The sequence below is a fragment of the Salmo salar genome, chromosome 02 (genome assembly GCF_965601325.2).
Source record: "Salmo salar chromosome 02, fSalSal1, whole genome shotgun sequence".
NCBI classification, from domain to species: Eukaryota; Metazoa; Chordata; class Actinopteri; order Salmoniformes; family Salmonidae; genus Salmo; species Salmo salar.
The window spans coordinates 49,445,311-49,733,668 of NC_138292.1; the positions used below are offsets into that span (position 1 = coordinate 49,445,311).

Consider the following 288,358-nt stretch of genomic DNA (forward strand, 5'->3'; position numbering starts at 1 on the left):
CATGACTTAGACCTTGTTTTTGAAAAACGGTTTATTTCTGTATTACATGATTGCAACTTGCTGAAAAGTGGCAACAGTGTTCCTATCATCCTGATTAAGCAGTACAGCACAAATGGTACTGAGTGACTCAAACATGACTTAGACCGTGTTTTTGAAAAACTGTTTATTTCTGTATTTCATGATTGCAACTTGCTGAAAAGTGTCAACAGTGTTCCTATCATCCTGATTAAGCAGAACAGCAAAATGGTACTGAGTGACTCAAATATGACTTAGATCTTGTTTTTGAAAAACGGGTTATTTCTGTATTACATGATTGCAACTTGCTGAAAAGTGTCAACAGTGTTCCTATCATCCTGATTAAGCAGTACAGCACAAATGGTACTTACAGAGTGCATCAAACATGATTTAGACCTTGATTTGAAAAACTTTTTATTTCTGTATTTCATGATTGCAACTTGCTGAAAAGTGTCAACAGTGTTCCTATCATCCTGATTAAGCAGTACAGCAAAATGGTACTAACAGATTAACTCAAACATGACTTAGACCTTGTTTTTGAAAAACGGTTTATTTCTGCATTTCATGATTGCAACTTGCTGAAATGTGTCAACAATGTTCCTTTCATCCTGATTAAGCAGTACAGCACAAAAGGTACTTACAGAGTGCATCAAACATGATTTAGACCTTGTTTTGAAAAACTGTTTATTTCTGTATTTCATGATTGCAACTTGCTGAAAAGTGTCAACAGTGTTCCTATCATCCTGATTAAGCAGTACAGCACAAATGGTACTAACCTCTATGGGCTAGGCGGGACGAATTCGTCCCACCTACGTAACAGCCACTTGAAGCCTGTGGCGCGATTTTCAAAACCTTAAAAATCCTATTACTTCAATTTCTCAAACATATGACTATTTTACAGCTATTTAACCTCGTGGTGCACTCCATCAACAGCAGGTGCATTTCAAGAGCGGCAAATTTGAATCCAAATAAATGTCAAAATTCAAATTTTTCAAACATACAACTATTTTACACCCTTTGAAAGATAAACACGATTTCAAAAAGGTTTTACGGCGAAAGCATAAATTTAGAGTATGTTAGGACAGTACATTTACAAGAGTTGTGTGTAATGTTGTGCCAATTCAAAGACAGGCGTCACCAAAACCATAAAATCAGCTAAAATTATGCACTAACCTTTTACAATCTCCAACAGATGACACTCCTAGGACATTGTGTTAGACAATGCATGCATTTTTAGTTCTATCAAGTTCATATTTATATCCAAAAACAGCGTTTTACTGTGGCGTTGATGTTCAGGAAATCGTTTCCCTCCAATAACCGGCAGTGCAAGTCAGCACCACAAATTAAATAATTAAAATGAGAAAACATTGGTAAAATATTATATTGTCATTTAAAGAATTATAGATTTACATCTCTTGAACGCAATCAACTTGCCAGATTTAAAAATAACCTTACTGGGAAATCACACTTTGCAATAATCTGAGCACTGCGCCCAGAAAAATACGCGTTGCGATACAGACTAGCCGCCATGTTGGGGAGATCTAAAATCGAAAATACTATGTAAATAATCCATTACCTTTGATTCTCTTCATCAGATGTCACTTCCAGGTATCACAGGTCCATAACGAATGTAGTTTTGTTCAAAAAAGCTCATCATTTATGTCCAAAAATCTCCGTCTTGATCTAATGCTGCCCCCTAGCCCTAACAGGTTAAAGCAGTCCCAAGCGGTTACTTGATTGCTAGACCAAGAGACATACCTGATGAACAGAACAATTGGTCTGGTAAATGTGTAGTGGAAGGGATGCTTGAAATGATTCAGCTACTACAGGGTGCATGGTGGGGGTCTTTCAACAGGCAGTTCCCCAAGGTCATCAAAGCACATTGAAGTTGTACAGGACCTAAAAAAGATGGAATACCCCAAGCCAGCTGCAGCAATCTGTTATATGGATGAAGAGGAATGTGGATGCCTCTTCGAATTGTAACAGCAAAAGGACAACCATACAAGGTCACGTTTGATCATTTGGGGTTTGTGCTTGATACAGATATACACTTTAACTCAATGACAAGTTTGCTGGACCATATGACAACGGTTGTAAAAGTGTCCTTTGTACCAAGACCCTTTCCTACAGCACAGGACCTGTGCATGAGCACGATGGATGTAACAAGAGGGAGAAGGAGGAGACCAGTGGAGACAAGGGGCGATCAACCCAGTCTCAAACGGTCCATACAGACTAGCCCCTATGACCAACCCTCCAGTTAGTCAGGTCTATTATAGGTTGCTCAATCTATGTCAATACAATACAAACCTGTTATCTTTAATAACATGAATGTATTCATAAGCTATGCAACACACCTAGTTTAATTAAATATATCCCAACAATCCCCCTTTCCGCTGGGTGTGGAACTTCATACCCACACATAAGGAAAGCCAAATACTTCACACGAGATAAAAAGATAGAAAAAACAAAGCAAGCATTTTCCTTCTCCCCCTTTTCCTTTTCCGAGGTCGTGTTATCAACTCTGCCCTGCTCATTCAGAAAGTGATTATGGCATGTGCCTGCTCATTCAACCATGTCTGTATTATCTATCACGAGTCCCTTCATGGCACAATATCTTGGTTATTCATCTGTGGCCTGTTACTCAACCGCTCGTGTGTATTCAACCTAGGGGTGCTTAGCAACCCATTTACCACTTAGCATAAGGTGGCTCTCTTCTTGTGATCCAGCTCTGGGGTATTCATCCAAGCAAGCCTGTCTACCCAACCCCCGGGTGTTTACCCAACCAACTATCACAGGAAATCAGTTAAATAGCAAGGTCTGTTCCTAGGATATTAACACACTTAGCCTATCTCAGCACTGGGAAGAACAGCAAGTGTCTATTGGAAATGGCTGGAATGGAAGTGACATATGGAAACTGGCCTCTATTGGATAGATCATGGCTTTCATTTGTAGAGTCACTGGGTGACAACTGGTTCTGTGTCTGAGCAACAAATTACATCTTTCCTGAATATGATGTGAATGCTGGAGCTTTTGCCATATCGGAATACTGTGGAGCGGTGCCCGGAGGAGTGTGTTCATGTATGATGAAGACAGATGATTATGTTATTATCTCATTCACCATATATGTCATAGGAGGCCGTTACAAATGTACCGACTTCCTAAAATGGGAATACAGTCAACCTGCAAACATTATAGACGACATGATTGCAAAATACCCAGGGGGGTACCTGATGGCTAGACCGAGATCCATACCTGGTGGTCAAAGTGAGTTCCCTTGCATACGTGTAGTGGAAGAGATGCATACCATGATACAGTCACTAAAGAGTGCATGGTGGGGACTGTCTTTTGGGCAGTCACCAAATGGAAGGTCCTCAGGGTCATGTGAGCACACTGCCTTGTTAAACAACCTAAAAAGTATGCAAATGGAAAAAAGCAATCCTGCTGCAGCAATATGTTACATGGATGAACACTGCTCTGGATATCTCTTTGACATTGTAACAGGGAAAGGAAAGGGATACAAAGTGATGTTCGACAGGTCTGGGTTTCGATGTGGGGCCAATCTACACTTCTCCAATATACGAGATGATGGACTACATGACAAGGGCTAAGAATGTACTTTTTGTGCCACGACCTTCCCCTTAAAGTGAGTGGAGACAATGACAAGGATGGACTATGATCAAAGGACACAAGAGGGTCTGATGTGCTCAGCACAAGGCTATAGATATGAATAGTGAACTCTTTTCATAACATACTCTGTGTAAGCTATTGTATAATTATTGTATAATGCCATTCCAGCTAGCATTCAGTTTGTCTTCACATGAATAAACCAAATGAATGATCAGTCAGGGAGATGTGTCTTGTGCCTTTATTCAATATATTTGTGAAACATTACTGTATAACATAGTCCACCTGTACATATCACACAATTGCTGTTAACCTATACACATGTCGAACCATAGAAAAAGCTATACCAATCCTTTAAAGGCATATGGTTATTCAACATAAACTTCAACTGGGTTCTCCTGAGCAACACCTCGGTGATTAACTGTGTGACAGTAGCAATACTGTCAATATCTTCTTCCTCACACCCCTCCGAAAGCCTCAGCCCATGGATGAGTTTTGTGTATATGTCCCAGAGTGTTGTTCCATAGAGTATGGTGATTGAGAGATGTCCAGTGATTTCACCTATGTTATCTTGTTAGGGCTAGGGGGCAGTATTGACACGGCTGGATAAAAAACATACCCGATTTAATCTGGTTACCACTCCTACCCAGTAACTAGAATATGCATATACTTATTACATATGGATAGAAAACACCCTAAAGTTTCTAAAACTGTTTGAATGGTGTCTGTGAGTATAACAGAACTCAAATGGCAGGTCAAAACCTGAGAGATTCCTTTACAGGAATTGGCCTGTCTGACCATTTCTTGAACTTCTTTTCCATCTCTATCTTTTACTAAGGATCTCTGCTCTAACGTGACACTTCCTACGTCGTCCATAGGCGCTCAGAGCCCGGGAAAAAACAGAATGTCGTCATCCCAGCCCCAGGCTGAAACACATTATCGCCTTTCTCAAGTGGCCGATCAAGGGACTCTGGGCTTATGCGCGTGACCCGAACGCCCCCGCCTTTGTGATTTTTTCCTCTGTTTGCCGAAAAGGAGATTCCCTGTCGGAATATTATCGCTTTTCTACGAGAAAAATGGCGTAAAAATTGATTTTAAACAGCGGTTGACATGCTTCGAAGTACGGTAATGGAATATTTAGAATTTTATTGTCACGAATTGCGCCATGCGCGCGACCCTTCTTTACCATTTCGGATAGTGTCTGGAACGCACGAACAAAACGCCGCTATTCGGATATAACGATGGATTATTTTGGACCAAACCAACATTTGTTATTGAAGTAGCAGTCCTGGGAGTGCATTCTGACGAAGACAACAAAAGGCCGCATGTGATCAAACTTTTATAATAGTAAATATGATTATGGTGAGTGCTAAACTTGCCGGGTGTCTAAATAGCGAGCCCGTGATGCCTGGGCTATGTACTTAGAATATTGCAAAATGTGCTTTCACCAAAAAGCTATTTTAAAATCGGACATATCGAGTGCATAGAGGAGGTCTGTATCTATAATTCTTAAAATAATTGTTATGCTTTTTGTGAACGTTTATCGTGAGTAAATTAGTAAAATGTTAGCGAATTCCCCGGAAGTTTGCGGGGGGGTATGCTAGTTCTGAACGTCACATGCTAATGTAAAAAGCTGGTTTTTGATATAAATATGAACTTGATTGAACAAGTAGCCAGGGACATAAACATGCATGTATTGTATAACATAATGTCCTAGGGTTGTCATCTGATGAAGATCATCAAAGGTGAGTGCTGCATTTAGCTGTCTTCTGGGTTTTGGTGACATTATATGCTGGCTTGAAAAATGGGTGTCTGATTATTTCTGGCTTGGTACTCTGCTGACATAATCTAATGTTTTGCTTTCGTTGTAAAGCCTTTTTGAAATCGGACAGTGTGGTTAGATTAACGAGAGTCTTGTCTTTAAATAGCTGTAAAATAGTCATATGTTTGAGAAATTGAAGTAATAGGATTTTTAAGGTTTTGAAAATCGCGCCACAGGCTGCAAGTGGCTGTTACGTAGGTGGGACGAATTCGTCCCGCCTAGCCCAGAGAGGATAATAAACTGCACATGTCTAACATTAAGTGAAAGTGGGTTTGTCATGTTTTATTCAGAATGATACACAGTATACATTTAGTTTCGACACTTCTTTCACATAAATGGTACACAACAAATGACCACATGTAACAGTGATATTGATTATCATGGTTGACTCAAGGTAATTTATCATTGGTATCCACTTCAACAGCATCGAGCCATCCAGCCTCTAGCCTGCTGTGCTTAGATCCCAGTTCATTGTGGCGTACAGTAGCTGTGCTGGTTACATACATAGCAATGTCCCCTTTAGTCCGGATTACACCTAGCCATTACAGATACACCTTGCGGATCGTTCGGACTAGCAGGCTGTGTTTGCATCAGTGCCCTTTCGCTGAGACTGAGGAGTATCTGTGCTTTGGTGACTAAAGGCTCCTTGGGTACAACTGCGAGACTTCATAATTATATACAAAGTGGGACTGGTGATACAGTGCATGTTCCCTATAGCTATGCAGACATTGAGCACCACGTACTTCACCTCCTCACACTGGACATGGGAGCGGTAGTAGATAGTGCTTGCGATCCAGGGTATCCAGCAGCACATAAAGCACGTCGCAGTGAGAAATGTGAAAACCTGTGCCCTTTTCATTGTATGTCCAAACGAATTCCGTTTCACGTGCTGTCTGACACTGTACACTATCATGCTGTTGCAGTACACGAGAACGAGAATAGGTATGATGAAACAAATGATCATCCTGACCCAGAAGACTGTAAGCCGGAGAGTGGGATGCATAGGGTTGAAACAGATCATGCTAGTCTCAGATATGGGACGAACAGTGTAATAGCATATGTCCAACAGAGCCGAGAGCATGGGTACACAGGCACACAATCGAGCCATGATTCTCCTTCTGCTTGACGCACGTCTGTTCACCAGGCACTTCAGTGTTGTTCTGTTGTGTACCACCTTCATGTATCTTTCTATGTTGATGTAGACCATGAGACATATTCCGTACTGGAAACAGAACTGTAAGGAATAAGGAAACAAAGCATATGTCATTAGCTGAGCTGGTTGGATATCTACTCAGAATATTGCAAAATGTGCTTCATCCGAAAAGCTATTTTAAAATCGGACATATCGAGTGCATAGAGGAGTAATGTATCTATAATTCTTAAAATAATTGTTATGCTTTTTGTGAACGTTTATCGTGAGTAATTTAGTAAATTGTTAGTAAATTCCCCGGAAGTTTGCGGGGGGTATGCTTTTTCCGAACGTCACATGCTAATGTAAAAAGCTGGTTTTTGATATAAATATGAACTTGATTGAACAGAAAATGCATGTTTTGTATAACATAATGTCCTAGGTGTGTCATCTGATGAAGATCATCAAAGGTTAGTGCTGCATTTAGCTGTCTTCTGGGTTTTTGTGACATTATATGCTAGCTTGAAAAATGGGTGTCTGATTATTTCTGGCTGTGTACTCTGCTGACATAATCTAATGTTTTGCTTTCGTTGTAAAGCCTTTTTGAAATCGAACAGTGTGGTTAGATTAATGAGAGTCTTGTCTTTAAATGCTGTAAAATAGTCATATGTTTGAGAAATTGAAGTAATAGCATTTCAAAGGTTTTGAAAATCGCGCCACAGGATTCAACTGGCTGTTACGTAGGTGGGACGAATTCGTCCCGCCGGTCCCATAGAGGTTAAGATGCGCATTAGGAAATACCTTGATTGCGCTGTAAGTCATACACTGTCACTGTCACTGTGTTGCATGGACAAGAGTAAGGTAGTAAGCTTGTTTAACACTTGGATTCTGGCTCCTTATTCCCCCAAGGTTCAAATACCACAGGATAACCGAGGTCCACTTGCATTCCGCCTGAGTGGATATATTGCAGTGAGGGATCTCACTGACTCCCCGTTCGGGAGCATAGCATGTCTGGGTCTGTCTACTTACACAGAGGGTAAAATGTGTTTTGGTCGTGAAGAAGGCAAGGCTTTGACTGCTTTGGAAATGGCAACACTGTTCTATTTTACTCCCCTGTCAATATGTACTGGGTTGGACATGATGCATATATAAAGTGCTCCGCATGATGTGATAACCACTCAGTGCCACTCTCCACCCGCCACTACAATCGACCGCTAAGTCGAGACTAAGATGGCTATGGGATCCAGGCTGTAACTTGTACCTGTGCCACACACTTGTTAACCAGAGTTGAACACATGGCTCCAGATGACACAATAAATGCTTGTGAACACTTTCTGCTGTAGTTGTCCATGAAATACATGATGTTACCAGATGCACTCTGTGTCCGTGAGTTTTATTACACACACACACACACACACACACACACACACACACACACACACACACACACACACACACACACACACACACACACACACACACACACACACACACACACACACACACACACACACACACACACACACACACACACACTGCTGTAGCATTTCATTAGTTTATTATTGTTCATTTGCAATGGATACAGACACAATTGTACATAGACATGGTTATATTCTCAACAATAGAAGTGATACATAATAAAAGCAAGCTTGCTCTACCCTAGGCTTAGACCATAATTTCCCATATCCTGGCAATACATATTGGGCTGTTTGCTAAATGTCACCCACTGCAGGGTGTCCAATGTCCACACTGGACTCTTCATCAGTGGCAGCTACAGGTTGTCCTATATCCACACCTGCTCCTTCCCCTCTTGCCCCTTCCACACTTGCTCCTTCCATCATCTTGCTAATATTTCTCCCCATTCCATCTATTCCACATAGTGGCAGGTAGGTAGAGAGCAACACTCGACACACCACATTCTTCATTGCGCACCAGATGTCTTCCATGTTATAAACCGGTGCCTTGTTCAAGATGAGTATCATGTTCTTGGGACACATAGGACCAGTTTCAATCCTAGTCTGATGCTGTAGAGTTTGATCAATCTCCAGGGTAAGGCAAACATCAAAGTCGTCTTCGGTTGGTCGTTTGACGTCGCTGGCGCCGTTTGACACCGAAGAAGACGTTCCTGGAGCCTTGGCAGCAGCAGCACATACAGCTCTTAGAAATGATTCACATTCCATGTGAGCCCTATACAGATAGATGTGATAGGTGGTGTGCCTATTCGGGCACTCGTGTATATCCCGCAGAAGGGCCATCATTCTTCTGTTGCCCCTCACAGAGATCGACGTATTGACTCTGTGGTAGCCTGACATCATCACTTTGAAAGTTAATGTGAAAGGAGGGCCTGATGTAGCAAACTGGAGCATACGGTTGAACATATCAGTCTCTGCATCGTTCATATCGGCTGTATCACTCGTCTCAGCCCGAGTCCAGGGGCTGCTTTCGTCAGTTAAAATCAGGAAGCGATTGCTACCTTGGTATCCCAGTGGTAACATTGAAGGCTCCTGTGTGGATTTGCAATTGAAGCCTGGGTTCGATGCCATTTCAGAAGCTACTGCTGAAAGAGTACCACTAGTACCACACCACTAGCTTTTATAGGAAACATGATAGCCTAGAAGATGTGAGACACAGCTATGAGAGGTTGGATTACCTGGCCAGGGTTTAGTTATAGAGTGGAGAGTAGTAATAAAGTACAGATATGACAGTAGGACATGTCAAGCTAGGGTTCATATAGCCAACTGACACTGTGTTTAGGGGGAGGACGTATCCAACGCTGGATGTTTCAGTGTGGGTATGGAGAAGGTAGTGTCACTGTACAAGGGGTCCGTTGACCAGACTCAACTATATACAGTCTGATTCTAGCTGTGTACTCACAATTGTATTCAACCTCTATACCAAGAAGGGGGTTGTGCTCTATGTATACTGGATCAATGGAGTGTGACCATACAGCAGTAATGCAAGGTATAGCGAGTTTGACAATGGAAGGAGAAACCATGTTGAGGCAATCTAAGCCTCAATCGAAGCCGAATGGTGTTGTTACCAGGTCTTCCCGGAGGACGTGTTCCACCAAGTGGCGTATTCTCGTGGACCCGTACCTCCGGTCTGCCTTAGAGGCTCTAGGTGCCAGACTGAACAACCTCACCTGCAGTTACATACACATCTGGGTGTACCCGTCTGGCAGAGACCAGGGTCTGGACCTGTTATGCGAATGTCATGTTATGGGCCTAACCGAGTGTCACTGTCAGCAGACTACAATCCGTGGCTACTTCGAGACTAGGATGCCTATGACACTCGATGAGGTCGAGAAGCTGGTCGGGATCCTGTGTACCTTGTACAAGGTAGAAAAGCATCACGAATGTACCACTCAAGGCCTCCTGTTCTGCACCGGCGACCACATATTCAACAAGTGTAATGGGGTGAGACGTGTCCATGTTTACCCAGAAGGGTACACTGTCTACAGCTACTTGCGGAATGACGGCTGTCAGATGCTTGACAAGATCGAACACTGGGGACATCTTTATTCATGTTCACATCTCCAGTCGAATAGAGAGTTTGATTATTTTTATGACACATACCGTTGTTTAACCTGTTGGGTCTAGGGGGCAGCATTTGCACGTCTGGATAAAAAAAATGTACCCGATTTAATCTGGTTACTAATCCTACCCAGTAACTAGAATATGCATATACTTATTATATATGGATAGAAAACACTCTAAAGTTTCCAAAACTGTTTGAATGGTGTCTGTGAGTATAACAGAACTCATTTGGCAGGCAAAACCCTGAGACATTTTCTGACAGGAAGTGGATACCTGATGTGTTGTATTGACTTTAAACCTATCCCATTGAAAAACACAGGGGTTTAGGAATATTTTGGCACTTCCTATTGCTTCCACTAGATGTCACCAGCCTTTACAAAGTGTTTTGAGTCTTCTGGAGGGAGATCTGACCGAACAAGAGCCATGGAACGTTGATGTCCCATTAGACACCTGGCGCGCTAGTTCATGTTGGGTACCCTCGTTCCAATACGTTATAAAAGAGTATGCATTCGTCCACCTTGAATATTATTCATGTTCTGGTTAAAAAAGGCCCTAATGATTTATGCTATACAACGTTTGACATGTTTGAACGAACGGAAATATATTTTTTCCCCTCGTTCATGACGAGAAGTCCGGCTGGCTTACATCATGTGCTAACGAGACGGAGATTTTTGGACATAAATGATGAGCTTTTTTGAACAAAACTACATTCGTTATGGACCTGTGATACCTGGAAGTGACATCTGATGAAGAGAATCAAAGGTAATGGATTATTTACATAGTATTTTCGATTTTAGATCTCCCCAACATGACGTCTAGTCTGTATCGCAACGCGTATTTTTCTGGGCGCAGTGCTCAGATTATTGCAAAGTGTGATTTCCCAGTAAGGTTATTTTTAAATCTGGCAAGTTGATTGCGTTCAAAAGATGTAAATCTATAATTCTTTAAATGACAATATAATATTTTACCAATGTTTTCTAATTTTAATTATTTAATTTGTGACGCTGACTTGACTGCCGGTTATTGGAGGGAAACGATTTCCTCAACATCAATGCCATAGTAAAACGCTGTTTTTGGATATAAATATGAACTTGATAGAACTAAAAATGCATGCATTGTCTAACATAATGTCCTAGGAGTGTCATCTGATGGAGATTGTAAAAGGTTAGTGCATCATTTTAGCTGGTTTTATGGTTTTGGTGACCCTGTCTTTGACTTGACAAAACATTACACACAACTCTTGTAAATGTACTGTCCTAACATACTCTAAATTTATGCTTTCGCCGTAAAACCTTTTTGAAATCGTAAAACGTGGTTAGATTAAGGAGATGTTTATCTTTCAAATGGTGTAACATAGTTGTATTTTTGAAAAATTTGAATTTTGACATTTATTTGGATTCAAATTTGCCGCTCTTGAAATGCACCTGCTGTTGATGGAGTACACCACGGGTGGCACGCTAGCGTCCCACCTAGCCCCAAGAGGTTAAAGTCTCAGGCACCTTGTTAATTGCCAGATTGTGCATATTCTGATAGACTTTGCTTGTGTCGTGAAATGATTGTGCCCCATATCTGTTGTAATTGCCATCGAAATAAACAATGATACCAGAGTTATTCTGTGTCCATGGGTTCTATTGTACACCATTAGATACAACATCTACAGAAGACAAAGTAACGTAGTGGCTCCTATTAGCAACGGCCAAAGACACAGTAGTGTTGCTTAAGGTTCACAATGATTACAAAGGGACTATGTAGACCGGGCTGGCTGTGATCAGTGCAAGAGCAAGGTCCATTGATTATGCTACTGAACAACTAAGCAGTCCTTGGAAACTATCCAGGGTTGACATATTCAGCCTTGGTTGCATGAATTAGCCATGGTTCGAGGTGTCAGCCTTGTTTGGAGGGATCACTCTTGCTTGGCTGTACAAGTCTTAAGCAGATACGAGCCCTAGTTGCAATGTAGCCATGGTTAGAGGAGTCAGCTTTGGTTGGACAAGCGTGTATGTAGCCATGTTTGGAGGAGTCAGCGTTGGTTGGACAAGGGGTGTTGTTGGATACCATAGCCTCGGTTGGAGGGGTCACTATAGGCACGGTCTGAAACTCATGGTTGGACAGGGTGTAAAAATTAAGCAGTCCTGAATTAGGCATGGCTAGTGGAGTCAGTCTGGGTTGGATATACAAGTCTTAAGCGGATAGGAGTTGTAGTTGCCATTTAGCCATGTGTGGAGGGATCAGCTTTGGTTGGACAAGGGGTGTTGTTGGATACTATAGCCCTGGTCTGACAAGTCACTATAGGCAAGGCTGATACACATTGTTGGTGTTGGATGAATGGACTACTGGAAACCCCTTTAAAGCCATTGTTGGCCAGACTGTAACACCACACACTGAGTCTCTCTACTAGGCAGCATAGGGTACATCCACCCAAAGACACTGTACTACCTTACCCTGTGTCAGAGTAGTAGTAACCATGTCTCAGTCACCAGTACCTGAGGACGCCCATCTGGACACACTTACAAAACAGACCCTACATCTAATGGAGACATTGAACACTTTCACCTACATGTCTCTCGTACAGTTATTGAGTCTAGACACCAATGGCAGCCGCAGACTATACGACGTACTCTGTGCCCTGGAAGGTATTGGACTTCTGAGTAAAGATAGGAAGGTATACACATGCAAACGACAAAGGTATCAGTTGCTGGTATTTAGCAAACCTAGTATGAAGAAACACATTGGAACTGTTTACCGGCATGTGCGCAATCACCCAGGGATGTTCACCTTGCTGGACTTGGTCAAGACATTTGATATTCCACCACGTAGGATGTATGATATTTTCCGGGTGCTGAACGTAATTGGTGTTGTGATAAAAAGGAAGGTAGGATGCTACACATCTGCGCCACATTCGGTGTGTTCGGACTCCCAATGGAAACGGACTCTGGAAAGGATATGGGGTGATTCCTCTGAAGTCCAGGTCCTGGAAAATAATGTACCAGAGGGTATGTGCATTGACGCTAATGCCATTGGTTCTGACACCCAGATCATCCAGATTGACTCCACTGAATACCAGTTGCTTTATGTCGACAATGATGCCGTGATATCCGAGTCCTATATCTTAGAGACCAATTCCGTATTAGAGCCAGAGTGCCTCCCGATGGAGTGGAACGGTACACAGAAAGACTGTACCAATGGTGAAGTGCAGTGTATAGACATCAACAATGCGTTTCACGGGTACAAGGGCATGCTGAGAGACTCTCACACAAGCCAAGTGTTGTGTATAGACACTGAGGACCTGACAACTGACACCTTTGATACTCAGGGCATCCTGATGAACATTCCTGAGGGCAGGGTTGATTGGACCAACACAGACAGTCTACTAGAGTCCTTATTATGGTTAGATGAGGACTGACAGTAACCCTGAAACAGTATTTGGTTTCCAACAGGACTATTGTGAACAGGACAGTACCTGGCCTATACCCAAGTATACCACTGATGTACTGCATATGACTGCACTCTGTCTGTAACTCCACTGTTGTATTATACCATTGTACACATCCACACTGTTGTATTACACCATTGTACATATCCATATATCCACTGTTGTATTATACCATTGTAAACATCTATGTAACTCCACTGTTGTCGTAAACCATTGCAAATAAATTCTATACCTTGATGTACTTGTCTTGTGTAGTAGTTGTGTACTGCAGTCATATGTTATTTTGTACAACTGACACAGGATCACGATAGACACCAAACACAAATGCGGTTCACTACTTTATTAGCCTTTACGGTACATATTCCTAACATCATACTCAATCTCTACTATGGTGAGAAGCATCAAGCACAAAGTGGTAACAGGTAATGGACTCTTCTGAAAGTCACATAACCAAGAAGGTCATTGTTGTCCCAATACCAGCCAATCCGAAAAGGGTCATGATGATGTTCCTACATCTGGACTCAGGTTCTGCTACTGGAAAGAACTCCACGAACCCATTCTGGAACATTTCAAAATAAATATTAGATTACAGGTATACCAAGACAATGGTGGCATCTCTCAGTCATTACTTAACCTGTTTAGGATAGGGGGCAGTATTTTCACGGCCGGATAAAAAACGTACCCGATTTAATCTGGTTATTACTCCTGCCCAGAAACTAGAATATGCATATAATTGTTTGATTTGGATAGAAAACACCCTAAAGTTTCTAAAACTGTTTGAATGGTGTCTGTGAGTATAACAGAACTCATATGGCAGGCCAAAACCTGAGAAGATTCTAAACAGGAAGTGCCCTCTCTGACCATTTCTTGGCATTCTATAGCCTCTTTATCGAAAACAGAGGATCTCTGCTGTAACGTGACATTTTCTAAGACTCCCATAGGCTCTCAGAAGGCGCAGAACGTTGAATGATGACTCTGCAGTCCCTGGCTGAAAAACAGTAGCGCATTTGGATAGTGGACGATCTGAGAACAATGAAACGGTGCGCGCGTGCACGTGAAGAGTCCATTTTACATTGTCAGTCTTTGAACGAAAACAACGTCGCCCGGTTGGAATATTATCGCTATTTTACGAGAAAATTCGCATAAAAATGTATTTTAAACAGCGTTTGACATGCTTCGAAGTACGGTAATGGAATATTTTAAAAAATTTTGTCACGATATGCGCCGGCGCGTCACCCTTCGGATAGTGTCTTGAACGCAAGAACAAACGCAGCTATTTGGATATAACTATGGATTATTTGGAACCAAACCAACATTTGTTGTTGAAGTAGAAGTCCTGGGAGTGCATTCTGACGAAGAACAGCAAAGGTAATCCAATTTTTCTTATAGTAAATCTGAGTTTGGTGAGTGCCAAACTTGGTGGGTGTCAAAATAGCTAGCCATGATGGCCGGGCTATCTACTCAGAATATTGCAAAATGTGTTTTCACCGAAAAGCTATTTTAAAATCGGACATAGCGATTGCATAAAGGAGTTCTGTATCTATAATTCTTAAGCAATACAGCAAAATGGTACTAACAGAGTGACTCAAACATGACTTAGACCTTGTTTTTGAAAAACTGTTTATTTCTGTATTACATGATTGCAACTTGCTGAAAAGTGTCAACAGTGTTCCTATCATCCTGATTAAGCAGTACAGCAAAATTGTACTAACAGAGTGAATCAAACATGACTTAGACCTTGTTTTTGAAAAACGGTTTATTTCTGTATTACATGATTGCAACTTGCTGAAAAGTGTCAACAGTGTTCCTATCATCCTGATTAAGCAGTACAGCACAAAAGGTACTTACAGAGTGCATCAAACATGATTTAGACCTTGTTTTGAAAAACTGTTTATTTCTGTATTACATGATTGCAACTTGCTGAAAAGTGTCAACAGTGTTCCTATCATCCTGATTAAGCAGTACAGCAAAATTGTACTAACAGAGTGAATCAAACATGACTTAGACCTTGTTTTTGAAAAACGGTTTATTTCTGTATTACATGATTGCAACTTGCTGAAAAGTGTCAACAGTGTTCCTATCATCCTGATTAAGCAGTACAGCACAAAAGGTACTTACAGAGTGCATCAAACATGATTTAGACCTTGTTTTGAAAAACTGTTTATTTCTATATTTCATGATTGCAACTTGCTGAAAAGTGTCAACAGTGTTCCTATCATCCTGATTAAGCAGTACAGCAAAATGGTACTTATTGACGCAAACATGACTTAGACTTTGTTTTTGAAAAACTGTTTATTTCTGTATTACATGATTGCAACTTACTGAAAAGTGTCAACAGTGTTCCTATCATCCTGATTAAAACCTCTTGACGTTACCCTAGGATAGGGGGCGCCACAGCGCATTTTTGAAAAAATTCGTGCCCATTTTCAACGGCCTACTAATCAGACACAGAAGCTAGGATATGGATATAATTAATACCTGTGGATAGAAAACACCCTAAAGTTTCTAAAACTGTTTGAATGGTGTCTGTGTATAACAGAACTCATATGGCAGTCAAAACCCCGAGACCGATTGAACCAGGAAGTGGAATTCTGAATTGTGGACTCAACTTCACGTCGTCGCCTATAATTCACACCATGAGATATCGTTTATTGAGCACTTCCTATTGCTTCCACAAGATGTCGCCAGTCTTTACAAAGTGTTTTGATCCTTCTACTGTCGAAACTCAGTGAATGAGACGCGTTGGAAATTGGTCACAGCGGGAGGGCCATCACCATTATGACGCCGGCGGCCCTGTCTACCCCCACCTTTGGAAACGTTTTGAAACACATTGAAATCATCCCCCTCGATTTCTTATTGGCTCTCTTGTTGAAACAGGCTCTGAAGATTTATGTTATACAACGTTTGACATGTTTGAACGAACCTAAATGTGAAAAAAAAGTACTATTTCGAAACCACTGTGGCGCGCAAGGCAGATTAGTTGGATATGCCCTTCGGACGCACTAACATCAGCAAGCTAATTGAACATAAAGGATGGACTTTTTCGACCGAAAATACATCTGTTGTGGACCTGGGATTCCTGGAAGTGCTTTCTGATGAAGACAACTAAAGGTAAGGGATTATTGACAATATTATACAACATTAATGTGACATGCGATTGTTCCAAGATGGCGCCGAGCTGTATTTAATTGCTCATTTTCTGAGTATCGCATCCCCTTTTATCGCTAAGTGTGATTACCCAGTAAAGTTATTTTTAAATCTGGTATGACAGGTGCTTTCAAGAGATCTTCATCTATAAATCTTAGAATGACAATATTACATTTAAAAAATGTTTTCAAATAGTAATTTAGTAAATTGTAGCGCTGTTTCACCGGACGCATTTGAGGGAAAATAGTTAGTCAACGTCATGCGCCGATGTAAAATGCTGTTTTTATATATAAATAGGAACTTTATCGAACAAAAGAATGCATGTATTGTGTAACATGATGTCCTAGGAGTGTCATCTGATGAAGATTGTCAAAGGTTAGTGCTGCATTTAGCTGTTTTTTGGTTATTTGTGATGCATGTGGTTGGTCGGAAAATGGCTATGTGGCTACTTTTACGATATACTCCTCTAACATAATCTAATGTTTTGCTTTTGCTGTAAAGCCTTTTTGAAATCGGACAATGTGGTTCGATTCAGGAGAGGTGTATCTATAAAACGATATAAAATAGTCCTATATTTGAAAAAATATATATATTAAAATTTGTTATGCAAATGGCGATAGGATTTTTCGCTGGATGTGCCCGTCTAGAGGTTAACACCCTGACAGTCCTACAATCTAAGCTAGATGCCCTCAATCTCACACAAATCAACAAGGAACCCACCAGGTACAACCCTAAATGCGTAAACATGGGCACCCTCATAGACATTATCCTGACCAACTTGCCCTCCAAATACAACTCTGCTGTTTTCAATCAGGATCTCAGCGATCATTGCCTCATTGCCTGTATCCGCTATGGGTCCGCGGTCAAACGACCACCCCTCATCACTGTCAAATGCTCCCTAAAACACTTCTGCGAGCAGGCCTTTCTAATCAACCTGGCCCGGGTATCCTGGAAGGCTATTGACCTCATCCCGTCAGCCAAGGATGCCTGGTCATTCTTTAAAAGTAATTTCCTCAACATCTTAGATAAGCATGCCAGTTCAAAAAATGCAGAACTAAGAACAGATATAGCCCTTGGTTCACTCCAGACCTGTGGCGGACTGCAATAGCATCGATTAGTCCCCGCGATATGCAACTGTTCAGGGAAGTCAGGAACCAATACACGCAGTCAGTCAGGAAAGCAAATGCTAGTGTTTTCAAGCAGAAATTTGCATCCTGTAGCTCTAACTCCAAAAAGTTTTGGGACACTTGTAAAGTCCATGGAGAACAAGAACACCTCCTCCAAGCTGCCCACTGCACTGAGGCTAGGTAACATGTTCACCACCGATAAATCCATGATAATCGAAAATTTCAATAAGCATTTCTCAACGACTGGCCATGCCTTCCTCCTGGCTACTCCAACCCCAGCCAACAGCTCCTCACCCCCCCCCCCCCCCCCCGCAGCTTCTCGCCCAAGCCTCCCCAGCTTCTCCTTCACCCAAATCCAGATAGCATATGTTCTGAAAGAGCTGCAAAATCTGGACCCGTACAAATCAGCTGGGCTAGACAATCTGGAACCTCTCTTTCTAAAACTATCCGCCGCCATTGTTGCAACCCCTATTACCAGCCTGTTCAACCTCTCTTTCGTATCGTCCAAGATCCCTAAAGATTGGAAAGCTGCCGCGGTCATCCCTCTCTTCAAAGGGGGTGACACCCTAGACCCAAACTTTTACAGACCTATTTCCATCCTGCCCTGCCTATCTAAAGTCTTCGAAAGCAAAGTTAATAAACAGATCACTGACCATTTCGAATCCCACCGTACCTTCTCTGCTGTGCAATCCAGTTTCCCAAGCTGGTCACGGGTGCACCTCAGCCACGCTCAAGGTACTAAACGATATCATAACCGCCATCGATAAAAGACAGTACCGTCTTCATCGACCTGGCCAAGGCTTTCGATTCTGTCAATCACCGTATTCTTATCGGCAGACTCAACAGCCTTGGTTTTTCTAATGACTGCCTCGCCTAGTTCACCAACTACTTTGCAGACAGAGTTCAGTGTGGCAAATCGGAGGGCATGTTGTCCGGACCTCTGGCAGTCTCTATTGGGGTACCAAAGGGTTCAAACCTCGGCCCGACTCTTTTCTCTGTACATATCAATGATGTCGCTCTTGCTGCGGGTGATTCCCTGAATCACCTCTACGCAGACGACACCATTCTGTATACTTCTGGCCCTTCCTTGGACACTGTGCTAACTAACCTCCAAATGAGCCTCAATGCCATACCCCCCCAGAACACCCCCCCCCCAGTCAATCAAAGTCAATGATCTATATCTGTTAGTCCTGTAATTTGTTGACTCCATTAGGCCTTAAATTAACATAATTTTGGTCTAGCTGGTTATTTAGATTTTTGTGCATACATACTACAAACAGGAGTTGTTCAATTTGATAAACTCTTTGGTTAGTTTCAGTTGATCTCAAAAAGTATTTGTATAGTTAGACAACCTTACATTTAAAAATATGAAATGATACCTCTTCTCCTTCCGTGGCCTCCAACTGCTCTTAAACGCTAGTAGAACCAAATGCATGCTTTTCAACCGTTTGCTGCCCGCACCCGCCCGCCTGACTAGCATCACCACCCTGGACGGTTCCGACCTAGAATATGTGGACAACTATAAATACCTAGGTGTCTGGTTAGACTGTAAACGCTCCTACCGGACTCATTTTAAACATCTCCAATCCAAAATCAAATCTAGAATCGGCTTTCTATTTCGCAACAAAGCCTCCTTCACTCACGCCGCCAAATTTACCCTAGTAAAACTGACTATCCTACCGATCCTCGACTTCGGCGATGTCATCTACAAAATAGCTTCCAATACTCTACTCAGCAAACTGGATGCAGTCTATCACAGTGCCATCCATTTTGTTACCAAAGCCCCTTACACCACCCACCACTGCGACCTGTATGCTCTAGTCGGCTGGCCCTCGCTACATATTCATCGCCAGACCCACTGGCTCCAGGTCATCTATAAGTCTATGCTAGGTAAAGCTCCGCCTTATCTCAGTTCACTGGTCATGATAACAACACTCACCTGTAGCACACGTTCCAGCAGGTATATCTCACTGATCATCCCCAAAGCCAACACCTCATTTGGCCGCCTTTCCTTCCAGTTCTCTGCTGCCAGTGACTGGAATGAATTGCAAAAATCGCTGAAGTTGGAGACTTTTATTTCCCTCACCAACTTTAAACATCAGCTATCTGAGCAGCTAACTGATCGCTGCAGCTGTACATAGTCCATCTGTAAATTGCCCACCCAATCTACCTACCTCATCCCCATACTGTTTTTATTTTACACTGCTCAAAAAAAATAAAGGGAACACTAAAATAACACATCCTAGATCTGAATGAATGAAATAATCTTATTAAATACTTTTTTCTTTACATAGTTGAATGTGCTGACAACAAAATCACACAAAAATAATCAATGGAAATCCAATTTATCAACGCATGGAGGTCTGGATTTGGAGTCACACTCAAAATTAAAGTGGAAAACCACACTACAGGCTGATCCAACTTTGATGTAATGTCCTTAAAACAAGTCAAAATGAGGCTCAGTAGTGTGTGTGGCCTCCACGTGCCTGTATGACCTCCCTACAATGCCTGGGCATGCTCCTGATGAGGTGGCAGATGGTCTCCTGAGGGATCTCCTCCCAGACCTGGACTAAAGCATCCGCCAACTCCTGGACAGTCTGTGGGGCAACGTGGCATTGGTGGATGGAGCTAGACATGATGTCCCAGATGTGCTCAATTGGATTCAGGTCTGGGGAACGGGCGGGTCAGTCCATAGCATCAATGCCTTCCTCTTGCAGGAACTGCTGACACACTCCAGCCACATGAGGTCTAGCATTGTCTTGCATTAGGAGGAACCCAGGGCCAACCGCACCAGCATATGGTCTCACAAGGGGCCTGAGGATCTCATCTCGGTACCTAATGGCAGTTAGGCTACCTCTGGCGAGCACATGGAGGGCTGTGCGGCCCCCCAAAGAAATGCCACCCCACACCATGACTGACCCACCGCCAAACCGGTCATGCTGGAGGATGTTGCAGGCAGCAGAACGTTCTCCACGGCGTCTCCAGACTCTGTCACGTCTGTCACATGTGCTCAGTGTGAACCTGCTTTCATCTGTGAAGAGCACAGGACGCCAGTGGCAAATTTGCCAATCTTGGTGTTCTCTGGCAAATGCCAAACGTCCTGCACGGTGTTGGGCTGTAAGCACAACCCCCACCTGTGGACGTTGGGCCCTCATACCACCCTCATGGAGTCTGTTTCTGACTGTTTGAGCAGAGACATGCACATTTGTGGCCTGCTGGAGGTCATTTTGCAGGGCTCTGGCAGTGCTCCTCCTGCTCCTCCTTGCACAAAGGCGGAGGTAGCGGTCCTGCTGCTGGGTTGTTGCCCTCCTACAGCCTCCTCCACGTCTCCTGATGTACTGGCCTGTCTCCTGGTAGTGCCTCCATGCTCTGGACACTACGCTGACAGACACAGCAAACCTTCTTGCCACAGCTCGCATTGATGTGCCATCCTGGATGAGCTGCACTACCTCAGCCACTTGTGTGGGTTGTAGACTCCGTATCATGCTACCACTAGAGTGAAAGCACCGCCAGCATTCAAAAGTGACCAAAACATCAGCCAGGAGGCATAGGAACTGAGAAGTGGTCTGTGGTCACCACCTGCAGAACCACTCCTTTATTGGGGGTGTCTTGCTAATTGCCTATAATTTCCACCTGTTGTCTATTCCATTTGCACAACAGCATGTGACATTTATTGTCAATCAGTGTTGCTTCCTAAGTGGACAGTTTGATTTCACAGAAGTGTGATTGACTTGGAGTTACACTGTGTTGTTTAAGTGTTCCCTTTATTTTTTTGAGCAGTGTATTTACTTTTCTGCTCTTTTGCACACCAGTATCTCTACTTGCACATCATCATATGCTCATTTATCACTCCAATGTTAATCTGCTAAATTGTAATTATTCGCTCCTATGGCCTATTTATTGCCTACCTCCTCATGCCTTTTGCACATACTGTATATAGACTTTATTTTTTTCTACTGTGGCATGCGCTTGTTTATTGTGTTATTGGCTTGTTTATTGTTTACTCCATGTGTAACTCTGTGTTGTTGTCTGTGTCACATTGCTTTGCTTTATCTTGGCCAGGTCGCAGTTGTAAATGAGAACTTGTTCTCAACTAGCCTACCTGGTTAAATAAAGGTGAAATAAAAAATAAATAAAAAAATGCAGCATTTTTCAAACATGGATTTTTGATAAGTATGCAAACCCCAGAGGTAGAAATCAGTGTTTGATTTGCAGACTTTCCAGAAATCTCTGGTCATGGTAGAATTCTCATCTGTCTCTTATAAAGTAAAAGTTTGCGGGAGACCGAAATTCAATTCCCCAATGCGGAAGAAGGGCTCTTTTTTAAGGCGTTTCTAGACTGTACGATGTCGCTAAGTCCCCATAGCAGAAAATATGCTTGGAATTCAAGCTAAAGCTTTCTGATACGATTTCCAGCCTGTGAGGTATTTTCAGTGTTGCAAGGCATTGGTTGTTCAATGGTAGAATTCTCGCCTGCCATGCCTGTGGCCCAGGTTTCATTCCCGTCTAATGCAGCATTTTTCGAACATGGATTTTCGATAAGTATGCAAACCCCAGAGATAGAAATCAGTGTTTGATTTGCAGACTTTCCAGAAATCTCTGGTCATGGTAGAATTCTCAACTTCCTCTTGTAATTCCAAGTTTGCGGAAGACCAGAGTTGATTTCTCCAACTGGGAGGAAGGACTTTTTTATAAGGCGTTTCTAGTTTGTACAATGTCGCAACATCCACATAACAGAAAATACACTTGGAATTCAAGCGAATAGTTTTTGATGCGATTTCCAGCCTGTGAGGTAATTTCCGTCTCACAAGGCATTGGTTATTCAGTGGTAGAATTCTGGACTCTAATGCGTGAGGCCCAGATTTGATTCCCGTCTAATGCTGCATTTTTCGAACATTTTTGAAAAGTATGCAAACCCCAGAGGTAGAAGTCAGTGTTTAATTTGCAGGCTCCCCAGAAATGTCTGGTCATGGTAGAATTCTCAACTGTCTCTTATAAAATAGAAGTTTGCGGGAGACCGAAATTCAATTCCCCGACGGGAATTAACTATTTATATTTAACTTTATCTTTTACTTCACTACATTCCTATAGAAAATAATGTACGTTTTACTCCGTACATTTGCCCTGACACCCAAAAGTACTTAGCAGGACAAGACAATGGTCCAATTCACACACTTAAAGGAAAGGTTTACCCGTTTTGAATGTTATATAGTTTTTGTGCGTCTCTGAGTGCATCTCTGGCTCCCTGGGTCATTTCATGTTTTCATGTGTAGCTGAGTTGTTGGCATTTAAGCAGGCAGACATCTGGCCGGTATGACGTAGCACTGTGATAAAGTTGCTCTCACTACACTGGAAAATAACATTTAGATCACGAAAACGTCTATTCTACATGTCTGATTTCAATAGTCATAGCCATGTCGTAATAGCCATGTCATAACTTGGGAGGATATCTTCTCTTGTGATATTCCTACCTCAAGAAATTAGAACAACGTGATCAAGACAAAGGAGAGGATTGTGGACTACAGGAAAAAGAGGACCGAGCACGACGGGGCTGCAGTGGAGCAGGTTGAGAGCTTCAAGTTCCTTGGTGTCCACATCACCAACAAACTAACATGGTCCAAGCACACCATGACAGTCATTAAGAGGGCACGACAAAACCTATTCCCCCTCAGGAGAATGAAAAGATTTGGCATGGGTCCTAAGATCCTTAAAAGGTTCTACAGCTGCACCATCGAGAGCATCCTGACTGGTTGCATCACTGCCTGATATGGCAACTGCTCGGCCTCCGACTGCAAGGCAGTGCTAACGGCCCAGTACATCACTGGGGCCAAGCTTCCTACCATCCAGGACTTCTATACCAGGCGGTGTCAGAGGAAGGCCCTAAAAATTGTCAAAGACTCCAGCCACCCTAGTCATAGACTGTTCTCTCTCTAACCACACGGCAAGCGGTACCGGAGCGCCAAGTCTAGGTCCAAGAGGCTTCTAAACAGCTTCTACCCCCAAGCCATAAGACTCCTGAACATCTAATCAAATGGCTACCCCACCCCCCTCCACACCACTGCCACTCGCTGTTGTCATCTATGCATAGTCACTTTTATTAACTCTATCTACATGTACATACTACCTCAACTAACCGGTGCCCCCACACATTGACTCTCTACCGGCACCCCCTGTATATATTGTTATTTTCATTTTTTTACTGCTGCTCTTTAATTACTTGTTACTTTTACTTTTCTTATCCGTATTTTTTTAAACTGCATTGTTGGTTAGGGGCTTGTAAGTAAGCTGTAGGGTCTACACCTGTTGTATTCGGCGCATGTGACTAATACAATTTGATTTGATTTGACATTGTCATGCTGCGTCACATGGTTGCTATTCTAATCATCACAAAGTCAGTGTACACATCAAGAAACATACCTATTTTCCTCGAAAGTACGTAATTCCACGATTCTAAAGCTATACGATATTACAGATAGCAAGTTCATTATCTCACAAATCAGGAAAATATTGGTAATGTTATACTTCTTTCTGACAAAATCCGTGCTAACCTGTTGGGTCTAGGGGGCAGCATTTGCACGTCTGGATAAAAAAAATGTACCCGATTTAATCTGGTTACTAATCCTACCCAGTAACTAGAATATGCATATACTTATTATATATGGATAGAAAACACTCTAAAGTTTCCAAAACTGTTTGAATGGTGTCTGTGAGTATAACAGAACTCATTTGGCAGGCAAAACCCTGAGACATTTTCTGACAGGAAGTGGATACCTGATGTGTTGTATTGACTTTAAACCTATCCCATTGAAAAACACAGGGGTTTAGGAATATTTTGGCACTTCCTATTGCTTCCACTAGATGTCACCAGCCTTTACAAAGTGTTTTGAGTCTTCTGGAGGGAGATCTGACCGAACAAGAGCCATGGAACGATGATGGCCCATTAGACACCTTGCGCGCGAGTTGATGTTGGGTACCCTCGTTCCAATACGTTATAAAAGAGTATGCATTCGTCCACCTTGAATATTATTCATGTTCTGGTTAAAAAAGGCCCTAATGATTTATGCTATACAACGTTTGACATGTTTGAACGAACGGAAATATATTTTTTCCCCTCGTTCATGACGAGAAGTCCGGCTGGCTTACATCATGTGCTAACGAGACGGAGATTTTTGGACATAAATGATGAGCTTTTTTGAACAAAACTACATTCGTTATGGACCTGTGATACCTGGAAGTGACATCTGATGAAGAGAATCAAAGGTAATGGATTATTTACATAGTATTTTCGATTTTAGATCTCCCCAACATGACGTCTAGTCTGTATCGCAACGCGTATTTTTCTGGGCGCAGTGCTCAGATTATTGCAAAGTGTGATTTCCCAGTAAGGTTATTTTTAAATCTGGCAAGTTGATTGCGTTCAAAAGATGTAAATCTATAATTCTTTAAATGACAATATAATATTTTACCAATGTTTTCTAATTTTAATTATTTAATTTGTGACGCTGACTTGACTGCCGGTTATTGGAGGGAAACGATTTCCTCAACATCAATGCCATAGTAAAACGCTGTTTTTGGATATAAATATGAACTTGATAGAACTAAAAATGCATGCATTGTCTAACAATGTCCTAGGAGTGTCATCTGATGGAGATTGTAAAAGGTTAGTGCATCATTTTAGCTGGTTTTATGGTTTTGGTGACTCTGTCTTTGACTTGACAAAACATTACACACAACTCTTGTAAATGTACTGTCCTAACATACTCTAAATTTATGCTTTCGCCGTAAAACCTTTTTGAAATCGTAAAACGTGGTTAGATTAAGGAGATGTTTATCTTTCAAATGGTGTAACATAGTTGTATTTTTGAAAAATTTGAATTTTGACATTTATTTGGATTCAAATTTGCCGCTCTTGAAATGCACCTGCTGTTGATGGAGTGCACCACGGGTGGCACGCTAGCGTCCCACCTAGCCCCAAGAGGCTAATGTTGTTTTTTTGAGCTAGCGCCCAATAGACTCCCATTCACACCTTGAAGGAGAGCACTCCCTGTCCCAGAATAGCCCAGAATGCACCGCACGGCCCATTGACGTAGCATGGGCAAGGTTTCCCATCTCCTCAGAAGTATATCTGCCGTTGCGAATGTCAGAATACATTCTGTGAGGCACATCAATTTGCAGGTTGAACATGGTGAGATAGCTGTAAAATCAACTAAACAAGCTGCACTAACTAGCTACTTTACGTGCTGATATTGTCTTTGGTATTATTGTGTGTAGCTAGATTTGCATTGTTGATTTTGTAGTCGACTTGAGCTGCAACATATTTCCTCAGTGATTTTCTATGTCACTACCAACCTTATTTTAATGCCAAAAGAAACATTTGTTCACAAAGAATATTGTTCTCACATATTAGTTTTATTTAACACTGTAAATTAAAGGACTGAAAGGTTTTGGGTGGATTTTTCCTTAAATATTATATGAATTCCTGCAGAATTAAGCAGTTCTTGCAGTAAAATGATACACCAGATGTACATTTTGACTCGGGAACAGGAGTGGAGAAATATTATTTATTTCATTCAGCATCTTTGAAGAATGAATCCATAGTTAGCACATTTACAGATGGTCCCTATCTTTATCAGCATGATAAAAGCTGATATTATTTCAACCACATAAAATATGCATACAAGCCGAACTGAAAGCTTGTCAGAAAAATGTTGGGTCATTTTCACAGCTTTTAATTCCCGTAAAACTGATGTCATTTGGAGATTTTGCACAAAAAAATCTTTCCGTGTTTTTTGTTTATTGCAGTTTCTCCCCGATCCCTAAACGCCTTTGCTGCAGGAGAGAAGCAGAGATAAGAGAGAGAACTTTACCGATGTCAACAAGATTGAAGCATTCAGAAAGTATTCACATCTCTTTACTTTTTTAAAAATGTGTTGTTTTACAGCCTGAATAAAAAATGTATTACATTTAGATTTTGTGTCACCGATCTACACACAATATCCCACAATGTCAAAATGGAATTATGTTTTTAGAAATGTTTCAATTCAATAAAACATTTAAAGCTGAAATGTATTGAGTCAATAAGTATTCAACCCATTTGTTATGGCAAGCCTAAAAACTTGCTTAACAAGTCACATAAGTTGCATGGACTCACTATGTGTGCAATACTAGTGTTTAACATGATTTGTAAATGATTACCCCATCTCTGTGCCCCACACATACACATAATTGTAAGGTCCCTCAGTCGAGTAGTGAATTTCAAGCACAGATTCAACCACAAAAACCAGAGATGTTTTCCAATGGTTCGCAAAGAAGGGGGGGGGGGGGAAGCTAACATTCAATATCCCTTTGAGCATGGTGCAGTTCATAATTACTCTTTGGATGGTGTATCAATACACCCAGTCACTACAAAGATACAGGCGCCCTTCCTAACTCAGTTGCCGGTGAGGAAGGAAACCGCTCAGGGATTTCACCAGGAGGCCATTAGTGATTTTAACAGTTACAGAGTTTAATGGCCGTAATAGAAGACAACTGAGGATGGATCAACAACATTGTAGTTACTCCACAATATTAACATAAATGACAGAGTGAAACGAAGGAAGTCTGTACAGAATAAAGCTATTCTAAATCATGCATACTGTTTGGAATAAGGCACTAAAGTAATACTGTCAAATGTGGCAAAGAAATAAGCTTTTTGTCCTGAATACAAAGTGTTATGTTTGGGGATAATCCAACACAACACCTCAGAGTACCACTCTTCATATTTTCAAACATGGTGGTGGTTGCATCATGTTATGGGTATGCTTGTCATTGGCAAGGACTATGGAGTTTTTTAGGATACAAAGCTAAGCACAGAGCTAAGCACAGGCAAGTTGCTTAAGGCACTAAAGTGAGCTATTTACAGTTGACTTAAATCGTCTTGAAAATACAGTTTAAGTCGGAGGTTTACATACACTTAGGTTGTAGTCATTAAAACTCGTTTTCCAACCACTCCACAAATTTGTTGTTAACAAATTATAGTTTTGGAAAGTCAGTTAGGACATCTACTTTGTGCATGACACAAGTAATTGTTCCAACAATTGTTTACAGACAGATTATTTAACTTATCACTCACTGTATCACAATTCCAGTGGGTTAGAAGTTTACATACACTAAGTTGACTGTGCCTTTAAACAGCTTGGAAAATTCCAGAAAATGATGTCATGGCTTTAGAAGCTTCTGATAGGCTAATTGACACCATTTGAGTCAATTGGAGGTGTACCTGTGGATGTATTTCAAGGCCTACCTTCAAACTCAGTGCCTCTTTGCTTGACATCATGGGGAAATCAAAAGAAATCAGCCAAGATCTCAGACAAAATTGTAGTCTGGTCTGGTTCATCCTTGGGAGCAATTTCCATACGCCAGAAGGTACCACGTTGTACAAACAATAGTACGCAAATATAAACACCATGGGACCAAGCAGCCGTCATACCGCTCAGGAAGGAGACGCGTTCTGTCTCCTAGAGATGAACGTACTTTGGTGCAAAAAGTGCAAATCAATTCCAGAACAACAGCAAAGGACCTTGTGAAGATGCTGGAGGATACAGGTACAAAAGTATCTATATCCACAGTAAAACGAGTCCTATATCAACATAACCTGAAAGGCCGCTCAGCAAGGAAGAAGCCACTGCTCCAAAACAGGAATAAAAAAGCCAGAGTACAGTTTGCAACTGCACATGGGGACAAAGATTGTGCTTTTTGGATAAATATTCTCTGGTCTGATGAAACAAAAATAGAACTGTTTGGCCATAATGACCATCGATATGTTTGGAGGAAAAAGGGGGAGACTTGCAAGCCGAAGAACACCATCCCAACTGTGAAGCACGTGGACAATGACCCAGCATCATGTTGTGGGGGTGCTTTGCTGCAGGAGGGACTGGTGCACTTCACAAAATAGATGGCTTCATGAGGGAGGAAAATTATGTGGATATATTGAAGCAACATCTCAAGACATCACTCAGGAAGTTAAAGCTTGGTCACAAATGGGTCTTCCAAATGGACAATGACCCGAAGCATACTTCCAAAGTTGTGGTAAAAATGGCTCAAGGACAACATAGTCAAGGTATTGGAGTGGCCATCACAAAGCCCTGACCTCAATCCTATAGAACATTTGGGGCAGACCTGAAAAAGCATGTGCGAGCAAGGAGGCCTACAAACCTGACTCAGTTACACTAGCTGTCAGGAGGAATGGGCCAAAATTCACCCAACTTATTGCGGGAAGCTTGTGGAAGGCTACCCGAAATGTTTGACCCAAGTTAAACAATTTAAAGGCAATGCTACCAAATACTAATTGAGTGTACTTCTGACCCACTGGGAATGTGATGAAAAATAAATCATTCTCTACTATTATTCTGACATTTCACATTCTTAAAATAAAAGTGGTGATCCTAATTTTTACTCGGATTAAATGTCATGAATTTTGAATTGATATGCATTTGACTAAGGTGCATGTAAACTTCCGGCTTCAACTGTATATGGCAAGACTTGAAAATGACCAGTAATGATCAACAACCAACTTGACAGAGCTTGACATTTAAAAAAAAGTATAATTGGAAAACATTGTACAATCCAGGTGTGCAAAGTTCTTAGAGACAAACCCAGAAAGACTCACAGCTTAGTTGCTGCCAAAAGTGATTCTAACATGTATTGAATCAGAGAGCTGAATACTTATGCATCAACTATATTTCAGTTACTTAATTTGTATTAATATTTACAAAAAATATTGAGTACTTATCTAATCAAGATATAATAGCATTTTATTTTCCATAATAAAAATAAGTGTCTTTCACTTTGACATTATAGTATTTTGTGTAGACTTTAACAAAAGAATGACAATTACATCCACTTGAATCCCACTTTGTAAGACAACAAAAAGTGGAAAAAGTCAAAGGGTACTGTCACAGGTGTAGCCGTGTTGAACAGACCAAATCGCAGCCGGGATATGAATGCTCATCTTTTAATTACTTTAGAATAAAGCTTACACGGGAAAACAATAAACGACTAGACAGTTTCACAGGCTATGTACTTACATACAGCAGTGCGAAATAAAACAACCCACAAAAACCAGGTGACAAACACACTCCTAATATATGACTCCCAATCAGGAACAACAATAACCAGCTGTCCCTGATTGGGAGCCACGCAGACCAACAGAAACATAAATACTAGACAAACACATACCCAGTACCTCTGCCATGTCCTGACCACAATACTAAACAACTACTCCCTCTGCTGCTCAGGACGTGACAGTACGCCCCCTAAAGGTGCATACCCCGAATGCACCTAACCAAAAAATAAAATAAATATCCCCAATACCACAACAAAAAACAAAACCAAATACCCCCCCTAAACAAAAAGGGAGGGAAGGGAGGGTGGCTGCCGTCAACGACGGCACTTATGCTACACCCCCCCTCCCCAACCCACCCATCCTGGAGGTGGCTCTGGTTCAGGCCTACTGCCCTCCAGACTGTAGACAGACTTGCTTGGCTTCGGACCGTAGGCAGACTCACTCAGTTCCAGGTCGTAGGCAGACTCATTCCGTTCCAGGTCGTAGGCAGACTCATTCCATTTAATGCTGTAGGCAGACTCATTTAGTTCAGTTAATCAAACACTTATTCAGTTCCGGATCCCATACAGACCCCTTCGGTTCCGGGTCGCAGGCAGACCCCCTCGGTTCCGGACTGGACACTGTTGCCGGACACTCTGGACTGCACACTGGTGCCGGACACTCTGGACTGCACACTGGTGCCGGACACTCTGGACTGCACACTGGTGCCGGACACTCTGGACTGCACACTGGTGCCGGACACTCTGGACTGCACACTGGTGCCGGACACTCGAGGCTGGGCTGACGCACTGGAAGCCTGATGCGTGGGGCTGGTAGAGGAGGTACCAGGCTGGATACACGCACCCTAGGGCTAGTGCGGGAAGCAGGAACCAGCCGAGAGAAACTACTATTATGCACTATAAGCCTAATGCGTGGTGCTGTTACTGGAACTGCCAGTTTTAAACCATGCACCCCATGGCTAGTGCGAGGAGCGGGAACAGGCTGAATAGGACTAGGCTGACTCATGGGAAGCTTGATCCGTGGTGCTGGTACTGGTCGCGCCAGACTGGAGGTACTCACTTCCAGTCAGCACGAGAGGCGGGAACCGGAAAGACTGGGCCATGGAGGTGCACAGGTGGCCTTGACCGCACCTCCTGCACAACCCGTCCTGGCTGGATGGAACAAGCAGCCCTGTACGAGCGGGGTGCTAGTACAGGGCGAACTGGGCTGTGCAGGGGCTTGATGGTTACCGTGCGTAGAGCAGGAGTAGGGTAGCCTGGTCCTAGGATACCGGCGACCAGATGCGCTGCGCAGGCATCCTCCTACCAGGCTGGATGCCCACTCTAGCACGGCATCTGCGAGGGGCTGGAATGGTGCGCACCGGACTGTGCGTGCGTATGGGCGAGATAGTGCGAAACATGGCGCCCTCCACCTCATACGCTCCTCCATATAATCATGGGTAGCTGGCTTATGGCTCTTCCTTGGCCTAGCCAAACTACCTGTGTGCCCCCCCCCCCAAAAAAATTGGGGGTGCCTCTCCGGCTTCCTCGCCAGTCGTGTACCCCGGTAGCGTTCCCGGTCCTCACCAGCCTTTCCCCGTTCCTCCCTCTCTCTTTCCACCTGTTCCCATGGAAGGCGATCCATTCCAGCCTGGATCTCCTCCCAAGTGTAGGAGCCTTTTCCCTTCAAGATCTCCTCCCAGGTCCATTTCTAGCCGTAGTCCATGTACTCAGCGTTCTTCTCCTTTTTCCGCTGCTTGGTCTTGTTTAGGTGGCTTGTTCTGTCACAGGTGTAGCCGTGTTGAATAGACCAAATCACAGCCGGGATATGAATGCTCATATTTTAATTACTTAAGAATAAAGCATACACGGGAAACCAATAAACATGAACAACTAGACAGTTTCACAGGCTATGTACTTACATACAGCAGTGCGAAATAAAACAACCCACAAAAACCAGGTGACAAACACACTCCTAATATATGACTCCCAATCAGGAACAACGATAACCAGCTGTCCCTGATCGGGAGCCACGCAGACAAACATAGAAACAGACATACTAGACAAACACATACCCAGTACTTCTGCCATGTCCTGACCACAATACTAAACAACTACTCCCTCTGCTGGTCAGGACGTGACAGGTACGAAGACTTTCTGAAGGCACTGTATGACAGAAGATAAGCTGCATGTGGCTAATTATAGACAAGTTGACAAACAAATAGCCTATCAAAATGTTGGAAATTATAAGAAACATAGGCCTAGTGGCGGTAAAAAAAAATATCCGGCACCCCGTCAAAACATTTTTTCAGCATCTCTACAGTGCATTTTCTGTGTTTGTGGGTTAGGGTGCGGTGTGGGCCTCAGATTTTCACTTTATCACATATAGTAGGGCAGTTGCAGATGGGTTATTAGGAATTGCGGGCTGTTGCGGGTTAACAAAAATATGACCCGCACATCACAAGTGTATAAGGTGCTCTGTACTGAAGTTATAGACTAGGGCATTTGAACTTTGAATGTGTATTTACAGTTACATTGATTGCACAGAGCAGACAGAGTAGACTTAAAGTACTCATTAGATTACAGCAAGGTTCAACATTTTCAAGCAGACAAGCTCCACTTTTCCAAAACCATAGATAACACACAAACTATAATGTTTAATAGCATTTTAATGACATCACACATATTTGAGAGAGAGAGAGAGAAAAAAGTCTACAGGTGCAGTTTCATACATCAGAAAGCCGGGTCAATGTTCTATTATTGCCCAAAGACCCAGGCATTGCAAAGCATTTCATTCCTATTACATAATTTCTGATTGTGCAGTAAGATGTTTTTTTTTCTCTCAATACAATAGATACAGTGACAAAGAAATGCACACTATGTATCAAATAGCAGGATAACATAGCAAAAATTATAATGTGCAGTGCTAGAGCCAACAAGCAAGCAACTTTTTTTTGCAGTAAATGCTGAATTTCCACATTTCCATTTAATATCAATGCTTTGAAGTGTTTGTTATACCTACTGATTTTATAATCTGTAGCCAACTATTATTATTTGGAAACATATATTATGATGCAACTCAAGAGGGACAAAAGTAAACAAACAAAGGAAAAAAATTACTGGTCCATCATATATATAAAACATTACTCCATGAGGGAATAATTTTAAGATATTCATCTTGTTTCAGTTACAGGTGTATTATTAGGCTTATCTTGACCTAAAAGGAAATGCGCTTATTGATAATAATAATATAATAATACTGGCGAGCTATGCCCTTTTGGAGCCTGATATTTTCTCGAGGTTGTTTGTTTTCAATTTAAACTCAAGTAGGAATCATAGTAAATTATGTTAAAATGTCATTACATTTTTTATTCAATATGTGCATGTCCAGTCACAAAAAGGAATTATTTTGAAGTAATGTTGTCTCCCTTTTCAACAGCAAAAAGAGAATGTAGGCCTGCCTCTTGAAGACACCCTCACACAATTGAGGAAATGTTTAAATACTCAGACCCATTTTAACAAAACACAATGACAAGGAAAAAGCACAAAAACACACAAAACACATTTTTACAAGTAAGTAATTACGTTAAAAAATAAAATGGTCCTCATGATATTACCAAATCTATTTCATGATGGAACCTGCCACTAACAAAGTTCAAATGTTTCTTTTACATTTGTATTTCAAGTCTCATCAATCGTTTTACCCAATTCAAGGAACATTAGGCACAGCATGTGTTGTATTTGAGCAGGAATATCATTGTGGCTGGGCAGACAAAAAGGAAAAAGAAGTAAAGAAAAAAACAATACTGCACTAATAAAAAAACAGAATGTCTTCATTGCTGAGAAACTTTATAGTTTTTTCTTGCCAAAGAGGCTGAATCGCTTTTCCTTGTCCTTTTCCTTGTCTTTCTCCCGCTTGCCCGGGCTGGATTCGGTGGTGAGGGTGACGGTGGCGGGCAGGGTCTGGGCTCGGCTCGACGCTGGAGTGCTCTGGTTGCTGGGCGTAATCGATACCTTGTCAGGTGTCCCCGCATTCAGAATGGCCTGGATCCATGTGCTCATCTCCTCCTGTAAGGGGCCATTGAAAGGTCAGTTTCCTAAGTACTTTTTAGCTAATTTTGTGCTTTCTCTGTCTCAAAAAAAGAATGGCAATTGTAAAGATCTATGTTTATAAGTAAATGACATTTTCCAAATAAGTACTTTTCTTTTCTACAAGTGGACTGAGTCTGGGTCATCATGAGATATAAAGTGCCACATTAGCTAGGGAATTTTGGGGAAACTCACCCTAGAAGATTAGGTGCATGCAAGGTTGTGGAGGCCAGTTAAGCAACTAGCCCAAGAATTAGGTTGGGTAGTCAGGACCAGGGCCTCTATTCAAAAGTTGTTGTTCATTTGTTTTATAGTATACCCACTGTTTTGTTTTGGCCTACTGAAACAATCTTTAACACGATTACACAAAATGTTAAAGGAAGCCGACTTACTTCTTCTTTGGCTTGGAAGAGATACTCATTTCCATCAGCAACTCTGAAATAAATGAAAAAAATGTTGCTAACTTTATAAACATATATATTTCAGATTCAAAAGAGATTCAGATAGCAACACTTGCAACAACAAAAAACATTCTGAAATGGCAGTCATTAAGCTGAACTGGTTCTAACAAAATGAACTAGAACATTAAGAAATCCGATTTAGACTGAAGCAGATAGCGTAATGAAGTGCAACTGAGAGGATCCACTTCTGGGGTGATTCCGTGAGAAGAAACATTAACACAACTCTATTTTTTATAATTTTTAACCTGAGTTTGAAGACATGCTTCTTTTTTTTGTAGTCCATGGCCACATCACACACAGCCCCCATTAGACTGATCGGAATCGCATTGTGGTAGGGGATGCCTTGACCAGCACCCTTGTTGTCTTTGTAGAAGCCCATTTCCTGATTGTTGATAACGCAGTACACGTTATGCCAGGATCTAAAAAAGAGAGCCGAACGAGTCATTGTGAGCCTGGGATGTATTGTATAACACAAGTTAACTTCCTTAAAATAAACTGTATAATTAAATTACTTCTTCCAAACAATGCTATTTGGATTCTCTCTTTTGATCCAGTTCACCATACCTGCTTGAGGCCTTCTTGTTGTGTCCCTCCCATTCATGCTTGCGATGCAGGAAGCCCTCCAGCTGAGCCACAGGCGAATCGTGGTTCTGGGTCAGCAACGTGGAGGACAGGCTGCCCTTGCCCCGCCGGCTGGCTGTGGGTGAGGGAATGGGGCTCAGGTCCTTTGAGTTCTGCTCCACCACTCCATTCATGATCTCAACTCTGTCCACGCCATTCTGTGTGTGTGTGAGAGAGAGCCCAATCATTTCCCCAATCATGCCTTAAAACTAGAGTACGCAACGCTAATAGCTCATTTTGGTTTCTGAATTGTATTTGGACAAAGAATCCTGACTGAGTAGGCCTCTTGTTGCCTCGGGCTGTGATTGAGCCCTAGACCTGTTGGAGTGTTGGAACACTCTGAGCCAGGAGCTTCTCTCTACATCCAAGGAGCATGTGTGCATGGACTACTCATCGACTGTGAACGGAGAAGCGTAATAAGCCATGTAAGTCAATAGAGCAGCCTCGAATGATGCTGACATCTAAACTATAATTTCCCCCTCCAGAAATGAGCCCAATATAACATATTGGTCCATATTATTAGCAATAGGCATTATCACCTGATGTAGCCCACCTGATCAGTGGTGTAAAGTACTTAAGTAAAAATACTTTAAAGTACTAAACTCTGCAAAAAAGAAACGTCCTCTCACTGTCAATTGCGTTTATTTTCAGCAAACTTAACATGTGTAAATATTTGTATAACTATAACAAGATTCAACAACTGAGACATAAACTGAACAAGTTCCACAAACCTGAAATTGAATAATGTGTCCCTGAACAAAGGGGGGGGGGGGTCAACATCAAAAGTAACAGTCAATATCTGGTGCATTAAGTACCGAAGTGCATCTCCTCCTCATGGACTGCACCATATTTGCCAGTTCTTGCTGTGAGATGTTACCCCACTCTTCCACCAAGGCACCTGCAAGTTCCTGGACATTTCTGGGGGGAATGGACCTAGCCCTCACCCTCCGATCCAACAGGTCCCAGACGTGCTCAATGGGATTGAGATCCAGGCTCTTCGCTGGCCATTGCAGAACACTGACATTCCTGTCTTGTAGGAAATCACGCACAGAACGAGCAGTACGGCTGGTGGCATTGTCATGCTGGAGGGTCATGTCAGGATGAGCCTGCAGAGGAAGGGTAGTCTCTGACCACACTCATTGGGTTGCCGGCCAGCCTGTCCTCTCACAGCCCTTTGTCTCCTGTTTCTAGGCCCACCCCTCTTATCGATGGCCAACCGGGGTACACGGTGAGGCGCCTCCTGAAGGTTTGACAGCGGGGCAGGGGATTCCAGTACCTGGTTGACTGGGAGGGTTATGGCCCGGAGGAGAGGTGCTGGGTCCCCACTAGGGACAGCCTGGACCCAGGAACTCGCTGGTACCCCAGTAAACCAGGTATGCGCCCAGGTAGGACGCCAGGTGGCGCCCCTAGTGGGGTGAGTACTGTCTGTTTCACGTCTCTGTGCTTGCCCATCTTCCCCATTATCCCCACTGTACTTATACCTGTGTTCTCTGTTTGTCTGTTGCCAGTTTGTTTTGTTTGTCAAGCCTACCAGTGTTTTTCCTCTTGCTCCTGTATTTTTCTAGTTCCTGTTTTCTAGTTTCCCCGGTTTTGACCATTCTGGCTGCCCAGACCCTGAGCCTGCCTGCCATTCTGTACCTTGTCACACCACCCTGGATTATTGACCTCTGCATGCCCTGACCTCGAGACTGCCTGCCGTTCTGTACTTTATGGGCTCTGATCTGGATTTTCTGACCTCTGCCTGCCCTTGACCTGTCGTTTTGCCTGCCCCCTGTTCTAGTAATAAACTTTTGTTACTTCGACACTGTCTGCATCTGGGTCTTCTCCTGAAACGTAGTAAAATGCCTGGGTTACATACACTTCCATGCATTTGAGTTTTAAAATACTTTCCAAGTGTATTTCCTAATACATTCCAATAATCAACTACTTGTCTTAAAAAAATATATGTAAAAAATTTAAATATTTACTTTGGAATGTCTTTGAAAGTAATTAAATTACCCTAAATAGTATTTGAACCCAGGTCTGCACTGTAGCACCATACCAATGCCGTCTATTTGTATTTGTATTTATTATGGATCCCCATTATCTCTTCCTGGGGTCCAGCAAAATTAAGGCAGTTATACAATTTTAAAAACATTACAATACATTCACAGATTTCACAACACACTGTGTGCCCACAGGCCCCTACTCCACCACTACCACATATCTACAATACAAAATCGATGTGTACGTTAGTGTATAGTGTGTATGTTATCATGTGTATGCATGTGTCTCTGTATATGTTTGTGTTGCTTCACAGTCCCCGTTGTTCCATAAGGTGTATTTTTATATGTTTTTTTAATCAAATTTTACTGCTTGCATCAGTTACTTGATGTGGAATAGAGTTCCATGTAGTCATGGCTCTATGTAGTACTGTGCACCTCCCATAGTCTGTTCTGGACTTGGGGACTGTGAAGAGACCTCTTGTGGCATGTCTTGTGGGGTATGCATGGGTGTCTGAGCTGTGCGCCAGTAGTTCAAACAGACAGCTCTGTGCATTCAACATGTCAATACCTCTTATAAATACAAGTAATGATGAAGTCAATCTCTCCTCCGCTTTGAGCCAGGAGAGATTAACAAGCATATTGTTGATGTTAGCTCTCTGTGTACATCCAAGGGCCAGCCGTGCTGCCCTGTTTTGAGACAATTGCAAAAAGTCCCTTTTTGTGGCACCTGACCACACGACTGAACAGTAGTCCAGGTGCGACAAAACTAGGGCCAGTAGGACCTGCCTTGTTGATAGTGCTGTTAAGAAGGTAGAGCAGCTGCGCTTTATTATGGACAGACTTCTCCCCATCTTAGCTACTGTTGTATCAATATGCTTTGACAATGACAGTTTACAATCCAAGGTTACTCCAAGCAGTTTAGTCACCTCAACTTTCTAAATTTCCACATTATTAATTACAAGATTTATTTGAGGTTTAGGGTTTAGTGAATGATTTGTCCCAAATACAATGCTTTTAGTTTTAGAAATATGTGACATGCAGGAATTGCTGCTTCATTGTTCTACATATACTTGGGTCTTAGTTTGGTGTTAGTAGTGATTGAAAAGTACTGGAATAACAGGGTAGCGCAGGACAAAATGCAGATTAACCGACACAAGAGGTGGCCTTGACACCAGTGGGGTCATGCACCGACATTAATTATTATTATAATTTGAAGGGGCATGGATGGGCCTTCACACCAAAATAATTTAATTTATATTTCATACATAAAATATTTCAATATATTAATATTTCATTCTTCAGCTTTAATGCAATTATGTTTTCTGGGAAACGCCTCAGATGCAAACAATGCACCTTAGGTGAGATTTAACAAAATAATGCCCTGAGAAGTAAGGCCCTAGTCAGTCTATTGGCCCTAAAAGCTGGCATATTTTTGGTGGTAAACTTTGGAGCAGTAACTTACCTGTGGAGAATCCTGGTCTGAGGGCAGTCCATTCTGCAGTCCGTTCTCTACTCCACTGTGGAGAATATAAAGTAGAAAGGGATAATCAGGAATCGAGTCAACGAAGATGAGTAAGTGTCCATGAGCTACCTAGCAACTTGCCTGTGGTGATTTTCATAGCTAACTTGATTTACTTGAAAGAGTCACAATTGTTTTATGAGTGCACATGTTGGTTCTTTGCCCTAGCACTACATAGATGATTCAAATAATCTAAGCTTAATGATGAGTTGATTATTTCAATCAACTGTGTGGTGCTAGGGCAAAAACCAAAATGTGCACCCCTTGGGGTCCCCAACACTGAAATACATAAAAGGAAGCACTTTTTTATTCTACGATTGGAATGAGTCTGGGAGTGGAATGAGTCTGGGTCTTTGAGATTTTTTTATTTTTTATTTCACCTTTATTTAACCAGGTAGGCAAGTTGAAAACAAGTTCTCATTTACAATTGCGACCTGGCCAAGATTAAGCAAAGCAGTTCGACACATACAACAACACAGAGTTACACATGGAGTTAAACAAACTTACTTCAACTTGCTAGTAACCTTATAATACAGTAGAAAAATAAGTCTATATACAATGTGAGCAAATGAGGTGAGATAAGGGAGGTAAAGGCAAAAAAGGCCATGGTGGCAAAGTAAATACAATATAGCAAGTAAAACACTGGAATGGTAGATTTGTAGTGGAAGAAAGTGCAAAGTAGAAATAGAAATAATGGGGTGCAAAGGAGGAAAATAAATAAATACAGTAGGGGAAGAGGTAATTGTTTGGGCTAAATTATAGATGGGCTATGTACAGGTGCAGTGATCTGTGAGCTGCTCTGACAGCTGGTGCTTAAAGCTAGTGAGGGAGATAAGTGATTCGAGTTTCAGAGATTTTTGTAGATCGTTCCAGTCATTGGCAGCAGAGAACTGGAACGAGAGACGGCCAAAGGAGGAATTGGCTTTGGGGGTGACCAGAGAGATATACCTGCTGGAGCGAGTGCTACAGGTGGGTGCTGACTTTACCTAGCAGGGTCTTGTAGATGACCTGGAGCCAGTGGGTTTGGCGACGAGTATGAAGCGAGGGCCAGCCAACGAGAGCGTACAGGTCGCAGTGGTGGGTAGTATATGGGGCTTTGGTGACAAAACGGATGGCACTGTGATAGACTGCATCCAGTTTATTGAGTAGGGTATTGGAGCCTATTTTATAAATGACATCGCAGAAGTCGAGGATCGGATTGGAGATGTTTGACGTAAGTCTGGAAGGAGAGCTTACAGTCTAACCAGACACCTAGGTATTTGTAGTTCTTCACATATTCTAAGTCAGAACCGTCCAGAGTAGTGATGCTGGACGGGTGGGCAGGTGCGGGCAGCGATCGGTTGAAGAGCATTCATTTAGTTTTACTTGTATTTAAGAGCAGTTGGAGGCCACGGAAGGAGAGTTGTAATGGCATTGAAGCTCGTCTGGAGGCTAGTTAACACAGTGTCCAAAGAAGGGCCAGAAGTATACAGAATGGTGTCTTCTGCGTAGAGGTGAATCAGAGACTCACCAGCAGCAAGAGCGACATCATTGATGTATACAGAGAAAAGAGTTGGCCCAAGAATTGAACCCTGTGGCACCCCCATAGAGACTACCAGAGGCCCGGACAACAGGCCATCCGATTTCACACATTGAACTCTGTCAGAGAAGTAGTTGGTGAACCAGGCGAGGCAATCATTTGAGAAACCAAGGATATTGAGTCTGCCGATGAGGATGTGGTGATTGACAGAGTCGAAAGCCTTGGCCAGGTCAATGAATACGGCAGCACAGTATTGTTTATTATCGATGGCGGTTACGATATCGTTTAGGACCTTGAGCGTGGCTGAGGTGCACCCATGACCAGCTCTGAAACCAGATTTCATAGCGAAGAAGGTGCGGTGGGATTCGAAATGGTCGGTAATCTGTTTGTTGACTTGGCTTTCGAAGACCTTAGAAAGACAGGGTAGGATAGATATAGGTCTGTAGCAGTTTGGGTCAAGAGTGTCCCCTCCTTTGAAGAGGGGGATGACAGAAGCTGCTTTCCAATCTTTTGGAATCTCAGACGACACGAAAGAGGTTGAACAGGCTAGTAATAGGGGTTGCAACAATTTTGGCAGATCATTTTAGAAAGAAAGGGTCCAGATTGTCTAGCCTGGCTCATTTGTAGGGGTCCAGATTTTGCAGCTCTTTCAGAACATCAGATGACTGGATTTGGGAGAAGGAGAAATGGGGAAGGCTTGGGCGAGTAGCTGTGGGGGGTGCAGTGCTGTTGACTACGGTAGGGGTAGCCAGGTGGAAAGCATGGCCAGCCGTAGAAAAATACTTATTGAAATTCTCAATTATATTGGATTTATTGGAGGTGACAGAGTTTCCTATCCTCAGTGCAGTGGGCAGCTGGGAGGAGGTGTTCTTATTCTCCATGAACTTTACAGTGTCCCAGAACTTTTTTGAGTTTGTGTTGCAGAATCAAATTTCTGCTTGAAAAAGCGAGCCTTAGCTTTTCTAACTGCCTGTGTATATTGGTTTCTAACTTCCCTGAAAAGTTGCATATCACGGGGGCTATTCGATGCTAATGCAGAACGCCACAGGATGTTTTTGTGTTGGTTAAGGGCAGTCAGGTCTGGAGAGAACCAAGGGCTATGTCTGTTCCTGGTTCTATATTTCTTGAATGGGGCATGCTTATTTAAGATGGTGAGGAAGGCATTTCAAAAAAAAAATAACCAGGCATCCTCTACTGACGGGATGCGGTCAATATCCTTCCAGGATACCCGGGCCAGGTCTATTAGAAATGTTTCAGGGAGCGTTTGATAGTGATGAGTGGAGGTCGTTTGACCACTGCCCCATTACGGATGCAGGCAATGAGGCAGTGATCGCTGAGATCTTGGTTGAAAACAGCAGAGGTGTATTTAGAGGGCAAGTTGGTTAGGATGATATCTAAGAGGGTGCCCATGTTTACGGCTTTGGGGTGGCACCTGGTAGGTTCATTGATAATTTGTGTGAGATTGAGGGCATCAAGCTTAGATTGTAGGATGGCTGGGGTGTTAACTTCTTACATCTAGACGTTCCACTAGCGGAACACCGCTCCAATATCCAATGATAGGGCGTGGCACGAAATACAAACTCCTCGAAAACCCTAAAACTTCCATTTTTCAAACATATGACTATTTTACACCATTTTAAAGACAAGACCCTCCTTTATCTAACCACACTGTCCGATTTCAAAAAGGCTTTACAACGAAAGCAAAACATTAGATTATGTCAGGAGAGTACCCTGCCAAAAATAATCAGACACCCATTTTTCAAGCTAGCATATAATGTCACAAAAACCAAAACCAAAGCTAAATGCAGCACTAACCTTTGATGATCTTCATCAGATGACACTCCTAGGACATTATGTTTTACAATACATGCATGTTTTGTTCAATCAAGTTCATATTTATATCAAAAACCAGCTTTTTACATTAGCATGTGACGTTCAGAACTAGCATTCCCACTTCCGGTGAATTTACTAAATTACTCACGATAAACGTTCACAAAAAAACATAATAATTATTTTAAGAATTATAGATACAGAACTCCTTTATGCAATCGCGGTGTCCGATTTTAAAATAGCTTTTCGGTGAAAGCACATTTCGCAATATTCTGAGTAGATAGCCCGGCCATCACAGGCTAGCTATTTTGACACCCACCAAGTTTGGTACTCACCAAACTCAGATTTACTATAAGAAAAATTGGATTACCTTTGCTGTTCTTCGTCAGAATGCACTCCCAGGACTTCTACTTCAACAACAAATGTTGGTTTGGTTCCAAATAATCCATAGTTATATCCAAATAGCGGCGTTTTGTTTGTGCGTTCAAGACACTATCCGAAGGGTAACGAAGGGTGACGCGCCGGCGCATATCGTGACAAAAAATTTCAAAATATTCCATTACCGTACTTCGAAGAATGTCAAATGCTGTTTATTTTAAACGGAATATTATCGCTATTTTTCGCAAAAAATAGTGATAATATTCCGACCGGGAGACGTCGTTTTCGTTCAAAGACTGAAAATGTAAAATGGACTCTTCACGTGCACGCGCACACCCGTTTCATTGTTCTCAGATCGACCACTATCCAAATGTCCTACTGTTTTTCAGCCAGAGACTGCAGAGTCATCATTCAATGTTCTGGTGCCTTCTGAGAGCCTATGGGAGCCTTAGAAAGTGTCACGTTACAGCAGAGATCCTCTGTTTTCAATAAAGAGGCTAAAGAAGGCCAAGAAATGGTCAGAGAGGGCACTTCCTGTTTGGAATCTTCTCAGGTTTTGGCCTGCCATATGAGTTCTGTTATACTCACAGACACCATTCAAACAGTTTTAGAAACTTTAGGGTGTTTTCTATCCAAATCAAACAATTATATGCATATTCTAGTTTCTGGGCAGGAGTAATAAACAGATTAAATCGGGTACGTTTTTTATCCGGCCGTGAAAATACTGCCCCCTATCCATAACAGGTTAAGCATGTCCCAGTTTAAGTCACCTAGCAGCACGAGCTCTGAAGATAGATGGGGGGCAATCAGTTCACATATGGTGTCCAGAGCACAGTTGGGGGCAGAGGGTGGTCTATAGCAGGCGGCAACAGTGAGAGACTTGTTTTTAGAGAGATGGATTTTTAAAAGTAGAAGTTCAAATTGTTTGGGTACAGACCTGTATACTAGGACAGAACTCTGCAGGCTATCTCTGCAGTAGATTGCAACACCGACCCATTTGGACGTTCTATCTTGTCTGAAAATGTTGTAGTTAGGGATGAAGATTTCAGAGTTTTTGGTGGACTTCCTAAGCCAGGATTCAGACACGGCTAGGACATCCAGGTTGGCAGAGTGTGCTAAAGCAGTGAATAAAACAAACTTAGGGAGAAGGCTTCTAATGTTAACATGCATGAAACCAAGGCTATTATGGTTACAGAAGTCATCAAAAGAGAGCACCTGGGGAATAGGAGTGGAGCTAGGCACTGCTGGGCCTGGATTCACCTCTACATCACCAGAGGAATAGAGGAGGAGTAGTATAAGGGTACGGCTAAAAGCTATGAGAATTGGTCGTCTATGACGTCCAGAATAGAGAGTAAAAGGAGCAGGTTTCTGGGGGCGATAAAACAGCTTCAAGGTATAATGTACAGACAAAGGTATGGTAGGATGTGAATACAGTGGAGGTAAACCTAGGCATTTAGTGATGATGAGAGAGATATTGTCTCTAGAAACATCACTGAAACCAGAAGATGTCATAGCATGTGTGGGTGGTGGAACTGAAAGGTTGGATAAGGTATAATGAGCAGGGCTAGAGGCTCTACAGTGAAATAAGCCAATAAACACTAACCAGAACAGCAATGGACAAGGCATATTGACATTAAGGAGAGGCATGCTTAGCCAAGTGATCATAAGGGTCCCGTGAGATTCAGACAGCTAGCCGGGCCATAGGTAGCAGCTAGCTGGCGGAAGATGGAGGTCTGTTTTTAGCCACCTCGTGCGTTTCCGTCTGTAGATTAGTGGGGTTCCGTGTGGTAGGGCAAATTGGCAATTGGCAAAATAGTTATACTTATAGTGGCCCAAGAAAATTGTCCGATAGACCTATTCAGATAGCAGCCAATAAGACAGCTAATGATTAGCGGGCCGCAGATGGGCGTTCAGGTTACGTCGCGACGGAGGGGCCAATTGGATAACTCCCTCGGGCAGATAACGTCGGTAGTCCAGTCGTGAAGGCCCGATGGGGCTCCGCATCGGCAGTAAAACGGGTCCGGATAGGTGATTGTAGCCCAGGAGTGGCTGATGTAACTCTTCAGCTGGCTAGCTCCGGAATAAGGTCCGGGGATATGGAGAGAAAATAGGTCCGGTATGGTCTGAGTCACGCTGTACAAAACTGCCGATAGCTTTTCGAGCTAAGGGATAGCTGATGATCGCCAAGCGTGGCTAGCTGAACTCCAACGTTAGCCAGTGAACTGGCCAACCTCTGGCTAACCGCTGGCTAGCTTCTGTTGTGGATTTCAGATTTGAGGTAAATAATATATATATTTTTTTTATTGGTGAGGCGGGTTGCAGGAGAGTGTTTTGAGGTCGAGTTTTTAGAAAAATATATAAAAAGATATGCGAAGAAAAGATGTAAATATATATATATATACATGGGACATGACAAGACGAAGGAAAAAGAACTCTGACTGCTACGCCATCTTGGAATACAAGATAAGCGATAAGTAACATACTATATTAGCTATGATGGCTTTGGGAAACACACCCTTGTCTGTTTCTTTACCAACACCGCTACTAGGGCTGTGGCAGTTACAACATTTCGTCAGCCAGTGATTGTCAAGGAAATAACTGGTCTCACGGTAATTGACCATTCATCTCCTGGCTTTCACACATAGCCTACAAGCTACCAATGCAGACCTTTGGAACAGCTACAATTTAAAAAGTATAATAAATCCATGTAATATAGCCTACACCTTCACAATAAATCCATTATTTATTTTAGACAGCTCTAAAGAAGCATGATATGAAGAAAATGTAGTCTATTTCAGAAGAACATAATAACATACTCTGATATGTCCTTATGTTAGGTCCTGATCTGGCTATACCAAATGGCTGTGGGCTACACTAGTTCATTTAACAGACAAGATTTGCTTAGAATTCTGTGACAATATTTTATAGTATCAAGAACACAATTGAACAAAGCTGAATAAAATCTAAATATTTTTTCCAAACGATTTGAGGGACTACGCACATTTGGCTATTCTGTATTGAGCAATTAACAAAGAAATAGGTACTCCTATATACTTCATTTAGAGTAATTAATGTAACTTTAATTGTTCTAGAAATGTTGGGCTATATGTTTTGATGTTTAATACATTGTAAAGCTGCATGATACGACTCTAATGATGATTTGAAAACAGTAGCTTTAAAAGGCATGAGCTCTGCTTTGTTTTTTTGCGCAGGCTGTAAACACTTCATTAGTCTTTCATTCACAATTTGACAAGCACTTGATAATGCCTCAATTTCACTGTGGCATCCCCTTTGTGGCTGTAATGCACTCAACAACAAAAAAATCCATGCCTTTTGCGGCCAGTGGCCGTTGTGCCCTTGGCCCGGAGTGCTGCGTTGTGCCCTTCTCCCTGCGTTGTGCCCTTCTCCCTGCGTTATGCCCTTCTCCCTGAGTGTCACGTCCTGACCAGCAGAGGGAGTAGTTGTGTAGTATTTTGGTCAGGACGTGGCAGAAGAAGTCTGTGTATGTGTTTTCTAGTATGTCTGTTTCTTTGTTAGTCTTGTGACTCCTGATCAGGAACAGCTGGATATCATTGTTCCTGATTGGGAGTCATATATTAGGAGTGTGTTTTTCACCTGGGGTTTGTGGGTTGTTGTTTTAGCACTGCTTTATGTTAGCCTGCTAACTGTTCCTGTCGGTTTATTGTTTCTTGTTTTTGTGTTCATTTTATTCTAATTAAATAGAAAGATGAGCATTCACATCCCGTCTGCGTTTTGGTCATCCATTCACCATGACAGCCGTGACACTGAGTGCTGCGTTGTGCCCTTCTCCCTGAGTGCTGCGTGCTCCTAAACACCTATCACTCACATGGCTCTCCATCACATGATCAGGTCTTTCTCACAGGCTACAAGCAAAGACAGACACATCGGGGACACAACTGCATGCGTCCTTATCCAATTCTGAGGTGCATAATTGAAGATATTGGAAGAACTGTCCACATTTACTTTTCATTAGCGAACAAGATGAGTAGGCCTAACGAGCAGCAAAAGCACTAGCCTATGTCAATCTACTATGCCCATAGCACAAAAGTCGACATATTCTATTCTGTGCGAGAAATAAATATTCCAAACATAGTCTGGGACAGTTGCGGGATGCAATAGATTGCAAATTAATACAACCACTAGCATCAAAACATTATTTTACGCAATTTGGCTGACGCAATATTTAGCTTAAAATGTTAACAAACTATTAGGCTATTTCTCCACATTATAAGCACAGCAATGTGCACATGGCAGTAGGCTATAAGCGCGAATGTTCCATTAGCGGGAAAACACCATTATCAAAAAAACATTATTAAAAAGGTGCATTTTTATGGTGAAATTATCTACCCGAAACTTGAAACTCACGCGCTGTTTATGCATGCTCTAAAGGCTTTAGGCTCTAAACGCCTTGTAAAGCGGATTAACGTGCTTAACTTTAGTCTATTTGGTCACTTTAATTGTGATACAAACATTATCAAAACATATAGGCATATGGGCTAGGCTACATAAGGTGTGTGACTATGATTAGGGGGAAAAAATGCAGTTTCTTATGCTGGGCATCATTCACAAGTGATAATATCATTCACAAGTGATTGGCTAATATTGTCACCCATCAGACTATTCTTAATTTAATTTTATCTTTACATATACAGTTGAAGTCAGAAGTTTACATACACTTAGGTTGGAGTCATTAAAACTGGTTTTTCAACCACTCCACAAATTAGGTGTTAACAAACTATTGTTTTGGCAAGTCGGTTAGAACATCTACTTTGTGCATGACAAGTCATTTTTCCAACAATTGTTTACAGACAGATTATTTCACTTATAATTCACTGTATCACAATTCCAGTGGGTCAGAAGTTTACGTACACTAAAGTTGACTGTGCCTTTCAAAAACTTGGAAAATTCCAGAAAATTATGTCATGGCTTTAGAAGCTTCTGATAGGCTAATTGACATCATTTGAGTCAATTGTCAACTCAATTCTCGGGCCGACTCTCTTCTCTGTATGCATCAATGATGTCGCTCTTGCTGCTGGTGATTCTCTGATCCACCACTACGCAGCTGACACCATTCTGTATACTTCTGGCCCTTCTTTGGACACTGTGCTAACTAACCTCCAGACGAGCTTCAATGCCATACAACCCTCCTTCCGTGGCCTCCAACTGCTCTTAAATGCAAGTAAAACTAAATGCATGCTCTTCAAGCGATCGCTGCCCGCACCTGCCCGCCCATCCAGCATCACTACTCTGGACGGTTCTGACCTAGAATATGTGGACAACTACAAATACCTAGGTGTCTGGTTAGACTGTAAACTCTTTCCAGACCCACATTAAGCATCTCCAATCCAAAATTAAATCTAGAATCGGCTTCATATTTCGCAACAAAGCATCCTTCACTCATGCTGCCAAACATACCCTCGTAAAACTGACTATCCTACCGATCCTCGACTTCGGCGATGTCATTTACAAAATAGCCTCAAACACTCTACTCAACAAATTGGATGCAGTCTAGCACAGTGCCATCCGTTTTGTCACCAAAGCCCCATATACTACCCACCACTGCGACATGTATGCTCTCGTTGGCTGGCCCTCGCTTCATACTCGTCGCCAAACCCACTGGCTACAGGTCATCTACAAGTCTTTGCTAGGTAAAGCCCCGCCTTATCTCAATTCACTGGTCACCATTGCAGCACCCACCCGCAGCACGTGCTCCAGCAGGTATATTTCACTGGTCACCCCCAAAGCCAATTCCTACTTTGCCGCCTTTTCTTACAGTTCTCTGCTGCCAATGACTGGAACGAACTGCAAAAAATGCTGAAGCTGGAGACTCTTATCTCCCTCAAAAACTTCAAGCACCAGCTGTCAGAGCAGCTCACAGATCATTGCACCTGTACATTGCCCATCTGTAAATAGCCCATCCAACTACCTTATCCCCATACTGTAATTTTTTATTTATTTAGCTCCTTTGCACCCCAGTATCTCTACTTGCACATTCATCTTCTGCACAGCTACCACTCCAGTGTTTATTTTCTCTATTGTAATTACCTCGCCATTATGGCCTATTTTATTGCCTTACCTAACTTATCTTACCTCATTTGCACACACTGTATATATACATATATATATATACACACACACACCTCTTTTTTCCTACTGTATATTTGTTTATTCCATGTGTAACTGTGTTGTTGTATATGTCGAACTGCTTTGCTTTATCTTGGCCAGGTCGCAGTTGTAAATGAGAACTTGTTCTCAAATAGCCTAACTGGTTAAATAAAGGTGAAAAAAATAAATAATTGGAAGTGTACCTGTGGATGCATTGCAAGGCCTACCTTCAAACTCAGTGCCTCTTTGCTCGACATCATGGGAAAATCAAAAGAAATCAGCCAAGAACCAGACAAAAAAATTGTAGACCTCGACAAGTCTGGTTCATCCTTTGGAGTAATTTCCAAATGCTTGAAGGTACCATGTTCATCTGTACAAACAATAGTATGCAAGTATAAACACCATGGGACCACGCAGCCGTCATACCGCTCAGGCGGAGACGCGTTCTGCCTCCTAGAGATGAACGTACTTTGACGCGAAAAGTACAAATCAACAGGAAAGGACCTTGTGAAGATGCTGGAGGAAACAGGTGCAAAATTATCTATATCCACAAATTATCTATAGCCACTGCTCCAAAAACACCATAAAAAATCCAGACTACGATTTGCAACTGCACATTTTTTATTTATCTGTTATTTTACCAGTTAAGTTGACTGAGAACACATTCTCATTTACAGCAACAACCTGGGGAATAGTTACAGGGGAGAGGAGGGGGATGAATGAGCCAATTGTAAACTGGGGATTATTAGGTGACTGTGATGGTTTGAGGGCCAGATTGGGAATTTAGCCAGGACACCGGGGGTTAACACCCCTACTCTTACAATAAGTGCCATGGGATCTTTAATGACCTCAGAGTCAGGACACCCATTTAACACCCCAGTCACTGCCCTGGGGCATTGGGATATTATTTATCTACTGGCCCTCCAACACCAGTTCCAGCAGCATCTGGTCTCCCATCCAGTGACTGACCAGGACCAACCCTGCTTAGCTTCAGAAGCAAGCCAGCAGTGGTATGCAGGGTGGTATGCTGGGACATGGGTACAAAGATTGTACTTTTTGGAGAATGTCCTCTGGTCTGATGAAACAATACAGAACTGTTTGGCCATATTGACCATCATTATGTTTGGAGGGAAAAGGGGAACGCTTGCAAGCCGAAGAACACCATCCTAACCGTGAAGCACGGGGGTGGCAGCATCATGTTGTGGGGGTGCTTTGCTGCAGGAGGGACACCTGCGGGACACCTGTCGACAACTTCCGGTGAAATTGGAGGGCGCGCAATTAAATTAAATTATCATAAAAATTATGGATATTAAACATTTAGGTACATACAATTGTCTTATATCGGTTAAAAGCTTAAATTCTTGTAATCTAACTGTACTGTCCAATATACAATAGGCTTTACAGTGAAAGCATGCCATGCGATTGTTTGAGGACGGCGCCCCACATCAACATATTTTTCCACCACACTTACTTTTTGAAAATCTTCCTCTGATTTGCAATCCAAAGGGTCCCAGCGACAACATGAAGTGTCGTTTTGTTAGATAAAATCCTTCTTTATATCCCAAAAAGTCTGTTTAGTTGGCGCCATCGATTTGAGTTATCCACTCATTCAACATGCTGAGAAAGGAATCCAAAAACCTACCGCTAAACTTTGTTAAAACAAGTCAAAATACATTTCTATATAATCCTCAGGTACCCTAAAATGTAATTAAACTATAATATTTCATACGGAAAGTAGTATGTTCAATAGGAAAACGATATTAGCAGATGCAAAATATAGACCCTAGTCTGAAGAAGTTTTAAGGACAACAAATCGAGAATTTGTGGGCAGAACTGAAAAAGTGTGTGCGAGCAAAGAGGCCTTAAAACCTGACTCAGTAACACCAGCTCTGTCAGTAGGAATAGGCCAAAATTCACCCAACTTATTGTGGGAAGCTTGTGGAATGCTACCCAAAACGTTGACAATTAAACAATTTAAAGGCAACGCTACCAAATACTAATTGAGTGTATGTAAACTTCTGACCCACTGGGAATGTGATGAAATAAATAAAAGCTGAAATAATTCATTCTCTCTACTATTATTCTGACATTTGTGGTGGATGAATCAGAATTAGTTGGATAACATAGATAATTAAGATGTCTTATCTGCATAATATGCTTATGTGATATACTGGTTATTAGAATGTATCCCTTTGGACTTTGGTGTTGGCAGTTGTATTTCTTCCCTCAGCTGGGGCTCAGTCACTTGGGGCCCAGAGAGGGATAGAGGTCAGGCATGTCTTTTACATGTCTCTGGTGCTATGCAGAATATCAGAAAGGGAAGAGGACAGGATGGAACATTATCTTCATATGTGAATGTGCCTTTACCTATTCTTAAACCATGTGAAGGGATGGCGTGATTAATGGGGAACCAATTACTTGTCTCCACAATGTCTGTGCTCAAGTCACTCCCTCCTTTGGCATTGGGGGAGGTGTATGGCAGTGTCTGGTCCCCTCTAGGTCATACACTATCCCAGGATAAGTGCAACATCAGAGGCTCACTCCCCTCAGTGAGCTTGTCCAAGAGAGGGGTCAAGAAGGGGTTTTATTTGAGATGGGAGTATCTAGAGTTGACAATTGAGTTATGCCATTGGATGAGTTGGTGGTTTTGTGCTATGAAGTACCAGGAACGAGATTAGAACCTCGTCTTAGGGACCAAACTGAACGATAATTTATAGCGAATGCTATCTGGCTACGGGATACTCCTTTTTCATTATAAAGTCTTCCTTTGTGAACTGTTCCTAATATCTGTGGTTTGTTATGTTGACTAGGGGGGTGGATCTTTGCTATAAAAGATCTCAGTAGCCATTGTGTTGTCACTCAACGGTTCATTAGAAATAGGGAATCGTTGAAAGTCAAAGCTATTGCAAAGCTCTTATTATTAAAGATGTAGTTTAAGTATAACTCTGACTGGTGTGTGAAGTTTGTCTCTCTTCATTTGGTAATACAGAAATTAACCACCACACATTTCACATTCTTAAAATAAAGTGGTGATCCTAACTGACCTAAGACAGGGAATCTTTACTAGGATTAAATGTCAGGAATTGTGAAAAACTGAGTTTAAATGTATTTGGCTAAGGTGTATGTAAACTTCCGAGTTCAACTGTACTAAATAATATATGTGTCATTTTTTTTTATATAGAATGGACCATTATCATGCACCTGTCTCGAAACAGTGGCAGCAGGAAAAAATACAAGTCATCTATGCACTTAAATAATGAATGGAGGACACTTTTCCCTTGGTTCATTTTCATGCCAGCCAGGTAGGCTATACTCCTGTTGTAAAGATAAACAATGTGGTTAATATTAGGAATGTTGAGAATTAAATATAGTAGGCCTAGCCTATACAAGGCTGATGGGATCCTCCTCTTTTTAGTAGAGACCATCACTCTGTTTTTTGGCGAAATTGCATGTTGCCCAACATGAGCTCATGGGCTCTCATGAAGTGTTTGATTAGATTTTCGAAGACATTTGCATTGATGTCAGAGTGATTACAGGGACAATACAGTGCTGAGTAACAGGCAGTTAGCAAGTTTGGTAGGCTACTAATGACCATAAGCAGCATCAGAGCTTACCGTGACTAAACGGTCACGTGGAATTTGCTGCATTCATGACTCGTGACCGCCGGTGTGGCGGGAATATGGTCACCGCAACAGCTGTAACCGCTACACTTACCTCTGCAGTGGTGAGTCCTGCGCCGGTAAAGGCTCCGGTGAAGGGTTTTTTCGCATTTTCTCCTCTTCCTCTTGCTGTCTTCTCACTTCCAATAACTCCAACTGGAAGAACAAGACACAACAGAACCTCAGTCTCATTTTACCACCTTTATCTGAGTAAATCTGGCAATGCCATCTTCAAAGAGTGATGGGTCGTCACACTTCAATTTTAACGTTTGCTATTTACCTGGGACTTAAGACGTGAAAAATGGTAGCTAATTGAATTACCTAATGATTACATTGTAGTTTCTTTGGGATTCATTGGAACATGCAAAACGTTGTACCAATTATTACCAATTATGTTGAATTCTTTGAACGCACCATATTATATTATCACTACCAAATTTTTCATGAAATACTGGGTACATACTGTAATGACATGCAGTTAACACTAGGTGTCAATGTTAGTATGTGAACTTAAATAATTGACTAGCACAAGATAGCTGTTCACTAAACAATGTTTTATGAACATTACAAATACCCACTGGAATAGAACTGAAAAAGTAACTGTCTATGAGTAAGACTAATGTCTAAGAATCGTTTTACCATAAACATTTGTGACACGTGACAGAAAAATTGCAACCCGCCAAAACACTCACCGTAGTCAACCTCTCCAGCGCTGAGAAGCGCTCCTCCCAAGTAGCGGCCGACTTCTCGAATGCCTCGTGCCTCTTGATCAGTTTCTCCACCTCGTCCACGCTCTGCCCCAACTCCCAGCCGAACAGGTATGGTTCCTGTCCCAGCAGCCACGCCTCTGCCACCCCTGCATCTCTCCCAAACTGGTGAACCTCCAAAACTAGACCATGCAGAGCAAAGAGAAGAAAGTCAGCAGGGAAAACTGGAAGAGAGAAGGCCCAACTGAAATTGTTTCCTTACAATGTTGTAGCTAACTTATAGCCTCGGGTAACCTGAGCACTCATGACTAATATCCACCCTCCCCAAACAGAAACACTCAGTGTCCACTTTAGACCACAAGCATTAGTTATCAGCAGAGCCAACGTGGTCTCAGAGCATTTTGTATTATTCTGTACGTAAATCCGAGACAATCCATTGAGTATAATATTTCATATGGTATGTTGAGTTCCATTAATTTGTTGAGTTCCATCATCAATTTCATATGATATGTTACAAATGACAATTTCTATGATATGTTATGAATTGCAATTTGTACAATATATTACGAATTTGCAAAACATATAATATGTTACGAATTTGCGAAACGTACAATATGTTACGAATTTGCAAAACGTACAATATGTTATGAATTGCAATTCATACAGTATGTTATGAATTTGCAAAACATACAATATGCTACGAATTTGTTAAACATATACAATGTATTCGGAAAGTATTCAGACCCCTTGACTTTTTCCACATTTTGTTTCGTTACAGCCTTATTCTAAAATTGATAAAATATTTTTTCCCCCTCATCAATCTACACATAATACCCCATAATGACAAAGCAAAAACAGGTTTTTCGATTTTTTGCAAATGTAATAAAAATAAAACAGAAATACCTTATTTACATAAGTATTCAGACCCTTTGCTGAGACTCAAAATTTAGCTCAGGTGCATCCTGTTTCCATTGATCATGTTTCTACAACTTGATTGGAGTCCAACTGTGGTAAATTAAATATTCCAGTCTGTGCTAGCAAAACAGTCCTGAAGTTTAGCATCTGCTTCATCTGACCACTTTTTTTATAGACCGAGTCACTGGTGCTTCCTGCTTTAATTTTTGCTTGTAAGCAGGAATCAGGAGGATAGCATTATGGTCAGATTTGCCAAATGGAGGGCGAGGGAGAGCTTTGTAAGCGTCTCTGTGTGTGGAGTAAAGGTGGTCTAGAATTATTTTCCCTCTGGTTGCACATTTAACATGCTGATAGAAATTAGGTAAAACTGATTTAAGTTTCCCTGCATTAAAGTCCCCGGCCACTACGTATTTTATACATAGATTCCATGCAATGATGTGTATAAACCCTGGATTGGTTTTGCTATGTAATGGCCAATGTGAGGCTTTGAAGCCATCGGCCTCCATAGGAATGAATGGAAGTCTACAGACAAAATTACATGTATTTAAGTATGTCTTTGTTATGGGGACAGTAACATTAGTACAATACCCCAAAAATGTTTTTAAGTAATATGTTTGTTTATATATATATATATATATATATATATATATATATATATATTATATATATATATATATATATATATATATATATATTTTCTTTCATGTTCAGTTGAGAAAATATATTTTTTAAGTAAGCATTAAGGTTTCTGTAATATAATAGAATTGTCAAAAATGAATATAGACAAACAAAATTTGATTTATATAGCTTCCAAAATATATTTTTTTTAATGGACGGAGGAAGAGTACCAAAATGGCTGCTCGGTGGCTTCAAAACAGTGCCCTGTTAGTCATCTAGGGTTAATACATATAATTAATTGCATGTCACAATAAATTACGTTGAAACATTGTTGTTTGAATTAGTTTGTGCCCAGTAGGACGGGATATGCCCAACTAGTGACAAGATTCCATCCAATAGCATGTGGGAAAGTATGAACAAAAATCCTTACTCAGTCTTAACCACTCCCGTCGGTCCTCCCACTTGTCAATCATGTCTTTCCTCTTGTCCATCAGCTGTAGTAATTTATCTTTGATCTAAACAGAGGACAGAGCAGCAAATTATTATCTTTTAACATTGGGTATCATCACATACAAACAATGCAATACACTAAAACCTGAAGAGGCTACAATGCAGTATGGTCATTCCACAAAATGAGTGCCTTTGATATTTTAAGAAGAAATGGTGCCCTTTAATAAATACGATTTTTATATCAATAAAGACGTGCTAAAGTGCGAAGATGCAGAATTTTCACGTCCCTCATTGCACACTCTGTGACTTCCAGGAACCCACATCACCCCAACATTTCTACAGGTTTTCACCATCATTGTAAAGCCCTATTTTTTTTTTTTTTTGACAAAGCTATTTCTGAAGATGATTATTTATTTAATATGATTCGTGATTCATTTTAAGTTACACATCTCAAAAGGCACCAAATTGGTGGAACGACCCAAAAACATAGGACTGTCAAATTCATTTAGCCAAATGGACCATTTAATTGAGAAAGAGCAGTGGTCCTCAAATGGCTCATGGGCTGCCCTGCAGTAGCATAGCATTGGTTTGGCAATGGAACATACCTCTTCTGATGCATAGTGCTTTCTGGTTAGCAGAGACTTGCCCAACTCAATGCAAGCGGTGAAGCTGTCATTGCGAGCGTCGATCTCAGCCTTGATACCCTGGTGGTTGTTCATCAACAACTCCACAGAGGACACGTCCCTGTGCAGAGAAAGAAAAACACGCACGCACGCAGACAGGCACACACACACCAGGATATCAGTATACAAACCTAAGATTGGAATAGGAATTTCAGTTTACCTCCTGAATTGACATGGAACTGACCCCCACCTAGCTAAGTACAATAATAATTTACCTTGGATTCTCCTGGGCCTCAATGAGACGGATGACGTCCTCCATCCACAGCATGAGGTCGCGCACCATGCTGAAGAAGCGGAATTTGTCGCCTGTGTCCAGGAGGTGGACTCTTCGGATATCGCAGGCCTCCAGCAGGGTATTCAAGGCCTCCAGCACCTCACTCTCCCTCCGCTGGATGTCGTCTGCCTTGTCGCCAGCGTAGGCCGACTGGAGGCGGACGGCATCCTCCTGCAGCTGCCTCACCTGAAGGTCCAAGCACAAGTCACTTTAATGCATTTTATTCTACAATTACACTACCTTTTGCTGCCTGGTATTTACATGAAATTACAGGCTATGTGTAATTAACAGGTGAATAACTACTAGTGATGTGCACTGATATGGAAAATCTATATTGATAATGGTAAAAAATAAAATAACCGATATCGTAGCGGTTTTATGAATAACATTGCAACTGTGTGATTGTTTCATTTTCTGTTCATTTCCATGGCTTTGTGAAGCTCAGGCAACTACTTTCTTATTGCCTATTGGGATTGCCATCTTGGGGCCAGTTTGAATACAATGGGAAGCCAGTTGGTGACCCATCAGCAGGCAGTTAAGTACAGCATATTCAGACCCCTTGACTTTTTCCACATTTCGTTACAGCCTTATTCTAAAATGGATTCAATACATTAACCTCACAATACCTGATCATGACAAAGCAAAAACAGGTTTTTAGAAATGTTTGCAAATTTATTAAAAACAAAAAACAGAAACACGTTATTTACATAAGTATTCAGACCCTTTGCTATGAGACTCAAAATTGAGCTCAGGTGCACCCTGTTTCCATTGATCATCCTTGAAATGTTTCTACAACTTGTTTGGAATCCACCTGTGGTAAATTCAATTGATGGGACATGATTTGGAAAGGCCCACAACTGTCTTTCTAAGGTCCCACAGTTGACAGTGCATGTCAGAGCAAAAACCAAGCCATGAGATCAAAATAATTGTTCTTAGAGCTCCAAGACAGGATTGTGTCGAGGCACAGATCTGGGGAAGGGTACCAAAAAATGTCTAGCATTGAACACAGTGGCCTCGATCATTCTTAAAAGGAAGAAGTTTATAACCACCAAGACTCTTCCTAGAGCTGGCCGCCCGGCCAAACTGAGCAATCGGGGGAGAAGAGCCTTGGTCAGGGAGGTGACCAAGAACCCGATGCTCATTCTGACAGAGCTCCAGAGTTCCTTTATGGAGATGGGAGAACCTTCCAGAAGGACAACCATCTCTGCAGCACTCCACCAATCAAGCCTTTATGGTAAAGTGGCCAGACGGAAGTCACTCCTCAGTAAAAGGCACATGACAGCCCGCTTGGAGTTTTCCAAAAGGCACCTAAAGACTCTCAGACCATGAGAAACAATATTCTCTGGTCTGATGAAAATAAGATTGAACTCTTTGGCCTGAATGCCAAGTGTCACGTCTGGAGGAAATCTGGCACCATCCTTATGGTGAAGCATGGTGGTGGCAGCATCATGCTGTGGAGATGTTTTTCAGTGGCAGGGACTGGGAGACTAGTCAGGATCAAGGGAACGCTGAACGGAGCAAAGTACAGAGAGATCCTTGATGAAAACCTGTTCCAGAGCGCTCAGGACCTCACACTGGGGGCCTGACAGAGCTTGAGCTTGAGGGGATTTGCAGAGAAGAATAGGAGAAACCCCCTAAATACAGGTGTGCCAAGCCTGCAGCGTCATACCCAAGAAGACTTGAGGCTGTAATCGCTGCCAAAGGTGCTTCAGCAAAGGACTGAGTCAAGGGTCTGAATACTTATATAAATGTCATATTTCTATTTTCTAAAAACCTGATTTGCTTTGTCATTATGGGGTATTGTGTGTAGATTGATGAGGAAAAAAAACAATTTCATCCATTTTAGAATAAGGCTGTAACGTAACAAAATGTGGAAAAAGTCAAGGGGTCTGAATACTTTCCGAATGCACTGTATGCTAAGTTGAGAGCCTGTGAGAGGGTTTTGTGTCTGCAAGAAAAGTCATGTTTCCTCTTTTACATAATAGTGTAGGTTATCAATATCAATATTACATTGAATTATTGATATTGGTGCCCACCACTAATAATAACATGACATTTCATTTTCGGCAGTGCAGTGATCTGGTGAAGTGAGCTACAGGGAGATATTAGCTATGTATCTACCTGTGTTCCCAGGGCCTGGATGTCGTGCTCGAAGGTGGTGTGCATCCGCTGCAGTGTCTCCACCGTGTTCTGGTCACGACCCACCTCCTCGGGAAGCTTCTTGTGTTTGTCCAGGATGCGGCCCAGGATCTCCTTGGCGTCGTGGTAGAACTTGTGTAGCTCATAGGAGGCGGCCAGGATCTGCGTGCGCGTGTCGATGAGCTCCAGCAGGTCAGCCCAGGCCTCGTTGAGGCCGTCCTTCCACTCAGCCACCGTGGCGGCATCTGCATGGCCCGCATTAATCAGCTCGTCGGACAGGCGGTTGACGGCATCCACACGCTCCTGGCCGATGTTGCCTGTGTCACGGGCAAACTCCCGGAAGCGCTCCTGGAGCATCTGTGGATGGATAGATGGATGGAGAGGAGGAGAATGAGGACCTTTAACACAAATATACATTGTACTGCCCTGTCTTACCTACCAAAAAGGTAATGGTGGTATCAAATGGGCAGTACTGAAATCAGTCTACGGCCGTGTTACAGACCGTTTGCAAAGCAGTCACACACCAAAGCACACAACACCTGTATAAGTGTTAAACGTGTCAACCATATCAATATGATATTGAGATATGATACCCAACTGTAATGCAGCATTCAATTATTGGTACATTTGTGCAACGTGCTGCTTTGCAGACGGTCTGGAATGCGGACTATGTTTTTCCTCCCTGACAGCACCAGGAGTGAAAGGGTAGGCTTTGAAGTCAGGTGACGTAGCTTACAGTGACATGCTCGTAGTCCTGTCCCAGCTCGTGAGATCCGGCCACCACCTCCCGCTCGGCAATCCACTGCTCCAAGTCGTCAACCTCGCGGTTGAGCTGGAACAGGCGGAACCTCTCATCCAGTTTTCCCCGCCTCTCCTCAGACAGGTCCTTCATGCCGGCATAGAGCTTGTCCACTTGAGACTGACGCATGCCTATCCTCTCACTCCCCACACAAACAGAAATCAAGACTTCAATGATCAGTGGATGGGGTTAACAAGAGTAATCTTTTTTGTTTTTTGCAAAAAAACATATTCTTGTTCCAGCCCAATACTAACACCCCTGATCAAACTAATAAACTAGTCATGGTCTGCAATCAAGGCTTTCGTTAGTGAAATCAGGTCTGTTAGGGTTATGCTGAAAGAAAAATATGCATACACACCACACTCTGGTCTACTGAATGCTCCACTCATAGAAATACTTTTTCTAGATCGGACATTCATATTCAGGTCAACGTTCATTGACGGGTGGCAATAATAAGTGACATTCTACTTCAATGGCTTCACTCTGGGCTCTCTCACTGACCTCTCTGGATGTCCTGCAGCTGTCAGGCCTCTGCTGGTCTTGGAGAGCTGATGGACTGTCTCAGCGTAGTCCTCCACCGACTGTTCCACAATCTGGTGCTTCTTCAGCATGGCTACAGAGCTCTGCTCATCCTAAGAGGGAAAGACACTTGTTTTTAGCGCTTTTGGGAATTCTATGTTAGAAGCAACATTATCAACACACACACACACACACACACACACACACACACACACACACACACACACACACACACACACACACACACACACACACACACACACACACACACACACACACACACACACACACACACACACACACACACACACACACACACACACACACACACACACACACATATTCCTCACAATAGAGCACACCCATGGCAAAAATATTATTTGTACAGCACCAAAACACTGTCAATAACACCCTACTACCTTGGCCTTCTCCTCAGACATCATGTACAACTCCTGCTCGCTCATCCAGGCCTCAGCCTCGGCGGCATCAAAGTAGTACTTCTGGGCGTTGTGGGCCTCCTCCAGTCGGGTGTGACGCTTCTCTGTCTCCTCAATCATCAGACCCCACAGCTGTTGCAGGTCGGCCAGGTGCTGGCGGATGGCCTCCACGGCAAGGCTGTCCTCCATCAGCAGGCTCTCGCTCCGCTCAAAAATGTCGTCGAAGCGGGGCTGGTGTCCCTGGATCTCCTTCTGCAAGGTCTGTGAAGGGGATACAATACTTTTATTGCACATTATCATGGAAATTAATTTTGTAATGTCAGCAATACATTAAAATACTAGATACACAAAACCAAGAGCACAATACAGTAGATACACTTCAAGTAAGTAAGTAAGCCTTCCCTGAACAGCTCAAAGGGCAGGAGCCCTATTTCTGTACTGTACACCCCCTGGAGAGGACACCAATCTGTCGTAGCCTATATCTCAATTAAAACTCAATAAGACAGTGATACTCTTTACTATGTATGATACCATTCAATATATTTGTTTAAATAACTTGGTAGGAATAGGATAACCGATCTAGGCAGGCACTATCCAGCCACCTTATCACCAAAACGATCAGCCTTATTGCTTTTAAAAGTTTTGTTGATGCGAGTGGTTGTATTAGGTTGGGATCTATCGCATCACACAACTCTCCTAGAGCATGTTTGGAATATTTATTTTTTGCACAGAAGGACAAGTTGACCAATAGAATAGGTCAACTTTTGTACTATGGGGGATAGTAGATTGACATAGGCTAATGCTTTTGCTGTTCGTTAGCCTACTGATCTTGTTGGCTGACAAAAAGCATGCAAAATGTGGACATCTTCAATATGCGCCTCGGAATTTGCAGTTGTGTCACCGATGTGTCTGTCTTCCTTCACTTGTAGCCTACTTCTTGCCTGAGAAGGACCCAATCACGTGATGGGCATTGGCTACATCTGAGAGACCCATGGTTAGTGAGAGGTGCTACGGAGCACGGCAGCCGGGAGAAGGGAATTATAATTAGCCTATTATATTCAGCCCAAGGGCACAACTGACACTTTTTCAATTGTATTCCTCATACTGTAAAATAATGTCACGGAATTCTAAGTAAATCTTGTCTGCTAAATTAACTAGTGTAGCCCACAGCCATAGCCATATCAGGGCCTAACATAAGGACAACTGAGAGTATGCTATTCTGTTCTTCTGAAATAGACTACATTTTCTTTATATCATGTTTCTTTAGACGTGTAAAATACATAATGGATTTATTGTGATGCTGTAGGCTATATTAAATGGATTTATTAGACTTTTTAAAATGTAGATGTTCCAAAGGTCTGCATCAGTGGCTTGTAGGCTATGCCTGGAAGCCAGGCGATGCTAAACATGTTTATGCTAATTACCAGGTAATTACCAGTGAGACCAGCAGTTATTTGCTTGACAATCACTGGCTGACAAAATTTCATGAACAACACAGACTGACACTAACAATTATAATTTTGCTCATAAATAAGTGCATAAGCATATTCACAACAATAAAATTGTGCTTATTTTGGCCTAAGTGTGACTTCCTTGTAAAATGACATGTTCAGTACATGAGAAAAATACACATACCTGATTTTTCTTGATAAGCAGTTGAACGGTCTGTAGGTTGAGACCATGCTCTGTGGAGGTTGCAATTGGCATCCTCTCTTCGACCCAAAGCTAAAATGGACAAGCCAAATAGATTATTAAGTGCATTGAATGAAAATACCAGAACAAATAAAGCCTCAGTAGAACATGTGCATGCATGCGCACACACAAACGTTTGTTTTACTATCCTTGTAGAGACCAAACAATTGATTCCCATTCAAAATCCTATTTTCCCTAACCTAACCTTAACCTAAAATAAATCCCTGAAACTAGATGCCCTACATACTGGTCTTGACGAGAATAAAGAAAATTGTTGAGGGAGGTTCCCTTCTGTACCGTTCAACCAATCCAGTAAATGTGGAGGAGGAGGTAAGATGGAGTGTCGCCTTGTTAACGTCCCAAAGTTGCGTCACAGGCTCCCTTTACATTTTGAAAACCAAAATGTCCCCACTTGTCTGAATTTTCCTTGTTTACTATCGGACAAACACACACACACACACACACACACACACACACACACACACACACACACACACACACACACACACACACACACACACACACAGACACGAGGCAGCTCGATCAACTATCAACTCACTATCTCGTCCTCCACGTCACGGTTGAACTGGTGGATCTCACGGGAGGCTACCAGGAAGTTTTTTCTCTTCCTCAGCGGGTCGAGCAGCTCTTTGAACTTGTGCTCCACCATCTGTCTCTGGCAATCCACCTCCTCTGTGTCCTTCCCTTCCTGGCTGAGGACCAGTGCCTGGCTCTGCAGATCCACCACCTCCCTCTGACGGACCTCCACCTGGTTCTCCAATATCTAGGGGCCACCAGGGAGAGGGAGGAGAACATTTTGAACACTATGTTTCCCCTAGATGATGTTCCTGGCAGGGCCCAGGCCACTAAGTCAACATCCATGGTTTCTTATCCAAGATTTTCGGATCAGACCAATTGATGCGATACATTTTTTATTGTTTAAAACCAATTAAAGCCAACTTATTTAAATTATTATTAGTATTAATATTTTGCATTATTATTTTATTAATGCCAACATTATTTATCAATTTGATTACAACGACACATGCTCCACCATGTATAGTACCTGCTGCTTTTTGAGCAGGATGTTGACGCTGGTCAGGTCTTTGCCATAGTCGTCTGATTGAATCTGGCCCTCCAGGCCACCCAGCCACTTGTCCAAGTCAGCACAGCTCTGTGTGAACAGCTCGGCCTTGTTGGCGTCAAACAGGCACTGGGCTTTGGTCTGAGTGGTGGACTCCAACACTTCCCACATCTTCTGGAGGGCTGAGAGCTTCTCCTTGACCACCGACTCTGTCTCAGGCTTCTCCAACACCAGCTGCATCCCATCCTGGAGAGGAAAGAATTAGAGTCAGTACATTTACAAGTACCAGGAATTTGACCTAGTAAAGTGGTGCTGCCATGCCTTACAGTAACAAAATATAAGATATAAAATTAGGTATAAAGTAGAAAAGGTAAAGTTTATGGATAATCTTTATGTTTCTGCAGTTGTTGAAACACATTTTATGGTAGTGAAATACATTTAGTGCGGTGGGCAGGTACAGTCAGTTAGTTATAGTGGGGTAACCCCGTGAGTTTTGGAGTGGGTATAATAGGGCAGTTAGTGAGTATAGGGTAGTCATAATCAGTTGGGGAGTTATAGTGGGTACATACAGTCAATAGACCGTTTATTAGGTACACCCATCTAGTACCGGGTTGGACCCCCCTTTGCCTCCTGAACAGCCTGAATTCTTCAGGGCATTCTATAAGGTGTCGGAAACGATCCACAGGGATGTTGGTCCATGCTGACGCGGTGGCATCACGTAGTTGCTGCAGATTGGACAGCGGTACATTCATGCTGCGAACAGCCCGTTCTGTCTCATCCCAAAGATGCTTTATTGGGTTGGGGTCTGGGGACTGCGCAGGCCACTCAGGTAAACTGAACTCGCTGTCATGTTCCAAGCAATGTTCTTCCACTCCTCAATTGTACAGTGTTGGTCATCTCGTGCCCACTGGAGCCACTTCTTCTTGTTTTTAGCTGATGGGAGTGGAACCCAATGTGGTCGTCTGCTGCAATAGCCCATCCTTGACAAGGATCAACGAGTCGTGCGTTCCGAGATGCCGTTCTGCACACCACTGTTGTACTGCGCCGTTATTTGTCTTTTTGTGCCCCAACTGTTAGCTTGCACGATTCTGGCCATTCTCCTTCGACCTCTCTCATTAACAAGCTATTTTCGCTATACAAGCTATCCATTTTCGTGAACGGGGTGGTGTACCTAATAAGAAGTGAGTTGAATATTTTCCCTAAAGTAATGCTAAAGGAAATTGAGACAGTTTACTGTGATGTGCTCTGCCTGTACATAAAAAAATGTGGTCCTTAAATGGTTCTTCCTCAGCTCTTAAAGTTCCTTGGAGAATTCTTGCCCGATAGTGTGGGGTTCTTGATGTGGCATCTACGGTTCTTCAGAATTCTAAAAGGTTCTTGAAATGTAACGAAGCCTGCAGATGTGTCCCTTTCATAGCACACAGAAAATTGGCCAGTGTTGATTTTTCAGTGTAACATTTTTAGTGTTGACACTGTAAAGAGTTAAATTAACACTCAGTGGTGTAAAAGAACCCCACTGCTGGTGTTAATAACCAGAGTTGAAAAAAAACAGTTATCATTATTATATTTCCCAGGTCAATTTTTTTAATTGTTTGTTTCAATATCCATTTTTTGCATGTACATTGATTAATTAATCGTATGCTACTCAGAAATAAATAACATACATTTTTCTAAACTATTCAAATCTGTTACTTGGACTTATTGTACCCATTACTGAAACTGTTGTTCAATTCTAGATGTTTAAGGTAGTCTCATACCTTTAGTCTTCCCAACCCTGGAAGTCATTCTGAATGCAGGTTGCGGGTGAATAAAAATTCAAAATGTTGGATATCCTCACTCTGGCTGGATTCCAATAGGAGTTACACATCACTTTGCAAGCCAGCATAATGTGGCAGGCAGGTCTGATGTGGCCTGTAAACTATGAGTTTCAGGCCACTGTATAAGGGTAAAACTAGGCCCTCAAAAGAAGGACTTATGAAATATGTATTTTATTCATAAAAAATATAATTTTAATGACAACATATACTTAAGAATACTTAAAAGTCTAGATAACTGATCACGTTAATTTAATGTAATCGGAGGCGTTATTAACTTGTGTTCATTCATCTAATACCCAATGCAAAATCATCAAGACAGAGTTAATCTTATTTTGGTTTGCTAACCTTCTCAATTGTGTCCAGCCACTCCTTGTTGGACTGCAGCTCGGCCATGAAGGCCTGATGCTTGAGCCATTTGCTGTGGAGGTTCCTGGCCTCATCGTACGACATGTCCTGGGCCGTGAGCATCTTCTCATTGATCCACAGGGACAGCTGCACACACATATACAGGTAGGTAGGTCATTGTATTTGACTGCCTTAGACTGTGAAAGCAGTCTGTCACTATGTATACATTACCACACAATGTATTAAATATAAAACAGTGCATGTAAGTATTCATAGTATCGGGACTGATACCAATGTTAGACTGTTATGAACGATTTCTCGCATCCAGATTAAGCATATTCCTGGACTAATAAGCACTTCCAATGGAGAATCTTTAGTCCCAGGAGTAGGCTTAATCTGGGTCTGGGAAAGACATGTTTGGCAGCAGACCTCCTGGCAATCCTGTAGGAACTTCTGAAGGTCCCGGTTATCCTTCAGCCTCATCAGTAAGCCCAGAGCAGCCTCGCGGTTCTTCTTATGCCTGTGCAAATGTTGGGTAAACTGATTTGATAATGGATAACAGATCCCATGTTAATTGTGACTACCACAAGCAAGCTACTAGTTGTGTGTACCATATATACAGTTGAAGTCGGAAGTTTACATACACCTTAGCGAAATACATTTAAACTCAGTTTTTCACAATAACTGACATTTAATCCTAGTAAAAATTCCCTGTCTTAGGTCAGTTAGGATGTGAAATGTCAGAATAATAGTGGCTCAGTTGGTAGAGCATGGTGTGTGCAACGCCAGCATGGTGTGTGCAACGCCAGCATGGTGTGTGCAACGCCAGGGTTGTGGGTTCGATTCCCACGGGGGGCCAGTACAAAAAAAGAAAAAGAAAATGCATGAAATTAAATGTATGCATTCACTACTGTAAGTCGCTCTGGATAAGAGCGTCTGCTAAATGACTAAAATGTAAACGTAAAAACATTTATTTAAGCTTTTATTTCTTTCATCACATTCCCAGTGGGTCAGAAGTTTACATGCACTCAATAAGTATTTGGTAGCATTGCCTTTAAATTGTTTAACTTGGGTCAAGGTTTTGGGTAGCCTTCAAGCTTCCAACAATAAGTTGGGTGAATTTTGGCCCATTCCTCCTGACAGAGCTGGTGTAACTGAGTCAGGTTTCTAGGCCTCCTTGCTCAAACACGCTTTTTCAGTTCCGCCCACACATTTTCTATAGGATTGAGGTCAGGGCTTTGTGATGGCCACTCCAATACCTTGACTTTGTTGTCCTTAAGCCATTTTGCAACAACTTCGGAAGTATGCTTGGGGTCAATGACCCCAAGCATACTTCCGAAGTTGTGGCAAAATTTGCGGCCAAGCTTTAACTTCCTGTCTGATGTCTTGAGATGTTGCTTCAATATATCCAGATAATTTCCCTTCCTCATGATGTCATCTATTTTGTGAAGTGGACCAGTCCCTCCTGCAGCAAAGCACCCACACAACCTATCCCTCAACGTAACCAAGACAAAGGAGATAATTGTGGACTACAGGAAAAAGGAAGACTGAGCATGCCCCCATTCTCATCGATGGGGCTGTAGTGGAGTAGGTTGAGAGCTTCAAGTTCCTTGGTGTCCACATCAACAACAAACTAGAATGGTCCAAACACACCAAGACAGTCATGAAGAGGACATGACAAAGCCGATTCCCCCTCAGGAAACTAAAAAGATTTGGTATGGGTCCTGAGATCCTCAAAAGGTTCTACAGCTGCAACATCGAGAGCATCCTGACTGGTTGCATCACTGCCTGGTACGGCAACTGCTCGGCCTCCGACTGCAAGGCACTACAGTACATCACTGGGGCCAAGCTTCCTGCCATCCAGGACTTCTATACCAGGCGGTGTCAGAGGAAGGCCCTAAAAATTGTCAAAGACTCCATACTACCTCAATTGGGCCTATCAACCAGTGCTCTGGCACATTGACTAACCGGGCTATCTGCATTGTGTCCCCACCCACCACCCGCCAGTGTCTGTATGTAGCCTCACTACTGTATATCGCCTGTCTTTTTACTGTTGTTTTATTTCTTTACCTACCTATTGTTCACCTAATACCTTTTTTGCACTATTGGTTAGAGCCTGTAAGTAAGCATTTCACTGTAAGGTCTACACCTGTTGTATTCGGCGCATGTGACAAACTTTGACTTGATTTGATGCTGCCACCCACGTGCTTCACGGTTGGGATGGTGTTCTTCGGCTTGCAAGCCTCCCCCTTTTTCCCTCCAAACATAACGATGGTCATTATGGCCAAATAGCTATATTTTTGTTTCTTCAGACCAGAGGACATTTCTCCAAACAGCATGATCGTTGTCCCCATGTGCAGTTGCAAACCATAGTCCAGCGGTTTTGGAGCAGTGGCTTCTTCCTTGCTGAGTGGCCTTTCAGGTTATGTCGATATAGGACTTATTTTACTGTGGATATAGATATTTTTGTACCTGTTTCCTCTAGCATCTTCACAAGGTCCTTTGCTGTTGTTCTGGAATTGATTTGCACTTTTCGCACCAAAGTACGTTCATCTCTAGGAGACAGAATGCGTCTCCTTCCTGAGCGGTATGATGGCTGTGTGGTCCCATGGTGTTTATACTTGCGTACTATTGTTTGTACAGATGAACGTGGTACCTTCAGGCATTTGGAAATTGTTCCCAAGGATGAACCAGACTTGTGGAGGTCTACAATTCTTTGTCTGAGGTCTTGGCTGATATCTTTAGATTTTTCGATGATGTCAAGCAAAGAGGCACTGAGTTTGAAGGTAGGCCTTGAAATACATCCACAGGTACACCTCCAATTGACTCAAATTATGCCAATTAGCCTATCAGAAGCTTCTAAAGCCATGACATAATTTTCTGGATTTCTTCAAGCTGATTAAAGGCACAGTCAACTTTGTGTATGTAAACTTCTGACTCACTGGAATTATGATACAGTGAATTATAAGTGAAATAATCTGTCTGTAAACAATTGTTGGAAAAATGACTTGTGTCATGCATGAAGTAGATGTCCTAACCGACTTGTGGAGTGGTTGAAAAACGAGTTTTAATGACTCCAACCTAAGTGTATGTAAACTTCCAACTTCAACTGTAGTAAATTTATGGAGATTTTTCTACATATTTTTTTACATCACGATACACATTACCAAGTAAATGCAAAGATCAATATCAAGTGTTATACTGGCATTTGTCTAACAATTGGTTGTATTTTGGGTAGTCTTTTTCGCAGTAAAGCTGTGCAGGTAGCCTACTGGTTAAGCGTTTTGGGCCAGTAACTGAAAGGTTGCTGGTTTGAATCCCCAAGGTGTAAAAATCTGCTGCTCTGCCCTTGAGCAAGACAATTAACCTGGGCGCTGATGATGTTGATTAAGGCAGCCCCCCGCACCTCTCTGATTCAGAGGGGTTGGGTTAAATGCAGAAAACACATTTTAGTTGAATGTATTCAGTTGTGCAACTGACTAGGTATCCCATTTCCAGGAGATAGCTTTATCATATTAATGTGGTTCCTGGGGCATTAAATACTCCAACAGGTGTGATATCTAATCTGAGCAGCAGAGTAACCGCAAAAATGACAACCTGTCCACTAGTGTCATTTGTAACTATATAGCAGAAGAGGCTTCTAACCTGTCGTCAATAGACGTCGCTCTCTCCTGGATGCGATCGGCATTGATGTTGCCATCACTCGCCAGACGCCTGCCAGCCTCCACCACACCATTTATCTTCTCTTCGTTGGCGTCCATGGTGGTCATGAAGTCCTCCTGCTGCTTGATGGCTCCTTCGGCCCCCTCAAGCGTAGTGGGCATCTCTGTATGGGCCAGCATGTACTCCTAAAATTAGGGTTATAAAAAGAGAGAGTCAGTGGGATTATTAGAAAATCCTGTGACTGAGACTGGATATCCAGGTTGGGGTCAATTCCATTTCAAATCAGTTAGGGAGTAAACTGAAATTCTTGAATTGACTGAACTGAAACAGAACATAGAACCCAACCCTGCTGGAATTCAATCTAAAGCACATTGGACACTTTCTTAAATGTACTTTAATATGTGCATTTGATTTGCAAAGCAGCATGTCCTAGGTAGAGGGAGTGGATTCTAGGTGGGCACGAAAAATGACACATTGTTACCACATCCCTGCCTAGTAAAATTAAGTAATAACAGCTAAAAGAGGAATTTAAAATAAACTGTTACCAAAAATCTAATTTTGAATGAAATGGAATCAGTGAAATGAAATAGTGAAACGGAACCATTCACTTTGGATTCCTAGGCTAAGATTTTTCCACTCTTGGAAAATAATTGAATCGACCAATCAAGTACCCTGGTTTAAGGGGTATCGAACAATCAACGTACCTGGTTGTTGAGGAAGGCCTCGGCCTGCTTGGTGTCCCTGAGAAACAGCTGGTAGGCATGGGACTGGGACAGGAGGTTCTGCCGGTTCTCCCACATCTTGTGCAGCTCATTCCAGCCAGTGTCCAGGGCCTGTAGCCTCTGCCTCAGGAACATGTACTGGGCATCGGTCTGGCCCCGGGTCACCATCTCGCCCATGTCGCGCATCTTCTGGTAGTCCTTCTCGTAGTTGCGGATCTCGTTCTTGATGCCCTCGTGCTGCGCTAACAACTTCTCTGCCTCGGCCAGCGTGTTGGGCGTCTCCTCTGAGGCGATGGCTGTCTGTGTGCGTGACAGCCACGACTGGAAGTCATCCAGCTCGCGCAGGAACTGCTGCAGCTTGCTGGCCTCACCAAGGGACTCCTCACGATTACGCAGTGTGGCCTTCATCTCCTCCCACACGGCAGTGATCTCGGCCAGGCGGCCCTTGATGGCCTTGGCCTGGTCTGGGTGCTCGCCGGCCAGCCGCTCTGCCTCGCAGCGCAGGTCGCCCAGCTTGTCCTCGATGGCAACCAGGTCACGCTCCATGCCAGTGAGTTTACGCTGCAGCGCCATGACACCCGTCAGGTCGTTGCCCAGCTCCTGGGTGGACTCGATGACCTTCGTCTTCTCGCGGATCCATGACTTGGTTTCGTTGCAGTCCAGGTGGTAGTTCTGCACACCCAGCGCCGAGATTAGAGACTCCTTCTTCTGGTCCGACAGATCCCGGAACTGGCTCCATCTGAGGAACAAATTAGTAAATAGAAATATGGTCATTTAGCAGACACTTTTATCCAGTTGACAGACAGTGGCACATATTTCAATATTTGTGGCCCGTACGGGAATTTACATTTACATTTACATTTAAGTCATTTAGCAGACGCTCTTATCCAGAGCGACTTACAAATTGGTGCATTCACCTTATAATATCCAGTGGAACAACCACTTACAATAGTGCATCTAAATCTTTTAAGGGGGGGGTTGGAAGGATAACTTTATCATATCCCAGGTATTCCTTGAAGAGGTGGGGTTTCAGGTGTCTCCGGAAGATGGTGATTGACTCCGCTGTCCTGGCGTCGTGAGGGAGCTTGTTCCACCATTGGGGTGCCAGAGCAGCGAACAGTTTTGACTGGGCTGAGCGGGAACTGTGCTTCCTCAGAGGTAGGGAGGCGAGCAGGCCAGAGGTGGATGAACGCAGTGCCCTTGTTTGGGTGTAGGGCCTGATCAGAGCCTGAAGGTACGGAGGTGCCGTTCCCCTCACAGCTCCGTAGGCAAGCACCATGGTCTTGTAGCGGACGCGAGCTTCAACTGGAAGCCAGTGGAGAGAGCGGAGGAGCGGGGTGACGTGAGAGAACTTGGGAAGGTTGAACACCAGACGGGCTGCGGCGTTCTGGATGAGTTGTAGGGGTTTAATGGCACAGGCAGGGAGCCCAGCCAACAGCGAGTTGCAGTAATCCAGGCGGGAGATGACAAGTGCCTGGATTAGGACCTGCGCCGCTTCCTGTGTGAGGCAGGGTCGTACTCTGCGAATGTTGTAGAGCATGAACCTACAGGATCGGGTCACCGCCTTAATGTTAGTGGAGAACGACAGGGTGTTGTCCAGGGGCACTCCAAGATTCTTAGCACTCTGGGAGGAGGACACAAGGGAGTTGTCAACCGTGATGGCGAGATCATGGAACGGGCAGTCCTTCCCCGGGAGGAAGAGCAGCTCCGTCTTGCCGAAGTTCAAACCAACCATAACCCTGTTGTTGCCAGACCAAGGCTCAAATTGACTGAACTGGCCAATTAAAATGATGATAACCAATAATAAATGTGCAGCTCAATTCAAAGGATACAGTGATATCCAACACACAATAACAGAATTTTGAGTCAATAGGTATTATTACTGTAATTTCCGGACTATAAGCCACAACTTTTTTCCCACGCTTTGAACATCGCGGCTTAAACAATGACGGAGCTAATATATGGATTTTTCCCGCTTTCAATTTTTTCTCTCCAAAAAAACACATTCTGTGACGTGCTCAGTTTTTTGCCGGCATGAAGCTTTCATTAGACCAATGAAATTGCCGAAAAGATTAAGGTCAAACAATTTTTTTTTTTTTTTTACTGTTTAGATTAAATCGAGCGCTCTCAAACTTCCCATCATTCTGATTACGGTAGTCATTTTGTCACCCTCATCATGGCAAAGACACGGAGAAATGCATATGATGCAGCTTTCAAATTGAAGGCGATTGATCTGGCTGTTGGAAAAGGAAATAGAGCTGCTGCACGGGAGCTTGGTCTTAATGAGTCGATGATAAGACGTTGGAAACAGCAGCGTGAGAAATTGACTCAGACAACTAAAGCTTCCTGCTATTTTTTTATTTTTTGTTACAAGCCGTGTTTCGTTAAAGCCTAATTTATTTTTGTTACAAGCCGTGTTTCATTAAAGCCTATTTATTTTTGTTACAAGCCGTGTTTCGTTAAAGCCTATTTATTTTTGTTATACAAGCCGTGTTTCGTTAAAGCCTGTGTAAAGTTCATTTGTTTCAATGTACCGTTAGGCACCTGCAGCTTATAGACTGGTGCGGCTTATTTATGTTCAAAATAATACTTTTTTTAAAATTCAGTGGGTGCGGCTTATATTCAGGTGCGCTCAATAGTCCGGAAATTACGGTAACTCACCATGAGAAAAGTAAAGGTCAGGCATAGTTAAAATCACATAACTGCTTAACTACATTATAATAACCTAATCATCTTTTGGTTTCTTAATTTGGCATCAGGTACAGTGCCTTGTAAAAGTATTCATCCCCCTTGGTGTTTTTCCTATTTTGTAGCATTACAACCTGTAATTTAAATGTATTTTTATTTGTATTTCATGCAATGGACATACACAAAATAGTCCAAATTAGTGAAGTGAAATTAAAAAAATTACTTGTTTCAAAAAATTCTAAAAAATAAAACATGGAAAAGCATATGTATTCACCCTCTTTGCTATGAAGCCCCTAAATAAGATCTGGTGCAACCAATTACCTTCAGAAGTCACATAATTAGATAAATAAAGTCCACCTGTGTGCAACCTAGGTGTCACATGATCTCAGTATATATACACACCTGTTCTGAAAGGTCCCAGAGTCTGCAACACCACTAAGCAAGGGGCACCACCAAGCAAGCGGCACCATGAAGACCAAGGCGCTCTCCAAACAGGTCAGGGACAAAGTTGTGGATAAGTACAGATCAGGGTTGGGTTGTAAAAAAATATCAGAAACTTTGAACATCCCATGGAGCACCATTAAATCCATTATAAAAAAATTGAAAGAATATGGCACCACAACAAACCTGCCCAGAGAGGACGGCCCACCAAAACTCACAGACCAGGAAAGGAGGGCATTAATCAGAGAGGCAACAGAGACCAAAGATAACCCAGAAGGAGCTGCAAAGCTCCACAGCGGAGATTGGAGTATCTGTCCATAGGACCACTTTAAGCCGTACATTCCACAGAGCTGGGCTTTACGGAAGAGTGGCCAGAAAAAAAGCCATTGCTTACAGAAAATAATAAGCAAACACGTTCCGTGTTCGCCAAAAGGCATGTGGGAGACTCCCTAAACATATGGAAGAAGGAACTCTGGTCCGATGAGACTAAAATTTAGGGTTTTGGCCATCAAGGAAAACACCATGTCTGGCGCAAACCCAACACCTCTCATCAACCCGATGTTACGAACCGGCTCAGAGTTCGCAACGAAAGGGAGACAACGTGGAGACAAGGAGTATAAAAATATATATTTATTAGATACCACAACTAGCACAACCAAAAACAACAAGGTGTCTGCATGGAGAGAGTCTCCCCAATGAATGTGGAAGAGGTGCCTTTATCCTGGGACACACCCGAGCCCAGGTGTTTCCCATGAAGCTGACGACCCTCCCAACTCCGCCCACCGGCATCCTAATAAGGAACAAGAGCAAAGAAAGAGAATACGACAGACAGAGTGGGAGGGTCGTCACACACCCCCCCATAAAACCGGGGATCAACAAGGGCCCCGGAACAACGTACCAGCCTCTGCGTCCCAAATTTACACAGCCTCTGCGTCCCAAATTGACACAGCCTCTGAGTCCCAAATTGACACAGCCTCTGCGTCCCAAATTGACACAGCCTCTGCGTCCCAAATTGACACAGCCTCTGCGTCCCAAATTGACACGCCCTCTGCGTCCCAAATTGACACAGCCCCCTGCGTCCCAAATTGACACAGCCCTCTGCATCCCAAATTGACACAGCCCTCTGCGTCCCAAATTGACACAGCCCTCTGCGTCCCAAACTGACACAGCCCTCTGCGTCCCAAATTGACACAGGCCTCTGCGTCCCAAATTGACACAGGCCTCTGCGTCCCAAATTGACACAGGCCTCTGCGTCCCAAATTTATGAGAGGTTACATGTTCACCTTCCACTTGCCCCAGCCAACCTCCTTCTCCCCAGACCTCAGCAACCTTTGCGCACAGGAAGCAACGTTTAAGAGGAAAGAAGAACACAAGACCAGGAGGGAACAGACAAGAAAGTTAGAACATGACAAAACCAAACAATGGTCAGTCACCTAACACTCAGGAATAGGGCACACAAGAGACCGCATCAGCTACAAACGCAAACAACATCTCCCAACGGTTCATAGTCACTTCTCAACGGTTCAGTCATTTCCCAACGATTCATAGTCACTCCAACGATTCATAGTCACTCCAACGATTCATAGTCACTCCAACGATTCATAGTCACTCCAACGATTCTGCTGAGCACACCAGACCACAACAAGAGAAAATACAATCACACCAGGCACCACAGAAAAGAGATGAGATATGGAGCTTCCCCAAAACCTACAATAACTCAACCCTAGTCTTCATGCAGATTTGCGGTGGGTAATTATGCACTGTAGCCCGCTGGCAAGGAAGTAACCCCCCAGCATGCTGGTAGATTCCACCAAGCCACGGATGTGCCCCCGAGACAACTGCTCAGTCCACGGACACCACACAAAAATAACAAACATTAACAATGCCCAACATATTCCAAAAATGAAACACGTCGCTAAGCCTATCAGGGGAAAAAGGCTATAGCTCCGGGTAGTAAGTTTCACTACCCTATCCAAATCTCCCACCGAGGTACACAGCTGATTGTACTCACCTCCTCAGACCAATGTCCCAACAGCGAGTAGAACAAGCGTTTTCCAGGCTGGGCAGGGCCTGAAAACTAACCAATGTACTCTCTCCAACACAGCACACAAATCAAACAAACAAAGGCAACCAGTACTGAGCACCAAACTCAAACTAACAAAATATACAAACAAAGCACCTACAGAATTTAACATACCTCCACGTTTTCTCCCAAACACAATCCGTTCAAGATCCCGGATGAGCCCCCACTTGTTACGAACCGGCTCAGAGTTCGCAACAAAAGGGAGACAACGTGGAGACCCCCCAAAAAATCTATTTTAATTCCAGATTGTAAGGCAACAAAATAGGAAAAATACCAAGGGGTGTGAATACTTTCGCAAGCCATTGTAGTTGCCAATCATATTGAATGGCATTAAATCAGAACCTGAAAGTGCTATCTTCAACCATAAATGTTGTGAATACCAGGGACATTAGTGATGCGTGGGTTGACTTCTAACCCTTGGTAATATCCATTGACCAGGAAGATGTAGGGTCATGAAATATTGTGTGGATGAAGGGCAGATGGGTGGCAGCGAGTGGTAAACTTCATCAACAACTAGGCAGAGGATAATGCAATAGTATTACCAGGACGCTACCCAGGACACAAACACTTCGGTGGAAAGCTGCTGCCATCCCATGTGACAAAAGCAGCAGTGTGGCATCTCTACAAGGAATCGATGACAAAACCCGGTATGTAAATCAAACACGTTTTGATTATTTAATTGACCTCCAACATGATTGGCACTATTTTTATTGATCTCACATTATTTCTGTCTCTGGGGGCCCCTACTGAACCAGCAAACAGTCTGGACCTTCACTTCCTGATCACAGGCCATACAGAGTTTGCCCCTGACTGGTGCTTTGGCCTCATCAAGCAGCGCTTCAGAAAGACCACAGTGATCACTATGTCTGAGATTGCTGGTGTTGTGAAGGATAGCACTGTGACAGGGGTCAACATCCCACAGATGGTTGGACTGGAGGATGATACGGTGCTGGTGGAAAGCAATGGATGGCAACAACACCTGACTCCGCACCTCAGGCCGCTGCCACAGATCAAGCAGTACATGCACTTCAGGTGAAAATAATTTTCATTGCATTGTATGAGATTATTCTTCTTATCTAAACTTGGGTGGTGAATTGATGTTGGGCATGGTTGTAATGTCTTCTGTTTTTTTTATTTTGTATTCCCTGTTTTACAGCTTCGATGCTCTGGAGCCTGGTGTTGTTGTCGCCAAGGAGTTTTCGGACTGTCAGGACCAGGTTTCAGCTGCTGCGCAACACTGACATTCTTCCTCCCATAGATGGTCTGCCTGTACAAGCACCACCTGGACTGGACACAGCTAGACAAACATATCTTTTTAAGAAGATCAGGGAGTTTTGTGACATAGAGGCTATGGACATCACATGCACTGCACCAAAGTCAAGGGCAGGACAGAAACAGGCTCTCCGAATATAGATTCCCTTGTTAATGTGTGACTCGGACGGACCAGTCATCAGCACTATCTGCAGTGCCTCTATTCAAATGACTCTCTCCTAATACGTGGCTGCTACAAAAAAAATGTACAACTTTTTCCACCACTGGATGTGGCTTATAGCATTTCTTTCACATGACCCATCAATTTAGACAAGTGTGTCTGGGCAAGCGTCATCTAATATTTATAAAATATTTTTATCTGGACACTCTGTTAACCTTTAGAATTTTCCTTATTGTAGTCTACTACCACATTTAGTTGTAATCTTTACTGCACTACTCACTGTTTAGCACATGACCTCACATGTGAATCCTTAAAGAGATGGGTGGGGCTGGCTTAAGCGGGTGTCAACAATGCTGAATGAGTGTAGACAAAGGAGAGCTCTCCAGTAGGTACCAAAACATTCAAAGTCCCTTTTCTCAAAAGTGAGTTTACAAGTTTATCAACTTTCAAAGCAGAAGTACTTTCCCATTGTTCCTCAAAAATACAGTGTATGATATACCATTTTGTAGCTCTGAGTCTCTACTTTTATCCAATGTAAAAAAAAACAATTTCAAATTTTGCTACATAAGACCGATTTGAGCCAGTCAGTCACAAATATGCACCCAAGCCAAATTGAAATGTTTCAGAAAGATGTTGGGTTGTTTTCATAGATTTATATTTCCTTTCAACCGGTCAAACTGACGTCATTTTAACATTTTGCACAGAAAACCTTTTATGTTATTTTATAGTTATTGTATTTTCTCCCCGGTCCCTAAATGTCTTTGCACCGTGAAAGAAGCAGAGATCACTCAGAAAACTTCACTGAAGTTTTCACAACTACATTGAAGCATTCATTCCATTGATTTATGATATTATTCTGGTGAGCAAGGGTTTATTTAGTCTTCTAGGGCAACATATAATGACAGAAGAGAAGCTGCATGTATCTAATTCTAGACAAGTTGACAAACAAATAGCCTACCAAAATGTTGGAAATTATAAGTAGAAACATATCTAAATGTTCTATATTAGTGGGTTAGGGTCAGGTGTGGGACTCAGATTTACACTTTATCAAATATAGGTCGGGCGACTGCGGATGGGTTATTAGCAATTGCAGCAGGGTGAGGGTGAACAAACAGCAGATCCGTGTTCCACTGAGGGACATATCAGCTACAGATGTAGGATCTTAATTTGAGCCAGTTTGCTACAGCAGGAAAATAATCCTACAGCAACAGGAAATGTGAATTATTATGTGGATTATAATTACTGGACATTTTTTGTAGGGGTTGATACCTGGGAATACCTGGTAGTGCCTTCTGATGAAGATAATCAAAGGTAAGGGAATATTTACAATAGTATATTTGATTTTAGATGGTTCCAAGATGGCGCTAACCTGTATAGCCTAGCCTATTTTTCTGAGCATAGCACCTCGTTTATTGCAAAGTGTGATTTCCCAGTAAAGTTATTTTAAATCTGGCAATGCGGTTGCATTCACGAGATGTTAATCTATAATTCTTTGAATGACAATATTACATTTTAACCTGTTAGGGCTAGGGGGCAGTATTGACACGGCTGGATAAAAAACATACCCGATTTAATCTGGTTACCACTCCTACCCAGTAACTAGAATATGCATATACTTATTACATATGGATAGAAAACACCCTAAAGTTTCTAAAACTGTTTGAATGGTGTCTGTGAGTATAACAGAACTCAAATGGCAGGTCAAAACCTGAGAGATTCCTTTACTGGAAGTGGCCTGTCTGACCATTTCTTGAACTTCTTTTCCATCTCTATCTTTTACTAAGGATCTCTGCTCTAACGTGACACTTCCCACGTCTTCCATAGGCTCTCAGAGCCCGGGAAAAAACAGAATGTCGTCATTCCAGCCCCAGGCTGAAACACATTATCGCCTTTCTCAAGTGGCCGATCAAGGGACTCTGGGCTTATGCGCGTGACCCGACCGCCCCCGTCTTTGTGATTTTTTCCTCTGTTTGCCGAAAAGGAGATTCCCTGTCGGAATATTATCGCTTTTCTACGAGAAAAATGGCGTAAAAATTGATTTTAAACAGCGGTTGACATGCTTCGAAGTACGGTAATGGAATATTTAGAATTTTATTGTCACGAATTGCGCCATGCGGGCGACCCTTCTTTACCATTTCGGATAGTGTCTGGAACGCACGAACAAAACGCCGCTATTCGGATATAACGATGGATTATTTTGGACCAAACCAACATTTGTTATTGAAGTAGCAGTCCTGGGAGTGCATTCTGACGAAGACAACAAAAGGTAATCAAACTTTTATAATAGTAAATATGATTATGGTGAGTGCTAAACTTGCCGGCCGGGTGTCTAAATAGCGAGCCCGTGATGCCTGGGCTATGTACTTAGAATATTGCAAAATGTGCTTTCACCAAAAAGCTATTTTAAAATCGGACATATCGAGTGCATAGAGGAGGTCTGTATCTATAATTCTTAAAATAATTGTTATGCTTTTTGTGAACGTTTATCGTGAGTAATTTAGTAAAATGTTAGCGAATTCCCCGGAAGTTTGCGGGGGGGTATGCTAGTTCTGAACGTCACATGCTAATGTAAAAAGCTGGTTTTTGATATAAATATGAACTTGATTGAACAAAAATGCATGTATTGTATAACATAATGTCTTAGGGTTGTCATCTGATGAAGATCATCAAAGGTGAGTGCTGCATTTAGCTGTCTTCTGGGTTTTGGTGACATTATATGCTGGCTTGAAAAATGGGTGTCTGATTATTTCTGGCTTGGTACTCTGCTGACATAATCTAATGTTTTGTTTTCGTTGTAAAGCCTTTTTGAAATCGGACAGTGTGGTTAGATTAACGAGAGTCTTGTCTTTAAATAGCTGTAAAATAGTCATATGTTTGAGAAATTGAAGTAATAGGATTTTTAAGGTTTTGAAAATCGCGCCACAGGCTTAAAGTGGCTGTTACGTAGGTGGGACGAATTCGTCCCGCCTAGCCCAGAGAGGTTAACAATGTTTTCGAATAGTAATTTTGTAAATTGTAGCGCTGCTCACCGGAAGCATTTGAGGGAAAATATTTTCTGAACGTCAAGCGCCGATGTAAAATGCTGTTTTTATATATAAATATGAACTTTATCGAACAAAAAATGCATGTATTGTGTAACATGATGTCCTAGGAGTGTCATCTGATGAAGATTGTCAAAGGTTAGTGCTGCATTTAGCTGTGTTTTGGGTATTTGTGATGCATGCTAGTTGCTTTGAAAATGGCAGTGTGATTATTTTTGGCAGGGCACTCTCCTAACATAATCTAATGTTTTGCTTTTCCTGTAAAGCCTTTTTGAAATCGGACACGTGGTTCGATTCAGGAGAGGTGTATCTATAAAATGGTGTAAAATAGTCATACGTTTGAGAAATTGAAGTTATAGCATTTATGAGGTATTTGTATTTCACGCGACGCAATTCCACTGGCTGTTGACTAGGGTGGGACGCAAACGTCCCAGGTTCCCAGACAGGTTAACCTCAAATACACTACAAGTTTGCATTTCCTGCAACAACAGGATGATCAAATTAAGCTACGGCTTCTGTATGACAGGAGATAGTGTGACGTCTGTCTGTGAATGGCTCAACTTGCCTGTTGTTGAGCTTATCTTGCTGGGCTTTGATGTTCTTCTCACTGGGGTGTCCATTGTGCATCAGCTGCCTGGCAATCTGGTTCACAACAGCGACTCGTGACGCCTGGTTGTTCATCTCAGGCTCCAGGCTCTCGAACCTGGGAAAGAGAGAGCATGCCATGTCCAATCAGTTCCACTCCAAAAGAAACCATTTTCCCTTCAAAACTAATTTTAAGATAGCATACAGACATTGATGTCTGGGCCACGTTCAGGCAAATGTTGTGGAACGTTGCAGATAGAACCGTCATGAATAGAGCTGACATGATTCCTTATACTACCTACAGCACCCAATGTCACAGGAAGGCCAAAAAGATCATCAAGGACAACAACCACCCGAGCCACTGCCTGTTCACTCCGCTATCATCCAGAAGGCGAGGTCAGTACAGGTGCATCAAAACTGGAACTAAGAAACTGAAAAACAGCTTCTATCTCAAGGCCATCAGACTGTTAAATAGCCATCACTAGCACAGAGAGGCTGCTGCCTACATACACAGACTTGAAATGATTGGCCACTTTAATAAATGGAACACGAGTCACTTTTAATAATGTCAATTTAATACTGTTTACATGTCTTGCATTACTCATCTTATATGTATATACTGTATTCTATACTATCTACTAGTCTATGCTGCTCTGACATTGCTCGTCCATATATTTATATATTCTTAATTCCATTCCTTTACCTTGCGAAAGTATTCGGCCCCCTTGAACTTTTAGACCTTTTGCCACATTTCAGGCTTCAAACATAAAGATATAAAACTGTATTTTTTTGTGAAGAACCAACAACAAGTGGGACACAATCATGAAGTGGAACGAAATTTATTGGATATTTCAAACTTTTTTAACAAATAAAAAACAGAAAAATTGGGCGTGCAAAATTATTCAGCCCCCTTAAGTTAATACTTTGTAGCGCCACCTTTTGCTGTGATTACAGCTGTAAGTCGCTTGGGGTATGTCTCTATCAGTTTTGCACATCGAGAGACTGAAATTTTTGCCCATTCCTCCTCGCAAAACAGCTCGAGCTTAGTGAGGTTGGATGGAGAGCGTTTGTGCACAGCAGTTTTCAGTTCTTTCCACAGATTCTCGATTGGATTCAGGTCTGGACTTTGACTTGGCCATTCTAACACCTGGATATGTTTATTTGTGAACCATTCCATTGTAGATTTTGCTTTATGTTTTGGATCATTGTCTTGTTGGAAGACAAATCTCCGTCCCAGTCTCAGGTCTTTTGCAGACTCCATCAGGTTTTCTTCCAGAATGGTCCTGTATTTGGCTCCATCCATCTTGCCATCAATTTTAACCATCTTCCCTGCCCCTGCTGAAGAAAAGCAGGCCCAAACCATGATGCTGCCACCACCATGTTTGACAGTGGGGATGGTGTGTTCAGGGTGATGAGCTGTGTTGCTTTTACGCCAAACATAACGTTTTACATTGTTGCCAAAAAGTTAGATTTTGGTTTCATCTGACCAGAGCACCTTCTTCCACATGTTTGGTGTGTCTCCCAGGTGGCTAGTGGTAAACTTTAAACGACACTTTTTATGGATATCTTTAAGAAATGGCTTTCTTCTTGCCACTCTTCCATAAAGGCCAGATTTGTGCAGTATATGACTGATTGTTGTCCTATGGACAGTCTCCCACCTCAGCTGTAGATCTCTGCAGTTCATCCAGAGTGATCATGGGCCTCTTGGCTGCATCTCTGATCAGTCTTCTCCTTGTATGAGCTGAAAGTTTAGAGGGACGGCCGGGTCTTCGTAGATTTGCAGTGGTCTGATACTCCTTCCATTTCAATATTATCGCTTGCACAGTGCTCCTTGGGATGTTTAAAGCTTGGGAAATCTTTTTGTATCCAAATCCGGCTTTAACCTGTTGGGGGTAGGGGGCAGTATTTACACGGCCAGATAAAAAACATACCCGATTTAATCTGGTTATTACTACTGCCCAGAAACTAGAATATGCATTTAATTATTGGCTTTGGATAGAAAACACCCTAAAGTTTCTAAAATTGTTTGAATGGTGTCTGTGAGTATAACAGAACTCATATGGCAGGCAAAAACCTGAGAAGATTCCTTACAGGAAGTGCCCTCTCTGACCATTCCTTGAGCTTCTTTTCTCTGTTTATTGAAGACTGAGGATCTTTGCTGTAACGTGACACTTCCTACGGCTCCCATAGGCTCTCAGAGCCCGGGAAAAAGCTGAATGATAGCGAGGCAGCCCCAGGCTGAAACACATTTGTGCTTTTGGCAAGTGGCCGATCAGAGGACAATGGGCTTAGGCGCGTGCACGAGTCGACCCCATGCTTTATTTTCTTTCGTCTTTTTACCTAAACACAGATTCCCGGTCGGAATATTATCGCTTTTTTACGAGAAAAATGGCATAAAAATTGATTTTAAACAGCGGTTGACATGCTTCGAAGTACGGTAATGGAATATTTAGAATCTGTTTGTCACGAAATGCGTTGTGCTCGTGACCCTTCTTTACCATTCGGATAGTGTCTTGAACGCACGAACAAAACGCCGCTATTTGGATATAACTATGGATTATTTTGGACCAAACCAACATTTGTTATTGAAGTAGAAGTCCTGGGAGTGCATTCTGACGAAGAACACCAAAGGTAATAACATTTTTCTTATAGTAAATCTGACTTTGGTGAGTGCTAAACTTGCTGGGTGTCTAAATAGCTAGCCTGTGATGCCGGGCTATCTACTGAGAATTTTGCAAAATGTGCTTTCACCGAAAAGCTATTTTAAAATCGGACATATCGAGTGCATAGAGGAGTTCAGTATCTATAATTCTTAAAATAATTGTTATGCTTTTTGTGAACGTTTATCGTGAGTAATTTAGTAAATTTTTAGTAAATTCACCGGAAGTTTGCGGGGGGTATGCTAGTTCTGAACGTCACATGCTAATGTAAAAAGCTGGGTTTTGATATAAATATGAACTTGATTGAACAAAACATGCATGTATTGTATGTAATGTCCTTGGGTTGTCATCTGATGAAGATCATCAAAGGTTAGTGCTGCATTTAGCTGTCTTCTGGGTTTATGTGACATTATATGCTAGCTTGAAAAATGGGTGTCTGATTATTTCTGGCTGGGTACTCTGCTGACATAATCTAATGTTTTGCTTTCATTGTAAAGCCTTTTTGAAATCGGACAGTGTGGTTAGATTAACGAGAGTCTTGTCTTTAAAATGGTGTAAAATAGTCATACGTTTGAGAAATTGAATAGCATTTCTAAGGTATTTGAATAACGCGCCACAGGATTCCACTGGCTGTTACGTAGGTGGGACGATTTCGTCCCGCCGACCCTAGAGAGGTTAAACTTCTCCACAACAGTATCTCGGACCTGCCTGGTGTGTTCCTTGTTCTTCATGATGCTCTCTGCGCTTTAAACGGACCTCTGAGACTATCACAGAGCAGGTGCATTTATACGGAGACTTGATTACACACAGGTGGATTCTATTTATCATCATTAGTCATTTAGGTCAACATTGGATCATTCAGAGATCCTCACTGAACTTCTGGAGAGAGTTTGCTGCACTGAAAGTAAAGGGGCTGAATAATTTTGCACGGCCAATTTTTCTGTTTTTTATTTGTTAAAAAAGTTTGAAATATCCAATAAATTTATTCCACTTCATAATTGTGTCCCACTTGTTGTTGATTCTTCACAAAAAATTACAGCTTTATATCTTAATGTTTGAAACCTGAAATGTGGCAAAAGGTCGAAAAGTTCAAGGGGGCCGAATACTTTCGCAAGGCACTGTAGATTTATGTGTATTAGATATTTGTTGTGACATTTTTAGATATTGCTGCACTGCCGGAACTAGAAGCACAAGCATTTCGCTACACCCGCAATAACATCTGCTAAACACGTATGTGACCAATAAAATTGGATTTGATTAGATACATGTCAGAGGCATGTTTGTTCCACATACCATATTTTTATCTGAACGTTCCACAAAGTTGTACCCTGATGAATGCACCTCAGACGTATTCCCCTGTTTGGGGATTAACCTAATTTTCTCCTTGTATTATCTGTCTTGTTCTGTCTGTTTCAAATATCTATTTCATAATTTTCTATTTAAGGTGAACTTCAGTTTCTAGAAAGGAACCTAACAAATAGGACACCTAACACCCAGTAAGAGGAGCTGTTGCACTATAACTCATTTATCATTTGTATAGTTACAGTTTTTCTCAATCGCGTAAAACAGTTTTTTGGAACTGTAGTCAACTGTACCTATAGCAGAACATCAGTGATCAAACGCTCAAATACATTTGTAGATCTTCTGATCATTTTCTTTTCTTTCTACTTGGATTGCATATCTTAGACACCCTTTTGCTAAACCTGAAATACAACTGCCATCTATGAATACAAAAATCACAGTGAACTGTTTTGTTCACATAAGAGAGAATTTTGCATATCAAATCAAATCAAATGTATTTATATAGCCCTTCTTACATCAGCTGATATCTCAAAGTACTGTACAGAAACCCAGCCTAAAACCCCAAACAGCAAGCAATGCAGGTGTAGAACTTCTACACCTGTGTGTAGAATCACGTGCTTGGAAACAATGTGTTCATTGTTTACAGAAATCAGTAAATACTAGTGCACAAAATTGTAAAATGGCTCTATCAGTGTAAATTCATGTAAAATATAGCAGAGGTTGGGGGCCCCAGGGCACGTGCCCTGCATACCCATTCGGTTACCCGGCACTGATTGTAATCATCCATTACAGAGGGACCCTTTGGTGTACATTGAAATTGGCAGTTGTTATGAGGCCTACTGACATTCGATACTGATAGTGGCCAATATTTAACATGATAGAAATATGAAACTGAGAAAGTCAGGGTAGCCTAGAATTAAGGCATTCGAAAGTGCCCATCACTGCACAATTTAGATTCTGTGTAATGGCACAGCATTTCAGAAACTTTACTGTGGGAAAGTTGATATGTGGATATACATCAGTTTGCTTCCATATGGCTGGTATCACATTTGTCTCCAGCGATTATAAGGTAAAATATTTATTGATTGTATTTCACCTTTATTTAACCAGGTAGGCTAGTTGAGAACAAGTTCTCATTTACAACTGCGACCTGGCAAAGACAAAGCAAAGCAGTTCGACACATACAACACAGAGTTACACATGGAATAAACAAACATACAGTCAATGATTGTCACAAGTGTCGTTGAAGAGATGAGACCAAGGCGCAGCTGGTACCGGAATACTCATACTTTAATAAATTATATAAAGTGAGTAACGGAAAAAACAAGAAACAGGAACGACAGCTAACAGATTTGCAGACTAACATAACGCAGTGCAAATACAACTACCCACAAAAACCCAAACCAAACACACACCTATATATAGGACTCTCAATCAGAGGCAACTAGCAACACCTGCCTCCAATTGAGAGTCCAACACCCAAAACTAAACATAGAAAAAACTAAACTAGACAGAACGTAGAAAACATACGAAACACAAACCCTCTGCCAAGTCCTGACCAAACTAATACAATTGCTCCCTCTGCTGGTCAGGACGTGACAATGATACAGTAGGAAGTCTATATACAGTGTGTGCAAATGAGGTAGGATAAGGGAGGTAAGGCAAAAAATAGGCCATGGTGGCGAAGTAATTACAATATAGCAATTAATCACTGGAATGGTAGATGTGCAGAAGATGAATGAGCAAGTAGAGATACTGGGGTGCAAAGGAGCAAAATAAATAAATAAATAAATACAGTTTGGGGATGAGGTAGTTGGATGGGCTATTTACAGATGGGCTATGTACAGGTGCAATGATCTGTCAGCTGCTCTGACAGCTGGTGCTTAAAGCTAGTGAGGGCAATATGAGTCTCCAGCTTCGGTGATTTTTGCAATTCGTTCCAGTCATTGGCAGCAGGGAACTGGAAGGAAAGGCGGCCAAAGGAAGAATTGGCTTTGGGGGTGACCAGTGAGATATACTTGCTGGAGCGCGTGCTACGGGTGGGTGCTGCTATGGTGACCAGTGAGCAGAGATAAGGCGGGGCTTTACCTAGCAGAGACTTGTAGATGACCTGGAGCCAGTGGGTTTGGCGACGAGTATGAAGTGAGGGCCAGAACACGAGAGCGTACAGGTCGCAGTGGTGGGTAGTATATGGGGCTTTGGTGACAAAACGGATGGCACTGTGATAGACTGCATCCAATTTGTTGAGTAGAGTGTTGGAGGCTATTTTGTAAATTACATCGCCGAAGTCGAGGATCGGTAGGATGGTCAGTTTTACGAGGGTATGTTTGGCAGCATGAGTGAAGGATGCTTTGTTGCGAAATAGGAAGCCAATTCTAGATTTAATTTTGGATTGGAGATGCTTAACCTGTTAGGGCTAGGGGGCAGTATTGACACGGCTGGATAAAAAACGTACCCGATTTAATCTCGTTACTACTCCTGCCCAGTAACTAGAATATGCATATAATTATTGGCTTTGGATAGAAAACACCCTAAAGTTTCTAAAACTGTTTGAATGGTGTCTGTGAGTATAACAGAACTCCTATGGCAGGCCAACACCTGAGAAGATTTCAAGCAGGAAGTGGCCTGTCTGAGAAGTAGTGTTTCATCTTGGCTCTTTTTATTGAAGACTCGGGATCTGTGCAATAACGTGACACTTCCTACGGCTTCCATAGGGTCTCAGAGCCCGGGAAAAAGTTGAACGATATCGAGGCAGGCTCTGGCTGAAACACTTTATCGCTTTTGGCAAGTGGCCACTCAGAGTACTATGGGCTTAGGCGCGTGCCCGCTTCGACCGAATGCTTTCTTTTCCTTTGTCTGTTTATCTAAACGCAGATTCCCGGTCTGAATATTATCGCTTTTTTTATGAGAAAAATGGCATAAAAATTGATTTTAAACAGCGGTTGACATGCTTCGAAGTACGGTAATGGAATATTTAGAATTATTTTGTCACGAATTGCGCCATGCTCGCCACCCTTATTTACCCTTTAGGATAGTGTCTAGAACGCACAAACAAAACGCCGCTGTTTGGATATAACGATGGATTATTTTGGACCAAACCAACATTTGTTCTTGAAGTAGAAGTCCTGGGAGTGCATTCTGATGAAGACAACAAAGGTAATAACATTTTTCTTATAGTAAATCTGACTTTGATGAGTGCTAAACTTGCTGGGTGTCTAAATAGCTAGCCCTGTGATGCCGGGCTATCTACTGAGAATATTGCAAAATGTGTTCGGTGGGAATGCTAGTCACATGCTAGTCACATGCTAATGCAAAAAGCTGGTTTTTGATATAAATATGAACTTGATTGAAAAAAACATGCATGTATTGTATAACATAATGTCCTAGGGTTGTCATCTGATGAAGATCATCAAAGGTTAGTGCTACATTTAGCTGTGGTTTGGGTTTATGTGACATTATATGCTAGCTTGAAAAATGGGTGTCTGATTATTTCTGGCTGGGTACTCTGCTGACATAATCTAATGTTTTGCTTTCGTTGTAAAGCCTTTTTGAAATCGGACAGTGTGGTTAGATTAACGAGAGTCTTATCTTTAAAATGGTGTAAAATAGTCATATGTTTGAAAAATTGAAGTTTTAGCATTTTTGAGGTAAGCGTCCCACCTAGCCCATAGAGGTTAAACCAGAAGATAATCGGCCTATACTATAATAGAATATAATATATCATGTTATAATATAGTAAAGTTATATTAGGAAAATTATAACTTTGTAATCTGAATATTTTCCTTGGTGCCCCGATCTCCTAGTTAATTACAATTAAACGATTAATCAGTTTAATCGCGTGATAATAATTACAGGGAGTTAATTGATAAACATGTCTTCAGTTTAAAGGTGCCCAAAGACACGACACAGAGGTCAGATGTTTCTTGTAGTTGGCCACCATGTTTGCACACATCTCAGGAGGGATTTTGTCCCACTCCTCTTTGCAGATCTTCTCCAAGTCATTAAGGTTTCGAGGCTGACGTTTGGCAACTCGAACCTTCAGCTCCCTCCACAGATTTTCTATGGGATTAAGGTCTGGAGACTGGCTAGGCCAATCCAGGACCTTAATGTGCTTCTTCTTGAGTCACTCCTTTGTTGCCTTGGCCGTGTGTTTTGAGTCATTGTCATGCTGGAATACCCATCCACGACCCATTTTCAATGCCCTGGCTGAGGGAAGGAGGTTCTCACCCAAGATTTGACGGTACATGGCCCCGTCCATCGTCCCTTTGATGTGGTGAAGTTGTCCTGTCCCTTTAGCAGAAAAACACCCCCAAACCATAATGTTTCCACCTCCATGTTTGATGGTGGAGATGGTGTTCTTGGGGTCAGAGGCAGCATTCCTCCTCCTCCAAACACGGCGAGTTGAGTTGATGTCAAAGAGCTCCATTTTGGTCTCATCTGACCACAACACTTTCACCAGTTGTCCTCTGAGTCATTCAGAGGTTCATTGGCAGACTTCAGACGGGCCTGTATATGTATTCTTGAGCAGGGGGACCTTGCGGGCGCTGCAGGATTCCAGTCCTTCAAGGCGTAGTGTGTTACTAATTGTTTTCTTGGTGACTATGGTCCCAGCTGCCTTGAGATCATTGACAAAATCCTCTCGTGTAGTTCTGGGCTGATCCCTCACCGTTCTCATGATCATTGCAACTCCACGAGGAGAGATCTTGCATGGAGCCCCAGGCCGAGGGATATTGACAGTTCTTTTGTGTTTCTTCCATTTGCAAATAATCGCACCAAATGTTGTCACCTTCTCACCAAGCTGCTTGGCGATGGTCTTATAGCCCATTACAGCCGTGTGTAGGTCTACAATCTTGTCCCTGACATCCTTGGAGAGCTCTTTGGTCTTGGCCATGGTGGAGAGTTTGGAATCTGATTGATTGATTGCTTCTGTGGACAGGTGTCTTTTTTACAGGTAACAAGCTGCTGTTAGGAGCACTCCCTTTAAGAGTGTGCTCCTAATCTCAGCTCGTTACCTGTATAAAAGACACCTTCGAGACAGAAATCTTTCTGATTGAGAGGGGGTCAAATACTTATTTCCCTCATTAAAATGCAAATCAATTTATAACATTTTTGACATGCGTTTTTCTGGATATTTTTGTTGTTATTCTGACACTCACTGTTCAAATAAACCTACCATTAACCTGTCTGAGCTAGGGGGCAGTATTTTCACGGGCGGATGAAAAATTTACCCAAATTAAACTGCCTCCTACTTGGGCCCAGGAGGTAGGATATGCATATCATTAGGATATTTGGATAGAAAACACTCTGAAGTTTCTAAGACTGTTTGAATGATGTCTGTGAGTATATCAGAACTCATATGGCAGGCAAAAACCTGAGAAAAATCCAACCAGGAAGTGGAAAATCTGATGCATGTAGTCTTTTTAAGTCATTGCCTGTCCAACACACAGTGACTTAGGGTTCATTTTGCACTTCCTAAGGCTTCCACTAGATGTCAACAGTCTTTAGAAAGTTGTTTGAGGATTCTATGGTGAACACAGAGCCAACAAAGGAAGTTGGAAGTTGTTGACTGAGGAAAGGACATGACTTCATTGGCACGCATTCATGTGAGAGTTAGCTGTGTTCCAAAACGTTTTTCAAGACATTGGAATCGTCCGGTTGGAATATTATTGAAGTTCTAAGTTAAAAAGGCTCTAAAGGTTGATGCTATACAACAGTTGACATGTTTGAACGAACGTAAATAGAACTTTTGACTTTTCGTCGTAACATTTTGGCCGCGCTTCCTACACTTGGAGTAGCTTACTGAACGCACAAACAACGAGGTATTTGGACATAAATGGACTTTATCCAACAAAACAACATTTATTGTGGACCTGGGATTCCTGGAAGTGCCTTCTGATGAAGATCATCAAAGGTAAGTGAATATTTCTAATGCTATTTATGATTTTAGATGACTCCAAAATGGCGGGTATCTGTATTGCTGGTTTGGTTTTCTGAGCGCTGTACTCAGATTATTGCAAAGTGTGCTTTCCTCGTGAAGCTTTTTTGAAATCTGTCACAGCGGTTGCATAAGGAGATGTTTATCTATAATTCTTTGAATAACAGTTTCATATTTTATCAACGTTTATGATGAGTATTTTTGTAAATTGTTGTGCTGATTCACCGGCAGTATTGGAGGCAAAATATTTTCTGAACGTCACGCGCGAATGTAAAATGCTGTTTTTTGATATAAATATGAACTTTATTGAACGAAACATACATGTATTGTCTAACATTAAGTCCTAGGAGTGTCATCTGATGAAGATCGTCAAAGGTTAGTGCATAATTTTAGCTGAATTTATGGTTTTTGTGACCCCTCTCCTGCTTGGAAAATGGCTGTGTGGTTTTTCTTGTGTTTTCACTGTCCTAACATAATCTAACTTTATGCTTTCGCCGTAAAGCCTTTTTGAAATCGGACAACGTGGTTACATCAAGGAGAAGTGTATCTTTAAAATGGTGTAAAATAGTCGTATGTTTGAGAACTTAGAATTATGACATTTTGTTGTTTTGAATTTGGCGCCCTGATATTTCACTGGCTGTTGAATAGTGTGAACCGTGGGTGGGACGGTAACGTCCCAGGCAGCCCTGAGAAGTTACAATTATAGATTGATCCTTTCTTTGTCAGTGGGCAAACGTACAAAATCAGCAGGGGATCAAATACTTTTTTCCCCCGCTGTACCTCTGGGCAGGTGCCTAGGAGCCTTACACTGGGCGCACACCGAGCAGGAGGAAACATAAACCCTCATGTCCTTGGCCAAAGTGGGCCACCAGTACTTCCCACTCAGACAGCGCACTGTCCGACCGATGCCTGGATGACCAGAGGAAGGTGACGTGTGGGCCCAATAGCTCAGCCGATCACGGACAGCAGATGGAACGTACAGACGCCCAGCGGGACACTGGAGGGGAGCGGGCTCTGCACGTAACGCCTGCTCAATGTCCATGTCCAGCTCCCACACTACCGGTGCCACCAGGTAGGAGGCCGGGAGTATGGGGTGGGATCCATGGGCCGCTGCTCTGTGTCATACAGCCGGGACAGTGCGTCTGCCTTCATGTTCTGGAAACCTGGTCTGTAAGAAAGTGTGAAAACAAAATGGGTGAAGAACATGGCCCAACTTGCCTGGCGAGGGTTCAGTCTCCTCGCTGCCCGGATGTACTCCAGATTGCGGTGGCCAGTCCAGAGGAGAAAAGGGTGTTTAGCCCCCTCAAGCTAATGTCTCCAAGACCAACAGATCCCGGTCCCTCACGTCATAGTTTCGCTCTGCCGGGCTGAGCTTCCTCGAGAAGAAGGCACAGGGGCGGAGCTTCGGTGGCGTACCCGAGTGCTGAGAGAGCACGGCACCTATCCCACCCTCGGACGCGTCCACCTCCACTATGAACGCCAAAGAGGGATCCGGATGGGCCAGCACGAGAGCCGAGGTAAACAGAGCCCTCAAGTGACCAAAAGCCCTGTCCGCCTCAGCCGACCACTGCAAACGTACTGGTCCCCCCTTCAGCAGTGAGGTAATGGGAGCCGCTACCTGACCAAAACCCCAGATAAACCTACGGTAGTAATTGGCAAACCCTAGAAACCACTGCACCTCCTTTACCGTGGTGGGAGTCGGCCAATTACGCACGGCTGAAATGCGGTCACTCTCCATCTCCACCCCTGAGGTGGAAATGCGGTACCCTAGGAAGGAGGGTTGACGTACAGGTCACGTACAGGTCATGCTCCAACAGTCGACCAAGCACCCTGCGCACCAGGGACACATGCTCGGCGCGTGTAGCGGAGTATATCATAATGTCATCAATATACACCACTACACCCTGCCCATACAGGTCCCTGAAAACCTCGTCTACAAAGGCTTGGAAGACTGATGGAGCATTCATCAACCCGTATGGCATGACGAGGTACTCATAATGCCCTGAGGTTGTACTGAACGCCGTCTTCCACTCGTCTCCCACCCTGATCCGCACCAGGTTGTAAGCGCTCCTGAGATCTAGTTTGGTGAAGAAGCGTGCCCCGTGCATTGACTCAATCGCTGTGGCGATAAGAGGTAGCGGGTAACTGTACCTCACCGTGATCGGATTTAGGCCTCGGTAGTCAATACACGGGCGCAGACCTCCCTCCTTCTTCACAAAAAAGAAACTCGAGGAGGCGGGTGAAGTGGAGGATGGAATGTACCCCTGACGCAGGGATTCAGAGACATATGTTTCCATAGCTGCCGTCTACGCCTGTGACAGGGGATACACGTGACTCCTGGGAAGTGCAATGTCTACCAGGAGATTTATCGCACAATCCCCCCGTCGATGGGGTGGTAATTGAGTAGCCTTCTTTTTGGAGAAGGCGAGAGCCAAATCGGCATATTCGGGGGGAATGTGCACGGTGGAGACCTGGTCTGGACTCTCCACAGTAGTAGCACCAACGGAAACCCCTAAACACCTCCCTGAGCACTCTCGCGACCACCCTGTGAGAGCCCTCTGTTGCCATGAAATGGTGGGGTCATGACGAGCTAACCACGTGATAAGTGTTTGGAAAATCGACAACATTGTTCCAAAAACTGCTTGCATGTGTGTTAGGTGTGTCCAGTAGGTGTGTCCAAACTTTTGACTGGAACTGTATGTCAAGTACTTGAGTAGCACACTAAGCTAAATCAGGCCTAAAGGTTTAGCCGCTAGGGGTCGACTGTGACTTCAGCATGCATTTATATATGTATGGCTTCTCTCACCTGTGCTGAATGACCTCTAGGTCTTCCAGCTTCTCTGGGATCTCCATACTGTTGAGCCACTGCTCCTTCTCATCGATCCACACCTCGCAGGCGTCCGCCTCGCTGAACATCTTGTAGAGGGCCAGGGCGTCCTGCAGTGCCTGCTTTCTCAACCGGGTCATCTCGGCCACCTCCTTGTAGCGCTCCTCTATGCCTGCCAGGCGGCCCTTGACCTCTTCCGACTGGACCTGCTCCTCAGGCAAGGCGCCCGCCTGCTCATAGAGAGCATCGATCACCAGCCGATAGCTGGCCACCTCGGCGGCGGCGTCCTTGTGTTTGCGCACCAGGGCCTGTGTGGAGAACTCGTCATGGCCCACCTCGCCGCTGGACACAATGCGCAGGGCATCCAGGGTCCAGGCGTCGGCATCATCTGCGTCCGCCTGGAACTGGTGCAGGGCACACGCTTCCTCCAGATGGGCCTTCCTCACGGCCGCCAGCTCCTCCAACGCTGCCCACTGCGCCCGCAGGTCGGTGATGCATTCACGGATTTTGGCAGCGCCGAAGTGGCCGCCGTCGGCCATGGCCTGGCCTTCAGTGATGGTGTGCTGCAGGTGACCTGCACGGCCATTCATCTCATCCTCCAGGGCGCGGTGCTGGCTCAGCAGGCGCACAGTGCCCGTCAGGTCCTTGCCGCTCTCGTCCGACGACAGGATCTGCTCCTTCTCTCGTATCCAGCCCTCCTCCTCGGCCATCTCCCAGAAGAACTTCCAGAGGCGGCGGGACTCCTCCAGGTGGGCCCGTCGCTCGGCAGCCAGCTGGGTCAGTTCCTGGTAACAGAACTCCATGTGTGCCACACGGTCACGTATTACCTGAGGGTCACAGGGCTTGTAAACTGTAGAGGAGACAGAACAGAGGCCCAGTTAGCATCTTGCAGCACCCACAGAGTTACATTGTACTGTATTGACTTATATGTTATGATATCATTCCGTTGACTATTCCTTTAATGTTTAATTTTCCATTTGCTTGTATAGATCTTGCAAAATGCTACGCTATACAACTGAACCGTAAAATTATGTGTTGACATGTATTATCATCATCATCAGTTAATAATACAAACAAGTGATAACAATATGATTCACAATTAGAATAATAGCAGTCGGACTGTTTAGGTCATTCTCACCATCGCCGTCGATGGCGAACTTCTGAGCATTGTTGTTGACAGCTTTGACTCGGTCGGCCTGGATGCCGATGTCGGCCTCCACCAGGGCATGTTTCTGCAAGAGATCCTCCACTCCGAGCAGATGCTTCCCATAGTCCTGGGACAGTAGCATCATCTGTGTGGCAGAGACATAAAGGCATGACATACGGGCATGTGTGTTAGCAACATACAGGCACCTTCAATTACACTGGCCTTAGTTCGTCAGTTTCCAATATGAATCGTTTACTTTTTGTGCACTTTGAAACGCAATATGAGTATTTATTTCAAGGTGAGGAAACTTTTTGAAAGTTTTATAATTTAGATGAAATGTCAAAATCAATCCAAATCAACCACTACTGTAAGGTTCTGTATTTATTTTCTTAGTCAACCTTGTGTTCTGTTTCGTTGTGTTCTTGAACGTAGCCCTGTTTCTTTGTGTTCTTGAACGTAGCCCTGTCTTTCATTTTTGTTCATTGATTTCACCTGGTCTCATCAGCTCCTTATTTAGTGAAGGTGAAATAGACACCTGCCGTGCTCTGCGTGTGAATCTACACCTTTTTCTCCCTGAGTATTTATTACAACTACCATCAACTCCCTTGTGACTCCTGTAAACCTAAGAGGATTTGATAGGTGGAAGCAATATGCCGAGAATTCCACCCAGCCAATCAGAAACGCAAGATGATGCAGTGCTTACAGTGCCAACCCAATCCTCTTGTATCTACAGGAGGGCCTAGGACGAGGTTCAGGTGTGCCGATTTGGAATTATTCAGCATTGGACTGACATACGCCAGTTAGTTTCACCATTGATACTGGTTAAAATTATTATTTAGAAGAGGGATGGGACATTAGGGTAACATTATCTGACATGGTAACATGATATGACACCCCTACCGGAAATTTCACACAAGATTAATACATTCTGTTTGACTTGAAATGACCTGTTTCCAATACATTTTAAATGTGTTCATGTGTTAGTGAATTTCCTATTTATTTAACCTTTATTTAACTAGGCAAGTCAGTTAAGAACAAATTCTTATTTACAATGACGGCCTACCAAAATACCTCCTGTGGGGGCGAGGTCTAGGATTAAAAAAATAAAATAAAATAACAAATATAGGACAAAACACACATGACAAGAGACAACACGACACTACATAAAGAGAGGCCTAAGACAACAACATAGCAAGGCAGCAACACATGACAATACAGCATGGTAGCGACATGACAACAAGATGGTAGCAGCACAAAACATGGTTTCAAATATTATTGGGCACAGACAACAGCACAAAGGGCAAGAAGGTAGAGACAACAATACATCACGCAAACATGCCACAACTGTCAGTAGTGTCCATGATTGAGTCTTTGAATGAAGAGATTGAAGAGTAAGAGTGAAAGCAGGGTAGATGAGGTAGAATGCATTTTGAACAATTCAATTTGTGTTACAATAAAAAATTAAATGTGCAATTATAAATGTCTTCCCAACACGGTTTTAACACATACATTTTCGGAAGGGTCCTCTTTCCCTCTCTTACCTTCATCTCGTCCATCCAGTCCATGATGTAAAGCATCTCCTGGAAGACCCTCTGCAGACCCAAGTTCATCTCCAGGCGCTGGCGCCTCGCCTTCAGAAGCTCCAGCAGGTACTCCCACAGCCGGATCACATTGTCCTTGCGTGCTGCGATTCGTTTGATGTCGTGGTATTTCTCTGCCTCCAGCTCCTTAGCGACGGACACCACGGCCTGCACACGCTCCTCGTAAGCCGTAATATCCGTCTCGATAGCCTCATGCTTCTTGGTGGCCGCGTCCACCGCTGGAAGGTCGAAGCCAAAGTTGTCCTGCGAGATAGAAGTGATGGGAATGGAATAGATTGAAATACAATATAATACTGTTAGGATATACTGTATGGTTGGCAACATACCGGCATACAAGAAAGAAATACTCTCTATTTCTGTAAAGTTATCGTCTTTACAATTTGACAATGACATATAAAATACTATATACCCATTGATTCTTGAAGAATATAACTTAGAAATGCCTCATGAGGGGCCTCTCGAGTGGTGCAGTCACTACAGATCCGGGTTCAATACCGGGCTGTGTCGCAGCCGGCCGCTACCGGGAGACTCATGAGGCGGCGCACAATTGGCCCAGAGTCGTTGGGTTAGGGGAATGTTTGGACAGCTGGGATTTCCTTGTATTATCGTGCTCTAGCGACTCCTGTGGTGGCCCGGGCGCATGCACAGTGTTTCCTCCGACACATTGGTGCAGCTGGCTTCCGGGTTAAGCAAGCATTGTGTCAATAAGCAGTGCGGCTTGGCGGGTCGTGTTTCGGAGGACACACGGCTCTCAACCTTCACTTCTCCTGAGTCCGTACGGGAGTTGCAGCGATGGGACAAGACTGTAACTACCAATTGGATATCACGAAAAGGGGGAGAGAAAAAAAACTATAAACAAAAAAAATGTATGCCTCGTGACATTATTTCAACTGTCACACCCCATCAGAACCAAAAATATAAGCTTGTTTTGCTCCAATGTTTGTAAACATTGTAAATGTAAACAAACACTGTATAGCCTCAACATGGTTAAGGATCCACCCCTTTTTTTCAATTTTCGCCTAAAATGACATACCCAAATCTAACTGCCTGTAGCTCAGGCCCTGAAGCAAGGATATGCATATTCTTGGTACCATTTGAAAGGAAACACTTTGAAGTTTATGGAAATGTGAAAAGAATGTAGGAGAATATAACACAATAGATCTGGTAAAAGATAATACAAAGAAAAAACCAACCATTCTTTTGCATTTTTTTGTACCATCATCTTTGAAATGCAAGAGAAAGGCCATAATGTATTATTCCAGCCCAGGTGCAATTTAGATTTTGGCCACTAGATGGCAGCAGTGTATGTGCAAAGGTTTAGACTGATCCAATGAACCATTGCATTCTGTTCAAAATGTTGTATCAAGACTGCCCAAATGTGCCTAATTTATTTATTAATAACTTTTCATGTTCAAAATTGTGCACTCTCCTCAAACAATAGTATGGTATTATTTCCCTGTAATAGCTACTGTAAATTGGACACTACAGTTAGATTAACAAGAATGTAAGCTTTCTGCCAATATCAGATATTTCTATGTCCTGGGAATTTTTTTTGTTACTTACAACCTCATGCTAATCGCATTAGCCTACGTTAGCTCAACCGTCCCGTGGAAGGAACACCAATCCCGAAGCTTTATTAACGATAATTTGTGATATCAGCGATGGTCAAGCCTTGCATCCATAGCTCTGTCTATGAATTTGAGAGTGGTTACATTTTCCTGGCCCATCCCTCAGGTTATTGCCAAAACAGAGGCGGGGTGTCCGCTTTGTTATTTTTTCAACTGCAGATTGGCCCTGATTTCAGTTTGACAAAAGTAGGAAAGCAAATGAGATGTACCGTTTACATCTGCAGCACTTAATCTTAATGTGCACAGAGATGCTGCCATACCAGTGTATTACACTGAATCTGTGTGTCCACCAAGTGGTGCAAAACTGTGAGAAAACAATGGCTGAGACATTTGTATTGACAATGATGTGGTAAAGTACTGTATTTTGTGTAAATAGGAGGTAAAGTGTCACAATTGCTTTTTATAATTATTCTTTGTGTGAGTGTGTGTGTGTGTGTCTATGGCTGTGCGACAAGCCGTTGGATTTAATTTAGCCAGTTGTCTCTCATGGCTACTTTGAGTGATTGTGTAAGTATGTGCATACATATGCATGTGTGTTCTTCTATTTGTGGGCAAGCGTTTGTTTTTACCTGTGAGACGAGGCGCTGGTTCTCACTCAGCCAGGTCTCCCTCATGGCAGCCTTGCGGTCAAAGCGGCGAGCCAGCTGCTCCAGTTTCTCCTGTCGAATCAGCTCTGTCCTCAGAGCCAGCTCCCGCTCATGCTCTGCCTTCTCCAGTCTCTCCCAGGTCTACCATAGACAAAGTTAAACACACAATATTAACTCCAGTATATCATATGGACAAGACAGACCAACATGAACATCGGACGTTATTTTTCTGTTCATTTCTAGACTATTCTACATTTTGAATTGCTACCATTTGCCACCAGTCTGTCTTGTACCTTACACATACACACTATGCCAATGGTGGATTAAACTCTTTCATAATCTCACAGTTTTATGTCCGGATGCAAAATGTATGAGTTGGCTGAATTACTCCCATTGTAAAAATTATGCCCATAGTAAAACGCCTACTTACTAATAATAATACTACCACACACCAAAGAAAGACTACCAACCACCCTGACACAGACAAACAGGAGAGAGAGAGATAGTGAACAACTTGATGTTTCATTAAGACAAAACATTGGTCAAGGAGTAGGGTAACTTTGTCCCTAGACCCTGATCTTGAGTAAGTTTAACATTTTCGCCACTAATGGTAAAGGTTAGGATTGGGGGAAGGGAAACTGATCCTTAATCTGTACCTAGGGAACGTCACCCTAAAGCGTTCGTCAGAGACTACAGGCATCACCTTGTTAATGTCAGAGATGAGTTTGCCCTCCCTGGGCATGTAGACTTTCTGATTGTTGGCCCTCATCTTGCTCTGGATGGTAAACAGAAGCACCTCCAGGTTGCCCTTCTCAGTAAACCTGATCGATAAAAAGATAAATGGTTTTGGGAGTGATATTTTGACAGCGTATAAAAAGGCTAATGTCTAAACACATATTACTTCAAGTTCGCAGGGTTGCACTTATTTCAAAGCGTTTTTGGAATGCAACAGTCATGTCTTATTTCTGCATCGTTACATACTAAACATGCATATCTTATCGCTTCAATTCATGGACATAGCAGAACTAAAATTTTGAAGTAAATTCCACTACAAGCAGGAGAGAGGCGTGCACCCAGAATGTTGTGCCATTCATTTAACATTAGGATTTTATATTTTTGCTTTAGGTAGTGACATTAATTTTTCATAAAAATATTGGTTCAGAAGTTTGGAACAAAGAATTTGATGTTCAGGGAATGTCACAGGAACAGTAACCAAAAAAAGGGTCAGGGATAACTGATAACTGGACAAAGTTATACCTTGAGTAAATATTATAGACATTTACAAATATTCATAAGAGGGTATTAAAGCTGAAGATTGCCCATCTTGTCAGATCACAATAAGTGTATTGGGGTATAGGGGCTGATTTGGGATTGGGTGCTGGCGGGGGTTACTCACTTAGGGGGTTTCTCGACCGTGCGATATGTGTTGAAGGCTTGAAGCTGCTGCTGCACCCCGTTTAAAGAGTTGGCAAACTTGCGATTGTTGAGGATGATGATGGTCTGCTCAATCCACTCCAGCAGGTCTGAGGCCAGAGACTCGTACTTCTCAATCATCTTCTCTGTCTCAATGGCATTGTCCAGTACCTAGCGGAACAAAGAGGTCACACATGTCAAGCTCTGGCCAAAAATGTTCAGACCGGGGTTCATATATAGTATTTGTTTTCTTTCTTTTAGTTTGGCCTTCCTGAAGTGCCAGATTGACAGTTTGCACTTTTGATACTATTCCATTGGTTTCATTATGCCCTAAAACCTCAATCAAGTACAGCTTGAAAGTTTTTATACTATTTGAATCCAAATCTGAAAAGCTCTTACTCTGCCCCGAACAACTGAGGCAACTTGTTGACAACAACCCAACAAACAAACATGGAATTTGAGATAATAAATTGAGAATAAACGCTGAGTCACCTTTCCAATACGTTTCCCCTCCACTTTCAGGGCCTTCATTTTGGAGAAGTAGTGGTAGTATGTCACCACGTATGTGATGACAGACTTCTCATCAGGGTGGTCCACACTGATATCTGTGAAGCAAAAATTTTATTTCTGATTGGTTAATACAATTTGTAAGTCATAGTGACGATGATTTGGAACATTACAAAAATATTAAAAGATCTCCTTTTTTATTTCATAATTTTTTATGACAGGGCAGTGGGAAGGTAAAGCAGGTAGAAAGTGGAAAGTGGCAGACATGGCTCAAATCCCCATCGCCAGGGGGTATATGTAGCCTGGAGTCTGCAGCACTATCACTAGACCAGACTCTGGCCCCTACAGTATTTTATACATTCCAGTTAAGAATTATTACAATTTTATTATGTTTATTTGGATAACAAAAACATAAGTAACAGTACAGTCGAAGATAAAAGTTTTGAGAATGACACAAATATTAATTTCCACAAAGTTTGCTGCTTCAGTGTCTTTAGATATTTTTGTCAGATGTTACTATGGAATACTGAAGTATAATTACAAGCATTTCATAAGTGTCAAAGGCTTTTATTGACAATTACATGAAGTTGATACAAAGAGTCAATATTTGCAGTGTTGACCCTTCTTCGTCAAGACCTCTGCAATCCGCCCTGTCAATTAACTTCTGGGTCACATCCTGACTGATGGCAGCCCATTCTTGCATAATCAATGCTTGGAGTTTGTCAGAATTTGTGGGTTGTTGTTTGTCCACCCGCCTCTTGAGGATTGACCACAATTTCTCAATGGGATTAAGGTCTGGGGAGTTTCCTAGCCATGGACCCAAAATATCGATGTTTTGTTCCCCGAGCCACTTAGTTATCACTTTTGCCTTATGGCAAGGTGCTCCATCATGCTGGAAAAGGCATTGTTCGTCACCAAACTGTTCCTGGATGGTTGGGAGAAGTTGCTCTCAGAAGATGTGTTGGTACCATTCTTTATTCATGGCTGTGTTCTTAGGCAAAATTGTGAGTGAGCCCACTCCCTTGGCTGAGACGCTTTATCTGGACATGGTTCGTCGAGACCTCCAACAGCCGAAGCTAGGTAGTAATATTAACATGATGCCTTCTAATTGCAGTCGCTGTACTCATAATTTACAGGAGAACGATCGCCTTGCGGCAAGGATAGCTGTGCTGCAAGCCCAGCTTCAGACGCAATCGTTAGGCAAGGGTAATTTCAGTGTAGGAAAGGATGAAACAGCGTCTGTGCCAACAGTAAGTACAGATAGTAGTATAAATCCCCTCGCACGGTCCCTGCAGCCTTTCTCATGGCTTCTGGAGGGAAATGCTGTAAGAATGCTCAACCGGTGTCGCTCATTCAGCCGACAGAAACCTTCAACCAGTTCTCCCCATTAAGTAGCTATTCCGAGTCTGAGGCCGAGCCTTCTCTGGTCTCTACTCCTCCCCTTACGTGGTCTGAGATGCCGAAGGCTCCCACCATTAGATCTGACAAATTGAAAACCCAAGTCATTGGCAACTCCATTACCCGTAGTATTAGACTTAAAACGAATCATCAAGCGATCATACACTGTTTACCAGGGGGCAGGGCTACCGACGTTAAGGCTAATCTGAAGATGGTGCTGGCTAAAGCTAAAACTGACGAGTTTAGAGAGTATAAGGATATTGTTATCCACGTCGGCACCAACGATGTTAGGATGAAACAGTCAGAGGTCACCAAGCGCAACATAGCTTCAGCGTGTAAATCAGCTAGAAAGATGTGTCGGCATCGAGTAATTGTCTCTGGCACCTCCCAGTTAGGGGGAGTGATGAGCTCTACAGCAGAGTCTCACAACTCAATTGCTGGTTGAAAACTGTTTTCTGCCCCTCCCAAAAGATAGAATTTGTAGATAATTGGCCCTCTTTCTGGGACTCACCCACAAACAGGACCAAGCTTGGCCTGGTGAGGAGTGACGGACTCCATCCTAGCTGGAGGGGTGCTCTCATCTTATCTACGAACATAGATAGGGCTCTAACTCCCTTAGCTCCACAATGAAATAGGGTGCAGGCCAGCCTGCCAGCTTAGTGGAGTCTGCCACTAGCACAGTCAGTGTAGTCCCAAAAGAGACCCCATTGAGACCGTGTCTGTGCCTCGACCTAGGTTGGCGGTGTTCGAATTAGCAATCTCACTAGAATAAAGACGTCCTCCATTCCTGCCATTATTGAAAGAGATCGTGATACCTCACATCTCAAAATAGGGCTACTTAATGTTAGATCCCTCACTTCCAAAGCAGTTATAGTCAATGAACTAATCACTGATCATAATCTTGATGTGATTGGCCTGACTGAAACATGGCTTAAGCCTGATGAATTTACTGTGTTAAATGAGGCCTCACCTCATGGTTACACTAGTGACCATATCCCCCGCGCATCCCGCAAAAGGCGGAGGTGTTGCTAACATTTCCGATAGCAAATTTCAATTTACAACAAAAAAAAATCTTACGTTTTCATCTTTTGAGTTTCTAGTCATGAAATCTATGCAGCCTACTCAATCACTTTTTATAGCTACTGTTTACAGGCCTCCTGGGCCATATACAGCGTTCATGAATTCCTAACGGACCTTGTAGTCATAGCAGATAATATTCACATTTTTGGTGACTTCAATATTCCCATGGAAAAGTCCACAGACCCACTCCAAAAGGCTTTCGGAGCCATCATCAACTCAGTGGGTTTTGTCCAACATGTCTCCGGACCTACTCACTGCCACAGTAATACTCTGGACCTAGTTTTGTCCCATGGAATAAATGTTGTCGAGCTTATTATTTTTCCTCATAATCCTGGACTATCGGACCACCATTTTATTACGTTTGCAATCGCAACAAATAATCTGCTCAAACCCCAACCAAGCAGCATCAAAAGTCGTGCTATAAATTCTCAGACAACCCAAAGATTCCTTGATGCCCTTCCAGACTCCCTCTGCCTGCCCAAGGACGTCAGAGGACAAAAATCAGTTAACCACCTAACTGAGGAACTCAATTTAACCTTGTGCAATACCCTAGATGCAGTTGCACCCCTAAAAACATTTGTCATAAGAAACTAGCTCCCTGGTATACAGAAAATACCCGAGCTCTGAAGCAAGCTTCCAGAAAATTGGAACGGAAACTGGAAGTCTTCCGACTAGCTTGGAAAGACAGTACCGTGCAGTATCGAGGAGCCCTCACTGCTGCTCGATCATCCTATTTTTCCAACCTAATTGAGGAAAATAAGAACAATCCGAAATTTATTTTTGATACTGTCGCAAAGCTAACTAAAAAGCAGCATTCCCCAAGAGAGGATGGCTTTCACTTCAGCAGTAATAAATTCATGAACTTCTTTGAGGAAAAGATCATGATCATTAGAAAGCAAATTATGGACTCCTCTTTACATTTACATTACATTTAAGTCATTTAGCAGACGCTCTTATCCAGAGCGACTTACAAAATGGTGCATTCACCTTATGATATCCAGTGGAACAACCACTTTACAATAGTGCATCTAAATCTTTTAAGGGGGGGTTAGAAGGATTACTTTATCCTATCCTAGGTATTCCTTAAAGAGGTGGGGTTTCAGGTGTCTCCGGAAGGTGGTGATTGACTCCGCTGTCCTGGCGTCGTGAGGGAGCTTGTTCCACCATTGGGGTGCCAGAGCAGCGAACAGTTTTGACTAGGCTGAGCGGGAACTGTGCTTCCTCAGAGGTAGGGGGGCCAGCAGGCCAGTGGTGGATGAACGCAGTGCCCTTGTTTGGGTGTAGGGCCTGATCAGAGCCTGAAGGTATGGAGGTGCCGTTCCCTTCACAGCTCCGTAGGCAATCACCATGGTCTTGTAGCGGATGCGAGCTTCAACTGGAAGCCAGTGGAGAGAGCGGAGGAGCGGGGTGACGTGAGAGAACTTGGGAAGGTTGAACACCAGATGGGCTGCGGCGTTCTGGATGAGTTGTAGGGGTTTAATGGCGCAGGCAGGGAGCCCAGCCAACAGCGAGTTGCAGTAATCCAGACGGGAGATGACAAGTGCCTGGATTAGGACCTGCGCCGCTTCCTGTGTGAGGCAGGGTCGTACTCTGCGAATGTTGTAGAGCATGAACCTACAGGATCGGGTCACCGCCTTGATGTTAGTGGAGAACGACAGGGTGTTGTCCAGGATCACGCCAAGGTTCTTAGCACTCTGGGAGGAGGACACAAGGGAGTTGTCAACCGTGATGGCGAGATCATGGAACGGGCAGTCCTTCCCCGGGAGGAAGAGCAGCTCCGTCTTGCCGAGGTTCAGCTTGAGCTGGTGATCCGTCATCCACACTGATATGTCTGACAGACATGCAGAGATGCGATTCGCCGCCTGGTTATCAGAAGGGGGAAAGGAGAAGATTAATTGTGTGTCGTCTGCATAGCAATGATAGGAGAGACCATGTGAGGATATGACAGAGCCAAGTGACTTGGTGTATAGCGAGAATAGGAGAGGGCCTAGAACAGAGCCCTGGGGGACACCAGTGGTGAGAGCGCATGGTGCGGAGACAGATTCTCGCCACGCCACCTGGTAGGAGCGACCTGTCAGGTAGGACGCAATCCATGCGTGGGCCGCGCCGGAGATGCCCAACTCGGACAGGGTGGAGAGGAGGATCTGATGGTTCACAGTATCAAAGGCAGCAGATAGGTCTAGAAGGATGAGAGCAGAGGAGAGAGAGTTAGCTTTAGCAGTGCGGAGAGCCTCCGTGACACAGAGAAGAGCAGTCTCAGTTGAATGCCCAGTCTTGAAACCTGACTGATTAGGATCAAGAAGGTCATTCTGAGAGAGATAGCAGGAGAGCTGGCCAAGGACGGCACGTTCAAGAGTTTTGGAGAGAAAAGAAAGAAGGGATACTGGTCTGTAGTTGTTGACATCGGAGGGATCGAGTGTAGGTTTTTTCAGAAGGGGTGCAACTCTCGCTCTCTTGAAGACGGAAGGGACGTAGCCAGCGGTCAAGGATGAGTTGATGAGCGAGGTGAGGAAGGGGAGAAGGTCTCCGGAAATGGTCTGGAGAAGAGAGGAGGGGATAGGGTCAAGTGGGCAGGTTGTTGGGCGGCCGGCCGTCACAAGACGCGAGATTTCATCTGGAGAGAGAGGGGAGAAAGAGGTCAAAGCACAGGCTAGGGCAGTGTGAGCAGGACCAGCGGTGTCGTTTGACTTAGCAAACGAGGATCGGATATCGTCAACCTTCTTTTCAAAATGGTTGACGAAGTCATCCGCAGAGAGGGAGGAGGGGGGGGGGGAGGGGAGGAGGATTCAGGAGGGAGGAGAAGGTAGCAAAGAGCTTCCTAGGGTTAGAGGCAGATGCTTGGAATTTAGAGTGGTAGAAAGTGGCTTTAGCAGCAGAGACAGAAGAGGAGAATGTAGAGAGGAGTGAGTGAAAGGATGCCAGGTCCGCAGGGAGGCGAGTTTTCCTCCATTTCCGCTCGGCTGCCCGGAGCCCTGTTCTGTGAGCTCGTAGTGAGTCGTCGAGCCACGGAGCAGGAGGGGAGGACCGAGCTGGCCTGGAGGATAGGGGACAGAGAAAATCAAAGGATGCAGAAAGGGAGGAGAGGAGGGTTGAGGAGGCAGAATCAGGAGATAGGTTGGAGAAGGTTTGAGCAGAGGGAAGAGATGATAGGATGGAAGAGGAGAGAGTAGCGGGAGAGAGAGAGCGAAGGTTGGGACGGCGCAATACCATCCGAGTAGGGGCAGAGTGAGAAGTGTTGGATGAGAGCAAGAGGGAAAAGGATACAAGGTAGTGGTCGGAGATTTGGAGGGGAGTTGCAATGAGATCAGTGGAAGAACAGCATCTAGTAAAGATGAGGTCAAGCGTATTGCCTGCCTTGTGAGTAGGGGGGGAAGGTGAGAGGGTGAGGTCAAAAGAGGAGAGGAGTGGAAAGAAGGAGGCAGAGAGGAATGAGTCAAAGGTAGACGTGGGGAGGTTAAAGTCACCCAGAACTGTGAGAGGTGAGCCATCCTCAGGAAAGGAACTTATCAAGGCGTCAAGCTCATTGATGAACTCTCCAAGGGAACCTGGAGGGCGATAAATGATAAGGATGTTAAGCTTGAAAGGGCTGGTAACTGTGACAGCATGGAATTCAAATGAGGAGATAGACAGATGGGTCAGGGGAGAAAGAGAGAATGTCCACTTGGGAGAGATGAGGATTCCAGTGCCACCACCCCGCTGGCTCGATGCTCTAGGGGTATGCGAGAACACGTGGGCAGACGAAGAGAGAGCAGTAGGAGTAGCAGTGTTATCTGTGGTAATCCATGTTTCCGTCAGCGCCAGGAAGTCTAGGGACTGGAGGGTAGCATAGGCTGAGATGAACTCAGCCTTGTTGGCTGCAGACCGGCAGTTCCAGAGGCTGCCGGAGACCTGGAACTTTAAATCTGGGTATTCCTCCAAAGCTCAGTTGTCCTGAGTCTGCACAACTCTGTCAGGACCTAGGATCAAGGGAGACACTCAAGTGTTTTCGTACTATATCTCTTGACATAATGATGAAAATAATCATGGCCTCTAAACCTTCAAGCTGCATACTGGACCCTATTCCAACTAAACTACTGAAAGAGCTGCTTACTGTGCTTGGCCCTCCTATGTTGAACATAATAAACGGCTCTCTATCCACCGGATGTGTACCAAACTCACTAAAAGTGGCAGTAATAAAGCCTCTCTTGAAAAAGCCAAACCTTGACCCAGAAAATATAAAAACTATCAGCCTATATCGAATCTCCCATTCCTCTCAAAGAAATTTGAAAAAGCTGTTGCGCAGCAACTCACTGCCTTCCTGAAGACAAACAATGTATACAAAATGCTTCAGTCTGGTTTTACACCCCATCATAGCACTGAGACTGCACTTTTGAAGGTGGTAAATTACCTTTTAATGGCGTCAGACCGAGGCTCTGCATCTGTCCTCGTGCTCCTAGACCTTAGTGCAGCTTTTGATACCATCGATCACCACATTCTTTTGGAGAGATAGGAAACCCAAACTGGTCTACACGGACAAGTTCTGGCCTGGTTTAGATCTTATCTGTCGGAAAGATATCAGTTTGTCTCTCATCAGTCTGTCTCTGTGAATGGTTTGTCCTCTGACAAATCTGTAAATTTCGGTGTTTCTCAAGGTTCCGTTTTAGGACCACTATTGTTTTCACTATATATTTTACCTCTTGGGGATGTCATTTGAAAACATAATGTTAACTTTCACTGCTATGACACACAGCTGTACATTTCAATGAAACATGGTGAAGCCCCAAAATTGCCCTCGCTGGAAGCCTGTGTTTCAGACATAAGGAAGTGGATGGCTGCAAACTTTCTACTAAACAAAGAGATCTTCTGTTGAATCTGACAATTAATCTTGATGGTTGTACAGTCGTCTCAAATAAAACTGAAGGACCTCGACGTTACTCTGGACCCTGATCTCTCTTTTGATGAACATATCAAGATTGTTTCAAGGACAGCTTTTTTCCATCTGCATAACATTGCCAAGATCAGACATTTTCTGTCCAAAATTGATGCAGAAAAATTAATCCATGCTTTTGTTACTTCTAGGTTAGACTACTGCAATGCTCTACTTTCCGGCTACCCGGATAAAGCACTAAATAAACTTCAGTTAGTGTTAAATACGGCTGCTAGAATCCTGACTAGAACCAAAAGATTTGATCATATTACTCCAGTGCTAGCCTCCCTACACTGGCTTCCTGTTAAGGCAAGGGCTGATTTCAAGGTTTTCCTGCTAACCTACAAAGCATTACATGGGCTTGCTCCTACCTATCTTTCCAATTTGGTCCTGCCGTACATACCTACACGTACGCTACGGTCACAAGACGCGGGCCTCCTAATTGTCCCTAGAATTTCTAAGCAAACAGCTGGAGGCAGGGCTTTCTCCTATAGAGCTGCATTTCTATGGAATGGTCTGTCTACCCATGTGAGAGACGCAGACTCGGTCTCAACCTTTAAGTCTTTATTGAAGACTCATCTCTTCAGTAGGTCCTATGTGTGAATGTGAACGGAAAGGCACTGGAGCAACGAACCGCCCTTGCTGTCTCTGCCTGGCCGGTTCCCCTCTCTCCACTGGGATTCTCTGCCTCAAACCCTATTACAGGGACCGAGTCACTGGCTTACTGGTGCTCTTCCATTCCGTCCCTAGAAGGGGTGCGTCCCTTGAGTGGGTTGAGTCACTGACTTGGTCTTCCTGTCTGGGTTGGCGCCCCCCTTGGGTTGTGCCGTGGCGGAGATCTTTGTGGGCTATACTCGGCCTTGTCTCAGGATGGTAAGTTGGTGGTTGAAGATATCCCTCTAGTGGTGTGGGGGCTGTGCTTTGGCAAAGTGGGTGGGGTTATATCCTGCCTGTTTGGCCCTGTCCTGTTCGGATGGGGACACAGTGTCTCTTCAGCCTCCAGTATTTATGCTACAATAGTGAGGGTCTAGGGTCAGTCTGTTATATCTGGAGTATTTCTCCAGTGTCCTGTGTGAATTTAAGTATGCTCTCTCTAATTCTCTCTTTCTCTCTCTCGGGGGACCTGAGCCCTAGGACCATGCCTCAGGACTACCTGGCATGATGACTCCTTGCTGTCCCCAGTCCACCTGGCCGTGCTGCTGCTCCAGTTTCAACTGTTCTGCCTGCGGCTATGGAACCCTGACCTGTTCACCGGACGTGCTACCTGTCCGAGACCTGCTGTTTTCAATTCTCTAGAGACAGCAGGAGCGGTAGAGATACTCTCAATGATCGGCTATGAAAAGCCAACTGACATTTACTCCTGAGGTGCTGACCTGTTGCACCCTCGACAACTACTGTGATTATTATTATTTGACCATGCTGGTCATTTATGAACATTTGAACATCTTGGCCATGTTCTGTTATCATCTCCACCTGGCACAGCCAGAAGAGGACTGGCCACCCCTCATAGCCTGGTTCCTCTCTAGGTTTCTTCCTAGGTTTTGGCCTTTCTAGGGAGTTTTTCCTAGCCTCCGTGCTTCTACACCTGCATTGCTTGCTGTTTGGGGTCTTAGGCTGGGTTTCTGTACAGTACTTTGAGATATCAGCTGATGTAAGAAGGGCTATATAAATACATTTGATTTTTGATTTGAACCCCACAAATGAATGGTCTCAGGATGCTTTACTGTTGGCATGACACAGGACTGATGGTAGAGCTCACCTTGTCTTCTCCGGACAAGCTTTTTTCCGGATGCCCCAAACAATCGGAAAGGGGATTCATCAGAGAAAATTACTTTACCCTAGTCCTCAGTAGTCCAATCCCTGTACCTTTTGCAGAATATCAATCTGTCCCTGATGTTTTTCCTGGAGAGAGGTGGCTTCTTTGCTGCCCTTCTTGACACCAGGACATCCTCCAAAAGTCTTCGCCTCACTGTGAGTGAAGATACACTCACACCTGCCTGCTGCCATTCCTGAGCAAGCTCTGTACTGGTGGTTCCCCGACCCCGCAGCTGAATCAACTTTAGGAGACGGTCCTGGCGCTTGCTGGACTTTCTTGGGTGCCCTGAAGCCTTCTTCACAACAATTGAACCGCTCTCCTTGAAGTTCTTGATGATCCGATAAGTGGTTGATTTAGGTGCAATCTTACTGGCAGCAATATCCTTGACTGTGAAGCCCTTTTGTGCAAAGCAATGATGATGGCACGTGTTTCCTTGAAGGTAACCATGGTTCATAGAGGAAGAACAATGATTCCAAGCACCATCCTCCTTTGAAGCTTCCAGTCTGTTATTCGAACTCAATCAGCATGACAGAGTGATCTCCAGCCTTGTCAACACTCACACCTGTGTTAACGAGAGAATCACTGACATGATGTCAGCTGGTCCTTTTGTGGCATGGCTGAAATGCAGTGGAAATGTTTTTGGGGGGATTCAGTTCATTTGCATGGCAAAGAGGGACTTTGCAATTAATTGCAATTCATCTGATCACTCTTCATAACATTCTGGTTTATATGCAAATTGCCATCATACAAACTGAGGCAGCAGACTATGTGAAAATTAATATTTGTGTCATTCTCAAAACTTTTGGCCACGACTGTACACTGAGAAATTATACGTTGCACCAGATTTAGCTATTTTCCATATGCCCTCCTCTACTACATAGAAGAGCATAGTCCAGAACTCACCCTCTGGGTCCAGGAGCTTGGTAAGCCCCAGATGCTGCTCAGCCAAATTGAAGGCATTCTGCAGGTTGTGGTGGGCATTGGACTTTTTCAGCTTGTCAAAGTCAATCAGGTCTGGCCTTTACACGAGACAAAGCATCATGCCACAGCACCAGTCACACAGTATACCACCAAAGAATCACAAGGTAAATACCCAGATGTAATTTACCTGTTGAAATGTTAGTTATGTTCCAATATCTCAAAGATTCAACACAATTATACCAAATGATGTACAGTAATGCATCAATACATCCCAAATACACCAAAAAGTAATTATTTGAACATTACTCTATTGTAAGTAAGAAAATAAATCATCATAAATGAGGGGGGTTGGAGGTGGGATAAAAAAAAATATATTGGGTCATTACATGTGGCCATATAAAGTAAATAGCAGACTGTGACATAAATCACAAAGGATAATTGGTCTGAATTACATGAGAAAAATGATCTGAAATATGTTAGGAATGTTGTAAAATGTGACCCACAAGGGCATGGAGAATAGTTGATCAAACAGACTCTTTTTACCTGTGCTTATGGATGAGGGCATTGAATGCCATGCCATCTCGCCAACTGGTGCTGAAGTTGTGAATGTTCACGTTTGGATAGCTATAAAGAACAAAACAGAGAACAACAGATATGACGATGTGTTCAATGTTCAAATTCATTCCCTAAGCAATTTCTATATAATTGAAGATGTGGAACTTCTTCTGGAATTTCTTTACTGACTTCTTCTGAAAGTAAATGAAAAGTCACAATGGTGTTGCTGTCTAAATAAATGTATATCTTAAGGAGGATTGTTTAAGACAAGTGGTGGAACTGAGAGCTGTAATGTAGATGACCTAAGTCTAAGTATTTCAAATCTCTAAGAAACGTGTCTGAATGCAAGGTGACAGTCAATCACTCACCCAGCAGTCTTCATCTGGCACCAGAGGAGCAGGGCGTCCTTGGCTGATCTCTTCTCCTTGTTGTCTCCATCAGTCTCAACACTAATGTCCTGGATCTGTCACACAGACAATAATACAACAGCACCCGTGAACAGACTCAATGTGCTGGGGGTACAAGGTAGTTGAGGGGATTGAGGTAATATGTAAATGTGGGTAGGGGTAAAAGTGACTAGGCGATCAGGATAGATAATAAACAGAGTAGTGGCAGCGAATGGGAAGAGTGTGAAACAGCGTGAATGTGTGTGAGTGTATGTAGTGTGTGTATGTGTATGTTGAGAGTATCAGTGTAGTATGTGTGAGTGTGTGGGTAGAGTCCAGTGAATGTGCATAGAGTCAGTGCAAGAGAGTCAGTGCAACAAAAAAAAGGGAGTCAATGCAAATAGTCCGGGTAGCCATTTGATTAACTGATCAGCAGGCTGATGGCTTGGGGATAGAAGCTGTTCAGGAGCCTTTTGGTCCCAGACTTGGCACTCCGGTACCGCTTTCCGGAGAGAACAGTCTATGACTTGGATGACTGGAGTCTTTGACTTCCTCTCACACCGCCTGGTATAGTGGTCCTTGGATTTACGCACTACCCGCTGTAGCGCCTTGCGGTCTGATGCCAAGCAGTTGCCATACATTGCCTACATATCTTATTCATGTTATAACATAATCTTTATGTAAATAATTGACTGTGTAATATGTGTGCTGAGAAGTACAAGTTAGTATTAGATCAATGTTATAAAGGATGAGGCCCTACAGTAAATAAGCTTTTGATGCTGAGTTGGATTGAAATCAGCATACTGGCCAACTCTCCTCATGCAGAGCAACTGGGTTTGTTGCTCACATACCAATAATAACATATCTGATTCAGATAATCGAGACCCTGCTGTACACAATGGGTCTCCAGGATAATAATAGAACACTGACTAAGTGAGCGTTCAAACCAGACAAATTGATGCATAAAAAACACAGCAATTCAATGATTTTCAACCGGAGCAGTGCTTTGGGGGAGGCCCTCGGGTTGTGTTGCGCTGTCCGTTATATATGTTGCAAAGACTTATCCATCACCCAATTGAAAACCTAGAACAGCATTTCTAGCAAATAATTTCTCCCCGCCACACCTCTGCATCAGACATACATTTCATGTGTTTTGGTTGGAAGACTCTCTTACCTGGAACCTGAGAATGATGGTCCAGATGAGGCCCAGGGTGAGGCGGTGGTTGCCGTCAACAATGTCATGTGAGCCCATGTTTTCCAGGTGGACCCTCTGCTCCTTGAGGAACTGCAGGGCCTTGTCCACATTCTCCAGGCAGTGGATACGCATCCGTCCCCTGGTGGGCTTGGGCTGGGGAGACAGGACACCGAACACGTCAGCTACAAGAGTTTTACACGTTTTTATTTACATTTTAGTCATTAAGCAGACACTCTTATCCAGAGCAACTTACAATCAGTTGAGAGTGGCAGTAGGTTAAAAAAATAAGTTGGTGACACTTTATTTATTGTTATAAGCATGTACAGTATGAGCCCTTACACTGTCTAATTATAAGGCTTCCCCAAAAAAACTATAGGATCATACATGCCCATGGCATCATAATGCATTATACTTGTTGGCCTAAAGTTAAAGGGATAGTTCACCCATATTACAGAAAATTACACATTGCTTTCCAGTCTATGGACAAGGTATGACAGCCAGCCATACTTTGGTTTAGTTTCCCTGTCACTGTTTTAGTATTTGTTTCAAAAATCCCATACAAGTCATGGTACCGACATTAGCATTTTTCGCACATCAAGCCCAAATCATTCAAAAGTATCTGAAATTGATTGTGAGGATAATATCGGTCCCATGACTTGAATGGGATTTGTGCCACAAATGCTAAAACGTTAGCATGTCGAAACAGTGCCAGGGGAACTAAACCAAAGCATGGATTGCTGTCATACACTTTTTTTACAGACGCTCTTATCCAGAGCGACTTCATACTTGTAAATACTTTTTTTCGTACTGGTCCCTCATAGGAATCTAACCCACAACCCTGGCGCTGCAAGCACCATGCTCTATCAACCAGCTCTACCAACTTGTCCATACCTTTTCCATAGACTGCTTACAAGGTAAGGAAACTAATATGTAATTTAGTCATTTGGGTGAACTATCCTTTTAAGTTTTCAATTATATTATTCCCATGCCATTAAAAAGTGTGTTCATACTGATATGTAGTTCTGTTTATGTTTGTACACTACATGACCAAAAGTATGTGGACACCTGCTCGTTGAACATCTCATTAAAAAATCATTGGCATTAATATGGAGTTGGTCCCCACTTTGCTGCTATAACAGCCTCCACTCTTTTGGGAAGGCTTTCCACTAGATGTTGGAACATTGCTCCGGGGACTTGCTTCCATTCAGCCACAAGAGTATTAGTGAGGTCGGGCACTGATGTTGGGCATTTAGGCCTGGCTTGCAGTCGGCTATACAATTCATCCCGAAGATGTTCGATAGGGTTGAGGTCAGGACTCTGTGCAGACCAGTCAAGTTCTTCCACACCGATCTCAACAAACCATTTCTGTATGGACCTCGCTTTGTGCACGGGGGCATTGTCATGCTGAAACAGGAAAGGGCCTTCCCCAAACTGTTGCCACAAAGTTGGATGCACAGAATCGTCAAGAATGTCATTATATGCTGTAGCGTTAAGATTTCCCTTCAGTGGAAATAAGGAGCCTGAACCATGAAAAACAGCCCCTGACCACTCCTCCACAAAACTTTACAGTTGGCACTATGCATTGGAGCAGGTAGCGTTCTCGTGGCATCCACCAAACCCAGATTAGTCCGTCAGACTGCCAGATGGTGAAGTGTGATTCATCACTCCAGAGAAAGCGTTTCCACTGCTCTAGAGTCCAATGTCAGTGAGCTTTACACCATTTCAGCCGACGCTTGGCTGCTCGGCCATGGAAACCCATTTCATTAAGCTTCCGACAAACAGTTATTGTGCTGACATTGCTTTGAGAGGCAGTTTGGTACGAAATGCGCCATGCTCGTCACCCTTATTTACCCTTTCGGATAGTGTCTTGAACGCACGAACAAAACGCCGCTATTTGGATATAACAATGGATTATTTGGGACCAAACCAACATTTGTTATTGAAGTAGAAGTCCTGGGAGTGCATTCTGACGAAGAACAGCAAAGGTAATAACATTTTTCTTATAGTAAATCTGACTTTGGTGAGTGCTAAACTTGCTGGGTGTCTAAATAGCTAGCCCTGTGATGCCGGGCTATCTACTGAGAATATTGCAAAATGTGCTTTCACCGAAAAGCTATTTTAAAATCGGACATATCGAGTGCATAGAGGAGTTCTCTATCTATAATTCTTAAAATAATTGTTATGTTTTTTGTGAACGTTTATCGTGAGTAATTTAGTATATTCACCGGCACTGTTCGGTCGGAATGCTAGTCACATGCTAATGTAAAAAGCTGGTTTTTGATATAAATATGAACTTGATTGAACAAAACATGCATGTATTGTATAACATAATGTCCTAGGGTTGTCATCTGATGAAGATCATCAAAGGTTAGTGCTGCACTGAGCTCTTCAGTAAGGCCATTCTACTGCCAATGTTGTCTATGGAGACTGCATGGCTGTGTGATCAATTTTATACACCTGTCAGCAACGGGAGTGGCTGAAATAGCCGAATCCCCTCATTTGAAGGGGTGTCCACATACACTATACAGTATATACACACTTTTACAATTGCCTGGTAGTCTACATGAAATCAAAAGTGCAATCATGTTTGCAAATTCAACCTGACAAAAAATTGTGATTACATAAAAAAAGGAACAGATCCTTACTATGCCATTTAGCATTTCACTTCATTTAGCTTTTTCCAATGTATAGTATGTTGAGCTACATTCTGTAACCCTTCCAGTCAATGATTAGCAGACCTCATCAAATACATATGTGAAATACTTTCAAGCTGTATTTGATTTATTTTGAGCTGCACAATGGAACCAATGTAAAAGTCCTAAAAGTGCAAACAAAGCTAATTCAAGCTCACCTCAAATTCATTCAAGTTTAAGTATATGACATATGTATTTGAAGGGTTTTATATACACAACATGCCACTTCTTCACTCTCTTAAAAGCAGAGGATGCAGCTGACTATTTTAGTCTGTTGAAAGTGAATGAGTAACCCGGCAATAAAGCAGCCCTCTGCCCTCTGATGTGCGTGGAGACTTTACTCTGAGGTGTGGTTTTGGAGGAGCAGAAGAGAGGGGACTAGGCCTTTGTGCAGGCAGGGGGAAGTCAACCCTATAAAATCAAAAATGCTATCTGGGTATAAAATGTAAACAAAATTGGAAGCTGGCACGTTTTGGAAGCTACCCTCCACTACACCAGCAGAACTGAGTCAATAGTGTAAAACAAAAACATAACTGCTTATTTAATTTAAAATACAGTACTGTACATGCCTAGTTTTTCACTGTGTTGAAAGAAGAAAATGTATCCCCGAAAACGGATGATGGTTTGGATTGAAGAATTCAAAAATGTACTTACTGTCTCTTAACACCATTTGATTGACACCCAAGTGAGAGTGAAAGAAAAATCCCTATTCAACTCCTATTGCTGAGTCAGTCAGCACAATACACTGCTGATCTCTAAGGCATGTGTGTGTCTGTATCTCTGTGTGTGTACATGTACGCCTGAGTGTGTGTCTCTGTGGAAACACACTGGCATGCTGTGTGGTGGCGCAGCTCTTTGAGATGCAGATGTATACTCTGTAAGAGCCGGGAGTGCAGCGCCAGCTGAGTAGCAATGACATAAACACTTCTACCAGACCATGAGATCATGTAAAGGAAGCCTCATTCCTACAGTCTGTACAGGTTCACTTTACTTAATCATTGCTGAAAGATGACGTACAAAATGTGGGGAGACCATGGCTTGCATTTTATATGCAATATATGTACGTGTACACACAGCTGGGTATTCTACATTTTAGCAGACGTTCTTATCCAGAGCAACTAGGGATAAGTGCCGTGCTCAAGGGCACATCAACAGATTTTTCACCTAGTTGGCTCAGGGAATCGAACCAGTGACCTTTCAATTAGAGGTCCAATGCTCTTAAGCACATTCTGTATGTATAGCATCTTGAATTATGTCATAAAAAAAGTGCTAGGTAGTGACAAAAAGATATTCAGTGCTTATGAGGAGTGATGTACTGGTAAAAGCATAGGTGGGTAAACTCTGATAGCTGTAAATAAAGTAGCAGTCCCTATATTTTCAATACATTTTCCCGCAGTAAGTGGGTAAATGCTCGCACAAAATAAAAAAGGTCTGTAAATGACATTTAGGTGTATTTACCCTCCACTACACCACTACTTCTCAGTGCTTATTAACCTGTTGGGGCTAGGGGGCAGTATTTGCACGGCCGGATAAAAAACGTACCCGATTTAATCTGGTTACTACTCCTGCCCAGTAACTAGAATATGCAAATAATTGGCTTTGGATAGAAAACACCCTAAAGTTTCTAAAACTGTTTGAATGGTGTCTGTGAGTATAACAAAACTCATTTGGCAGGCCAAAACCTGAGAAGATTCCTTACAGGAAGTGGCCTGTCTGACCATTTCTTGCCCTCCTTGATCATCTCTAACAAATACAGGGGATCTCTGGCATGACGTGACACTTCCTACGGCTCCCATGGGCTCTCAGAAGGCGGGAAAAAGCTGAACGATGTAATTCCATCCCCAGGCTGAAACACATTAGCGCGTTTGGCAATTGCTCTATCAGAGGGCCATTAGACTGAGGCTCGTGCATGAGGGGATAGCATGCTTTTACTTTCACTCTCTTTGTAATAAAAAATGATTTCCCGGTCGGAATATTATCGCTTTTTTACGAGAAAAATTGCATAAAAATTGATTTTAAACAGCGGTTGACATGCTTCGAAGTACGGTAATGGAATATTTAGAATTTTTTGTCACGAAATGCGCCATGCTCGTCACCCTTATTTACCCTTTCGGATAGTGTCTTGAACGCACGAACAAAACGCCGCTATTTGGATATAACAATGGATTATTTGGGACCAAACCAACATTTGTTATTGAAGTAGAAGTCCTGGGAGTGCATTCTGATGAAGAACAGCAAAGGTAATAACATTTTTCTTATAGTAAATCTGACTTTGGTGAGTGCTAAACTTGCTGGGTGTCTAAATAGCTAGCCCTGTGATGCCGGGCTATCTACTGAGAATATTGCAAAATGTGCTTTCACCGAAAAGCTATTTTAAAATCGGACATATCGAGTGCATAGAGGAGTTCTGTATCTATAATTCTTAAAATAATTGTTATGTTTTTTGTGAACGTTTATCGTGAGTAATTTAGTATATTCACCGGCAGTGTTCGGTCGGAATGCTAGTCACATGCTAATGTAAAAAGCTGGTTTTTGATATAAATATGAACTTGATTGAACAAAACATGCATGTATTGTATAACATAATGTCCTAGGGTTGTCATCTGATGAAGATCATCAAAGGTTAGTGCTGCATTTAGCTGTGGTTTGGGTTTATGTGACATTATATGCTAGCTTGGAAAATGGGTGTCTGATTATTTCTGGCTGGGTACTCTGCTGACATAATCTAATGTTTTGCTTTCGTTGTAAAGCCTTTTTGAAATCGGACAGTGTGGTTAGATTAACGAGAGTCTTGTCTTTAAAATGGTGTAAAATAGTCATATGTTTGAAAAATGGAAGTTTTTGCATTTTTGAGGTATTTGAATATCGCGCCACGGGATTACACTGGCTGTTGAGTAGGTGGGACGCAAGCGTCCCACCTAGCCCATAGAGGTTAACATATGACTTGTGTATGATCTATTTACTGATTTCCATATCATGATACCTGAAGACACACATAACAGGGTCAGAAGAACACTGGTATGGGGCCTATGCAAGTCGAATCATCCTCCTATGTGTTGCACAATATCCTGGTAACCTAAGATGGTACCAGACCTGGGTTCAAATAGTATTTACAATCTTTCAAATACCTGGAGTTTTTGCTTGAGCCTGCCTGCAGTGCCAGATGGGCGGGGTTTGCTGTTTTGGGACTATTCCATTGTTAACATTGCACCAGGAAAGCTCAGTCAAGCGCAGCTTAAGTATTTGAACAATTCCAAATACTATTCGGTCCCATGCCTCTACCTGGCAAATAGCTGTTACCTGCTGTGCCTAAACTCAAATCGAGTTACACATTGACCAGGAAAGTGAAAAATTAAACCCAGCACAAGGCGTGCCCAGAGGAATTAATTCATGTCAAGTAGACCTTTTTCTCAGGAGGAAATGCAAAAATAGGAGTTGGGGATTACAACAGCCAAGTACCGTAATACAATACAATACAATACAATACAATACAAAAGGGAAAGCCCTTTGAGTTTTGAACATCAACTGCTGTTTGTAATTGCACACATGGATTACCCCAATAGCCACATTGCATAAAGCCCACAAAGTCAACTCTGGACCTCAAAGCCAGTTCCACTGTCACACCCTGATCTGTTTCACCTGTCCTTGTTATTGTCTCCACCCCCTCCCGGACGTCGCTTGTTTATCCTCAGTGTATTTATCCCTGTGTTTCCTGTCTCTCTGTGCCAGTTTGTCTTGTATGTTCCAAGTCAACCAGCCTTTTTCCTGTACTCCTGCCTTTGCTATTCTCCTTTTTCTAGTCCTCCCGGTTTTGACCCATGCCTGTTCTGGACTCTGTACCCACCTGCCTGACCATTATGCCTGCCTTGACCTCGAGCCTTTCTGCCACTCTGTACCTCCTGGACTCTGAACTGGTTTTGACCTTTTGCCTGTCCACGACCATTCTCTTGCCTACTCCTTTTTGAATTATTAAACATCTTAAACTCCAGCCATATGCATCTGGGTCTCGCCTTGTGTCATGATATCCACTGCATTTTTTTCATTGTTCCCCTCTAATCAGGGACTGATTTAGACCAGGGACACCAGGTGTGTGCAATAAATTCAGGTAGAACAGAAAACAGCAGGCTCCGGACCTCATAGGGTAAGAGTTGCTTACCCCTGCCATAGAGTATCCTTGGTAGAGTACATTATGGGATGTGCCTTTTTGGGTATTTTCTAATAGAGTGAGATATCTTATCGGGCGCCTTGTACATGATAACAAGCCTGGACAGCGGACCCTTTAATGATATATGGCTCTGACCGTATGGATATCTTTTCCCGACATCAGCAACAACAAAAAAATCCCAGACAGCCCACCTGCTTCAATAACTGCACTTTAGTAATATACACTGAATGTACAAATACTGACTAGGTGAATTCAGATGAAAGCTATGATCCCTTATTGATGTCACTTGTTTAATCCACTTAAAATCAGTGTAGATGAAGGGGAGGAGACAGGTAAAAGAAAGATTTTTAAGTATTGAGACATGAATTGCGTATGTGTGCCATTCAGATGGTGAATGGGAAAGACAAAATATTTAAGTGCCTTTGAACAGTCTATGGTAGTACGTGCCAGGCGCATCAGTTTGATCCTCCCCGCCGTTCCACCAACCACCAGGATGCCCGGCACCAGAACATTCCAGGCATTTCCATGGTTGGCAGATAGCGGGTTGACTGGCATGTCGGACCCCGTGAACACTGGGTACTGCGGGTCGCTACAGTATGTATCATGGGTGTTTCCACCAATTCGGTGCCTTTTGTAACTTAGTCCAAAAAACATTTGATTTCACCAAATTTTAACATTCTGTCATAAAGAGCATGTTCAACTTCATAAACACGTTTTCCCATGTCAAGAGGTTAAATGAAAAAAATTACTATCTATAGTAAGTGCCAAAAATGTAACAGGGTTGGCGATTTCATCTTAAATCAATCAGAAATCTCCTTGTGACAGGGGGAATGGAAGCTTGTTGTGTGCAACAGGGAGTGGTAATTGAATGCAAACTTCACAAAAAAAATGGAATTGTTAAAACCTTTCTAGCCTGTCTATCTATGGGAAACAGGGTTGACGTGTAATGCTCAACCCGCTCAGTTTTCCACCACAAAACACCAGAAAATTGCAAAAGAGTAGAACCAACTGACAAGCTTTTACACTGATTTGACTATTAGATGTTCAATGTTTCTTTAGGAAAAAATATTAAAAAATAAATAGTTTCACCTCATTAAAATGAGTGTTCAGTTCACATAACAGGGTTGACCTTAAAATGTAAATGAATCAGTAATCACAAGAAATAAATAATCTTCAGAAATGACAAACTAAGGCTTTACAATGATGGTTAAACTTGGAGAAATGTTGTCGTTAAGTGGATTAAAATGTTCCTAGAATTACACAGGGTTGACGGAGGGACATGTCAAAATGCTGAATTTTGGCACTTTAGTAAGTCTTTATTCATATTAATTGAATTATTCAGTTCTCCATGTGGTCTATATTAAAGAGCAACTCATTTAATATAACATGCTTTTAAAATGCAATATAGGTGCAAAACTGCTACTTAAAATATCAAATTGACGCAAAAGGCATTCTTTTGGTGGAACGACCCACACGTATCTCAGAGTAGAAGTTCTGATCTAGGATCAGGTCCTCCCTGTCCATGTAATCTTATTCATTGTGATCTAAAAGGCTAAACTGATCCATACAAGCCCGGGTAGCACAGTACTCACCAGTCTCTCCGCAGACAGCACCTCCAGCAGTTTGATGAGCATGCGTCCATCACTCAGGTCCCTGTACAGGTCCGTGATGCGGCAGGACACCCGGGAGAGGTGAGAGTTCACCCATTTGGTGAAGGTCTTCTTCTGCACCGCTTCGCGCTCATCTGGAGAGAAAAGAAGACAGGGAATAAAATTAAGAAGGAAGAAATAAAGAGAAGCTATGTCAAAGTGATATGTCATTAAATTAATTGGGATATGAAACAAGTGAATTCCTGTTGACGGATAAGCTGCGTTGGGGTAAAAAAAACAAAAAAACATTTTAGCCGACATGATTCTCAATTGCGATTTACAGTTGCAGTTAGGGTTAAGCGCATTGCTCAAGGGCACATCGGCAGATTTTTTACATAGACGGCTCAGGGTTTTGAACCAGTGACCTTTTGGTTACTGGCCCAACACTCTTAACTGCTAGGCTACCTGCTGCCCTATGTTTGCCAAATTAGCAGTGTTGGGGAGTAGTGAACTACATGTAGTTCAACTAGTAATTAAACTACATTTTGCAGTAGCTTGGTGGTAGATTAAATTAAAATCTTGGTAGTGTTTGCAGTAGTTAATTGCTTTTTGACCATGTAGCCGTGTAGCTAACTACTGGAACTACACACTACTTTTTTGGCAAAAAGAAGAAAATATGGGTGGAATACGCAGTATTTTATCATTTATTTGGGCATCAGACGTTCCTAAATCTCACTTGAAATATTGTTTTTGTGTTTAAGAGAGTGATCGGTTCTTGCAATTTGTAATCTATGACATTTAAGATATAGATATAATTTTTCCCAATATAGCTTTGATGTAGTGAACTACTTTGTCAAAGTAGCTTTAGTAATAAGGCCATGGAAGATAATAATGTTGGAACAAGACATTGAAGTATAGTTAACAGCTCACACTGTCCCTATACAGCCTGGTCTTTTAATTTCAAGTCTGAAATACTATAGAGTAGTGATCTAACTAATCAACTACTGTAATCATCCTCTGATCAACTGAATAAGGTGTTTTAGTGCTGGGCTAAAGCATATTTAACCTCTTGACGGTCGCCTAGGATAGGGGGCGCTACAGCGCTTTTTGAAAAAAATGTGTGCCCATTTTAAACGGCCTACTACTCAAACTCAGAAGCTAGGATATGCATATAATTAATGCTTGTGGATAGAAAATACCCTAAAGTTTCTAAAACTGTTTGAATGGTGTCTGTGAGTATAACAGAACTCATATGGCAGTCAAAACCCCGAGACAGATCGAAACAGGAAGTGGAATTCTGAATTGCGGACTCAACTTCATCTCGTTGCCTATAAATCACACCGTTCATTGAGCACTTCCTATTGCTTCCACTAGATGTCCCCAGTCTTTACAAAGTGATTTGAGTCTCCTACTGTGAAAACTGACTGAATGACACGCTGTGGAACGTGGTCACATGAGGAGGGCCATCACCATTATGACGCCGGCGCCCCTGGCTACCCTCCCCTTTCGAAACGTTTATAAAGACAATGCAATCGTCCCCCTTGAATCTTATTGGAGCTCTGGTTGAAAAAGGCCCTAAAGATTTATGTTATACAACGTTTTACATGTTTGAAAGAACCTAAATAAGAAAAAAATGCATTTTGTTGAAAGAGTAGCCCCGCGCACGTCGGAACTTTTGGTGCAGCCTTCAGAACGCGCTAACAAGAACAAGCTATTGGAACATAAAGGATTAACTTTTTCGAACGAAAATACATTTGTTGTGGACCTGGGATTCCTGGAAGTGCCTAAGGATGAAGATAATCAAAGGTAAAGGATTATTGACAATAGTATACAAGACTAGATTTGATATACAATTGTTCCAAGATGGCGCTGACCTGTATTGCTAGCCTATTGTTCTGAGTATCGCATCCCCTTTTATCGCAAAGTGTGATTACCCAGTAAAGTTATTTTTAAATCTGGCATTACAGGTGCTTTCAAGAGATATTCATCTATAAATCTTAGAATGACAATATTACATTTTAAAAATGTTTTGAAATAGTAATTTAGTAAATTGTAGCGCTGTTTCACCGGATGCATTTGAGGGAAAATAGTTAGTCAACGTTACGCGCCGATGTGAAATGCTGTTTTTATATATAAATATGAACTTCATCGAACAAAAGAATGCATGTATTGTGTAACATGATGTCCTAGGTGTGTCATCTGATGAAGATTGTCAAAGGTTAGTGCTGCATTTAGCTGTTTTTTGGTTATTTGTGATGCATGTGGTTGGTCGGAAAATGGCTATGTGGCTACTTTTACGATATACTCCTCTAACATAATCTAATGTTTTGCTTTTGCTGTAAAGCCTTTTTGAAATCGGACAACGTGGTTCGATTCAGGAGAGGTGTATCTATAAAACGCTATAATTTGAAAAAAAAATAGATTTTTTTTTTGTTGTAATTTTGTGGCGATAGGATTTTTCGCTGGATGTCCGTCCCGAGCCCGACCAGGGGTTAAAATGTGTACTCACTGGGTCCCTAAGGTTAGATTGAAAATGTCAATAAGCTTGTAAGACTGCCATTCAGATGTAACACTTTTTACGTAAACAAAATAAATACTGTGTAGCTAAGTATTGTGGCAAATGATGGAACCCATGTGTTGTTATATACAGTAACAGTAATGATACTCATTGTATAATTGTGTCATATGAGAGGTTTTTGTCATTGTGGGTGATTGGTCCGCTTTGTCACATGCAACTCATCATCCTTTCATGATCCAGATATTAAAACAACTAGACTGGATTGGGACTGGTGGCCTTGCCTCTTCAGACCTATTACAGAATTTCTTACGGCTTCCTCTCCTGGTCTCTCCATCTCCACTGAGATGAAGGAAATGGACAGGTGAATGCAAATGCTCGATAGGGGGTCGATCATATTGTTTGTCATCTGTTCTGGGTTCTCAGGACAGTGCGCATGAAAGTGAGGAGACGAGGGGAGAAAGCCACTGCAGACTAATGAGATACAGCCATAGCTTTAAAATGTAAAAAAAGTGAAAGTGGGAATCCTGTTTATGTTCGGGGCCCTTGACAGGGACAATGCCCCACCCTCTGGCTCAGAGTTCATATCCATGAACACAAGGCGGGTTTATTTATAATCTTCCCCAATTTTCCTGTTATTGCATTCCTTATCCCTGCAAAGACGTAAGCATGTGATTTGATTGTTCGTTTGCCACATGACGGAATGAGAGAGATGACCTCGCCGCACGCAGGACTGGCTGCACCTTGCAATGAACTCCAAGGCCCTCTTGACTTTTTTGTTATGAGTGATTTATTTGACACGTTTGACGATCTTGCCGAAAGAATAACAATTAGAGAAGGTCGAACCTATTCCTCACATCCCCGTCCCTGCAGCACAAAACATTATATCACCATATGAAATAAAAGGTATCCTTTGATTATAAACACTATTGATTTGGAATCGACCGCTCAGTTAATACTGAACCCTGACCACAATTGTACTGTGTATGACTTCACTAACTAGACTCAGAGCCAACCTCCTGCCTGCTGCCCTACCCCTTGGGGGTACAACCAGCTATCATCTGAGGAGAGGACGGCTCATAATAATGGCTGGAAAGGAGAGAATGGAATGGCATTCTGCCCCAAAACAATGACAATTTCTCTCAACCAGTGATATATGGGTTTTTAGGTGAGCGGTGATGCAACCCTTTGATAAGCAGTGCCCACTTTGTGCCATTCACATGGAAACCATGTGTTTGATCTATTTCATAAAATTCCACTTATTCTGCCCCAGCCATTACCACATTTTACATTTTAGTCATTTAGCAGACGCTCTTATCCAGAGCGACTTACAGTAGTGAATGCATACATTTCATAAATTCTTTTCCCATACTGGTCCCCCGTGGGAATCGAACACACAACCGTGGTGTTGCAAACACCACGCTCTACCAACTGAGCCACAAGCCCAAGCTCCCAAATTAAGGTGCCACCAACCTCCTATGCATCCAAACCCATTTCTGTGGCATTATTGCAACATGGTAACATCACCACAAGTGTCACATAGAGGTACATGCAAGTGGGGATTTTTTAAGGAGTCTTCTGTGAGACCGGAGGACAAGACAGAGCTGGATAGAACAATAGAGGCAGTGTTCCTCTCCTCCACCATTGTCCTAGCTCAACTCCGGGGAGGGCTAGCTAGAGGAATGTTGCACTAGCATCTGGTCTTATCGTTAGGTAAACATACAGCTCCCGTACTATTAACACAGTTTGAAGAGTAAGTGTTAGCTGTTTAACAACAAAAAACTGATGCCAATAAAGACGATTTCAGGTCGTTCATTTAAACAAGGCTACGTTAGGTCGTTTGTCATTTTTCAAAGACCTTGGGCTGATGGGAAAATGATAGCAGTGTCTCGAAGGTCCAAGTAGGAGGATATGGTTAAGAGAAATACATAATTTATTATGTGAAATGACAACCATATTTTTTAAATGATTTCAATGTCATCTCAATGCCATTTTTAGCAGATGATCACTTTAGGACCTTAATGGAATAGAGGAAGTTCAATTCAATTCAATCAATACTACTAATATTTTTGGAGGGTTGAGTACCACCAATTGAGATTCTTAGTTTGTGCTATAAAATGGCTCTGTTGGTATAAAGAGGTTTTAGTATCAATCGTTATAGTAAGTACCGTAATTTCCGGACTATTGAGCGCACCTGAATATAAGCCGCACCCACTGAATTAAAAAAATATATATTATTTTGAACAGTCTATAAGCCGCAGGTGCCTACCGGTACATTGAAACAAATGAACTTTACACAGGCTTTAACAAAAATAAATAGGCTTTAACGAAACACGGCTTGTAACAAAAATAAAAAAATAGCAGTAATCTTTAGTTGTCTTTTTGCACTGAGTCAATTCCTCACGCTGCTGTTTCCAACGTCTTATCATCGACTCATTAAGACCAAGCTCCCGTGCAGCAGCTCTATTTCCTTTTCCAACAGCCAGATCAATCGCCTTCAACTTGAAAGCTGCATCATATGCATTTCTCCGTGTCTGCCATGATGAGGGTGACAAAATGACTACCGTAATCCGAATGATAGGAAGTTTGAGAGCACTCGATTTAATCTAAACAGTAAAAAAAAGTTGTTTGACCTTAACCCGTTCGGCAATTTCATTGCTCTAATGAAAGCTTCATGCCGCCCAAAAATTGAGCGCGTCACAGAATGTGGTTTTTTGGAGAAAAACAATTTGAAAGCGGGAAAAATCCATATATTAGCCGCGTCATTGTTTAAGCCGCGATGTTCAAAGCGTGGGAAAAAGTTGCGGCTTATAGTCCGGAAATTACGGTTGCTAGGTTTCCATCCAATTGGTGACAGATTTGAATGTGAAAATTCTAAAATCTGCATAAAGAAAATATGCACATTTTGTTTCCGGAAAACAGACTTTATTCGGATAAAAATCAGTGCGTGATGATCTAAAGTTCAATGTGATTCCAACTCTACCAATAGTTTTGTTACAAAATAGCAGTGATGTAAAGTACTTAAGTAAACATACTTTAAAGTACTATTTAAGTCGTTTTTGGGGGGTATCTGTACTTTATTTTACTATTCATAATTTTCACAACTTTTACTTCACTACATTCCTACTCCATACATTTCCCCTGACAACCAAAAGTACTCGTTACATTTAGAATGGCTAGCAGAACAGGAAAATGGTCAAATTCAGGCACTTACTGTTTCAAGAGAACATCCCTGGTCATCCCTATCGCCTCTGATCTGGCGGACTCACTAAACACAAATGCTTTGTTTATGTTTTAGTGTTGGAGTGTGCCCCTGGTGCCATCTGATTTGCTTAATATAAGTAATTTGAAATGATGTATACTTTTACTTTCAATACTTAAGTATATTTTAGCAATTACATTTACTTTTGATACTTAAGTATTGTCACAAGTATCTTCGTCTTCTGACGATAATGCGAAATCGTCATCAGAAAAGGTAGACCAATACGCAGCAGGTGTGCAGTTGTTCATTTTGAACATTTAATTAAATCAACACGAATACAAAAACAACAAACAAGAAAACGAACGATAAACTGACAGTCTGCAAAGCATAGGCTCAACACAGAACAATCACCCACAAATCACACACAAACACACCCTAATATATGGGACTCTCAATCAAAGGCAGATAGACAACACCTGCCTTCAACTGAGAGTCCCAACCCCAATTAACCAAACATAGAAACACACACACCAGACTAACCATAGAATACAAACACATAGACCATCAACCAAAAACCCGGAAATACTAAATCAAACACCCTTTACACAAACACACCACCCCGAACCACATAAAACAAATACCCTCTGCCACGTCCTGACCAAACTACAAAAACAATTATCCTTATACTGGCCAGGACGTGACAGTACCCCCCCCTTAAAGGTGCTACCCCAGAAGCACCTTAACAAAAAATAACCCCAAGCAACACCAAAAAAAAATTCCCCTTTTCTAAAGGGAGGGAAGGGAGGGTGGCTGCCGTCAACGACGGCACTGTGCTACACCCCCCCTCCCCAACCCACCTATTTCTGGAGGTAGCTCCGGCTCAGGCCGTTCCAGGCTGTCGGGGCAGTCTGGCAGCTCGGGACAGTCTGGGCAGTCTGGCAGCTCGGGACAGTCTGGGCAGTCTGGCAGCTCGGGACAGTCTGGGCAGTCTGGCAGCTCGGGACAGTCTGGCAACTCGGGGCAGTCTGGCAACTCGGGGCAGTCTGGCAACTCGGGGCAGTCTGGGCAGTCTGGCAACTCGGGACAGTCTGGCAACTCGGGACAGTCTGGGCAGTCTGGCAACTCGGGACAGTCTGGGCAGTCTGGGCAGTCTGGCAACTCGGGACAGTCTGGGCAGTCTGGCAACTCGGGACAGTCTGGCAACTCGGGACAGTCAGGGCAGTCTGGCCACTCCGGCAGTTCAGCGCAGTCTGGCCACTCCGGCAGTTCAGCGCAGTCTGGCCACTCCGGCAGTTCAGCGCAGTCTGGCCACTCCGGCAGTTCAGCGCAGTCTGGCCACTCCGGCAGTTCAGCGCAGTCTGACCTCTCTGGCGACTGTTGACTGGCGGGCAGCTCTGACGACTGTTGACTGGCGGGCAGCTCTGACGACGACTGTTGACTGGCGGGCAGCTCTGACGACGACTGTTGACTGGCGGGCAGCTCTGACGACTGTTGACTGGCGGGCAGCTCTGACGACGACTGTTGACTGGCGGGCAGCTCCGACGACGACTGTTGACTGGCGGGCAGCTCCGACGACGACTGTTGACTGGCGGGCAGCTCCGACGACGACTGTTGACTGGCGGGCAGCTCCGACGACGACTGTTGACTGGCGGGCAGCTCCGACGACGACTGTTGACTGGCGGGCAGCTCCGACGACGACTGTTGACTGGCGGGCAGCTCCGACGACGACTGTTGACTGGCGGGCAGCTCCGACGACGACTGTTGACTGGCGGGCAGCTCCGACGACGACTGTTGACTGGCGGGCAGCTCCGACGACGACTGTTGACTGGCGGGCAGCTCCGATGACGACTGTTGACTGGCGGGCAGCTCTGATGACGACTGTTGACTGGCGGGCAGCTCTGGTGACTATTGACTGGCGTGGCTGAGTTGACGCACTTGTAGCCTGGTGCGTGGTGCTGGTACTGGGCTTACCAGATTATGAACACGCACCTCCAGGCTAGTGCGGGGAGCGGGAACAGGACGAGTCGGACTGGGTTGACGCACTTCCGGGTCCGCACGAGAGACAGGAGCTGGAAACCCAGGGCTATGGAGGCGCACAGTCGGTCTCGATCTTACCTCCTGCACAACCCGTCTTGGCTGGATGGAACTAGTAGCCCTGTACGAGCGGGGTGCTCGTACAGGGCAGACTGGGCTGTGCAGGGGCCTGATGGTAGCCGTGCGTAGAGCGGGAGTTGGGTAGCCTGGTCCTCGGAGGCGTACCGGCAACCAGATGCGCTGCGCAGGCATCCTCCTATCAGGCTGGATGCCCGCTCTAGCACGGCACCTGCGAGGGGCTGGAATAACGCGCACCGGACTGTGCGTGCGTATGGGTGAAATAGTGCGCTCCTCAGCGAAACATAGCGCTCTCCACCCCATACGCTCCTCCATATAACCACGGGTAGCTGGCTTCCGGCTCTTCTTACGCCTAGCCAAACTACCCGTGTGCCCCCCCAAAAATTTTTATTGGGGGTGCCTCTCGTGCTTCTCCCTCAGCGTGTACTTGGCCTCGTACCTCCGCCTCTCTGCCTTGGCTGCCTCAATTTCCCACTGCGGGCGGCGATAATCCTCAGCCTGGTGCCAAGGTCCGGCCCCGTCCAGAACTTCCTCCCAGGTCCACTTCTCCCGCCAGTCCAACTCGAATTCCCTCTGCTCCTTCTTCTGCTGCTTGGTCCTTGAGTGGTGGGTGATTCTGTCACAAGTATCTTCGTCTTCTGACGATAATGCGAAATCGTCATCAGAAAAGGTAGACCAATACGCAGCAGGTGTGCAGTTGTTCATTTTGAACATTTAATTAAATCAACACGAATACAAAAACAACAAACAAGAAAACGAACAATAAACTGACAGTCTGCAAAGCATAGGCTCAACACAGAACAATCACCCACAAATCACACACACAAACACACCCTAATATATGGGACTCTCAATCAAAGGCAGATAGACAACACCTGCCTTCAACTGAGAGTCCCAACCCCAATTAACCAAACATAGAAACACACACACCAGACTAACCATAGAATACAAACACATAGACCATCAACCAAAAACCCGGAAATACTAAATCAAACACCCTTTACACAAACACACCACCCCGAACCACATAAAACAAATACCCTCTGCCACGTCCTGACCAAACTACAAAAACAATTAACCTTATACTGGCCAGGATGTGACAAGTATATTGAAAACCAAATACTTTTAGACTTTTCCTCAAGTAGTATTTTACTGGATGACTTTCACTTTAGTAATTTTTTATTAAGGTATCTACTTTTACTCAAGTACGACAATTGGGTACTTTTCCCACCACTGCAAAACAGCATATGTGCCTACTCTGGTCTTGGCACGTGCGCTGTAGCCAACAGCTCGCAAATACAGTGTGGGTAGGCTAGTCTAGATGAAGAGATAAATTATAGATAAGGGTGAAAATATTTTTATTTGGCAAAACAGCAGTCAAGCGTCGATCATCGTGTCACCAGAATAAGACCCTCGATATTCATTGGAAAGGAGAATCAAGATCACTATGAACTTCACAGGGTGGTGAAAGTGCACAAGTTATTTCATATTTAGCCTAATAAACTGCATGGTTTCCCAAGTTGTAGTTTAATTATATATTTTTTTATATATATAAGTTTTACTGACACAAAAATATCCCACCCTGTCTAGCGTATTAAGTTTTGTCGACATTTGGAGAGTTTAGCAACAAATTTGATGTTTCCATCAGGCCTGTCGTGACATGTACTTTACTAGCATAAAAAGGTTGGATGGCAACCTGGTTAGTGTCACTAAAAAACATGCAAAAGGTAATTGCATTGGAAGGTACAATCATTGGAGGGTACATTCATTATACTTTGTACATAGTACTTACCCCTATTTGACCCTGTTCTAATCCAAATTTCATCTATATGAGCGCACGGAATACACTTTGTTTCAAAATGCATCAGTTTGTGTCTTAAGTAGAAATTGTCCACAAATATTGAATTGTAAAAGTATGTTATATTAATTGAAGTGCCCTTTAATATGGACCACATGGAAAATTCTATAAATCCAATTTTTATATGAATAAAGACTTGCTATTAGTGATTCATTTTATGCAGAAAAAAACCTGTCCCTCTTTTAAGGTCTAGGAACTATACAGGAGTAATAAAGGCCTAGTGCACTAATTTGGCGGGTATGTATTTTACTTCATTTTTTAAATATATATTTTTATATTCATTATCTCTTTATTGTGATTTATCAGGGAGTGCCAGCACCCTCAGCACCCCTATTTCCCGCAGCTATGCAAATGGTACCGAATTTGTGGAACAACCCATATATTCAAGTATATCCACTTATTTATCAGAGGCTATTCATGAATTTCTTACTATTGCACTGATTGATAGAGTGTCCTTTAGTCCTAATCATGTTGGATATCATTCTCTTCCAGAGAAAATCATCCCAAGTTGTGACCTTGACTTGATCCACAGCTCTATTTTCTTTGGAGTTCAGGAACAAAGAAGCAAATCTAACAAGCTGGGATATGAGCAGTCTGGTCATCATGACTGACACAGAATATAAACTATTGATTTATTGACGCATCTTGTATCTCTATCCTGGGGGGCTAAGTCTCTGGTTCCCAAAAGCTAATCTCTCATCTTATCTCAACAGGGATGCACATTCATTCAAATTCCAGTTTGGTTTCTTTCCTCTCTATTTTTTCCTCTTTCCAGGTTTCGGCAGGAAAAAGAGATCTTGATTAGGGCACTACTCAGGAATTGCAGAGTTCAAGGCACTTTGGATCACTACCCCACCCTTAGCTGGCAGGAAATACTGAATGTGGTGAACGATTCCATTCTGCACCTCTAAAGCACTGTTCATGTTCAGAGCTAATTGCCTATTGACAAGATTTACTCCTCTCATATTCTGCAGTCTGTATTTCAACCACTCTTGTGAGGGAAGCCTAATGATTGGCAGAGATTGAAAACAATCATTCAGAGGGACAACAATAACAACAGCCATTTTCTTTAGGCCTAGATGTACATATTATATGATATAGCATTCATTGGCAAACTAACAAATGAACAGACTAGAAATCAGTATCCAAGGATGAAAAACAAAGGTAGAAGACTGGACATCTTAGTGAAGCAGTTCAAAGGTTACTTCCTTCTTCCCTCACTGTTGACATCAACATCCTGTGGTGTGCGGCGGGCCAGAAGAACAAAATTCTTCCTGTGTGTAAGGGCTGGATTAGTGGATGAGGTCACACTGCCATGTTTAGGGGTGACTAACCACTGGACAAATGCGTTGTCAAATCAACATCCAACTTTGGTTGATATTTGATTGACTTGTCATTGAGTTGTCAGACAGGAAGTCAACTTCATGTAAAACCTGAAATGCTATTGTTGATTGTTGTTTGAAAACTAGATCAAAATTATACAAAAACTGTGTGTGTGTGTTAATGTTTTGCCAACCAACCAGCAATGTTGATGTAATAACATTATGCTGACAAAACACATGGGAAAACAAGGAAAATATAAATACCAGGTACCGTACTTGACAAGCTGTCTCCATGTCATAAAGCGGATAAAGTCCCTCCATTGATAGCAGGGTAAAACAGATCATCAGTCAGATAAGTCATGGTGTTATGGCAGATGGACTGTTTGCTCTTTAATAAGGCCTCAGATTATCACACAAGCAACTACCAACAACTATATATTTCAAATCAATGACTCAACATCAACATTTCCCCAGCAGTCAATGCCTGGCAAAAGGGAAAACAAAGCACTAAACAGGACATGGCTTTGTGTCCATTTACACACAGTTAAAACATTCCTACATTTCAGTATCACTAACTCTTATTTATGTCTTTGAATTCTCTGACATGTTTTATCATTACTTACTTTACAGTAAAGATGTTGTTGAAACCCTTAAGATCATTCTTACTATTCTCAAAAGTCATGATAGCACTATATTTTACAGTACAGTTTATACTGGTATTTACCTGGTATTAACTAGGACGAAGGCCGGAATTCAATCCAATCACGCTTTGTCAACAATGCACCTTTAAAGGTAATTTCCGATTTAGCCGACATGCAGCGTTTACTGTGAATGCGTCGCAAAAGCCGGGAACATTGCCTTTAAAAGCTGCATTATAGACCAAGCACGATTGGATTTAATCCCAGCCAAGGTAAATGTTATTCTCTGGTACTTACTTATCAGAATTCAACAACTGAGGGCATAACAGAAGTTAACCTTCAATGCTATATTTCGGGGTATCCTGCAAATGGGTGTCAAGGTCAAATAGTCAGTCAGTGTAGCTAAATCGGGTAAATCAAACTTGTTAAGGTCAGAACTGCACTCTTTTTCAACACGCTCTCTCAAGTTTGCCCCCTTCCCCCCCCAGCCCATTCAAAGACTTCTTCAGTTCCATGACTTTCTGTTGGCCTCTTTTTTGTCTCTCTATAAAATATTTTCTTGCCAGCAGAACAGACGGTCATTTAGAGACTGTGGTGGAAACCGGGTTGGCAGGGGCCTGTTTGCCGACAAAAGTAGTACTTCAGCACTCAAGCCTGTGTGGTGGTAGTCCAGGTCATTGGTGTGGAGAAGTAGCTACAATCTGGTACAAAAGCGACTGGAGTACATCTAATAACTGTTTTTACACTATTGTGCCAACCCAAACAATACAATGTTAGATCGGATATTGTCTTTTCACACTGTCCTTTCCAGCACAGCTTTAGCAACTATGGTGGATATGTAACCAAGCCAGCGCAAGCTTGTCAAAGCAAATTATTTACCTAAAAACCCCACTTCAAGGACCCAGATTAAGCCTACTCCTGGATAAAAAGGATCAATGGAAAATCTCCATTAAAAGTGATTTTAAGTACAGGAATAGGCTTCATCTGGCTGAGAGAAACCGGCTTTAAATGTATTAGACAAAACAGAAAAATACATGTGACCTGACAATGCACTTTCAATTTTCTTTTGGTTGATACAGTCACGGGACAGCTGTACAAAATGACTTGATAAATGTTCATGTCTGTTACAGTTCATGTCTGTTTGTAAAAGGTCACTGGCACAATGACACCACGTGGTTATGCTGAAAATATAGCACATTTATGAACTATGAACCAGAGAGCTCTGCCTAATATCAGGTCATGCGATAGACTAGAGTTCTGTCCAAGGGGTGTACTTGTACATCAAGCTGTCTCACGCTACAGAAACAGGAGATAGGCTCCTGTTCAATGACCAGTTCTGGGTCGAACAAGGCTACTACTTACTCTGGCTAAAATCAAGGGTCACGGGGATACAACCAATGGTAATCCTACTCCCCTTACAGTATGTCTGAAATCTTCAGTTGAACGTTACTGTTCCTAGATCCTTTGAGACCCTATCAACATTAGCTTTTTATTGAACCTTTATTTAACTAGGCAAGTCAGTTAAGAACAAATTCTTATTTACAATGACGGCCTACCCCAGCCAAACTCTCCCCTAACCCGGACGACGCTGGGCCAATTGTGTGCCGCCCTATGGGACTCCCGATCACGGCCGGTTGTGATACAGCCCGGGATTGAACCAGGGTCTGTAGTGACACCTGCAGTGCCTTACACCGCTGCGCCACTCGGGAGCCTGTTACAGTAGTAGTGTTGCTCTACAATTTCCATTATCAGCACACCAGGTCAATCCATACATTTTGTCATATCTTCACTCGATTTAAAAATAAATATGATGAAGCATAACTATTTCAAGCTAGCAGTACATGACACAAGAATAGTAATCAATAACGTTGACTCTGTGATGTTTTATCAATTCAGTCATCCCATGACTGAGTAAAGCCAATAGACCAGAGGGTGAAAGTTCAAGTCTCTCTCTCTGTCTTCCTTTTCATTCCGGCTGCTTTACAACATTGGACAAGGTTTCAGCAGTCAGTAAAATCTACACAAAGCTACATATTAACAAACGGCACACATTCATCCAGTATCCATGTAGTTGTTGTGGCCAGTTTATACCATTCAAGTGAGCAAAACTGGACAAATTCTGACCATTGCTGTAAATGTAATGATCTATTAATGAAAAGGGGACTTACAGTATATATAAAATGTATAGAAGAGACACATTCAACAACACAATAGTGCATTCAGACACAATTATTCATAGAGAGACTGAGTTAATGACTGATATTATCATGTGGCAAAGACCACATTCTCTTTGGGATGAGAGAAACCCCAACAAAGATGTCAACAAAAGACATCTACATGTCATCAAGGTCAGCAGGACTTTAAAAAATGTTACTATGATAATGGTTACATTAGCATATTCATTTCTCATTTTTTTCTATTGCAGTCTAACCTGGTGTTCATCATAATGAAAATATGAAAATGAATGTAAAAAATGTATTTAGAAAATAAGTCATTTTATAGTAAATATACTAAACAAGAGTAAACAATATAACACAATGACACTGTATAACTAACAGTGATGCTATATAATATATAGTAAGCCTATATGCCTGTTTTGTAAAATAAAAATAATAAAAAACACACGCAAGGCCCTTATACTAACTGTGTAAAAACATATTGTTAAGCGCTATCATTTCCTAGAATTTGGCTCCTTGAAAGTGTATTTGCATGGGATGGCTGGACAAAACAACCACTCCCACCTTCCCTGTCCCCTCTCATGCTATTGTTGTCCTGACTACCCACTTGGAACTAGCATGCATGCCGTTTAGATAGCATTGTGTGTTTGTAGACAGAGGGGCTCCATCGAAAACAGCTATTTAGTATTTTATTGTCAACACTAAATTAATATCCCCCAAAAAAGACAGCCTTATAATCCAGTCTGAAAGTCATCCTTTTGCCAGATCATAGTGCTGCCATACTAAACGTGTCATATCCATCACTAACAGTTACCGTTTTTTAGGATTAAGACACCCAATTTGTTTTATTTTCTAAGAAGTAAAAGAACAACAATGAAATATAATGCTCTTCATCCACATAACATTACCCTGATAAAGAACTGCCAAATTCAACACAGACGATCCAGAATTCTCTCTCTAGACCCCAGCGTCTATATGCTGACAGAGCATATAGCATAGCAACACCTATAAACAAAAGGCGCCTGCAGCCTCCAGCATTCACTTACCTTGAAGCTGTTTAAAGCGCCCTTCTAACATGTTGTAGTTGAAAGCCACCTGAGCAGGATAACCAGAGTCCGGCTCAGTGAATTGTACATCTTTCCCACCCAACTCCCAGTCCACTTGCATAGTTCCAAACTAAAACTGGGACCCGCTGAAAGAAAATTTCCCCTCAGAAAAAAACACAAGCACAGCAAGGCAAAAAACGTAGGGAAGTTAAGAAGGGATCCAATGGGCTCTTTTAGCCTCCTACCACCACCACCCCTTGCTACACCACAAGCTCCACAAAAGAATCCAGTAAAAGTAACGAAAGGAAGGAATATTCTCAAGGACACTACTCTTCCCAGAGCAGCCACTGAAGGAACAGGAGTGTAGAAGCTGGATCTGTGTCAGATAGGGGGCAGAACATGCTTCTTCTTCTCTCTTGATTGTTCTGTCTTCCCTCTCAACCCATTCAAAAGCAGCCTCCACCCCACCCCCTCTCACGCCCCTCTCCCTCTAGGTTGTGAGCTGCTCACCCATTCAGGAGTGTACACTTTTGAGTGGTATTGAGTGGTATTGCCCCCCCAAAAAAATCACTGCATCTCATCTGGCAGACAGTTAAGGAAGGGATAGGTCTCCAATAAAAAAAGAGAATGAAAGGGTTTTTCTCACACTCAGCACACCTTTCATAAGTCTGGAGGGAAAAGTGGAGGAGGGGATCGGTTTAGAGGGGGAAGAGGAACAGGAGTTTGTAATTTTGTCACTGGCTAGCCACTGCCTGGGAGCTCAGTGATGATATCACCGCCTCATTTCCATGCAGTGGGGAGAAAGAGGGAGGACGTTGGGCCGTACCAAGCTTGAAGAGAGGAGGGGGTAGAGGGAAGCTAGCCAGGATACAACCCTGCCATTTCCCAGCATTGTTGTTCAGTCAGTGACAGAGGAAAAATCTGGCCATTCCAGAAATGTATAAATGCTGGTTTGAAATAATGTGAGCAACCAATGTCCTGTCAAAAAGTGACCCTCCAAACATCCTGTTTCAGAGGTGAACTGAAAGCCCCCCCCCCCTCTTTCTTCCTAATGGATGAATAGTCTGCATATTGGCCCATGAATGGTTGCTTCCCAAACAAAGCAGGAGCACACTCAACCAGTTTCCACTAGGCAGAACATCACAAAGCGAAAAGGATTCTGATTACAAATCAAACATAAATGGCCAAGGTACCTTAGCGAACACTGCCAGGGAAAGGACAGACATAGATTTCTCTCTAAGCAGAGACACTTTCTATAACAGTTAGTGTTTCATATTCTGAGCTAGTCATTAAAAAAGTGTGGTCCACAGATATAAGTGAATCTGAACAACCCTTTAACTGGACCAGAATATGGAACTTGGCATCCTGTAATCCGAACCATCAATTTATACTTTACATTTAAGTTTGTTCACAGACTGTATTTAACACCAAGGAAACATTTTACATTGGATGGAGACATGTTGGATGGGTGGGGTTTGGGGATGGGATGGGAGGTTAGGGTGAAGCTCACTTATTTTTGTTTATTTTGCTTTACATACTACATTTGTTATTACCTTTTAACTCTGTAATATGATCATAATAATCAATACTTTGTATTTATTTATCTTTTTTTAATGTTTATTTTTTATTTTTGAGTGGCAGCCCACAAGTTAATATGATATGAACTGAAAATGAAATTATATGACATCTATTTTGTACCTGTACCCCACACCCCCAATAATAAAAATAATAATAATTTTAAAAAGGTGGTCACACAAACAAACAAAATAATTGTAAAGTCCAGATAATCCTAGTAAATACAACCAAATTAAATCCATACCATACAAGACTCTGACAAAATGTTTTCCATAATGATTCCCCTTTGGATTTAGCCACTGACTCAACCATGTTGCCTTATATTCATGGCAGTCTCAGGAGTTCTCTGCCGCAGAGTATTCTTGCTACATACAGTAGCAGCATCATCAACAATATCCCATTTGTCCTCTTCCTGTTCATGAGAAAGCCTTGTGGCGAAGGAGGAGGCCACAGATATGCTGCCTTATATCTACTCCTCATGATGTTATGAATTCATGCTCATCTCAATACCACAAGTGTTGCCGTCATTTGTTTTCCAGCAACTGTGCGAAAAGACAAATCGAAATCATTACGACAATGAACACAGGGAATGACAAAAGGCCAAAAAGGACACAGTCTCTCTGTCTTTCTGCCTGGCTGACTGTCTGTCCAACCTTAGATGCAGATCCATAGATGTAGATCCCTATGTACAGTAGTTCATGTGCTTGGGCAGTTTGAGGAACACATGCTAATAATGACACTAGAATTCCCATAATATAAATTATATTATTATGTGTTAAATAATATCATATTTGTTGTGTCACAATAAAGCATAAGGGAGGGGTAAAAAATTATATGAAAAAATATACACTGGGTAAAAACACATGATGAATATGCTTTCCTAGTTGTACAGAGCAAAAAAAAGTTATGAACTGTAAATGGCACAAACACACGACACATTAAAGTCTTCCTTGGTTTGGTCACTAGGTATCCACAAGGCCATCGCCTTGCGAAGGGCTATTCTTCCACAGCCTCCCTACCAGAGGTGGGACCAAGTTATTGTTTTACAAGTCACAAGTAAGTCTCAAGTCTTAGCACTCAAGTCCCAAGTCAAAACAGGTAAGTCCAAGTCAAGTCTCAAGTCAAGATCGACAAGTCTCAAGTCAAGTCTCAAGTCCTAAACTTTGAGTTGCGAGTCCTAAACAAGTCATAATGTTCTCTTCACCAAATGTAAGAGAAGAGTAATAGTTAGTATATTACATTAATGCAAATCATTAATGCTTTTAAAAATATATTTATTACTTTCCAAATCAACTTTATATTTCCATGGAAATACATGGGTAGCCATGAGAAAGACCCCGCCCCATAGCAATCGACTATCGAGGTTCGCTATGGGGCGATGTAGGCTTGTACACAATCGCCCAACCTTAACACACACCCTCTCTGTGTGTGGTTACAGTAGGCTAACGTATGTCAATGGTTTTAGGAACAGCAGTAACATCAGGCAGGATTTAGGCTATCAACTGCCTAGCCAGTTGTAGCTCAATCTTCGGTGCAATGATCACGTTCCCGCACTGACTGACTGTGTGGAGGCTCATTGATTTAACGTTAAGTTAGCCTACATGCTACACTAGCAAAGTTATATACTATATAGCTGTCGGCTATATTAGCCATGACTTACCGTTCTTTGTGCAACTTCAAATGTCGAACAAAGTTGGAAGTTGTTGTGCCTCCATCTGTAATTTTCTTCCCGCATGTTTTGCAAGTTGCAATCCGTTTTTGTTGATACAGCGTAGTCTTTATATCACAAAATAATAATTTTGGGTATCATCTTTCCAAGGGCTCCGTCTGAATTCACCTGCCGACGTTCCTCTGCACTGCCACACGCAACTTTTTCTCAGCTGGCACAGTTTGATTCAAACTGTAGTCCGTTAAATGAAGAGTTGATGCACTGCACACTTTTTTTAATAGCATAATTTTTTATATTTGGGCTTGGGGAGGGTATCAAGTCAGTTCGAGTTAAAAGGCTCAAGTCCAAGTTAAGTCACGAGTCATTGGTGTTAAAGTCAAAGTTGAGTTGCAAGTCACCTCTGCTCCCTACTTTTCCATAACCTCTTTATACAAGCCTCTTCATCTAGACTTGTAATGCTCGGTTTTAAGTTAGATTCTTAGACAAGAAAAATACACACATCCTTCTACATGACTCACCTCATAGGAATTACTATGAAACAGGGAAAGGAAATAGGGTGGTGACATAGGGGTGTGGGTTTCTGGGTGGGTTTGTGTGATGGTCAACCTCTGTGATAATCAGACAAATTGAAAATACCCAAAAATTGTGAGTGAAATCTCTTTAAAAATGTCAAATTGAGTTGTTAATAACAATTACACAGTCTTCCTGTCACGCCCTGACCTGAGAGAGCCTTTTTTATGTCTCTATTTAGGTTTGGTCAGGGTGTGATTTGGGTGGGCATTCTATCTCCTTTTTTCTATGCTTTGTATTTCTTTGTTTTGGCCTGGTATGGCTCTCAATCAGGGACAGCTGTACATCGTTGTCGCTGATTGGGAGTCATACTTAGGCAGCCTTTTTCCTTTGGGGTTTTGTGGATAGTTATTTTCTGTTTTGTACATTGTGACCTGACAGAACTGGTGGCTTTCTTTTGTTAAAGTGTTTCTTATTATTAAATATTATAATGAACACTCAGCACGCTGCGCTTTGGTCCCCTTCTTCAACAGACGATCGTTACACTTCCATTCCATTTCCTTGTGCCAAGGTTAATGTAGATATGCTTTTATTTTAGTTGGATGTAAAACAATAGGGTCTTTGCTGAGCTTATGAAGTAGCCTCTTCTCAAAAGTTTAACATGATGCTACAAAGAATTAAGTCAGAACAATTAATGGAGAATGGCCAAGCCCACAGATTTGCAGTAAGTGGAAAACGTATGCACCAAAATAAACCTTTCTTTTCTGACTTACCTTGAAATAGGAGACCTGCATACAGATCTGCAATCTTAATTTGATCACTCTGTTGTCGCAGAGAAGCAGGGTCAAATTAAGATAGCGTTTGTGTGTGTGAAGACTACAGTCGTGGCCAAAAGTTTTGAATGACACAAATATTAATTTCCACAACGTTTGCTGTTTCAGTGTCTTTAGATATTTTTGTCAGATGTTACTATGGAATACTGAAGTATAATTACAAGCATTTCATAAGTGTCAAAGGCTTTTATTGACAATTACATGAAGTTGATGCAAAGAGTCAATATTTGCAGTGTTGACCCTTCTTTTTCACAGTGTTCTTTTTCACAAAGTACACGTCTTTTTCGCAGTGTTGACTCTTCCTCTGCAATCCGCCCTGGCATGCTGTCAATTAACTTCTGGGCCACATCCTGACTGATGGCAGTCCATTCTTGCATAATCAATGCTTGGAGTTTGGCAGAATTTGTGGGTTTTTGTTTGTCCACCCGCCTCTTGAGGATTGACCACAAATTCTCAATGGATTAAGGTCTGGGGAGTTTCCTGGCCATGGACCCAAAATATCGATGTTTTGTTCCCCGAGCCACTTAGTTATCACTTTTGCCTTATTACAAGGTGCTCCATCATGCTGGAAAAGGCATTGTTCGTCACCAAACTGTTCCTGGATGGTTGGGAGAAGTTGCTCTCAGAGGATGCATTTGTACCATTCTTTATTCATGGCTGTCTTCTTAGGCAGAATTGTGAGTGATCCCACTCCCTTGGCTGAGAAACAACCCACACATGAAGGGTCTCAGGATGCTTTACTGTTGGCATGACACAGGACTGATGCTAGCGCTCACCTTGTCTTCTCCGGACAAGCTTTTTTCCGGATGCCCCAAACAATCGGAAAGGGGATTCATCAGAAAAATTATTTTACCTCAGTCCTTAGCAGTCCAATCCCTGTGCATTTTGCAGAATATCAGTCTGTCCCTGATGTTTTTCCTGGAGAGAAGTAGCTTCTTTGCCGTCCTTCTTGACACCAGGCCATCCTCCAAAAGTCTTCGCCTCACTGTGCGTGCAGATGCACTCACACCTGCCTGCTGTCATTCCTGAGCAAGCTCTGTACTGGTGGTGCCCCGATCCCGCAGCTGAATCAACTTTAGGAGACGGTCCCCTGGTGCTTGCTGGACTTTCTTGGGTGCCCTGAAGCCTTCTTCACAACAATTGAACCGCTCTCCTTGAAGTTCTTGATGATCTGATAAATGGTTGATTTAGGTGCAATCTTACTGGCAGCAATATCCTTGCCTGTGAAGCCCTTTTTGTGCAAAGCAATGATGACGGCATGTGTTTCCTTGCAGGTAACCATGATTGACAGAGGAAGAACAATGATTCCACGCACCACCCTCCTTTTGAAGCTTCCATTCTGTTATTCGAACTCAATCAGCATGACAGAGTGATCTCCAGCCTTGTCCTTGTCAACACTCACACCTGTGTTAACGAGAGAATCACTGACATGATGTCAGCTGGTCCTTTTGTGGCAGGGCTGAAATGCAGTGGAAATGTTTTTTTTGGGATTCAGTTCATTTGTATGGCAAAGAGGGACTTTGCAATTGATTGCAATTCATCTGATAACTCTTCATAACATTCTGGAGTATATGCAAATTGCCATCATACAAACTGAGGCAGCAGACTGAAAATTAATATTTGTGTCATTCTCAAAACTTTTGGCCACGACTGTAGATGTTGCTTTCGCAACAGCTAATGGGGATCTTAGTTTTTTCTGAATGCTTAATGGGATAGGTGGCAGTATTTTCACGGCCGGATAAAAAACGTACCCGATTTAATCTGGTTACTACTCCTGCCCAGAAACTAGATTATGCATATAATTAGTAGATTTGGATAGAAAACACTCAAGTTTCTAAAACTGTTTGAATGGTGTCTGTGAGTATAACAGAACTCATATGGAAGGCCAAAACCTGAGAAGATTCTATACAGGAAGTGCCCTGTGACAATTTGTTCTCCTTCAAGGGCATCTCTATCAAAAATACAGCATCTGTGCTGTAATGTGACATTTTCTAAGGCTTCCATTGGCTCTCTAAAGCCGCCAGAAAGTGGAATGGGGTGTCTGCTGTCTCTGGGCGAAGAACAGCAGGAGAATTTGTAAGTGGTCAGCCTTGGGACAGTGACACTGGAGATGCGTGGTCACGAGACTACTCCATTTGTTTCTTTCAGCCTTTGAATGAATACAACGTTGCCCGGTTGGAATATTATCTCTATTTTATGAGAAAAATTGCATAAAAATGTATTTTAAACAGCGTTTGACATGCTTCTAAGTACGGTAATGGAATATTTGTAATTTTTTTGTCACGAAATGCGCTCGCTTCGGATAGTGACCTGAATGCACGAACAAAACAGAGCTATTTGAATATAACTATGGATTATTTGGAACCAATACAACATTTGTTGTTGAAGTAGAAGTCCTGGGAGTGCATTCTGACGAAGAACAGCAAAGGTAATCCAATTTTTCTAATAGTAATTCTGAGTTTAGGTTGTCCCAAACTTGGTGGGTGTCAAATTAGCTAGCCGTGATGGCCAGGCTATCTACTCAGAATATTGCAAAATGTGCTTTCGCCGAAAAGCTATTTTAAAATCTGACACCGCGATTGCATAAAGGAGTTCTGTATCTATAATTCTTAAAATAATTGTTATGTATTTTGTCAACGTTTATCATGAGTAATTTAGTAAATTCACCGGAAGTTTTCGGTGGGTATGCTAGTTCTGAACATCACATGCTAATGTAAAAAGCTGTTTTTTGATATAAATATGAACTTGATTGAACAAAACATGCATGTATTGTATAACATAATGTCCTAGGAGTGTCATCTGATGAAGATCATCAAAGGTTAGTGCTGCATTTAGCTGTGGTTTTGGTTTTTGTGACATATATGCTTGCTTTGAAAATGGCTGTGTGAATATTTTTGGCAGGGTACTCTCCTAACATAATCTAATGTTTTGCTTTCGCTGTAAAGCCTTTTTGAAATCGGACAATGTGGTTAGATTAACGAGAGTCTTATCTTTAAAATGGTGTAAAATAGTTGATTGTTTGAGAAAATTGAATTGTGGTATTTTAGTTGGTTTTGTATTTTGCGCCGTGCGATGCCATTGGCTGTTGGCTAGGGGTTCCGCAGGCGGAACGGGGTTCCGCTAGCGGAACGTCTGTCCTCAACAGGTTAAACACTAACAGTGATTCTTGAAGTACTATCTCTGAAACCATTAACACTTGTAGGGTGCCAAAGTGAATGCACATTCTCTGCTTTACACTCAGGTTGTAATTTAATAACACACTTCTAGCAAAACTGTAAACATTGGTCTCTACATTGCTACACTATTTTGCCAATTGCCTTTCCACATTGACATGTGGAAACACTTTCAGATAATGAGTTCACTTACAAATCAGAGCTTGAGCACTATAAATAGACCACAGGTAAACATTTGGTTTGGACAATAATGGAGGCCAATATTGGACAAAGAGTAAGAGGGGTGAGAACTAGAGGAGGATGAGGAGGTCAAGAAGTAAGAGGAGGAGGAGAAGGAAGAGTTGAAGTAAGATGGGGAGGAGAGGACAGGGAAGAGGAAGAGGAGTCAGGAACATAACTGATGAAATCAGAGCGACTGTTGTTGACCATGTTGTCAACCATGGGATGAGCATGAGGGAGGCTGGGCAATGGGTTAAACCAAATCTGAGCCGCTATACAGTTGCAGGTATCATCATGATATTTCGAAATGACAACCGGTAAGTAACTGTAAGTGCTGTTGTCTTACTGATACAGTAATATGTACTGTACTTTCATAATGAGAAGGATCTATCACTAAAACCATTCAAATGTTTTACAGAACTGCAAGAAAACCAGTATCTGGTTGAAGAGGTTGACTGTTAACCCCAGAGCAGGAGCCCCACATTGTAAATATGGTCATTGCAAATAACTGCATCAGACTCAGGGAACTGCAGGACCACATATGAGCTAATATATGTGGACAAAGCAGGTTTCAACCTTGCAAAACAAGGGGCCGTGGCAGAAATATCAGACACCGTGCCATCATCAACGTCTTGGGACAACGTGGTTGCAACATAACAATGTGTGCCGCTATTAAATTACAATAAATTATTTATATGAACAGCATGACATGAAATGGAACTGTTAAATGACATGCAATGCCTAAACGTGTTTTCTGTGCGGCCTTCTCTGCATGATCAATCATGAACGTTCAGTGTGTGTGTGTAAGTGTGAGTGCTGTTGTAGCGTACCGTAGGCCTATTTACTTACACAATGTCGCCATAAATTTGCTGCGTGCGACGCGTTCTCCAACCATTCCATTGCAAACAGCAAGTAGGTCTACAGGCTATACAGATCAGCGTTAAAAAAAGATGGCCATAGTCTATCCTCCCCAAGAACGTATGACAACTGAAGAGAGGATATGCCGAGAAAGAATGGTAAATTAGCCGAAATGCAAAAATACAAAATATGCAGGTGCAACATATCAACTTTCTGGATCCATTCATACATTAGACCAGTCATCACAACAGTAGCACCCTACCATATTTAGGCCTACTCAAGTCCCCAATAGAAAACATCTCTTAGGCTACATTTACATTACATTTAAGTCATTTAGCAGACGCTCTTATCCAGAGCGACTTACAAATTGGTGCATTCACCTTATGATATCCAGTGGAACAACCACTTTACAATAGTGCATCTAAATCTTTTAAGGGGGGGGTTAGAAGGATTACTTTATCCTATCCTAGGTATTCCTTAAAGAGGTGGGGTTTCAGGTGTCTCCGGAAGGTGGTGATTGACTCCGCTGTCCTGGCGTCGTGAGGGAGCTTGTTCCACCATTGGGGTGCCAGAGCAGCGAACAGTTTTGACTGGGCTGAGCGGGAACTGTGCTTCCTCAGAGGTAGGGGGGCCAGCAGGCCAGAGGTGGATGAACGCAGTGCCCTTGTTTGGGTGTAGGGCCTGATCAGAGCCTGAAGGTATGGAGGTGCCGTTCCCTTCACAGCTCCGTAGGCAATCACCATGGTCTTGTAGCGGATGCGAGCTTCAACTGGAAGCCAGTGGAGAGAGCGGAGGAGCGGGGTGACGTGAGAGAACTTGGGAAGGTTGAACACCAGACGGGCTGCGGCATTCTGGATGAGTTGTAGGGGTTTAATGGCACAGGCAGGGAGCCCAGCCAACAGCGAGTTGCAGTAACCCAGACGGGAGATGACAAGTGCCTGGATTAGGACCTGCGCCGCTTCCTGTGTGAGGCAGGGTCGTACTCTGCGAATGTTGTAGAGCATGAACCTACAGGCTACATGGCTTCTATAAATTGAATTGCCTACTATATGTGCAGCCTACAAGCGACCTCTTGACGTAGTTACGATAGACAACATCCAATCTCAATCTCCCTCTCACATTAAAATCTCCACTAATATGTGGCACTGGCAAAGGCTCAAATATAAACTGTTGCTAATCACAAAACGGCTGATACACTATGACCACAAAAGCACTTGAGGAAATAACATTGTACATTTTTTTGGTTGGGTTACAGAGTTACCAAGCCACTGGGAATGTAATTATGTCACTTCCTGTTTGAGTCATATGGGATGAGATGATTCTCAGATGCAATAGTAACACCATTACTGTAAACATCAAGCGGGCCCTCTTCAATCAAATGTTTTGAATTCATTTTCTGTTGATTTCATTCTCATTTTACAAAGTTTAATAGCAGAATGACCAGTTTTTGATTCAACCCAGGGCGCCTGGTTACTGGGTTGGATTTGAAGGGCATCTAGTAGGTAGGTGTTCATGTAGCCATTGAAGACACTTGACTGCAGCAAGTGGAGGTGGGGGAGAGGCGTATGCTCTGCTGGGCAGGAATGCAGGAAAACAGTCATGAGAGAAGCAGGATGCTCATCGGAATGCAGAGGGCTTTTTTTCAAGTTCTGTAAACAGCTTGTGGTCTCCGGCCAGAAAGAAGAGAAACCAAAGAACACTTTCTCATTTCTATTTTTGATCATTTTTTTTCTCTTGTCAAAACACTGCTTAATTGCAGGGTTGGCTTCTGGTTCTGTGCAGGCATTTACCTATTGAAACTCTCTGTTCCAGTAAGCCTAGATGACTTTGCCATGGGGATTTTGTACATAATCTCTAATTTAAAACAGCTCAATGATAGAAAGTCACAACCATTCTACTATTACCGCCAACAATAATTGCTTATGTGCACCAAATGATCACTTCTTATTTTCTCAGTTTAATTTCTCAACACACATTGATCTATATACAAATTAATGATGTGGTCGCCGGGCAGTTTCAAAGAGGTTTCTTCCAAATCTTCCTGTATCCGTCTGCAAACATCTACTTTGAGCATTTGCTTTGCCTGCCTGGAGTGCCAGGTGAGTAGGGTTTGCACTTTTAGGGATCATTTTTATTGGTTTCATTGCATCAGGCACGCACAGCTACACTATTTTGAATAGTATTTGAACCGAAGTCCAGGTGTACATCATCATATGACCATTGCTATTCTATGAGATTAAGTGAATGCAAAGTGAATGCAATGCCAACAACACTCTCTCTCCTCTCCGCCTCACTCACCTGCCAGGGCCTTGATGCGCGAGCGCTCGAACAGGCGAGCCGAGCTGTTCTCGTTATCCCACTCGTCATCCCAGCGGTTGTTGACCATGTCGCTGCTACTGTACTGCTGCGTGATCTCCATGTGTTCATATTCCACGGCTACTGTCGTCATCCTGACCTTTCACCTTTGACCTTTTCACCGATTACACTTCCTCATCAGTGGCTTCTGATGAAGCCCTGGAATCACAGAGACAGAGAAAGACATGTTCACATACACGCCACATTCAGTTAGGACAACAGGGCTGTATTAGGTGTAGGATGAAGTTGCCCCGAGATGCTGATCTTTGGTCAGTTTAGCATATTCCCCTCTAATGGTTTGTGGTTAGGGTTGTGGGAGAGGAAGCGGATTCTAGTTCTGTACCTGGGGTGAACTTCACCCAGCAGTGGAATTACATATTGTAGATGGCGTTCCAAGTCGTCTATATGCTGTGCATCTCAAAATATTGCTGTATCATATTAATGTGGTTGTGAGATCTGATCATCTGTGCAGCACGACTGCAGAAAAGATGACCTGGAACGCAACCATTGTATAAGGGCAGAACTATGGGGATATTTTGAGAAAGATTTCAGCCCGATTTATCACGCTATACTCTCGGTTATTGCCTAAAGATGGTTCATAGGTAAACAAATGGAGCAATAGGACCCAATGTCTTCTCTTGGTTTAATCACATTTTCCCAATATGTCAAGGATTTAAACACAATTACAGATTTGTGAAGTGTGAAAAGTGAGAAATTCAATGACAATAACACATTTTGTCATAATAGAAATGACATTATAGTGAAATGGAGACAACAGTGTTACAAATGTAAGTTATGTTACACCACTCAAAGTGAATTAGCCAACAATGTGTTGCCGATGCCTAAGGAAAAAACTAATCAAGACACACAGTGCCATCTTCTGGTAAAACCCGAGACTCACTTCTACCAGAATGTTTTCTATCAAATATACCACAATCAATCAGGGTAGCCCTTTCCTGCAGTCAATGACCAAAAGCACCCTCTTTGGCCTCATGGGTGGAAAGTTATTCATATTTTTCACAATTTCATCATTAATAAAGATAATACAAATTAAACAACGAAAATTCTGTGTTTCTATGTCAAACAGTTTTGTTATATTTCAGTCTTCTGTGATATATATAAAGTTGATGGCAGCATTAGATTCAAAATATTATATTTCCATTTTTAAATATAGCTACCCTGAAAGTTCTGAGCTCTTTATTTAAAATAAATGTATTGACACCAGATGGTATCATGTTAGTCATCATTAATAGTGACAAGGAGAGGAACTGCTGTTTGACAAAGCGAGAAATTGGTATATCAAACTCCCCAAAAACCTTACTCTTCCACAGGTATTTTCCCTCTCCTAGATTTGCAGTCCGCTATTGTTGAGAGTGTGCTTCCCTTGGAATTCTCTCAACCAGCTTCATCTGGAATGCTTTTCCAACAGTCTTGAAGTTCCCACATATTCTGAGCACTTGTTGGCGGCTTTTTCTTCACTCAGCGGTCTAACTCATCCCAAACCATCTCAATTGCGTGGAGGCCAGGTCATCTGATGCAGCACCCCATCACTCTCCTTCTTGGTCAAATAGCCCTTACTCAGCCTGGAAGTGTGTTGGGTCATTGTCCTGTTGAAAAACAAATGATAGTCCCACTAAGCGCAAACCAGATGGGATGGAGTATCACTGTAGAATGCTGTGGTAGCCATGCTGGTTAAGTGTGCCTTGAATTCTAAATAAATCACTGACACCATCACACCTCCTCCAACATGCTTCACGGTGGGAACTACACATGTGGAGATCATCCGTTTACCTACTCTGCGTCTCACGAAGACACAACGGTTGGAACCAAAAATCTCACATTTGGACTCATCCACCATTCAAATGTTCATGGCTCGTGTTTCTTGGCCCAAGCAAGTCTCTTCTTTTTATTGGTCCTTTAGTAGTGGCTTTATTTGCAACAATTCGATCATGAAGGCCTGATTCACGCAGTCTCCTCCGAACAGTTGATGTTGAGATGTGTCTGTTACTTGACCTCTGTGAAGCATTTATTTGGGCTGCAATCTGAGGTGCAGTTAACTCAACTGAATTTATCCTCTGCAGCAGAGGTAACTCTGGGTCTTCCTTTCCTGTGGCACTATAAATTCCAAGCATCTGCCTCTAACCCTAGGAAGCTCTTTGCCACCTTCTCCTCCCTCCTGAATCCTCCTCCCCCTCCCCCACCTCCTCCCTCTCAGCGGATGACTTCGTCAACCATTTTGAAAAGAAGGTCGACGACATCCGATCCTCGTTTGTTAACCTGTTGGGGGTAGGGGGCAGTATTTGCACGGACGGATAAAAAACGTACCCGATTTAATCTGGTTATTACTACTGCCCAGAAACTAGAATATGCATATAATTATTGGCTTTGGATAGAAAACACCCTAAAGTTTCTAAAACTGTATGAATGGTGTCTGTGAGTATAACAGAACTCATATGGCAGGCAAAAACCTGAGAAGATTCCTTACAGGAAGTGGCCTGTCTGACAATTTCTTGGGCTTCTTCACTCTCTTTATTGAAAACTGAGGATCTCTGCTGTAACGTGACACTTCCTACGGCTCCCATAGGCTCTCAGAAGGCGGGAAAAAGCTGAATGATGTCTTTGCAGGCCCTGGCTAAAAAACATTAGCGCCTTTGGTAAGTGGTCGATCAGAGAACAATGAGACTGAGGCGTGTGCACGAGGCGACCCCATGTTTTTATTTTCTGTCTTTGAACTAAAACTGGGTTTCCCGGTCGGAATATTATCGCTTTTTTACGAGAAAAATGGCATAAAAATTGATTTTAAACAGCGGTTGACATGCTTCGAAGTACGGTAATGTAATATTTCGGGCGCGTCACCCTTCTTTACCCTTCGGATAGTGTCTTGAACGCACGAACAAAACAGAGGATATTTGAACATAACTATGGATTATTTTGAACCAAACCAACATTTGTTATTGAAGTAGAAGTCCTGGGAGTGCATTCTGACGAAGAACAGCAAAGGTAATCAAATTTTTCTTATAGTAAATCTGACTTTGGTGAGGGCTAAACTTGGTGGGTGTCTAAATAGCTAGCCCGTGATGGCTGGGCTATCTACTCAGAATATTGCAAAATGTGCTTTCACCGAAAAGCTATTTTAAAATCGGACATAGCGATTGCATAAAGGAGTTCTGTATCTATAATTCTTAAAATAATTGTTATATTTTTTTATCGTGAGTAATTTAGTAAATTCACCGGAAGTTTGCGGTGGGTATGCTAGTTCTGAATGTCACATGCTAATGTAAAAAGCTGTTTTTTGATATAAATATGAACTTGATTGAACAAAACATGCATGTATTGTATAACATAATGTCCTAGGATTGTCATCTGATGAAGATCATCAAAGGTTAGTGCTGCATTTAGCTGTGATTTGGGTTTATGTGACATTATATGCTAGCTTGAAAAATGGGTGTCTGATTATTTCTGGCTGGGTACTCTGCTGACATAATCTAATGTTTTGCTTTCGTTGTAAAGCCTTTTTGAAATCGGACAGTGTGGTTAGATTAACGAGAGTCTTGTCTTTAAAATGGTGTAAAAAAGTCATATGTTTGAGAAATTGAAGTAATAGCATTTCTAAGGTATTTGAATAACGCGCCACGGGATTCCACTGGCTGTTGAGTAGGTGGGACGATTTCGTCCCACCTACCCTAGAGAGGTTAAGTCAAACGACACCGCTGGTCCTGCTCACATTGCCCTACCCTATGCTTTGACCTCTTTCTCCCCTCTCTCTCCAGATGAAATCTTGCGACTTGTGACGGCCGGCCGGCCGCCCAACAACCTAACCTGCCCGCTTGACCCTATCCCCTCCTCTCTTCTCCAGACCATTTCCGGAGACCTTCTCCCTTACCTCACCTCGCTCATCAACTCATTCTTGACCGTTGGCTACGTCCCTTCCGTCTTCAAGAGAGCGAGAGTTGCACCCCTTCTCAAAAAACCTACACTCGATCCCTCCGATGTCAACAACTACAGACCAGTATCCCTTCTTTCTTTTCTCTCCAAAACTCTTGAGTGCGCCATCCTTGGCCAGCTCTCTTGCTATCTCTCAGAATGACCTTCTTGATCCAAATCAGTCAGGTTTCAAGACTGGTCATTCAACTGAGACTGCTCTTCTCTGTGTCACGGAGGCTCTCCGCACTGCTAAAGCTAACTCTCTCTCCTCTGCTCTCATCCTTCTAGACCCATCAGATCCTCCTCTCCACCCTCTCCGAGTTGGGCATCTCCGGCGCGGCTCACTCTTGGATTGTGTCCTACCTGACAGGTCGCTCCTACCAGGTGGCGTGGCGAGAATCCGTCTCCGCACCACGTGCTCTCACCACTGGTGTCCCCCAGGGCTCTGTTCTAGGCCCTCTCCTATTCTCGCTATACACCAAGTCACTTGGCTCTGTCATATCCTCACATGGTCTCTCCTATCATTGCTACACAGACAACACACAATTAATCTTCTCCTTTCCCCCTTCTGATAACCAGGTGGCGAATCGCATCTCTGCATGTCTGGCAGACATATCAGTGTGGATGACGGATCACCAACTCAAGCTGAACCTCGGCAAGATGGAGCTGCTCTTCCTCCTGGGGAAGGACTGTCCGTTCCATGATCTCGCCATCACGGTTGACAACTCCATTGTGTCCTCCTCCCAGAGTGCTAAGAGCCTTGGCGTGACCCTGGACAACACCCTGTCGTTCTCCGCTAACATCAAGGCGGTGACACGATCCTGTAGGTTCATGCTCTACAACGTAAGCAGAGTACGACCCTGCCTTACACAGGAAGCGGCGCAGGTCCTAATCCAGGCACTTGTCATCTCCCGTCTGGATTACTGCAACTCGCTGTTGGCGGGGCTCCCTACCTGTGCCATTAAACCCCTACAACTCATCCAGCATGCCGCAGCCCGTCTGGTGTTCAACCTTCCCAAGTTCTCTCACGTCACCCCGCTCCTCCGCTCTCTCCACTGGCTTCCAGTTGAAGCTCGCATCCGCTACAAGACCATGGTGATTGCCTACGGAGCTGTGAAGGGAACGGCACCTCCATACCTTCAGGCTCTGATCAGGCCCTACACCCAAACAAGGGCACTGCATTCATCCACCTCTGGCCTGCTGGCCCCCCTACCTCTGCGGAAGCACAGTTCCCGCTCAGCCCAGTCAAAACTGTTCGCTGCTCTGGCACCCCAATGGTAGAACAAGCTCCCTCACGACACCAGGACAGTGGAGTCAATCACCACCTTCCGGAGACACCTGAAACCCCACCTCTTTAAGGAATACCTGGGATAGGATAAAGTAATCCTAAAATTATTCAAATCATTATAAAGATGTATTCCGGGATCTTAAGCACTTACAAATTTGTAGCATATTGTACGAATTGGAATTCGCAACATATCATACACATTTTTTTTATACAGGACATAACATATATGAGGTAGATGAGGTACTGTAGATGACATAGATGAGGTAGAACACAATTGTGGACAATCTTCAGGGACCCGTTTTGGCACATTGATCACTACATTCAAAACTGCTGGCTAAAATTATGCAAATCACTTTAAGGCAATCATTGATAATACTTCTGCTCAACTGCACTGTATTGATCTTTTAGGTCTTCTTTAATAAAACATTTCTATCCATATTCTTTAGTTGTTTTTGTGCTTTTACCCCTTTTTCTTCAATTGGTAGTTACAGTCTTGTCCCGTCGCTGCAACTACTGTACAGACTCCGGAGAAGCGAAGGTCGAGAACCATGCGTCCTCCGAAACATGACCCTGCCAAGCCGCACTGCTTCTTGACACATTGCTCGCTTAACCCGGTAGCCAGCAACACCAATGTGTCAGAGGAAACACCGTGCAACTGGTGACTGAAGTCAGCTTGCAGGCACCCGGCCTGCCACAAGGAGTCACTAGTGCGCGATGAGACAAGGACATCCTGTGCCAATTGTGCGCCGCCTCATGGGTTTCCCAGTCATGGCCGGCTGTAACACAGTCTGGGATCGAACCCGGGTCTGTAGTGCGCCCCTCGGGTGGCCCCCATCCATATTCTTAATACAAAATAAATGTTCTGTTTTAATGGAATGATTCAAGGGGAGATATATTTTGTTCATCATAAGAAGTCCTAGGATTCAGCGAAAGGTTCATTAGCAATTATGTATTAGTGGCCTTAACATTTACTGTGTGTAAGAGGAGATATCAGCCCTTGAGGAAATGGAGGAGGAGATATGGGTTGGTATGGAGCTCTACAAATGGCATTTGTTTATTGTCCTGAAAGGAAAGAAGAGCTAATAAGGGTCCTCTAATGGAACATGTAACATGAGCCCTTCAAACACTCCCTAACCCTGTGTAAAAATTAAGATATAAAAACAGACTTCCGTCAAACCTAAAGTATGGCAAATATCAAATGCAGAACTGATGCATTGTTAATTTTAAGATACAGGTATACTTTTTGCTGGGTGAGTTTAGGTCAAAGGTCCTTCTTCAGGTCAGGTCAGGCCAGACTGTATGGCGTCAGCTAGTAGATTAATCTGTTCTTTCCTTGTAAGAAATCCCTTAAGAATTCGAATTATGTGGTTAAAATTGTATTATTTGTAGTGTGTTCTTATGCCAAATACTGAATGGGTTTCATAAATTCCTTGGTGTGTGTACTGATGTTTCCTGCAAGTCGACATGTACTCCCTGCCCTCAATATAGCGTAAAATTCGCTATAAACCTTTCCATCGGCTAATTGCAGAGAGGAATAACATGAAACTACCTACTCAGCAAAAACTGGTTGAACCAACATTGTTTCCACGTCGTTTAAAAAAATAATCAAAGTAATGCCGTTGAATCAACGTGAAAAACTGATTGGATTTGCAAAGAGTCATCAACGTAAGGGATTTTTTTTTTTTTTTATCCAACTTTAAACCCAATGACATGGTGACATGTTTTGTTGATTTCACGTTAGTCACATTGGTTGACAACTCAACCAAATGTAAATCAAAAAGAGGCGTTGAACTGACGTCTGTGCCATGTGGGTAGCCATCCTTTCTCTCATCCCACTAAATCTAGGGTTTGTTCAGGATAGGTGAATAATGTCGTCTCTACACATCACATTTCTATGAGCAACAGCGTGAACATTTCACCTCATTGAGCGGTTAAGTTCAGCGGTTAAGAATGTAGGTCCAGTAAACGAAAGGTCGCTGGTTTGAATCCCCAAGCCAACTAAGTGAAAAATCTGTCAAATGTACCATTTAGTAAGGAACTAAACCATAATTGCTCCTGTAAGTTGCTCTGGATAAGAGCATCTGCTAAATGACTAAACTAAAAATGTAATGATATTTCACGCACAGCCATAATTTCACCAACTAGGGAACTGAGATCCACATTGATCAGAGATGGTGCAATCATAGAATATCAACCAACAAATGTTTTCTTCTATTTATTTTTACAAATAGTGAGGCTTACGTTCGTTCATTTGCATCATGTTTACTTCACAGAATGAGAGCAGGCTACAAAAAGATACACGCTAGTTACATGGCACCTCCATTGATGGGATACATCCTATTTACATACATTCCAAATACTGCGGATATGGGGTATATTCAGAATCTGAATGTCCCACCTGCCTCCTCCCCTCAGAAAAAGTATCATGATATTCACACCCTATTCAGATGGTATGTAAATCCAGTAAATATAAATCCGGGATACTCCAATGATATGTTACGTTTCATATGGTATGTATTAATTTGTGGATATCCATCATCCATTCCATATGATATGTTATCAATGGCAATTCATACAATATGTTACTAATTGCAATTTGTACAATATGTTACGAATTTGCTAAAGTTATGATATATTTACGAATTCCAATTTGTTGCGGCTAACGTTAGCTAGGCTAGGGGTTAAGGTTAGGGTTAATCCTATCCTTTTTTTTGCTCATGCAAAATTCCATTCTATTCCATTTTTTGCTCTCCATTTTTTGCTCTACCTTAAATAGAAGGATTTTGGTGGGGATTTTTAAAATGATGCTAATTAGATTTCTGCAGGGGCACGGACATCGACTGTAGGGGATTAAAGGGTTTTAAGGTTAGGGTAAGCTAACATGCTAAGTAGTTGCAAAGTAGTTGAAAAGTTGCTAATTAGCTAACATGCTAAAGGTGTCCTTGATTAGATTTGAACATGCAACCTTTGGGTTGCTAGACGATCACGTTATATATGCCCACTCATCCATCTCGACCAACCACCCTACTTTTGGTTTTTCCTTAATTAACCTTCTGTCTTATGTAACCATTCCAAACTACTTGAGTGTCCCGGATTTACATTTACTATGTTACGTCTAGTCTATGAAACTCAACTGCTTCCACCACCTCACTCTGAGCAATAGCAGAAATTGCAACAGCTTGGATATGTGTGTTAGTGCAAGTGCTTGCTTCAGCAGTGCTACCGCTTTTTAGCATGACACACATAGAACAAGGCCCTACAGAAGGCACTAATTTATATTCTACTGCATATGTGATGTAAGAGATAAAATTGCTCAGAGTAGGATTTGAAACTAGATTGTTTATAAATTGTGTAGATGTGCCAAAACAAGGCACAATTAAAAAAGAATTTCAATCAAATTGATTGAAGTCTAAGTACACTAACCAATTTATGTGCAGAGTGAGACTAGTAGTCACAGTATTACTATTGTCATTCTTTGTGCATCATATGCCCATCATTACAACCATATATCCTACTGTAGGCCTAGATCAAGGCAACAACACTTAACTAATGGAAAGACTGTATACTGCTAAAAGTCTCTTACACCAAGACAATGTGAGACTACAGTATATACATTAAAACTAGGACTGAAACATCATGATGACGTACAGTAACAGCAATGTCCGCATCGCCCTCCATGTACTGTATCTCTGCCACTGGAGGGCATGCTAGAGGAAGGCTTTATGGACCTTGCAGGGTGTAGCTGAAGTGACCTTCTAAAAGATCAAGGCTGACACTGGACTTTTGGAAGCCCTCTCAAATCGCAGGGTCAGGGAATTCTCACAGCAGAGTCCAGAGGTGGGACCAAGTCATTGTTTTACAAGTCACAAGTAAGTCTCAAGCCTTAGCACTCAAGTCCCAAGTCAAAACAGGCAAGTCCGAGTCAAGTCTCAAGTCAAGTCTCAAGTCCTAAACTTTGAGTTGAGTCCTAAACAAGTCATAATGTTCTTTTCACCAAATGTAATACCATTCCATTTTTTTAACACGAGTAATAGTTAGTATATTACATTTATGCAAATCATGAATGCTTTTAAAAATATGTTTATTACTTTCCAAATCAACTTTATATATTTCCATGGAAATACATGGGTAGCCATGAAAAAGCCCCCCCCCCCCCCCCATAGCAATCGACTATCGCTATGGGGCGCAATCGGGCGATGTAGGCTTGTACACAATCGCCCAACCTTAACACACACCCTCTCTGTGTGTGGTTACAGTAGGCTAACGTATGTCAATGGTTTTAGGAACAGCAGTAACATCAGGTAGGATTTAGTCTACCAATTGCCTAGCCAGTTGTAGCTCAATCTTGGGTGCAATGATCATGTTCCCGCACTGACTGACTGTGTGGAGGCTCATTGATTTAACGTTACGTTAGCCTACATGCTACACTAGCAAAGTTATAAACTATATTGCTGTCGGCTATATTAGCCACGACTTACTGTTCTTTGTGCAACTTCAAATGTCGAACAAAGTTGGAAGTTGTTGCACCTCCGTCTGTAATTTTCTTCCCGCATGTTTTGCAAGTTGCAATTCGTTTTTTATTGATACAGCGTAGTCTTTATATCCAAAAATAATAATTTTGGGTATCGTCTTTCCAAGGGCTCCGTCTGAATTCACCCGCCGACGTTCCTCTGCATTGCCACGCGCAACTTTTTCTCAGCTGGCACAATTTGATTGGCTGCTGTCTGATTCAAACTGTAATCCGTTAAATGAAGAGTTGATGCGCTGCACACTTTTTTTAATAGCATAATTTTTTATATTTTGGCTTGGGGAGGGTATCAAGTCAGTTCGAGTTAAAAGGCTCAAGTCCAAGTTAAGTCACAAGTCATTGGTGTTAAAGTCAAAGTCGAGTTGCAAGTCATCATATTTGTGACTCGAGTCTGACTCGAGTCCAAGTCATGTGACTCGAGTCCACACCTCTGCAGCAGACATCCCATGATGCTCTTTCAGTACCTTTCTGGTTTGTACACAAACACTGCTATTTTGGGAATTCCAGATGATGATATTGGGCTTTGGTTTACAGGAGGCTTTGGGAGTCCCCATATAGTGTCTCACTCAGCCCTGAATCCTAATTTACTTTGACATCCACCTGTGTAACTGAATTTTTTGAGTGCAAATCTTCTATTGACATTAATGTATGAAAGCGTGTGCATCACAAGCTAGGATTATGAAGGAAGAGATCTTTGTCAATCAGATCTTTGTCAACTGCCTCCCTCAGCCCCCTTAGCTGACCGTATCGCTTCCAATATAATTATATTTACAGTCAATGGCATACTATGCTAATCACTTTCTCAATTGAGTTTGTACCATTTGAAAAATGGTACAAATTGCAGAAATGTCTTATTTTCATATGAGCTACATGAATGTTAGTAAAGTACGATCCATTTTTAAAAGGGTGATCTTTTTTTAATAAATGGAACTCGTCTGCAGAGTTTCTGCACAGTTACTACTGACACATGCATCACTAAATAATACACCAACATTAATCCTATGTAGTAATTTCACCAATTGATAGTCATATATACAAGGAAAGGATTAGGACACAGTCTATACCAGGGGTGGGCAAACTTTTTGGCTCGAGGGCCACATCAGTAAAGGGTAAAAAATTCAATTTGCGGGCCAGAAAAAGGGCAGTTATTTGAAAATATATAGGTCCATTATAATTTCTACATACTTTCTATCTAGTTTTAGAAGTTCAAGTGTGGCCTGGAGTCCCAAAATAATAATTCCCCCACCTCCAAAAAACCTCACTCAAATCTCCCATGGGCCAGATTGAATGGGTTTGCGGGCCTGTGGGCCATATTTGCCCACCCCTGGTCTATATGCATCTCCAGAGTCCAAAACTATCCTCTGCTGCTTGCCTCCCAGCACTGATCTGGAAAGTGGAAAGAAAGATGCAAGCAAATTATCTACTACGTTTGAGCCATATTGCCTTCACCTGTCCTCTTTTGGATCGGTACAGATAAAGTAGAGAAGAGGTGAGGAGGCCACTGTAGACTATTGAGATGCAAGTATCTTACTGTGATCTATTCAGACAAACCAGCCTCTGACAGCTAGTAATGAGTACTCTGTCTTTTGTTATGCATCAATGTCAGGTGCTTAAAATGTCACACATGCCAGACAATTATGACTTCATTTCTTGAAGACAAAACGTCTGGAAAATGTTAGCTGTTTTCTCCATCGGACCTAGATGCTATGATAAGGGTGTATTTGCACATGTATTTGAGCCCCAACGTGAGAATACAGATGTAGTTGTTGCCTAAAGTGGCAAGCATTTCACTTATTCGTCCCCAACCTAACCGTCTTCAATCAAATGAATGAGCCTGTCCTTCTGGCCCGTATATTCGGAATGTATTCAGACCCCGTCACTTTTTCCACATTTTGTTACAGCCTTATACTAAAATGGCTTAAATAAAACATTTCTCATCAATCTACACACAATACCGCATAATGGCAAAGCGAAAACAGGTTTTTAGATTTTTTTTTTACGTATTAAAACTTTTAAACATAAATACCTTATTTACATAAGTATTCTGACCCTTTGCTATGAGACTCGAAATTGAGCTCAGATGCATACTGTTTCCATTGTTTCTACAACTTGATTGGAGTCCACCTGTGGTAAATTCAATTGATTGGACATGATTCAGAAAGCCACATAATTGTCTATATAAGGTCCCACCGTTGACAGGGCATGTCAGAGCAAATGTCAAGCCATGAGTTCGAAGGAATTGTCCGTAAAGCTCCGAGACAGGATTGTGTCGAGGCACAGATCTGGGGAAGGGTACCAAAACATTTCTGCAGCATTGAAGGTCCCCAAGAACACAGTGGCCTCCATCATTTTTAAATGGAAGAAGTTTGGAATCACCAAGACTCTTCCTAGAGCTGGCCACCTGGCCAAACTGAACAACCGAGGGAGAAGGGCCTTGCTCAGCGAGGTTACCAAGAACCCGATGGTCACTCGGACAGAGCTCCAGAGTGCCTTTGTGGAGATGGGAGAACCTTCCAGAAGGACAAACATCTCTACAGCACTCCAACAATCGGGCCATTATGGTAGAGTGGCCAGATGGAAGCCACTCCTCGGTAAAAGGCACATAAACAGCCTGCTTGGAGTTCGTCAAAAGGCACCTAAAGGACTCTCAGACCATGAGAAACAAGATTCTCTGGTCTGATGAAACCAAGATTGAACTCTTTGGCCTGAATGCCAAGCGTCACGTCTGGAGGAAACCAGGCACCGCTCATCCCCTGGCCAATACCATCCCTACCGTGAAGCATGGTGGTTTTTCAGCGGCAGGGACTGGGAGACAAATCAGGATCAAGGAGAAAGATGAACGGATTAAAGTACAAAGATATCCTTGATGAAAACCTGCTCCAGAGTGCTCAGGACCTCAGACTGGGGCAAAGGTTCACCTTTCAACAGGACAACGACCCTAAGCACACAGCCAAGACAATGCAAGAGTGGTTTCGGGACAAGTTTCTGAATGTCCTTGAGTGGCTCAGCCAGAGCCCGGACTTGAACCTGATCAAACACCTCTGGAGAGACCTGAAAATAGCTGTGCAGTAATGCTCCACATCCAACCTGACAGAGCTTGAGAGGATCTGCAGAGAAGAATGTGATAAACTCCCCAAATACAGGTGTAGCGTCATACCCAAGAAGACTTGAAGCTGTAATCGCTGCCAAAGGTGCTTCAAGGCTGTAACAAAATGTGGAAAAAGTGAAGGTGTCTGAATACTTTTTAAATGCACTCTATCTCACTAACGAAAACATTTAATGGGTTGTACTTTACTGTTGACTTGTTATTAATATTTACATACAAATGACCTGCTAAAATGGTAATTATCTAATAATGGCCAAGTTATTACTTTTCAGTTCATGTGATGTAAATACTAGCTGAAATACAACGTCCAAATAAAGTATTAACCCCAAAAGTAAATTTCACATTAAATGAAAAACAAAGATATTTACTTAAAAAAAGAAAACACTCCTGGGTGTAACCAATGATATATTTATCAGCCACTGGAATGAAACAAGATTTACCATGCCTATAAGAGTAGAGAGCCACTGGGATCAGATAGTGGTGTGGGAAGAGACCAGGGAGGGAGCATCACCACCTTCTTCCTCTGGGTTGTATTATTGGCCAGAGGAGGTGATAGCCACATTCCAGAGAGAGGTCTAAGGCTAGGGCCAACACTATACAGCTGATACAAATGATCAAAGCTTGATGATTAGTTGATTATTTGAATCATCTGTGTAGTGCTAGGGGGAAGAAAAAAAAAGTGCACCCCTTGGGGTCCTGAGGGCTGAATTTAGGAAACCCTGTGTTAGATTGGGGGTTCAATCCCTGGTCGCGTCATACCAAAGACTAAACATGGGACCTAATGCCTTTCTGCTTGGCACTCAGCATTAGAGAGATAGTTTGTGATTTTGGCAATGAGGTGTATGTATGTATCTGCGTGCAGTTTGATGGAAGTTGCTAACTAGCATTTGCTCAATTGCTAACTAGCATTAGTACAATGACTGGAAAAGTCTACAGGAACAGCTAGCAAACTATCTCTAACTTCTTTCATACTGGATGCAGATCCATAAAAACTGTATCCACAAGTTCATCTGACTGGGGAACAAGATAAAATAGTATGTGTGTGAACTATCCCTTTAAGGAGATGGATTGGGGGTAAGGCCCTGCGACAGACTAGCATCCTGTCCAGCAGGTGTACTTGTCCAGCAGGTGTACTTGTATATCATGCTGCAGAAACAGGAGGTAGGCTCCTGCCCCTATGGGCCGCTCTGGCTCAGACAAGGCTTACTTACTAATAAGCTGGAAAGTGAGGATAACATGCATTTCATTTAACCTTTGTGTGTCTTCCTCCAAATATTCTTCTTTGCATGTCTTCATGCATTAAACTGGCCTAGAGCATCAGAATTTGCAGATTCGATTACAGGCTCAAAATGGCCAGAAACAAATACCTTTCTTCTGAAACTCGTCAGTCTATTCTTGTTCTGAGAAGTGAAGGCTATTCCATGCGAGAAATTGCCAAGAAACTGAAGATCTCGTACAACGCTGTGTACTACTCCCTTCACAGAACAGTGCAAACTGGCTCTAACCAGAATAGAAAGAGGAGTGTGAGGCACCGGTGCACAACTGAGCAAGAGGACAAGTACATTAGAGTGTCTAGTTTGAGAAACAGACGCCTCACAAGTCCTCAACTGGCAGCTTCATTAAATAGTACCCGCAAAACACCAGTCTCAACATCAACAGTGAAGAGGCGACTCCGGGATGCTGGCCTTCTAGGCAGAGTTCCTCTGTCCAGTGTCTGTATTCTTTTGCCCATCTTAATCTTTTATTTTTATTGGCCAGTCTGAGATATGGCTTTTTCTTTGCAACTCTGCCTAGAAGGTCAATTAACCTTTTAAAATTATAAACGTGGATTAGCTAACACAACGTGCCATTGGAACACAGGAGTGATGGTTGCTGATAATGGGCCTCTGTACGCTTATGTAGATATTCCATTAAAAAAATCAATCAACTGTTTCCAGCGACAATAGTCATTTACAACATTAACAATGTCTACACTGTATTTCTGATCAATTTGATGTTATTTTAATGGACAAAAAAATAGCTTTCCTTTCAAAAACAAGGACATTTCTAAGTGACCCCAAACTTTTGAACGGTAGTGTACATTAATTCACTTTCTAAAAACCTGTTTTCGCTTTGTCATTATGAGGTATTGTGTGTAGATAACAAAATGTGGGGAAAGTAATGTGGTCTGAATACTTTCCGAATGCACTGCATCTCCTCTGAATTTCACTAGCATACTTTCAAAACACGGGAGTCTGCTCTGAAGGTCTGGTTGTCATTATACTCTCTCACTCTTATCAGATACTTACGAATCTAGGCCTCATTCCCCATTTCTGCCAACTTAAGGCCCCTATGACTACTACTTACCCATTGCTCTTGCTGTCCCTCTTGCCATAGTACAATTGTGTGTGTGCATGTGTGAGGCACTTCAAGGAATCAGGGATTATCTATTCAGCACATTAATCATATGCTAAATGGGGCACACCATTTCAAGAAGTAGATATATGAATATCTGCAGTGGCTAGTATTGAAATTGTTTGAGAGATTAAAGGGAGCCAAGATGGATGCTGTCCTTCAGCTGTGTTAGCAGCTACAAGCCACATGACATGGAAACTGCACCAGTGGAACTCCAGGTCACGATTTCCTGCTTTCATGGCACCAAGAGACATGGGAAATGGGGGAACACAAGTGATATGAGGTTCATGACAAGGGAAATGCATCCTTTTAGAATTACCTAATCTTTTCCAGAGACTCTTCAACAACTTTCCCCTCCAGGCAAGAGTGATAGACCATGGATAGCTCTGGTCCAGGGTGTTAGTGCTTTTAGGATGTGCACTAACGCCGTTGGACAAGAGCTAGACCACAGACAACAAACAAAGGACGGCATAATGTCATTACAGCTGTAGCCCAAATGAAAGCTGCAAAACTACATTTTGAATGCCTTGACAATCCATTGCAAATTAGCTAAAGTTGAACGAGAGTTAGACGCATCATTAACTATTTGGTTCTGGACGAGCACTGCTACCAAATGAGATTGATCGATTATATTATATCATTATGTATATTAATCATACAGCCAACATTCAAGACAACTTCTTACTGCAGGGTCAGTCAGAGGAGTGAAATCTCGGTGTGCAGCTCAGCTGTGCACCCTTGGGCAGGATACTCCATCTGAATTCCTTTAGTTCTCTTGGTTCTAAGCCAGCTGTGCAAATGGCAAATGTGTCAAAACAGTAAATGATCTGAATAAAATACAACTGGGAGCCTGTATCAGCAATGCAAGAAAAGCTTGTCGCTGTGTAACTCATCACCAAAAACAATACGTAGTACTAATGCTTTTAAGGTGCTATAGGCCCCAACCAAGATTAGGAAGGACAAAACATCAACCCAACACAGTCTTTGCTGTGCTTCTACCTCACAGAACAGATATTGAATTAGGGCACTTAGGGGGAAATCATGGAAACAAATGTGTATCAAGTATCCTGGGGAGGAGAATTGGGAAAGACTAAAACTATTATGGGCTACTGCTGCTGCACATGGTTCTCGCCCACTCCCAAGGGGTCTTTGCCATTTCCGCTAGTTCTGTTTGGGCTTAGATAACAGAGAGTACAGTATGCTTTCAGCTATTTGGCTTCAGTTATGCCAAACATACCCCAGTCCAAACATTGGCGTATGATATGTTCTATTTTCCTTGATCTACTGTTGATTCCTAAATACTCATAGTATCACCTAATGGATGAAAAGATGGAACTGAATAACACAATGAAAATGACTAAACTATTACTACCCATTTCAAAGGGGGTAACACTCTAGACCCAAACTGTTATAGACCTATATCCATCCTGCCCTGCCTTTCTAAAGTCTTCGAAAGCCAAGTCAATAAACAGATCACTGATCATTTCGAATTCTCCGCTGTGCAATCCGGTTTCCGAGCTGGTCACAGGTGCACCTCAGCCACGCTCAAGGTACTAAACGATATCATAACCGCCATCGATAAAAGACAGTACTGTGCAGCCGTCTTCATTGACCTGGCCAAGGCTTTCGACTCTGTCAATCACTGTATGCTTATCGGCAGACTCAACAGCCTTGGTTTCTCAAATGACTGCCTCACCTGGTTCACCAACTACTTCTCAGACAGAGTTCAGTGTGTCAAATCGGAGGGCCTGTTGTCCGGACCTCTGGCAGTCTCTATGGGGGTACCACAGGGTTCAATTCTCGGGCTGACTCTTTTCTCTGTATATATCAACGATGTTGCTCTTGCTGTGGATGATTCCCTGATTCACCTCTACGCAGACGACACCATTCTGTATACATCTGGCCCTTCTTTGGACACTGTTTTAACTAACCTCCAAACGAGCTTCAGTGCCATACAACACTCCTTCCATGGCCTCCAACTGCTCTTAAACGCTAGTAAAACCAAATGCATGCTTTTCAACCGTTTGCTGCCCGCGCCCGCCCGACTAGCATCACTACTCTGGACGGTTCTGACTTAGAATATGTGGACAACTATAAATCCCTAAGGGTCTGGTTAGACTGTAAACTATCCTTCCAGACTCATATTAAACATCTCCAATCCAAAATTAAATATAGAATCGGCTTCCTATTTCGCAACAAAGCCTCCTTCACTCACGCCGCCAAACATACCCTCGTAAAACTGACTATCCTACCGATCCTTGACTTCGGCGATGTCATTTACAAAATAGCTTCCAATAGTCTACTCAGCAAACTGGATGCAGTCTATCACAGTGCCATCCGTTTTGTCACCAAATCCCCTTATACCACCCACCACTGCGACCTGTATGCTCTAGTCGGCTGGCCTTCGCTACATAGTCGTCGCTAGACCCACTGGCTCCAGGTAATCTATAAGTCTATGCTAGGTAAAGCTCCGCCTTATCTCAGCTCACTGGTCACGATAACAACACCCACCCGTAGCACACGCTCCAGCAGGTATATCTCACTGGTCATCCCCAAAGCCAACACCTCCTTTGGCCGCCTTTCCTTCCAGTTCTCTGCTGCCAATGACTGGAACGAATTGCAAAAATCGCTGAAGCTGGAGACTTATATTTCCCCCACTTACTTTAAACATCAGCTATCCGAGCAGCAAACCGATCGCTGCAGCTGTACATAGCCCATCTGTAAATAGCCCACCCAATCTACCTACCTCATCCCCATATTGTTTTTATTTACTTTTCTGGACTTTTGCACCCCAGTATTTCTACTTGCACATCAAGTATCACATCTGCTCATCTATCACTCCAGTGTTAATTTGCCAAACTGTAATTACTTCCCTACTATGGCCTATTTATTGCCTTACCTCCTCACACCATTTGCACACACTGTATATAGACTTTCTTTTTTTGTCTTGTGTTATTGACTGTACGCTTGTTTATTCCATGTGTAACTCTGTTGTTGTTTGTGTCACACTGCTTTGCTTTATCTTGGCCAGGTCGCAGTTGTAAATGAGAACTTGTTCTCAACTAGCTTACCTGGTTAAATAAAGGTGAAATAAAAATAAAAAATGTATTCTATCAGTTTAAATGGCATAGTATTTTAGACAGAAAAAGGGCACTGGGGAGGCTGCAAGACAAATGGCTCAGTCTCTAGGCATTCTCAGACTTTGGTCCCTAAAACAAGAGCTTCAATTCCTTTTAGTCTAAAAGACACAGCTGTGGAAACTTGCTTGCAATGGCTGAGATGTTTGATGGTCCTACTGAAGGGGAGATGGCCCTAACATGTCCAAGTTGGCTGACCACTCCCAAAACAATGTACATACCATCACCCAAACCATTATTTTTTGCACATTTACATTTTAGTCAACACTCATATCCAGAGCAATTATGCTCAAGGGCACTTTGGCCGATTTTTCACCTAGTCGGCTCAGAGATTCAAACCAGCGATCTTTCGGTTACTGGCCCAATGCTCTTAACCGCTAGGCTACCAGCCACACGCGCACACACGCATGATAACATGCACACACACAGCGAGGCCGTGAAGTCCTCACCTGTCACCCCAGTGGTGGCAGCTGTTCCCCACCCTTCCACCCTCCCACCCCCCACTCCCTCATTCCCCTCCTCTTTTACTGACCATCGCCTGCCCTGATAGAAAACAGGATGCCACCCTCTCCACCACCTGTTTCACTATAACACATGCTGTTGTGTCCATTTCAAATACCAGCCCCAAACACACCAGGTATCAGTTTATGTGATGACATTCATTGTCTTTTTAATAATTGATTCTTAAGATGCCTCTCAGACCGGACTTATAAAATATGAGATATCTTTCTCAAACAAATAGATTTTAAAAGCAGTTTGGAGTTAAAAGGGCCAGTGGATAAAATGTCTGGTTGCTTATAGTGGAAGGGGCACAGTATCTGTGCAGTTTGAGCATGACTGTTTTATCAGTCATTTGACTGGATGAGCAGATAATGTAAGATGAGTTTAGGGAAAATGGAGCCTGAAGGTCAGAGAAATTCAATTCAAGGCAGAATTCTGAAAATAATCTCTCCTTAACACAACTGATTTATTTATTGTGAAACCATCAGTGCACATATAAATAACTGTTCCACTGCTCCCTGAACAGATGATACTCATTGAAAGGGCTACCTTGGTTTTATGCACCTGCTACACAGTGAACTCAATTGACATGAGAGGCTAATGCAGTCATGCGCTCAAAGGCTGTTAATGCAACAAGGTTGGTGTAACTGCACGGAGACTCAAATTGAGAAAAACAAAGACAAAAATAACAACCTACAGATACTGGAAAATACATGTATGTCAGTTGTGGATATGCCAGGATATCATCTTTTGTAATTTAAGGCTTTGAACACATAATTTGGAAACCAAATATGATATAATATTTTGTCTGTGCATTTGTGCATATGTGTGATGTTAGACAGATGGATAGGTTGTGTGTGTGTGTGTGCGTGCTTGCGTCTTTCTGCATTCACACACTGAAGTTTTTCCCATTGCAAAGGGACTAGAGGTCGAGCGATTAATCGGAATGGCCGATTAATTAGGGCCGATTTCAAGTTTTCATAACAATCGGAAATCTGTATTTTTGGACACCGATTTGGCCGTTTTTTTTTTTTTTAGACCTTTATTTAACTCGGCAAGTCAGTTAACAACACATTCTTATTTTCAATAACGGCCTAGGAACGGTGGATTAACTGCCTTGTTCAGGGGCAGAACGACAGATTTGTACCTTGTCAGCTCAGGGATTCAATCTTGCAACCTTACGGTTAACTAGTCCAACGCTCTAACCACCTGCTTTACATTGCACTCCACCAGGTTACGCGAATGCAGTAAGAAGCTAAGGTAAGTTGCTAGCTAGCATTAAACTTATCTTATAAAAAACAATCAATCAATCATAATCACTAGTTAACTACACATGGTTGATGATATTACTAGTTTATCTAGCCTGTCCTGCGTTGCATATAATCGCTTAGGTACACGTTGCTCCAACCATAAACATCAATGCCTTTCGTAAATTCAATACACAAGTATATATTTTTAAACCTGCATATTTAGCTAAAAGAAATCCAGGTTAGCAGGCAATATTAACCAGGTGAAATTGTGTCATTTTGCATTCATTGCACGCAGAGTCAGTGTATATGCAACAGTTTGGGTCGCCTGGCTCGTTGCAAACTAATTTGCCTGAATTTTACGTAATTATGACATAACATTGAAGGTTGTGCAATGTAACAGGAATAACATTTTGTTTTTGAGATGATAGTTTCCGGATTCGACCATATTAATGACCTAAGGCTCGTATTTCTGTGTGTTATTATGGTATAATTAAGTCTATGATTTGATAGAGCAGTCTGACTGAGCGGTGGTAGGCAGCAGCAGGCTCGTAAGCATTCATTCAAAATAGCACTTTCGTGCGTTTTGCCAGCAGCTCTGCACAATGATTGAAGCATTGCGCTGTTTATGACTTCAAGCCTGTCAACTCCCGAGATTAGGCTGGTGTAACCGATGTGAAATGGCTAGCTAGTTAGCCGGGTGCGCGCTAATAGCGTTTCAAACGTCACTCGCTCTGAGACTTGGAGTAGTTGTTTCCCCTTCCTCTACGTGGGTAACGCTGCTTCGAGGGTGGCTGTTGTCGATGTGTTCCTGGTTCAAACTCAGGTAGGAGTGAGGAGAGGGACGGAAGCTATACTGTTACACTGGCAAGACTAAAGTGCCTATAAGAACATCCAATAGTCAAAGGTATATGAAATACAAATCGTATAGAGAGAAATAGTCCTATAATTCCTATAATATCTACAACCTAAAACATCTTACCTGGGAATATTGAAGACTCATGTTAAAAGGAACCACCAGCTTTCATATGTTCTCATGTTCTGAGCAAGGAACTTAAACGTTAGCTTTTTTACATGGCGCATACTGCACTTTTACTTTCTTCTCCAACACTTTGTTTTTGCATTATTTAAATCAAATTGAACATGTTTCATTATTTATTTGAGGCTAAATTGATTTTATTTATGTATTATATTAAGTTAAAATAAGTGTTCATTCAGTATTGTTGTAATTGTCATTATTACAAATAAATAAATACATTAAAAAAAAAAAAATCGGGCGATTAATCGGTATCGGCTCTTTGGTCATCCAATAATCGGTATCGGCGTTGAAAAATCATAATCGGTCGACCTCTAAAAGGGACCCCACCCTTTCAGACAAGGCTGAGAGGGGAAGGCAGACACTAGGTCTGCATACAGCAAATGGTCTTAAGAAAAGAGCCTGATCCATCAAGTAAAACCTAATAGGAAAATGTACCAGGGTGCCAAACTTAAATGCCACTATGCCATAGAAAGCCTGATCAAACACACTTCCGGAGAACCATTAAAACGCCAAATAACTTGAACCAAACATATCACTCACTGTTGTTTAGAAAAAGTATTGATTCAGTAATATCTAGTCCCATAGAATACCCACAGTGTAAATAAATTGCAGGTCTTAGAGTTATTAAAAATATTTTAAATCCTATGCCACCTTTAACCGTGCATGTGTTCCTTTGTTTTTTGCAATGGATATTTCACAACTTCAGTTCCCACTGTGGCTGACATAACTTTTGTTAGGTAGGATAGATAGGCCTACCAGGTAAGTTAACATGCCACCACTGGAACTAGGAAGTTATTGACTTCATTCATTGGACTGGTTGCTTGAAAAATAGATGCTTGCAGTAACTTCGGCCTATAGCTTCACTACCATAGAACCCAGTATTTGGCTCAGCAGAATCGCTTTGTTTAACTTACTCATCTCCCTCATTGCTCGCATTTTAAATGTTGTTTGAGTCCTTCTGTGACTAGGACATTGAGGACTCGACTCGACCAGGTCGCATTAGTGCTGCAAAACTGGACTGGTTTTATGCTGAAGAGTCCTCTGCATCACGACAAGAAGGCCGCATGTAGCGTCAACCGCAAAGATTTACAGTCCACCAAATAAAAACTATATTGGAGACACAAACATGTTGATGAGATACATGTAAAGTATTTGGTCATTAGCACATACTAAAGAAAACCATGTAGGTGATGCTTCATGTCTTTGAAGTTATGTTTTTAGGAGGAGCCGAACACTTGCGTACTGCTAGTTACTCTATCATCATCGCATCAAGCAATGACAGATTTTAGCTGCCAATGAACATTAGCCAACAGCGGCCATTTCAACTACCGATACACTTCACCTAAAAGGATTAATGTTGTCTATATCTATCATCCAAAATCATTAATAACTATGCACCACGTAAAACAAGGACCATAAAATAGTGGATTTTTTGTTATTGTTCACAACCTAACTCACACGTCCTGACTCACACGTCCTGCCACAGTTAGCCTGTCTTTTGAACTGTACAGAATAAACAAACCAGCTATATCATTCCACTCGCAGCATCACCATGGGCTACCTTCCGCGCAGCGCCACAGATCCGCACGACCACGCCTGTTTGCATCCATTCTACTGTACGGTTATTCCACCCATAATGGAAGTCACAGAAGAGCATGGAAATCGATATCAGACACTATACAAATTAAATATAATCCAAATTGCGCATAATGTATAAAATAGGCCTTTAGATAAAGATATTTCTGATATGAGCAGTAGGTCTACAACATCAACATGTCTAATGATTTTAATAGCATAGGCCTATAACAAAAAACAAAGACCGACAAAACATATTTTCAATCGTATGTCTATATACGTGATACACGATTTCATATTTGCTTAATTTCACAATTTTCCATCACCTCACAGTAAATTTAGGTAACCTATTTGCTTTGTAGCCAATCGGTGGGACGGAGATTGTCTAACCTCGGCCCTGATTACATTATAACTGGCAATGTGATGAGATAAACTCGTCTGTTTGAAACAACACATTTATTTGACTTACCAATCAAATAATAAGGAACAAACTTCACCGCCTTGAGAGTCCGCAACGGGCAAACGAGAGGCTGGGCAACAAGAGCTGGGAATGACTGGGAGAATCCGCACTGCCGCCCCCAGTCCACCAAAAACTGTAATGCTGCACTGAATTTCGGAAGGGGCGGGGATTATAGAGACTGAAGTAAACCTATCAGAGGCTACACTAAATAAAACGATTGGAATATTTGTTATAGATTATATTAAAAACATAAATTAAATATGACATAGTCTAGCCTACATCAATATACAGTTGAAGTCGGAAGTTTACATACACTTAGGTTGCTGTCATTAAAACTTGTTTTTAACCACTCCACAAATGAGTTGTTAACAAACTATAGTTTTGGCAAGTCGGTTAGGACATCTACTTTGTGCATGACGCAAGTAATGTTTCCAACAATTGTTTACAGACAGATTATTTCACTTATAATTCACTATATCATAATTCCAGTGGGTCAGAAGTTTACATACACTAAGTTGACTGAGCCTTTAAACAGCTTGAAAAATTCCAGAAAATGATGTCATGGCTTTAGAAGCTTCTGATAGGCTAATTGACATAATTTGAGTCAATCGGATATGTACCTGTGGATGGATTACAAGGTCTACCTTCAAACTCACTGCCTCTTTGCCTGACATCATGGGGAAATCAAAAGAAATCAGCCAAGACCTCAGACAAAAAATGGTAGACCTCCACAAGTCTGGTTCATCCTTGGGAGCAATTTCCAAACGCCTGAAGGTACCACGTTCATCTATACAAACAGTAGTTTGCAAGTAAAAACACCATGGGACCATGCAGCCATGGGGCGGCAGCGTAGCCTAGTGGTTAGAGCGTTGGACTAGTAACCAAAAGGTTGCAAGATTGAATCCCTGAGCTGACAAGCTACAAATCTGTCGTTCTGCCCCTAAACAAGACAGTTAACCCACTGTTCCAAGGCTGTCATTGAAAATAAGAATTTGTTCTTAAGTGACTTGCCTAGTTCAATAAAGGTTAAATTAAAAAATGAAAATACTGCTCAGGAAGGAGACGCATTCTGTCTTCTAGAGATGAATGTACTTCAATCGCAAATCAATCCCAGAACATCAGCAAAGGACCTTGTGAAGATGCTGGAGGAAACAGGTACAAATGTATCTATATCCACAGTAAAATCAGTCCTATATCAACATAACCTGAAAGGTCGCTCAGCAAGGAAGAAGCCACTGCTCCAAAACCGCCATAAAAAAGCCAGACTACGGTTTGCAACTGCACATGGGGACAAATAACGTATTTTTGGAGAAATGTCATCTGGTCTGATGAAACAAAAATAGAACTGTTTGGCCATAATGACCATCGTTATGTTTGGAGGAAAAAGGGGGAGGCTTGCAAGCCGAAGAACACCATCCCAACCGTGAAGCACGGGGGTGGCAGCATCATGTTGTGGGGGTGCTTTGCTGCAGGAGGGATTGGTGCACTTCACAAAATAGATGGCATCATGAGGGAGGAAAATTATGTGGATATATTGAAGCAACATCTCAAGACATCAGTCAGGAAGTTAAAGCTTGGTCGCAAATGGGTCTTCCAATGACCCCAAGCACACTTTCAAAGTTGTGGCAAAATGGCTTAAGAACAACAAAGTCAAGTTATTGGAGTGGTGATCACAAAGCCGTGAACTCAATCCTCAGGTAAATTTGTCGGCAAAACTGAAAAAGCATGTGCGAGCAAGGAGGCCTAGAAACCTGACTCAGTTACACCAGCTCTGTCAGGAGGAATGGGCCAAAATTCATCCAACTTATTGTGGGAAGCTTGTGGAAGGCTACCCGAAACGTTTGACCCAAGTTAAACAATTTAAAGGCAATGCTACCAAAAACGAATTGAGTGTATGTCAATTACTGACCCACTGGGAATGTGATGAAAGAAATAAAATCTGAAATAAATAATTTTCTCCACTATTATTCTGACATTTCACATTCTTAAAATAAAGTGGTGATCCTAACTGACTTAAGACAGGGACTTTTTACTAGGATTAAATGTCAGGAATTGTGAAAAACTCAGTTGAAATGTATTTGGCTAAGGTTTATGTAAACTTCCGACTTCAACTGTATCTGTCCTTGAGTTGGAAAATGTTCCTTATTTACACTATGTGTCACTTTGTGGCTTTAAGAGTTGTCATTTCTTGTTTTAATGTAAGACTGCAGGCCCTAAAGACACTGAGGCTATTGAAGATAATTACATCTGTGAGTCATATTTACAGTACAAATAATTTTCTACACTACAATTGTACATGTGAAAAGTTTACCTGTAATATTCTCATTTCAGTCATTGCTTGTAGATGGACAGGGTATGTCATGATTCTGACTGCCCCTCATCTTGTTCCTCCATTGTGAACACTTATCAATAATGTATTTCAGTCATATACAGGAGGTCATAATGGATCTTCAGAGGGACCTCTGATCTACAGTCCCTTCAGAAAGTAGTCATACCCCTTAACTTATGTGTTTGTTTTACAGGCTGAATTCAAAATTGATTAAATATGATTTTTTTCTCACCCATCTATACACAATATCCCATAATCACAAAGTGAAAACATGTTTTTAGAAATTTTAGCAAATTTCTTAAATGAAATACAGAAATATCTCATATACATGCAGTAGGTATTCACACCCCTGAGTCAATAGTTTGTAGAATTACCTTTGGTGGCGATTACAGCTGAGCTTTGCACACCTGGATTGTGCAATATTTGCCCATTATTCTTTTGAAAATTCTTCAAGCTCTGTCAAGTTTATTGTTGTTCATTGCTAGACAGCCATTTTCAAGTCGATTTAAGACAAAAATGTATATCTAGGTCTCTCAGGAACATTCAATGTCAATTGGTAAGCAACTCAAGTGTAGATTTGGCCCTGTGTTATAGGTTATTGTCCTGCTGAAAGATGATTTCACCTTCTAGTGTCTGTTGGAAAGCAGACTGAACCAGGTTTTCCTCTAGGATTTTGCCTGTGCTTATAGCTGTATTCCGTCTCTTTTTATCCTAAAAAACTCCCTAGTCCTTGCCAATGACCAGCACTTTGTGCCCACTTCACACCAAAATTGCTCTCCATCCAGGGGCGCTGCAATGCAGCTGACCCTGGGCCTCTCAACATGTGTGTGTGTCTGGGGGTATTGGGAAAAAGGTATACATTAATCTTCTAACCAAATATACAATAAAATACTTATTCCTCTATTCTATTATTCTACATAGCTGTACTGAAACCTGATATAGATCCTTCACCTGGTGCAGATCCATCATTCTATCTAAATGCAGAAAACTGGTATGGGCTATGAAAAGCAATTAGATAGCTCACAAAAGCTGTATTCTCTGGTTTCAACATGCTCTTTTTTTCATAAATTGGGTGCTGGCAAAGTATATTCAATGTGCTAAATGTTGTAAATATAGTCTGTTAAGTTTAACACTCCAGTACATCAGTCACAATCTATAGCCCCAATAGCCACAGCAGTCAAATTTTAATTACTTTTTCAGACAAACATTCTTAAGTCAAACAACCTTATATTTTGGATAGTGCCGGTTCCAGGCATAAGCGACATCAGCAGTCGCTTAGGGCCCCTGCCCACTAGGGAGCCCTCAACCCAACATTTCTGAGTTCCTATTTTTTTTTAACTCAGTCGGGATCTCAATTTACAATTGAGCGTAAGAATAGTAGAATACACCAGGTGCAATTTTGAAATTTGGTTGTGTAACATTTGGTAAGCTTTTCTGGGCATGTGCCCAGGGCCCTGATCTCCAGTGGGGCCCCATTGATTTTGTTAGTCATTCTCACTCAAATATCATACTAACAGGGCAAAAGTCATGGCAAAATGTGTAGAATTGCAGAAAATTTGCTTTAAAACGGCAAGAATGTCTCTCCACCCCATTGAAAAATGTGTAAAATTGCAGAAAACTTGCTTTAAAACTACAACATTTTCTCTATGCCCCATGGCAAAATGTGTATAATTGCATGAAATTTGCTTTAAAAAAATGTTTCTCTCCACCATCAAGAGAGGAGCCACTAAAATGTTTTGCTGCAAGGTGGGGAGGGGGGGACCAACCAAATCTTGCTTAGGGCCCCCAAAAAGCTAGCACCGTCCCTGATTTGGGGTTAGAATTGGGTATGACAGTTGTTGTATATAACTATAACTTTTGTTTGTTGAAAATACCATTTAACAGCAGTTACTTTTGCAGGTTGAACCTTTAATTATTTGAATCTTTATAACACAATTGCAACCGATGTCTACTCAGATCTTTACAAAATGCAGCCCCTAAAGGGTTAAAATGCCATCAGTGCCATCAGTTGTTAGGCTCTGAGCCTGCTATTTGGGCTGGGGCTTGAACCTCCACCTTGAACCTCCACCTGTTGAGTCCCTGCCTTTGCAAGACAATACCCTCGCTGTCCGCATGCATAGCTCTCCGACCCTCCGCAGCCCTGTCAGGGACTAAGGAGATCCCCTCAACCACTCCCTGGAGTATAACCTCCTCCCTACGTGTCACGGGAGTGTAGAAGCTGTGAAACATCTGGCTGGAGGGATGGGTTGGCGAGTGGCGGGCTATGGCCTTGGGGCCTTTAGCTCTGGGGCCCGCCTCTCCGGAGTGGATCCTGCCATCATTGAAAACCTGCTTCTGGGGAGAGGTTACCTCTTTCCCCCCTCTTCCTCCCCGCACTGCTGGCAAACATGACCCCTCAGATTTGAGGTATGTGCTCTCCCTGCCGGGAGACCACGGCCCAGCCTCGCTCCACACTAAAGCCCCGTATTGCTGGAGAAAGGGGAAACGGACATGAGCATAACTGGGGGGAAGCAGAGGGTGGGGAGGGGGAAGGGAGGGAGGAAAAGATGGGGGAATGCAGCTGTGGCTGAGAGTTGGGTTCATCGCAAGGTTCAAACATTGTTCTCTATGTCTCCATGTGAGTATTCATGAACCTGACATTGGTTCTTATGAACTTGGCATTGTACAGTCGTGGCCAAAAGTTTTGAGAATGACACAAATATACATTTTCACAAAGTCTGCTGCCTCAGTTTGTATGATGGCAATTTGCATATACTCCAGAATGTTATGAAGAGTTATCAGATGATTTGCAATTAATTGCAAAGTCCCTCTTTGCCATGCAAATGAACTGAACCCCCCCAAAACATTTCACTGCATTTCAGCCCTGCCACAAAAGGACCAGCTGACATCATGTCAGTGATTCTCTCGTTAACACAGGTGTGAGTGTTGACAAGGACAAGGCTGGAGATCACTCTGTCATGCTGATTGTGTTCGAATAACAGACTGGAAGCTTCAAAAGGAGGGTGGTGCATGGAATCATTGTTCTTCCTCTGTCAATCATGGTTACCTGCAAGGAAACACATGCCGTCATCATTGCTTTGCACAAAAAGGGCTTCACAGGCAAGGATATTGCTGCATGTAAGATTGACCCTAATTCAACCATTTATCAGATCATCAAGAACTTCAAGGAGAGCAGTTCAATTGTTGTGAGGAAGGCTTCAGGGCGCCCAAGAAAGTCCAGCAAGCGCCAGGACTGTCTCCTAAAGTTGATTCAGCTGCGGGATCGGGGCACCACCAGTACAGAGCTTGCTCAGGAATGGCAGCAGGCAGGTGTGAGTGCATCTGCATGCACAGTGAGGCGAATACTTTTGGAGGATGGCCTGGTGTCAAGAAGGGCAGCAAAGGAGCCACTTCTCTCCAGGAAAAACATCAGGGACAGACTGATATTCTGCAAAAGGTACAGGGATTGGACTGCTGAGGACTGGGGTAAAGTCATTTTCTCTGATGAATCCCCTTTCCGATTGTTTGGGGCATCCGGAAAAAAGCTTGTCCGGAGAAGACAAGGTGAGCGCTACCATCAGTCCTGTGTCATGCCAACAGTAAACCATCCTGAGACCATTCATGTGTGGGGTTGCTTCTCAGCCAAGGGAGTGGGCTCACTCACAATTCTGCCTAAGAAGACAGCCATGAATAAAGAATGGTACAAATGCATCCTCTGAGAGCAACTTCTCCCAACCATCCAGGAACAGTTTGGTGACGAACAATGCTTTTCCAGCATGATGGAGCACCTTGAAATAAGGCAAAAGTGATAACTAAGTGGCTCGGGGAACAAAACATCGATATTTTGGGTCCATGGCCCGGAAACTCTCCAGACCATAATCCCATTGAGAATTTGTGGTCAATCATCAAGTGGCGGGTGGACAAACAAAACCCCACAAATTCTGCCAAACTCCAAGCATTGATTATGCAAGAATGGGCTGCCATCAGTCAGGATGTGGCCCAGAAGTTAATTGACAGCATGCCAGGGCGGATTGCAGAGGTCTCGAAAAAGAAGGGTCAAAACTGCAAATTTTCCCTCTTTGCATCAACTTCATGTAATTGTCAATAAAAGCCTTTGACACTTATGAAATGCTTGTAATTATACTTCAGTATTCCATAGTAACATCTGACAAAAATATCTAAATACACTGAAGCAGCAAACTTTGTGGAAATTAATATTTGTGTCATTCTCAAAACTTTTGGCCACGACTGTACATTTGTGGGGTTTTGTGTATTTTAAGCTGATCATATTCCTCTTAGCATATGAATGGACTTTATAGACTTTATCAGTGTCACGTCCTGACCAGTAATAGGGGTTATTTTTTATTGTAGTTTGGTCAGGACGTGGCAGGGGGTATTAGTTTTATGTGGTTCGGGGTGGTTATGTGTTTAGTGGGGAGTTTGATTTATTATTCTGGGTTTTGGGCAATGTTCTATGTTTATGTATTTCTATGTTTAGTCTAGTCATGTGTATTTCTATGTTTAGGTAATTGGGGGTTTGGACTCTAAATTGGAGGCAGGTGTTTTCTTGTTGCCTCTGATTGAGGGTCCTATAAATAGGTATGTGTTTGTGTTGGTATTTTGTGGGAGATTGTACTGGGTATAGCTTTGTTGCCTTACCGGCCTGTTATTAGTCGTTGTGTTTCTTTTGTGTACGTGTTGTTTTGGTTCACCTTCTTGTCCATTTAATAAAGAAGATGAGTGCACATTTCCCCGCTGCGTCTTGGTCCGCTTTAACCTACGACAACCGTGACAGAATCTCCCACCAACCAAGGACCAAGTTGCGGGGTAAGGAGCAACAGAAAAATTATATGGACTATAATGGAAATTGGACTTGGGAGGAGATTTTGGACGGGGCTGGACCTTGGCATCAGGCTGGGGACTACCGTCTTCCTCCGGAGGGGGGGCACATGGACAGATCGGCTGAGCCGAGGATGGAACCAGAGCCAGTCGGGGTAAAATTGGAGGTGAGCGAAGCAGAGACTATTAAGGAGTTGATGGGAAAATTGGAGATGAAAACTATGAGAGAGCTACTGTGTTGGTGTATTAGGCACGACATTCGCCCTACAGAGCGTGTCCGTAAATTGATGTCACCTGAGTCAGCTCTACATACGTGTCCTGAGGTGCGTGCTAGCCGGCTGGTGAAGACAGTACCAGCACCATGCACCAGGCCTCCAGTACATCAGCCTAGTCCAGTATGTCCTGTTCCCGCTCCACGCACTAGCCTTGAAGTGCGTGCCTCCAGTCTGATACCTCCAGTACCAGCACCACGCACTAGGCTTCCAGTGCATCAGCCCAGTCCAGTATGTCCTGCGCCCGCTCCTCGCACTAGCCTTGAAGTGCGTGTCTCCAGTCTGATACCTCCAGTACCAGCACCACGCACTAGGCTTCCAGTGCATCAGCCCAGTCCAGTATGTCCTGTTCCCGCTCCTCGCGCTAGCCTTGAAGTGCGTGTCTCCAGTCTGATACCTCCAGTACCAGCCCCACGCACTAGGCTTCCAGTGCGTCAGCCCAGTCCAGTATGTCCTGTTCCCGCTCCTCGCACTAGCCTTAGTGTGTGTGTGTCTAGTCTGATACCTCCAGTACCAGCCCCACGCACTAAGCTTCCAGTGCATCAGCCCGGTCCAGTACGTCCTGTTCCCGCTCCTCGCACTAGCCTTGGGGTGCGTGTCCCTAGTCTGATACCTCCAGTACCAGCCCCACGCACTAGGCTTCCAGTGCATCAGCCCAGTCCAGTATGTCCTGTTCCCGCTCCTCGCACTAGCCTTGGGGTGCGTGTCCCCAGTCTGGTACCTCCACTACCAGCCCCACGCATCAGGCTTCCAGTGCATCAGCCCAGTCCCGAGCTTCCGATGACAGTGCCTCGTCCAGAACTTCCGGCAACAGTGCATCGTCCAGAACTTCCGGCAACAGTGCCTCGTCCAGAACTTCCGGCAACAGTGCCTCGTCCAGAACTTCCGGCAACAGTGCCTCGTCCAGAATGTCCGGCAACAGTGCCTCGTCCAGAATGTCCGGCAACAGTGCCTCGTCCAAAGTATCCGGCAACAGTGCCTCGTCCAGAGAGTCCGGAACCAAGAGAGACGGCCCACTGTCCGGAACCAAGAGAGACGGCCCACTGTCCGGAATCTAGAGAGACGGCCCACTGTCCGGAACCGAGTGAGTCGCCCTTCGGTCCGGAACCGAGTGAGTCGCCCTTCGGTCCGGAACCGAGTGAGACGGCCTGCAGTCCGGAGCCGAGTGAGTCTGCCTGCAGTCCGGAGCCGAGTGAGTCTGCCTGCAGTCCGGAGCCGAGTGAGTCTGCCTGCAGTCCGGAGCCGAGTGAGTCTACCTGCAGTCTGGAGCTTCCAGAGTCGGCTTACAGTCCGGAGCTCCCAGAGATGCTCTACAGCCCTGAGCATTCAGCAGGGGTGGACAGGTTGGGTGGGGGAAATAGACCTGAGCCTGAGCCACCTCCAGTATAGGTTGGTTGGGGAGGGGGGGTGTAGCACAGGAGCCGTCGTTGACGGCAGCCACCCTCCCTTCCCTCCCTTTAGTTTAGGGGATTTATTTTTGTTTTGGGGTGATTTTGTTTATTTGTGTGAGGTGCATCCGGGGTCTGCACCTTTGGGGGGGGGTACTGTCACGTCCTGACCAGTGCACATTTCCCCGCTGCGTCTTGGTCCGCTTTAACCTACGACAACCGTGACAATCAGGGTCCAATCTGTCAGGTATCTTCTCATCAAATATCCTCCTGTATGTATTTGAGCTAAGACAGAATGAAAGAGTCTATCTACTTAAAGTTTACAACAACAAATAAATGGCTGTTGCAATAGGTCATAGCCTAACAAATAGAAAATTCGCATGGAACTGTATAGCATGGAGTTGTAAATAATCGTCTGCCATAGAAACCTTTAAAAACGACAACACAAATTTAAAATAATTAAAATATTCATTAAAATACCTGGTGGAATACTTGCAAGTGTGCACACATTGATTGTGAAGAAAGTTTATTGAATCAATATCCACTCAATCATTAATCATAAGTCTTCTGAACATTGATCTAGGCCTTTTACAATCGGAAATACTGCAGAGGTAAAGACAGTTTCAAGTTGGATATTCGACGGATATTCACGCTTTCAAAACTCAATAGCTTTCCAACAACTTGAGCCACAGACTCCAAATAAGTGTCATTATGTTAAAAAATTGCGCACAACATTGCACAGGTCTTATTTTCACAATTTGGACATTCATTTGATTTCCAAAGCTAATAAACATGTGGAAATGTGAGCAGCACTTTGTATTCCTCGTTGAATTAGTTAGGGAGCGTAAACAAAGTACAAACTTTTTTATATTCAACATTTCAATAGCTCCTTGGTCATGTGACCTACTTGATGCAAACAAGGTTCAGAATGTCCTCTGGCTACCCTTCTATATTGCACACCCTTTAGTGTGTCCATTTCCATCTCACAAGATTTTACATGAATTTTGCAATATTTTACATTTCAATAAATCCTTGGTCATGTGACCTACTGACTTCAAACAATGTTCAGAATGTCCCCTCAGTGAGCCTACACATTGCGCACCCTTTAGTTTGTCCATTTTCATCTCACAAGATTTTACATGAATTTTTCCAAATGTAAAATTTCAATAGCTCCTTGGTCATGTGACCTATTGACTTCCAACAAGGTTCAGAGTGTCCACTCATTGGGCCAACACATTGCACACCCTTTAGTTTGTCCAGTTTCATCTCACACATTTTTACATTAATTTTTCAAACTTTCAAAGTTCAATAACTCCTTGGTCATGTGACCTACTGACTTAAAATAAGGTTCAGAATGTCCACTCAGTGGGCCTACACATTGCACACCCTTTAGTTTGTCTGTTTTCATCTCAAAAGATTTTGCATGAATTTTTCAAAATTTCAATAGCTCCTTGGTCATGTCACCTACTGACTTCAAACAAGGTTCAGAATGTCCACTCAGTGGGCCAACGCATTGCACATCCTTTAGTTTGTCCATTTTGATCTCACACATTCTTGCACACATTTTTCAAAATTTCAATAGCTCCTTGGTCATGTGACCTAATGACTTCAAACAAGGTTCAGAATGTCCACTGACTACCCTTCTATATTTCACACACTTTAGTTTGTCCATTTTCATCTCACAAGATTTTGCATTTAATTTTTCAAACTTTCAAGTTTCAATAGCTCCTTGGTCATGTGACCTACTGACTTCAAACAAGGTTCAGAATATCCACTCAGTGGTCCTACACATTGCACACCCTTTCGTTTGTCCATTTTCATCTCACAAGATTTTGTAGTTAATAAATCCAAAGTGAAACGTGATAACTAGGCCTAGAGTATCCTTAACTAGCATTGAAAAAGTTCATCCATTATTTTCTAGCTATATAACCAACTCTAGCTAAATCTATTCCTATCTTCTGAATCACACTCATAACGTAGCTTATGCTAAGGAGGGAGGGTCAGGTTTTGTGGGACTAGAAAAAAATTGCTAAATGTAAAAGAAAGTTATTAACTGGTTCCCATGCTTTTGAAATAATGGTTCTGTTCCAGAACAGCATGGATCACTTTTGTTCCCGGTTCCGTTTCTGTTCCTTGAAAAGTGTAGTTACTTTCCGGTTTTCGGTTACCTGAACCTTGTATTTCAACTCCCCAAATCACCAAATTGAGCCCTGTTTCAAATGATCACTCATTCCTGACGCGAGATACGCATCACTTTGCACTGTTCTGTTATATTTTATTCTGTTATATTATATTATATCAGTTTTTTACTATAAAATAGGTGTGTCTTGACTGTGATATGGGCTCAGGACATAAGAGTGTCTTGTCTGTTAAATTAACAAAACAAGGCTGTACCAATGCACAGCCATAGGCTTGTACAAGGAAGGGCCACTGCTGAGGTTACTACCTTTTTGAATATTGTTTTCCACAATATAATATAACCAGTTGATATTATTGTTTCAATAAATTAATCTTAAATAGCACTTGTTTTTTTATTGACTGAATATAGCGTGTACAAAACATTAGGAACACCTTCCTAAAATTGAGTTAAATCCCTTTTTGCCCTCAGAACAGCCTCAATTCATCGGGGCATGGACTGTACAAGGTGTCGAAAGAGATCCACAGGGATGCTGGCCCATGTTGATGCCAATGCTTCCCACAGTTGTGTCAAGTTGGCTGGATGTCCTTTGGGTGGTGGACCATTCTTGATACACACAGGAAACCCAGCAGCGTTACAGTTTTTGACACACTCAAACCGTTTTGCCTGGCACCTACTACCATACCCTCTTCACAGGCACCTAAATACTTTGTCTTGCCTTCTCACCCTCTTAATGGCACACATACACAATCCACATCTCAATTGTCTCAAGGCTTAAAAACCCTTCTTTAACCTGTCTCCTCCGCTTTCAGCTACACTTATTCAAGTGGATTTAACAGATGACATCAATAAGGGATCATAGGTTTCTCCTGGATTCACCTGGCCAGTTTATGTCATGGAAAGAGCAGGTGTTCCTACACTCAGATAACGAATCCTCATTTCGCAATTAGGATTCTTTATCAGTAAAGGTTATGATAAATTAGGCATTGTTGCAAACTGTTGGCATATAGATAAATGGACACATATTTGTTTCCAGTGTGGGCCTTGAGATCTAAAAATAGCTTTTTTAAATATTAAAAAAATCATGCGAGTACTTGAACAGTCCAAAAATGTCCAATGCCCATTCCTAGTTATTCCACTAATTTCAATGAAATGTTGACCCTATGTGGAATAGACGTTGAGTTGACGTCTGTGTCCAGTGGGCCTGGGATTTGTCCCCCGGAAATATCTAACAGCGGATATAAGGAGAGACGAGGCAAAACTAGCCAGTTATAGAATATTATGTTGTAGAACAGCTGAGCTGATTCAAGACTGGACATTCAACTCACAGTTAATACTGTTTCCATGGTAAAATATATTTACATGAGGTGATGAAATGTTGAAACTAAGTTGCAAGATACTTTCATAGCAAGGTGTTGTAGAACGAGTGTCTTATGAAACACATTCCAGACACTGGCTCTTGCTATCTAGCCATAAATGATTTGACAGAGAAATATCAGCTAGATAGGCTAGCCAGCTGCAGCTATCACCAAGCTATGCTAGCTAGCAGCTGTCAGCTTGGCTAAACACAAGGTCAGCGCAGGCTTTTGCATACACATATAACTGAATTAGCTGACCATCTTGAGATGGCAAGTCAGTCAGGAGGGGAGAAGTCCTCAACTTCAAAATGTAGTTCTCTCCATAGCAAAGCTAGCTTAGCTTACCTAGCTGTACTCACTATTACCCTTTGTGGTGATTGAATGGCAAGACACACCCAATAAACACCTACATCAAACCACACCCCCAAGACAACTCTTGTCTTCTTTCAGTCATGGCCGCTAGCATTTCATAATGATCATTGATGAAAAACAATGCCAAATCAGGAAATGCAGTCACCCTTTAAAGGGACATTTCATGGCTGCTCTATTTCACTATAAATGTCCATTAATATGTTATTAACATATCATATGTATCATACAAAATTTGAATTTCCTCACTACACTCAAATAGGAGTGTTTCTGCATCTCCCTGCTACATTGCCTGGTTGTAAGCAAACCACAATATCCAGAATTCATAGCAATTTCAGGACGTGGAGGACTGCCCTGTGGAGGTGTGGCAAATATCAAAATGTCTGTTTGTAGCCAGCACTTTCAGCCAGAAGATTTCAAAATGGAACTGAAGTCTCAACTGATGGGGTTGCCATGTCGTTGAATTTTTTATTTTTGTAAATTTTATTTCAACTTTATTTAACCAGGTAGGCAAGTTGAGAACAAGTTCTCATCTACAATTGCGACCTGGCCAATATAAAGCAAAGCAGTTCGACACATACAACAACACAGAGTTACACATGGAGTAAACAAACATACAGTCAATAATACAGTAGAAAAATAAGTCTATATACAATGTGAGCAAATGAGGTGAGATAAGGGAGGTAAAGGCAAAAAAGGCCATGGTGGCAAAGTAAATACAATATAGCAAGTAAAACACTGGAATGGTAGATTTGCAGTGGAAGAAAGTGCAAAGTAGAAATAGAAATAATGGGGTGCAAAGGAGCAAAATAAATAAATAAATACAGTAGGGGAAGAGGTAGTTATATGGGCTAAATTATAGATGGGCTATGTACAGGTGCAGTGATCTGTGAGATGCTCTGACAGCTGGTGCCTGTTAGGGCTAGGGGGCAGTATTGACACGGCTGGATAAAAAACGTACCCGATTTAATCTGGTTACTACTCCTGCCCAGTAACTAGAATATGCATATAATTATTGGCTTTGGATAGAAAACACCCTAAAGTTTCTAAAACTGTTTGAATGGTGTCTGTGAGTATAACAGAAATCATATGGCAGGCCAAAACCTGAGAAGAATTCAAGCAGGAAGTGGCCTGTCTGAGAAGTAGTGTTTCATCTTGGCTCTTTTTATTGAAGACTCAGGATCTGTGCAATAACGTGACACTTCCTACGGCTTCCATAGGGTCTCAGAGCCCGGGAAAAAGCTGAACGATATCGAGGCAGGCTCTGGCTGAAACACTTTATCGCTTTTGGCAAGTGGCCACTCAGAGTACTATGGGCTTAGGCGCGTGCCCGCTTCGACCGAATTCTTTCTTTTCCTTTGTCTGTTTACCTAAAAGCAGATTCCCGGTCGGAATATTATCGCTTTTTTATGAGAAAAATGGCATAAAAATTGATTTTAAACAGCGGTTGACATGCTTCGAAGTACAGTAATGGAATATTTAGAATTTTTTTGTCACGAATTGCGCCATGCTCGCCACCCTTATTTACCCTTTAGGATAGTGTCTAGAACGCACGAACAAAACGCCGCTGTTTGGATATAACGATGGATTATTTTGGACCAAACCAACATTTGTTATTGAAGTAGAAGTCCTGGGAGTGCATTCTGACGAAGACAACAAAGGTAATAACATTTTTCTTATAGTAAATCTGACTTTGATGAGTGCTAAACTTGCTGGGTGTCTAAATAGCTAGTCCTGTGATGCCGGGCTATCTACTGAGAATATTGCAAAATGTGCTTTCACCGAAAAGCTATTTTAAAATCGGACATATCGAGTGCATAGAGGAGTTCTGTATCTATAATTCTTAAAATAATTGTTATCCTTTTTGTGAACGTTTATCGTGAGTAATTTAGTAAATTCACCGGCAGTGTTCGGTGGGAATGCTAGTCACATGCTAGTCACATGCTAATGTAAAAAGCTGGTTTTTGATATAAATATGAACTTGATTGAACAAAACATGCATGTATTGTATAACATAATGTCCTAGGGTTGTCATCTGATGAAGATCATCAAAGGTTAGTGCTACATTTAGCTGTGGTTTGGGTTTATGTGACATTATATGCTAGCTTGAAAAATGGGTGTCTGATTATTTCTGGCTGAGAACTCTGCTGACATAATCTGTTTTGCTTTCGTTGTAAAGCCTTTTTGAAATCGGACAGTGTGGTTAGATTAGCGAGAGTCTTATCTTTAAAATGGTGTAAAATAGTCATATTTTTGAAAAATTGAAGTAATAGCATATCTAAGGTATTTGAATAACGCGCCACAGGATTCAACTGGCTGTTGAGTAGGTGGGACACAAGCGTCCCACCTAGCCCATAGAGGTTAAAAATAGTGAGGGAGATAAGTGTTTCCAGTTTCAGATATTTTTGTAGTTCGTTCCAGTCACTGGCAGCAGAGAACTGGAAGGAGAGACGGCCAAAGGAGGAATTGGCTTTGGGGGTGACCAGAGAGATATATCTGCTGGAGCACGTGCTACAGGTGGGTGCTGCTATGGTGACCAGTGAGCGGAGATAAGGGGGGACTTTACCTAGCAGGGTCTTGTAGATGACCTGGAGCCAGTGGGTTTGGCGACGAGTATGAAGCGAGGGCCAGCCAACGAGAGCGTACAGGTCGCAGTGGTGGGTAGTATATGGGGCTTTGGTGACAAAACGGATGGCACTGTGATAGACTGCATCCTGTTTATTGAGTAGGGTATTGGAGTCTATTTTGTAAATTACATCGCCGAAGTCGAGGATCGGTAGTATGGTCAGTTTTACGAGGGTATGTTTGGCAGCATGAGTGAAGGATGCTTTGTTGCGAAATAGGAAGCCAATTCTAGATTTAACTTTGGATTGGAGATGCTTGATGTGAGTCTGGAAGGAAAGATTACAGTCTAACCAGACATCTAGGTATTTGTAGTTGTCCACATATTCTAAGCCAGAACCATCCAAAGTAGTGATGCTGGACGGGCGGGCAGGTGCAGGCAGCGATCGGTTGAAGAGCATGCATTTAGTTTTACTTGTATTTAAGAGCAGTTGGAGGCCACGGAAGGAGAGTTGTATGGCATTGAAGTTCATCTGGAGGGTTGTTAACACAGTGTCCAAAGAAGGGCCAGAAGTATACAGAATGGTGTCGTCTGCGTAGAGGTGGATCAGAGACTCACCAGCAGCAAGAGCGACATCATTGATGTATACAGAGAAAAGAGTTGGCCCAAGAATTGAACCCTGTGGCACCCAAATATAGGCTACCAGAGGCCCGGACAACAGGCCATCCGATTTGACACATTGAACTCTATCAGAGAAATAGTTAGTGAACCAGGCGAGATAATCATTTGAGAAATAAAGGCTATTGAGTCTGCCGATGAGGATGTGGTGATTGACAGAGTTGAAAGCCTTGGCCAGGTCAATGAATACGGCAGCACAGTATTGTTTCTTATTGATGGCGGTTACGATATCGTTTAGGACCTTGAGCGTGGCTGAGATGCACCCATGACCAGCTCTGAAGCCAGATTGCATAGCGGAGAAGGTGCGGTGGGATTCAAAATGGTCGGTAATCTGTTTGTTGACTTGGCTTTCGAAGACCTTAGAAAGGCACGGTATTATATATACTGCTCAAAAAAATAAAGGGAACACTTAAATAACACATCCTAGATCTGAATGAATGAAATAATCTTATTTAATACTTTTTTCTTTACATAGTTGAATGTGCTGACAACAAAATCACACAAAAATAATCAATGGAAATCCAATTTATCAACCCATGGAGGTCTGGATTTGGAGTCACACTCAAAATTAAAGTGGAAAACCACACTACAGGCTGATCCAACTTTGATGTAATGTCCTTAAAACAAGTCAAAATGAGGCTCAGTAGTATGTGTGGCCTCCACGTGCCTGTATGACCTCCCTACAACGCCTGGGCATGCTCCTGATGAGGTGGCGGATGGTCTCCTGAGGGATCTCCTCCCAGACCTGGACTAAAGCATCCGCCAACTCCTGGACAGTCTCTGGTGCAACGTGGCGTTGGTGGATGGAGCGAGACATGATGTCCCAGATGTGCTCAATTGGATTCAGGTCTGGGAACGGGCGGGCCAGTCCATAGCATCAATGCCTTCCTCTTGCAGGAACTGCTGACTTACTCCAGCCACATGAGGTCTAGCATTGTCTTTCATTAAGAGGAACCCAGGGCCAACCGCACCAGCATATGGTCTCACAAGGGGTCTGAGGATCTCATCTCGGTACCTAATGGCAGTCAGGCAACCTCTGGCGAGCACATGGAGGGCTGTGCGGCCCCCCAAAGAAATGCCACCCCACACCATGACTGACCCACCGCCAAACCGGTCATGCTGGAGGATGTTGCAGGCAGCAGAACGTTCTCCACGGCGTCTCCAGACTTTGTCACGTCTGTCACATGTGCTCAGTGTGAACCTGCTTTCATCTGTGAAGAGGCGAGTGGCGAATTTGCCAATCTTGGTGTTCTCTGGCAAATGCCAAACGTCCTGCACGGTGTTGGGCTATAAGCACAACCCCCACCTGTGGACGTCGGCCCTCATACCACCCTCATGGAGTCTGTTTCTGACCGTTTGAGCAGACAAATGCACATTTGTGGCCTGCTGTAGGTCATTTTGCAGGGCTCTGGCAGTGCTCCTCCTGCTCCTCCTTGCACAAAGGCGGAGGTAGCGGTCCTGCTGCTGGGTTGTTGCCCTCCTACGGCCTCCTCCACGTCTCCTGATGTACTGGCCTGTCTCCTGGTAGCGCCTCCATGCTCTGGACACTACGCTGACAGACACAGCAAACCTTCTTGCCACAGCTCGCATTGATGTGCCATCCTGGATGAGCTGCACTACCTGATCCACTTGTGTGGGTTGTAGACTCCGTCTCATGCTACCACTAGAGTGAAAGCACCGCCAGCATTCAAAAGTGACCAAAACATCAGCCAGGAAGCATAAGAACTGAGAAGTGGTCTGTGGTCACCACCTGCCGAACCACTCCTTTATTGGGGTGTGTCTTGCAAATTGCCTATAATTTCCACCTGTTGTCTATTCCATTTGCACAACAGCATGTGAAATGTATTGTCAATCAGTGTTGCTTCCTAAGTGGACAGTTTGATTTCACAAAAGTGTGATTGACTTGGAGTTACATTGTGTTGTTTAAGTGTTCCCTTTATTTTTTCTAGCAGTGTATATAGATCTGTAGCAGTTTGGGTCAAGAGTGTCCCCTCCTTTGAAGAGGGGGATGACAGCAGCTGCTTTCCAATATTTTGGAATCTCAGACGACACGAAAGAGAGGTTGAACAGGCTAGTAATAGGGGTTGCAACAATTTTGGCAGATCATTTTAGAAAGAAAGGGTCCAGATTGTCTAGCCTGGCTGATTTGTAGGGGTCCAGATTTTGCAGCTCTTTCAGAACATCAGCTGACTGGATTTGGGAGAAGGAGAAATGGGGAAGGCTTGGGCGAGTAGCTGTGGGAGGTGCAGTGCTGTTGACCGCGGTAGGGGTAGCCAGGTGGAAAGCATGGCCAGCCGTAGAAAAATGCTTATTGAAATTCTCAATTATAGAGGATTTATCAGAGGTCACAGAGTTTCCCATCCTCAGTGGAGTGGGCAGCTGGGAGGAGGTGTTCTTATGTTAAAAGGTGATGCTATTCTAGCAATTTTCCCCTTCACTTCAGAGAGGGAGCAAGCTGATAAACCAAGATCAGCGCAGCAGAAAATAAGTCAAGCTGAGGTAACGTAGCTAACTACATTTGTATATCTAAAACAATTAGGCATTAATTAGGCAGCTGCTATCTGGCGATGTGATTTGTAACTTTTCAAGCTAACGTTAGCTTCGTTAGGTTATGCTCGCTAACCGTTAGCTAGCTAGCTAACTAACTACCGCATAGGCTAATGTGGCTGTGTTCTATTTAGAGATCGATCCCATCAAAATCAGCAGAGGCATCAACATAAAGCTTTTGCACCAGGAACTAGTGTAAGTCAACTTCTAAAATCCTACTATAATCTACTAAATATTTCCATGACACATAAACATGGTCCGTGTCTTGTCATAGTTGGTGTGTTTACAAGTAGTCTACAAATTCTACTGTAGTTCTCTCTGTATTCTGGAGGCTTAGTTCATTGTATAGCTTGATAATTGTTAGCTAGCCAGCCATTGTCATAGCTTGATAATTGTTAGCTAGCCAGCCATCGAGGTTAGCTAGCCAGCTATTTCCGTCCCCCGCGACGCCATTCTTCCTAACCCAGCCAACTATTACCGACGAGCAGCATTGTAGAAACTAAATACATTACAAGGAACGTCTTGATTAGTGTTATGTTAGCTAGCTAGCTCCAAAGTTGCTTTGTATCATGACAAGGTGTAGTACTGAAACTATCGAGGTTACCTAGCCAGCTACACGTTCAAAGTCAACAACGCAGCCACTGCTAGCTAGCCTACTCCACCAGCCAGCAGTACTGTATCATCTTAGTCAATAAGATTTTTGCAACGTAAGCTTAACTTCCTGAACATTCGAGACGTGTAGTCCACTTGTCATTCCAATCTCCTTTGCATTAGCGTAGCCTCTTCTGTAGCTTGTCTACTATGTGTCTGTCTATCCCTGTTCTCTCTCCTCTGCACAGGCCATACAAACGCTCCACACCGCATGGCCGCTGCCACTCTAACCTGGTGGTCCCAGCGCACACGACCCACGTGGAGTTCCAGGTCTCCGGCAGCCTCTGGAACTGCCGGTCTGCGGCCAACAAGGCTGAGTTCATCTCAGCCTATGCTACCCTCCAGTCCCTAGACTTCCTGGCGCTGATGGAAACATGGATTACCACAGATAACACTGCTACTCCTACTGCTCTCTCCTCGTCTGACTACGTGTTCTCGCATACCCCTAGAGCATCGAGCCAGCGGGGTGGTGGCACTGGAATCCTCATCTCTCCCAAGTGGACATTCTCTCTTTCTCCCCTGACCCATCTGTCTATCTCCTCATTTGAATTCCATGCTGTCACAGTTACCAGCCCTTTCAAGCTTAACATCCTTATCATTTATCGCCCTCCAGGTTCCCTTGGAGAGTTCATCAATGAGCTTGACGCCTTGATAAGTTCCTTTCCTGAGGATGGCTCACCTCTCACAGTTCTGGGTGACTTTAACCTCCCCACGTCTACCTTCGACTCATTCCTCTCTGCCTCCTTCTTTCCACTCCTCTCCTCTTTCGACCTCACCCTCTCACCTTCCCCCCCTACTCACAAGGCAGGCAATACGCTTGACCTCATCTTTACTAGATGCTGTTCTTCCACTAATCTCATTGCAACTCCCCTCCAAGTCTCCGACCACTACCTTGTATCCTTTTCCCTCTCGCTCTCATCCAACACTTCTCACTCTGCCCCTACTCGGATGGTATTGCGCCGTCCCAACCTTCGCTCTCTCTCTCCCGCTACTCTCTCCTCTTCCATCCTATCATCTCTTCCCTCTGCTCAAACCTTCTCCAACCTATCTCCTGATTCTGCCTCCTCAACCCTCCTCTCCTCCCTCTCTGCATCCTTTGATTTCCTCTGTCCCCTATCCTCCAGGCCGGCTCGGTCCTCCCCTCCTGCTCCGTGGCTCGACGACTCACTGCGAGCTCACAGAACAGGGCTCCGGGCAGCCGAGCGGAAATGGAGGAAAACTCGCCTCCCTGCGGACCTGGCATCCTTTCACTCCCTCCTCTCTACATTTTCCTCTTCTGTCTCTGCTGCTAAAGCCACTTTCTACCACTCTAAACTCCAAGCATCTGCCTCTAACCCTAGGAAGCTCTTTGCTACCTTCTCCTCCCTCCTGAATCCTCCTCCCCCTCCCCCCCCCCCCTCCTCCCTCTCTGCGGATGACTTCGTCAACCATTTTGAAAAGAAGGTTGACGACATCCGATCCTCGTTTGCTAAGTCAAACGACACTGCTGGTCCTGCTCACACTGCCCTACCCTGTGCTTTGACCTCTTTCTCCCCTCTCTCTCCAGATGAAATCTCGCGTCTTGTGATGGCCGGCCGCCCAACAACCTGCCCACTTGACCCTATCCCCTCCTCTCTTCTCCAGACCATTTCCGGAGACCTTCTCCCCTACCTCACCTCGCTCATCAACTCATCCTTGACCGCTGGCTACGTCCCTTCCGTCTTCAAGAGAGCGAGAGTTGCACCCCTTCTGAAAAAACCTACACTCGATCCCTCCGATGTCAACAACTACAGACCAGTATCCCTTCTTTCCTTTCTCTCCAAAACTCTTGAACGTGCCGTCCTTGGCCAGCTCTCTTGCTATCTCTCTCAGAATGACCTTCTTGATCCTAATCAGTCAGGTTTCAAGACTGGGCATTCAACTGAGACGCTCTTCTCTGTGTCACGGAGGCTCTCCGCACTGCTAAAGCTAACTCTCTCTCCTCTGCTCTCATCCTTCTAGACCTATCTGCTGCCTTTGATACCGTGAACCATCAGATCCTCCTCTCCACCCTCTCCGAGCTGGGCATCTCCGGCGCCGCCCACGCTTGGATTGCGTCCTACCTGACAGGTCGCTCCTACCAGGTGGCGTGGCGAGAATCTGTCTCCGCACCACGTGCTCTCACCACTGGTGTCCCCCAGGGCTCTGTTCTTGGCCCACTCCTATTCTCGCTATACACCAAGTCACTTGGCTCTGTCATATCATCACATGGTCTCTCATATCATTGCTATGCAGATGACACACAATTAATCTTCTCCTTTCCCCCTTCTGACAACCAGGTGGCGAATCGCATCTCTGCATGTCTGGCAGACATATCAGTGTGGATGACGGATCACCACCTCAATCTGAACCTCAGCAAGACGGAGCTGCTCTTCCTCCCGGGGAAGGACTGCCCGTTCCATGATCTCGCCATCACGGTTGACAACTCCCTTGTGTCCTCCTCCCAGAGTGCTAAGAGCCTTGGCGTGACCCTGGACAACACCCTGTCGTGTACGACCCTGCCTCACACAGGAAGCGGCGCAGGTCCTAATCCAGGCACTTGTCATCTCCCGTCTGGATTATTGCAACTCGCTGTTGGCTGGGCTCCCTGCCTGTGCCATTAAACCCCTACAACTCATCCAGAACGCCGCAGCCCGTCTGGTGTTCAACCTTCCCAAGTTCTCTCACGTCACCCCGCTCCTCCGCTCTCTCCACTGGCTTCCAGTCGAAGCTCGCATCCGTTACAAGACCATGGTGCTTGCCTACGGAGCTGTGAGGGGAACGCCACCTCCGTACCTTCAGGCTCTGATCAGGCCCTACACCCAAACAAGGGCACTCCGTTCATCCACCTCTGGCCTGCTCGCCTCCCTACCTCTGAGGAAGCACAGTTCCCGCTCAGCCCAGTCAAAACTGTTCGCTGCTCTGGCACCCCAATGGTGGAACAAGCTCCCTCACGACGCCAGGACAGCGGAGTCAATCACCACCTTCCGGAGACACCTGAAACCCCACCTCTTCAAGGAATACCTGGGATATGATAAAGTTATCCTTCCAACCCCCCCCTTAAAAGATTTAGATGCACTATTGTAAAGTGGTTGTTCCACTGGATATTATAAGGTGAATGCACCAATTTGTAAGTCGCTCTGGATAAGAGCGTCTGCTAAATGACTTAAATGTAAATGTAAATGTACATGCAAGGCTTGAAGTCTAAGAAGGAGTTGTGGGTGAAAAGGAGATGTGGGTGTGGGTGACTGACTGGTGTCTGTTGTTGGTGGGTATTATGTGTGAAGGTTAGTATGCATGATCTATTGACATGAGGGGGTGGGTGGATATAGTGCGTTGTTTGAGTGTGTATTGATGGTTACTGTCACATCCTGACCAGTAAAAGAGGTTGTTTGTTTTTGTTGTTTGGTCAGGGCGTGGCAGGGGGTGTTTGTTTAGAGTGTTTCGGGGTTTGTTGGGCTATGTTCTATGTTAGTCTATTTCTATGTTAGTTCTAGTATGTCTATTTCTATGTGGTGTTTATTGGGTTGACCTTCAATTGGAAGCAGCTGCTCCTCGTTGCTTCTAATTGAAGGTCCTATTTAAGAGGAGTGGTTTTTCTATGGAATTTGTGGGTAGTTGTTTCCTGTTTTGTGTTCGTACACCTGACGGCACTGTTTAGTGTCGTTTGTTGTTTTTGTATACGGGTTTTTTTGTTTTCCTTCTTGAATAAAATAAGAAGATGAGTTTACATGTTCTCGCTGCGTTTTGGTCTAATCCCTAATACACCCGTTACAGAACTAACCACCACCAACGGACCAAGCGGCGGAGGAAGGAGCAGCAGCAGAGTTATAAGGAGTTTTGGACTTGGGAGCAGATACTGACGGGTGAGTCACCATGGAGGAAGGCTGAAGAGGACCAGGGACGCTATGCGTGAACACGGCTGGCAAGGAAGCCTGAGATGCACCCCCATTATTTTTTTTTGGGGGGGGCACACGAGTAGTTTGGCTGGGCCAAGGGTGAGCCCTAAGCCAACTCCCCGTGCTTATTATGGGGAGCATGTGGAGAGGAGAGCGCCGGTGTATGTGGAAGTGTGCACCATGTCGCCCATGCGCACGAACAGTCCGGTGCGAGCAATCCCAGCCCCTCGCAAGTGCCATGCTAGAGTGGGCATCCAGCCTGGAAGGAGGATGCCTGCACAGCACATCTGGCCACCAGTGCACCTCCTAGGCCCAGGCTACCCTACTCCTGCTCTATGCACGGCAGCCATCAGGCCTCTGCACAGCCCAGTTCGCCCTGTGCCAGCACTCCGCTCGTGCAGGGCTACTATTACCATCCAGTCAGGACGGGTTGTGCAGGCGGTGCGCTCTAGACCTCCAGTGCCTACTCATGGCCCGTGGTATCCAGTTCCTGCTCCTCGCACTAGCCCTGAGGTGCGTGTCTCTAGTCTGGCGCCTCCAAAGCCAGCACCACGCACCAGGCCTCCAGTGCGTCAGCCCAGTCCAGCTCGTCCTGCTCCTGCTCCTCGCACTAGCCCTGTGGTGCGTGTCCCTTGTCTGGCGCCTCCTAAGCCAGCCCCACGCATCAGGACTTCAGTGCGCAGTCCCCGTCCAGAGCTTCCGATGACAGTGCCCGTCCAGAGTGTCCGGCAACAGTGCCCCGTCCAGAGTGTCCGGCAACAGTGCCCCGTCCAGAGTGTCCGGCAACAGTGCCCCGTCCAGAGCTTTACTCGATAGTTCCCCGTCTAGAGATGGCCCACAGTTCGGAGCCTGCAGAGACGGCCCACAGTCCGGAGCCAGCATAGACGGCCCACAGTCCGGGTACCGGCGGAGCCAGAGTCGGCCCTCCAGTCCGGGTACCGGCGGAGCCAGAGTCGGCCCTCCAGTCCGGGTACCGGCGGAGCCAGAGCCGGCCCTCCAGTCCGGGTACCGGCGGAGCCAGAGCCGGCCCTCCAGTCCGGGTACCGGCGGAGCCAGAGTCGGCCCTCCAGACCGGGTACCGGCGGAGCCAGAGTCGGCCCTCCAGTCCGGGTACCGGCGGAGCCAGAGTCGGCCCTCCAGTCCGGAACCGGCGCAGCCAGAGTCGGCCCTCCAGTCCGGAACCGGAGCAGCCAGAGTCGGCCCTCCAGTCCGGAACCGGCGCAGCCAGAGTCGGCCCTCCAGTCCGGAACCGGCGCAGCCAGAGTCGGCCCTCCAGTCCGGAGCTCCAGTGACGCGCATCAGCCCGAGGTCTCCAGCGACGCGCATCAGCCCGAGGTCTCCAGCGACGTGCATCAGCCCGAGGTCTCCAGCGACGCGCATCAGCCCGAGGTCTCCAGCGACGCGCATCAGCCCGAGGTCTCCAGCGACGCGCATCAGCCCGAGGTCTCCAGCGACGCGCATCAGCCCGAGGTCTCCAGCGACGCGCATCAGCCCAAGGTCTTCAGCGATGCGCCATAGCCAAGAGACTTCAGGAGGGTTAAATATAATAAGCATTTAGCGGGGGTGGACAGGTTAGGTTGGGGAGTAAGGCCAGAGCCTGAGCCACCTCCATAGTAGGAGGTTGGGGAGGGGGGGGGGGGGTGTAAGCACAAGAACCGTCCCTTCCCTCCCATTAGTTAGGATAATTTTTTGTTTTGGGGTTTATTTTTTTGTGTTTATTTTTTGTGTGAGGTGCTTCCGGGGTCTGCACCTTAGGGGGGGGGGGGGGGGGTACTGTCATGTCCTGACCAGTAAAAGAGGTTGTTTGTTATTGTAGTTTGGTCAGGGCGTGGCAGGGGGTGTTTGTTTAGAGTGTTTCGGGGTTTGTTGGGCTATGTTCTATGTTAGTCTATTTCTATGTTAGTTCTAGTATGTCTATTTCTATGTGGTGTTTATTGGGTTGACCTTCAATTGGAAGCAGCTGATGGGATTTGTGGGTAGTTGTTTTGTGTTCGTGCACCTAACGGGACTGTTTAGTGTCGTTTGTTGTTTTTGTATATGTGTTTTTTTTGTTTTCCATCTTGAATAAAATAAGAAAATGAGTTTACACGTTCCCGCTGCGTTTTGGTCTAATCCCTACGACACCCGTGACAGTTACAAAGTCTACTGAACAAAAATATAAAACGCAACATGTAAAGTGTTAGTCCCATGTTTCATGAGCTGAAATAAAATATCCCAGAAATATTCCAGGTGCACAAAAAACATATTTCTCGCACAAGTTGTGCACAAATTTGTTTACATCCCTGTTAGTGACAATTTCTCCTTTGCCAAGATAATCCATCCAGCTGACAGGTGTAGCATATCAAAAAGCTGATTAAAAAGCATAATCATTACATGGGTGCACCTTGTGCTGGGGACAATAAAAGGCCACTAAAATGTGCCGTTTTAACACACAACACAATGACATAGATGTCTCAATTTTAGGGTGCGCGCAATTGGCATGCTGACTGCAGAAATGTCCACCATAGCCGTTGCCAGATAATTGAATGTTCATTTATCTACCTTAAGCCTCCAATGTTGTTTTAGAGACTTTGGCAGTACGTCCAACCGGCCTCACAACCGCAGACCTCATGTAACCACGCCAGCCCAGGACCACATCAGGCTTTTTCACCTATGGGATCGTCGGAGACCAGCCACACGGACAGCTGATGAAATTGAGGAGTATTTCTGCCTGTAATAAAGCCCTTTTGGGGGGAAAACCTCACTGAATGGCTGGGCCTTGCTCCACAGTAGGTGGGCCAGTCTCCCAAGTGGGTGGGCACCTGCTACAAGTCAAGTAGGTGGGCCCCTCTCTACAAGTCAAGCCTCCCTCAAACTTTTCACATCTTTCTCAACACTCCATCTCAATGACCCATTATTGACTCTTGAGTGTAACAAAACACATACCAGTCTACTGTACCCTTTTTTGTTGACAACTGAACATGGTTTATTGTATGATTTACACATCCTCATGGTCAGTCTTCACGTCTTTCCAGGAGACTTGCAGAACAAACAAATCTTCTGCATGAGGTCAAAGCAGTGATTGGTGAAGACCTTTATTTACCTGGGCAAGTCAGTTAAGAACAAATTCTTATTTACAATGACAGCCTAGGAACAGTGGGTTAACTGCCTTTTTCAAGGCCAGAACGACAGATTTTTACCTTTTTATCGATCTCGCAACCTTTCGGTTATTGGTCCAACGCTCTTACCACTAGGCTACCTGCCGCCAGAGTCACAGCCCCCCAAACCTAACATCCCTGCCAACATCGCCACAGAGCCAAAGCTTGCTAAACCAGCTGTCATTACCCAACACAAGAAGAGGTTCACCAGCTGAAGAACATTCTGGAACATTCAACCAACACAACATCCATATTCAGTTAGACTGATGTTGTAGTATAATATAGAATTGTAACGGAGATTCAAGGATCTCCTCTCCTCTCTCCCAGATGGCCGTAGCCCACTTCAAAGCCCACCTGGTCAGCAGGGAAATAACCGTGGCAACCTTGAACCTCTGGGGGCTCCCGTTTGGGGGCTCCCATTTGATGAGCAAAATAGAGGGAGCACAGGAGGAGGAAACCACGGCATTTGGATGGAGTCCCGTCATATTTGTCCGAAACTGACAAATTGGCATCGCTGACCTGGGCAAGCTGCTGAATGGGCTGGGGTGCTGGCTCGCTGAGTCTACTCATGGTAAAAGATCCTCCGCTCGTTGGTGGTGACGCCCCTTGAGGAAGATCTAGATGTTGAAGAACGCAGAGGACCTCATCCATAGCCGTACCCAGTTGCGCGAGCTGGTCGTGGTGTTGGTGAAGTGCGTCTCCCTGTTCGCCGACCATCTGGGAGATGTCTCTGTTGGCTGCTGCTTCCATTCTGTGAGGCATTATTCTGTAGCGGAGACGCAGGGACCAGGTGCAGTTGGTGAGTTTAATAAGAACAAACATACAGGAACAAGAGTAGCGTCTGAACATAATAAAGAAACAATAATGCCTGATGGCTGACAATAACTGAGTGCTAGATGAAGGGGGAGTAATCAGGGAAGTGATAAAGTCCAGGTGTGTTTAATGATGAGGTGCAGGTGGGTGTAATGATGGGTTGCCAGGACCAGTGGTTAGTAGACCGGCGACGTCGAGCGCTGGAGGGAGGAAGTAGCAAAGGTGGAAATCTCAGATGAGATTAGTCTGTCAATGTAACAAATAAGTAGACATGGCTTTTATTCAAGGCAAAGTTTATTTGTTCTGGAGACTATGGTAATTTTACACAGCAGTATGCAGGAATACATTAGTTACAGTATGGCAATGCATGAAATACAGTATATACAGTAGAAGAAATACGACTAACGCTTTTAATAAATACTACAGTTCTACAAAGGGAATATTTGCATATGGTGTGTTTGGGTGGTCCAGTGAGGTGTTCAGAGTCACTTTGATACAATGGGAGTTTGCTGTTATGGGACCTTTCACATCTTGTCTTGAGTCAACTTCTTTGTATCCAAGCAAAATATGTGAGAGAAAGAAGAAAACGCTATTACACATTCATGGGCAATCGTTGTGTACTGTCTGTATTCCTACTGTAGCAGCATGGTGTAAAATATGAGACATCTCAGACACACATTAGCTAGCTCATTCCTTTATTCTCCAGTGTCATCATCAAAACATTTCTCCAGTTTTGCTCATACTGAGAGGCACTGAGGCTAGTTAGCCAGCTACAACGTTAGACTTCAGTACATTTTAGGTATAGCAAACAACCCAGCTAGCTAGCTTAACTTGGCTAGCTTGACTTGTAGTGGTTCTAACAAGCCATGTTATGGCCAAACCGATCACCAAATTGTACTGAACAACACTGCCTCGGTTAAAAGAGAGATTATATTGCTAGCTAGCTACCAACAACCAAACAACTTACTCGTTTGTCATTTACCCTCCTAGGGCCTGGTCCAGCTGGGTGCTGCCGCTGCTTGCTGGTCTCGTAATCTTTTTCGCACCGTCTCAACTCCTCTTCAGTGTATTCCAGCTCAAATACTGTTGCAGGTATCATCCGGATATTTTGAAATGACAACCGGTAAGTAACTGTAAGTGCTGTTGTCTTACTGATACAGTAATATGTACTGTACTTTCATAATGAGAAGGATCTATCACTAAAACCATTCAAATGTTTTACAGAACTGCAAGAAAACCAGTATCTGGTTGAAGAGGTTGACTGTTAACCCCAGAGCAGGAGCCCCACATTGTAAATATGGTCATTGCAAATAACTGCATCAGACTCAGGGAACTGCAGGACCACATATGAGCTAATATATGTGGACAAAGCAGGTTTCAACCTTGCAAAACAAGGGGCCGTGGCAGAAATATCAGACACCGTGCCATCATCAACGTCTTGGGACAACGTGGTTGCAACATAACAATGTGTGCCGCTATTAAATTACAATAAATTATTTATATGAACAGCATGACATGAAATGGAACTGTTAAATGACATGCAATGCCTAAACGTGTTTTCTGTGCGGCCTTCTCTGCATGATCAATCATGAACGTTCAGTGTGTGTGTGTAAGTGTGAGTGCTGTTGTAGCGTACCGTAGGCCTATTTACTTACACAATGTCGCCATAAATTTGCTGCGTGCGACGCGTTCTCCAACCATTCCATTGCAAACAGCAAGTAGGTCTACAGGCTATACAGATCAGCGTTAAAAAAAGATGGCCATAGTCTATCCTCCCCAAGAACGTATGACAACTGAAGAGAGGATATGCCGAGAAAGAATGGTAAATTAGCCGAAATGCAAAAATACAAAATATGCAGGTGCAACATATCAACTTTCTGGATCCATTCATACATTAGACCAGTCATCACAACAGTAGCACCCTACCATATTTAGGCCTACTCAAGTCCCCAATAGAAAACATCTCTTAGGCTACATTTACATTACATTTAAGTCATTTAGCAAACGCTCGTATCCAGAGCGACTTACAAATTGGTGCATTCACCTTATGATATCCAGTGGAACAACCACTTTACAATAGTGCATCTAAATCTTTTAAGGGGGGGGGGGGGGGGGTTAGAAGGATTACTTTATCCTATCCTAGGTATTCCTTAAAGAGGTGGGGTTTCAGGTGTCTCCGGAAGGTGGTGATTGACTCCGCTGTCCTGGCGTCGTGAGGGAGCTTGTTCCACCATTGGGGTGCCAGAGCAGCGAACAGTTTTGACTGGGCTGAGCGGGAACTGTGCTTCCTCAGAGGTAGGGGGGCCAGCAGGCCAGAGGTGGATGAACGCAGAGCCCTTGTTTGGGTGTAGGGCCTGATCAGAGCCTGAAGGTATGGAGGTGCCGTTCCCTTCACAGCTCCGTAGGCAATCACCATGGTCTTGTAGCGGATGCGAGCTTCAACTGGAAGCCAGTGGAGAGAGCGGAGGAGCGGGGTGACGTGAGAGAACTTGGGAAGGTTGAACACCAGACGGGCTGCGGCATTCTGGATGAGTTGTAGGGGTTTAATGGCACAGGCAGGGAGCCCAGCCAACAGCGAGTTGCAGTAATCCAGACGGGAGATGACAAGTGCCTGGATTAGGACCTGCGCCGCTTCCTATGTGAGGCAGGGTCGTACTCTACGAATGTTGTAGAGCATGAACCTACAGGCTACATGGCTTCTATAAATTGAATTGCCTACTATATGTGCAGCCTACAAGCGACCTCTTGACGTAGTTACGATAGACAACATCCAATCTCAATCTCCCTCTCACATTAAAATCTCCACTAATATGTGGCACTGGCAAAGGCTCAAATATAAACTGTTGCTAATCACAAAACGGCTGATACACTATGACCACAAAAGCACTTGAGGAAATAACATTGTACATTTTTTTGGTTGGGTTACAGAGTTACCAAGCCACTGGGAATGTAATGATGTCACTTCCTGTTTGAGTCATATGGGATGAGATGATTCTCAGATGCAATAGTAACACCATTACTGTAAACATCAAGCGGGCCCTCTTCAATCAAATGTTTTGAATTCATTTTCTGTTGATTTCATTCTCATTTTACAAAGTTTTATTGCAGAACAAAGTTTAATAGCAGAATGACCAGTTTTCGATTCAACCCAGGGCGCCTGGTTACTGGGTTGGATTTGAAGGGCATCTAGTAGGTAGGTGTTCATGTAGCCATTGAAGACACTTGACTGCAGCAAGTGGAGGTGGGGGAGAGGCGTATGCTTTAGGGTGTTTTCTATCCAAAGCCAATAATTATATGCATATTCTAGTTACTGGGCAGGAGTAGTAACCAGATTAAATCGGGTACGTTTTTTATCCAGCCGTGTCAATACTGCCCCCTAGCCCTAACTGGTTAAATTCAGTTTTCACAGAACCGCTTGTTGCAATTTCGTTGAGGATCTCTTGTTCAGATATCGGTAAGTGGACTTGAGGCAGGGCATGAAAGGGATAACGAATCCAGTTGTTTGTGTCATCCATTTTGGGAAAGTACCTGCGTAATTGCACACCCAACTCACTCAGGTGTTTCGTTATATCACATTTGACATTGTCCGTAAGCTTGAGTTCATTTGTACACACAAATCATGCAATGATGGAAAGTCCTGTGTGTTGTCCTTGTTAACCTCTATGGGCTAGGTGGGACGCTTGCGTCCCACCTACTCAACAGCCAGTTGAATCCTGTGGCGCGTTATTCAAATCCTTAGATATGCTATTACTTCAATTTTTCAAAAAGATGACTATTTTACACCATTTTAAAGATAAGACTCTCGTTAATCTAACCACACTGTCCGATTTCAAAAAGGCTTTACAACGAAAGCAAAACATTAGATTATGTCAGCAAGCCAGAAATAATCAGACACCCATTTTTCAAGCTAGCATATAATGTCACATAAACCCAAACCACAGATAAATGTAGCACTAACCTTTGATGATCTTCATCAGATGACAACCCTAGGACATTATGTTATACAATACATGCATGTTTTGTTCAATCAAGTTCATATTTATATCAAAAACCAGCTTTTTACATTAGCATGTGACTAGCATGTGACTAGCATTCCCACCGAACACTGCCGGTGAATTTACTAAATTACTCACGATAAACGTTCACAAAAAGCATAACAATTATTTTAAGAATTATAGATACAGAACTCCTCTATGCACTCGATATGTCCGATTTTAAAATAGCTTTTCGGTGAAAGCACATTTTGCAATATTCTCAGTAGATAGCCCGGCATCACAGGGCTAGCTATTTAGACACCCAGCAGGTTTAGCACTCATCAACGTCAGATTTACTATAAGAAAAATGTTATTACCTTTGTTGTCTTCGTCAGAATGCACTCCCAGGACTTCTTCTTCAATAACAAATGTTGGTTTGGTCCAAAATAATCCATCGTTATATCCAAACAGCGGCGTTTTGTTTGTGCGTTCTAGACACTATCCTAAAGGCTAAATAAGGGTGACGAGCATGGCGCAATTCGTGACAAAATAATTCTAAATATTCCATTACCGTACTTCGAAGCATGTCAACCGCTGTTTAAAATCAATTTTTATGCAATTTTTCTCATAAAAAAGCGATAATATTCCGACCGGGAATCTGCGTTTAGATAAACAGACAAAGGAAAAGAAAGCATTCGGTCGAAGCGGGCACGCGCCTAAGCCCATAGTACTCTGAGTGGCCACTTGCCAAAAGCGATAAAGTGTTTCAGCCAGAGCCTGCCTCGATATCGTTCAACGTTTTCCCGGGCTCTGAGACCCTATGGAAGACGTAGGAAGTGTCACGTTATTGCACAGATCCTGAGTCTTCAATAAAAAGAGCCAAGATGAAACACTACTTCTCAGACAGGCCACTTCCTTCTTGAAATCTTCTCAGGTTTTGACCTGCCATAGGAGTTCTGTTATACTCACAGACACCATTCAAACAGTTTTAGAAACTTTAGGCTGTTTTCTATCCAAAGCCAATAATTATATGCATATTCTAGTTACTGGGCAGGAGTAGTAACCAGATTAAATCGGGTACGTTTTTTATCCAGCCGTGCAAATACTGCCCCCTATCCCCAACAGGTTAATGCAGACAGAGAAGAGCTCCATCTTCTTAATCATAGCCTCACTTTTGTTCTGCACATTGAATATAGCTGCGGAGAGTCCCTGTAATCCTAGATTCAGATCATTCAGGCGAGAAAAAACATCACCCAGATACAGAGCCAGTCACACCCCAGTGCTCCCACTAGAGTCCTCCCTCCTTTAAAACAGTTTCCTCCATCTGTCGGTCTAAGAATAAGTAAACGTATACAGAGCAGAATGAGGTATAAACAAACAATATTTATTATATAGAATTCTATAGAATCTTAAGATAAGTGAATATTAACATTAACATAAATAAGAAATTGTAGAAAATATAAAAACTATAAAATAATAAAATATAACACTGAGCTTTGGCTCTGCTGTCTGGTAATTAGTCCAGTACTCACAATATTATACAATTAGCTTTGGCTCTACAATGTAAACATAAGCCTATAGGCTATGGCTGCAGCTAAATGTCCTAAAATAGTCAAATAAAACCTATACATCTGTGTGATTAACTTTGGTTCCCTCTACAGTCTGGGCATTTTCAGCATCAGCATGGGCACCAGTCTATCTGGACTGTCTGGAAGAAATTGAGAAAGTATGTCACATAGATAGTGAAGCCGTCATTTACACAAATGCACTTCTGTCATACAATCTTAAATGTTACTAAGTGTGTAAACATTTGAATGTTTGAATTAAAATCTTACCATCAAAATATTCCTCTTCTGCACTTTCTTGAGGCAAAATCATCAATGATGTCATCATAGGACATGTGTTTCCCCATGTCATGATTTATGCTCATGATGGCCAGACCACTCAAACGTTCCTTTGACATGGAAGACCTCAGGTAGCTTTTGATGAGCTTTAATTTTGAAAAGCTCCTCTCTGCCGATGCTACTGTTACTGGTAGGGTGACTGCAATTCTTAGGGCTATCCAAAGGTTAGGATAGAATTCCTCACAGACAAAGGAAAGCAGCTCAAAGGCAGTCATTTTATCTGGTGGCAGATCAGGTAAATTCTGAATCCACTGATGTCACAGTCATCTCTGAAGGTTAGAGTGTTTTCAACTTCCATGCAGTAGGTCTTTAAAGATTCACGGGACATCTGAGAGGCAGTGCTGAGGTTCAGCAGCACTCAATATTTGGTTTTCACCTGGTTGAGTGTTTCAAATCTCTCATCCACAGATGTCACAGCAGAGTCGACCACAATGTTGAAGTAGTTGACTTCAAGGTTTTTCAGTGCATCAGTCACTGGTTCATCAGGAGCCTCATAGCTTAAATGCCTATTGCTGTTTCTCAGTGTCTTCTCTTTCAGAACAGCCTCCACATTCATTTCTTCACAAATGCTTTTGGCTGTTGTCTGGGCCTCAGCTTGTTCACCTTGTTTGTCATTGTCAGTATCTCACACCATACAACCCAGCAAATCAAGAAGCGGTAGGACCAAACTTCCTCTGCAAGGGGCCTTGCTTTAACAAAGTTAACCATTTTCACTGTCGTGTCCAAAATGTCTTTCAAGCTGTCAGGCATTCCCTTGGCAGCAAAAGCCTCTCAGTGGATGCTGCAGTGTACCCAAGTGGCATTGGGAGCAACTGCTTGCACACCCGTTACCACTCCACTATGTCTCCCTGTAATGGCTTTTGCGCCATCAGTACAGATACCAACACATCTTGACCACCAAAGTACATTTGATGTCACAAAGCTGTCCAGTACAATATCCTCTCCTGTTGTTCTGGTTTCCAGAAGAGGATGTCTTCCTTAATTGACCCCCCCATAAACGTAACGGACATATACCAGGAGCTGTGCTAGGCCGGCCACGTCTGTTGACTCATCCAGCTGTAATGCATAGAATTCACTGGCTTGTATGCGAAGCAGTAATTGTTTCATAACATCTCCTGCCATGTCACTGATGCGTCGTGAAACAGTGTTGTTTGATGAAGCGATTGTCTGTATAGTTTTTTTTGGCCTTTTCCCCCAGCATTGTCCCAGCCATATCTGTGGCAGCAGGAAGAATCAAGTCCTCCACAATAGTATGGGGCTTGCCTGTCCTAGCCACTCGGTAGCTCACCATATAAGCCGCTTCTAGCCCTTTCATATTAATGGTATCTGTTGCTTTTATACATGTCTTACTACTCGAAAGTCGTCTTAATTCTCACTCAAACTCCTGTGGCTTATTTTTCAAATTGGCATGTTTTGTTTCTAAATGTCTGCGCAAGACTGAATGTTTCATTGAGTTGTGAGATAGTACTTGCATATATAACACACTCTGGCTGAGGAAAGGCACTACTCCCAATATAAGTGAACCCCAAATCAATGTAGTTCTCATCATATTTGCGCCTCTTCAATGGTCCAATGTCCCTGTCTGTTGTTTGGTGCTTTCCCGGGTAAGGGGGCAGAAGCTCTTCGGCTGCATCAGATTCACAACTGTCAGTGTCCATGCTAGCTGGGCTAACAACAAATGTAGAATTACTGACGCTTGCATTGGATATGCTCGTGGAAGCAGAAAAACTTGTGTTGTCGACAGGTGCAGGTGTAGTACTGCTGGTAGTAGCAGTACTACCAGTAGAGCTGGTATGTGTCTCTATGGACGCGGGCCTTTTTTTTAACCATTTATCCATTTTCGAGCAAACGAAATGAGCAGCAGCTACGTTTGGCTACATATGGACCGTTGGAGGAATTCCCACGAGAGAGTAACAGTTAATGTGATTGGATGTTAATTATTTGACTAGGCTACCTGTATTTGACATTGTGTTGTTATTTAGCTAAACACTAGATGGTTAAAAAAAAAATTGGGCAGTGAAACGAGGCGACTCAGGCGAGAAAAAAAACTCACCCAAATGTATTGCTTTGACGGAAAATATAAATTGACTGTTTAAAATGTGACTACATTTTTTTGTTTTTTAAATGTGAATCACATTTTTATTTGGCATACCCCCGACGGCATATTACTTGGCTAAACAGAAAAGGGCAGGCAATGTATTAAACATAATCTATTTGACCCAGGTCTGGTGTCAATGCACTGACAGACATAACAATAAATATTGCCAGCTACAGCCAAGATTTGGCTGTAATAGGCCACATGTTTTGAGTCCCCAGCATAATGCAAACACAATGAGATCAAGTCATGTTGGTGGTAATCATCTCATGGGTGCAAGCTATGAGCTAACACCAGAGGACCTATGTTCCCTTTCCTGTCAGTCTGTACGCTAAATCCCTCATGCTGTATTCTAGTGAATCAAGAGGTTACTAAATGCATTATGGTCCACTGAGGGCCCATCACTCCATTCTTATTGGATGAGTGCAAGCAGGAAGGCGCACCAGTTGGCAGTCGGAAGCTTTTTTCAAGGTACGTTTATGTTGACACTGCCAGGAAAACATCTTGCGTTGGAGGCTAGGATGGAGGAAATTGACTAACAACAAAAGAGAGATGCATGCATCATTGCCATGGAAGAGATGTCTCATTCTCTCTTACGAGGGTGCATTGATATTTCCCTACTGTTTTCCCTTTCAATGAAATACAAGTAATTATACTGGTACACTAGGCTATGCGTTATCAAGTTGAGCACAGAGAGTGTCTGAGCTTTGGGAATACAGGATTAAAAAAAGCCTAGAAATTACAGAGGACCCACTAATTTAAAAAAACCTTGCTGTCTAGTTAACTCTGACACCTCAGTGCTGTCAAATATGTTGATTATTGTGCATTGTCCCTGACAAACTATATAAATAACTAAAATGTTATCAATACTGACATTGTAAATATGGAATACACGCCAAGGTGTATAAAACAGAAAAAACACAAAGTTACAAATCTACTACATAAAAATATAAACGCAACATGTAAAGTGTTGGTCCCATGTTTCATGAGCTGAAATAAAAGATCCAAGAAAGGTTCCATACAGTTTTGACTTAAATCTACTTGAAAATATATGGCAAGACCTGTAAATGTTTGTCTAGCAATGCTCAACAACCAATTTGACAAAGCTTGAAGAATTGTATAGCCTGACTGGAACCAACTCGGCCGCTCAAGAACTGTCACGTATACTCCCTCTCGGCCTCTAGGTCATCAGGCCACCATCGTCTCATGCAGCTGCGCCTCATGACATTCACCTGGACTCCATCACCTCCTTGATTATCTTCCCTATATATGTCACTCCCCTTGGTTTTTTCATTCAGGTGTTATTGACTTTGTTTTCATGTCGGTGTGTTGTTTGTGCTTATTGTTACTTTTATTTATTAAAACACTCACTCCCTGAACTTGCTTCCCGACTCTCAGCGCACTCGTTACAGAATAACAGCTCACCTAAGGGAAGCATCAGGGAGTTTATTTTATTTTATTTGTGTCAGAGTAATGACCTCGGGTCCGGGAACTACTACAGGAACTCATGCCTCAACCAGATCGCCCGGCTCCCCTACTTCCACTGGCTCGTCAGGTTCTCATGCCTCAGCCGGATCGCCAGGCTCCCCTACTTCCACCGAATCGTCAGGTTCTCATGCCTCAGCCGGATCGCCAGGCTCCCCTACTTCCACCGGCTCGTCAGGTTCTCATGCCTCAGCCGGATCGCCAGGCTCCCCTGCCTAACCCAGGTTCCCGTGCCCCAGCTGACTCGACAGGTTCCCGTGCCTCAGCTCGCGTGACAGGTTCTCACGCATCAGCACCTTTGACAGCGTCCTGAGGCGGAAGCCACGTGTCGAGGAGGGGGTACTGTCACGTATACTCCCTCTCTGGCCTCTAGGTCATCAGGCTGCTGATTATCCCGCACACCTGTCACCATTGTCTCGCGCATATGCGCCTCATGACATTCACCTGGACTCCATCACCTCCTTGATTATCTTCCCTATATATGTCACTCCCCTTGGTTTTTTTCCTCAGGTGTTATTGACTCTATTTTCATGTTGGTGCGTTGTTTGTGTTTTGTGTTCATTGTTTCTTTTATTTATTAACCTGTTGGGGATAGGGGGCAGTATTTGCACGGCCGGATAAAAAACGTACCCGATTTAATCTGGTTACTACTCCTGCCCAGTAACTAGAATATGCATATAATTGTTTGATTTGGATAGAAAACACCCTAAAGTTTCTAAAACTGTTTGAATGGTGTCTGTGAGTATAACAGAACTCATTTGGCAGGCCAAAACCTGAGAAGATTCCAAACAGGAAGCGCTCTCTCTGACTATTTCTTGGCCTTCTTGATCATCTCTAACCAAAACAGGGCATCTCTGGCATAACGTGACATTTTCTAACGCTCCCATAGGCTCTCAGAAGGCGCCAGAACGATGAATGGTGGCTTTGCAGGCCATGGCTGAAAAACAGTAGCGCATTTGGATAGTGGTCGATCTGAGGACAATGAGACTGGAGGCGCGTGCACGAGCCGACACCATGTTTACTTTCTCTCTCTTTGAACGAAAACAACGACTCCCGGTCGGAATATTATTATCGCGTTTGACATGCTTCGAAGTACGGTAATGGAATATTTTTTTTTTTTAGATACACCTCTCCTGAATCGAACCACGTTGTCTGGAGCAGCTGGGAAAGGCACTTGTAACCCCACACATTCAAAAGGAGCGCCTCCCCCGCACAGCAACACTTGTGAAAGCTGTTCAGGGGGCTGAATCTTGTCCTGATCCACCTGCGGCTGCAGCTGGGGCAGGCAAGAGAAGGAGATGCCATTTCTGCCCTCCAAAGAAGGACTGTAAAACAAATACTATGTGCTGCACATGTGAGAAATACATCTTCAAAGTCCATGCACACACATTTGCGTACTGTGCTAGTTGATTGATTTATGTCCTTCATGTTTTTGTTTTGCATCTATTATCTTATTTATTGTTGTTGTTTATACATCTTGTGGGTGGAGGCAATGGTTCAAAAAATGGGAGAAGACTAGTATTTTGTAGCTGAATTCCTCATTGTACAGTATATAAGAATATATCACTATGTTGTCAAAAAAGTTCAAGACTGTTATTGTTTCCCTTCAATGAAATGCATTCAAAACTACTTTCTGCACATTTCTTCTACTTTCTTAGGCTGTACAAATGCTATCACTTTCTTCCAAGATGGCGTAGCAGTCAGACGTCTTTTGTCTTTGTCTTGTCTCGTCCCATATATATATATATATATATGGCGAGGAAAACTGGTGGGCCTTCCCTGTAGCTCAGTTGGTAGAGCATGGTGTTTGCAACACCAGGGTTGTGGGTTCGATTCCCACGGGGGGCCAGCACAGAAAAAAAAAAAAAAAAAATGTATGAAATGTATGCATTCACTACTGTAAGTCGCTCTGGATAAGAGCGTCTGCGAAATGACTAAAATGTAAAAAAAAAAATATATATATATATATATAAACCCTGACCCCCGTATAATTCTAAAGAGAAACTATAAACACTTCTCAGAGCAAGCCTTTATCCATGACCTTTATTATTCCGAGCTTTTATCCGTAAACTGCATAATGGACCCAGTTTTAGCGTTCTCTTTCTTTTCATAAATGTTTACCTTCATGGCTGATAAACACGCCCCGTTAAAGCAACTTAGGGTAAAAAATCGAACTAATCCTTGGTTCTCCTGTGATTTGAAAATCCTTTTTCTGCAAAAGAATCAAGCATGGGCCTTGGCGAGGAAAACTGGTGAAACAGCTGATTGGCTGCTTTTTAGGCAGTTGAGAAATAAATGGACCGGAGGAATAAAAAAGGCAAAATCTAAGTTATTGATGCTATGACAGAGTCTGCTGGTGATCCCGCTAAATTCTGGAAAACTGTCAACTCACTTACGAGGAAACTCCTTGACTTCCCTGCCGAAGCAAATTACATCGGAATCTGGGATCATCAGTGACCGAACTGAAATTTATGATGTTTTTAATAACCATTGAAAAAATGGCCAACATGATCCTGACCGGTCTATTGTTTCAGCCCCTCGGCCTTCAGCTCATGTGGAAAACAGTAAGCCGGTTTTTTATTTTCAAAAAGTCACAGAAGATGAGGTCTTATCTGCACTATCTGCTATAGATTCTAAGAGATCATTAGGCGCTGACAATCTGGATCCATATTTACTCAAGTGTGCGGAACCTATTATTGCTAGTGTAGTGACGCATATTTTTAATCAAACATTTGTCGTAGGAAAGATTCCTAAATCTTGGAAAACAGCTTTTGTTTTACCACTCCTCAAGGGAGGTGATGGTAGTGAATTGGATAATTATCGGCCCATCTCTAAGCTCTCCTGTTTGGCTAAAATTCTAGAGTCACTGGTGAATAGGCAACTACAATCTTTTTTAACTGTTAACAATACTCTTTCTAGTTATCAATCTGGCTTTAGACCTAAACACAGTACTATTACGGCCACTGCACGTGTTGTAAATGATATTACTAATGCCCTAGATAATAGAAAGTACTGTGCCACCTTGTTCATAGATTTATCTAAAGCTTTTGACACTGCGATACTTTTGGGTAAGCTGTCGTCAATAGGACTGGGATTGGATGCCTGTCATTGGTTTCATGACTATCTAAAGGATAGAAGTCAGGCTGTTAGAGTCGACGGCATCCAGTCAGAGCCATTGGAGCTGGTTAAAGGGGTCCCACAAGGTTCTATACTTGGTCCATTACTGTTCACTCTCTACATAAACAATATCGGTGATGAGATAAGAAAGTGTCAAATTCATTTATATGCTGATGACACTGTCATGTACTCTATCGCTTCAACGGCTAACCAAGCATTATCACTATTGGAGACAGATTTTAAGATATTACAAGGGTCTTTTATACAGCTGAAACTTGTTTTAAATGCAAAGAAAACACATTTTATGATTTTTAATAGGTTCAAATAGTTGGTTGAAAATACACTTGCACTTACGAGCTTAGATGGTTCTTGAATTAATCAGGTCTTTGCATATAAATACTTAGGGATATGGTTGGATGATAAACTGTCTTTTAAAATGCATATTGACGAACTTTGTATCAATCTAGGCTTCCTCAACATGCTCTCGTGTTTGTCTATAAAGCACTTCTGAATAAGCTACCTTCTTATTTAGCATCACTCATCAATATTAGAATTAGAATTCCTAAAACCAGGTCTCAAGCATGAATTACACTCGAGGCCCATGAATTTTCACAGAGTTGGGTATGGCTGCCTTTTCCTGTTACGCTCCTTGCCTATGGAATAGCCTGCAGACTAAACTTAAACTTGAGACTCTTGTCCCCCTTGCTCATTTTAAATATTTATTGGAGCATTTTTATTTTTGTATTGCTTGTAACTGTTTCGGGTAATGCAAGTTCTTGTGCTGTTAGTAGAATAACCTATGTGTAAATGAAATCTGTTGCTGTATTTTTTGTTATCTGTGATCGTTTTGTTTGTCTTGTGTAGTTGTACCTAAACTATATGTGTAACATGTATACACAGGGCCCAGCTGTAAAAGAGACCTTGGTCTCAGTCTGTGTTCCTTGTTGAAATAAAGGTATAATAATATCTTTTTATATCTTTTTCTTCGCATTCTTTGTAATATTTTTCCTAAACCTCAACTTCAAAATACCCAATGTGGTGTGGATCCGTTTTTTTTAAAAGTATTTCTATTTTCCTCCGAACTGGAATACCTCAACTGAAGCTAGTTAGCTAACTAGCTATCAGCTATCAGTCAGCTAACCACTGCTAGCGGTCATCAGCTAACCTTTAGCTTGGAAAGCTCTCGCCAGTTCGTACAACACGTTTCAAACCAGAGCATACCGGACCTATTTTTCTCTCCATATCCCCAGATTCCTACCACAAACTCTGAACCTTTTCATCTGGATCATCTCAGCTAGCTAACCGCAACACGGGTTGACTACTCCTGGCTAACGTTTCCGTCCCGGTGCTAGCACCAACTAGCCTAGAGCTAGCCCATGCTAGACCCATCTCCCGGCTAGGGCTCCTGGGCTACTCCTGAAGCCCACTCCTCAGCTACAATATCCGGACCCCTTCTACTGCTGGTACGGGGCACGGAACCCCGCCGATCCTTCATGACTGGAATACTGATATAATCTGCCCGAGGATCCCAACAGGCCCCTCAGGCACGACGTCCCCTGAAGGCCCATTCTGCTAACCGCGGCCTGCTAGCTATCTAGAGCATATTGGACAGATAGCTGATCCATCGGCCAGTTTCTTGGACCACTATACCCATTTTGCCAATTGGACTTGGACCCCTCTGCTACTTTGAACCCTACTAATTCCATGACTGGTCTATCGACGTCACCGCACGAGGAGGCAAAAACAGACTTTCCCCCATCGCGACGTCCCTCTAAGACCCTTATGCTAGCTTGCTAGCCCCGGCCTGCTAATTTGTAGCTTGCTAGCCCTGGCCTGCTAACTGTCTGAATCGCCGTGTCCCCAGCCAGCCCAACCACTCACTGGATCCATACGATCACTTGGCTATGCATGCCTCTCCCTAATATCAATATGCCTTGTCCATTACTGTCCTGGTTAGTGATTACTGTCTTATTTCACTGTAGAGCCTCTAGCCCTGCTCAATATGCCTTAACCAACCATGTTCTTCCACCTCCCACATATGCGATGACATCACCTGGTTTAAACGTCTCTAGAGACTATATCTCTCTCATCATTACTCAATGCCTAGGTTTACCTCCAATGTACTCTCTTCCTACCATACCTTTGTCTGTACATTATGCCTTGAATCTATGCTATCGTGCACAGAAACCTGCTCCCTTTACTCTCTGTTCCAAACGTGCTAGACGGCCAGTTCTTATAGCATTTAGCCATACCCTTATCCTACTTCTCCTCTGTTCCTCTGGTGATGTAGAGGTTAATCCAGGACCTGCAGTGCCTAGCTCCACTCCTACTCCCTAGGTGCTCTCATTTGTTGACTTCTGTAACTGTAAAAGCCTTGGCTTCATGCATGTTAACATTAGAAGCCTACTCCCTAAGTTTGCTTTATTCACTGCTTTAGCACACTCTGCCAACCCGGATGTCTAAGCCGTGTCTGAATCCTGGTTTAGGAAATCCACCAAACCCCCACGAAATGTCCATCCCTAACTATAACATTTTCTGCCAAGATAGAACTGCCAAAGGGGGCGGTGTTACAATCTACTGCAGAGATAGCCTGCAGAGTTCTAACTTACTATCCAGGTCTATACCAAAACAATTTGAGCTTCTACTTCTAAAAATTCACCTTTCCAGAAACAAGTCTCTCACCGTTGCCACTTGCTATAGACCACCCTCTGCCCCCAGCTGTGCCCTGGACACCATATGTGAATTGATTGCCCCCCATCTATCTTCTGAGCTCGTGCTGCTAGGTGACCTAAACTGGGACATACTTAACTTCTCTAGGGCCAGTGGGACGATTTCGTCCCACCTACGTAACAGCCAGTGAAATCCCGTGGCGCGTTATTCAAATACCTTAGAAATGATATTACTTCAATTTCTCAAACATATGACTATTTTACAGCTATTTAAAGACAAGACTCTCGTTAATCTAACCACACTGTCCGATTTCAAAAAGGCTTTACAACGAAAGCAAAACATTAGATTATGTCAGCAGAGTACCCAGCCAGAAATAATCAGACACCCATTTTTCAAGCTAGCATATAATGTCACAAAAACCCAGAAGACAGCTAAATGCAGCACTAACCTTTGATGATCTTCATCAGATGACAACCCTAGGACATTAACCTGTTAGGGCTAGGGGGCAGTATTTACACCGCCGGATAAAAAACGTACCCGATTTAATCTGGTTACCACTCCTACCCAGTAACTAGAATATGCATATACTTATTAAATATGGATAGAAAACACCCTAAAGTTTCTAAAACTGTTTGAATGGTGTCTGTGAGTATAACAGAACTCATTTGGCAGGCAAAAATGTGAGGTTTCATTCAGGAAGTGGCCTGTCTGACAAGGTGTCGTTCTTCTTGTCTCTGTTTATTGAAGAGTGAGGATCTTAGCTGTCCCGTGACACTTCCTACGGCTGCCATCGGGTCTCAGAAGGCGGTAAAAAGCTGAATCGTGGCTTTGCAGGCTCTGGCTGAAAAAAAGTAGCGCGTTTGGGTAGTGGCTGGTTACAGTACTGTGAGACTCAGGCTTGTGCCCGCGTCGACCGAAAGCTTTGTTTACTTTCCTCTGTTTAGCTAAAAGGAGATTCCCGGTCGGAATATTATCGCTTTTTTACGAGAAAAATGGCATAAAAATGGATTTTAAACAGCGGTTGACATGCTTCGAAGTACGGTAATGGAATATTTAGAATTTTTTGTCACGAATTGCGCTATGCGCGCGACCCTGATTTACCATTTCAGATAGTGTCTGGGACGCACGAACAAAACGCCGCTATTCGGATATAACGATGGATTATTTTGGACCAAACCAACATTTGTTATTGAAGTAGCAGTCCTGGGAGTGCATTCTGACGAAGACAACAAAAGGTAATCAAACTTTTATAATAGTAAATATGATTATGGTGAGTGCTAAACTTGCCGGGTGTCTAAATAGCTAGCCTGTGATGCCTGGGCTATGTACTTAGAATATTGCAAAATGTGCTTTCACCAAAAAGCTATTTTAAAATCGGACATATCGAGTGCATAGAGGAGGTCTGTATCTATAATTCTTAAAATAATTGTTATGCTTTTTGTGAACGTTTATCGTGAGTAATTTAGTAAAATGTTAGCGAATTCCCCAGAAGTTTGCGGGGGGTATGCTAGTTCTGAACGTCACATGCTAATGTAAAAAGCTGGTTTTTGATATAAATATGAACTTGATTGAACAAAACATGCATGTATTGTATAACATAATGTCCTAGGGTTGTCATCTGATGAAGATCATCAAAGGTTAGTGCTGCATTTAGCTGTCTTCTGGGTTTTCGTGACATTATATGCTAGCTTGAAAAATGGGTGTCTGATTATTTCTGGCTTGGTACTCTGCTGACATAATCTAATGTTTTGCTTTCGTTGTAAAGCCTTTTTGAAATCGGACAGTGTGGTTAGATTAACGAGAGTCTTGTCTTTAAATAGCTGTAAAATAGTCATATGTTTGAGAAATTGAAGTAATAGGATTTTTAAGGTTTTGAAAATCGCGCCACAGGCTTCAACTGGCTGTTACGTAGGTGGGACGAATTCGTCCCGCCTAGCCCAGAGAGGTTATGTTATACAATACATGCATTTTTTGTTCAATCAAGTTCATATTTATATCAAAAAACAGCTTTTTACATTAGCATGTGACGTTCAGAACTAGCATACCCCCCGCAAACTTCAGGTGAATTTACAAAAAATTTACTAAATTACTCACGATAAACGTTCACAAAAAGCATAACAATTATTTTAAGAATTATAGATACAGAACTCCTCTATGCACTCGATATGTCCGATTTTAAAATAGCTTTTCGGTGAATGCACATTTTGCAATATTCTAAGTAGATATCCCGGCATCACAGGGCTAGCTATTTAGACACCCAGCAAGTTTAGCCTTCACCAAACTCCGATTTACTATTAGAAAAGTTTGATTACCTTTGGTGTTCTTCGTCAGAATGCACTCCCAGGACTTCTACTTCAATAACAAATGTTGGTTTGGTCCCAAATAATCCATTGTTATATCCAAACAGCGGCGTTTTGTTCGTGCGTTCAAGACACTATCCGAAAGGGTAAAGAAGGGTGACGAGCACGGCGCATTTCGTGACCAAAAAATTCTAAATATTCCATTACCGTACTTCGAAGCATGTCAACCGCTGTTTAAAATCCATTTTTATGCCATTTTTCTTGTAAAAAAGCGATAATATTCCGACCGGGAATCTGCGTTTAGGTAAAAAGACGGAAGAAAATAAAGAATGGGGTCGACTCGTGCACGCGCCTAAGCCCATTGTCCTCTGATCGGCCACTTGCCAAAAGCGATAATGTGTTTCAGCCTGGGGCTGCCTCGATATCATTCAGCTTTTTCCCGGGCTCTGAGAGCCTATGGGAGCCGTAGGAAGTGTCACATTACAGCAAAGATCCTCAGTCTTCAATAAACAGAGACAAGAAGAACAAGATCTTGTCAGAGAGGGCACTTCCTGTAAGGAATCTTCTCAGGTTTTTGCCTGCCATATGAGTTCTGTTATACTCACAGACACCATTCAAACAGTTTTAGAAACTTTAGGGTGTTTGCTATCCAAAGCCAATAATTATATGCATATTCTAGTTACTGGGCAGGAGTAGTAACCAGATTAAATCGGGTACGTTTTTTATCCGACCATGTCAATACTGCCCCCTACCCCCAACAGGTTAACACCCCGGCCATCCTACAATCTAAGCTTGATGCCCTCAATCTCACATAAATTATCAAATGAACCTACCTACCAAATCCGTAAACACGGGCACCCTCATAGATATCATACTAACTAACTCGCCCTCCAAATACACCTCTGTTGGTTTCAACCAAGATCTCAGCAATCACTGCCTCATTGCCTGCATCCGTAATGGGTCTGCGGTCAAACAACCACCCCTCATCACTGTCAAACGCTCCCTAAAACACTTCAGCGAACAGGCCTTTCTAATCAACCTGGCCGGGGTATCCTGGAATGACATTGACCTCATCCCATCAATAGAGGTTGCCTGGTTATTCTTTAAAAGTGCCTTCCTCACCATCTTAAATAAGCATGCTCCATTAAAAAAATGTAGAACCAGGAATAGATATAGCCCTTGGTTCACTCCAGACCTGTCTGCCCTTGACCAGCACAAAAACATCCTGTGGCGTTCTGCATTAGCATCGAATAGCCCCCGTGATATGCAACTTTTCAGGGAAGTTAGGAACCAATATACAGAGGCAGTTAGGAAAGCTAAGGCTAGCTTTTTCAAACAGAAATTTGCATCCTGTAGTACAAACTCAAAAACTTCTGAGACACTGTAAAGTCCATGGAGAATAAGAGCACCTCCTCCCAGCTGCACACTGCACTAGGCTAGGAAACACTGTCAGTACCGATAAATCCATAATAATTGAGAATTTCGGCTAGCCATGCTTTCCACCTGGCTACCCCTGCCCCGGTCAACAACCCTGCATTCCCCACAGCAACTCACCCAAACCTCCCCCACTTCTCCTTCACCCAAATCCAGATAGCTGATGTTCTGAAAGAGCTGCAAAATCTGGACCCCTACAAATCAGCCGGGCTAGACAATCTGGACCCTCTCTTTCAAAAATTATCAGCCGAAATTGTTGCAACCCCTATTACTAGCCTGTTCAACCTCTCTTTCATATTGTCTGAGATTCCCATAGATTGGAAAGCTGCCGCGGTCATCCCCCTCTTCAAAGGGGGAGACACTCTAGACCCAAACTGCTACAGACCAATATCTATTCTACCCTGCCTTTGTAAGGTCTTTGAAAGCCAAGTTAACAAACAGATTCCCGACCATTTCAAATCTAACCGTACCTTCTCCGCTATGCAATCTGGTTTCAGAGCTGGTCATGGGTGCACCTCAGCCACGCTCAAGGTCCTAAACGATGTCATAACCGCCATCGATTAGACATTACTGTGCAGCCGTATTAATCGACCTGGCTAAGGCTTTCGACTCTGTCAATCACACCATTCTTATTGGCAGACTCAACAGTCTTGGTTTCTCAAATGATGGCCTCGCTTCGTTCAGCAACTACTTCTCCAATAGAGTTCTGTATGTCAAATTGGAGGGCCTGTTGTCCGGACCTCTGGCAGTCTCTATGAGGGTGCCGCAGGGTTAAATTCTCGGGCTGACTCTCTTCTCTGTATACATCAATGATGTTGCTCTCGCTGCTGGTGATTATTTTGATCCACCTCTTCGCAGACGACACCATTCTGTATACCTCTGGCCCTTCGTTGGACACTGTGTTAACTAACCTCCAGATGAGCTTCAATGCCATACAACTCTCCTTCCGTGGCCTCCAGCTGCTCTTAAATGCAAGTCAAACTAAATGCATACTCTTCAACCGACCGCTGCCCTCACCTGCCCGCCCGTCCAGCATCACTACTCTGGACGGTTCTGACTTAGAATATGTGGACAACTACAAATGCCTAGGTGTCTGGTTAGACTGTAAACGCTCCTTCCAGACTCACATTAAACATCTCCAATCCAAAATTAAATCTAGAATCGGCTTACTATTTCGCAACAAAGCGTCCTTCACTCATGCTGCCAAACATACACTCGTAAAACTGACCATTCTACCGATCCTCGACTTCGGCGATGTCATTTACAAAATAGCCTCCAACACTCTACTCAACAAATTGGATGCAGTCTATCACAGTGCCATCCGTTTTGTCACCAAAGCCCCATATACTACCCACCACTGCGACCTGTATGCTCTTGTTGGCTGGCCCTCGCTTCATACTCATCGCCAAACCCACTGGCTCCAGGTCATCTACAAGTCTCTGCTAGGTAAAGCTCCGCCTTATCTCAGCTCACTGGTCACCATAGCAGCACCCCCCCGTAGCACCCGCTCCAGCAGGTATATCTCACTGGTCACCCCCAAAACCAATTCCTCCTTTGGCCGCCTCTCCTTCCAGTTCTCTGCTGCCAATGACTGGAACAAACTGCAAAAATCTCTGAAGCTGGAGATTCTTACCTCCCTCACTAGCTTTAAGCGCCAGCTGGCATAGCAGCTCACAGATCACTGCACCTGTAACCACGCCAGCCCAGGACCTCCACACCCGGCTTCTTCACCTGCGGGATCATGTGAGACCAGCCACCTGGACAGCTGATGAAACTGAGGATGATTTCTGTCTGTAATAAAGCCCTTTGGTGGGGAAAAAAATCATTCTGATTGGCTGGGCCTGGCTCCCCAGTAGGTGGACCTGGCTGCCAAGTGGATGGACCTTTGCCCTCCCAGCCCACCCATGGCTGCGACCCTGCCTAGTCATGTGAAATCCATAGATCAGGGCCTAATGAATGTATTTAAATTGACTGACTATCTTATATGAACTGTGTAACTCAGTAAAATCTTTAAAATTGTTGCGTTTATATTTTTGTTCAGTATACATTGACAAACTAGTATAGCACATTTCTGAATCACAGACCACAAACATACACAGATCATTTTAAATAGGTACTACATTCGGACACAGGACATTATAGTATTATAAACAATGCATTAAGATCATAGATCTACCCAGTTTTTCAGGAAACCAAACCCTAACAAAAGAAAACAGGGAAATTGGAAAATAATTGCACTTGCTAGCTGCCAAGGGAGGGAGGTATTTAGCCAAATGAATCCTTTAAGAACACCCACCCTTGCTTGTTTACAAATCCCTATCTCGCATCTCTGAGTAGTTGGCAGAGGAAGATCTTTATTGGATGTCTATGACCTCTCATTCCCCTTTGCGTTTTCTGTAGAGGTGAGAGTAAAAGCTTTGAAAACATACTCCTTCTCTCTCACTCTACCACATCCGCTGGTCAATGACCCTTTCCCCTGAAGTGTGCACTCATCCACTCACTCTCAAGGTTTTAAAAGCACTGGATTGGTGCAAGCATGGGCAAAAGGGAGTTTCCTGAGATAAACGAATGAGAGGCTGGCACACGGAATATAGCTGCTTTATTTCTGCACCCAAATACACAATGAATTTGGGTGCAGCAATAATGCACTGGGAAGCAGCCATATTCTGAATGCGGCCATCTCATTCCTTTTTCTCAGTAATATTCTTTAGTCCAGCACCGGTATTTGGAAACTTAGGATTTGCATATCACCCTCCTTTTCTTCAAGGGGGAGTTTCTACCATACACCAGTCCATTCCTTTTAAATCCATGAGGGGGAGTTTGCGAGCGCACACTTTAGGGGATAAAGAATCAGGCCACAGCCTGTAACTAGGCATGGGGAGCTAGGCATGGGGAGCTCTATTCTAGAGTATTCCATGGTGCAGGGATAATCAACTAGATTCAGACGCGTGCCAATTCCTTCTTGAGAGGATGGTCAGGGAGTCAGACCATAATAAACAATTATTTTTAGACTGCAAATTGACCGCAAGAAGCACAAACAGATATAACATTTGACTAAAACATAATAATTTCACACCTTTCTTACATTTGTATACACTTTATTTATTTATTTATTTATTTTAAAATTTTAAACTGCATTGTTGGTTAGGGGCTCAGAAGTAAGTATTTCACTGTAAGGTCTACCTGTTGTGTTCGGCGCATGTGACTAATACAATTTGATTTGATTTGATCCCATATCTCTATTATGTGTGGTAATACTTTAGAACAGATTTTCTAAATAATAATCACTTAGAGCTGATTTGCTGGGGGTTTTTTTACGGCCTTTTATATCCAACAATCACTTTTTGTTTTTGCTCAAAAAAAGCCACCAGTTGGGGAACCCTGGCATTTGGTAAGAGTCTGGTCACATGACAACACTTACTGGCAAAGTAGTGTATTGCATTCTCAATATACTGAGGTATTATCTCTAGTAAAGACAGAAAGTAAGTAAAATGTATGTCCTCTGTTAAGCTCTCACAAATGTCATGATATTAAAGTAGCTGCATGGTGTCAGTGACACTTGCCTGGTTTCAACCAAAGTAACTGCTCTGAGGTACGACTACATTTTATTACTATTTTTTGCACTGACTTTTGCAGAGGCTCTATGTACACTTACTGGACTCTAACCACACACTCACACATACTACACTGACACTCCAACACACACACACACACACACACACACACACACACACACACACACACACACCACACACACACACACACACACACACACACACACACACACACACACACACACACACACACACACACACACACACACACACATTGACGCCACACACACATTCACACTCTTCACATACGCTGCTGCTACTCTGTTTATTATCTATCGTCACTTTTCCCCTACATACATATACATATTACCTCAATTACCATGACTAACCCCGTACCCCTGCACATTGACTCGGTACCGGTACCCCCTGGATATTGCCTCATAATTGTTATTTGATTGTGTTATGTTTTCCTTTTAGCAAATATTTCTTACTTTTTTTAAACTTTGCATTGTTGGCTAAGGGCTCGTAAGTAAGCATTTCACAGCAATGTCTACACTTGTTGTATGTGGCGCATGTGACAAATACAATTTGATACATGTAGTATAGGCATCATTAAACACCTTACTTACAAGTATGAAGTGGTATTAGTTGTTAAAAGCATGTATGAGCATGTATGATTTATGATTAGAATAAGGGTTATAATATGTTATGACTCTGTGTGGCAAAATTTCAACCAACTCAAAAACTGTCTTTAAATGGTAATGTAAAATACAAATATTGATTGAGTGTTGTGATGCAGAGGGCTAAATTCCATTGAACCAGCATGGCAGTATTGACACAGTATCATGTAAAAATGACCACAACAGACTGTAGTGCTGTAAAAATAAAACAATAAACAGGTAGACGCACCCCTCACGTTGCTGATTACAGTTTACAGAATAAGATGTGTGCAGCAGAGGAGGCTGGGTGACTCCGTTCCATTAATTCCTTTCCAGACATTTCAATGAGCCCCTCTTCCTATAGCTCCTCCCACCAGCCTCTGGTGTGCAGTAGTTTGTAAACCAAGACATTGCAATGGAATGGTTCATTGAATCGTGTCCTATCTAATGAATTGTATTGTCTATCTCAGAGTGGACTTACATTTCATTGACCTTGTCATGGGACCCCTGTACCTGGCCTACCACTGTCCCTTCTCTTGTGTTCTTCACCCAGCCATTAACAACCAGCCTCTTCCCCTGGTCTTCTGTGTACTGGAAAACACAGGACCAAAGGTAAGGAAGGAAAAATGGCACAGGGGGTGTAATGTTAGTGAACTAACTGGGGTTATCTTCTTATAAAGATAACACTGTACAATGTATCTTAGAATCAGAACCAAAGATTCTCTTCACTGTATGTAGGCTATATGAAAATACTAGCACACTTCAATTGATCAATACGTATAAAGAACACAATCTAAAAAGAAGAATAAAGTTAGATGAAAGACGGGGAAATACTAACACATGTTGCAAATCAAAATGGAATGCGATGGGTTTTAAAATATATATTTTGTTCTACTTCTATTTTCAATTAGTATATATATATATATATATATATATATATATATATATATATATATGTATGTATGTATATGTATTTTTTTAAATAGCCTTTTGCATGTTGAGGAAAATGTAAGTTAAGTTGCTCACCATTCTGAAGCAAACACCTGTAAGAACAAAACAAACATAAAAAAAAATATGGGTAATTCATATCCAAATTTTCCAGACTAATTATATCTTACTTTATTGACTTGATGCACTGATCTTGTATGCTTTCAGAGAGACTAGAAACTCTCAAGAATCTAAGGGGTCATACCCAGCCCTCTTTGGTTCTCATTCAAACCATTGACCACAGCATGGCCAAAGTGTACAACATTCCCCATACGTGAAATACAGTTTTGGAAACATCATAAATTCTACTTTCACATCACCTCAACAAAAAAATGTAAATACAAAAGATACACTTACTGTGCACAGTTTTAACACAGATTCCAACTGAGGTGTTTTGCGTTGCACATTTACCTTCACTATGACACTTCCTGAGCGACTGGAATCTAAGACGGCAAAACAAAATTATAACATTGTCTCGAAGCTATTACACTTCTTCCCCTGGTCTTTTGCGTTTCTTTGTAAAGTTATTTTGGGATGATAACTAAGTTCTCAATCAAGGATAAATTGTTTTTAGATAGAGTAATTCATGCCTAGATCAATTCCCCTCAGCAATATTCAATGACTCCAATGCATTAGAAGGGCTAACTTGCACCATGCAATAGCAGCATGCTAATTGTTACCAAACTTGCCTACTCAGTGAATCTACTTCAGGCAGTGTGCATTGTGTGAGTTAACGTTTTTATATACAGGCACAGGCTCTTCCCCAAGGCAGACAGCGGTCTAAGGCACTGCATCTCAGTGCAAGAAGCATCACTACAGTCCCTGGTTCGAATCCAGGCTGTATCACATCCGGCTGTTATTGGGAGTCCCATAGGGCGGCACACATTTGGCCCAGCGTGTCCGGGTTTGGCCGTTATTGTAAATAAGAAATTGTTCTTAACTAACTTGCCTAGTTAAAGAAAGGTTAAATAAAAAATAAAAATGATAATTACAAAAAAACTGCTGCACATGCGCAGGGTAGCCTAGTAAGCCCACCTACCCTGGACATTCCCGAATATCTCAAAATCTACAGAGGCAAGCTTTTCACCTCCACTATTAACGTTGGTAGACATGGTAAGTATAAGAACCACTGAGAATAAAACTAAACTATGTAGGCTTTCCACACAACCCATGCAATAAAGCCAGGCCCTCTCCCGGCTGACAGATTTAGCTACTTTAGTTGCTTCTTCTTCTGCTTCTTCTTCTAATTTAACCAACTTTAATGGTGAATTACTACCACCTACTGGACCAGACAGAGAAGGTCTAAAGCCTGCCTAATCTCTGAAAACCAGATCTAAAATCGTGCGTAATTGTGTCAGATTCTCCATACCGTCTGTCCACGAGAGGTTAAACCCTGTGATAGTAATTAATTATAAGGGGGGGCTTATAATTGTCCTGTTACACAGAAGTGCATAATGGAAATGTATTGTTTTGCATATCCCAAGAAATCCCCCTGGGGCAATTAGAGCTAAGGGCCATGCTCAAATGTAGCAAAATATATATATATATATGTTTTAACTTGTCAGGTCCGGTTTTGAAACCAGCAAACTTTACAATTACTGGCTCAACACTATAACCTCAAGGCTACCTGCCATCCCTTATTCTGATGTTTAGCTGACGTTTAGCTTACACTGATTTTGTACTCAAGTGCTCAAGGTTAAATGTAAGAGGTCCCCCATGTCAGAAAAACCCCAGCTGCCGGTCCGTGGTAGAAAAAGGTTGAGAAACATTGATTTAGCATACATATTGAACGGTACAAAATTATCTGTAGATTAAGTTGCAATAAAACTATTGAAAATATTTTATTAAGATCTTCATTCTTTATACATTAGGGTTCTGGTTGGCTCAGTTGGTAGAGCATGGCACTTGCAATACAAGGGCTGTGGGTTCAATTTCCATGGGGGACAAGCATGAAAATGTATGCACTTACTACTGTAAATTGATCTGGATAAGAATGTTTACTATAATGTTTTGAAGGTACAGTTGGTTCTGTAGATCAGTGAAACAAAATCCTGATTTAATGAATTTACATTTTATATTTTAATTTATAATGTCACTAAATGTGAGTAATTTCACACTACATTGGAATGCATATTGTACAGTACTGTACATCATTCTCAACTCATAGCTTTGAACATGTTCCAACATATTGTTGAAAAAATAAATAGGCTACAGTATACTTTCACTTATCAGTATTACCAGTACTGTCCGTGTCTATTAGAGGAAGATCCAATGTTGGGTCGTTGGGAGGGAATCTTCTGTTTTATTATTAGTAGGTACGGATTAGAGTCTGTTGCTTGAGCATGAATTTGAGGCACTATACAAATATAATAACACACACACACATCAAGACATTTCTAATATTAAAAATGTTTCTGTGGATATTTTTGGTCTTCTATACACAACAACAACAACAAAAACACAGACCAGTCAGCCATTTACGATTCCTATAATAGGCCTATATGGTTTTGCGGACTGGTTTTCACTGACTCCAGAAATTCGACAATTTGTATTGTGGAGAGAGTGAGAAATGGAGATAAGAGAGTGACACAGCGATCTTTTGAAGCATGGTAAATAAATCAAATAAGTCGAGTCATACAGAAGTAAATAACGAATATCATTTTTCAAGTTTACAGTATATATGGCCTCCTGTGTTTAAAAAAAAGTTTTTTATTGTAGTGAAGTCAGTCCCAACTAGGGCTTGAACCTTAGCCCTTGAGCCTGTCAACCCAAAAACTTAGCAGTTATGCCAAGAGATCTATATTTCTTCACTATACGATGGGTTCCTCGGAGAATGCATCCTTGTGCTTCACTGCTACACGTACCTCGAGAGGGCTGCAACCATCCCACTTCTTACACCAATTTTGTAAATGGCGACAGCGCAACGTCCTATAGGAGTCTCGAAACCAGGTCTCCTGAATAGGATTTACCCTCTTGTGGTCCCTACAATATTATGATGGCAATTTATCTTGACTGCAATTACCTATGTGGATATATGACTCTTGAGGAGCAAATTAGCCTATCAATCTTAAAATAAGCCATTTTGACACACGAGGGCAGGCCTGAACTAGTCCTGCGCAGTTGATGCGGGAGTCGGGTCACAAATATTTGGTCATGTGCATTTGCCGAAAGTAAAAACAAAGTATCTGATCAACAATCTATTCCCTCTACCATTTATTAGTTTATGCGATACAATCAAAAATATTTTGAGATATTTAAAAATATTTAGATGCTATCAAAATATGTAGATACCTAATATCTCGTAACTGGAAGTCACAAAAAAGTATAATAATTTGACAAGGGAATGGGCTTCCATACAAAACAATCAAATAAGAATGAGACCATTTTCAGTTTAAAGACCCAATACAGACATTTTTATAACAATATCAAATTATTTCTGGGTAACAACAATTAAGTACCTTACTGTAATAGATTTCCGTTGAAATGGGCAAAAATTGTTATTTCTTAAGCAAGAATTTTGCTAGGAGTGTCTGGGAGGGGTCTGAGTGAGGAGGGGAAAACTGAAAACGAACAGTTATTGGCAGAGAGGTTTGGAACTCTCTTTGTTATTGGTCTATTAACCAATTTACTGCATGGTGATCTCACCATGGAAAGCCGAACTCCTTGTTGTGGAAATTCTTACACAGGGACACTCAAAGTCAATCTTAATATGAATCATTGTTTATTTGTCAGCACGCTGGAGAAGTTCCAACCAACTCAATGCACCACCATAGTACACATGTCAATCAGGAGCTCTGCTTGCTTGGATAGACCCAGCTGTTGTCATATATACGGCTATACACAGACAAGTTATATTTGAATGATTTAGCATAATTAATGAATCATTACCGTTTTGTTTAATTCATGTGACCGACTAATTCTGGTTCATAACATGTGACAGATCAATACCTCATAAGGCTTCTTCTCTCTAAGCTGAGACCTTGAAACTGAGATAGCTTTTTTTCTCAAAACAAGGTCTGGACGCACTGCCAAATTGCAGATACTGATAAGTGATGATTCGTTAAATCAGTCACTTGCATGAGCACAGAAATTGGTTTATAAAACAGCACATAAATAGAAGACAGAAATTAGTTATAAGAAAAGCACAAACATTAAAATTCAAATTATAACCTGCGCATGCAAACATGCTGGTTAGAAGGTCCTGTGTATATTGTATTTGCAACTATCAACTATCAGGAAATAACAGTGACCACATTCTGTCACACTTTTACAGTGTTAGTTTCATCATCAGTTGTACAATATGAAAGAAATATTTTGACTGCACTGGGCCTTTAAAATATTACTCAAACTGTGCAGCACCTAGCTCAAATCAACGCTCTTGTACAAGCAGGTTGTGAGGGGGTTGCAAAGGAATGGTATTGTGGTTCAGTTTTGTTGGATTCTTGCCCCTGCGGCAGTAAAGGGAAATGATAGAGTAGATCTAATCGCGAAGGGTGTAGTGAAAAATAATATAGTGGATCAGTTGGGTAGAGGTGAGGTGAAAATATTTATTCAAAAAGACAGGGTTGGATTGCTGGCAGAGACAATGGGATTCGAGTAGTAAGGGGTGTCATTTCTATAGTATAAGGAAATCTGTACGGGAGGTAGTGTCATATAATGCCATCTTCACTAGGACACTATTTCCCCCTTTAAATGTGTTATGTGAAATGTATTTGTGAATTGGATCCAGATTTACCATTATATCATACTTTATCCATAGTGGTGCACTAAATATATCAACTACATCTCCTTCAGTTTGTTTGTCAGTTTGGTTCATTAGCCATGTTTTCATTAACTTGTCCAGTGATTTTTGTTGTTGTTGTCGTCATTTAGGAAGTTTGCATAGAAAATAGTTACAACAATTGCTTGTTTGGGTGCATTTCCAATGAACAGCTGGACGTAATGACGTCCATTATCCATTTAGGCAAATTGTGCATTAATAAATTGTCAACAGCCTATATGCCCCCTCCTACCTGTCTGTTTCATGTCTCAGGTAGCCTGCAAAAGCCAGCATAGATAGAAAACAAAAATTGACAAATATTTGACATATTGAAATAATTTTCATTTAGACCTGAAATTATTGGATGGTGAAACTTGCATCCAGTCAACCAGAAAGGCAAGGAGAAGCAATTCAGCCATTCCTGAAAATCAGAACAAAAATAGATTTAGCAAGCAGTAGACATTTAGAATTAAATGTGGAGGGAGCTTTATAGTTACGTGATGACATCAAGTGCCCCGCATACCTTCAAAATATTCTACAATCATTATTTATTTGAAAAACACAGTTTCTATCATCATTTGTCACAATAAAGATAGTTCGACAAAAGACAAGTCCACCCCCGTCGAACAGATAAAATGTTGTTGACACAATGTCGCAATGTTTTTTTTTTTCAACATTACTTTTGTCTAATAAACCTGGGTCAATGGAAACATGCCTACTGCCTTGCCTAGTTAATTGTATTCAGGTGTTTGGGTCACACCCACTAATTGGTTACTGACCACACCTGATTGTGTTTCTCCTTTAAATGGAGGTTGAGGACAGTTTGGGAGAAGAAGCAGAAGCGTCACAAACACCACAGAAAAAGAAGAGGGAGATAAGGAAAATGTACACTACATGACCAAAAGTATGTGTGCACCTGCTCGTCGAACATCTCATTCCAAAATTATGGGCATTAATATGGAGTTGGTCCCCCCCTTTGCTGCTATAACAGCCTCCACTTTTCTGGGTGAGGCTTTCCACTAGATGTTAAAATATTGCTGCAGGGACTTCCATTCAGCCACAAGAGCATTAGTGCGGTCAGGGACCGATGTGGTGCGATTAGGCCTTCTTTGCAGTCAGTGTTCCAATATATCCCAAAGGTGTTCGATGGGGTTGAGGTCAGGGCTCTGTGCAGGCCAGTCAAGTCAAGCTGAAACAGGACAGGGCCTTCCCCAAATGGTTGCCACAAAGTTGGAGGCACAGAATCGTCTAGAATGTCATTGTATGGCATTAAGATTTCCCTTCACTGGAACTAAGGAGCCTAGTCCAAACCGTCAAAAACAGACCCAGACCGTTTTCCTCCTCCACCAAACTTTACAGTTGGCACTATACCTTCGGGCAGGTAGCATTCTCATGGCATCTGCCTAACCCAGATTCAGATTACCAGATGGTGAAGAGTGATTCGTCACTCCAGAGAAAGCGTTTCCACTGCTCCAGAGTCCAATGGCGGCGAGCTTTACACCACTCCAGCCGACGCTTGGCATTGCTTATGGTGATTTTTGGCTTGTGTGCGGCTGCTCAGCCATGGAAACCAATTTCATGAACCTCCCCACGAACAGTTCTTGTTTGTGCTGACGTTGCTTCCAGAGGCAGTTTGGAACTCTGTAGTGAGTGTTGCAACAAAGCACAAATTATTTTTACGTGCTACGCGCTTCAGCACTCGGTGGTTCCATTCTGTGAGCTTGTGTGGCCTATTGCTTGTTGCTCCTAGATGTTTCCACTTCACAACACCAGTACTTGGCTAAGATGGCACCGGAGAAGAAGGCAGACGTTTTACGTGCCCCCAACCCTTTGTGTTTTTTGTTTTGTTTATTTGTGTTGTTTGTAACTTGTTTTTTTACTTATTTTGTACATAATGTTGCCGCTACCATCCCTTATGACCGAAAATAACTTCTGGACATCAGGACTGCGATTACTCACTATGGACTGGCAGAATCCTTTTTTTCCTTTAACAAGTCTGACAAGGCCAACGCTAACGATATACTGCTTTATTGGGAACAGGCCCCGATACCTGTGATTTGCGTGAAGAGGAGGCGGAGAAAAAGAGGCCGGAGGGCGGGCTGCCTTCTGAGAATTCATAGGCGATCGAACAAACCCCCACTTCCTTCCATTCTGCTAGCAAATGTGCAATCTTTGGACAATAAAATTGATTACCTATGCGGAAGATTAAACTACCAACGGGACAATCAAAACTATAATATCTTATGCTTCACGGAGACATGGCTGAATGACGACACTATCAACATACAGCTGGCTGGTTATACGCTGCACCGACAGGATAGAAAAGCGGCGTCTGGTAAGACAAGGGGAGGCGGGCTATCTATTTTTTTAAATAACAGCTGGTGCACAATATCTAAGGAAATCTCGAGCTATTGCTCACCTCAGGTAAAGTATCTCATGATAAACTCTAGACCACACTACCTACCTAGATGTATTTTTTGTAGCTGTTTACATACCACCACAGTCAGAGGCTGGCACTAAGACAGCATTGAATGAGCTGTATTCCCACATAAGCAAACAGGAAAACGCTCACCCAGAGGCGACACTCCTAGACTTTAATGCAGGGAAACTTAAATCCATTTCATAAAATTTATATGAGTATGTTAAATGTGCAACCAGAGGGAAAAAAAACTCTGGACCACCTTTACTCCACACACAGAGACACATAGAAAGCTCTCCCTCGTCCTCCATTTCGCAAATCTGACCATAATTCTATCCTCCTGATTCCTGCTTACAAGCAAAAATTAAAGCAGGAAGCACCAGTGACTAGATTAATAAAAAAGAGGTCAGATGAAGCAGATGCTAAGCTACAGGACTGTTTTGCTAGCACAGACTGGAATATGTTTCGGGATTCCTCCGATGGCATTGAGGAGTACACCACATCAGTCATTGGCTTCATCAATAAGTGCATCAATAACGTCGTCCCCACAGTGACTGTACGTATATACCCCAACCAGAAGCCATGGATTACAGTCAACATCCACACTGAGCTAAAGGCTAGAGCTGCGCTTTCAAGGAGCGGGACTCTAACCCGGAAGCTTATAAGAAATCCTGCTATGCCCTCCGACGAACCATCAAACAGGCAAAGTGTCAATACAGGACTAAGATCGAATTGTACTACACCGGCTCTAACACTCATCGGATGTGGCAGGGCTTGCAAACCATTACAGACTACAAAAGGAAGCACAGCCGAGAGCTGCCCAGTGACACGAGCCTACCAGACTAGCGAAACTACTTCTATGCTCGCTTCGAGGCAAATAACACTGAAACATTCATGAGAGCACCAGCTGTTCTGGAAGACTGTGTGATCATGCTCTCCGCAGCCAATGTGAGTAAGACCCAAGCATGGGGACTGGTCTTGATAAATCAATGAGATTTTTATTTTCACTGAATCTCCGTTTGGGTATTAGTTAGACTAGAATTAGAAAATTAGGGTGTAGAAATGTTATGCTCTTAGTGTAACCTTTATTTAACTAGGGAAGTCAGTTAAAAACAAATTCTTATTTACAAGGACAGCCTACTCCTTCCTCCCAGTTGGGGAATTGAACCCCGGTCTCCCACGTGCCCTGCCCACGCATGACACAAGGATTCTTTAGCTTAATAGCCCAGGACTGTACTCCCGACCGTCACGTTGTACAGCACCGTATTTTCCATAACACCATAATATTAATCAAATTAATTAAGCAAGTCAAAGGTTTGGACACACCTACTCATTCCAGGGTATTTCTTAATTTTTACTATTTACTACATTGTAGAATAATAGTGAAGACATCACAACTATGAAATAACAGATATGGAATCAGTTAAGAACAAATTCTTATTTACAAGGACAGTCTACTCCTTCCTCCCCATTGGGATATTGAACCCAGGTCTCCCGCGTGCCTGCATTCTCTAGTACAGCCATTATTGAAGGCTATCAAATGCTTCTCAAAGATGCCCTCTGGTGGTCAAACTAGCACTAACTAGCATGAATGGTACCAGAGGTTCACACTTAAATAACGTGCCATCGAATTAGCTGCGCCGCAGGACGCTGCAACTTTTAAAGGAGGAACTACTGTACTGCAAGCATGCGCTGACCAACTGGCAAGTGTCTTCACTGACATTTTCATCCTCTCCCTGTCCGAGTCTGTAATACCAACATTTTAAGCAGACCACCATAGTGCCTGTGCCCAAGAACACCTGCCTAAATGACTACCGAGCCGTAGCACTCACGTCTGTAGCCACGAAGTGCTTTGAAAGGCTGATCATGGCACACATCAACACCATTATCCCAGAAACCCTAGACCCACTCCAATTTGCATACCGCCCCAACCGATCCAAAGATGCAATCTCTATGGCACTCCACACTGCCCTTTCCAACCTGGACAAAAGGAACACCTATGTGAGAATGCTATTCATTGACTACAGCTCAGCGTTCAACACCATAGGGCCCTCAAAGCTCATCAATAAGCTAAGGACCCTGGGACTAAACACCTCCCTCTGCAACTGGATCCTGGACTTCCTGACTGGCCGCCCCCAGGTGGTAAGGGTAGGTAACAACACATCCGCCACGCTGATCCTCAACACGGGGCCCCTCAGGAGTGTGTGCTCAGTCCCCTCCTGTACTGCCTGTTCACTCATGACTGCACAGCCAGGCACGACTCCAACACCATCATTAAGTTTGCAGACGAGACAGCCTATAGGAAGGAGGTCAGAGACCTGGCCGTGTGGTGCCAGGACAACAACCTCTCCCTCAACATGATCAAGACAAAGGAGATGATTGTGGACTATAGGAAAAGGAGGACCGAGCACGCCCCATTCTCATCGACGGGGCTGCAGGTTGAGAGCTTCAAGTTCCATGGTGTCCACATCACCAACAAACTAACATAGTCCAAGCACACCAAGACAGTCGTGAAGAGGGCACAACGAGACCTATTTCCCCTCAGGAGACTGAAAAGATTTGCCATGGGTCCTCAGATCCTCAAAAGGTTCTACAGCTGCACCATCGAGAGCATCCTGACTGGTTGCATCACTGCCTGGAATGGCAACTGCTCGGCCTCCGACACTACAGAGGGTAGTGCGCTACAGCCCAGTACATCACTGGGGCCAAGCTTCCTGCCATCCAGGACCTCTATACCAGGCGGTGTCAGAGGAAGGCCCTAAAAATTGTCAGACTCCAGCCACCCTAGTCATAGACTCTTCTCTCTGCTACCGCACGGCAAGCAGTACCAGAGCGCCAAGTCTAGGTCCAAGAAGCCCCCCCCCCTCCCTCTTTCACACCGCTGCTACCTTCTGTTGTTATCATCTATGCTTATTCACTTTAATAACTCTACCTATGTGTACATATTACCTCAACTAACCGGTGCCCTCGCACATTGACTCTGTACTGGTATCCCCCTGTATATACTCGCTATTGTTATTTTACTGCTGCTCTTTAATTACTTGTTACTTTTATTTCTCATTAGATCTTCCTGCTGTCGTGTTTATCAAGCATTTTGAACATTTCTAGTAGCGAGAGAGAGAGAGAAATACAATGTGATTCTGACTGAGAATCTGCCTGCCCATAACAGGTATTGCTAATACCTTTTAATTTTATTGTAGTAACTTTTATAAATGTTAAAACAATATCCTCAGTTCCTGGGCTTTCCCAATATAGTTCTGTAAATTTTTTAAAATAATTATCAACAAATTATAATAATAATGATAATGGTCATGTAACAGACACTTTTATCCAAGGCAATTTACAGTGTACAATATCCAGAGATGCAAGCACCATGCTCTGGATTGAGTGATTGGAACCACCTCTATTGAAGGCATTATGAAGTCAAAAACCACTCCCTAAATAGCATTTCCAGTCATATCAGGCAGCCCATGAAGCAGTCAAAGTCAATGGCGTACTCTGAGTTAGCATAGCGGGACACAATTAGCTGGAGCATCTCGCTGTTAAGCTGAAACCCTGCGATAATAATAAACATAATAATTAAAACATGGCCCAGCATTTCAACCAAGTCCTAATCCAACAATTAGTTATGGACTGACCCATGTAAATGTTGTTGTGTGACATGGGGGTAAATTAACCAGCGTGATGCTGCATTCTAATAAATATTTGCAATTAACAAACAAATGCATTTGAATTGATAATATTACAAGTGTAGAAGTGTTGTGGCAGTAGTAGTTGTGGTAGGAGTAACATACAGTAAGTAAGTGTTAGCTGCATTATTGCAACTTTAAAGGGATACTGTGAGATAGCATACACAAGCAGCTAGCATACACCAGTGGTTCTCAACTGGTTTTGGTTGGGGACCCAAAATTGGCAATGACAATTGAGTAGTGACCCAATATTATGTTGTATTGCAGCTATATTTTGTAATGTTGTATTGCAGCTGCCTTCTTGGGTAGGCCTCACTTGCAAAATAGACCATCTCAATGGGCTACTATTATGGCATTAAAGAAAGTCATTACACAGCCATATTAACTGAGAAATATCAATTCTAGAGAATAAGCCACTTAATTAGGCGACCAGTTCAGGAGTGGGTGTAATAAATGATCAGATTCAGAATATGACATCGAAACCAGTCCAATAATGTTAATGAACAGTAACACATAGTAGTGTTTAAAATAGGGGAAAAAACAATCATTAGGATTTCATAATCAGCAATTACAATCTTGAAAAGGTGTACATTTTTAATTAACCAGTTCAATAAAATGTAATATGAATGTCAGAATTAATTAACAATAATAATTAACATACTGAACAATAACTCATCAGTGGGAAAACTGGGGGTGTTTCTTCAGTTTGATAAGTTTATTCACAAAAAAATGTTTTGGGGATTAAGTCAAAATAACTTATTTCATCTATTCAAGTCAACTACATTTGCAAAATGTGTTGATTTGACAAAGCATGTTAATTTAAGTTAAGTTGACTTCAATTCAATAAAAGCTATAAACATATAAAATCAAGTTCAGTTAGCAAAGAACAATTTGCTCAGTCAACTTTCAAATCAGAACTAACAAGTCAAATAAACTAAAACAAGATCCTAGTAGTGCTGACGAAACATGGCAAGTTATAATAACTACCAGTCATTACATTGTCTTAACTTATAAAATCAAGTTGAGTCAGCTATGAACTATGTGTTCCCTCAACTTTCAAATTAGATCCAATAAGTCAAATTAACTAAATAAAGACAACAGTTGTTTTGACTTTAAATGTCAAGTTAGGATAACTACAAATCTTGGCATGAACTTTACTTACAAAATTAAGTTAAATCAGCTAAGACCTGTGTGTTAATTTAACTTTCAAGTCAGAACCAAGAAGTCAAATCAAGAACACCAAGATAGCAGTTGTGTTTACTGAACATTTCAAGTTTTGATAACTACAATTAGTTACACTGTCTTAAATTACAAAATCAATTTCAATCCGCTAAGAACAATTTGTTCAGTCAACTTTCAAATCAGAACTAATAAGTCAAATAAAATAAAACAAGATCCCAATTGTGTTGACAAAAAAATGACATGTTATATTAAGTTAGGGACAGACGTGCCGCTAGCGGAACGCCTCACCAATATCCAATGGTATAGCGTGGCGTGAATTACAAATACCTCAAAAATGCTAAAACTTCAATTTTTCAAACATATGACTACTTTACACCATTTTAAAGACAAGACTCTCCTTTATCTAACCACGTTGTCCGATTTCAAAAAGGCTTTACAACGAAAGCAAAACATTAGATTATGTCAGGAGAGTACCCAGCCAGAAATAATCACACACCCATTTTTCAAGCCAGCATATAATGTCACATAAACCAAAACCACAGCTAAATGCAGCACTAACCTTTGATGATCTTCATCAGATGACACTCCTAGGACATTAAGTTATACAATACATGCATATTTTGTTCAATCAAGTTCATATTTATATCAAAACCAGCTTTTTACATTAGCATGTTTTGTTCAGAACTAGCATACTCACCGGTGAATTTACTAAATTACTCACGATAAACGTTCACAAAAAACATAACAATTATTTTAAGAATTATAGATACAGAACTCCTTTATGCAATCGCGGTGTCCGATTTTAAAATAGCCTTTCGGTGAAAGCACATTTTTGCAATATTCTGAGAAGATAGCCCGGCCATCACGGCTAGCTATTTTGACACGCACCAAGTTTGGCACTCACCAAACTCAGATTTACTATAAGACAAATTGGATTACCTTTGCTGTTCTTCGTCAGAATGCACTCCCAGGACTTCTACTTCAACACCCAATGTTGTTTTGGTTCCAAATAAGCCATAGTTATATCCAAATAGCTTAGTTTTGTTCGTGCTTTCAAATCACTATCCGAAGGGTGACACGCCGGCGCGTTTCGTGACAAAAAAAATTCAAAATATTCCATTACCGTACTTCGAAGCATGTCAAACGCTGTTTAAAATCAATTTTTATGCGATATTTCTCGTAAAATAGCGATAATATTCCAACCGGGAGACGTTGTATCCGTTCAAACACTGAAATAAGAAAATGGAGTCTTCACATGCACACGCGCGCCAGTGTCATTGTTCTCAGAAGGAGCACTCTCCAAAACCCCTACTGTTTTTCGCCCAGGGACTGCCGAGTTATCATTCCACGTTCTGGCGCCTTCTGAGAGCCTATGGGAGCCTTAGAAAATGTCACGTTACAGCAGAGATCCTGTATTTTCGATAAAGAGGCTACAGAAGGCCAAGAAATGGTCAGACAGGGCACTTCCCATATAGAATCTTCTCAGGTTTTGGCCTGCCATATGAGTTCTGTTACACTCACAGACACCATTCAAACAGTTTTAGAAACTTTAGGGTGTTTTCTATCCAAATCAAATATTATATGCATATTCTAGTTTCTGGGCAGGAGTAATAACCAGATTAAATCGGGTACGTTTTTTATCCGGCCCTGAAAATACTGCCCCCTATCCATAACAGGTTATTAACTACAAGTCATTACATTTTATTAACCTGTTATGGCTAGGGGGCAGTATTTTCACGGACGGATAAAAAACGTACCCGATTTAATCTGATTAGTACTCCTGCCCAGAAACTAGAATATGCATATAATTATTAGCTTTGGATAGAAAACACTCCAAAGTTTCTAAAACTGTTTGAATGGTGTCTGTGAGTATAACAGAACTCATTTGGCAGGCCAAAACCTGAGAAGATTCTGTACAGGAAGTACCCTGTCTTACCATTTCTTGGCCTTGTTGATTATCTCTATCTATTACAGGGGATCTCTGCTCTTACGTGACACTTTCTACGGCTCACATGGACTCTCAGAAGGCGGCAAAATGCTGAATCGTGGCTTTGCAGGCTCTGGCTGAAACAAAGTAGCGCGTTTGGATAGTGGCTGGTTACAGTACTGTGAGACTCAGGCTCGTGCCCGCGTCGACCGAAAGCTTTGTTTTCTTTCCTCTGTTTAGCTAAACGGAGATTCCCGGTCGGAATATTATCGCTTTTTTACGAGAAAAATTGCATAAAAATGGATTTTAAACAGCGGTTGACATGCTTCGAAGTACGGTAATGGAATATTTAGAAATCTTTTGTCACGAATTGCGCCATGCTCGCGACCCTGATTTACCATTTTGGATAGTGTCTTGGAACGCACGAACAAAACGCCGCAATTTGGATATAACGATGGATTATTTTGGACCAAACCAACATTTGTTATTGAAGTAGCAGTCCTGGGAGTGCATTCTGACGAAGAAAACAAAGGTAATGAAACTTTTGTAATAGTAAATCGGAGTTTGATCAGGGCTAAACTTGGTCGGTGTCTAAATGGCTTGCCGTGATGGCTGGGCTATCTACTGAGAATATTGCAAAATGTGCTTTCACCGAAAAGCTATTTTAAAATCGGACATATCGAGTGCATAGAGGAGTTCTGTATCTATAATTCTTAAAATAATTGTTACGTTTTTTGTGAACGTTTATCGTGAGTAATTTAGTAAATTCACCGGATGTTTGCGGGGGGTATGCTAGTTCTGAACGTCACATGCTAATGTAAAAAAGCTGGTTTTTGATATAAATATGAACTTGATTGAACAAAACATGCATGCATTGTATAACATAATGTCCTAGGGTTGTCATCTGATGAAGATCATCAAAGGTTAGTGCTGCATTTAGCTGTGGTTTTGTTTTTTGTGACATTATATGCTAGCTTGAAAAATGGGTGTCTGATTATTTCTGGCTGGGTACTCTGCTGACATGATCTAATGTTTTGCTTTCGTTGTAAAGCCTTTTTGAAATCGGACAGTGTGGTTAGATTAACGAGAGTCTTGGCTTTAAAATGCTGTAAAATAGTCATATGTTTGAAAAATGGAAGTTTTCGGATTTTAGAGGAATTTGTATTTCGCGCCACGCCCATCATTGGATATTGGAGCAGGTGTTCCGCTAGCGGAACGTCTAGATGTAAGAGGTTTTAACTTAGAAAATCAAGTTGAATCAGCTATGAACTATGTGTTCCCTCAACTTTCAAATTAGATCCAATAAGTCTAATGAACTAAATGAGCACAAAAGTTGTCTTGACTTTAAATGTCAAGTCAGGATAACTACAAATCTGTACATTAACTTACAAAATTGAGTTAAATCAGCTAAGTTTTCATTTAACCTTTAAAGTCAAATCAGTGGTCTGTGCAACTGCCTCTAGTGCACATGTACTGTTTTGAGTCTCTTTTTTTACCTTTATTTAACTAGGCAAGTCAGTTAAGAACAAATTCTTATTTTCAATTACAGCCTAGGAACAATGGGTTAACTGCCTTGTTCAGGGGCAGAAGGACACACTTTTACCTTGTTAGCCGGGGATTTGATCTTGCAACCTTTTGGTTACTAGTCCAATGCTCTAACCACTAGGCTACCTGCCACCCCACTAGGCTACCTGCCGTTTGAACTTCTTAATTATTTCCCTAATAGTGTACCTATTGTTTAATAGTGGAAACCATTTTTTTATTTTTGAATTTGTGAGTGTTTTTGCCTTTCCACATTGTGATTGATGAAAAATGCATAATCCATGCACCTTATTTTTATACCTCAGTTAAAGGGAGCCATGGAAGGCCACCATACAGCTAATTTTTTCATAAGAATCCCTATGGGGTGCTAACAATTGTCACAATTGTCATTTTGTTGATCGGTTTGTTTTAAATGGAATTTGATTGGTGCAACTTTGCTGGAGTGACTTCCACCATATTCCTTGTAGCCAATAAATGCATGTTTTGTCTGTGAGGGCAAATGTCACATGCAATATCTCATTTTCTCATTTCTGACACCAATGCAGCAAATGTTAAAGAATATGGAGCCACATAGCATGAACTGTGTCAATTGTATGGGCTATGGGTTCATATTGTGTTAGCTGAGGGTTACAGGTTTTTACTGCATGAAGGTCTACACATGTGTAACTAAGGCCAAGCTGCTTGCTTAGCAAGTAGGCCTATTGCTTATTCCTGTAAGACTAACTCTAAGTCGCTCTGGATAAGAGCGTCTGGTAACTGACTAAACTGTAGGAGAATGATTTACATATACTATTTCTCTATGCATGAACATGTATTAGTGATTCTAATATTGGGCCTAAACGTTCATGGCTAACCATCTAGCAATTCATGTTTGGTGAGGCCAATGTAGTGAAAGTAATATTAACTACAAAGAAAAACACTTGGGGCAGAACGACAGATTTGTACCTTGTCAGTGAGGGGATTCAAACTTGCATACAGTTACTAGCCCAATGCTCTAACCACTAGGCTACCCTGCTAGCTGGTTAGCACCGCACATGCTCAATGTTAAAATGGTAATTTGGTTAAATTAACAAAGAAAAACAGATATTTGGCTACGTTTGGCAAGTTTAAATCAGTTTAAATCGAATTACTTGTGCAATTCTGCTACGTGTTCTGTAGTATAATTGAAGCTAAGCTTGCTGTTATCATGCTGTTAAATAGTACCGCTCTAGCCAGCAGCATACATGGCGCCAAATTGCAGACATGCTCACTAACTTGTAATTTGTTTGATAACCTGTATAACAGTAGCTACAAAATCCAACTGTAGCTATGCTTGTAGTTATAATTACTATTAGATTGGGTGGTAATGAGCTGTTATCAGTTTATTTTACTGTTGTGGTTGTATTCAGTGACTTGCTGGCCAAACATCAAATATAGGCATGTGTAGCTAAGTATATTTTCCAGGGTATGTTGTGGCATTTAGCTAGTATGCTTTTAGCTAGCATCACGCTATCTAGCATGGTGTTAGCTAGCATAGTATTAGTTAGGACCGTTAGGACACGTGGCCGAATTTGCACATATGCTGGTTAGTTACAGTGTGTTTAGCTAGCTTGGAAATAGTTTGATAACCTGCATAATAGTAGAAAGGAAAGATGTTTGCTAGCCATGCTTCTAATTACTATTGGGTTTTAAACCCTTGTTTTTTCAAAAATATATGATTTAAAAACCTAGCTAAGAATATTGTAATGATTAATTAGCCTAATCTTGCAAGTAGCAACGTTAGCATATATTTTGTTATTTTACAATTGTTAGTTTGAGTGTAATGAGATGTTAAGTTAAAACCATGTTATAAAAATGAATTTTGCAGTTAGTAAAAGGACCTGCAATGAAGAAGAAGGACCTGCATTGTCTTGCAGGCAATACACAGCTATGCAAGGAACAACCTCCCACAAATCCCTTGACAAACACATTCCTATTTATAGGACCTTCAATCAGAGGCAACGATAGACAGCTGCCTCCAATTGAAGGCCCCAACCCCAATTACCTAAACATAGAAATAGAAATGACTAGACAGAACATAGAAATACACTAACATAGAACAATGACAAAAACCCCGGAATACATAAACCAAACACCCCTCTACATACACACACACCCCAAACCATATAAAACAAATACCCCCTGCCACGTCCTGACCAAACTATAATAACAAATAACCCCTTTACTGGTCAGGACGTGACAGAAAAGTGCTTATTTAACATCTGCAAAAGGTTCAATTAGATTTTCTGTGATTGTTGAAATTAATAATATACACAGTTTCTCATAGCTCAAGAGCTTGTCTCCCTTCAGACCTTTGTGCATTTTGAGATGGTGATTAGAGGACACAAGGAACTATGTAAGTTATTAATGTAATACACTTTCCAAAAATGTATTCCTTTTATCTGTAGTGCTCTTAGGCTGGGTGTAAAGATTCCCTGACTGTTCATAGGTCACACAAATGCAGGGCTCTACAGTGTAAACGTTTCACTCACATTTTCTGAAGTCAATTATGGCTATAAACCATTGTTGTTTTCAAAGTATTTCTGTAATTTAGTTTCATAGCTTGACTCTGAATCCCTTAACTTTATTTAACAATGAGCGCAGTGGCAGTCACAGGCTGTCATAGATACATTTTAAATTATCCCAACTGAGACTTAGCTAGTTTCCATGTTTCCTAGCTATGTATATTTTAATCACATGCTTCCTGGTTTTTCAGTGTTAGTTTCAGTATAAACTGCAAAATCAAAATATATTTCCCCCAAATCAGTATAAGTACTGTAGCCCGATTAACATGGTAACCCTTTGGTTTTAAAGTGGCAGCGAATCATTTTAATTACTTTCCTACATTAACTGTTTATAGGGTTTTTTAACAACTGTTTTTTTTTTGTAGCAATGTAATTGGCTATTTTGCTTGATGGCCTTGGCTGATTGTTTTGGTGCACTGGCAGATTAGGCAACCCCTTAAGGCATAATGGCCTTGTCCCTAAAATTCCTTCTCTGGTATGTGGCGCTCTTCAAACAGGTTGCTCTGGAGTTCATGACACTGGTGGGACCTCAAGAAGACATTTTATGAAGGCCTGGACAGTCATCTTTCCAAGCTCCTTGAATTCTACCGGGCCAATAGTGGTGGAGGGATGGAGCTTAAAACACCTTATGAACAGTCTTGACAAAGATGTAGGTTAGATTATATTGACATTTAAAGTCTTCGGTACAGTTATTACCTACATTTTGGTGTATTGATAATTGCTACTTTTTTAAATACACATCAATATTGGGGATGAGACCTTATCATTGACAACCACAATAACAATGTCGTAAAACAGTCAATTGTGCTTTTGTTGTTAAGAGTTCCAATCAAAGGAAGAGAGAGGCTGTGCTCCGAGGCTTGCCATACTTCCTGCGAGAAGACCCAACCAATTTTTTTAAGACATGTGAGGTATACAACCCTACAACATAACCTTATGCTTTCTCCCAGGAGTGAAATTCCCTATGAATTATGATGCACTGTAACTTTCAATGGAGTCAAGTTGAATGTCTGTCGCCATCTGAAGTGATTATAACACACAGGCCAAATCAAATGTGAACAAACTACAGTATATAAGGACATCTCTTTTAGCAATATCTAATTTGTTCTACTTTTACTCAACCTTTCTCCCTTGCTAGACATTCAGTTGAGAATAGTGATTTAGCATGCTTTTTGTCCAGAAGAAACTACATCTTTATCTTGGACAACGTTATCTTGGACAGCAAAGCAAAAATCTGGACCATACATTAAACACAATACTAGGTTTAGTGGGCGATAATACCTAACTACCATGTAAACAACTATTGACAGCTGTTGTCGACGGTTGTGAAATGTAAGTATGCTCAAGTTTTAGCATATTTGAACGTATCACACATTCATGGTGTATGGGAGCACACAATACTGCAGTGCCCTTAGTGATATGTCAAATTCCCTATTGTTAGACAATTAACAGAATTAAAAGCTGTAAAAACTACATTTCTTGTCATTTAAAAAATGTAAAAAGCGATTTTGATAGGACAATTATTAATCCCTACACCATGCAGTGCTGATTTTGCCATTTGAACAGGAGTTGCAATCAGTTTAGCTTCAACATTGTTCGTTAGTGGGCTCGCGTCGGTCCGTCTTGAATATAAACTTTGCATTTTAGGCTGTGCCTTTGTGTAACAAATGAATTGCTTATTGTAGGGAATCATTGTCCTATCTAAATAACTTTTTATATTTTTTAAATATCTAGAAATATATTTTTTACAGCTTTTGTAAGCTGGTCATTTAAAAAGAAAGTAGAAGAGGCGGAATTGTACACAGTGCACCTTTAATATAATGAATGTTTTCCTCCTCATTTTCAGTGATGGATGACCCATGTTTTTAGCAAATTGGAAAAGAACAGACCATGTTATACCTCAACTAAGAACACATTCTATCTAGACCTGGGAGCAATCATGGTTGACTGACATGCTTAAGGATCATGCTTGTTTAACGCTCTTGACCACTAGGCTACCTGCCACCCCACGTGCCTGCATCAATATGCAACAGTACATTTGCAGACAGTTTCACAGAAATATTGTATTGGAGGATGTTTTGTAGGGCAATGCCTCTAATCTTTGCCTATAATCTTTGCCTATTTTTGTTCTGTTTTTCAGAAGACAACTGATTCTGAGGAAGTGAAAATCGGTATCCTTGTCGTTGTGGATGGAGCTGCAGCAGATGACCCAATGCCAGTTGACAATGTGGATGTTGCCCTTGTGATAGAAGAGCAGGTGATCATACATGAGCTTCACAATGTCCTAAATGCCTTTGCCACTTTGATTGGACTTCTCTATTGTCTGAACATGGATTACCCAAAATGTGTGAGGTACACTTTTGAGGTAGTTCAGAAAATATTCTTGAAGATTGGTGCAGAAAACTGTACAGCAAAAGTGCATGGGCTGAAGAACCGTCTTCTTTGTTAACTTCTATGGGCTCGGTTGCGCTTGCGTCCCACCCTAGTCAACAGCCAGTGGAATCGCGTGGCGCGAAATACAAATACCTCAAAAATGCTATAACTTCAATTTCTCAAACATATGACTTTTTTACACCATTTTAGAGACAAGACTCTCGTTAATATAACCATATTGTCCGATTTCAAAAAGGCTTTACAGCGAAAGCAAAACATTAGATTATGTCAGGAGAGTACCCTTCCAAATATAATCACACAGCCATTTTCAAAGCAAGCATGTATGTCACAAAAACCAAACCACAGCTAAATGCAGCACTAACCTTTGATGATCTTCACCAGATGACACTCCTAGGACATTATGTTAAACAATACATGCATGTTTTGTTCAATCAAGTTCATATTTATATCAAAAAACAGCTTTTAACATTAGCATGTGATGTTCAGAACTAGCATACCCACCGAAAACTTCCGGTGAATTTACTAAATTACTCTTGATAAACGTTGACAAAATACATAACAATTATTTTAAGAATTATAGAAACAGAACTCCTTTATGCAATCGCGGTGTCAGATTTTAAAATAGCTTTTCGGCGAAAGCACATTTTGCAATATTCTGAGTACATAGCTTGGCCATCACGGCTAGCTATTTTGACACCCACCAAGTTTGGGGCTCACTAAACTCAAGAATTACTATTAGAAAAATTGGATTACCTTTGCTGTTCTTCGTCAGAATGCACTCCCAGGACCTCTACTTCAACAACAAATGTTGTTTTGGTTCCAAATAATCCATAGTTATATTAAAATAGCTCTGTTTTGTTCGTGCGTTCAGGTCACTATCCGAAGGGTGACGCGCGAGCGCATTTCGTGACAAATCATTTCAAAATATTCCATTACCGTACTTAGAAGCATGTCAAACGCTGTTTAAAATACATTTTTATGCGATTTTTCTCGTAAAATAGCGATAATATTTCAACCGGGGAACGTTGTATTCATTCAAAAGCTGAAAGAAAAAAATGGAGTAGTCTCTTGAACGCGCATCTCAGTCTCACTGTCCCAAGGCTGACCACTCACAAACAGCAGACACCCCATTCCACTTTCTGGCGGCTTTAGAGAGCCAATGGAAGCCTTAGAAATGTCACGTTACAGCACAGATGCTGTATTTTTGATAGAGATGCAACAGAAGGACAACAAATTGTCAGACAGGGCACTTCCTGTATGGAATCTTCTCGTGTTTTGGCCTGCCATATGAGTTCTGTTATACTCACAGACACCATTCAAACAGTTTTAGAAACTTTAGAGTGTTTTCTATCAAAATTTACTAATTATATGCATATTCTTTTTTCTGGGCAAGAGTAGTAACCAGTTTAAATCGGGTACGTTTTTTATCCGGCCGTGCAAATACTGCCTCCTAGCCCCAACCGGTTAAGACAACTAATTGGTATGTTTTTGTTTTACTCGCAGTAGTTGAGTTAATTCCTCGTACAACGATGCTGTTACTTGCCTAAATCTTACAAATCTCTGTTTTGGGAAGACATAAGTTACACAATTTTTACGTGTGACCTTCAGTCTACAAACTACAACCGTCTTTTGTTAGAGACCATTGATTTGCTATCATCTCTTCCCATTAACTACAGTGCATTCTGAAAATGTTTACAGCAAAATGCATTCTAGGGAACAATACATTGTTGCAAATGTATTTGTTTGTTAATACATAGTTTGATACATGTTCTGAAATACACAATAGGACTATTTTGTTGCCATTACAAGCTAGATGGAATTAATTGATTTCAATGTAAGTTGTTGAATCAATCAATGTACTCTTGATATTAAATCAATCATTGTAAATATAAAGCCATTTTAAAATGGAGATAAGCTTTACTAAATCTGAACTTTGTTCAACTGTATATACTGTGTTATACACTGCTCCAAAAAATAAAGGGAACACTTAAACAACACAATGTAACTCCAAGTCAATCACACTTCTGTGAAATCAAACTGTCCACTTAGGAAGCAACACTGATTTACAATACATTTCACATGCTGTTGTGCAAATGGAATAGACAACTGGTGGAAATTATAGGCAATTAGCAAGACACCCCCAATAAAGGAGTGGTTCTGCAGGTGGTGACCACAGACCACTTCTCAGTTCCTATGCTTCCTGGCTGATGTTTTGGTCACTTTTGAATGCTGGCGGTGCTTTCACTCTAGTGGTAGCATGAGACGGAGTTTACAACCCACACAAGTGGCTCAGGTAGTGCAGCTCATCCAGGATGGCACATCAATGCGAGCTGTGGCAAGAAGGTTTGCTGTGTCTGTCAGCGTAGTATCCGGAGCATGGAGGCGCTACCAGGAGACAGGCCAGTACATCAGGAGACGTGGAGGAGGCCGTAGGAGGGCAACAACCCAGCAGCTGGACCGCTACCTCCGCCTTTGTGCAAGGAGAAGCAGGAGGAGCACTGCCAGAGCCCTGCAAAATGACCTCCAGCAGGCCACAAATGTGCATGTGTCTGCTCAAATGGTCAGAAACAGACTCCATGAGGGTGGTATGAGGGCCCGACATCCACAGGTGGGGGTTGTGCTTACAGCCCAACACCGTGCAGGACGTTTGGCATTTGCCAGAGAACACCAAGATTGGCAAATTCGCCACTGGCGCCCTGTGCTCTTCACAGATGAAAGCAGGTTCACACTGAGCACATGAGACAGACGTGACAGAGTCTGGAGACGCCGTGGAGAATGTTCTGCTGCCTACAACATCCTCCAGCATGACCGGTTTGGCGGTGGGTCAGTCATGGTGTGGGGTGGCATTTCTTTGGGGGGCCGCACAGCCCTCCATGTGTTCGCCAGAGGTAGCCTGACTGCCATTAGGTACCGAGATGAGATCATCAGACCCCTTGTGAGACCATATGCTGGTGCGGTTGGCCCTGGGTTCCTCCTAATGCAAGACAATGCTAGACCTCATGTGGCTGGAGTGTGTCAGCAGTTCCTGCAAGACGAAGGCATTGATGCTATGGACTGGTCCGCCCGTTCCCCAGACCTGAATCCAATTGAGCACATCTGGGACATCATGTCTCGCTCCATCCACCAACGCCACGTTGCCCCACAGACTGTCCAGGAGTTGGCGGATGCTTTAGCCCAGTTCTGGGAGGAGATCCCTCAGGAGACCATCCGCCACCTCATCAGGAGCATGCCCAGGGATTGTAGGGAGGTCATACAGGCACGTGGAGGCCACACACACTACTGAGCCTCATTTTGACTTGTTTTAAGGACATTACATCAAAGTTGGATCAGCCTGTAGTGTGGTTTTCCACTTTAATTTTGAGTGTGACTCCAAATCCAGACCTCCATGGGTTGATAAATTGGATTTCCATTGATTATTTTTGTGTGATTTTGTTGTCAGCACATTCATTTATGTAAAGAAAAAAGTATTTAATAAGATTATTTCATTCATTCAGATCTAGGATGTGTTATTTTAGTGTTCCCTTTATTTTTTTGAGCAGTGTATTAAGTTTACATTTTCTATTAGTCAAAGTCATTTTGTTGAGTTAGAACAGTGATTCTCAACTTGCAGCCTGTGGCAAGCTTGTCTGTTATGTCATTAATAGTATAGTTATTTATTTTTGTGTGGCCTGCTTGACTTGCTCGTAGCCACAGTGTAGCCAAACAGGTTGAGAACTTTGTGTTGTGTTACAATAACTCAATATGAAGTAGGCTTGACTTAAGTGCATGTTGATTGAACAAGGATTGTAATTGGTTAACTGTTTTAAATGTGGCTTTAAATCAGTTCACTCACACTATAATGTTCAACTTATTATTTCCAGTTATCTGGAAATCTATCAAGCTCAGAGTACATTACATGTCACCTTATCCTAGCTTAGACAATTTTGTTATGTAGACTTTAAATGTAGTTATCATAACTGTGTTACTTGTTATGATAACTTTATTAAAAGTTGACGTAACAAAATTGGAAAAAGATTAACTCTTATAAATTGAAGTAACTGGTTAAGTTCAGATAACTCTGGTTTTAAGGTTGTTTCAACTTGTTATTTCCAGTCATCTAGTTGCGTGGCCATTTTCAAGCTCAGAGCACTTAAAAACTTCTTTGGGATCGGTGTCCCTTCCACGGGACGGTTGAGCTAATGTAGGCTAATGCGATTAGCATGAGGTTGTAAGTAACAAGAACATTTCCCAGGACATAGACATATTTGATATTCGCAGAAAGCTTAAATTCTTGTTAATCTAACTGCACTGTCCAATTTACAGTAGCTATTACAGTGAAATAATACCATGCTATTGTTTGAGGAGAGTGCACAATTTTGAACATGAAAAGTTATTAAGAAACAAATTAGGCACATTTGGGCAGTCTTGATACCAAATTTTGAACAGAAATACAATGGTTCATTGGATCAGTCTAAAACTTTGCCCAGACACGGATGCCATCTAGTGGACAAAATCTAAATTGCACCTGGGCTGGAATAATACTGTCTTGTTTTGTACGCTTTGTACAACATAATAAAATGCAGTACTACAGGATATTTCTTTAACGTAGCTCTTTATTAGCTAGCTACAACTGGCATGTTCACTTATCTCCAACCATGATCAACTGACCATGACCTAACCATCTGGGTGGTCTTAACCAATCATAGCACAGTATGATACGGCGGTAAAATGCATCCAATTATAATTCAGTATGTTTACACATAAGAATATTACAAATACATTTTAGCCTTTCTCTTGCATTTCAAAGATGATGGTACAAAAAAATACAAAAGAACGGTTGGTGTTTTCATTGTATTATCTTTTACCAGATCTATTGTGTTATATTCTCCTACATTCCTTTCACATTTCCATAAACTTCAAAGTGTTTTCTTTCAAATGGTACCAAGAATACACATATCCTTGCTTCAGGGCCTGAGCTACAGGCAGTTAGATTTGGGTCATTTTACGTAAACATTTTAAAAAAGGGGGCTAATCCTTAACATGTCACGTAATCCTAGGTTAGACCATTTTGTTATGTAAACTTGAAATGTAGTTATGATAACTGTATTACCAGTTACAATAACTTAATTGAAAGTTGACTTAACAAAATGTGAAATTAATTCAACTAAAAATGATCACTGGAAATAATAAGTTGAAACAACAAATCACGTTTTACAGTGTTGATGTCTGGGGTGATGGTTGACAGAGCAACTCGAAGGTCATTCTGGCTGTCCAGTTTGTTTCTGCTTTTAGTTTTCAGCACGGCCATAGCAGAGAAGCTACTTTCAGAGATAGGTAGTGCTTAACGGTAACATGATTCTGATTGCATGACAGGCGAGAGCAGCATAATCACTGCAGACGTGCTGCACGTGCAAAGTCAGCAACAATAAGCAGTGCAGCGGTATCCTTTCAAAATAAAAGTTTAGGTGCGGCGGTTACCATTCAAAATTATACATATACTGTATTTTTTTAATATATTCTTGCACAAGTCCCACTACCCCTTCAAATCCTTCAAGTGACCGTTGAGAATCACTGGCATACACTAGCGTACCTGTAGACTTCCAGTCATTGCGCTAACACTAGTTAGCATTGGCTTGCGAAACTACCACTAATTGCCGGAATCTCGCAATATCCCTTTAAATGTGTTTAAAGAGGTTCTCCAACTCTCCATAAAGGAAGAGTGCATTGTGTTGCAATGATGCTATTTGTTCTACTGACCCTGATATGTCTGTGTTAGTGTACAGTTGGCAATGTTTTCAGGCAGGGCAATACTCCGTTACATGTAGGTAGATGTCTTTTTGTTGTTGTAATTTTACCCCCTTTTTCATGATATCCAATTGGTAGCTATGATCTTGTCTCATCACTGCAACTCCCCAACGGGCTCGGGAGAGACAAAGGCAATATTCAAGTCATGCGTCCTCCGAAACATCACCCGCCAAGCCGCGCTGCTTCTTAACACCAGCTCGCTTAACCCGGTAGCCAGCCACACCAATGTGTCAGAGGAAACACCATTCAACTGAGGACTGAAGGGTGCCCGGCCCGCCACATGGAGTCGCTAGAGCGCAATGAGCCAAGGAAGACCCCCGGCCAAACCCTCCCCTTACCCGGACGACGCTGGGCCAATTGTGCGTTGCCCTATGGGACTCCCAGTCACAGCCATAGTGACGCCTCAACACTGCGATGTAGTGCCTTAGACCACTGCGCCATTCGGGAAGCCCACACATTTGCCCTCAGAACAGCCTCAATTGGTGTCGAAAGTGTTTCACAGGGATGCTGACCCATGTTGACTCCAATGCTTCCCACAGTTGTGTCAAGTTTGCTAGATGTCCTTTGGGTGGTGGACCATTCTTGAAACACACATGAAAAACCCAGCAGCGTTGCAGTTCTTGACACATTCAAACCGGTGCGCTTGGCATAGCCACGGGTAGGGGTGCTGAGGGTGCTGTAGCACCCTCTGATAAATTAAAACAATAATTTCGTTTTTTTATAATTATAATGGGGGAGGGGAATCGTCATTATTGCACTAGGTCTTTATTACTCCTGTATGAGCAGAGAAAAATTGTCGTCAGCAGAGTGGGGAGAAAAATACCCCCCAAACATGTTCCCGAGACCAGGCGCCTGCACCTACTACCATAGCCCTACTGACACCTACTGTATATATTTTTTATTGCCCATTCACCCTCTGAATGACACACATACACAAGCCATGTCTCAATTGTCTCAAGGCTTAAAATTCTTCTCTTCCCCTTCATCTACACTGGTTGAAGTGGATTTATCAAGTGACATCAATAAGTGATCATAGCTTTCACCTGGATTCACCTGGTCAGTCTATGTCATGGAAAGAGCAAGTTTGTACACTGTAAATGAAATGGTTAAAAAAGTAAATGTTTCTCAATAATACCTGCTTCAGTCAATGCCCCCCTCATCTCGTGGGTGCTCATCGTGCCAGAGTTGTCAGAGTCGTCACTTTTGAAGATTTCCTACAGGACATCAAAATTATTGACAGACTCAAATACCAGTGATAAGTTTCAATGCAGATAAAGTTTCAGTATTGCACACTCAGCATAGCCTCTGCCTTTAATCTTACCAAATACTTCTGGATCTTAGTCCACAAAGTATGGAACTCAACCAGGCCCAACTTTGCAGTGCCAACCCTCTGATTGTGGTCAAGGCAGAACATATCATAATATACGCCATTTAGCAGACACTTTTATCCAAAGTGACTTACAGTAATACCTGCATACATTTTCCCCTGTGGGAACCGAGCCCACGACTTTGGAGTTGCAAGCGCCATACTCTACCAACTGTGCCACACAAGAACAATTTCCTAATACCCCATGTTGAAAAGTAAAATGTGTGTTTTTCCATATTGAGTTAGTGGCTCATGCTACTGTAGGAAAGGATACATCCAACAGACTGATGATGTGACGACAGGTCTCGAGGCTAAATCCAGTTTTGACGTGAGATCCTTGAAAACAGAGTAGTAAAAAGTAAAGTTTAAACTTTTTCTGTCTCAAAATGCACATCAGCCAATTCAAATCATCAATGTAGTTGTACGTGACACAATGCTACATGTACATTTTAGTCAGTTATTCAGAGCAAGTTACAGGAGCAATTAGAGTTAAGTGCCTTGCTTAAGGGCACATCAGATGTTTTACCTAGTTGGCTCAGGGATTCAAACCAGCGACCTTTCGGTTACTGGCCCAACGTTCTTAATCACTAGGTTACTTGCCGCCCTGTATAGCTGTTTCTTAAAATAGGTCAATTTGGCCACCATAGGGATATTTTAAACCTCCAAATGTAAGGTTTACTTTTGTTTCACTTGGTCTGTAAAGTGTAGTGTACCAATATTGCATGAAGCATCCTTGACTAGGCTACTAGCTACTAACTTAGATAGAATTAAAAAGGCATGTTTTTTTTCGCATATATGACAAAATCGCACATTTTTGCTTATCTGTTTCATTCACATCAATGTGTTTTTACGGGAAAAAGATAAAGAAAGTCTATACAACATTTAAGTTTATCGTACATTGTAAAAAAAAAGTTGAAGAGACTTATGGTCTTGCTAAATAGCTGTCATGTACCTCCATTACAATCGCTACCAGGTGGCATACACGCTAAACCGGTTAAATGTGAATCTGTATCAGTGGGTTCGAGGCCCCCTAGTGTCAAGGTTTTTTGTTAAGGAAAAAACTGTTCTCTTCTGGTCCTCGATGATCGATTCAAATATGTGACGAAATGGATGATTATAATAATGCATGTAAAACATTGTACATGTAAGTGTAGCCTACATAAGAAATTAAGACGTTTTGGTCTAACAGTAACATTATACTCTATTATATTCTGTATGCTAGGCCTAGGTAGAATACTAATTCATCACTAAAGTTAAGTGTCCAATGAAAATCTCACTTTTAAAAGTTCATATTCTTTTAACTCTGGTGTTCAACCTTCCCAAGTTCTCTCACGTCACCCCGCTCCTCCGCTCTCTCCACTGGCTTCCAGTTGAAGCTCGCATCCGCTACAAGATCATGGTGATTGCCTACGGAGCTGTGAAGGGAACGGCACCTCCATACCTTCAGGCTCTGATCAGGCCCTACACCCAAACAAGGGCACTGCGTTCATCCACCTCTGGCCTGCTGGCCCCCCTACCTCTGAGGAAGCACAGTTCCCGCTCAGCCCAGTCAAAACTGTTCACTGCTCTGGCACCCCAATGGTGGAACAAGCTCCCTCACAACGCCAGGACAGCGGAGTCAATCACCACCTTCCGGAGACACCTGAAACCCCACCTCTTTAAGGAATACCAAGGATAGGATAAAGTAATCCTTCTAACCCCCCCCCCCTTAAAAGATTTAGATGCACTATTGTAAAGTGGTTGTTCCACTGGATATCATAAGGTGAATGCACCAATTTGTAAGTTGCTCTGGATAAGAGCGTCTGCTAAATGACTTAAATGTAAATGTAACTCATACCAAAATAATGTTGTTGACCAAAGCATAAACTGGAGAGAAATAACCCCACCTCAAACTTGTATCTAAAAAACACTTTAAAAAATGCATGATATTTATTCATAGAGTATGATGTCATACTCCTGAGAAGGATGAGCTGGCCAATCAGCGGTCTACTCTGATAAATAGTTTTAATGACCAGTATATGCCCACACAATTCTGTTGTTGTGGTACACCTACACCATTCCAACACAGAAAAGCTTATTTTTAACATACTTAATTGCCCATTTTTGAAAGAAACTATTTCACTCATATTGTAAGTAATTATAGGTCATATTTCATAGAAATATGGAAACACTGGACAGTTACTGTAGGTGATCTTGTGAGACATTGGTTCAGCTTTGATCTAAATTTTATTAAACAAGCACCATTCTGAGAAGCGTAGCTTCGGTGCGCTCCGGCAGCAATAACGTTAACGTTACACCACTGTAGCAGAAGCTTAACATTTAAGTGAGATTCCGTGTGTTTTTTAGTAACTTTGAATAGCAGATCATGCCGTTTGACTTCTGTAAAGTACGTTTTCATGAAAAAGTGTTCGATAACGTCCACCTATGTCTTCTAATGTTCGTAAATATAGACCCACAGTATCTCATCACAGATGATGCATCATAATGTATAGAAATATCCTTTACTCACTCTGAGTGACCACTCTGTTTAAAATCTGTTGAAGTTCAAAGGCAGAAACTTCGGAATCCTGTCAAGATGAAACAAATATATTAGAAAGGAAAAGAAGATTTATGTGACTGATAAATAAATAAAATAATGTAGAAATATATACGCTTCCAGCAATCTGCGAGAATAGATGTTTGAAGTGGGGATCCACATCCCCCTCTGTAATATCAGGCTAGAAAGGGTCAAATATCATTATTGCACTTTGAATTTGCAGCCGGTAACATACCTCAGTAAACATAAAAACAAAATTGTGTTGGAAGATGTCGAGATCAAAAGACAAGAAATAACTATGATGTACCCCTTCAACTTCCACACTGATATCCTCTTCCATTGGACTGCAACAAAACACATACAAAGATATACATATGTTATGTTTTTTTCTTAAATGTCACATTTTTACATATGTTTGTCATTGTGCCTTGGCAGGGAGGGGATGATGATGTACTCCCCGGGGGGCAGCTTGAAGCAGTCACAGATCTCCCGCAGGTTGATAAAGGTGCTGCTCATTGCCACTGACCTCTCTCTCAGCAGCACATCTGGGCCCAGGTGGATGTTGTTGCGGCCCTTATACTGCCATCAAACACAGAGGATAGGGCCTTTTTACTGTAGGCTACATTGTGGCATTATACATTAGTTTCAAACAACATATTACCTGACCTTTTGTGCATTGGACACTGTACTTTTAAGGGGTGCGTGTTGGTGGCAGAGAAGTCAGGCGCAGGAGAATGAACTTGGTATAAACGGAGTTGTTTAATAAATGCTGATAAAACTCCAAAAAAACCAAAATGTACAAAATAACAAACTGGGTACAAAACCCGTCACACACCAACACTGAATAGCACATCACATACAAACAAAACAATCTCCGACAAGGACATGAGGGGAAACAGGGGGTTAAATACACAACATGTAATTGATGGGATTGGAACCAGGTGTGAAGGAAGACAAGATAAAACCAATGGAAAATGAAAAATGGATGGCTAGAAGGTCGGTGACGTCGACCGCCGAACATCGCCCGAACAAGAAGAGGGACCGACTTTGGCGGAAGTCCTGACAGTACTCATATATATTTTGGCTCAAAATAAATTGAGAATGTGATATGAACAGACCAGCCTGAAAATGGCATACTGTATCTATAATTATGCTTGAGTTTCTTTCTTTGTATGTGTTTATGTACCGTACATACCTCATCAGGAACCTGGAAAACAATCAAAAACAAAACAAAAATCAGAATATTAACAAAGATTTTTTTTTTTTACCATTTTATTTTAAAATGGATTAAGTCAGGGGTAGCCAACTCTCCTCCCGGAGAGCTATCGGGTATGCATGGTTTTGCTCTAGCCCTGCTCTTAAACACTTGATTCAGCTAATTCAGGATATCATAAGCAGCTGATTTGTAGAAATTCTTTTTTTTCTGTTTTGTATCATATTGGACAACAGTTGATTAAACTTAACATGGTAAAAGTGATCAGTGTTATTTCCTGATAGTTGCTGGTTGAAAACAGAAGTTTCACAGGGCCTTCTAATTAGCAGGTTTTGCATGGATGTAGGTTTGTGTCACGCTTGTCGTTGGAAATTGAGGACCAAAACGCAGCAGGTATGTGTATGCTCATCTTGCTCTTTTAATAAATCCAAAATGAACACCAAAATAACAAAGAACGAACAATAGACAAAAAACAGTCTGGTAAGGCACAAGGCTATACACAGAATAATCACCCACAAAATACAAGACAAACACACCCAACTAATATAGGACTTCCAATCAAAGGCAACACCAAACAGCTGCCTTCAATTGGAAGTCCAACCCCAATTAACTCAACATAGAACCAGACACACTAGACTAAACATAGAAATACCTAAACATAAACCAAAACCCGGAAATACTAAATCAAACACCCTTTTAACAAACACACCACCCCGAACCACATAAAACGAATACCCTCTGCCACGTCCTGACCAAACTACAATACTAATTAACCCTTATACTGGCCAGGATGTGACAGTACCCCCCCCTTAAAGGTGCTAACCCCGGAAGCACCTTAAATAAAAATAAAAAAACCCAAACAACAAAACCAAAATTCCCCTCTACTAAAGGGAGGGAAGGGAGGGTGGCTGCCGTCAACGACGGCACTGTGCTACACCCCCCCTCCCCAACCCACCTATATCTGGAGGTGGCTCTGGTTCTGGCCGTTCCAGGCTGTCGGGCCACTCTGGCATCGCCGGGGGGCAGTCGGGCCAGTCTGGCATCGCCGGACAGTCTGGGCAGCCTGGCAACTCGGGACAGTTTGGGCAGTCTGGCAACTCGGGACAGTCTGGGCAGTCTGGCAACTCGGGACAGTCTGGGCAGTCTGGCCACTCCGGACAGTCTGGGCAGTCTGGCCACTCCGGACAATCTGGGCAGTCTGGCCACTCCGGACAGTCTGGGCAGTCTGGCCACTCCGGCAGTTCAGCGCAGTCTGGCCACTCCGGCAGTTCAGCGCAGTCTGGCCACTCCGGCAGTTCAGCGCAGTCTGGCCACTCCGGCAGTTCAGCGCAGTCTGGCCACTCCGGCAGTTCAGCGCAGTCTGGCCACTCCGGCAGTTCAGTGCAGTTTGGCCACTCCGGCAGTTCAGCGCAGTCTGACCTCTCTGGCGACTGTTGACTGGCGGGCAGCTCTGGCGACTGTTGACTGGCGGGCAGCTCTGGCGACGACTGTTGACTGGCGGGCATCTCTGACGACGACTGTTGACTGGCGGGCAGCTCTGACGACGACTGTTGACTGGCGGGCAGCTCTGACGACGACTGTTGACTGGCGGGCAGCTCTGGTGACTGTTGACTGGCGTGGCTGGGTTGACGCACTTACATTTACATTACATTTTAGTCATTTAGCAGACGCTCTTATCCAGAGCGACTTACATTAGTGAATGCATACATTTCATACATTCTCATACATTTCATTTCATGCATTTTTTTTAAAATTTGTACTGTCCCCCCGTGGGAATCGAACCCACAACCCTGGCATTGCACACACCATGCTGGCATTGCACACACCATGCTCTACCAACTGAGCCATTGGCAGTCGCACCATTGGAAAACATGGACTGTAGCCTCCTGCTCTTTTCCCCCCCGAGATCCATTCAACACATTTGCAGTCATCATAGTGACTCATTGTGGTCAGACTCGCTCAGGTGGAACAAACTATAAAACGTGTGCCCTTTTTTCAATACTTATTTGAATGTCCTGCCTTCATCACTATTCTCTATGAACCCAATATCTCTCCCTTACTGCCTTCATCTCTATTCTCTATGAACCCAATATCTCTCCCTTACTGCCTTCATCTCTATTCTCTATGAACCCAGTATCTCTCCCCCTTACTGCCTGCATCTCTATTCTCTATGACACCAGTATTTCTCCCTTACTGCCTTCATCTCTATTCTCTATGACCCTAAAATCTCTCCTCATCTCTCTCCCTTACTGCCTTCATCTCTATTCTCTATGACCCCAGTATCTCTCCTCATCTCTCTCCCTTACTGCCATCTCTATGACCCCAGTATCTCTCCTCATCTCTCACCCTTACTGCCGTCATCTCTATTCTCTATGACCCCAGTATCTCCCCCTTACTGCCTTCATCACTATTCTCTATGACCCCAGTATATCTCCCCCTTACTACCTTCATCTCTATTCTCTACGCCCCCAGTATCTCTCCCCCTTACTGCCTTCATCTCTATTCTCTATGCCCCCAGTATCTCTCCTCATCTCTCTCCCTTACTGCCTTCATCTCTATTCCCTATGACCCCAGTATCTCTCCCCCTTACTGCCTTCATCTCTATTCTCTATGACCCCAGTATCTCTCCCCCTTACTGCCTTCATCACTATTCCATATGACCCCAGTATCTCTCCCCCTTACTGCCTTCATCTCTATTCTCTATGCCCACAGTATCTCTCCCCATCTCTCTCCCTTACTGACTGCATCTCTATTCTCTATGACCCCAGTATCTCTCCTCATCGCTCTCCCTTACTGCCTTCATCTTTATTCTCTATGACCCCAGTATCTCTCCTCATCTCTCTCCCTTACTGCCATCTCTATTCCCTATGACCCCAGTATCTCTCCTCATCTCTCTCCCTTACTGCCATCTCTATTCCCTATGACCCCAGTATCTCTCTCCCTTACTGCCTTCATCTCTATTCTCTATGACCCCAGTATCTCTCCTCATCTCTCTCCCTTACTACCTTCATCTCTATTCCCTATGACCCCAGTATCTCTCCTCATCTCTCTCCCTTACTACCTTCATCTCTATTCCCTATGACCCCAGTATCTCTCCCCATTACTGCCTTCATCTCTATGACCCCAGTATTTCTCCCCCTTACTGCCTTCATCTCTATTCTCTATGACCCCATTATCTCCCCCCCTTACTGCCTTCATCTCTATTCTCTATGACCCCAGTATCTCTCTCCCTTACTGCCTTCATCTCTATTCTCCATGACTCCAGTATCTCTCCTCATTACTGCCTTCATCTCTATTCTCCATGACTCCAGTATCTCTCTCCCTTACTACCTTCATCTCTATTCCCTATGACCCCAGTATCTCTCCCCTTACTGCCTTCATCTCTATTCTCTATGACTCCAGTATCTCTCCTCATTACTGCCTTCATCTCTATTCTCTATGCCCACAGTATCTCTCTCTCCCTTACTGCCTTCATCTCTATTCTCTATGCCCACAGTATCTCTCTCCCTTACTGCCTTCATCTCTATGCCCACAGTATCTCTCCCCCTTACTGCTTTCATCTCAGCTCTGAGACCATCTATCAAACATAGCTCACCCCCACACACACACACACACACACACACACACACACACACACACACACACACACACACACACACACACACACACACACACACACACACACACACACACACACACACACACACACACACACACACACACACACACACACACACACACACACACACACACACACACACACACACACACACACACACACACACACACACACACACACACACACACACACACACACACACACACACACACAAGGCTGTTGTACAGTGTGTGAACTCTCGTTGGGGTGAGACTAAGCGCTAATTCCCAAAACCCGTGGGTTCTCTCTGTAAACGGTGCCATCCAGGAATGTCGCCAAGCAGCAGCTGGTCACCGTAGCAACAGCCAGCCAAACTGTGTGTGTGTTTACTTCAGAAAATGGAAAGGTTGAGGTGGGCTGAGAAGATAAATATCTAGCAAATAGGAATAAGTGTGTCTGTGTGTGTGAGGGGCCAGTACCTCCTGATCCCATTATCCCACCATGACTACACCCAATACCTCCTGATCCCATTATCCCACCATGACTACACCCAATACCTCCTGATTCCATTATCCCAACATGACTACACCCAATACCTCCTGATCCCATTATCCCACCATGACTACACCCAATACCTCCTGATTCCATTATCCCACCATGACTACACCCAGTCCCTCCTGATTCCATTATCCCACCATGACTACACCCAATACCTCCTGATTCCATTATCCCACCATGAATACACCCAATACATCCTTATTCCATTATCATACCATGACTACACCCAGTCCCTCCTGATTCCATTAACCCACCATGACTACACCCAGTCCCTCCTGATTCCATTATCCCACCATGACTACACCCAATACCTCCTGATTCCATTATCCCACCATGACTACACCCAATACCTCCTGATCCCATTATCCCACCATGACTACACCCAGTCCCTCCTGATTCCATTATCATACCATGACTACACCCAATACCTCCTGATTCCATTATCATACCATGACTACACCCAGTCCCTCCTGATCCCATTATCATACCATGACTACACCCAATACCTCCTGATTCCATTATCATACCATGACTACACCCAATACCTCCTGATTCCATTATCATACCATGACTACACCCAGTCCCTCCTGATCCCATTATCCCACCATGACTACACCCAATACCTCCTGATCCCATCTGATGGGAGGAGAGGGGTCTGATGGGAGGAGAGGAGAGGGGTCTGATGGGAGGAAAGGAGAGGGGTCTGATGGGAGGAAAGGAGAGGGGTCTGATGGGAGGAAAGGAGAGGGGTCTGATGGGAGGAAAGGAGAGGGGTCTGATGGGAGGAAAGGAGAGGGGTCTGATGGGAGGAAAGGAGAGGGGTCTGATGGGAGGAAAGGAGAGGGGTCTGATGGGAGCTGAGAGGTCTGATGGGAGGAGTGAGGTCTGATGGGAGCTGAGAGGTCTGATGGGAGCTGAGAGGTCTGATGGGAGCTGAGAGGTCTGATGGGAGCTGAGAGGTCTGTTGGGAGCTGAGAGGTCTGATGGGAGCTGAGAGGTCTGATGGGAGCTGAGAGGTCTGATGGGAGCTGAGAGGTCTGATGGGAGCTGAGAGGTCTGATGGGAGGACAGAGGTCTGATGGGAGGACAGAGGTCTGATGGGAGGAGAGAGGTCTGATGGGAGGAGAGAGGTCTGATGGGAGGAGAGAGGTCTGATGGGAGGAGAGAGGTCTGATGGGAGGAGAGATGTCTGATGGGAGATGAGAGATGTCTGATGGGAGGAGAGAGGTCTGATGGGAGGAGATATAGGGAGCTCAGAGGGGCTGGAGAGAATGTCAACACAGCTGAACCCTTCCTCTCCGTCTGGCTGGGGACACTCTGCAACTACAGGATTAACGTCCCTGTGTGTGTGTGTGTGTGTGTGTGTGTGTGTGTCAGTTACTTGTAGCCTGGTGCGTGGTGCTGGTACTGGGCTTACCAGATTATGAACACGCACCTCCAGGCTAGTGCGGGGAGCGGGAACAGGACGAGTCGGACTGGGTTGACGCACTTCCGGGTCCGCGCGAGAGACAGGAGCTGGAAACCCAGGGCTATGGAGGCGCACAGTCGGTCTTGATCTTACCTCCTGCACAACCCGTCTTGGCTGGATGGAACTAGTAGCCCTGTACGAGCGGGGTGCTCGTACAGGGCAGACTGGGCTGTGCAGGGGCCTGATGGTAGCCGTGCGTAGAGCGGGAGTTGGGTAGCCTGGTCCTCGGAGGCGTACCGGCAACCAGATGCGCTGCGCAGGCATCCTCCTACATGGCTGGACTGTGCGTGCGTATGGGTGAGATAGTGCGCTCCTCAGCGAAACATAACGCTCTCCACCCCATACGCTCCTCCATATAACCACGGGTAGCTGCCTTCCGGCTCTTCTTACGCCTAGCCAAACTACCCGTGTGCCCCCCCCCAAAAAAATTATTGGGGGTGCCTCTCGTGCTTCTCCCTCTGCGCGTCCATGGCCTCGTACCTACGCCTCTCTGCCTTGGCTGCCTCAATTTCCCACTGCGGGCGGCGATACTCCCCAGCCTGGTGCCAAGGTCCGGCCCCGTCCAGAACTTCCTCCCAGGTCCACTTCTCCCGCCAGTCCAACTCGAATTCCCTCTGCTCCTTCTTCTGCTGCTTGGTCCATAGTTGGTGGGTGATTCTGTCACGCTTGTCGTTGGAAATTGAGGACCAAAACGCAGCAGGTATGTGTATGCTCATCTTGCTCTTTTAATAAATACAAAATGAACACCAAAATAACAAAGAATCGACAAAAAACTGTCTGGTAAGGCACAAGGCTATACACAGAATAATCACCCACAAAATACAAGACAAACACACCCAACTAATATAGGACTTCCAATCAAAGGCAACACCAAACAGCTGCCTTCAATTGGAAGTCCAACCCCAATTAACTCAACATAGAACCAGACACACTAGACTAAACATAGAAATACCTAAACATAAACCAAATCCCGGAAATACTAAATCAAACACCCTTTTAACAAACACACCACCCCGAACCACATAAAACGAATACCCTCTGCCACGTCCTGACCAAACTACAATACTAATTAACCCTTATACTGGCCAGGACGTGACAGTTTGGCTTGCCTAGTGACATCACCAGGCGGTGTAAGTTTATAGACCATAACATAACTGCCGAAAACAGCTAGTTTTCAGGTTACATATCCATCCCATTAGGCCCCTCCAATTAGGCCCCTCACTTAGACCACTCCCAGACAGTCCTAGCAAAGTCCTGCTTGTGAAATAGTTTTTTTGCTAAAAACGCTATGTTTGTTTCTTTAAGACCATTTTAATGGAACACTATTACAGTAAGGTACATAATTGTTACCCAGAAATGATTTGATATTGAGAAAAAAATCACTGCATTGACCCTTTAAGGCAGGGCTGGGACAAAAGCCTGCATACCCAGGTGGAGGGTTGGCCAGTTCTGGATTAAGTGGATAAATGCACTCTGGGGTAGTGATGTTGCACCTGGTATATAGAAAAGCCAATGGTGTTGAGGTCCCGGCCGAACCTCCTCTCTTTGCGTCCGTCTTTTTGCATGAGGCCCACCAAGAAGGTGCAGCCATCCTTGCCATCATGAGGGTCATCATCCACATCCTCCAACTTAATGGCAAACTGGGGGTTAGAGCAGAATGTGGCTGCAGAGAAATGGGTGAGAAAAAAGATGAATGAAAAAAGATTAGTGACTAATCGAGGAAACACTATCAGAGTTTCCAGGTCTAGCTAAAATTCCCAGTTCAATGACCACTCAAAACCTGCCCCAAATTCCTGAAAACTAGCCTACAAAATGGTTTGCAGCAAGAGATGAGTTTCCACATCTATCCAATAAGTGTCTCCATATTAGCTAGCTAGTGCTGTTAGTTTGTTGTTCTCACATCACTTGTCATGACGTGCGTACGTGCTGCTCTCCTCTCACTCGCGTGATTCAGCTGCCTGCTGCAGCACTCTCTCAACACACGCACACATTCTCCTCTTGCCCTCCCTCCCTCCCCACCACACACTCAATCAGCACCAGTCTACATCACTGTCTGATAACCAGAAGCAGCAGGTCACAGTGAAATTAATAGATTAAACAAATAAGATAAATGCCATGGTGGCCGCGGTTCAATTTAGAAGTAGCCCAAAAATCCGCAACCCATGACCAATACATTTTCACTTACGATATTTGTCGGAAAACCTTTATGTGCCACATAAAGTCAAATACTTTATGTGGCACACATCAGAGTCAAATACTTTCTATAGAACAAACTTCACATCAGGATAGGCAACGGAAATGAATAATTAATGTATGTGTGTTATATTAAATATAGAAGAGGGAGTAAAATGTAGGCAAGCAATAAACATTTGTAGCGACTCGCACAGACAGCTGTGGGTTATGTGTTAGGCTATTAGTGGGTTGTGTCGTACTTACCAGTGTTCGCGGGGTCATGCCAATCAACCTGCTATCTGCCAATCACGGGAATGCCTGGAATGTTCTGATACCGGGCAGCCTGGTGGTTGGCGGAGTGGCGTGGAGGGGGGTTGGGCAGGGGGATGGAGCATTGGAAGTTAAGACCGGGTTTAGCCATTGTTCTCTCTCTTACATCTGGGCTTCACAAGAGAAGGTCACGGTTGGTTTGTAGGGTACCTTTCATTTATTTGGCGTGGGCTACGGCCAAACAGTAGCCTGTGTTAAGTTGGGTTAATAAACCGTCCATTCGTTAACTCCATCCTCTGTCTGGACAATTGTTCCTTTATAATCTAGTCAGGTCATTACATTGGTGTCAGAAGTAAAAACGTGAATAAAAGTTAGCCAGCTAGCTGACTTCGGTGGCTAACTAACATAGGTGAGAACGGGGTTGAAAATGCTTCGAGGGAATCCAAAAGTGAAGGTGGAGGTAGGGGACGATTATGGCCAAGGAGGTGCATGTGCATGGACGTCGGAGGATCTGGCTGAGGAGATCGCCAGGGTGTCGGATCCCAGAGGCCGCTTGAGGGAGGACGTTAGAGTGATGGCGGCTGAAGCGGGCATGAATGCTTCGTCTACTGTGCTTTGCGCGGATTCTGGTGAGCGGACCGAAGGAGTGACGTTGACGCGGCGGGACGAGGAATCTGGGGCTCAGGATGTAAACAAACATGGCGGCGCCCAGCCCCCGGCTGCGTCCGTATCCGTTAAGGCCCCAAAGTATTCTGGTAAGGCGGATTGGGAAGCTTTTCATGCTCAGTTTGAACTGTTAGCTCATTTTAGGGGGTGGTCGAATGAAGATAGGGCACTGCAGTTGGCTTTATGCCTCACGGATGATGCTCTGGCCTGTTTGATATTGATTAGCCCCGAGGACAGACGCGATTATGTTGCCTTAGTGGGAGCATCGAGGAGGCGCTATGGACAGTATGTACAGCCCGGGCTGCTGCGCTCCGAACTGAGTAATAGACACAGGCAGCCTGGGGAGCCTCTACGGGTGCTAGCTAATGACAATGAGAGCCTCTCTCGGCGGGCATATGCTCACATGCCCCCTACGTGCAGATCGAGCTAGCACGGGACCAGTTCATACAGGCGCTTTCTCCTACGGAGCTGCGCATACAGACCCAGCTGGCTCATCCTGAGTCATTGCAGATAGCTTTGGAGAGGGAGCTGGTGTGGGCTGGGGCTTCAGCTGGGTCTTTGGTGGGGGCGCAGGGAGGCAGACCCTCTGGGCGAACTGGGGGGCAGAGCAGCCCAGAGCCGGAAAAGCCTGCATGCGTGGCTGATATGACAGAACTCATTCGTGCTGTGTCGCTACAGGTGGAACGAAACACACGCCGTGGTCCCCGGGTCTGCTGGGGTTGTGGCCAGCCAGGCCATCTGCGCCAGGATTGCCCCAAGTCCCCCGGAGCTCAGGGAAACGGCTCGGGGTCCGCATAGACCGGGTAGTGCGGACCCCTGGCTTTCTATCCCAACCACCATCTTCTTCAGGAGGAGCCCACCGGCCCAGACGGGGAAGCAAGGCTCCACTTCCCCCAGAAGCAGACGAGGGCAAGCAGACGGAGCCTGTTGTTGTGGTGGGCCGGACCTGTGTTGGGGACTTTTGTCATGTCCCTGTCACTGTGGAGGGGGTGCCCTGCTCTGCCCTGGTGGACACTGGGTCCACAGTAACCCTGGTGAGGCCAGATATTGTACCAGGTTGGACTCAGTGTGAGCCCACAACTGTGCAGCTCCGCACAGTCACAGGTGAGCTGGCACCCATGAAAGGGAAGGGAATAATGACTCTGACAGTAGGGGGCAGGACTGTGCGTCATCCTGTGTGGGTGGCCGCTGTGCAGGACCCTTGTATCCTGGGGTTGGACTTTCTTAGGAGCACAGGCTGCCAGTTAGATCTAAATGGGGGCACACTGAGCTTCCAGGGAGGGCCGGCAGTCACCATGGCCCCCCCTAATATCACATACACTCAACCCAACAAACCCTTTACTCCAACAGTTAAAGCAGCAGAGGCTCATGGCTGCCCCCCCTCCCACACATCTGTGTGTGACTTTTCCCCAGCCCCCCTGTCACCTACGGCTGTGTGTTACATTCCCCCAGCTACCGCCACAACACAGCCCTCCGTGAGCCCGGGCCGCACCCCCCCCAGCCCAGCTACCCCAGATGGGAGAGGAGAGGACACTGTCTGCAGTGAGGGAGATATGGGGGAGGAACTGTGTTGGTCTTGACCCCGAGCAGCAGGAACGGTTGTGGCAGTTGCTGTTTGAATTCAGAGACAGCTTTGCGCCGAGTGAGGAAGAGGTGGGTCAGACTCATCTGGTGCAGCATGAGATCGACACAGGTGATGCTCGACCCATCAAGACGCGTCCCCACCGTATCCCGCTGGCACGCCAGGACAAGGCAGTGTTGGAGATGCAGCGGGCAGACTTCATCGAGCCCTCAGACAGCCCCTGGGCGGCGCCAGTTGTCATGGTTCCTAAGAAGGGGGGCAAGCTGAGGTTCTGTGCGGACTACAGACGGCTCAATGAGGTAACCAGGAAGGACTCATACCCCATACCACGTATCGATGAGTCGCTGGACCTGGTTAGGGGGTCCTCCTGGTTCTCCTCACTAGACCTCCGCAGTGGCTACTGGCAGGTGCCCCTCTCCCCAGAGGCCAGAGCCAAAACTGCGTTCTCCACTAACAGAGGACACTGGCAGTTCAAGGTCCTGTACTTCGGCCTGTGCAACGCTCCAGCTACTTTTGAGCGTTTGATGGAGAGGGTGCTGGATGGCATCCCCCGATAGCAGTGTCTGGTATACCTCGATGACATCCTGGCCCATGGCAGCTCCTTCCAGTCAGCCCTGGTGGCGCTGCGGAGTGTGCTGGAGCGGGTGGCTGCCGCAGGTCTGAAGCTCCACCCCGAGAAGTGCCACTTCATGAGGAGAGAGGTGTCCTTCCTGGGCCACTGAGTGGGGAAGGAGGGGATCAGCACCATGGAGGACAAGGTGGGGGCTGTCCGAGACTGGCCCACCCCCACCGACCAGCGTCAGCTGAAAAGCTTCCTGGGCCTGGCCTCATACTACAGGAGGTTTGTACGGGGCTTCTCAAGTGTCGCTGCTCCCCTGAACCGCCTGCTGCCGAAGGACAATGCTTTCACTTGGACAGTGGAGTGTGAGGAGGCCTTCAAAACCCTCAAACGTGCACTGATCGGGGCCCCTGTGCTCGCCCCCCCTGACCTCACCTTGCCCTTTATCCTGGACACAGACGCGAGCAATGTGGGCATGGGTGGGGTGCTGGCCCAGGTGGGGCCAGAGGGGGAGAGAGTGGTGGCATACTTCAGCAAAACTTTTGACAAACATGATCGCCGCTACTGTGTCACCCGGCGGGAGCTCCTGGCTGTTGTGGCTTCCATCAAACACTTCAAGATCTACCTGGGTGGCCTGCCCTTTATGGTAAGGACTGACCACTCTGCTCTCCAGTGGCTCATGTCTTTCAGAGAGCCAGAGGGGCAGGTGGCACGCTGGTTGGAGGAGCTTCAGCTGTATGACTTCACAGTGGTGCACAGGGCAGGGGAACGCCACTCCAATGCCGATGCCATGTCCCGTTGGCCCTGTACTGCAGATGGCTGCCGCCACTGTGAACGGAGAGAGGGACGGGAGAGAGCGCTGAGTGCAGAGGAGGGGGTCTGTGCCACAGTGTGTCGGGTGAGCGGGCCTGTCTGCTGTGAGCTGCAGACTGTCGACGTGGCTGAATGGGAGCAGCAGCAGGGACGGGACACAAACCTACAGCCAGTGCTACAGTGGGTAGAGGCGCAGGTGAGGCCACCATGGGAAGAGGTGACAGTGCTCTCACTCGCGAGCAAAGGGTTGTGGTCAAAGTTTGAGAGACTGCGGCTGGCTGATGGCGTGCTATAGCAGGCATGGAAGGAGTCAGCTACGGGAGAGGAGAGGTGGCAGGTGGTGGCGCCGAATACAACAGGTGTAGACCTTACAGTGAAATGCTTACTTACAAGCCCTTAACCAACAATGCTTTAAGAAGTTTTAAGAATATATATATTTTTTAAGTTAAGTAAAAAATTTAAAATAGAAAATAAAAGTAACAAATAATTAAACGGCAACAGTACAATAACAAGCGAGGCTATATACAGGGGGTACCGGTACAGAGTCAATGTGGGCCTGGCCTCATACTACAGGAGGTTTGTACGGTTTGTACAGCAGCGTAAAGGGGGGGGGGGCAATGGAATAGTCTGGATAGCCATTAGATTAGCTGTTCGGGAGTCTTATGGCTTGGGGGTAGAAGCTGTTAAGCAGCCTTTTGGGCCTACACTTGGCACTCCGGTACCACTTGCCGTGCGGTAGCAGAGAAAACAGTCTATGACTGGGGTGGCTGGAGTCTTTGACAATTTTTACGGCCTTCTGCTGACACCGCCTGGTATAGAGGTCCTGGATGGCAGTAAGCTTGGCCCCAGTGATGTACTGGGCCATATGCACTACCCTTTGTAGTGCCTTGTGGTTGTAGGCTGAACAGTTGCCATACCAGGCTGTGATGCAACCAGCCAGGATGCTCTCAATGGTGCAGCTGTAGAACTTTTTGAGGATCTGAGGACCCATGCCCTGAGGGCGAATAGGCTTTGTCGTGCCCTCTTCACGACTGTCTTGGTGTGTTTGGAACATGATAGTTTGTTTGTGATGTGGACACCAAGGAACTTGAAGCGCTCAACAGCCCCGTCGATGAGAATGGGGGCGTGCTCGGTCCCCCTTTTCCTGTAGTCCACAATCATCTCTTTTGTCTTGATCACGATGAGGGAGAGGTTGTTATCCTGGCCTCACATGGCCAGTTCTCTGACCTCCCTATAGGCTGTCTCATCGTTGTCAGTGATCAGGCCTACCACTGTTTTATCGACAAACTTAATGATGGTGTTGGAGTCGTGCCTGGCCATGCAGTCATGGGTGAACAGGGAGTACAGGAGGGGACTAAGCACGCACCCCTGAGGGGCCCTCGTGTTGAGGATCAGTGTGGCGGATGTGTTGTTACCTACCCTTACCACCTGGGGACGGCCCGTCAGGAGGTCCAGGATCCAGTTGCAAGAGGGAGGCATTTAGTCCCAGGGTCCTTAGCTCAGGAAATAGCAGAGGGAGCACCCCCCTATCCACATCAACGGGACAGTAGTGGAGAAGGTGGAAAGTTTTACGTTCCTCGGCGTACACATCACGGACAAACTGAAATGGTCCACCCACACAGACAGCGTGGTGAAGAAGGCACAACAGCGCCTCTTCCACCTCAGGAGAATGAAGAAATTTGGCTTGTCACCGAAACACTCACAAATTTTTACAGATGCACAATCGAGAGCATCCTGTCGGGCTGTATCACCGCCTGGTATGGCAACTGCTCCGCCCAAAACCGTAAGGCTCTCCAGAGGGTAGTGAGGTCTGTACAACGCATCACCGGGGGCAAACTACCTGCCCTCCAGGACACCTACACCACCCGATGTCACAGGAAGGCCAAAAAGATCATCAAGGACAACAACCACCCGAGCCACTGCCTGTTCACCCCGCTATCATCCAGAAGGCGAGGTCAGTACAGGTGCATCAAAGCTGTGACCGAGAGACTGAAAAACAGCTTCTATCTCAAGACCATACGACTGTTAAACAGCCATCACTAACATTGAGTGGCTGCTGCCAACATATTAACTCAAATCTCTAGCCACTTTAATAATAAAAAATTGGATGTAATAAATGTATCACTAGTCACTTTAAACAATGCCACTTTATATATTGTTTACATACCCTACATTACTCATCTCATATGTATATACTGTACTCTATACCATCTCCTGCATCTTGCCTATGCCGCACGTCCATCGCTCATCCATATATTTACATGTACATATTCTTATTCATTCCCTTAAGGTAGTTGTTGTGAAATTCTTAGATTACTTGTTAGATATTACTGCATGGTTGGAACTAGAAGCACAAGCATTTCGCTACACTCGCATTAACATCTGCTAACCATGTGTATGTGACCAATACATTTTGATATCATTTTATTTTATTTAGTGATGAGCTTTGAGGGCATTATGGTGTTGAATGCTGAGCTGTAGTCAATGAATAGCATTCTCACATAGGTGTTCCTTTTGTCAATGTGGGAAAGGGCAGTGTGGAGTGCAATAGAGATTGCATAATCTGTGGATCTGTTGGGGCGGTATGCAAATTAGAGGTTTCAGTTATAATGGTGTTGATGTGAGCCATGGTCAGCCTTTCAAAGCAGTTCATGGCTACAGACATGATTGCTACTGGTCTGTAGCCTTTTGGTACCCTTCCCCAGATCTGTGCCTCGACACAATCCTGTCTCGGAGCTCTAAGGACAATTCCTTCGACCTCATGGCTTGGTTTTTGATCTTAACATGCACTGTCAACTGTGGAACCTTATATAGACAGGTGTGTGTCTTACATGCAATTAAGTGTTGTTTGTTGTGTGGGTGCCACAACCATCTGAAATGGTTATATGGTCAATAATGTTGCTCAACACTGTTACTAATTTAGTTATTTCCTCACTCATCGCTCCAGGCACCTGTCCACTCCACCTGACCCCAGGGATTTCTGATCCTCACCAGCTCAAATGGAGTCCCATGCAGGTGCACCTTATTCAACACGAAAATTCGACAGACTTTTACGATTGACAAGAGGCTACCAGCCTGTCGGAATGCCAAGAGGTTGTTGCAAAACACACATCAATTAACTTCATGCATCATGATCTGTTGTCTAAAATACTTATTTTTTAAATGATCTGTGTCATGTGTCATAATATGACATAGTAATAATAGTATGTCAGTTAGAATACTACTAATAATATCCTAGTCTTTTTTATGACAACTTTAAGTTTACTGTTACCAAAACAGTCTTTCGGAAGCTCAACATGCACTGTTTAACTAATTTAATTGCTTTTAAAGGGTGAACACATGAAATTAACTTATTTACTTCTCCTTGGTAGTTTTAGGCATTGAGAAAAGGTTTATTCTTACCTCTTCTGCTGCAGTGTATGCATGCCCATTCACCAGCTTCTGACGAGTAACTGTCTCTGTCTCTGTCTCGTACGCATTTGTTATCTACAGTACCCGAGAACACTACATATCAAACATTTTTACCTCTACTGCATATACTAAAGCATTAAAGTAGGACAGATCCAAACAGATTAATAATTGTATACTTTGTATTTTCATGTCAGTAAGAGATGTATGTAGTTACACATGCCAATCTTAGGGTAGGGTCTCACCCTTTCCTTTGTCTGACAAATAAAAAAACAGTCATGACATCAGACCTATATTCAAAAAACTGATACTATGGACATTGGAAATCTGGGTTCAAGGTGTATAGTCTGCTCACAATTAAAACGCATTTGGTTGTGTCACAAAGGTACAGTAACACTTCAGGACCTTGGGAGCATTATATTTCTTGGTTCTTGTAATGTACAACTGGAACATTATGTATTTAAAGATAACTCATCAAAAGCACCCTTTCATCAACGGAGCAGCCCAAAAGAGAACCCAGCCCGAGGGCCTTCTTTATGATTTTTAACAGGTATGGTTGGGCTTTGCTAAGATTATATGTCTCAGAAATGCCCCCAGTGAAGTACTCAAAGCCTTCTGTGGTGGAGCCTCCAGACAAGGCCTCGTGTTGACTCTACAGAGAAAAGAAGAGTTTGATTATGTTTGGTTATATCAAAATCAAATACAATGTCATCAACACAACACATCTCTTGAAAAAAACAAAGTAAGAATCCATCTTTGTTTATTCATGAAAACCTGTCAGAAAACACATCAAACAAAACAGGTGAAACTAAATTAGATAACAACCCACAAAGAAAAAGCAAACAGAGAATGTCAAAAAATTTACTTGAGATGCTACATTTTTTAAGACCTTGATAAATTTGGGGATCTTGAGACAAAATCCCTTGCATATAAATAAAGTGAGGTGGCGAACCATGGTGGAATCCTTATTCTTCCAAGGAGGCCAAGATGATTCATAAGATTTTATAATCAATTACTAACAGTTATATGCATTAACCCTCATACTACCAACATATTTTCCATACATTTTGACCCCAAGAATAAACTATTGGAAAAAGCAACAATCATAGCAAAATATGAAGTTAATTCTCATCAAATGTCATTAGACATGTAAAAAATGTAATCTGAAATAAAACAAAATAAACAAAACAGACTGTTACGTTAGCAAATATACAGGTCATTTGCTTATTCTTTCAAACAAATAAATAACGTGCAGATTTTTTCCAAAGTACTATCCACATATGTACTAAAAAAACGATTTACCATCATTTGATTGAAGTACCATAACGTTTTATGAAAAATTTTATATACTTAATTTTATTGACAAAAAAAGTGATTTATCCATTCTGGCCAACAAACCGATGCTGGCACTAAGACCACACTCAACTAATTCTATAAGGCCATAAGCAAATAAGAAAATGCTCACCCAGAAGCGGTGCTCCTAGTGGCCGGGGACTTTAATGCAGGCAAGCTTAAATCAGTTTTACCAAATTTTTACCAGCATGTACCAGAGGAAAAAAAGGGTTTACTCCACACACAGAGATGCATACAAATCTCTCCCCCGCCCTGCATTTGGCAAATCTGACCATAATTATATCCTCCTGATTCCTGCTTACAACCAAAAACTAAAGCAGGAAGTAACAGTGACTCACTCAATACGGAAGTGGTCGGATGCTACGCTACCGGACTGTTTAACCAGCACAGACTGGAATATGTTCTGGGATTCATCCAATGGCATTGAGGAGTATACCACCTCAGTCATCGGCTTCATAAATAATTGCATCAATGACGTTGTCCCTACAGTGACCGTACGTACATATCCCAACCAGACGCCATGGATTACAGGCAACATCCGCATCAAGCTAAAGGCTAGAACTGGAACACCAATCTGGACGCCTATAATAAATCCCGATATGCCCTCAGACGACCCATCAAACAAGCAAAGCGTCAATACAGGATTAAGATCGAATCCTACTACACCGGCTCTGACATTGAAAACTATTAAGGACTACAAAGGGAAACCCAGACGCGAGCTACCCAGTGGCGCAAGTCTACCAGATGAGCTAAATGCCTTTAATGCTCGCTTCGAGGCAAGCAACACTGAAGCAAGCACGAGAGCACCAGCTATTCTGGATGACTGTGTGATAATGCTCTCGGTAGCCGATATGAGCAAGACCTTTAAACAGGTCAACATTCACAAAGCCGCGGGGCCAGATGGATTACCAGGACGTGTACTCAAAGCATGCGGGAACCAACTGGCAAGTGTCTTCACTGACATTTTCATCCTCTCCCTGACTGAGTCTGTAATACCTATATATGTTTCAAGCAGACCACCATAGTCCCTGTGCCCAAGGAGGTGAAGGTAACCTGCCTAAATGATTTCAGCCCCGTAGCACACGCCGGTAGCCATGAAGTGCTTTGAAAGGCTGGTCATGGATCACATCAACAGCATCCTCCTGGATACCCTAGACCCACTCCAATTCGCATACCGCCCCAACAGATCAACAGATGACGCAATCTCAATCGCACTGCCTTTTCCCACCTGGACAAAAGGAGCACCTATGTGAGAATGCTGTTCATTGACTACAGCTCAGCGTTCAACACTATAGTGCCCACGAAGCTCATCACTAACACCTCCCTCTACAACTGGATCCTGGACTTCCTGACGGACCGCCCCCAGGTGGTAAGGGTAGGCAACAACACATCTGCCATGCTGATCCTTAACCTGTTAGGGCTAGGGGGCAGCATTTGCACGTCTGGATAAATTTTTTTTACCCGATTTAATCTGGTTACTAATCCTACCCAGTAACTAGAATATGCATATACTTATTATATATGGATAGAAAACACTCTAAAGTTTCCAAAACTGTTTGAATGGTGTCTGTGAGTATAACAGAACTCATTTGGCAGGCAAAACCCTGAGACATTTTCTGACAGGAAGTGGATACCTGATGTGTTGTATTACCTTTAAACCTATCCCATTGAAAAACACAGGGGCTGAGGAATATTTTGGCACTTCCTATTGCTTCCACTAGATGTCACCAGCCTTTACAAAGTGTTTTGAGTCTTCTGGAGGGAGATCTGACCGAACAAGAGCCATGGAACGATGATGTCCCATTAGACACCTGGCGCGCGAGTTCATGTTGGGTACCCTCGTTCCAATACGTTATAAAAGAGTATGCATTCGTCCACCTTGAATATTATTCATGTTCTGGTTAAAAAAGGCCCTAATGATTTATGCTATACAACGTTTGACATGTTTGAACGAACGGAAATATATTTTTTCCCCTCGTTCATGACGAGAAGTCCGGCTGGCTTAGATCATGTGCTAACAAGACGGAGATTTTTGGACATAAATGATGAGCTTTTTTGAACAAAACTACATTCGTTATGGACCTGTGATACCTGGAAGTGACATCTGATGAAGAGAATCAAAGGTAATGGATTATTTACATAGTATTTTCGATTTTAGATCTTCCCAACATGACGTCTAGTCTGTATCGCAACACGTATTTTTCTGGGCGCAGTGCTCAGATTATTGCAAAGTGTGATTTCCCAGTAAGGTTATTTTTAAATCTGGCAAGTTGATTGCGTTCAAGAGATGTAAATCTATAATTCTTTAAATGACAATATAATATTTTACCAATGTTTTCTAATTTTAATTATTTAATTTGTGACGCTGACTTGACTGCCGGTTATTGGAGGGAAACGATTTCCTCAACATCAATGCCATAGTAAAACGCTGTTTTTGGATATAAATATGAACTTGATAGAACTAAAAATGCATGCATTGTCTAACATAATGTCCTAGGAGTGTCATCTGATGGAGATTGTAAAAGGTTAGTGCATCATTTTAGCTGGTTTTATGGTTTTGGTTACCCTGTCTTCGAATTGACAAAACATTACACACAACTCTTGTAAATGTGCTGTCCTAACATACTCTAAATTTATGCTTTCGCCGTAAAACCTTTTTGAAATCGTAAAACGTGGTTAGATTAAGGAGATGTTTATCTTTCAAAGGGTGTAAAATAGTTGTATGTTTGAAAAATTTGAATTTTGACATTTATTTGGATTCAAATTTGCCGCTCTTGAAATGCACCTGCTGTTGATGGAGTGCACCACGGGTGGCACGCTAGCGTCCCACCTAGCCCCAAGAGGTTAACACTGGGGCCCCTCAGGGCTGTGTTCTTAGTCCCCTCCTGTACGCCCTGTTCACCCACGACTGCGTGGCCAAACACAACTCCAACACCATCATTAAGTTTGCTGACGACACGACAGTGGTAGGCCTGATCACCGACAACAATGAGACAGCTTATAGGGAGGAGGTCAGAGAACTGGCAGCGTGGTGCCAGGACAACAACCTCTCCCTCAATGTGAGCAAGACAAAGGAGCTGATCGTGGACTTCAGGAAAAGGTGGCCGAACAGGCCCCCCATTAACATCAACGGGGCTGTAGTGGAGCGGGTCAAGAGTTTCAAGTTCCTTGGTGTCCACATCACCAACGATCTATCATGGTCCAAACACACCAAGACAGTCATGAAGAGGGCACGACAAAACCTTTTCCCCCTCAGGAGACTGAAAAGATTTCGAATGGGTCCCCAGATCCTCAAAAAATTCTGCAACTGCAACATCGAGAGCACCCTGACCGGTTGCATCACCGCCTGGTATGGCAACTGCTCGGCATCTGACCGTAAGGCACTACAGAGGGTAGTGCATATGGCCCAGTCCATCACTGGGGTCAAGCTTCCTGCAATCCAGGGCCTATAAAAAATGCGGTGTCAGAGGAAAGCCCATAAAATTGTCAGAGACTCCAGTCACCCAAGTCATAGACTGTTTTCTCTGCTACCTAACGGCAAGCAGTACCGTAGCGCCAAGTCTAGGACCAAAAGGCTCCTCAACAGCTTCTACCCCCAAGCCATAAGACTGCTGAACAATTAATCAAATGGCCACCGGACTATTACCTTGACCCCCTCCCCCTCCATTTGTTTCGTACACTGCTGCTACTCACTGTTTATTATCTATGCATAGTCACTTCACCCCTACCTACATGTACAAATTACCTCTAACCTGTACCCCCTCACACTGACTCGGTACCAGTACCCCTTGTACATAGCCTCGTTATTATTATGTTATTGTGTTACTTTTTCTTTTTTTTCTCTTTAGTTTATTTGGTAAATATTTTCTTAACTCTTCTTGAACTGCGCTGTTGGTTAAGGGCTTGTAAGTAAGCATTTCCACAGTAAGGTCTACACTTGTTGTATTCGGCGTATGTGACAAATAAAGTTGGATTTGATTTGTTTGCTGCGGGGAATTGCTTCCTTTCAGCCACAAGAGCATAAGTGAGGTCGGGCACTTATGTTGGCCGATTAGGCCTGGCTCACAGTCGGCTTTCCAATTCATCCCAAAGGTGTTTGATGGGGTTGAGATCAGGGCTCTGTGCAGGCCAGTTAAGTTCTTCCACAATAATCTCGACAAACCATTTCTTTATGGACCTCGCTTTGTGCACAGGGGCATTGTTATGCTGGAACAGGAAAGGGCCTTCCCCAAACTGTTGCCACAAAGTTGGAGAACAGAATCGTCGAGAATGTCATTGTATGCTGTAGCATTAAGATTCCCTTCACTGGAAACAAGGGGCCTAGCCAATGAAAAACGGCCCCAGACCATTCTTCCTCCTCCAAACTTTACAGTTGATCATATGCATTCGGGCTGGTAGCATTCTCCTTGCATCTGCCAAATTTGCATCCTTGCATCCCCCAAAGATTTGCCCGTCAGACTGCCAGATGTAGGCCTATGGCAAGTGACTCCCCTATAGTCCACTGATTTGACACACACACACACACACCAACTTTATTTATTTTTATTTAACTAGGCAAATCAGTTAAGAGCAAATTCTTATTTACAATGACGGCCTAACCTGGACGACACTGGGCCAATTGTGCGTCGCCCACACATACAGTACACACACATATTTACTCTACTTTGTTCATGTGTTTCACCTAACCTCATGACCAAAAACACACATTGCTCAAAATGTCATAACCCTCTGAAGTCTTCAGTATATATTTTAAACATGTCACGTCCTGACCAATATTTAGGTATTATTTGTATTATATTTGGTCAGGATGTGGCAGAGGTATATTTGTTTTGTATTATGGGGTTTTGTGTGTGGTGTAGTGGGGTGTGTTAGTTTTGGTATAGGTTCTAGGTTTGTTTTTCTATGTGTAGTGTTGGGTGCTGGACTCTCAATTGGAGGCAGGTGTTTCTAGTTGCCTCTGATTGGGAGTCCTATAAGTAGGTGTGTGTTTGTTTGGTTTTCGTGGGTAGTTGTTTGTGAGCACTGCTTTGTTTAGCCTGCCACACTGTTCGTGTCATGAGTATTGTTTATTGTTTTTTTTCCCGTGTTCGTTATAATAAATATAATTATGAGCACGCAACCCACTGCGCCTTGGTCTCATCTATACGACACCTGTGACAGAACTACCCACCATACCAGGACTAAGCAGCGGAGGAATTCTGGCGCGGACTGGGGAACACGCCGGGTAAGGGAGCCCGAGAGGCAGCCCCAATAATTTTTTTTGGGGGGGGCACAAGGACTGTTTGGCGGGGCGAGATTGCAGACCCAGGCCAGCTCCCCGTACCCTTTTTGGACAGAAACAGACTGGACAGGTCCCGTGCTTTGGGGTAGGTGCTATGGTGAGGCCTGGTATTTTCAGGCCGGTATGCGCAGTACCAGCGCCCCGCATGTGCCAGGAGAGAGTGGGCATCCAGCCAGAAGGGGTGATGCCAACCCTGCGCTCGAGACCGCCAGTGCGCCTCTGCGGTCCAGTGTTTCCCGCTACACGCACTAGCCTTGAGGTGCGTGTCTCCAGGCTGGCACGTCCAGTACCAGCCCCAAGCATCAGGCATCTAATGCGTCAGCCCAGCCTCGCCAGTCTGGTGCCGCCAGAGCTGCTCGCCAGTCAGGAGTCGCCAGAGCTGCCCGCCAGTCAGGAGTCGCCAGAGCTGCCCGCCAGTCAGGAGTCGCCAGAGCCGCCCGCCAGTCAGGAGTCGCCAGAGCCGCCCGCCAGTCAGGAGTCGCCAGAGCCGCCCGCCAGTCAGGAGTCGCCAGAGCGGCCCGCCAGTCAGGAGTTGCCAGAGCCGCCCGCCAGTCAGGAGTCGCAAAAGCCGCCCGCCAGTCAGGAGTCGCCAGAGCCGCCCGCCAGTCAGGAGCCGCCAGAGCCGCCCACCAGTCAGGAGCCGCCAGAGCTGCCCGCCAGTCAGGAGCCGCCAGAGCTGCCCGCCAGTCAGGAGATGCCAGAGTGGCCCATCTGCCCGGATCAGCCAGAGTGGCCCGTCTGCCCGGATCAGCCAGAGTGGCCCGTCTGCCCGGATCAGCCAGAGTGGCCCGTCTTCCCAGATCAGCCAGAGTGGCCCGTCTGCCCCGGATCAGCCAGAGTGGCCCGTCTGCCCGGATCAGCCAGAGTGGCCCGTCTGCCCGGATCAGCCAGAGTGGCCCGTCTGCCCGGATCAGCCAGAGTGGCCCGTCTGCCCGGATCAGCCAGAGTGGCCCGTCTTCCCGGATCAGCCAGAGTGGCCCGTCTGCCCGGATCAGCCAGAGTGGCCCGTCTGCCCGGATCAGCCAGAGTGGCCCGTCTGCCCGGATCAGCCAGATTGGCCCGTCTGCCCGGATCAGCCAGATTGGCCCGTCTGCCCGGCATCTGCTTGTGACCCAGAACCGGGTGAGTCTGGCTACGATCCCAAAATTGAGTTAATTAACTGTGAATATAAGGAGTCTGCCTACAGCCCGGGACCGAAGGAGTCGGCCTACGATTTGGAACCGAAGGAGTCGGCCTACTGTCCTAGGCCAAGCAAGTCTGTCTACGGTCTGGAGGGCAGTAGGCCACAACCGGAGCCACCTCCAATATAGGTGGGTTGGGGAGGGGGGGTGTAGCACAGTGCCGTCGTTGACGGCAGCCACCCTCCCTTCCCTCCCTTTAGTTTAGGGGGGTTTATTTTTGTATTGGGTTTTCTTTTGTTGGTGCATTCGGTGTATGCACCTTTAGGGGGAGGTAATGTCACGTCCTGACCAATATTTAGGTATTATTTGTATTATATTTGGTCAGGACGTGGCAGAGGTATATTAGTTTTGTATTATGGGGTTTTGTGTGTGGTGTAGTTGGGTGTGTTAGTTTGGTATAGGTTCTAGGTTTGTTTTTCTATGTGTAGTGTTGGGTGCTGGACTCTCAATTGGAGGCAGGTGTTTCTAGTTGCCTCTGATTGGGAGTCCTATAAGTAGGTGTGTGTTTGTTTGGTTTTCGTGCGTAGTTGTTTGTGAGCACTGCTTTGTTTAGCCTGCCACACTGTTCGTGTCGTGAGTATTGTTTGTATTTTTCCCGTGTTCGTTATAATAAATATAATTATGAGCACGCAACCCGCTGCGCCTTGGTCTCATCTATACGACACCTGTGACAAAACATATGTATTCTTTAGGCCTTTTGCCTTTTGGAAGGTTGTAAATATGTCATGTTCGTCGTATGGAGTGGACCAAAATGCAGCGGGAATGTAAGTGCTCATCTTCTTTATTTATAAAGAAACGTGATACAAAACAACGACGAAAAAACAGTCTCGTAAGGACAAAATGACTATACAGATAAACAACTACCCACAAATCCCAATAAAAACACACCCCTATTAAATAGGACCTTCAATTAGAGGCAACGAGGAACAGCTGCCCGGATCAGCCAGAGTGGCCCGTCTGCCCGGATCAGCCAGAGTGGCCCGTCTTCCCGGATCAGCCAGAGTGGCCCGTCTTCCCGGATCAGCCAGAGTGGCCTGTCTGCCCCGGATCAGCCAGAGTGGCCCGTCTGCCCCGGATCAGCCAGAGTGGCCCGTCTGCCCGGATCAGCCAGAGTGGCCCGTCTGCCCGGATCAGCCAGATTGGCCCGTCTGCCCGGATCAGCCAGATTGGCCCGTCTGCCCGGCATCTGCTTGTGACCCAGAACCGGGTGAGTCTGGCTACGATCCCAAAATTGAGTTAATTAACTGTGAATATAAGGAGTCTGCCTACAGCCCGGGACCGAAGGAGTCGGCCTACGATTTGGAACCGAAGGAGTCGGCCTACTGTCCTAGGCCAAGCAAGTCTGTCTACGGTCTGGAGGGCAGTAGGCCACAACCGGAGCCACCTCCAATATAGGTGGGTTGGGGAGGGGGGGTGTAGCACAGTGCCGTCGTTGACGGCAGCCACCCTCCCTTCCCTCCCTTTAGTTTAGGGGGGTTTATTTTTGTATTGGGTTTTCTTTTGTTGGTGCATTCGGTGTATGCACCTTTAGGGGGAGGTAATGTCACGTCCTGACCAATATTTAGGTATTATTTGTATTATATTTGGTCAGGACGTGGCAGAGGTATATTAGTTTTTTATTATGGGGTTTTGTGTGTGGTGTAGTTGGGTGTGTTAGTTTGGTATAGGTTCTCGGTTTGTTTTTCTATGTGTATTGTTGGGTGCTGGACTCTCAATTGGAGGCAGGTGTTTCTAGTTGCCTCTGATTGGGAGTCCTATAAGTAGGTGTGTGTTTGTTTGGTTTTCGTGCGTAGTTGTTTGTGAGCACTCCTTTGTTTAGCCTGCCACACTGTTCGTGTCGTGAGTATTGTTTGTATTTTTCCCGTGTTCGTTATAATAAATATAATTATGAGCACGCAACCCGCTGCGCCTTGGTCTCATCTATACGACACCTGTGACAAAACATATGTATTCTTTAGGCCTTTTGCCTTTTGGAAGGTTGTAAATATGTCATGTTCGTCGTATGGAGTGGACCAAAATGCAGCGGGAATGTAAGTGCTCATCTTCTTTATTTATAAAGAAACGTGATACAAAACAACGACGAAAAAACAGTCTCGTAAGGACAAAATGACTATACAGATAAACAACTACCCACAAATCCCAATAAAAACACACCCCTATTAAATAGGACCTTCAATTAGAGGCAACGAGGAACAGCTGCCTCCAATTGAAGGTCAACCCAATAAACTAGACATAGAAAACCTAGAACGAACATAGAAATACACTAATATAGAACATTAACCAAAAAGCCCCGAAACACCCTAAACAAACACCCCCTGCCACGCCCTGACCAAACTATAATAACAAACAACCCCTTTTACTGGTCAGGACGTGACAGTACCCCCCCCCCCCCCCCCCCCCAAAACCAAATCTAATACCCCAAAACCAAACAAAAAATAATCCCAAACTAAAGGAAGGGAAGGGAGGGTGGCTCCCGTGCTACAGACCCCCTCCCGAATTCTCCAACTACGGAGGTGGCTCAGGCCCCGGCCTTAGTTCCCAACCTAACCTGTCCACCCCCGCTGAAGGCTCAGGGCTAAGGCGCGTTGCTGGAGACCTCAGGCTGATGCGCGTCGCTGGAGACCTCAGACTGGAGGGCGACTCTGGCTGCGCCGGCTCCGGACTGTAGGGCGACTCTGGCTGCGCCGGTTCCGGACTGTAGGGCGACTCTGGCTGCGTCGGTTCCGGACTGTGGGCCGTCTCTGCAGGCTCTGGACTGTGGGCCGTCTCTGCAGGCTCCGGACTGTGGGCCGTCTCTGCAGGCTCCGGACTGTGGACCGCCTCTGCAGGCTCCGGACTGTAGAACATTGCCGGAAGCACTGGGCGGAAAACTGTCACTGGAAGCTCTAGACGGGAAATTGTCGCCGGAAGCTCTGGACGGGGCACTGTCGCCGGAAGCTCTGGACAGGGAACTGTCGCCGGAAGCTCTGGACGGGGTACTGTCGCCGGAAGCTCTGGACGGGGTACTGTCGCTGGAAGCTCTGGACGGGGTACTGTCGCTGGAAGCTCTGAACGGGGTACTGTCGTCAGAAGCTCTGGACGGGACTGACGCACTGGAGGCCTGGTGCGTGGGGCTGGCTTTGGAGGCGCCAGACTATTTACACGCACCACAGGGTGTTGGCTGAGGTCTATTACCTGACCTAGCCACTCTTCCCGTGTGCCCCCCCCCCAAAACATTTCTTGGGGCTGCCTCTCACACTTGCCAATCTCTGCATACAATGCCTCATAATGACGCCATTCCGCCTTGGCTGCCTCCAGCTCCTCCTTAGGTCGCCGGTACTCCCCAGCCTGGTGCCAAGGTCCTGACCGTCCAAAATTCCCTCCCATGTCCACGATTCCAAATACCTTTGCTGCTCCATCCTCCGCTGCTTGGTCCGTTGGTGGTGGGTAGTTCTGTCACGTTCGTCGTATGGAGTGGACCAAAACGCAGCGGGAATGTAAGTGCTCATCTTCTTCTTTATTTATAAAGAAACGTGATACAAAACACTTAAACAAAACAACGACGAAAAAACAGTCTCGTAAGGACAAAATGACTATACAGAGAAACAACTACCCACAAATCCCAATGAAAACACACCCCTATTAAATAGGACCTTCAAGTAGAGGCAACAAGGAACAGCTGTCTCCAATTGAAGGTCAACCCAATAAACTAGACATAGAAATAGAAAACCTAGAACAAACATAGAAATCCACTAACATAGAACATTAACCAAAAAGCCCCGAAACACCCTAAACAAACATCCCCTGCCACACCCTGACCAAACTATAATAACAAACAACCCTTTTACTGGTCAGGACGTGACAAAATAAGAATTAGTTTTTAACTGACTTGCCTAGTTAAATAAATAAAGACATTCAGAAAGGTGAAAAAAATGCATTCTGAGAGCAGATAGAGAGCCACTCTACAGTGGGTAAGTTATCACTAACCCAAACAGGTCTATAATAGATAGGACAAAATATGTTACAGCTTCCCCCGGTCTCCCCTTACTAATAGTGAGCGTGCAACTTTCAAACAATTTCCCCCACTCTTCCCTACCAGGAAATCAAGGAAATTCTAATGAACGCCACAAAGTTTTTCAACGAACGGAAAGGACGGTAGGTAACTATTGATAAAAATAGGAGGCCCATGTTTCAATAGGCGATATAAATGTGAAGATATTAATGTGTCATGAAAGGAGTGTGAATATTTGGCCTGGCGAAGCAGTTTAATGCTCTGACGGAATGGAAGCTGATACTGGTCGCGTTCCTCTGCTTACAGTGCATTTCCACATAACACTATGGGGGCAATGAAACCACAGACACCCATTAATTTTCAATGGAGGGAAGCAAAGTGGACGGGGGAACGGTTGGGCGATGCGAGCATGGGCGAGAAAGTGTGAACAGAGCAGGACCAAAGTTGGGGAAAGCTGAACTTTATGCAAATACTCTATGACCAATCGAAGCTCACTATAGCTTCCAGCCCCTACTGGATTGGCTATTGATACCTAGTACTACCTAAGCTGCTTGCTAGCTCCCACCCGAGGGCAAGCTAGAGTAGCTATTGGAATTATTGTGTTATGTGGAAATGTACTTTTAGACAAAGCCAGATCTTACATTATATGTTATAGCAATCTGTCAGTCGATGACACAGTCAGTGACGTGGCACCAACCATTGGTTGATGCATGCAACATCTAAGCAGTGAAACGCAACCACTGTAACTACAAGTTTTTTACTCTGCTGGTCTCAGCTGGTCTCTGGAAGAAATTATGAGTCCTCATTGTCTGAGACCGAGTCAAGACCGAGTAAAAATGTATCAGACACTGAGACAAGACAGGGACACTCAATATGTGGTCTTGATTACGACAACATGGAACTGTTCCTTGTAGTTACTGCAGACTGCAGATAGATATTGTAGGGAAATATGGTCACAATGCGGACACAGTAGACGGATAACAGACACATGTTATTACCATGTGTAAACGTGACAGAATTTGCTTGTATCATCTTGATCAAATAATGAAGGTGAAAACAAGGCTTTTGGGTTTTCACAGCCTTTAGTAGCATTTAGAAAGCATATTGTACAAACCTGGGAACACACCTCGGGGTCCGAGGATGACTACAGGACAGAAACAACACATTTAACCCAATAGTGAAAGGAAAACAGACTCATTTATATGTGAAAAAAACAACAAGCAAATGACAATAAACTTCAGAACTATAAAAGATGATCCCGGGCCCATTCACATTGACTCAGAGCAAATAGGATCAGTTGAGCAATACAAATATCTTGGAACTAAACTCAACAAAAAAACAAACGTCCTCTCACTGTCAACTGCGTTTATTTTCAGCAAACTTAACGTGTAAATATTTGTATGAACATAACAAGATTCAACAACTGAGACATAAACTGAACAAGTTCCACAGACATGTGACTAACAGAAATGGAATAATGTGTCCCTGAACAAAGGGGGGGTCAAAATCAAAAGTAACAGTCAGTATCTGGTTTGGCCACCAGCTGCATTAAGTACTGCAGTGCATCTCCTCCTCATGGACTGCACCAGATTGGCCAGTTCTTGCTGTGAGATGTTATCCCACTCTTCCACCAAGGCACCTGCAAGTTCCAGACATTTCTGGGGGGAATGGCCCTTGCCCTCACCCTCCGATCCAACAGGTCCCAGACGTGCTCAATGGGATTGAGATCCGGGCTCTTCGTTGGACATGGCAGAACACTGACATTCCTGTCTTGCAGGAAATCACACACAGAATGAGCAGTATGGCTGGTGGCATTGTCATGCTGGAGGGTCATGTCAGGATGAGCCTGCAGAAAGGGTACCACATGAGGGAGGAGGATGTCTTCCCTGTAACGCACAGTGTTGAGATTGCCTGCAATTACAACAAGCTCAGTCCGATGATGCTGTGACACACCGCCCCAGACCATGACGGACCCTCCACCTCCAAATCGATCCCGCTCCAGAGTACAGGCCTCTGTGGAATACTCATTCCTTCGACGATAAACGCGAATTGCGACTCGTCAGTGAAGAGCACTTTTTGCCAGTCCTGTCTGGTCCAGCGACGGTGGGTTTGTGCCCATAGGCGACGTTGTTGCCAGTGATGTCTGGTGAGGACCTGCCTTACAACAGGCCTACAAGCACTCAGTCCAGCCTCTCTCAGCCTATTGCGGACAGTCTGAGAACTGATGGAGGGATTGTGCGTTCCTGGTGTAACTCGGGCAGTTGTTGTTGCCATCCTGTACCTGTCCCGCAGGTGTAATGTTCAGATGTATCGCTCCTGTGCAGGTGTTGTTACCCATGGTCTGCCACTGCAAGGACTGTCAGCTGTCCGTCCTGTCTCCCTTGTAGCGCTTTCTTCGGCGTTTCAGGCATTGCAATTTATTGCCCTTGCCACATCTGCAGTCCTCATGCCTCCTTGCAGCATGCCTTAGGGCACGTTCACGAAGATTAGCAGGGTCCCTGGGCGTCTTTCTTTTGGTGTTTTTCAGAGTCAGTAGAAAGGCCTCTTTAGTGTCCTAAGTTTTCATTACTGTGACCTTTATTGCCTACCGTCTGTAAGTTGTTAGTGTATTCACAACCGTTCCACAGGTGCATGTTCATTAGTTGTTTATTGTTCATTGAACAAGCATGGGAAACAGTGTTTAAACCCTTTACAATGAAGATCTGTGAAGTTATTTGGATTTTTACGAATTATCTTTTAAAAACAGGTTACTGAAAAAGGGACGTTTCTTTTTGAGTTTATAATTGACTCAAAACTTTCCTGGACTGCAAACACAGAACAGATGTACAAAAAGGGACAACAACGATTGTATTTCATGAGGAGATTAATTAAATATCAGGTCAATAAAAGAATAACAACCATATTGTACACATCCTTTGTTTAGTGTTGCCACTTTCTGTTTCCAAGCCTGGTACAATCAGCTATCCATTAACCTCTATGGGCTAGGTGGGACGCTAGCGTGCCACCCGTGGTGCACTCCATCAACAGCAGGTGCATTTCAAGAGCGGCAAATTTGAATCCAAATAAATGTCAAAATTCAAATTTTTCAAACATACAACTATTTTACACCCTTTGAAAGATAAACATCTCCTTAATCTAACCACGTTTTACGATTTCAAAAAGGTTTTACGGCGAAAGCATAAATTTAGAGTATGTTAGGACAGTACATTTACAAGAGTTGTGTGTAATGTTTTGTCAATTCAAAGACAGGGTAACCAAAACCATAAAACCAGCTAAAATGATGCACTAACCTTTTACAATCTCCATCAGATGACACTCCTAGGACATTATGTTAGACAATGCATGCATTTTTGGTTCTATCAAGTTCATATTTATATCCAAAAACAGCCTTTTACTATGGCATTGATGTTGAGGAAATCGTTTCCCTCCAATAACCGGCAGTCAAGTCAGCGTCACAAATTAAATAATTAAAATTAGAAAACATTGGTAAAATATTATATTGTCATTTAAAGAATTATAGATTTACATCTCTTGAACGCAATCAACTTGCCAGATTTAAAAATAACCTTACTGGGAAATCACACTTTGCAATAATCTGAGCACTGCGCCCAGAAAAATACGCGTTGCGATACAGACTAGACGTCATGTTGGGGAGATCTAAAATCGAAAATACTATGTAAATAATCCATTACCTTTGATTCTCTTCATCAGATGTCACTTCCAGGTATCACAGGTCCATAACGAATGTAGTTTTGTTCAAAAAAGCTCATCATTTATGTCCAAAAATCTCCGTCTTGTTAGCACATGATCTAAGCCAGCCGGACTTCTCGTCATGAACGAGGGGAAAAAATATATTTACGTTCGTTCAAACATGTCAAACGTTGTATAGCATAAATCATTAGGGCCTTTTTTAACCAGAACATGAATAATATTCAAGGTGGACGAATGCATACTCTTTTATAACGTATTGGAACGAGGGTACCCAACATGAACTCGCGCGCCAGGTGTCTAATGGGACATCATCGTTCCATGGCTCTTGTTCGGTCAGATCTCCCTCCAGAAGACTCAAAACACTTTGTAAAGGCTGGTGACATCTAGTGGAAGCAATAGGAAGTGCCAAAATATTCCTCAGCCCCTGTGTTTTTCAATGGGATAGGTTTAAAGGCAATACAACACATCAGGTATCCACTTCCTGTCAGAAAATGTCTCAGGGTTTTGCCTGCCAAATGAGTTCTGTTATACTCACAGACACCATTCAAACAGTTTTAGAAAATTTAGGGTGTTTTCTATCCATATGTAATAAGTATATGCATATTCTAGTTACTGGGTAGGAGTGGTAACCAGATTAAATCGGGTATGTTTTTTTATCCAGCCGTGTCAATACTGCCCCCTAGCCCTAACAGGTTAAAAAAGAGATATATATACACAAAATAGTAAATCTGTTAATATCAAGAACATGGAAACGCTGTTTTTGGAGAGAGCAGGAGAGAGAATTGCCACCGACCTGACATACCCACTCAACCAGGAGTACCAGCTCATACCATCATGCCGCCGATGCAGAGTCGATCTTTACAAAACCACCAGAGCCCAGAAATCATTCATTCCCACCAGTATAAATCAATTGAATAAATAACTGCTCCCACCACCAGAACTGACGAACTGAATTCCGAACTGTGTCCACATGTCTGCTGTAGTTGCTTGTGATTTATGTATGTATTTATTGCACTTATTGGTGATGCTGTGCTGTTGTTTGTTGAGATGCAAGACAAATTTCCCGAAAGGGACACACATTAAAAAATGATTAAATATCTCATCAGAAAGTTTGGACCTCTTGGTGTAACAATTAAAGTTTTGGTCTACTACAGTAGCAGTAACCTGGGTTGGTGTCATGGTCGGGTTACTCCCCATATTCGCTACACTGGTGTTAGAACTAGAAGTGGGATGGTGAGGCCATCGAAAGTGTGTCCCAAGGGACTTGTGAGAGAAACATAGGGATGGCAGTAGCATTCAGTAAACATGTAGAGATCTTTGTACAACAACTAGTGACCTCATCGAGAGGTGTAATAGTCAAAGTCCCGAATTGGGCTAACCCTTGAATTTGCTACATTAATGTTCAAAAACAGCAGTCTTCTGGTAGCCTAATATGGATGAGTGTAAAAATGATCATAGTGGTTAATTTACATTATCATTAGTCTTAATTACATTTTTTGGTTATGGTTACTGATTTACTGATCTATCTGTGCATATGTTGCAGATGGGGATCTGTGAAACTCACTTCTCAGCCTGAAAGTGTCACCCCTTGCCCTATTGAAATAGGCATTTTTTGGCAGTGCAATGGGTTGGAATGCTCTAGGAGGGCGGTCATGTGTGCTGCGAGGCAGAGGTCCTGAGTTTGCGCGGGGTAGGAGCCAAATCGGGTGGAAGTGGCACTCCCTAAGTAAGCAGTATGATCTGCAGTTGCCACTTGGTAATTTGCAACTTCCATACTAATAAAATGCGTTTTTGGTGAGCTGACTGGATTGGTTTTTAGTTGAGATAATATATATTTTTGTTCTTAAGATTTCAAATAAATAAAACAGATGTATTCCAATGAGGTGTAACTAATAGGAAATAAATAAAATAACACTTTACAAAATGCCTGTGGACACTGAAAGTCACAGTTTGCAAAATGACTTTGCATGCGTTGTTGTATAATGGGACTTTTATTCTGAAAACCAAACAGAAGTGTTAATTTGTCGCCACCTAGTGTTTGTTGTTGGAAGAGAGACTCATAATGGAATATTTCGGGCTTCCAATTGCCTGTAATTATTCCCGGAGCGTCCGCGTCCATTTTCGGTGTCGTTCAATGGGACTGTGAAGCAATTCGCCGCTTTTTAAACTATTGCAACAAAAAGCCCATAATGGATTTCAGATGTGTTTCTGACGCTTCTCAGTAGCTTACTCTCGTGAGGCAGATTGCTAGGTTTCCAGAACTCGTCACCTTGGTGGTGGATTTGTAACGATATATTTAGCCTATCGCGTTTGGGGTATTGCCATTGGAGAAAGAAAAGACGCAAACGGAACATCAAATCGGATTGCCAGGTAAAAGACGCTGCGGCTTCATTTAATTTGTTTTGACATATGGCCTGAAGTTAAAGACCTACATACAATATAGACTATTGTGAGGGTTCACTTGTTTAAAAATGTTGACGCAGCGCTGCAATCATGCAGAATCGCATTCGCACTCGCACTAATGTGCTCTGGGCCTGTCACACCCATTGGCTAGTTGATGGATTTTTATTGAACCTTTTATTTAACTAGGCAAGTCAGTTAACAAATTCGTATTTACAATGACGGCCTACCAAAAGGCCTCTTGTGGGGACGGTGGCTGGGATTAAAAATAAATAAAATAACAAATATAGGACAAGACATGCATCACGACAAGAGACAACACTACATAAAGAGATACCTAAGACAACAAAAGCATGGCAGCAACACATGACAACACAGCATGGTAACAACATGGCAGCAGCACAAAACATGGTACAAACATTATTGGGCACAGACAACAGCACAAAGGGCAAAAAGGTAGAGACAACAATACATCATGCAAAGCAGCCACAACTGTCAGTAAGAGTGTCCATGAATGAGTCTTTGAATGAAGAAATTGAGATAAAACTGGCCAGTTTGAGTGTTTGTCGCAGCTCATTCCAGTTGTTAGCTGCAACGAACTGGAAAGAGGAGCTACTCAGGGATGTGTGTGCTTTGTGGACCTTTAACAGAATGTGACTGGCAGAATGGGTGTTGTATGTGGACGATGAAGGCTGCAGTAGATATCTCAGATAGGGGGAGTGAGGCCTAAGAGGGTTTTATAAATGAGCATCAACCAGTGGGTCTTGCGACAGGTATACAGAGATGACCAGTTTACATGAGTGCAGTGATGTGTCCTATAAGGAGCAATGGTGGCAAATCTGATGGTCGAATGGTAAAGAACATCTAGCCGCTCGAGAGCACTGTTACCTGCCGATCTATAAATTACGTCTCCGTAATCTAACATGGGTAGGATGGTCATCTGAATCAGGGTTAGTTTGGCAGCTGGGTTGAAAGAGGATCGATTACGATAGAGGTAACCAAGTCTAGATTTAACTTTAGCCTGCAGCTTTGATATGTGCTGAGAGAAGGACAGTGTACTGCCTAGCCATACTCCCAAGTACTTGTATGAGGTGACTACCTCAAGCTCTAAACCCTCAGAGGTAGTAATCACACCTGTGGGGAGAGCGGCATTCTTCTTAACAAACCACATGACCTTTGTTTTGGAGGTGTTCAGAACAAGGTTAAGGGCAGAGACAGCTTGTTGGACACTAAGAGTGCTTTGTTGTAGAGCGTTTAACACAAAATCCTGGGAGAGGCCAGCTGAGACTGTATCATCTGCATATAAATGGATGAGAGCGCTTCCTACTTCCTGAGCTATGTTGTTGATGTAAATTGAGAAGAGCGTGGGGCCTAGGATTGAGCCTTGGGGTACACCCTTGGTGACAGGCAGTGGCTGAGACAGCAGATGTTCTGACATTATACACTGCACTCTTTGAGAGAGGTAGTTAGCATACCAGTCCAAAGACCCCTCAGAGACACCAATACTCCTTAGCCGGCCGATGGGAATGGAATGGTCTACCGTATCAAAAGCTTTGGCCAAGTCAATAAAAATAGCAGCACCACATTGCTTAGAATCAAGGGCAATGGGGACATCGTTGAGGACCTTTTAAGGTTGCAGTGACACATCCATAACCTGAGCAGAAACCAGATTGCATACCAGAGAGAATAGTATAGACATCAAGAAAGCCAGTCAGTTGACTATTGACACGTTTTTTTCCACAGCACATTTGATAAACAGGGCCCAGATGTTTTTTTGGGGTCAAGTTTTAAGGAGCTCCTTCAGCAGCTTGGAATCAGTGACCCCCTGCAGGGAGAAACCTTTTGGCGGGGCAGGGGGAAAAGAGGGAGGAGCATCGGGGCTAGTCGCATTGGAAGGGGTGGGAGATGAGGAAATGTTGGAAAGGATGGCTGAGTCAAATAGGAATCCTGACTTAATGAAGTGGTGATTAAAGAGCTCCACCATGTGCTTCTTGTCAGTAACAACCACATCAACATTAAGGGACATGGGCAGCTGTGAGGAGGGTTTATTCTCCAGGTCTTTAATCGTTTTCCAGAACTTCTTGGGGTTAGTCCCAGAGAGAGAGAACTGCTCCTTAAAGTAACTAACTTTGGCCTTCTCTATAGCCTGAGTGCACTTATTACTCATTTGCGAGAGCCATTCAGCCTGAGTACGCGTGTGCCGAGCCTTTCACTAAATGCATTTCTTGAGGTGGAGTAACTCTGCAAGATCACAGTCGAACCAGGGGCTGAACCTGTTTTTAATTCTCATTTTCTTTATTGGGACATACAACTGGCAGCTTCATTAAATAGTACCCGCAAAACACCAGTCTCAATGACAACAGTGAAGAGGCGACTCCGGGATGTTGGCCTAATAGGCAGACTTCCTCTGTCCAGTGTCTGTGTTCTTTTGCCCATCTTAATCTTTTATTTTTATTGGCCAGTCTGATATATGGCTTTTTCTTTGCAACTCTGCCTAGAAGGCCAGCATCCCGGAGTTGCCACTTCACTGCTGACGTTGAGACTGGTGTTTTGCGGGTACTATTTAATGAAGCTGCCAGTTGAGGACGTGAGGCGCCTGTTTCTCAAACTAGACGCTCTAATGTACTTGTCCTCTTGCTCAGTTGTGCACCGGGGCCTCCCACTCTTTCTATTCTGGTTAGAGACAGTTTGCGCTGTTCTGTGAAGGGAGTAGTACACAGCGTTATACGAGATCTTCAGTTTCTTGGCAATTTCTCGCATGGAATTCATTTCTCAGACCAAGAATAGACTGCCGAGTTTCAGAAGAAAGGTATTTGTTTCCTGCCATTTTGAGCCTGTAATCGAACCCACAAATGCTGACGCTCCAGATACTCAACTAGGTTATAGAAGGCCAGTTTTATTGCTTCTTAAATTTGCACAACAGTTTTCAGCTGTGCTAACATAATTGCAAAAGGGTTTTCTAATGATCAATTAACCTTTTTAAAATCATAAACTTGGATTAGCTAACACAACGTGTCTTTTTAACACAGAATTTAACACAGAATGGGCCTATGTAGATATTCCATTAGAAATCAGCCGTTTCCAGCTACAGTAGTCATTTACAACATTAACAATGTCTACACTGTATTTCTGATCAATTTGATGTTATTTTAATGGACAAAAAATGTGCTGTTCTTTCAAAAACAAGGACATTTCTATCTTTTGAACAGTAGTGTGTGTGTGCGTGCATTCGTAAAGTATTCAGACCCCTTGACTTTTTCAGCCTTATTCTAAAATGTGTTAAATTGTTTTTCCCCCTCATGTATCTACACACGATACCCCATAATGACAAAGCAAAAACAGGTTTTTAGACATTTTTGCAAAAAAATGTAAACTGAAATATCACGCGTATAAGTTTTCAGTACTTTGTTGAAGCACCTTTTGGTAGCGATTACAGCCTTGAGTCTTCTTGGGTATGACTCTACAAGCTTGGCACACCTGTATTTGGGGAGTTTCTCCCATTTTGTTTCTCTGCAGATCATCTCAAGCTATGTCAGGTGTGATGTGTTGCTGCACAGCTATTTTCAGGTCTCTCCAGAGATATTAAAGTCCAGCCACATTGAGACTTGTCCTGAAGCCACTCCTGTGTTGTCTTGGCTGTGTGCCTAGGGTTGTTGCCCTGTTGGAAGGTGAACCTTGGCCCCATTCTGAGGTCCTGAGTGCTCTGGAGCAGGTTTTCATCAAGGATCTCTCTGTACTTTTCTTCGTTCATCTTTCCCTCAGTCCTGAATAGTCTCCCAGTCCCTGCTGCTGAAAAACATCCGCACAGCATGATGCTGCCACCACCATGCTTCACCGTAGTGATGGCGCATGGATTCTTCCAGATGTGATGCTTGGAATTCAGGCCAAAGAGTTCAATCTCGGTTTCATCAGACCAGAGAATCTTGTTTCTCATGGTCTGGGAATCTTTAGGTGCCTTTTTGGCAAACTCCAAGCGGGCTGTCATGTGCCTTTTACTGAGGAGTGGCTTCCGTCTGGTGGAGTGCTGCAGAGATAGTTGGCCTTCTGGAAG

General features: G+C 43.2%; 2 protein-coding genes across 5 annotated transcripts; both read right to left on the reverse strand.

Moving 5' to 3' along the window:
* Positions 1–32,565: 32,565 nt before the first annotated feature.
* LOC106584953 (spectrin beta chain, non-erythrocytic 1) lies at positions 32,566–168,937 on the reverse strand. 4 transcript variants are annotated; one of them, XM_014170652.3, is made up of 37 exons: positions 168,817–168,937; positions 145,552–145,767; positions 134,417–134,506; positions 119,550–119,701; positions 111,079–111,252; positions 109,887–109,981; positions 109,507–109,587; positions 108,946–109,061; positions 98,828–98,940; positions 98,319–98,506; positions 97,626–97,743; positions 96,905–97,063; positions 94,648–94,950; positions 93,098–93,251; positions 91,939–92,809; positions 79,216–79,353; positions 68,948–69,704; positions 68,226–68,428; positions 65,010–65,100; positions 64,581–64,727; positions 62,401–62,664; positions 61,894–62,118; positions 61,278–61,367; positions 59,625–59,903; positions 59,188–59,318; positions 58,624–58,828; positions 57,870–58,244; positions 55,690–55,934; positions 55,397–55,535; positions 54,772–54,856; positions 52,794–52,990; positions 52,157–52,257; positions 38,533–38,587; positions 35,029–35,243; positions 34,710–34,883; positions 34,396–34,438; positions 32,566–33,982 (listed from the first exon to the last, which is right to left on the reverse strand). In XM_014170652.3, exons 2-37 carry the CDS (start codon positions 145,700–145,702, stop codon positions 33,764–33,766), a joined length of 7,143 nt encoding a protein of 2,380 aa, XP_014026127.2. In that variant the 5' UTR covers positions 145,703–145,767; positions 168,817–168,937; the 3' UTR covers positions 32,566–33,763. The 4 variants fall into 4 exon arrangements, with proteins under 4 accessions (XP_014026127.2, XP_014026116.2, XP_014026122.2 ...); XM_014170641.3 differs by lacking the exon at positions 134,417–134,506; XM_014170647.3 differs by lacking the exons at positions 145,552–145,767; positions 168,817–168,937 and having other exon boundaries at positions 134,417–135,161.
* Positions 168,938–250,488: 81,551 nt separating this feature from the next.
* Positions 250,489–258,832, reverse strand: LOC106584767 (calpain-2 catalytic subunit-like). The gene is made up of 4 exons (XM_014170318.2): positions 258,826–258,832; positions 258,414–258,583; positions 251,279–251,290; positions 250,489–250,662 (listed from the first exon to the last, which is right to left on the reverse strand). Exons 1-4 carry the CDS (start codon positions 258,830–258,832, stop codon positions 250,489–250,491), a joined length of 363 nt encoding a protein of 120 aa, XP_014025793.2.
* Positions 258,833–288,358: the final 29,526 nt, after the last annotated feature.

Bases quoted from the DNA above. Each gene is read 5' to 3' on its own strand.
- LOC106584953 (XM_014170652.3), bottom strand. From the start codon at position 145,702: ATGACGACAGTAGCCGTGGAATATGAACACATGGAGATCACGCAGCAG. The intron at 109,062-109,506 runs GTAAAAAGAGTC...TCTCGTGTAAAG, and splicing joins GCCCTCATCCATAAGCACAG to GCCAGACCTGATTGACTTTG. The intron at 68,429-68,947 runs GTACGTTGATTG...CCCTAATTTTAG, and splicing joins AGGCCTTCCTCAACAACCAG to GAGTACATGCTGGCCCATAC.